Source organism: Pinus tabuliformis, chromosome 7, assembly GCF_031772625.1.
Source record: "Pinus tabuliformis cultivar Carrire ecotype Pingquan chromosome 7, CPIR1, whole genome shotgun sequence".
Classification (NCBI taxonomy): Eukaryota; Viridiplantae; Streptophyta; class Pinopsida; order Pinales; family Pinaceae; genus Pinus; species Pinus tabuliformis.
Window position 1 is genome coordinate 1,226,968,151 of NC_142293.1, and position 288,358 is coordinate 1,227,256,508.

The window sequence follows — 288,358 nt, forward strand, 5'->3', positions numbered from 1 at the left end:
ACAGAAACAAGAACTCGACAGCTACGAAATCGATCAATTTCAGAGTATCTTATCAAGTGCAAGAACTTATCCGCTGAAGATTCCACATGGGAGGATGAGAATTTTATGCAGAAGTATCCAGAACTACTCAAGCGTTGAGGACAACACTTTTTTTGAAGGAGAGGGGCATGTTGGGTCCCTATAATACTAGTGATTACCCCATTACTATTGTAGTTATACCCCTTATTTATATTGTTGTGCCCCTATTACCCCCATATTGTTATTTCTGTGCCCCATAGAATCCCTCTATTGTTATTTTTGTGGCTTTATATTATTATTGTTAGGTCGGCTGGATTATATTGTGACTCCTTAGACTCCTATATATAGAAAGGAGGTTTTGTCATTTGTATCATCCAAGAATTGTTCATTTATGTAATGTAAAGGAGGTTGCCCCCTCGAAGAGGCTGAATTCTAAGGCGTTGATCTATCTTTTCTATCTTTCCTTGAGCTGGTTTCATAACAGAGTATGGTGGGGACTCTTAACAACCTCCCTCGAGTGTGTGGGAGTGGAGGGAGGCTTAGTAGCAATTGTACTTTGATGCTAACATTATCTCCATAAATCCTTGCATCATTTCTTAGTGAAGAGTTAGTTTTAGCATATTCGTACAACTATGGAAGGATCAATTGCACAAATCCATACAAGCTTAGAGAGGTAACTTTGAGTGGAATGATAAAAAGTTTGTCCTTAATGTTTTAGTCAACTACATTTTTGTAACTAATTAATTTCCTTGCTGACCTTGATTTGACTTGATTAATGATGATTTCTAACAGTGACTAGCATAATCAGATCTACAATTTTTATGTGATAACAATCATTTTGAAGTGTTGCAATGTAGGAATTCCAAGGAGGAACCATATGCCCCATTGGACCTAACTCCTACTATGTCATCCATCTTCCCTAACCTAGAAAGTGTTTTCCTATCCAGATTTGGTGAAAGAGAGAGAGAGATTCCCTCCTATTTAAGGATCACATTATAGGATTTAGTAAGATGTGCTTATTTCCACATCCTACCCATGGGTCTTTTCCATGAGCACATGGCTACCATTTCCAATTTACCAGATTAACCAATTCCTAATTATGAGTAATACATTAAGGAACCCCAATAAATATTCAAATATGATAAATCATCAATCATAATAACAATGGTGGTTGATGAATTATGGTTTGTGTTTGTATCATTTCACCATTTTGAGTTTAGTTTTTACATTGCACGATTATGAATTTACATGAGATGGATTGTTATGTTAGGATTTTATTTTATTTTTATAATTCTCGAGATGGTCGCTCCTATGCTAGGGACCTTGACACCCCCTGCCTCCACGAATTTCCCTAAAATTTAGATGGTGTCTCTAAACATCCCTCATGTGCATTTCCCTGCACTTGTCTTGGAAACTTGGTGGAAAATTACAATTCTACATAAAATAAAAATATCATTTAACTAATTGTATGGTATTATAAGATGATGCATTGGTCCCTATATGGAAATTGATTACTAGGCGCAAGAGCCATGGTATCTATCTCGCCTCATTCTGCCTCTTGCCCAACATGCTTTGACAGTTGCATCTCAATCTTGGCATCCTTTTGGTCTTAGTTGTGTCTATATACTAATTGTGTTTCTATTGACTAAATAGTTAGCTCTTTCTCTTTATTTAGTATAGACATGAGTTGTTTTTGCACTCTGACTTAGCATTTTTATGTTTGGTTGGATTTTTTAGGCCCATTGACCAAGTTGGTGGTCACCATTAATAAAATTATTATATCTTATCCCATCTAGCTTCCTACACAATTTATCCCCTTCCACACCTGCCCCACCCCCCCTCCAATCGAAGGTTGTTTTCACCCTTAAAAAATGACAAATAGGGAAGGTACAAGAGAGTAGTACAAGGAATCATAAGAAATATAGGAAATTTTCCAGGTACACCTTTATAATTTAATGAACTACTAATTAAAAATTCGAAAATAAGCATACCTACACCTACCCAAGAAGTCCATAAGATCTGCAACAAGTACATGACATCCCAAGAGGCAAGGAAACTGAGTTGGTCCATAATGATGAGCTAAACTGAGTTAGATGAGTAGAAATTAGATCATGTGATACTTGGGTATTAGGATTAATAACATGATATTTAGAGCAACCACCTTTTGCAAACTGAGATTTGAAATATTCTTCTAATGAAGCAACAAGTATGTGAATCGATGATGTAAAGAGCAACGAAACTTGGATGGGATTTTTATTTCACTTTCATTGTTTGAGAATCTTCTTCACCAACAAGTTGGTTTTCAAACAATTTTTTTCTAGTTGCGCCCAAAGAGGTCTTCACAAAAAAAAATATTATGCCTGAGGAATGGCTGCTAGTGAGCTTGTTTTCAAGCACTCCAATATTTGATGGAAAATTATAGAATAGCTAGTTAACACAACTGTGTAAGGGAGTTGAGTTATGTTATTGTATGACTTAGGAGTGATGGAGTAGGATGGTATGGAAAATTTTTGAAGGGAAAACTAGGTTGGATTCATGTGGTAGTAGTGGTCACGATATAGATTTGGATTTAGATTGGCCATATAGACAAAAGAAATTGCATTGACTTTGGCATGTATTTTGAAACTAGGAGGAAAATACGAAGATACCATGGTGAATAAGTGACATAAGTAATGGGTATTGAGAAGAATTCATTTGTAGTGATGGTATGGTCGATGTGACTTGACTTGTGTTTGATAGTGGTCTTCATGTCTTTCCTCATTTTCCTTCATCTTGATCTCAATCCATCATAAAATATGTGGTGTTATTGGTGTTGTTGGTCAACAACTACAACTTTGGTAGCAATCTCCAAGGAATTTGTTCTTTGAACATGGTTTGTTAAGCATTACTTGTTTGGATTAGATGTCATCATAATTCATGATTCTTTAAAAAATGATTTTTAAAACCACTCAATTATAAATTTGATCCCTTGGATTCTCTTGGGACCTACAAAAACTAAGCATTTACTTGTAATAAAATGTGAAACGATGGGGGAGAAATGTCATTGGTATTTCATCTTCCAAGAAATGCACAAAATAAATACAATTAACACATATATAAATATATATAAAGAAGATGGAGGAAGAAAAATTCATTTGTTTACTGCTAAGAAGTGGTGGCCAACCTATACCTTCTGGTAGTATTTAGAATCTTCATTCTATGTTCAATTTGAGTGATTTCAAATTTAGATTGAAGTATATTCATAAGTTTATCTCAAATATATAAATATTTTTGAAGTGATTTTAAATGATATGTCAAACATGTTGAGGAACAACATGCTTGATGGAGTTGTTTGTGAATTTTTGTCTAGACTAGTAGTCACTATTTGGAGTGTAAAATTTTCATTAAAAGCCGGATTGATGTGATTCCACTCAAAGCTTAAAATAAATTCATTTTTGTATCTCCATTGCGAACATGGTTTTCATAACTTTGATTCGATATTGCAAAATTGCTGACAAACATACCTAGGAAGCAAAGTTTCACTGTGTTGGTTTTAAGACATGCGTTACTAAATGCAACATAACATTTTCACTTGACCTCCAAATGGAATGATTCAAGTTGTGACCTAAACTATATGTGAAGGGCAATATCTCTTGTAAATAAATTTTAAATATATAAGAATTCGGTGTGTGAAATATGCTATTGAACAATCAAGATGTAGAATTGTTATAATGCATATTTCATGACAAACATTTACTAATATGAGCGCAACCTTTGCATGCGACATCAAAATTAGGTGATTCAAGTTGGATTGGAAACTATATTCTAATTACTATCTTACCTACAAACAAATTTTAATTATTCTCTCTTTTGGTCCTTCAAAGATTGATTGTCCCAACTCCATTTTGAGGATGTTTTTAAAGCCAATTTTCTGCAAAAAATTGAAAATGACTATTTTCTCCTAAGCCATCATGTGGGTTTGAGGTTTATGGTGAATGTGTTTATTATGATTATTTATTGTCTCTATACTCAAAACTATTTGATACCCATCTCATGGATCTTTAATATCACCTTTAGAAAACTTATGGTAAATTGATGGATTTGTAGCAAATGTCGCTTTATTATACAAATTTGGGCAAGAAACAATTAAATATGTCAATAGTGTACCTTGAAGTGTTTGATTATCCTTTGAGAAGCATCCTTATATTTCATTTGCTTCCTCTTTTAGATGCTTTCCTCCACCCATGGATCTTCCTACTAATGGTTAGAGGATGGGGTGGTTCTTACTACATCACAAGTGGGTATGATTTAAATAATTTACCAAGAAATCTATCATTTTATTTCTGTTAATGTATGCCTAAATTATCATGACTGGTAGAGTAAGAGAACCTCACACATGCTCTGTAAATTATGCAACATGCAAGGAACTACACATTGCCCAATTCCTTTGGCATCTATGTGGCAACGATGCCAAAAATGCCAAGTGATTTATATGCCTAAATCTTGTTACATTTCATTATCAACCCGAAGTTCATAAACTTATGAAATGCAAGCACAATATATTAGATTATTTGCAGTATGATCTACCTAAAATGCTTATGGAAAATAAATGAAGATGGTTGAGTTTAGCTATGGAAATGAAACACACTTACATGAATTAGAAGCTAATTAAACCACTTTTAGTGAAAATCACGTACTTGAGCACTAATCTTACTTATGGGATCTCATTGTCACCAAGTTATATCTTTGCTAATCTCAGACTTTCCAACTTTCCAAAGATCATCATTCCAATGTTAGTGAATTAGGAAATACACCACACTTACACAAGAATAAATCATATTTGTAAAAATGGAATTAAAGGACATCCTACATTAAGCAACACTCTTGTTTTTGTAGAATAGAATACTACTACTAATCTACAACATACATGAATGATAAAACTACAACTTAGAATCAAACAATAATCATATAACTACAATATATATGGACACAATATCTCATGAAATATAGTTTATTCCATTATAGTTTGGATGTATGCTCCAAGAATCCTCCTTTTGAAGTGGAAAGGGCACTCTTATTTATACAAAAACTAAGATAATCGATAATAAATTTAGATCCACACATCTCTTATGTGGTTGCAATAGTTTGCAATAATTAGTAAGTCATACCTCTAAAAATCTTCCCATAAATCTCTCTAATATATTTGATAACAAATATTCCATAATTCTTCTCCATCGAAGATACTTGAGTGATCATTTCAAATCCTCATCAAATCTTCAAGGGTTGAAGAGGAAATCTGAATTTGGACCTTAGTAGTAAAAAATTGCATTTGTTACAAGCTTTAACTGTACCTACAATAATCATTATAATAACCCAACTTTCAAATATAAATTAAAGGATGCTATTTTTTTTAACATTTAAACATAAATTCACTTGGAATACTAAAAATAAGTGCATTGAAAAATATTGAGCCTAATCCCACATATAAATATTTAAATGGAGTATAAAAGGGGTTACAAAAAGTGAGAATAGATTAAAAAACTAAAGGAATGGTTTTGAAAAGATGGTGGAAAGATTACAATTCTCAGAATCAACACTGTTATTTGAACATAATTTTTGACAACATTGCAGTAATATTTTGACGAATTTAAGAATCTTCCAAGTTTATTCGAGGTCTTGCGGATTGGCCATTCCCTCATAGATTTGATTTTGTTATGATCCACTATGAAACCTTTATGGGATACAATATGACTCATATATTCCACTTCGTGAACCTTAAAGGCACACTTGGAAGGAATTGCATATAGTTGTTGCTCTTCAAATAGTGTTAAGACATTGTCAGGATGTTGCACATGCTCTTCCCAATTTGTTGTAGATTAGTATGTCATAAAAAAATACCAACACAAGTTTTTTAAGGAAAGGTTTGAAAATATAATCCATTAAGCTTTGAAATGTCGAAGATGCATTTGTAAGTCCAAATGGCATAATTGAAAACTCATAATGACCTTCGCATGTTCTAAAGGCTATTTTGGGAATGTTTTATTGCCCCACTTTGATTTGTTGATATCAGGAATGAAGATCAAATTAAATGAGAAAATTGCTCCATGAAATTCATCTAATAATTCAACAATTATAGGAACAAGAAACTTACCATTGGTTTTTCTTTTGTTGAGTTGTTTGTAGTTTGGACACATATGCCATGAATGATCCTTTTTATAACCATCACCACTAGTGAAGAGAAAGCACTTTGGCCAGGTTGAATGATGATAGCCTCTAACATTTTTTGAACCTCCTAATCTCACTCTTATGTGCATATTGATACATGTAAGGCCTAATGTTAAGTGGTGCACTTCCAAGCTGTAAATGAATAACATGGTCATGATCTCAAGTAGGTGGAAGACCCTTAGGAATCTCTCCAACTACTTTGGAATGATTGTTGATAACTCTTTGGATATCCACTGTACTAGAAGATACATATGCTTGAACATGCAATGAACACAATTGTGTAAATACACCTTGGTGTCCTTTTTTTTAGTAAAAAAATCATGCTATTAGAGCTCATCACTTTACAAGGTTCCCGCTGGACACCTTTAAGCTAATTTCTTTTCCATCCGAGAAGAATCTTGCGAAAATATTTTGAAAACTAAGGGCTATTGTTCCCAATAATTGTAACCACTGGGTCCTTGATATAATGCAAACACCACCGATTTGGATTGCAATCATGGGATTATCCAATAAATATTCCCCCATATTCAGCTTAATGTTATGGTACATCCTTGAGCAATTTATGGTACATCCATCTACAATCATCACTTGAAATTTTGGTGCTAGATATACAAAGCAGTTAAGAAGTTTTACCAATTTGTAATTAATGAAATTTTAGGCACTACCTAAAATGATCAACAATGCTACCTTTTTTCTTTTAGATATTGTTATCACTAAGATTTTCCTTGAAGTTGTTGGGAAGAGGAAAGGAGTCCGAGGTAACCACAAACCAACTTTTAGGTACAGAATCTAGCCAATCTGTACTCGGAGAGGGCTCTCTCTTTAAGTTTTAGCTTTGTTTTGAAAGATATTAGGCTATATTAGGCTAGTTACGAAGTTTAGGAGTTTTGATTAAGTTTGGGCGGTGAAATTCAATGACGAAGGGGTAGGACTAAGTAGTTTAGGCCATTGGGCTAATGGAGTCAAAGAATATGGCTTAACTGGATTTGGTTTCTTAACAAGGGATGGTTTCATAGGGCAAGATAGTTAAACAAGGAACAAATAAAGACTTAAAAAGATGGAATGGACTCAAAAGGGATGAAGGACAATTAAGAATCCTTCACCATATTTTGAGAGAGGGAACTTGGATGATTACCAATAAAGAAAAATTAAGAATTCTTTACTAAATAATCAAAGTGAATAAACTAGGAAACAGGAGCAATTAAGAATTCACTATTTATGCCAGTTTAAAGGAAAACATTAAGAACAAAAACGATTGAAAACAGATTGCACTCAAGCACTTTCTGAATTATTCTTTTTTGTTTACCATTCAGATAGGAAACATAGTTGATATAATATACAAGAAAACCTTAAAACATGAGATATAGAAGACTTATTGATCCGGTGTCTGACTCATGAATCCTGTGAAAAGTCCTTTGCATCACTTCTTCATCCAGCTAGCCATACAAAATTTTGTCCAACAACACTTTATTCCAAAATAATCAGCATTACATCAATGTTAAAGAATCCACCCAAAATACTTCAAATGAAGAAGTATTTATACTAATTGTAAACTGAAATATCTTGAAAAAATATCAAGATTAGTTTCACAAATATCTCCAACTGTTTACATTAATAGAACTTTAATAAAGGACATTCAAAACTAATGAATCTATTTGGCACTATGTTTATGGATTTATGGTGACAAAGAAGAGAAAGTCGAATTTGGTAGCAACTCTTAGTTGATGATGAGGCATCCCAGTCACTAACTGCATCCTTCCTTTGTGCATTCTGCCCCAGAAATTCTACAAACTTAGGGTCCAATGATACGCTTGTATATCTCAATCCGTAATAGATATGTAAAAAGTGAAAGAGGTTTTTGTAGATAAGAATGTTTTTGAGATAAACATCTCTCAGTTTCCCAAAATTCATCTCCAGCTGTTCACAATATTCTCTGCAAAAAGATGTCAAAAACAGGACTTTGCACAAACTGAAAAATAGGCTGTGAAGACATGCACTTATCTCCCTCTTGGTAATACCTGTGTAAAAAGTGAGAGAGGTTTTTGTAGATGAGCCTTTTGGGAACAAAAACCTCCTCCAATTTCTCAAAATACTTCTTGGATTGGCCACAATAGTTTCTGCAAAACTATGACTTAAACAGGAAATTTCTGAAGAATGTACCATTTCTATTCTGATTTCATCTTTTAACCTTAAATTCCTTTCAACTGTTTTTCACTTTTACTTTGGATAAACTTCATTGTAGTTGGTGAAATTGTTTTCATTTTTGTTTAACCCTTAATGCCTTCATGTTTACTTTTACTGTTTACTGTTTACTTTTTACTTTTACCGCTCTGTTTTTTCATCTATCTTCACTTTGACATGAACTTGTATACTCTGTTTTGTAACTGTCTTCCCTATTGTTTACCTTCATGCTAGCTGATTTACTTGACTTGGTTTCAATTTGATACTCTTTAATCCCGATACACTTTGACCGCTTTTTATTGTGTCTTTTTACCTTCACTGTATATTTTAGATTTTTACTGTCTATTTCAACAATTAATCATTTAATTTCATGTTTCTTCTACTTGTCTTTTAACTGTATGTTTTATCTTCCATCTCTGTTTGAATAGATTTGATAACACTCTTGGATTAAACAGGTCTTATGACTAGTATTAAGATTGTTTATCCAAGGATGTGGTCTTCTGATCATCTGTAAAACAAAATGAACTGTTAAGAAAGCATTGGTTTGTAGGGGAGGTCGAAAGGGTTTCATTTGAGCTTGAGAGGTCTGTGGAGTGAGTCCAGAATGATTTTCAGGAGGTAAACCATGCTCAAATCAGTTAACAGAGGTTTTAGGTGGCACAACTGGGTTACATAGGGTTTCACTGCATAATCAGGTGAAAATGAGCAAAATTGGGGTTTTTGTGTTTAAATGGGTAAATAGTTGGTATTGGTAGGTGAATGAAAATGACAATTGGCGGCAACTGAATGATGAGACATTTTGTCGCTTAGTAGAAGGCGGTAAGCGGTTTCTATCGCACTGCTATTGGAGAAAGGTGGTAATCAACCTCGAGCCAACGATTCCATAGAACATTCGACGCGTGGCGGAGGTGCTATGAGAAAACCGCTTTGTGATCGTGCGCTAACGCGCAGTCATAAAGGGTTGCGCAATATTGATAATAGCCGTTAGATCTTGAGGACCTGATCGGACGGTTGACACAGGATGCGATATGCAGAGTTTTAACAAAGGCGGGCCCGATACATTAAGAGTTAATTTAATCATATCGGGAGCGGCGGGATTTGGCTGGTAAGGTTATTAATTAACCATGAGGGCTAATTAATCCCATTTTGTGCGGCGAGGAGTTAAGGTTCTTAATGAATTACGGATTAATTCATTAATCCTATTTTAAACGCTGATTATGGTTGTATTCAACCGGGGGCGGGGTATATAACAATTTGGGGATATTTAATATATTAAATAATACGGGAAAGGGAAAATATTGTAAGGGATTTATACAATATAAGTTAAAAGTTAATATGACAATAAAATAAAAGTGCTAAGTATAAAAACATTTGACATGTGTAGTTAAACTTAGGCTTAGGATGAAGAGGGTTTATATGAAAAATATTTGCAATTTTCCTAAGTAATATAGGATTTTACTTAGGAAAAGAATTATGAAGGTGAATGAGTGTTCTTATGAATAGTTTTAAGTGCTTTAGGCTTTATAAACTATTGGGCCAAGGGTCCGGTCTCTCCAGAAGTCAGAGAAATGCTTTGAGCCCCTCTAATTCAGCAAATGCCTTAGTACTTAAAGGAAATTAGTGAAAATTTAGGAAAAATGAAGGGGGGGAATTAAGTATTTGACCTTGCTTAGCTTGAAATGCTTTTGGTGTAAAGTTTGCCTTGTACTTGCGATGAAAGTAAAGATTAACACATTTAGAGTCATGATTCATCACATGTAATTCTGCAACATCATCTACCTACTCTGCCTACTTTAACCTAACATTTTTTCTTCTTTATTTGGGTGCACTTAGACTGGCAAACCTTATCACACTTTCTTTTCTCTTACATGTAGATATCTTTCTAAGTCTAACCTTATTACATCCAAGGGCTCAGATTAACCTGTTGAGCTCCTTTTATTCACTCTACCTATCTACTTATCTGCTAAGTTTAAACAGTTTGGTCAGATTTTATTCTCTATCTCTAAACCATAAAACTCAAATATGAACTTGCCAAGCTTAAGTTGTTTGACTGTTCATCAATTGTGGCATAAGTTAACAAGCTGCACACAATTGTTTATTTGTACAAGAGTAAAAAGTAGTGGCATTTAGACTTGCACACTTTCCTTGGTCTTTCTTTCGGTGGGGTTCATTTTCTTTTACTTTTTTGACCATCTTATTCTTTTTACCCTTAGATTTTTCTTTTAGGGTATACCCTCTTTACATTTTTTTAATTTTTTTGATTTTTTGATAATATGGAAAACCTTTGCAACAAGTAAAGGTATGAACATATTATATAGATCATCTAGTCAATCATGATATATATCACACCTATTGATATAGGAGCATAACAAATATATCCTTCTATAGTGAGGGTTTGTGGACTAGTGATGTCGACCAATGCATGACAATATATCATTTGGGTAACCTCTTCTAAATGTAGATCTTGTGATGGTTTCGAATCTTGATTTTCTTCATCTTCACAGTCTATGTAGAATAATTTATTTTCATCGCATTTATGCCCCTTACTATACTTGTTGTCACAATCAAAACATAGCCCATTTGCTATCCTTTCATGCATTTACTGAGGTGTCAGCCTTGTTGGTTGAGGAGAGTGTGCATGATTTTCTTTATAGTTATTAGTGACCAATTTTCTAGTTGTCATATTTTTTATTTCAACAATATTTGCTAAACCAAAAGCACGTTTTAGAGAATTAGGTTCAAAGAGATGCACCTCATGTTAGATGCTCTCCTTTAAAGTTCCCATAAATATGTTTAACAAATTATCCTATAAAATGTTTTTTACCTAGAGTGTCAACTTTCAGAATGGTTGAATGTGCTTTCTAAGTATACCCTTTTGTAAGAAAAATACAAAGTGACTAAAGAATTTATTGCTCTTATATCTCCATAATGTGTTATCATTTCCCCTGTAAAAATGGACCAAGATACATTAGAATAAATTTTCATTTTGCAAAGCCATTGACACCATACATGTTAATCTTGTTCTAACGATATGGATGCAATATCTACCTTTTGTAAGGCTGCCACTCGATGTAGATAAAAGTATTGCTCCATTTGGAATATCCATGTTATAAGATCTTTACCATCAAACTCCCTCATATTGATCTTTGGAATTTAGTAATTCCTTGGTGCTAACTCGAAGCCCTGATGATGTGGATCTTAGATCGAACAATCATGATTATGGTTTTGTGATTCAATGTTTTTGTTTTCCAATTGTGATAAAATACTCCCCATATGTGATTGAGCCTCAACACCTTGCTTCTCCTTATGTTCATGATTTCCTTGAATGATCCAGGTGGATGTTGGTGGCCACTCACCTATCCCACTTGGACCCCCACAACTGTCTCTTTCAATTTTTCGGTTTCCAAAATTGTAGCACAGTTTACTATTTGTAGCAGTTTTTCGGGTCCTGAACTTCCGGAGTTGTTTTGAGGCCCTAGACGACGTTTTTTTGGGATAGATATTTCTAACGAGATATTGTGTGTGTCAAACGGAGGTCGTATGCCAAAGTTACGACCCCGGGAAGTTGATGTACCAGTTTACCCAAACGTGGCCCACAGTTTGGCGTTTCATCTTCTAGGGTTAGGTTTTTGGATGTTTAGGGTTTTCCATTGTTTCTCAACAATAAATAGGCCTTCGAGCCTCATTGTAACACAGTTCAGAGGCATGTAGCCGCCACATCTCTTCTTTGAGATAAGCTACCATCGCCCTAGCTGGTTTATTTCCATTTATGTTTGTAAGCATATTTCAGTATTTTACATTAATGAAATGAAGTATTATTTCTGCTGCATCTATGTATTTATGGTTATCTCTGTAATTTGTTGCATTCCTATTTAAATTCGGATTAGTGGTATCAGAGTGATTTGCTTTTTCTCTATTTTTCTTTGCATGTCCCCAACAAGGTTGGGATATAAGGAGTTCGGGCTTGAACTAGTCGAACCTTTGCAAGACCAGCCTCACAAATCCCGACGACCTCCCATGGCAGATGAAAAGAAAGACGAGGGGGCAGGAGATCCTATCAAAATCTCGCTCAAAGAAGCCCTCGAGTGACAAAGGAACGCGATGATGGAAAACTTTGCCCAGATCCTTCAGCGGCTACCCAGAGGTGATGCATCGGCGTCCAATAGCTACTCTCGAAACGCCACACTATTTAAGGTACAAGTTAATTTTGAAATACCCATATTCGAGGGTCAGATAGATGCAGATGCCGTAGATAAATGGTTAAATATGCTATAAGGGTATTTTTCTGTTCATGAATTTTAGAGTCGGGAAAAGATTGTTTTCGCTCCTCTCAAAGCAGCCCCCCAAGTCAAGGATTGGTGGGAAACCTACTACGAGGAGAAGGATGAAAGTATGGGCTCACTATTTTCAATCGCACCCACTTGGAATTCATTCCGGGATGCCATTAAGGAGCAATACTACCCTGTCAAAAGCTATGAGGACAAATACATAAAGTGGACCACGTTGCGGCAGGGAAGGGACCAAGATGTGCACGAGTTCACAAACATTTTCATACCCTTCGTACACAGTTGGGTATCAAGGATTCTGAGCTGCATTTGGTACTCAAATACCGCAACTGCCTACACAGATACATCCAGGAAGAGATGGAGTTCCTGAACATCTCCTTGCTCGGCACGACGTACCGATACGCTGTCAAAATCGAGCAGAAGTTCAAATAGAAGAAGCAAGACTTTGGGTCTGCGAATTCGAAGACCAAAGGATAAAGCCAAGGCGGGGTGACCCAAGACAACCCGCCGAAGCCACAAGAAAAGAACAACACCACGAAGTCGAAGGACACAGGAAAGTGGTGTGAGTTCCATAAGAGCCCCACTCACAACACAAGTGAGTGTCAGACCAAGCAGTCGTTGGTGGCCGAGTTGAAGGCTTCTGAATCAGATGCATGTTCTGACCTTAAGCCAGAACCCGACAAGGGGAATTGCAAAGGGAAGCAGATCATTGATGCAGAGCCCAGTGCCACTGTTGCCACCACTAAGATCTAGAAGAATGAACCCGAAGATCCAGAGGATGGGGAGCGTCTTTTCCACTCACAAATGTGGGTGAAGGGTTCACCGTTGCAATTCATTGTCGACAGTGGCAGCCGAAAGAACCTCATTTTAGCAGAGGTCGTGAAGCAGTTGGGCCTATCGACTACACCACACTCGGAATCGTACAGTATTGGGTGGCTTCACCAAGGACGAGATCTCCGAGTTCGCCAGCAGTGCCACCTTCCCTATAACATCAAGCCCTTCACATACGAGGTATTGTGTGATGTTACACCTTTGGATGTTTGTGATGTACTATTAGGCCAATCATACTTGTGGAGGTGACATGCTATGTATGAGTCAAGGCCTCGCACTGTTATTATTACTTTGGGTGATTCATTATACAGGATACCGGAGGTAGCCCCACCTACCGCCACCTCTTTGATCATTGCTAAGAAAGGCAACAAGCTCATCTCCCATACTAGGAAATTCATTTTTTGTCTGGTTTGCTCCCAAAGTAAGGGGAAGATAGTCACCACATCCATGACCCCCGCGAAGGGTTCCTCCACACAGCAGCAACAACAAAGGGATATAGTCATGAAAGAACATAGGAACAACTTCTCCTCACCCACAGGGGTACCACACAAGCTTTAGGTGGGCAACAAAGTCTAGTTGCATCTGCAGAAAGAACGCCTTACAAGAGCCCATCAGAAGCTTCGACCATGCCAACATGGTCCTTACATCATTACCAAGGCCGTGGGAAATAATGCTTTGGAGCACAAAATTCCTCCATTCCTTCACCTGCACTAAGTGTTCAATGTGTACCGCCCTTGACCATGCTTCCCACCTTTACTGGACACATTCGAGATTGCAGAACAACTCACCAGGGACCAAGTTCAGCGGATGGAGGAACTCAACGCAATGGGGACCATTACTTCCTAATGGGGGAGGAATGATCTAGGTGGATGTTGGTGGCCACCCATCTATCCCACTTGTATCCCCACAACTGTTTCTTTTAGTTTTTCAGTTTCCGTAATTGTAGCACAATTTACTATTTTTAGCAGTTTTTTGGGTCTTGAACTTCCGGAGCCATTTTGAGGCCCTAAACGACGTTTTTTGGGAAAATTGGGAGCAACATGGCTGCAAGGACCGATGTTGCTCAGATAGATCTTTCTAATGAGATATTGTGCGCGTCAAACGGAGATCGTATGCCAAAGTTACGACCCCGAGAAGTTGATGTACCAATTTACCCAAACAGGACCCACAATTTGGCGTTTCATCTTCTAGGGTTAGGTTTTTGGATATTTATGGTTTTCCATTATTTCTCAACAATAAATAGGCCTTCGAGCCTCATTGTAACATAGTTCAGAGGCATGTAACCGGCACATCTCTTCTCAGAGATAAGCTACCATCGCCCTAACTGGTTTATTTCCATTTATGTTTGTAAGCATATTTCAATATTTTACATTAATGAAATGAAGTATTATTTCCGCTGCATCTCTGTATTTATGGTTATCTCTGTAATTTGTTGCGTTCCTATTTAAATCCGGATCATTGAATCTCTCTGTCTCTTTCAAGGAGATTCTATAATAGCATGGTTTGAAATTTTTATAATTTACCTCATTTTCATTCATCTTCTTTTCCATTTTATTCAACACTTCTCTTTTAAGGCTTGCATGAGAACCCAATAAATCCCCTTGTTTCAAAACACCACCATCCATTTTCACCAATTTTCTTATCTAAATGGGAAAAACCTAAATTCCAAGTATTGCTTTCTTCACGAGTCATGGATGTGTTGAGAATAGCAACAAGAAATGCTAAAAATAACATTTAGAATATTCCAATTTTAATTTGTCTTTGAATTAAAATTGAGAATTAAAATTCGAATTTAGTCTCACCAGCTGTTTGAAAAATAATTAATTAATTCATCTTGGATTAATTAGTTGGAGAAATTCAAGCTAGAAGTCTTTGTGAAGTCATGCAACAATTATCCCTTGAATTAAGGAGATAAACCCTTAATTAAGGAGATAAGGATGAGTTGTATTTGATTTGTAATTAGTTAGCTCAGTTAATTGAGTTATGTCCAGTTAAATTAGTTCCAAACAGTTTGAGGAACTAATTGTGAGTTCAATCAGTTAATGCATGTATGCATCAAACTAGTGTACTCCAGATAACTGAGGATTCTCTCAAATAACTCATGCATGTTTATTCAGAGAAAGACCTAGTTGAGATCAAAGACAGGGACATTGTACTATGAGTTATTTGAGGATTCTCTCAAATAACTCATCCATGTAGAAGGAATAAGGTTCCTTGAGGATTGTGCAGTTTTATGGGGTGTAAGATCAGTGTGAGTGATCAGTGTTACACTTGGTAACAGTAGGATCATCCAGGAGAAACAACACAAGGAAATAGGAGGCTTGGAGGGTAGAGGAGAAGGCTTGTGAGAAGCTTTGATTACCTGTGAGCATCCAGGATGGTTTTACTGAGAGCTGGCTAGCCGTGAGAGCTAAAGCTCTGTGTAATTATGAGATATTTCCACCTTGTATGATAATACAGATAGCGAGGTTTTTAGCTGAGGCTTTCCCCAAAGTATTATTCTGTGTTTCATGTGCATTGATTATGCTTCTAATTATATGTGTTCTGTTTGATCTTGCTCAAATCTATTAAGCTTCCACAAGTTTGATTGTAGAGGTAGATTAAAGTATTTTGCTTTAGTTATATTGCATTATCAGGTTAATCTACAGTTAGAATTTCTACAGGATGAGCATTCAAGAGCTTTAATTGGTGTAGTAGCTTTATTTGGAGGCATGCAGAAAAATAATAACAATACTCCTCTTTATTACAACTTTTAATCACCCAAAAAATTGGATCTTCTATTAAAAATTATGTCACTTGTAAGTTACGTGCCTTTAAAACTTTAATTTGGAGAATATAAGAATAACTGACCTTTTTTCTTGATATATATCTGAGATTTGAGCCCTTTTGAATCTAAATTTTTGGCTTATAATATTCTAATATACTTTCTCTACGATTCCAAAGATTTGACCAAAATTTGATGTGCTAAGCGAAAGTTATGGTAACTTTTCCAAAACTTGTTGATTTATGGCCTCCTCCCAAGAGTAAACTTGTATTGCATGCTACTTGTCCAATTCTTCATATATGATTATGAACATTTTACTTGAGGTACTTTGTTATGTCTCCTTAGACCTCCGAAAATTTCACATTTTGAAGTGTCCCAGGTAAAAGATTATAGTGAAAATGTGATGATCACTCATTTAAAATTTGTTTCAGGACCATTCACAAACCCTAATTTCCATAAGGTATATATCAAATATTATAGTAAACTAGATTTTTTTTTTTCATTTAACATACCTTGTAATGTCTTCTCAATTTGCTTAAAATTTCACAGTCTAAAACATCCCAAAAAAACAATTATGGTGAAAATGTTGAGATGATTTGTTTGAAATAGATTTTAGGACCAATTACAAACCCTAACTCCCACATCGTATATCTCAAACCATATAGCGAACCAAAATATGAAATTTTAACCAGATGCTTCCTGAGACATCTTCTTAGTATCCTTAGAATTTCACCATATGAAACGTCCCAAAATTTTTATATAGCGAAAATGCCAAGATGACTTATTTGCAGTAGCAAAACCCTAGGTTCGTATGCTCTAATACCAAATGTTATGAACCTCACACCTTAAAAATGACAAAAAACCAATAATTACAATCCACTTTGAGGGAGGAACTTCCTTTTACAATGAACATAATGTATAAAACAGGATTGATGATCATAAGATTAGGTCTCCTTAGTACATACACAAATATATATGTGTGTGTGTGAGAGAGAGTCAAATGGTAAAATTATAATAAAATAGTACAATAAAAAGTTATAGTCTAGATAACAATATAACAATAAAAATATAATCACTTGATGATGATGATGATGATGATGATGATGGTTAACGTCCACTGAGACCAAATTGGTCTATCGGACCTACAATTTTCTTAATTTTTACTTGTCTGGCTCCTCGTCTTTCTTGGCGAGATTGGTGTTGTAGCTTTCTTTCTTTTCTCTACGGTCTTCCAACTTCCTTTGTCTTGCATCTCCTTCATCTCTTCTGGTTCTTGGGACATTGGTGTCTTAGCTTCGTGATCTATTGTGTTTGTTCTTTTGAAAATAGTCGGAGAAGAAGTTTGGTTTAGGAGATCTGCTTTGCTGTTAAATGAAGATTTATTTTCTGCAGTATTCAAATCCTCATAACTGTTGATTTGTTGGGGCGGACTTTCTCCTTGCTTGTTTTGAGAGTTGTTTCCTTCTTCCTTGATTTCTTGTGACTCATTTTCTCTAGAATATTCTTCTTCTTTGATGACAGTGTAGTGTTCTTTTTGTGCTCCTTCCCACCATGTAGATCTGTGGTGGTTTTTTCTAGCAAAATTTTTCTCAAAGACTTTTGGGCAATTTTTGGCTAGATATCTAATGCTTAACCAGGGATTTAAAGTTAAGGGTTAACATGAAGCTTAACAAAACTAATATACCTAACTCAAAAAAATCAAAATAAACACTGTTAACATAGAAATTACCAAATTCCTAATAACATTTACAAAATTAAAATACTAACACAAAAATTAACTATATTATATTTATTATTTACACATATAACCCAACCTAAAGTATATATTTATTATTTACACATATAACCCAACATAAAGTAACTATATTATATTTATTATTTACAAAATTAAAATACTAACACAAAAATTAACTATATTATATTTATTATTTACACATATAACCCAACCTAAAGTATATATTTATTATTTACACGTATAACCCAACATAAAGTAACTATATTATATTTATTATTTACACATATAACCCAACATAAAGTATATATTTATTATTTACACATATAACCCAATATAAAATATGAAATCATATGTGAGAAAACTCAACATCAACTTACAAATTAAATTCTTAATATTCAAGGTTTTTCCCATCATTTCCTCTTTAAAAATTCACCATGGATCATAAAGGAAGAAAACAACACTCTAAATGGGACTACAATAAAGGTTAACACTAAACATAAAAGAACTAACTTGTTTGAACATCTTAATCTTAATATCCAACTTATATGAAGAAATACCAACCTAATTAGTATTAACAGGAGATCCATTAAAATTATCAAACCAGGGTTTTAAACATTGCAAATCCCACTCCATGAGGATCTTTAACATGAGATTCAACCAACCACATCTGTGTGTCACGGGAAAGAGAGGTCTGTTTGCAAGATTCATATGCTTAGCCATAGGCAACAAGCCACGTGGAGACTTACTCCCGTGAAGAAAAAGGGTAAATACACACCGTATGTGTATGAATGAATGAATGCGGACCTTCCGAGGGAGGGATTTAAGCTAACCAGTCGTATTACCCGTCCTGTCTCACAGAAGCTCCCCAGGGTTTGACGAAGCTCCAGCCAACCTGTCTATCTTAAAAAAGGGGGATGTTTTGAGCCAAAAATCGATCGGCTTTCTACTATTTTTCTTCTCAAAAATAGCCGAATCTACCCAGCAATTCCATCACTGGGCAAAAGAATCGGGAGGTCTCCATTTTATACTATCTGATTTGGTGGTCGTCCCGCAAAATTTGGCGGGGTTTTAACTACGGAGATTCCATTCAGACATAGTTGGCGCAGACGTTGGCCAAAGTCTTGTCCTAAGTTAGGGTTTACCTCTGGAAGCTTTGATACCCGGGGCATCTTGGCGGTGAATTTGTTTTAATAGGCTGGTGATTTTGCTAGATTCTATGGATCTGGGGCTGGGTGTGACAGGCGACATGGCGTCGGTGGATCCAGAATTGTTACAGCTGCAGGATGTCCCTATGCTGTCATTGAAGCCTAATCCTTACAAGGCGCATATTGACGAGCTCTTCTCCCAATGGCTTTCGCTTCCAGAGACAGCAAAAATGGTACGACTTCCTTGTTTACTTTTTTTCCTTCTCTCTTGTTTGATTGAACTTGATCGTTTCTCTGCCCAACATGGTGGGTTTAACTCTAGAATCTACCTTTCTAATCCTCCCCCCACCGCCTGTAATACTGGCTAAAGATTTTCTGAATCTGTTGTGGTGATCCATGATTATTAGTGGTCGGTGAGCTAGGATTATTGACATTGCGATTTGGGTTGGCTGCATTCGGTGGTTTAAGATGCCCTATCACAAAATCGATCTCTAAAATGTTTTAAAAGTCGTAAAGACTCAGGGTTCGAGTTTGTTAGATACAAACTACCTGGACACCTCTGTTGAACCCTAGAATCTGCGGCGTCGATGGAAGTTTTCCAAATCAAATATTGCCACTTTTTTTAAGCGGCACCTCTAGAACCATTCCAAGAACTGTACAAGCCGGTAGTCTAACATTTGCTTGCCCTGAGAGAATGCATGTTCTACACGTAAGGCAAAGGTTTATCACTTTTATAATACAAGTTACCATAATGTTGTGGGCTTACCATTATGTACATGAATTAACGCTCTACCACAAGCCACAAATAGAAAATATACTTGTGTGAGTGGCGGGCATATAACGGTAACTTAAGTTTAACCTAATTAAGGCGTTTGGGGACTCTACTCATGAATGCACAAAGCTTGTATCTTATGCAATCATGATGTTATGTGTCTGGACTCTTGCCACATAGTCCTCACTGCACAGTTGACTAAGGCTTCAAATTATTGAAGGAGTGCGTTAACTGTCAAGTGCATTTCAAATTAAATTTGAATAATAATTACGCTTTGAAATATGATAATCTGATGGAAAATTAATTGGTTTCTACATTCACCTTGCCATAGGCAAGATAAGTTTCACTAGATAGTAGAAAGTGCCTTGTATACATTGTCTATGTGGTATGGAGCCATGCATAGTCTAACATTGGTAATGGATTTTTCCTTACCTTTATGTGGGAACTCAAGAGGCTGTTAGTCACTATCTCTATAGTTTCCAAACTCGTAACAGTAACAATTGGCAAGTAACCATTCTAGAAACATTGACTAGATAGCATAGCTGAATATTTAGATCAAATATTCTCCATGGTCACAGCAACGGATATGTGGCATTTTACACACTCGGCGAGAATATTGTAATTTTCAATATTTCACAATCTATAAAAATTATCTGATTGTGTTTTTGGGATCTGTATTTTATATTCTAGGAATTATTTTCCAAAGTATTAAAGAAGATATTTCAGCAGAGACTTCCAAACTGTTATAGTCATTGTGATCAGTAAACACAAAATAAGCTACATCAAACGGAGTTGACTGTCATAAGGTACCAAGGCTTTCTGTTCATATCATATTTTAGAAATTTGTCAATGGTCGATTATTTTTGTCCTTCAGCAGATCATTGTGTAGCCAATAAATGTGCAGTGAAATTCACCTTGATTGCCTTCAATTATAGAGAAGATGATGCTTACCTTGTCCTTGGCAAAAACATAAACCGTCACAGATGATCTATTGATGTTTGAAAACACTATCAAGTGAGACATACTTTACTTGATGTGTTATGATGCCACCTCGTGTTACGCTATCCACTTATTATGCTTTATTTGGGATTACCCCAGCTCTACTAGATGTGTTTGGCGACCACAAAGGCAAATAAATTTATTCTAAAGTCAGGATGTATTACCCTTTCTTTGGGATTATCTCAGCTCCACCAGGTGTGTTTGGCAGTTGCAAAGACAAATAAATTTATTTAAAGTCAGATTACCTCATTGAAATTTGAAAATGAGGAAAGAAAGAATGCTCAGCAAAAAACACACTTAAGAACCAATTCTCAGCACACAATACTAGAGTAGGTGACACATAATGCTATACTTAACAACCTATATTATTTTAGAGACTATGTGTAGATGAAATAAATAAAGACAGAATTGAGTAAATATAAAATGTGTGGAGTGTTTGCCAGTAATATCCTCACAAAATAATATAGCCTCAATGCCCACTGACAATATTACAATATTCCATGAGGATGTGTAGGGTTGGGGGTGCCTTCCCATGCTTCGTATGCCCCCGAGATGGGGTTGCCTGGAAAAACGTTTTGCCATGCCCCCCATTTTGCGAAACTTGGTAAAAAAGCATAGAAAAATGTTTTGCCAATATGCGGGGCGTGTTTTGCAAAATGGGGGCTGTGGGCATCCCCTGCCAAAAGGGAGGTTGCCTGGGTGCCCCCCCCATGGTTTTTTTTCCAGAACATCCTACAAGGACAACAAGCAGCACAAGGAGCCTAGCCCACGTGACAATTAAGTTATCATAGTTTGTATATTTAGTTTTACGGGTTCCTTTGTACTTTGTTGTATACAAAATCTATTTCTGGGTAAATAGTAAAGCTGTTGCTTTCAACCTTTTTGTAAAAGAAGTCTTCTTGTATATTTCTTGTATATGGGGAAAACAGGGGAACCTCGATAAATATTCAAACATGATAAATGATAAATCATAATAACTATTAACAATGGTGATTGATGAATTAGGATTTGTGTTTGTATCATTTCACCATTTTGAGTTCAGTTTTTACATTGCACGATTCTGAATTTACATGGGATGGATTGTTATGCTGGGATTTTAATTTTTTTATAATTTTAGAGATGGCCCCTCCTATGCTAGGGACCTTGATACCCCCCTGCCTCCATGAATTTCCCTAAAATTTGGTGGGTGTCTCCAAACATCCTTCATGTGCATTTCCCCGCACCTGTCTTGGAAACTTGGTGGAAAATTGCAATTCTACATAAAATAAAAATATCATTTGACTGACGGGATATCATTATCAGATGGTGCATTGGTCCCTCTATGGAAATTGATTATCAGGCGCAGAAGCCATGCTTTCTCTCTTGCCTCATTCTGCTTCTTGCCCCAGCATGCTTTGACAGCTGCATTGCATGCTTGACATGCTTTTGGTCTTAGTTTTGTCTCTGTCTACTTTTGTTTCTATTGACTAAATAGTTAGCTCTTTCTCTTTGTTTAGTGTAGAAAGGAGCTGCTTTTGTACTCTCACTCTGCATTTTTACATTGCCTGGACCTTTGAAGCCCATTGACCAACATGGTGGTCACTTGTTGGACATCAATAAAATTATCTTGTCTTATCCTATCCAGCATGCTGCACAATTTACCCTGAACTATTGGCAGAGGTCTCCAAGCAATTTGTTGACTCTTCTTATAAGCTATACCATATATTTTTGTGTCTCAAATTAAGTATGTCATACTTCATTAGCCACATTACCTCATTCCAACTTTTTGCAAACCAAATTATACGTGCTCCATTCTGGTTTTCTTTTATTTGTTATAAAATGCTTCGTTTAACTATTAGTACAAGCATGAAATTCCCGGTCAGCAGTTTATACAAAAAGGGCCTCCAAATGCACTGACCACAAGGAGTAGCTAGGATCAAAATCAGGTTGGCTACGCACCAAAAATGCCCCCTAGACTTTCATCAGTTCCTATGGCATACCTTGATAAATCTAACCTAATATGGCGACAAACATAAGGATATGACCCGCAGTCCAAAATAACACAAGTCCAATGTCAATAAGCAGCAGGCAGGATGAGTCCAACATTGGTGGGTGGATCATCATGATCCTCTGAGGTTGGCCTCCAACCATTTGCAGTGGGTTCAGGATCAGTGTCCATCAGTTGTTGGCTATCATTACTGGGGTCTAAATTTTTAATGGATTTTCAGCACCATAGATTGTGAGAGCAAGTGTGGGGACATTTTGGCATTCTTGACGGAACTCCCAAATTTGCATATTAATGTCCTACTTGTAAATAATTTGGAGAAACTAACAATTGGTTAAAATGCAATATTTATTGAAGCAATATGGAATAATTTAATAATTCTTGAAATGTTCCAAAAAACTTATCTAAACGTTAATGTTGAGAAGTAAGAATACTTAAAATTGCCATAAGCATCGTTGAATCATGTCTATCTGCCAAAAGGAAGCCCATGAAACCATCTCTCCAGTGAGTTGATTCTGAAGATTTATTGGTTTAAAGCAAAGTTTCTAGTATCAGAGGAGATGTGGTGATTACATGAGTGTGGATTCTGCAAATTTTCTAAATTTATTCATATGCAAGATTTGTTGCTTTTGCAGAGCACACTATATTTATCTTCTTACAATGGATGAAGTTATATTATGGCATTTTTTCTCGTCTAATGAACAACAAGTGGCAATGGATTGCAACTTGGAGTTTTTGGAACCATAGTAAGTCCACTATCCAAATAGACTTATCACACCCTCATGAATAGGGGCTTGCACATTTCTTAATGAGCCTCTTCTAATTGCGAACATTCAAATCCATTCAATGATAGGACCGCACTTAGTTCTCTCTCTTTTTTTTTGATCTATATATGTATGTATTATAAAGGTCCATCTTGTACCTCATTATTTAAATATTGAAGTTAGTAGCTATTGTGCAAATATTTGGGTGTAATGTGAATTTTAAAGATAGAAGCACGCACTAAATTTGAAAGTTCTCATTGTCCCGTAAACTTCAGCATAAAATTTGAAATTGATGATCTAAGGCAAGGTCCGTTTAGACGCAAGGGATAAAGCTTATCTGTTAGTTTGTAAAGTCTTCATGCTTGAACTGGCAAAGACTTGGCAAATGGAAAATACAAAAGTTACACATAATTTCCAGAAAAATATAATTTGCATTGAAACTTGTATGATGGTTTACATTGTACATAATGCAAAAAAACCATGGCATGAGGCAAAATGAAAAAACTAATAAATCATAGGATACAACAGAGCTTTGAAAATATTAAAAAAATGCTGCTAAAGCTAAGAAAATATTGGCTTTGAATATAAGTTCTGATCCAGTGTCCTAGCTGACTTTCTGGTGAAAAATCTCGAAATAAAGTCTGAATTTTGAAATTGTGTTCTAGCTGGAATCTGCTCTAATATTGAAGAAATGTGTTACGGACTCTAATACTGTAAAAAACTATGCACTAGCAGCTAGCTGGTGAAAACCACACTGCAAAAGGTGAAAATTTGTGCCCTAGCAGCTAGCTGGTGAAATTCAGTGTGAAGATTGGTGCAAATTTGTGCACTATCTTATAAATCACCTCAGAAAAGGAGATACAACGTGCCCTATCTTTTGTTGCTGTTGAAAATTTGTTGTATGTACTCTACAAGAGAACATTCATGGTATGAAAAGAAATCCATCTGTGTGGATTACATCAAGGAGAATACATGGATGTTTGTGACGGCTCTTTATATTGGAAGTGCTCTTTTTTTTGGGTTCCTTGTGAATGTATGCAATGTCCACCTACTTCTACCTTGATACATGGTGTGGAACTATCTGGTAGTTGGGGGCATTTAACTATGCAGATCTCAGCATGTACAGCCCTGTTGCACTTAGTACCAGCAAATATTTAACCTGCACCAGCAGTTTATGCACATTAACCCATAATTTCAAAAAGAAGAGACAAAGGATAAGAATTTAGTAGGGCAAACTGTATCTTGGGGTGCAGATCAGAAAAAGTGCTCAGAATAGGCCTCGAACTGAAATTACAGAGTGGATTTAAATAAAAATGGTGCCTAACTTTTGACACTTTATGATCTATGTGCGTGTGTGTGCCTCCAATTTGTACCTCCAATTTTCGCAGGGCCAGTTGTACCTCCAATTTTTGCAGATTTTTTTTAAGCTAGAGATGTGTTCCGATGTCATTAACCACAGGATTTGTCGTTGAGCACATAAACCTGCGGATATGGGGAGGCATGTACGCAGGAACTACAAGAGGTGGTCACGCTTGTTGGACTCCCTTGTAACCCCTGTGGGTACCCCTTCGAGTAGTAGCGCATTAGACAGAACCGCGCACAGATTGCACTTCCACATACCCTTGGGTCTATCGGAAGCCCCCTAGGACCACCTAAAACCTAACCTTAGATAAGTCGTCGGCTGTCTTGCTGGTATAGTGTACTGAGAACACTACTCGGGGAGATTACTCGCACGTACAATAGGGTAGTCAAGTAGTACGACTAAGGGTACGGTCGATCCTCCTTAGTTAGCGCCCTGGAAGATTGTGTTGAGTACTATTGGTGGACCACTGTTCCCTCCACTATTTGAAGATCGCCCAATACTTTATCTGCCAGATCAAATCTAGCAGTTGGGGTTTTACTGCTGCCATACAGCTCAGATTCAGTGGTTGGGGTTTTCACAGTGCAGATAAGACTCTTTGTGCAGTGAGGGTTTTGGCCGCCATAGTTCAGATTAGATTGTCGCAGCACATTTGACAGTACCAAGACCCTGGGGTTTTTGTTACTACAGTCCATGCCTGATTTTCACAGGATATTGGGCAGTATCAAGCTTTTTGGAATTCAGCCACTGCATTATTGATCAGCAGGGAGTAAAACTTCTTTCCATCCCGGGACGCTTGCAAGAGACTTAGCCCATAAGCTTCAGGACGACGAGCTGGTCGCTGTGGTACCATTCACTTATAAGCCCCTAATTTTTCGGCGGTCCCTATTTTTTGTTTTGTTTTGTTCTTTATTTGATCTTTCTTTTTAATTTTGTTTGTTTGGTTTGTTGTTTTTTTAATTGTTTGTTTATTGTTTTTATTCTTTTGTTGTTTTGGTTTGTTTGTTTTGTTCTTCCGACGCGACTTCAAGTGACCCACTCCATTAGATTTTTGAGCTCGCCCTCTTTCCAAGAAGACTACTCTTAAGTAATTGACCGGGTTGGTGTATGCTAGGTACCAGATCTCAAGTTATGGCTGCCAAGAGGGTTGACCACCTTGAAAAAAGGTTCGACAAATCCCAGGACAATATTACCAAACATATCTCACAACTAGCAGACCTTATAACAAAGTCTCATTGGGAGGAGCCTAGTGTTGATGCACACATAGGAGAATCCAACCATCACATTCACTTCAATGGAAATCACCACCATTCCAACCACTGAACACCCAAGCTGGACATGTACAAATTTGATGACTCTAATCCTGCAGTATGGGTAGCACAAATGGAACGATATTTCTCCCTTAATGATATTTGCGAAGATGGAACTAAACTACGTGTGGGAGCACTTTACTTGGACCAAGAGAGATGGCAGTGGCATAAAAATGTTATCCAAGGAGAGCAACTTGGAACATGTTCTCAAAAGCCATATGTGATTGCTTTGACCAAGCATCTAATTTTTTGGGCTGTGTCACTAAGCTCTGGCAAAAAGATACAGTAAAGGACTACATTGCAGCCTTTAAGCAATTGGCCATCAAAACTGACCGTCAAGGAGATGACTTCTACTTGGCGTATTTCATCAATGGCCTAAAAGAAGCCATCCAAGCCCATGTCCAGATGTACCACCCAGCTACTTGGTTGGACACATGCCGCAAGGCCTTAGATATGAAAATCGCCTTAAATGCCCAGTCCAATTGTCCCAATTTTGTCGCCAAGGCACGTCACACCCAGGCTCAGGGCCCCACCTAAACACTTAGGGTTCAAAAGGTGTCACCAACATAAATGGTTGAAAGGAGAAAACAAGGACTTTGCTACTACTGTGATAACAAGTACTCCCTGGACATAAATGTAAGGAACCAAAATTCTTTCAAATTGATGCTACTGATAACAGCTCAGTAGATGAAGCTTCATCCCTTGAGGTGCCCGAGGAAGAAGCGGGGGAAACCCAAGCTGGCAATGATTTCACAGCTATGCTAGATGAGCCGGTTATATCACTACATGCCTTGGCTGGCATTTCTTCGCCTCAGACTTTCAAAATTGGAGGCTTTATTAAACATGGACCAATAGTGGTCGTATTTATTGATAGTGGCGGTATTTATTGATAGTGGCAGTACTCATAACTTTATCCATAAGAGAGTCGCCGAAGTTGTTCATTGCTTTGTGCAGGCGGTATCTAATTTCCAAGTCCTTATCGCTGATGGGGGGACCATGAAATGTGAAGGCTGCTATGAAAATATTAAGCTTCAGATGGGAGAATACCAACTAAAGACCCACATGTTTGCTATTGAAATGGGTGGTTGCGACATTGTCTTGGGTGCAAAATGGCTTCGCACATTGGGCCCTATCACAATGGATTTCCAAGAGTTATATATGAGCTTTAAGCAGAACGACCACATTCATACATTAAGGGGACTCCAGGCAGGTGCTCCTACTATCATTAGCTCACATCGAATGGAGAAGCTTTTAAAAAAGGGCCATCATGGAGTAGTCGCCCAATTTAATGCCATCCAAGCCATTGAATCCACTACTCCTCATATTCATCCTGAGATGCAACAGGTATTAGATCACCACTAGTGGGTCTTTGACAAACCTAAAGAGCTTCCACCCTCTAGGGGTGAACATGATCATAGCATCCCTTTGGTCCGGGTGCCTAATCGCCTAATGTCCGCCCATATCCTTTTGCCCAAAAGAATGAATTTGAAAAATTCATAAAGGAACTCTTTGACGCCAGTGTTATCTGTCCCAACGTCAACCCTTATTCATCTCCAGTGGTCATGGTTCTAAAGAAAGATGGAGAATGGTGCATGTGTCCGGACTTTTGGGCCCTTAACAAGCTCACTATCAAGGACAAATTTCCTATTCCGGTTGTTGATGATCTGCTTGATGAACTGCATGGTGCTCAATTCTTTACCAAGCTAGACCTCTGCTCGGGCTATCACCAAATACGCATGAAGGAAGTAGACATTCCCAAGACTGCCTTCCGAACTCATGAAGGCCATTATGAATTCCTGGTCATGCCATTTGGTCTCTGTAATGCTCCATCTACTTTTCAAAGCCTCATGAACCACCTGCTAAAACCATATCTTCGAAAATTTGTCTTGGTCTTCTTCGATGACATTCTCATCTACAACATAACTTGGGACAAACATCTTCAACATGTAGACCAGATATTGCAACTGCTCCAAGATCACAAATTATTTGTCAAATTATCCAAGTGCTCTTTTGGCGTGGAAGAAGTCGAGTATTTGGGACACATTGTGGGTCATGAAGGAGTGAGGGTTGATCTGAAAAAGATTCAGGCAATGCAAGATTGGCCCCAACCAAAAACCTTGAAGAGTTTGAGGGGATTCTTGGGTCTCACTGGCTACTATTGCAAATTTGTCCGCAATTATGGACGCATTGCTAGACCCCTCACTAATCTTCTCAAGAAAAAATCATTTCTTTGGATTGATGCAGCTCAGCAGGCCTTCTTGTCTTCTCAAACAGTCTGTGTGCTCCACTCTCGTATTGGCCCTACCCGACTTCACCAAATATTTTGTGATTGAATGTGATGCTTCAGGTACAGGTATTGGCGCTGTATTAATGCAGGAAGGTAGACCATTGGCTTTCACCAGTCAACAACTCAGTGGCAAACATCTGGGTCAATCTACTTATGAGAAAGAAATGATGGCCATCTTACATGCAGTAGATACCTGATGGCCATATTTGTTGGGACGTCGTTTCCAAATCCGCATGGACCATCACAACCTAAAAGATTTTATGGAGCAACGTCTATGTAATATTCTTAATGAAGATATACAATGATAAACAAAACAAACAAAACCAAAAACACACAGAAAAATACTCAAGCATCAAACACCATTTTAAAGCCAAAAACTGTGATGCTGAGCCATTTTATTATAATATGAAGAGGGTACAATGAGGTGTTGGAAAGAGTGCACTTGGGCTTGCTCAAGGCAAGCTAGCTAAGCCCAAATGAATAAGACGTCCCCCTCAAATATGTTGTTGCTCTATCTCTTGGCTCTGCTCTGAACTGCCCAGAAATATGTTGTTGCGTGTGAAGCGCTGCTGCTAGGGCCTCCTTCGGTGCTCATAAAATTTTGGGAACTTAATCTTGGCCTCTCCACCAAATACCCAAAATAACCTACAAAGGAATTCGCTAATGCTTGACTTCGGAAATTCGGCCCTATTTCCCTTAGCTCCTCTAGCTGCTGGCTGAATTGGGACCCCTGTTTGACCCCTCAAATCTGCCCAAAAAATTTTGCCAAATTATTTTTGAGGTCCTTGTCAAAAACCCAAAAAAACCAAGAAATGGTTTGTCCTAGTTTTGACGCTCCAAAATTAACCCCCAAATGCTTGGCCCCTCCCTCCATAAGCAAAGGATGTAACCTGTAGCAAATGTTGCGTTTGCTGCTTTGCCAAAATGCTGGAAAAGCCCCCACAACACTTCCTTTGACTGTATCGCAAGTTTCAACCCCTAACTCCCTTCACTCCTCAACCTTCCAACGTGACTCCTCCAGGAACTACACAATCTTTGCACTGCTACAACTTTCTCTGCCGCTATAGCTTGGCCTCCCTGCTGCTACTTTCCCTGTTGCTGTAACTCGACCTCCTTGCTGCTACTTTCGCTACTGCTGTAACTCGACTCACCGCTGTTGGTATGACTTGGGACGAAGTAGAACTCCCTCCTTGGGTTGGCACTCGAAGTCCACTGAAGCAAGGGTTGAGATCTCCGCTCGGAGACACTCTTGTGCTAAACGACACTGCAGACTTGGCTTCAGCTTAAGCGTGCTATGTCAAAGACACAATTTCTAAATAGATGAATGAATGCCCAAAATGAGTGCCTCTTGCTCTATTTATAATTTGTGTTTCCGTCTCTCCTTGTGGTCTCCACTCTCTCTCCCTTCCTAATTCGCAATCCCTTCTCCTTCCTCTCTCTTCCAAGAGTTTGAGTTCCTTCCTTGGGTCAAATTTCTCTTTCTTGTGGTCCCCACTTTCCACTAGAGCCGCAATATTCTCTATTCCTTGTAAGTCCTGGTGTCGGAATTGTGTCTTATCCCCAAACTCATCTCTAATGTTGAAAATCAAAATTGGGGATATTACAGTGCCTGCCAAAAATTGCTTGTCCTCAAGTAATGCCTGAACCAATGCCCCTTGTGTCTGTTGATCATCCCTATCACCATCAATGATACTGGGGTCCCAAACGTGCCATTGAGTCATCCTAGGTCCCTGCACTGCCCTGACATGAAGGAATCCCTCAATACCAGGATCCCAATCCATCCTGTCCCACGTGAAGCTCCCCTTGCTCCACTCACTATCTTGTCCGGTATAAATACCAGAAGTCCCTTACGCCATTGGTGACTCACTAAAGCCCAAAGGAAGATCTCAGTGACCTCCCCTTGTAGCTGCCAACTCACCCCTAATGGTCGTTGAGCTATCTAGTGCTGTGAATCGTGATGCTTGGGTCCCATGCTAGCCATAGAAGGGTGCCACCATGTTGTCGCTGCGCCACTCTGCCTCTAATAGACTGCCCATCGTGCGTACACTGTATCCTCCTGTCCTGGAACCTGATGGTGGAATACTGATAGAGGCGAGACACATCTTGCCCAGACATCTTCATGACGCCAAAGTCTACCCATCTAAATCTAACTATGAACCTGTATAGCAACATTGAAAGCCTACCTCGCCATCCGATAAAGGCCTCCATGAACCCCCATGTGTTAACCCAAAAGTGAACTAGGTCACACTCTGCCATGACTTTTTTCATCATGAGACAGAGTGATCTATCAACCAACTGGATCCCTAGATCCCATAGTTAGACTTGTTGTGACATAACTCTGACAACCGTTGGAATCCATCCATGCCTCATCTCTGTTCCTTGCATGCAATTACTATATATGCTCCATATATCATGAACTAATCTGATGCATGCTAAATTGCCCTGTGCTTGCCATTGTGTAGTACTGATGACCATTGGAAACTGCATGTGCCAAATAGCTACCTCCTGAATGCAGCCAATAGATGGGTTTCCGATACTCGTAATTGATTCAATGTATGTGGATCCATCGTGCTCTTACCAACCATTACCACTAAGTCTGTTATCCACCCTCTTGGTAATGTGCCAATGCAATGTTTGGAGCCCAGACACCCATTGGAAAGCTGCCTCAATCACACACAGTATCCTTTGCTCATGCAGGATCCCGACATGCCTTGGGGAAAGAGTGGCACATGTCTCCCCAGTGATGAGCTCCCCAGGTATAGGCTCAGTGATGAACAATATGCCACCCCTGCAAAAGGTCACGTCATCTCCCAGCTTGTGGATGTCAACTCATGCACTGAACTTGCTCCTCCACTGGAGAATATCTATCGTGCCCCTGAGGCACTGAATCTCATAGCGTTGTCTTGGGAAAATCTCCCAAGTCCTGTTATCCACACTGTGGGTCTGGACCAAACACAACGCTCCCCTCAATTCTACGTGGTGCCAACGAGTGGAAGATACATGGGTTCCAATGGGTATTATTAAGAACCTGTGTGGATGCTCTCGACCTGTCTCGTGACCGATCCACTCTCCCAACCTGGGTATGTCCACCCCAATGACATGCTTGACATCCTCGTCTAGGAATCTCCTTGCTAGTAGCACTCCCTTAGTCCACAGTGCAACCCCACACACTATTGCATATAACCATGTATCCTCGTGTCTCTTGGCATACAATTGCACCCAATCACGCATCTCTGTTCACCGCCCGACCCTGCTACATGCTATTGCATCATCCCAGATCAACTAGTATCCCTCTTGTATTGATGTGTCTGTCACTCTATGAGGTAATGCACTAAGATGTGAACCGCTCCTTCTACACCACGATGCAACCCTGCATGCCACTGCACACCACTACACACCTCTGTGCTCCTCTGCATATTGTTGTGCACCGCTGCATACCCCTATAGACGCCTAGATATCAAGGTCTAAGACTGAGTCCATAACCAACATCTCCCATCCTGTCAGGATCACCATCTTTGCTACCACTCTGCAGGTAAGCCCTCCACAATGTGAGCTATACCTCCTCATCTGCCCAGATAGACCTAAGCGACCTAACTCCTCACATGCTAATGAGAATGATACTATTGTGCCTAGCCTCAGTAGCCCCTACGTCCCATATGCCAATAAGAGAGCACTGTCTCCATACAATGCCCTGTCTGATAGCCTGTTGATGCCACCTCCTCCTACCAGCTCTTGCCAGAGTAAGCTAATCACCCTGTGACTCCACGCATAGTCAATATGCCAAGACAACTCATGAAATCTGTCTGCTCGCCTGTCAAACTATCCTGTCACTAGTGTTGATTGGGGCTCTAATGGAGATATGAAAATGTGTGCGCCCAAACGTCAAATCCATCACGTAGCTACTACCATCACCTACCAGCTCTATGATGTGATGGGAAATCCCACCTGGATCCCAAAAACAGTCTGGCCCTCGAGTCCCTCTGGTAATCCTTGGCCTCTGTTGAATTGTGGCCATGGATGTATCCAACCGCCTAGCCTGGTCCATCGGGTACTAGCTCAATACCTCTCGCCATCCAATCCCAAAGGAGGGATTGAATGTACAATCCCCTATGGAAGGAACAAGCCCTCCAAGATGATGTGGTGTCATACTCAGCTCATGTCGCTCAGTCCTGCTAACCTGGCCATCCCCTCAGGTCTGTCTAGACAACTCTGCCTCCCTCAACCCAATGCGTAAGGGTGGGATAATAACGTTGTAGATCCCATCAGTGTGCCTCTGAAGCGAACTGTGTTGAAAACCCAATGTGTGGCCTCTTTGCTGCCCCTCATCAATGGCTAGCCCAAAGGATGGCTGCACATCCTCCTCCATCATGGACTCAACATGAGCCTCCAACTGCTCCTCCATAGACAACCCAACATGCAAGACATGCTCACCAGTCAACTGCAGGTGATTGTCGTCCGACAACTCTGTCATGGACCTGGAGGCCTCTGTATCTATCGGCTCCTCAACAACGGTGGAGCTGTCTTTTGGCACCTCATCAACCTGTGGTGCGTTGCTCTCACATGAGAACTTGGTCACAACCTTGGATACCTCAACAATGGATGACGCCTCAACAATGGGTGTATGCTCAACTGTCTCCTTTCTAACCCTGGCCCCTTCAACTACTCTTTCATCTTCTTCCTTAATACTCCTCATCATCCCTACAAAATCCCACTGAATCTCCATTGGTTTGTGCATGCACCTTAGTTCACAAAATTCCCAAAAAGAGAGGGACGCTTGAATGCCATGACCCAGTGATTGGTATGCCTTCTAGTTTGCTCCCAATAACTCCACATCGATTGCAATCATGTCCCCATTCCCAACTGTGGAATGAATCAACTTCCCCCCCATATCAATCATCATTTGTTGCATTCTAATCACCTTATTCAAGGTTATCGCCATGTTGTTTGATTCTAATCTTTCCCACAGGCTGAGCCAAGATTATGGCTCCGATACCACTGTAATATTCCTTATGGAAATATATAATGATAAACAAAGCAAACATAATAAAAAACACACAGAAAAATACTCAAGCATCAAACACCATTTTAAAGCCAAAAACTGCAATGCTGAGTCATTTTATTATAATATGAAGAGGGTACAATGAGGTGTTGGAAAGAGTGCACCTGAGCTTGCTCAAGGCAAGCTAGCTAAGTCCAAATGAATAAGAAGTCCCCCTCGAATATGCTGCTGCTCTATCTCTTGGCTCTGCGTTGCACTGCCAGAAATACGCTGCTGGGTGTGAAGATCTGTTGCTAGGGCCTCCTTTGGTGCTCAGAAATTCCTGGGAAATTAATCCCGACGTCTCCACCAAATACCCATAATAACCCACGAAGGAATTGGCCAATGCTTGACTTCGAAAATTCGGCCCTATCTCCCTAAGCTCCTCTAGCTGTTGGCTGAATTGGGACCCCTATTTGACCCCTCAAATCTGCCCAGAAAATTTTGCCAAATTATTTCTAAGGTCCTTGTCAAAAACCCAGAAAAACCTAGAAAGGGTTTGTCCTAGTTTTGACGCTCCAAAATTGACCCCAAATGCTTGGCCCTCCTCCACAAGCAGAGGATGTAACTTGTAGCAAATGCTGTGTTTGTTGCTCCACCAAAACGCTGGAAAAGCCCCCACAACACTTCCTCGAACTCCACCTCAAGTTTCAGCCCCTAACTCCCTTCACTCCCCAACCTCCTAACGTGCCTCCTCTAGGAACTGTGCAGTCCCTGCGCTGCTACAACTTTCCCTGCTGCTGTAACTCGACCTTCCTGCTGCTATTTTCCTTGCTGTTGTAATTCGGTCTTCCCGCTGCTACTTTCCCTGTTGTTGTAACTCGGCTTCCCTGCTGCTGTAACTCGGCCTCCTTGTTGCTACTTTCCCTGCTGCTGTAACTCGGCCTCCTTGTTGCTACTTTCCCTGTTGTTGTAGCTCGACTTACTGTTGCTGGTACGACTTGGGACGAAGTAGAACTCCCTCCTTGCGCTGGCACTCGAAGTCCATCGAAGCAACGATTGAGATCTTCGCTCGAAGACACTCGTGCGCTAAACAACACTACTGACTTGGCTTCAGCTCAAGCGTGCTATGTCAAAGACATGGATGAATGAATGCCCAAAATGAGTGCCTCTTGCTCTATTTATGATTCGTGGCTATTTCTCTCCTTGTGGTCCCCTCTCTCTCTCTTCCTAATTTGCACTCCCTTGTCTTTCTTCTCTCTTCCAAGAGTTTGAGTTCCCTCCTTGGGTCGAATTTCTCTTTCTTGTGGTCCCCACATTCCACTAGAGCCGCAATATTCTCTTTTCCTCGTAAGTCCCGGTGCTGGAATTGCGTCCTATCCCCAAATTCATCTCTAATGCTTAAAGTCAAAATTGGGGATATTACAGTCTATCATCGCCACAACAAAATAAATGGCTTGCTAAAATCTTGGGATATGATTATGAGATAATTTAGAAAAAAGGGCGTGACAATGTAGTGGTTGATGCTTTATCGCGCCAATTTGAGGATGAGAGCACCTTGCTATCAATCTCTCTTACCCATACCAGATTGGATTGAAGCGGCCCATAAGGAATGGTTCTTCCACCCCTCTCTTTCCCAACTCATTAATAACTTAAGAGAAGATCCTAATTCCTCAGCAGACTACTCTTGGAAGGATGAGATTCTTCGCTACAAGGATCGAGTAGTTATATCACTAGCCTCCACCCTCAAAACCCGCATCTTGGACAACCTACACTCATCTCCAATTGCAGGACATTCAAGCTTTTAGAAGACTTATGGTTGCACATGTCGTTCTTTCTTTTGGACTGGCATGAAAAGCAACATTCTTACTTTTGTAGCTGAATGTGATGTGTGCCAATGCAACAAAGGGGAAACAGTCTAGTTACCAGGAACCTTACAACCATTGTCACTCCTTGCTTCTATCTGGACTGATGTTTCCATGGATTTCATCACTGGTCTCCCAAAGTCAGGCAACAAATCAGTCATCATGGTGGTTGTGGACAAACTTTCTAAATATGCTCATTTTTGCGCTCTACCACACCCATTTACCCCCACTTTGGTGGCTCAAGTGTTCTTGGACTAGATCTTCAAACTGCATGGCATGCAGACCTCCATTGTGTCTGATCGCGACCCACTTTCACTAGCAAATTTTGGCAAGGACTTTTCAAGCTACAGGGCACTCAACTCCAACTAAGTACAACTTATCATCCCCAAACCAACAATCAAATAGAAGCAATCAACAAATTTTTGGAGACCTATCGGAGGTGCTTCACTTCAGACAAGCAACATCAATGGGTACAATGGTTACCTTTAGCTGAATGGTGGTATAACACTAACTATTATGAAGCCAACAAGATGACTCCATATGAGACAGTGTATGGCCAACTCCCACCTTCACCTGTTTCTTATATCCCTGGATGTTCTAAAGTACAGGTAGTTGATCAACTCCTATAGAACCGTGCCGCCATGATCGCTTATCTCAAAGATAATCTACATCAAGCTCAGAATAGAATGAAGCAACAGGCTGACCAACATCGTTCTGAGTGCTCATTTCAAGAAGGGGATCAGGTATTCTTGCGACTCCAACCATATAAGCAAACATCTCTCAAAGAAAAGGGCTGCCAGAAACTAGCACCAAAATTCTATGGGCCTTATCAGATACTGCAACGCATAGGAGCAATTGCTTACAAACTGGCCTTGCAACCTACTTCAAAAATCTATCCGGTCTTCATGTATAATGCCTCAAGAAAGTGGCGGGGAATAATTGTAGAGTTCAAACAAGTTTTACTTGAATTGGATGAGGAAGGCTCACTTTGGCTCCGACCAGAACATGCCCTCGATACTCATGAACGACATCTCCACGGTCGCACGACTAAGGAAGTCCTCATTAAGTGGAAAGACACCTCTCCAGAAGATGTGACCTAGGAACCAACCACTATTCTTCAGCCTTGAGGACAAGGTTGCTTTTGATGGGGGAGGGCATGTTAGGGTCCAACCCTAACCCCTTTATTTATGTAATTAGCCTAATGTGCTGGGTCAGAGTCATAGTTAGTTAGAGAGTCAATAAAGCCCACATTAATAATTGTAAGTGGTTGATCCACATTAGAGAAAATGGACCACAATTAGTTGTAAACGGGCCATAGTTAATAAATAAAGTGGTTAACTTGTGTTATGCAAGGGACCACTAGTAGTTAGGGTTTTGGATGTCATTTAGCTATAAATAGTCTTAGTTAGTAAGGATTTATCATCGAGTCTTATTGTAATCGAGCTCTGCTCTGTTGGAGGTTGTCCCCTCGAAGAGGCAACTGAACATTGAATCTGTTTTTGAATAATAAAATACTTCGTAGTTTTTCTCATTTCATGCCAATGGATTTACAGTCTGTCCTCATTAACCACTCGGGCATTGACCCAAGAACAAGAAAGTAATTGAAAGTCTTTAGGTTAAGATACCTAACGAATGGATCATGGTACCCCTAGGGCAAGTCAAATCCTCGTTGCCTCCTTGAAAGGGAGATGTCTTGCTCTACTAGACGATAGGTGCACCAATCTTTAGAACATGAAAGTAATCAGGAATATGTCAATAGTATGACCAAAATTCTTGGTTTCCTTAAGTTCTTTTCAATAAACTTGCCTAGCGAGAAAATGGAGTCCCTATAAAAATTACTTATTGCAACTAAAACAACTCTAATTTTTTTTTCCAGAATCTTTATTTGTTATCCATCTGCCCAGTTCCGAGAAAAAACCTTTCTGGACTTAAATTATATAGAGTGTTTCATGCTCTATAATTTTAATCATTTTAATAGTGAATGGGGCTTATCGTTCTTTGATTGAAGTTATTTAGAAAAGACTCAAAAGAAGAGAAATGGGTTGGTTGGACAAAAGATAACCTGTTTGTTACAATAGGATCGTGGCGGGTATAGTTTAGCGGTAAAAGTGTGTGATTCATTAAATTATCAACTCGAATAACGGAAGGATCTTTTACATTGATCTTTGATCCATCTAAAGCTCTATTTCCAGATAGGTTCAAAACCTCCCCTATGAATACCATCCATCTGGAGTTCATATGTTATACAACTTCATATCAGTGTTGCGAAAATCACGATTTTTTCATTTTCCCGATAATATCATGCAATTAATTCAGTGATTTTTTCATTTTGAAAAAATCTTTTTTTTTTTTTGGTTTAAATTTTGTCGATTTTTACGATTTATTTATTTATTTATTATATATATATATATAATTTTTTTTCTTCTTCTTCCCGATTTTTTCCCCTCGCCAATTTACTCCCAATAACGATTTTTGCAACATTGCTTCTTATACTTTATGTTCCCATATTAGAGTATAGTGCTTCACTTCTTTCCATTAAAACAAATGCTCGTTGGTGTTCCAAAAGTTCCTTTCCCAGCCCCTGGAGATGAAGATGCAACTTGGGTCGATTCATACAAATGACTTTATCAAGATAGATTACTTTTTTTGGCTCAGGATATCAATCACGAGATTGCAAATCAACTCATGGGTTTCATGGTATATTTGAGTGCAGAAGATGCAAATAAATATATTTTCTCATTTTTCAACTGTCTCGATGGATCAGTAATACCAGGGGTAGGTCTTTTCGCTATTATGCAAATAATAGTACCAGTTGTACATACAATATGCATGGGGGTAACTGCTTCAATGTGATCTTTCATCCTAATTTGGGGAGAAATTACTAAACATATAGCATTACCTCACGCTAGGGTTACCATCCACCAACATGCTAGTTCCTATTATGACGAACCGGCTGCAGATTTTCATAACGAATCGAAGCACGTAATGATGCTTCGCGATTACATATAATTATTATTTGTTTATCAACTCTTAATTCAATTTCAATCATTTAATTAATAATAATTTATTATCAAAATTATTTTTAATTAATTCTCATTTCATAATTTTCCAAAATTAATTCTCGTTTCATAATTTTCCAAAATTAATTCTCATTTCATAATTTTCCAAAATTTCATTTGTGATTTAAGTGAAATTTTTACTCAAACTATCAATTCAATTTATTCCTTTAATTAAGTTAAAATATATTATTGGCTATAAACTCTTAATTCAATTTCAAATTATTTAATTAAAAAAATTGGTTATTCCTTAAGTTATTATTAATAATTAATTTAATTTCATAATTTTCAAATTTAATTAATTCTCTTTTGAGAATTTGGTCAAATTCAATCTTAAACTGTCATTTTCAATTTATGCCCTTATGCCTTTAATTTCTTAAATCAAGTCAAAATCCTTTTTTTGATTAATTATTATAAATTTTTACTAATTTGTTACCATTTTGACCCTGACCATGTTTCTTCTCTAATGGATACTTGGTTCTGTTTCTCCTATAAAAAAAGGCTCTTCAACACTAGTTTGCTCACAAGCTTTTTGGTCCTTGATGATGGATGGAGCAACCATCCGAAACATTGGACGGACTAAATCATTACACAGTTCTCTTCCAAAAATCTCCAACAAGTAGTTTTGTTTGAAATTGAGGATGGAACATCCACTTGAAGCCCTTACATCCAACATATGAAAAGGAGGACTTGGGGTTTGGTTTGCACCATTTATTGAAAAGACATGCCATTGGATAGATGCTCGAAGGCTGATTGCTGCACCTTGAAGCCCTTGTACTATGCTTTTTGTTGTTGTTTGGAAGGATCAACGAAGGCTTGATTGGAGTAGCATATGTTGTTGTAGGGCCTTTGGAGGTTGAATGCTATGCAATTAAAGCCCTTGTTCCCCACATTTATGGAGTTGGGTCAGTTTTGAGGGTTTGTGCACCTTCATTTTGTACATTTGGCTTAAACAACACCTTATTTTTATATTTTACATTAATTGTAGAAGAGGGACTTTTGGCCATAGCCTAGATTAGGGGCCTTTAGTGTAAGAAATTAAAATTTATTGTAAGAGGAAGTTGAGAATCTCATCTATAAACAAAGATGCACTTCCTCATTATTTCATGGTTGGATCGGGGAAGAAATCCCTTGGTTAGTTTTAAATTTCTAAACATTTCATGTTATTATAAATTGGCTATGGATGGATGAGTTGAGCGACCTTTTGGAGAGGCCTTGTTGATGTGGATAGTTCTCTCTTCTCAATGAATATTGGTAGAACTTGAATGGAAGCTAAGGCACTGATCTTCTATCCTCCATCACCTATCTGCTCCACTTCTCTTAAAATTTATTGTAATAGGAAGTTGAGAATCTCATCTATAAACAAAGATGCACTTCCTCATTCTTTCATGGTTGGATCGGGTGAGAAATCCCTTGGCAAGTTTTAAATTTTTAAACATTTCATGTTATTATAAATTGGCTATGGATGGATGAGTTGAACGACCTTTTGGAGAGGCCTTGTTGATGTGAATAGTTCTCTCTTCTCAATGAATATTGGTAGAACGTGAATGGATGGATGGTGGTTTGAGTAAGTGGCTTTTCTTCATATTGGTTATGTATATGGATAATGGCTATTAATTATTCGCAAAAGTGTTGCTGGTATTTTGATCTCATTGTCCCTCTTGGACAAACTCTCCATCAACCTCTTTTGAGATGACTAGAGTGGAGGTCACTTCCTTATCCCATCTTTGAAGCTTGTAGGATGCCTAAGCCAAACTTCTAGGGTACATGAGTGGTGTCCTAGTTTTTGAACCTAAATTTGCTCCACTTCTCTTAAAGTTTGTTGCTCTTTGATCCCATGTGCCTTGAAAATATATTGGCAAGCTAACGCACTGATCTTCTATCCTCCATTAACTATTTTCCTTTTTAAAATCATTTAAACCATTTTGGTGGGGTTTTGCCCTTCAAAATTACCTTGTAATTTCTTGATCGTGTTCCAAATATTGAAATTATTTTCAAAGCCCTGAAAACCCTAGCAATATTTTCTTAGGGAAAAACCCCCTTGAGTTGGAGGAGAGTTGGTCAAAAGTGAGAAGAGGGTTGGTGAGGTGACATTGGCTGCTGCCTCTTAATTACACAGGGTCTTCCACTTGAGCTTTAGGACTTTATCTCAAGAGGTTCTAGGCTTTGCTATATAACACTTCTCATATGTTTCTCCCTACAATCATTTCCAACTCTATCGCTAGGGTTTAGAAACTTCACTACCATTGTAAGCTTGCATGTCAAGGGTCCACTTCTTGGCATCTCTGACCACAAATGTTGTAATAATATGGCTCAAGAAAGGCACTTGTGGACACTGATTATTGGATCAAATAGTGGAGACTGTCACTGGTTTAGACAACTTTTTGATGGCACCATCAACTTTCTTTTGATGGGCTTCCCTTACATGTATCTCTATCCCTTTGTTTGCCTTTAAAGGAAGGGACTTTCATGGGTGATGAAGCATATAAATGTTTGACTGTTTTGTGCTTGAGTTTTCGTTGGAGTACTTTGTAGAATTCAGTGTATTTCTATCGGCGAAACTTTCTTGTTTAGGGTTATTTCTCTTGTTGCAATTTCCTTTATTAGGTTTGCACATAATTAAGGAAAACAAGAAACCACAGACCTAATATATGGGCTTTATGCAAACTTTGATAAAATTCAAAGATATAAATTGAGTTTTAGCTAGTGTTATACTTTGGGGGTGGAGGGTGCATCCCCCATGCTTACACACTTCTGGGAGGGGGAAACTTAGTGTGGATGTTTTCCATGTCTCCCTTTTGGGGAAACTTGGGGAAACATAAAGGGCTTGTTTCCTTTTCGCGGAGACTACTAAGCTATCCGCTTCAAAAAAGAGGACTACTAGGCATCACCTCATGATTTTGGCCCAATGGTAGTAGAAAAGGTCAAATTGTTTTTAAAAAACATAAAAAAGGCTTAAAGTGAATGTTAATATTTATTTCATGTTTATATTGTTCATGCTTGTGATTGGCTATTGTTTCATATATATATATATATCTAATTTACTACAATCATACGAATTTAGATGGTGTCACCTATATTGGGGACCTCGTCGTTTTCCATGATATATCTATATATATATATAATTTACTACATTCATACAAATTTAGATGGTGTCACCTATATTGGGGACCTCATCATTTCCCATGATATTTTGTAAAATTTGGTGGGTGTCTCCACATGCTACTTATATTTATTTCCTTTGTTCCCCACTTTCGGAAAGTTGGTGGAACATTGGTTTTAACAAGGTTGAAAAAGAAGAATCAGAGACCTGGAAAGACAATCAACATGTATTTTGTGTACCTTTTTAAATTCTTGATCACCAAATTTAATTGTTGCAAGGAAGGCAACCCTATGAAATGTCGATTTTGTGTAGCTTTGAATAGTCCCACAAAACTTACAAAGGTTTGTGATTAGAATGAAAAATTCTCTCCTTTTCCAAGCGAGTAATACTTCTAGTGTTTCATTGCTTCGACAATTGCATGCAATTATTTATCATATGTAGGATAACTCACCATTGCTTTTGTGAATTTTATCATATGTAGGATAACTCATCCTTGCTTTTGTGAATGTGTTAGAATGTTAGCCTACTAGCTTCCATAAGAAGTTTAAAACATTTATTATGGCATACTCGACATCAATGGTAGGGGATCTACATAATACAAGGAATTTATGATTGATATGATACATAAAGGCATTTATTCAACCAACTTAATCCCTCGATCAATAGGGGAACAGGGGGAGGGCATGCATGTGTCATGGCATTTATGCACAACATTGAGATCTCTATTTAGGGAGAGAGCATGTAGTCTTGAGTGAGGTTCTACCATATTAATAGTACTATAATGAGTAGACTTAATTCAACTATAAGGCAATGTTCCACCAAGACTGCAGGTGTGGGGAGATACACAACGGGACTTGTGGGAGGGCCCTCAAATTGGTTGGGGGCACATTAAAAAGAAATGAAAAAAAGAAGAAGATCCTTTCTTGTGTGTATCCATTGAAGGGTTTTGATATATAATTTTTTTTTCTTTATCTATATATATATATATATTTCAAATTCACATACAATAATGAAAGCATAAATACATTGATTCATACATAATTGAATTAAATAATGAAATACACCGATCCACACTCATCATTCTTACTGATACATACATCATTCATCCATAAACCACAAGATTCAATAATGAAATACATTGATCCATATTCATCTTTCATTATATACCATTCTAGAATATACATTGATTTAAAAGTTAAATTCATCATTCATCGTTTTAGATTCTAAATTGATTTAAAATTAAAATTCATCATTTATCATTCTAGAATCTAATTAGTACTAAGAAAAATAGACTATAGTAGATACTGAAATCTGAACACTGAAATAGTAAATTCATATAACTGAAACTCAAAAATAGTAAAGAGTGATGAGTCAAAGAGTCAGTCTAAGGTACAGATAGCGTTTGGTGCTCCTGGTTAAATACTAATTTTATACCCTCAAGCATGACAAAATCCAATGGAAACGTTGCAATCCCCCCAATCCTGAAATCCCGAAAAACTGTTAAGTCTGCTGGATTACTCTCAAACATCCCGAGTCATTTCATGGCAATATTAAAAGTTTAAGTAAAAGGATTCATCCTTTTACTTTAATAATTTAACATTACCATTAAGTACATAGCATTAGTAGGGCCCTAAGGTTGAATATTAAGCTTCCCCACTCATAAATCATTGTTTTCAAGCAAAATTAACGGGGGACGCCTAGCCCTTTTTGAGGGGGGATGCCCACAAGCACCCCTTTTGGGGAAACATGTCCCCCACACTGGGGAAATGTTTCCCCTTGCATCTCCCCGCGTCTCCTCAAAAGAGGGACGTGGGGAAACGTTTCCCCAGGCATCCCACCGTCCCAGGTGCGTGGGAAGCATGAGGTGCATGCACCCCACCCTGGGGGACGCCTCCCTGTGGAACACTGCAATAAGGTGGCCATATGTTGTTGGTCAGTTGTTTGGTTTGAGATCTAATATTTGTTTTTATAATGAACCCAAGGGAAGTAAACATGCATAACTTTTTTTAGTCTCACATGTCGTCTCTTGCGAAGCCCTTGACTGCCTACCTCTACCTAATAGGGCCTCCATAGTCCAAGCTGTTTTCCAAAAGACATTATCAGATTCATTTGTGATTTCACAGTGATTCATGATTCAATTTCCTCTGATAAAACAATGGGACATTGCTTGCTCTCACTGCCCTGCTTCACTAGGACATTCTTTATTGTAAGATTGAAGGTCCCTCTGTTTTTCAATGCAACTCCCCCCCACTGGATGTGTTTGTATCTATATTTCTGGTATGACATGGCCCAAAAAGGGCTTAGATATGGTTGGGGTACATACCTTGTAGGGATGACACCAGGATACATGCTGGATATGGGTTGTAAGGAAATCCCATGTGTATCTACTATCCATAATAAATCTTAAGAAAGAGCAAACTGAAGGTGGCTTTATTCAATTGTAAGATGAACTCAAGGAGGATCTTCTTCAGTATTTTCTGATTTTATTCATTGCGAGCTGATTTCAGGTAGGATTTTCTTCAGTTTAGGTTTATTTGTTCATCTCTGGGTTTTGTTGCCCATTGTGGGTATATGTAAAAGTAAAAACATGCATTTGCATTTTTCTGTGTAAATTATAAATTACAATGTTACATATGTTGGAAGCACGATTGCTGTTACACCAAAACCCGTAGGTGTTAGTAAATGGACTCATTGCCAGAGTTAACGGATCCTTGATAGGCGGTTGAGCACATGTCGCGAAACACACAGGAAGCGCTGGATTATCCAATGTACAACAACCCCCCCCCCCAGTGAGAGCTGGGGGTGTTTCAAACTCAAGGCCTTTGGCTTTGATAACACTTGTTGGAATCACGATTGCCGTTATGCCAAAAACTCGCATGTGTTAGTAAACAAATGCATCACCAGAGTTAACAGATCCTCGAGAGGCGGTTAAGCACATTTCATGCAACACATGGGGAGCGCTGGATTATCCAATGCCCAACAACATATGTATATATTGTTACATATATGTGTATAAACATCTTACAAATGTGTGTGTATCTTTTTATTTTTCTGGAGAAATAATGCTCCCCCATCTTCCCATTCTTAGGCAATGAATGAGATAGTTGGTACCTTGCTAGTGCCATTTTGTAGATTTGCCCCCCTCCCCTGCCCCCTCTTCTTCCCAGAGTTTGCAAATGGAGGGTGGTATTAACCACCAGCTGCAATAGTGGCTAGAAGCCTGGAGGACTTGGTGGGTGTGAACCCTGCGACATCCCAGGCTTTACTCTTTAATGGAGAGGGTTGAGCCAACCATGCTATCCTTTGGGGCTACATATGTCTGTATAGTTACACACACACTATATATATATATATATATATATATATATTCACACACACACTATATATATATATATATATATATATATATTCACACATGCACGCACTCTCTCTCTCTCTCTCTCTCTATATATATATATCTTTTGTTGGCTTGACTCATGGGAACCTTGAATTTCATGATTTACATAATGCTTCATAACGTGGGGATTGCCAATTGAGCTGCCCACTGTGGGCTGCATGACTAATTTTTAGTAACAAAAAAACTTTTATATTAAATCAAGAAACCCATACATGTAAAATGCAGGGTGCATTCTGCATAAGTACAAAAATTTACACATCATTACCCATATATGCACTGTCCTATATATGCAGATAGGCTAACATTCCAAAACTTAAAAATTGGCTACAACATCAGCGTTTCACATTATTCAAATAAATCTGACAGAACCCGTATTTGATGCTGCATCAAGGTTTTGGCTTTTGGCTAATTTTCAGTCTTCATGGAGTAGCAGACTTTTTATGGTTATTTGATTGAAGATTCATGTAAGAAATTCCGTTCTTTTCTTTCCTTTTTTATTCTCAACCCATTGTATAACCTGTCCTTTATATGGAGGGCTTCGAAATTGATTGCTCTAAAGCTGGTTGGCTCTTTATTGGATCTGAGAGCCTTTTGTCATTCAACTCGTCAATGATCAATTTGTTTTGGAAGACCCTTGGTTGAATCAGGTTCAATACAAATTAGGTCTGAAGTAGAAGCGGGTATATCCCTTGTTCTGGTGTCAAAGCAACAAACCTGCCTTTAGTGTATCAAATGGCTTTTAAGGAATTGGCATTCCAGTATTCAAGAGATATGCAGGCAATTGTACCCAGATAGGGAATAAAAATAATGATTCGGTATATGGATTGAACCTGGTTGCCAAGGCCTCATAAAAGGCCAACCTTCCCCATAACCAGGGTCCCTTATGAATGACACACACTCTGTCATGCTCGGAGATGAATTCTAGGATAAAAATCCCATTGCCATGGGTGGATCACCGTGGCGTCCTGCAGTAAGCCTTCCTCATGTATCAGTTATCTACGCCTGAAGATCTAGCAGCTTCGGCCATACATTGCTGAACGTACATATTAATCCTTGGCTAAGTTACCAGGATTCGGATCCGGATACCGATTCGTCAGTTTTTTGAAAAGCTAAGATCCGGATACGACAGGTAAATGGCAAGTATAAACAATATAAATATAATTTTTATAATTTTTAAAAATAAAATTTATATAATACTGCTTATTAATAGTTTGCAACATATGCTTCCTCATAAGAGGTCACAAGTTCAAATCCAGGGGTGGTTAGAGTATGCACACCTCCATAGACTTTAGCAGTCAAATCTGAATAGGGGTGGGCCTCTAGTCTCACAAACAAAGAATCTCATACACCAATTTCGTATCTAACTGGACTGTGACCTTATTATTATTTATATAACACTGCTTATTAACAGTTAGCAACATATGCTTCCTCATGAGAGGTCACAAGTTCAAATCCAGGGGTGGATAGGATATGCACACCTCCATAGACTTTAGCAGTCAAATCTGAATAGGGGTGGGCCTCTAGTCTCACAAACAAAGAATCTCAAACACCAATTTCGTATCTAACTGGACTGCAACCTTATTATTATTATTATAAAATAATTAATATAGTAAAAACATAGATTAATAATTAATATTAATTAATAGATTAATTTTAATTATAGTGAAATTAATAATTAATATGTTACCTTTATAATATGTATTGCTTATATAAAAATAATTATTAGATTAATAAAGTTAAAATTAATTGTATTATACTTAATAAGTTGATAACTAATATGACGGTTTATCACTCTTGGCTGTCACTCTTGGCTGTCGGCAATGGCTCTTGGCTGTCCACGACTGTCTGTGGCTGTCGATGATTTACGGTTCTCGATGGCTCTTGGCAGCTTGCAGCTTTTGACGGCCGACGAGCTATCTTCTGTACCTCTGTCCCATTGGTCGAATCACTTAGGTTGTGATTTGATTACTTCGTTGTGCATGTAACATAGGTTTTTCACCAGACGCTTTCCTGGTTGAGACTTCTACACTGATTAGAAGATTTTTGGTCCACAATTTCATTCAAATTCGCAGTTAACAAGTAACACTGCCACAGAACGGGTCCTAGGCGGATCCCAACGGATCCAGATCTGAATCCATATCTGATTTGGGGATCTGTGGATCCAGTCGCCCAACCGTACGGATCCGGTAACATCGGTCCTTGGGCATGGTAATAATCTTTTTCCATCTTGACCCGTATGGATCAAGACTCACCACTGACACCAAGGCTGTGGACTTTGATACAGAAGTATTTGATTGCTGGATTCCTCGGATTAGAAGTGAATCCTTTCAGTAAACTTTTTGCAGGATACACATAATTTTATAATTTTATATGGATATGTATTATATGTACTTTTGTTTACACCGTATCCAGATATATTGTATATAAAATTCATAAATTGTGTATTGAAATTTTTATGTTTGATGGCATTTGCATTGCATGTTCATGTAACTCTTATTCCAGTCACATTATATCTTAACTTAATAATTTCTTGTATCTGTATCTCTTCTTGTACCCATATCTAATGCAGCTTTTGAAAGAGCCTTATAACATTAACCATGGTTCTTCATTCCTTTACTACCTTGGTTTTAAATAGAAACAAAATACTGTTTTTCTTCCTTTACAAATTCACACTTAATACAGTTTTTGAAATTTGCACATAAGTTTATTAGGATATTGAAAATATTCTTAAGTTGCACCCATACAACCAAACATTTTCAACGAACGGTTTGCAGATCATCTATTGGAGCATTGGTCAAAGCAAATAGTGTGTACCATGTAGTATCCATGGTGTATTATCCATATATGAGAGGGACAACCAGGTTATATGCACTTCTATTTCTAGACAACCATTATGGTTTGCGGCTGTAAAACTATTCTGACTAGTGAAGAACTTATTGGCATATTCCAGGCTTTTACTGTCTGAAAGTTTCTTTGCCTGTAAACTCTTAACAGGGTATTCCAACATTTGTGCCTTGAGGATCTCTCCGAAATAGAAAAGTCCCTGTATGTTATCTGCACACTTTTCTGGTAATGTGATGAATGTTCAATGTCTGGTGTAGTTAGCTAGAGCCTAATTTACAAAGTCAGGTTAAGGTTAGAAAATTTTGATCTCTTAAATGTGAATCCCTGTTGTACGAAATAAAGGAATCTAAGAAGTTATGGATTCTATGTTTTGAGAACCCTGGTTTACTCAGCAGGTTGAGTACAGTGGCTCTGGTTGTGCAGGTCTTGGACTTTCTCTTTATAACTGATCAGATTCTTAAACACCTAGTCCAAACCTTTCATTTTTCTGAATTCATTGTTAGTTGCACCTTTAAGTTTGAATACTTTGTTTTGTAACACTTATAATTTATTATCCAGGTAACAACATTACTTGAAGAAGCAAAAGCAGGTAGTCCTTTGAGTGTTCCAGGGAGTTCGTACAATGCAAATACAAGCACGAGTAATTCTATGTCTATGTTGCCAAGTATGTTTCCTGCTGGCAGTACACCTCCACTTTCTCCTCGAAGTGTTTCTGGTTCCCCACGGTCAGTCATGAGACGACATGGAGCGGGCCCAAGTTCTCTAGGATCTCCACTAAAATGGGCCAATGATCCAGCAAAAGAAGTCATCCCACAGGTTTGCATTGTCTTTTGAATGTCTGGGTTACTTTACAGGCTTGCAATTTTTGTTACCATTTAGTGCTAAGCAATGCGCTTGACTATGAACTCAGTCTCATTGGAAGTAGTTCCTTGATGATTTTATCTGACGAGCTTTGGTACTATCACTTTTGGGAAATATCTTATTAGGAATTCAGGAGGGATATTATTAGGAAATAAATGACTAGTGTGTTTTATGTTAGAATAACATATCAAAGCTAAGTTAATAATGGGGGGTTATTGCAGTTCTACTTTCATAATGGACCTCCCCTTCCAAGAGAAATGGCCGAGAAATGCTTATCAAGAATTAATCAGCTCTTTTTTGGTCACATGGATGGGTTGCGTGTGGAAGGTCAGTAATAATTATATTCTCCATTTCAGAAAATTCTGCAAATTCACCTGAAAGGAACAATTATTGTGTTTGGTGTTGCCAACTTATGTAGAACTCTGGTGATTGTTTGTCAGAATTTAAACTACTGACAAAGGAAATCTGCAAGCTGCCTTCTTTCTTTTCTACCACTCTGTTCAAAAAGATTGATGTGGATAATACAGGGGTTGTGAGAAGGTATGATGTGTTCTATTTTACCAGTCTGTTTGAGCTTTATATCAAGTTTTATAATTAACAGGACATGAATAATAATCCAACTTGTCTATGGGTGTTTAGCTCTATAGCTAAATGGTTTTGGAAGCTTTAGGGTCATAAATGTTGGCAGTGATCAGGCTGGATTACTTGCAGAATATGAAAGACAAACATGAAACTTAACCAAGAGTATTCCTTGGTAGAACATTCTGCATATCAATGGAAACATTTAGATTAATGATGTTAGTTTTTGGTAGCTTGGACAGGTATTCTAATCTCTATTGGTGTCTAAAAGGCTAAGGAACACAAGAGGATAATTATCTTGTAGACTTAGAAAAAGTTTTCAAGGAAAATGCTTTAATTAGATTAATTTGCCAATTATTAAATATTTTCCCAAGTTTAACTTAGGAAAATTGGTTAATTAAATTAGATTAATTGAGGTAAATCGATTATGCTCCAGTGACTTCTAGAAAAGTTATTTGATGGTGTCAGATGATCTTAGCCATCGATTGTGATTAGATCATGGCCGTTGGTTTGTCAACGAGAGATTATAAGAACAAATCAATGGGGCTTTTGGAGACACACAAGGGAGTTCGAATTACCTAGTTGTAGTGAGAGTAAGAGCATAGTTTGAGCAAGAAGACACCGACATAAGGTTTTTTGTAGAGAAGATTGGGGTGAAGATTTCTGGAGGAATTTTCTCAGAAGATTTCTAGATTCCAATGAGAGGAAGGAGGTCGAATTCATCAGCAGAAGAGAAGCCTAAATTAGTAGTGCGAATAGCTAGTTTGCCACTGTGTGTGACATAGGGGCTTGATTTTGCTTCCAATTGTCGGATCAGTTTCCTGGAGGGAGTGCGAGCTGGTCAGACGAGTTGCTGGAGGCATATTTGCTTGCAGGATCATTACTGAAGCATCCAATGCGAGTTACTGAAGCACCCAGTGCTAGTTGCACTCTGCCAGTGCAAATTGTTGGAAGGAGTGTGAATAACATAGAGAGGCGGTGATATTCTGCAGAGAGAGACTTTGTGGTTTCTATGTTGATTTGGCCAAGAGAAGATAATTTACCAGAGCTTTGCCAATGAGAGGCAGACAGATTGTAATTCTCAATTTTGCTGAAGATTAATAATAAAACCTTCATTTGCAGAACTGGTTTCCTCCACACTGGGGTTTTTTTAGGGACAATTTGTCCAAAATATTGGTGTTCATTATTTTGTGTGTGCATTATTTCTCAGTTCTTGTTATTATTTGTGAAAATTGTAGTAGTGATTTGTTCTTTATTTGCCATGATTAATTTCTGAAGACAAATTCCGGTAATTGCAAAAATCAGAGTTTCAAATGACTACTTTGCATTGTTAAATTAGAAATACTATTTTTCACATGAAAGAGGATGTTCATTTAAATAACAGAGAATGAGAACCACATAAGAATTGCAAGATGCTATTTTGCACCTCAAGTCTCAAAAACTTACAAAAATGAGGGGCTAGATATCAAAGACCCATATGCAACTTTATAGAAAGATATTGCTGTATATTCTCAGCAGGGAGAAGTTATTTTAGTGGGAGATTTCAAAGCTAGAACAACAAATCAACAAGCTAGTATTTTTTGTTGCAAAGAGGATCACAATCCTATTTGGCTCATTGAAGAGGAGAATCCCCAATGGTTGAGATGTTCAGAAGATTTCTAGATTCCAATGAGAGGAAGGAGGTTGAATTCATCAGCAGAAGAGAGGCCTAAATTAGTAGTGCGAATAGCTAGTTTGCCAGTGTGTGTGACATAGGGGCTTGATTTAGCTTCCAATTGTCGGATCAGTTTCCTGGAGGGAGTGTGAGCTGGTCAGACGAGTTGCTGGAGGCATATTTGCTTGCAGGATCATTACTGAAGCATCCAGTGCGAGTTGCACTCTGCCAGTGCAAATTGTTGGAAGGAGTGTGAATAACATAGAGAGGCTGTGATATTCTGCAGAGAGAGACTTTGTGGTTTCTATGTTGATTTGGCCAAGAGAAGATAATTTACCAGAGCTTTGCCAATGAGAGGCAGACAAATTGTAATTCTCAATTTTGCTGAAGATTAATAATAAAACATTCATCTGCAGAATTGGTTTTCTGCACATTGGGGTTTTTGTAGGGACAATTTGTCCAAAATATTGGTGTTCATTATTTTGTGTGTGCATTGTTTCTCAGTTCTTGTTATTATTTGTGAAAATTGTAGTAGTGATTTGTTCTTTATTTGTCATGATTAATTTTTGAAGACAAATTCTGGTAACTGCAAAAATCAGAGTTACAAATGACTACTTTGCATTGTTAAATTAGAAATACCATTTTTCACATGAAAGAGGATGTTCATTTTCATAACAGAGAACGGGAACCACATAAGAATTGCAAGATGCTATTTTGCACTTCAAGTCTCAAAAACTTACAAAAATAAGGGGCTAGATATCAAAGATCCATATGCAACTTTATAGAAAGATATTGCTATATATTCTCAGCAGGGAGGAGTTATTTTAGTGGGAGATTTCAAAGCTAGAACAACAAATCAACAAGCTAGTATTTTTTGTTGCAAAGAGGATCACAATCCTATTTGGCTCATTGAAGAGGAGAATCCCCAATGGTTGAGATGTTCAGAAGATGACAGAGTTGACAATCATTTTGGAGAGGAGTTGCTCACGATGTGTGGTGCTTTCAACTAAATTATCTGCAATGGTCTAGATAAATGGAAAAGCTCTGGGAAGTTCACTTGCAACACATACAATGGGGCAAGTGTTGTTGACTACCTTATTTCTTCACAAGGCTTGATAGAAAGGATAGATGAAGTTAAGATTGGCGAGCATATGTGGGACTTCAAATCATACCATAACCAAATTTATATAAAGCTATCTTGGTTAGAAGAAAATCAGCATAGGAGGAAAACCCAATGTTCTCAACAATCAATATCAAGGGGAAAAATTCTTCTAACACAAAAAAATTGCACTATCTTCAAAACAATGTTGGAGAGATTAATTTAGAAAGGGAGGAGTGGTTCCCAAAGCCTCAATAGTCACGAGTTAACAAATATAATTCAGAGTTTACTTGAGAAGTGCAAAAGAGCAACAAATAAGAGATCTGAATCAAATTGTTTTTTTGTAAATGCTTGGTTTGATGAGGAATGCAAAATGGCAAGGAAAACCTTGAAAAAGGCAGGCGAAGAGAAAATGAATGTAAAGTTATATAAGCAGATTTTAAAAAAGAAAAAAGATGAGTTCATGCAAACAAGGTGAGAAGAGTTAATATATCTAGGTAAGAATCACCTAAAGTGTTTTTGGCAGGAACTTCAACCAAGGAAGAAGCAAATTGAAAATAATATTACAGCCAATCAATGGTTTGACTATGCAAGACAACTCTATGAGAAAGAATCAGAGGAGCCTCCTCCCAGGATCAACACAACTACAAAGCCTTTCACATTACAGGAAGTAGAGACAAGAATTAAGAATTTGAAAATAGGAAAGGCAAAGGACTTGGTTGAACTTCAAGCAAAATATCTAAAGTGGGGAATGAACATTCTTGCACCGCACATCATGGAAATATTCAACAACATCATTCGACAAGGATTCCCAAGAGATTGGACAACTAGTCTAACAATACCCCTTTTCAAAGTTGGAGACATTAATAATCCTTCCAACTATAGAACCATTATGATCAATCCTTTGTTTGCAAAGTTGTTCAACATCATGGTGGAAAACATAATCAGTAAGTGGACGAAAGTCAAAGAAAAGAGGGCAAAAGGGCAAGCAGGTTTTAGGTCGAAGCATTCTACATTAGATCATGGTATCACGCCGAGACACATTATCGAAAAGGTTTGGGAGGGCAAAGAAGAAGTATTTTTCCGCTTTGTTGACTTCAAAAAGGCATTTGACACGGTCCCTAGAGATAAGTTGTGGAGTAGAATGGAAGAACTTGAAATACCTTTGCATTATAGAGTTGCTGTCCATAGGCTTTATGAAGAGGTGAAAGTCAAAATTAGAACTTCAACAGGCATTTCAGAAAGCTTTAGAAGTGACATTAGAGTCAAGCAAGGTTGCCTTTTATCCCTACTCTTTTTGGTTTATATATTGATAAATTGGAAGAGTGGCTAAATTTGTAAGGTGGGGATGGTGTTCGATTGGGGGAGTTTGTGATAAAGCTTCTTTTATATGCTGATGACCTTGTATTGATTGCTAAATCAGCCCAGGGATTGTAGATGCACCTATATGCCCTTGAGCATTTTTGTAAAGCAGTGGGGATGCAAGTGAATACCAACAACACCAAAATAATGATTTTCTCAAATAAAAAGAAGGAGAGCCAACATATGTTCTTCTTTGAAGGCAACATTCTTGAAGAAGTAAAGGAATACAAGTACATCGGGATTGATTTCAACAACAAGCTTAATTGGGAGCACTGTAGAAAGAAGAGAATTTTGGGAGGGTGGAAAGCATTATATGCTCTTCAAAACAGATGCAGGGAGGTAGGGTTATGGGATTGGAAAACAATTAAAATGATTTTTAGGCTCCTAGTCTGTCCAGTGATATTCAATCGGTGTGAATTGTGGGCTAGCAGCATCCCCATCTCAAAATGGAAGCAAATTGAGAAAATCCAAAAACGCTTGATCATGAACAAGTTTAAAATAAAAAGTTCGGTTTCTTATGAGATAATGTTGAGTGAAATAGGAGCAACTTCCATCGAAGCAATTGATATGGTGCGTCTCATAAGGTATCTTCAGAGAATTGAGCAAATGGGAGAAGGTAGATGGTCTAAAGTTATCTTCAATGAAGGAATGAGTGAAAAAAAGAAATCATGGATGAGACAAAACAACAAATGGATGCAAAAATGGAATATTTACATCAGTGCATGTCCCACAGATAGCAAGGACTTGAAGAGTTATGTTATGGAGAAGTTTCATAAGCATATATGGGGAAAATAGTTGGTTAGAACGAATAAGTACTATTTTCAAGAATTCAACCCCACATATGATCTCCAACAAAAAGAGTACATTGGAGCTAACCTTCCGTGGAGAGCAAAGATTCTTATCGCTCAATTAAGAACTAACTCGCATTAATTACGATGCGAAACAGGTCGGTGGAAAAGACCTAAAGAAGCTTGGAAAGAGCGGGTGTGTACTTTTTGCACTTATGGGACAATGGAATCGGAAAAACATTTCATTTTGGAATGTGATGCTTTTAGAGGCATCAGAGATAGTTACAACAACATGTTAACTTCAGTTCCTTGGCATTGTCTTTTCATTGAGGGGACTTTTAGAAGGATGGGTCAGCGTATCATTAATTTGAATAATAAGAGGATTGAATTGCAAAAGGCAAAAAACAGGGAAGCTAGTGGTCCCATAGACTATAGCTAGTCTCATGGACGTTAAAATTTCATTCATTCATTCATTATAAAGATGTTTTTATCTGATGCTTCTCCTCAAGTGCATTTGATTATAGCAGTGTGGGTTCTCTTCCATAGATTCTACTCATTTATAAGTTACTTGCATAGATCCATCTTAAATCTGGATCTGTTAAGCGCTGTGAGAGATCAAGTCTCTCAAGATGCATGCATCTTGAGAGACTTAATCCCTCTCGACGGTTGGTAGATCTGGAGTTAAGATAGATCTATGCTGGTTCTTAATAATATTATCTTATATTTATTTAAATTTCACATCTATATATAGAAATATTCTTATTTTTATTTTTATTAAAATCTTGATAATACATATAGTTTACATATGTTAGAAAATCAGAAAGGCAGAAATATTTTCTTCTTTTGATAATTAATTGTGATTTCTTTGTAATCTTATTAACTTCTTTTATCTTCTTATTATCAAGCAACTACCAAAACATAAATGCATGAAGATCAAAATAACAAGGACACAGGGTGTAGGCTCTCAACCAAAGCAAAACCCCTCTTCTAGGGGAAATCCCAAAAATTCGCCACTTCCTTTAGAACCAAATCAAATGAGACAACCAAGACCCTTTGACCAAGCTAAAGTCCTCTTGCAATCCACCAAGTCAACCTCCCAAGAAAGTTAGTCAAACTCTAGTTAAGTTCTCCACAAGTCAAACTTCTTTAAACTCAGTCAAACTTCAGATCTTGGCTTCTTGCAACAGAATTTTGGCTTGTACTGCAAACCTACAACTTTCGGTCCTCCTACAACTCAGAAATTTCGCACGTGTGGGATAAGTTCACAAGTTTTAGGTCTTCCCTTCTTCGCTAGGGTTTCTTCTTGCTTTCCTTATCTATCTCTCTTTTTCTTCTTCTCAAGGTTGCAGATCCAATCCTCTTGAGCTAGAATTTTATCACAGCTGCAATAACCTTAGCCAATACTCTCACGTGTGAGAGAGAGATATAAACTTTAGATTTCGGCTTCTTTTGTTTCTTGTTTCTCCTAGACCTTTGCTTATCTTCCTTGCTGTTTTACTTCAGATCGAACTTGTTATTCCTTAGATGCCACAATTGGTTGAATGCTTGCTTATATATAGTCTTCAAGGGTGGTCGAATCCCTTCAATCAGGCCAACTTGCTAGATGATGAGGCCGACTTGGCGGAGGAGGGTAAAATTACCTTTTTCATACAAATACAAATTTCTTTCTTGACACAAAAAGCCCAAGATGGGTCTAGGACATGATGACATAATCTATGACACATAACACAACCCTAGAAGCAAAAATGGGTGCTTATACCTAGAAACGTAATAAATAGAGCATGAAACCCATGATTATAAAAATATTTTTCTCTGATCTTTACAATAACTTTCCTTTTTCTTTATGTTGACAAATGCATAAGATTACATTAGACAACATTATGAAGACCGATACTAGTTACATTTCTCAACAACATATATGAGCTTTGACACGTTTTATAATTTTTTTCTTAATTTAGTTGTTTAATGTGATATGCATAGCATTGATATATACATAGCTTAGAATTGTTACAAATATGAACCATTATTTTAATTTATATGGTAAAATGGATCTTAATTTTTAACTACTATTTATATTATATATTAAATTTATTTAGTTTTGATGTGTTTTAATTATACGCGCTGACATATAATATTTACAAATATACATCATTATTATTTAAATTTATCTTAATGTGATATGCATGTTATGATTTTTTGCTCGAAAAAGTTTGTAATTTTATTAATAAAAACGAAATTGCAATATAACAAATTTAATTGAATCGATTTATTATTTTTATTGCTTTTTACTTTTTATTGCATTTTTAATTGAGTCGACATTATATTTTATTATGATTAATTTTTGATATAATGCTTCATTTTACAACCACATAACATCTCCCAGATACTGGGTTGTAGAGCACCTCTTGGTGCAATTAAAGCTGCGACAAACCATGTTGCTGTCGTGCCAAGCCCTTCTTGTATATTGTGATAACCTTGCATTTTTTCCTGTGGAAAATCTTGTGGAGAAACTTGAGTGATGCTTCCACACATTCATGGATTTCATCCCTAAAAAAACTGTTGGCGTAGACTAGTACACCTCACCCAAGGGGATTCAAACCATGCACCTACTGGCACAGAACTAGTCAAATGCCTAGTATCATTGGCTTCAACTCGCCGAGCTAACTCCTTAGTCTATAATCATTCTATGTAAGCAATATTTGAGATTTGGGTGTGGCAAGGGACCAAAATCTAACCTCCTTAGTTGAAACATTTTGGAGTTTTTGAAATGGGTACGTTTAGAAATGTCACCTCCCAATATTGGTAACATTGACTGAAATGTCATATATATATATATATATATATAGATATATATATAGATATAAATAAAGAAATTTATAAATAAGTGAATAACACATTATCTTGCAAGAAAAAGGGAATAAGACCCATAAATGATGATTTAGAGGGAAACCAAGTCTATATTAACTCTCATAGATGATTACATGATGGTCGAGTTTCGGCCAAGTTTTGGAGTTTCGGGTACGGGTATGGCTCGAAACACCAAGTTCGTAGAAGTTTCGTGCAACATAGAATTGTGGATTTGCTTGTATACATATTTTCAATATATATAACTAGAAATTGCCCCAAAAGGTGCAAAGAGAGGCTGATAGAAATGTTAGATTGAAAGAATTGTATTTTGGTTTAAAATAATAAATATTATAATAATTCAATCATTCAAACTAAACCTAATCAATAAATTGCCCAAAATAAAATAAATCCTTAATCAAAATTATACAAATTATTATTCTTCGTTTCTCTCAATTATTTATATAATAAAATCCAATCAATCATTCAAAATAAATCAAATCAATAAATTTCTCAATTTAATCCTAACTAATCAAAATTACTTGGGAATATATATGTATAACCCAATAAAAAAATTATATTTATATGTTACAAAAAAAAAGTAAAAAATTCTAATTGATTTAAATAAATCCGAAACCACTGAAATTGAAAATTACTATTTATGATTAAGCGGTGGAAATTTTAACATAATAGGAACACATTTTTTTCACTTGCCCTTGGAAATTAAAAATTTCACAATGACATTTTTTTATACAAACATGGATCTATGCTACCTTGTTTCCCTGAGTTGTGGACCAAACTGTGTAAAAGATTCTGCTCGGCATTTTGAATATCTTCGTAGCAATAAAATATTATCATAAAATTATCCAGTTGTCCAAACAAAATTAATTAAATAATTTGTTTTGACAACCGCATGAACCAATATTGAATATACCGTGTCATCGAGAAACACAAAGTTAACAGATCTTAACAAACGGAAATGGCTCAGAGTTCGGAAACTCCAAACAGGGGAGACAAAATATGCTTTACATTTGTTATCATCCCGATTTTTTAATCCCTACTCTGTCATGAAACTATATCTATATTAGAACTGTATTCCGTTTCCCTTCAATATTAGAACTGTATCCCACCCATACTAAAGGACATACTGATTAAAAAAAAAGGAGCTAGAGGACATACTGATAGATAACTAAAAAGAAAGAGGACATGTTTATTTTGGTTGAAGATGTTCAATACCCAACCGCACTCCATCCCGCCCAAAATGCAAAAGCAAAACGGTGAAGCTACTATTTATGGAGCAGGGCGTCTGCAGGGCAGGTGGAGCGGTGACCCAACCGCTCAGCAGCAATCCATTTGCTGAGATGCAGCAGCAAACCCGTAACAAATTGCGCACATCAGGGCAGGCCAGTCCGCTTTGCCGCCAGAAATGGGAAATGCCCAATAAAACACTCCACCAGACTCAACCCCAGGCTCCATATATCGCCCGCGTATCCCTCGTACCTTTCACCATGGGTCTCGGGGTCGAATCTCTCCGGGCTCATATTTTGATGACCTTAACAATTCTAGACTTTTTAAGACACCATGGGTCTCGGGGTCGAATCTCTCCGTGCTCATATTTTGAGGACCCTAACCTTAGATTTGTTACAAAATGTTAATGCCAGCGAACATAATATTTTGTCCACTGGGTCTCGAGGTCGAATCTCTCGGGGCTCATACTTTGATGACCTTAACAATTCTAGATTTGTTAAAAAATCCTAATGCCAACCAGCATAATATGTTGTCCACTGGATGTGCAAATTGTAATAATAACAATCCATATGGTTCACATGTGACTGTTGAGAAAATTTGAGCCACTAAATTACAATTTAAGTCCAACATAACCCAGAAATTCAATATAATCCAAACATATTGAATCCAAATATAAACACAGAGATTCAATCTGAGTATATATGCTGCTATTGCGAAAATATGGAAGGGCACCTAGAGACATACAAGCAAGCAGAGGGATCTAAGCTATAGTTAGAGAGCCAGAGAATAGGCAGCAGGACCCGTGAAGTAGTTTTGACTAATCGATTCCCGAATCCAACCCCACCTCCTCAACCTACTCATTCTCAATCTCCCGGGGAGGGAATGAAAATGGTAACGAAATAACCGATATAGGATTTTGGATAATAGGTAGGTTTCAGGCTTCAACTACGAATGATAAAATAATAAATCACTGAAGAGCGTTGTTGGGCCCTTGGATGTAATATGCTTAACCTAGAAAATATAACAGAGTGCATCAATAATTCAGTGCAAAACTAAGATAGCTAATGCAGAAACAATCCCTTATATTATTATTTAGCGAACCGATAGAAAGCTAGGAGAGAAGTAATTTGCAAGAAATTTTATGGAAGTACAGTGCATTAGAATAAACAGTTAATTAAATTGGGTCTCATGCCCACAACTTTGGGTCAAAACCCCAACCACTTGTGTATTTTTCCCAACCCACTAACTTTTGGTGGTTTTCACCACTTGGAAATTCCTTTTGACCTACCCAATTACGAAAACTCCCTCTTAGTGAGGAAGGTATTTCCTTCACACCTTGAAATCTCCGGCTCAAGGTGAATCAATGATGAATCCCTTCAACAAATGGAGAATAGGCTTGCAACCATATATATGTTAGTTCTGCAATAGATGAGGCTATGGGCAAACCAAAAAACCTTTGCATGACTAGGCCTCTAAAAACAATGAAAAAATCCTTCAAACCACTGATTTAAGGCCTGAAATAAGTACCAACAATTAGTCTCCAAATAATCCGCAATAGAAACATGACCTCAATCACTACCAAAGAAAAGGACACTCAAAGGCCACAAAGAGGCTACAACTAAGCTTGGAACAAGTTACACTACTGAAGTGATAATGAAAACCCTCAAAATTTTTCTAAAGGGGCCTGCAGACACACTGTAGTCCTTAGAATAAATAAAACGACTTGAAGCCCTCCACTGGGGGTGTGGCTAGGCAATAAGGGTTAGATTTGGCCTGCGTCCAAGAGGAGGCTATAAAAGTCTGCTACATAGAAAGGGAGGCCCTTTAAGCCTACAACCAACCAATACTAGCATGGAAATTGAAAACCGAGCCACAAATTGACATATACTTGCCTGTAAAGTCACACCAACGTCAGGTTTGATGGAGAAAGGCTATGAAAACTCGGCTCTTTAAAAAAAATTGATTTCAGACTGCCAAAAGATGCCAAGCCCTTCAATGAAAATTTCATATGAACTTCTCTCATTTTTTTTTGATTTAAATGGAGGAAAAAGGTTCACATCCTTCACGGCTTTGAAAATAAAAATGACCTCAATAAAATTTTGATTTCCTCCTAAAACCTTCATTGCTTGGAAGAGAAGAGGCACTGTTAAAATTGGTAATTAGGGCCAAATTCCTCCTTGGGACAACTCATTTGATGGAGATGATGATTGCATTGGATTCCTCTTTTCGAGAGGTCTAAGATTGATATAGAGATCATCTCATTCGGACAAGCATAAGTGTGATTTTGAATTTATGCCCTCACATGTGCAAATTGTTCAGATCAGCCTCATCATCATGTAGGCTCAAGAAACCCAATGGATGTGTCTCTTCACCCACAACGAATTGTATAAATACAAGAGACCTCACACCTCATTTGGACATTCATCACTCACTCATACTTCTCTCTCTTTGTCTGATTGGTTTATACAACATTGGGCAGCTTCTCTCTCTCACACGTGTGGCAAGGAGGTCGCTTTTTCTTTGCAGAATTACAGGGCGAAATTTCAGAGTTTTGCAATAGGTTTGACCAGCGTTGACCAAGGGTTTGCTGATCGAGTTTGACTGCGTTTTCGGGGTCAAAAGTTATATTTTTATGGAATGCATCGTTAGGCACGAAAACCGAGAAATTATTGGTTGTTTGACCTGCATTGATTGTTGTTTGACCGCAGAAAATTACAATAGTTTTCTCTCTCCTTTGATTGAGTTTGATCGAGCTGTTTTGCGCTGAATTTGTACCCTTGATTAGGGCGAGTTTGACTAACCAAGACTAAGTTGCTTTGAGGATGATTTGCAGCTATTTTGACCAGCGTTGACTTTTTGGGTAGGGCCGAAGTTTGACTATAGTTGATTGCAGAAATTTACAGGGTTGTTTTGACTTTGTATTGGGCAAGTCAATTTGACTTTTGTACTCTCTCTCTTTGCTGAACTTTTGATTTAATAATAAGAAGAATTGATCAAAGGGTTTCCGCACATTGGGGTTTTTCCTGGCATCCGCCAAAATTTGGTGTCCTCTTGTCTTGGCTTGTCTTCTACATTCGTTTTATGTTCTATCTGCTTTTAGTGTCAATGTGATTATTGTGATTGCTATCGAAAATTGGATATTGTTATTGGGCTACTAAGGAACATTGAAGTAAATTGTGTTAAGCATATAACATACCATTGTTAACTAAAATTAACATGGTATCAGAGCCTAGGTGAAGACAAAGCCCAAGCAAGAGTGAGAAAAGAAATCACTAAGGAAAGCCTTTGGACGAGAATATTGGTCTAGGTTTAATGACGACTACATCATACTTCAAATCCGAGGACAAGCTCAAGGACAAATCCGACTATCATGCATGGAAGATGACTTTGGATTTGACTTTGGAAGAGAATGATGCTATGGACTATGTAAAGGGAAGAGTGGTGGAGCCTCCTTCAAATGCACCTACTGCTGCAAAAACAAAGTACAAGAAAGGTGAGGTCAAAGCTAAGAAAATTATTGTAGACTCCATTCAAAAGCATTTGGTTGCCTATATTTCTAATTTGGAAACATCTAAGGAGATGTATGATAAGCTGGTTGGGATGTTCAAAGTAAACAATGCAAATCAAGTCCTCTTTCTCAAGAACAAGTTGAAAGACATCAAGATGGATAGAGGAGAGTCTATTCAATCCTACTTCATGAGGATTACCGAAATCAAGAATGATCTTCTATCTATTGGAGAAGTTGTTGGTGATAGGGAGTTCACTCTTATTGCAATTGGAGGTCTTACGAAAGCATGGGACGTGTTTAACACCACTGTCCTCAACAATGATAGGATTTCGGGTTTTGATGAATTATTGGCTAGATGCACTCAAGAAGAAATAAGGATGATGGAGAGAGATAAGCCCTCAAATGGAAATGATCCTACTACTGTCATCGCCCATGCTAAGAGGAAGAACAATGATGGTCCAAGGAAACAAGGTCAAGGATTCAAGCTGGGATTCAAAGAAGGAAGAAAAGGAAGAAGCTACAATTGAAACAGGTTTGGCCACTAGGCTAGAGAGTGTCCTCGCAGGAAGGATACTCCAAGGGATGATGACAACAACAACAACCACAACAACTACAAAAGCAATGGCAATCAAAGGAACAAGTTCAGCCACAAGGGAAGGAGGAATGCTCCGGCTGCTCGATATGGAAATGGTCGTCCTCCCAAAAGATCAAGAAATTCCAGATATGAGGAAAGTAATGTTGTTGAAAAACAAAAGGCATTTTATCTTATTTCCGCTTTATCTACTGCCTCTGCTCCGGATACATTGGATCATTGGTTGATTGATAGTGGAGCCTCAAGGCATTTCATTGGGTACAAAGGGGCCCTCTCAAATTTGGTTGAAAATAAGACTAACTTGCAAATCATATTTGGAGATAATGCTGCCAATCCCGTGAAAGGAATAGGTATTGTCACTCTCCACTTGAATCAAGGTCAAACCATTCATCTACAAGAAGTATTGTATGTGCTCGATTTGAAGAAGAACCTGATATCTATTTTTGCGATGGAAGATAAAGGCTTCAAGGTAGCATTCAATGATGCAAAGGTATGTCTTTGGAAAAGAAACCCTAAAGATGCATTTACACTTGGATTTAGGGTTGATAGTCTTTATCAAGTTGGAGGAAGTCCTTTGGGAGCCATGTCTTGTGACACTTATCTTCAATCTGAATAATGGCCCCGAAGATTTGCCCACCTTAATTACAAAGCCTTACCTGGGGTAGGGAAGATGGCCACAGGTATATGTCCAATTTCAACATGAATCATGAAGGTGTTTGTCAGGTTTGTGCAACTGGGAAACTTACTAGGGGACCATTTACTTCAAGCGAAAGTCAAACATCTGATATTCTTCAACTGGTCCATTCTGACCTATTTGTTATGTTGCCTGTAACATCATTAGGAGGATACTTATATTATGCTATCTTTGTGGATGACTTCTCTCGCAAAACATGGATCTATTTCTTGAAGAAGGATGAAGTATTCAAATGGTTCCGTGCTTTCAAAGCCTTGGTGGAAAATCAAACAGGGAAGAAGATCAAAATATTGAGGACTGACAATGGGACCGAATATGAATCAAATGAATTCAATGACTATTGTAGAGAAGCTAGCATTAAGAGGGAGACAACCGTTGCATATACTCTTGAGCAAAATGGAGTTGCTGAAAGAAAGAATCGAATGATCATGGAAGCGACATGTGCCATGCTTCATGATCTAAGTCTACCGAAGTTCTTATGGGGAGAAGCTGCAAATACTGCCGTATATGTTCAAAATAGGTGTCCACATCAAGCATTGAATTTCAAGACAGCTGAAGAATTTTTCACTGGTAAGAAACCTGATGTTTCTCAATTTAGAATTTTTGGTTGTCCTGTATATTTTCATGTGCCTAAAGAGAAGAGAAACAAGTTGGGAGCATGCGGGAAGAAAGGAATATTTGTGGGCTACAGTGAAAATTATAAGACATATAGAATCTATGTGCTTGGTCAACGAGATGTGGAAGTAAGCCATGATGTTACATTTGATGAAGACACTGCTCTTGGGAAAGCCAAAGATATCCCCATTCCAGGAAAAGAGAGTGATGATACTACAGTAAAGCAGGATGAACCTTCGTTCGATGAGCCTATGCTCGATATTGAAAGTCCAATGGATCCCATTGATCCACCTCTTAGTGATCCCTCTTCCTCAAGGAAAAGACCGTTGTGGCTCAAAGACACTCTCGAAGATGTTGAAAAGCATATTGCTCCAAGAGGAACATTTCGTGAAAGTAAGAAGCCCACCAGGTATCAAGGGTACCTTGCTGCTATGAGTACTATTGTTCAATCTGAGACTTGCATGTTCGAAGAAGCCATGAAAATTCAAGTATGGAAGTATGCGATGAATGAGGAGTACGAATCCATCATGAAGAATGATGTCTGGGATGTGGTTCCTAAACCCAAGGACAAGTTTGTGGTCACCTCTAAATGGCTTTACAAAATCAAACATGGAGTGGATGGGAATGCTGAAAATATAAGATCAGGTTTGTTGCTCGAGGCTTTTCTCAAAAGGAAGGAGTGGACTATGATGAGATATTTGCACCATTTGCCCAATATACCACTATCTGTTTGATTATTGCTCTTGCTGCCTCCCAAAGATGGAGCTTACACCAAATGGATGTGCAGACTGCTTTCTTGCATGGCTCGCTTAAGGAGGATGTCTACTTGGAACAACCTAAGGGGTTCGAAGTACAGGATCGAAGGACACATGTATGCAGATTGAAGAAAGCCCTCTATGGGTTGAAGCAAGCCCCAAAGGCTCGGTATGAGAGGATTGATAACTATCTTATGAAGCTGGGATTTGCAAGGAGTGATGCTGACCCTCACCTATATTACAAGGCTAAAAATGACAAGCCTCTCATTCTTGTCTTTTATGTGGATGATCTCTTTCTGACAGGTGCAGACCCTCTCATTTATCAATGCGAGACCTCTGACTTTTGCCAGACCTCCAGGCCTTGGAAGTAGTGCATCAGTCCTAGGTCCTTCATCTCGAACTTAGAAGCCAACTCCCTCTTGCATTGATAAATGAGAAAGAAAGGGTTTGTTGACCGAGTTTGACTGTGTTTTTGGGGTCAAAAGTTCAATTTTTTTAGGTTGTATCTCTGGGCAGAAAAATCGAGAAATTATGGGCTGTTTGACATGCATTGACTGTTATTTGACTGTAGAAAATTACAACAGTTTTCTCTCCTTTGATTGAGTTTGACCAAGTTGTTTTGAGTTGAATGTCTTGATCAGGCCGAGTTTGACTAAGGAAGACCAAGTTGCTTCAAGGATGATTTGCTGCTGTTTTGACCTTCGTTGACTTTCTGGTTAGGGCTGAAGTTTGACTGTGGTTGACAGCTTAAATTACATGGTTGTTTAGACTTTGTATTGGGAAAAGGTTGAAAGAAAGGGTTTGCTGACCGAGTTTGACTGCGTTTTTGGGGTCAAAAGTTCAATTTTTTTAGGTTGTATCTCTGGGCAGAAAAATCGAGAAATTATGGGCTGTTTGACCTGCGTTGACTGTTATTTGACTGCAGAAAATTACAACGGTTTTCTCTCCTTTGACTGAGTTTGACCAAGCTGTTTTGAGTTGAATGTCTTGATCAGGCCGAGTTTGACTAAGGAAGACCGAGTTGCTTTGAGGATGATTTGCTGCTGTTTTGACGATCATTGACTTTCTGGTTGGGGCTGAAGTTTGACTGTAGTTGACAGCTTAAATTACAAGGTTGTTTTGACTTTGTATTGGGCAAGTCAATTTGACTTTTGAACTCTCTCTCTCTGCTGAAATTTTCATTTAATAATAAGAAGAATTGATCAAAGGGTTTTTCCCACATTGGGGTTTTTCCTTGGCATCCACCAAAATCTGGTGTCCTCTTGTCTTGGCTTGTCTTCTGCATTTTGTTCATGTTCTATCTGCTTTTATTGTCAATGTGATTATTGTGATTGCTATTGAAAATTGGAAATTGTTATTGGGTTACGAAGGAACATTGAAGTAAATTGTGCTAAGCATAGAACATACGATTGTTAACTAAAATTAATAGGGGAAGATACCAAAAATTTTGATTTCCCTTTTAGATGCTCAACAAAGACCTGCAAACAAAAATATTTTCGAAACCCTTTGCTTTTGCTTTTATCTAGACCTGTGGAAGCCTCCCGAAATTATAAAGAGAGTCATGGACATAAAATATTTCAATATATATATATACAAAATTTGAAATATCTACAAATATTTACAAAGAGATTAGCTCTTTAAATAACATGTGTATGAATTAAAGCTCTTTAAAATAGATGATAAATTTAAGTTTTTAAATGAGTGATCTAGGTTGAGTAAAAGGCAAGAAAACCCCCTTCACAAATGCTTTATGATCAGTCCTTGGAATGTCCCACCATGGGTTCTTTAGCCCTCATGCTCAAGAGTGGGATGGTTTAGCCGAAAACTTCCCTGCATGCTTGAGATCTGATTCAAAAGATATTTCTACAAACACTCGAAAATTTGTTAAATCCAAATGGGATTGATTCACACAGTAAAAGGGAAGTCTAAGGGTTTAACCGAAAACCAATAGATCTGCCCAATCATCAATGCTTACTCAACCGAAATAACAATGCAAGATACCTGTACACTAATAAATCCCAAAGGCATATGAAAATAACAACATTAAAATTCAGTAGAAAATTAAGCACATGATCAGAACAAATTTACCATGATAAAGCTGTAGACATACACACATGGTCGTGCCCCCAAAGCCTTTCTATGTTATTAATCCAAGAATTTACAGAGATTCCAGAGCCAATTATAACATCCAAAGATGATTACAATGTGGAGCCTCATGATTAATTTATAGAAAAATTGGGAAGTTTTAGATCACCCTCCAAGTAGAAAACAACTAGGTCCAAGAAGTTGCACAATTTTGACTTGATCCTGGAGATCAATGGGTAGTTGTTGCTTGATCCATGTCAAAATTAAATCCTGTCCCTTGATCTGGATGAAGAAATTCGAATTTCACAATAATTCCCTTTTTTCTGGGACCAAAAAATATTATTTTGACCTTTTTTCCTCAAAAAATCATTTTTCACTTAATCACCTATCCATAAGCTCAATTTTTGTTAAAAAAATTATTTTTTCCTTGATAAAGGACCTGAAAACTTGACTTCTTTTGGACCCAAAAATTTTCTTCAACTAACTCGACCCAGAAAAATTAATTCCCTTGAAATAAAATAATTCTTTGCTGGCCCCAAAGAATTTCTTTTGATTTTTCTCCTTTGGAACTGAGTTTGTCAACTTAATTCTTTCTCGGGAATGACCATTTTCCCCAAAATTTGTTTTTCCACTTGGAGAGATTTATTTTCTCTCAATTTTAATTTTTTGACCATTTTTTGGCTAATTTTTTGCCTCTTTTGCCAGTAAACCAAAAGTAAAAATAATTTGAGGGGATAGACATAATTTCAACCCTCAAAAAATGTCTAGACATTAAGTTGAGGTGTAGAGGTTCTAACTATGAATACTCTACCCCGTTCAACTTTTACAAACATTTGATTTTACAATTTGCATCCAAATTATTAAATTTACTAACCAGCTGGAATATTAATAATTCCACAATAATTCCCTTTTTTCCAGGTCCAAAAAATATTATTTTGACATTTTTTGCTCAAAAAATCATTTTTGACTTAATCCCCTAGGTCCATAAGTGCTCAATTTTTGTTAAAAAATGATTTTTTCCTTGATAAAAAGGACCTTCAAAACTTGACTTCTTTTGGACCCACGAATTTTCTTCAACTAACTAGACCCAAAAAAATTAATTCTCTTTAGAAAAAATAATTCTTTGCTGGCCCCAAAGAATTTCTTGTGATTTTTCTCCCTTGGAACTGAGTTTGTCAACTTAATTTTTTCTTGGGAGTGACCATTTTCTCCAAAATTTGTTTTCCACTTCGAGATAAATTTATTTTCTCTCAATTTTAATTTTTTGACCATTTTTGGGCTAAATTTTTGCCGTTTTTTGCCAGAAAACCAAAAGTAAAAATAATTTGATGGGATAGACATAATTTCAACCCTCGAAAAGTGTCTAGACATTAAGTTGAGGTGTAGAGGTTCTAACTTATGAGTACTCTACCCCCTTCAACTTTTACAAACATTTCTTTTTACAATTTGCATCCAAATTATTAAACTTCCTAACCAGCTGGAATATTAATAATTAAAAATACACTTGGACTCAACCATATTTTGCGGGACTCAAGATATGATCTAGTATGATGAAAATACATAGACTCGATACACTAGGACTTACTTAAGACATCACTAGCGAAGCTGCGAACCCCACCGTAGCTTTGAGGGTATGTGTGGGAGAAAAACTTTGCTAATTATATCAGTGTTTAAAACACAGATAATTAGTTGTGGTTAAAAAACTCCCTAGGATGAAACTCGTTAGCAAAAATTCTTAAGCTTATCTAGGTGTTTTACATGGCTTTATAGACATAGCAGAATCATTTTTACAATGGTCCACCGGGCTGCAGAATTTGGAGTTGCAATTCTGATAAACTGATGAATATGATGATGATGGAATTCTGGAGATCTGACTGCTCGAACATGATGGAGTTCCTTTTGAAAAAATGTGCACTGCTATAGGGTTTTTGACACGGAGTGGTCAACAGGTTCCATTACAGAACTGGCCAGTTCGATACCGAACTGTCCGGTTCTGTTACAGAACAGGCCGGTTCAGTACAGAATCGGCCTATTCCGATTCTGAAGCCTGAACGGGACCGGTCGGTTCCGGTCTGGTTCCGATAACATTGTAAAGGTGCTTCTTCAGCATTCAGATTTTTTGAGCTTTGCTTTCTTCTGTGGGATCTTAGATTGACAATGCATCGATGGGTTACTCCCCGAGAGTATTACATGTTTTCCAGTGATTTCAGTAAGGAATTTCTTATAATGGTTTGCTCTCCCACTTATTGACCTTTGGTAGAAATCACATTCAACCTTTTCCCCAAACGCCCTTGTAATATGCCCCAACAAACTTTCTGTCATCGACCATTCTGAAAATTTTCAAGATTTGAAATCTTATGTTTTGGTGCTTTATGAGAATTTTGAAAAGCACAAAATCCCGCAACTGTGACATCTGAGAAAAATAATTAACTAAAATAATAGCTCAAGATTCTTCAATTCCAAATACTTCTATTTATGTGCCTGGGCTCTTCTGTGATTTTTCTTGCATAACAGCATGACTACAACACTTTCTTGGTCCTAAATTCAAAATCAGGCTGGCATCCAGATCATTGCAAATCCTCAAAAAATACTGATAAAGTTTGTCCAATTAGACTCTTAACTGCCCAGCAGAGAGGATTGCCTGCTTAGCAAAAAGCAGTAGATGAAATTGCTAAAAATTCACCTCAGAACTTGTTTAAAGCATGTTAGAAATGCACCTAGTGAGTTTCAGGCTTTCAGCTACTAACTCAAGCTAGAAATGCACCTAGGTTGGTTCAGCGAGTTTGGGCTAAAGTTTCAACTCATCACCAAACTAGCCAGCTAATTTAAGTTGGTGTATAACTGAAATCAAGCCAATTTATGTTGCCGTGTCTACCTGAAATCAAGCCAAGGTTTTGTGTACTGCCAAGTACTTCATATGCCAATTACATGAGATAGGTACTTATTAGTATCCATTAATCAATCTTTGTTTATATAGTGTAGATCCATTGCAAATAACTGTCAAGGTAACATGTCTGCACCCAACTTGCCTCCAAAATAACCTTGTTGGGTAGGAGAGTACAAATTTTCATTTTTAGGAAGGGGTTGCTGACTTGGAACAGAAGCTTATGATGGAGGAGTGAGTATAAAGCCAGAGTAGCAAGGAGAGGAGCCAAATAAACTGGGCCAATGCTGGAGATGAAGCCTGCAGGTTCTTTCTTGACCATCTTGAGAGAAAGCATTCTTCAAATGACTTTTATAGCTATTGCATGAAGACTTTCGTAGCTATTTCATGAAGATGACAGTCTTTCAGAGGATTGTGATGAAATTGGGGAACCTTTCCAAAAACATTTTTTTTTTCTGCATCCATATTTCAAATAACAAATGAGCCAAGGAGGAACTATAGGTTGGTTGCCCCTTCTACCTTTACAAGTTGGAAATGCAAGTTGGTCCTTGTAGGATGTCAAATCTCCAGACGCAGTAGGTATTTTAATAAGATTCTATAAATCCATCTGGGACACTATTGGAGAAGACCTTTTCAAAATTGCTGGGAAGCTAATCATCCAGGATTGCTCGGGGTAATGCTGACATCATTGAATTAACTCCCAGATTTTCCATTAGCAACTCAATTAGTGGTTGGATGTCAATCACTCTACTTAATGCAACTTACATGTAGCCTTCCAAGTTGTATGAGTTGAACAAACTTGGCTTGCTGAATGCTTAATTCCTTCATGATAAAATTGTGAAGGCTTCTGAAGGTATCAAGTGGGTTATTGAAACTCACTAGGAATCTCTGTTCCTCAAAATTGATTTTGTTAAGCCTATGATAGAATAGAAACGACAATTATTTTATACATGATGACATGGGTTGGATTGTGGTCCAATTAGACAAGGGTGACTTGTCTCCTTTGTGGATTATGCTTTAGGTTATAAGTAACTAGAGTTTAAGGGGAAATCAGAGGAATATCTTTGCTGGTACCAAAGAGATGCTTAATTAATGTTCACTTTGCATCTGACTTGGCCCTTTCTTTAGAATTAACCTGATTTGAGGATATTTTCAAATGTTTGGATGCCTTTTTGTGCAACATCGGGAGTAAAGCTATAGATTCTAGAACTACAAAACACAATATTAGTTAGTTGTCACAGGTCTTTTTACCATTCATGGAAAATAATTTCAGATGGCGCCAGATATTTGCAGGTCGTTTTTTGTCTAAATGACTCTCTTAAGGATATGTGGATTGGGTGTTATCTAAAATGGAGAAGAAGACTACAAAATGGTGTAAAAATATAACTAAAAGAAAATGGGACGTAAAAGGACTTGGAAGAGAGATTATGAAATGAAGAGAGCACATAGCCTTTTATGGTAAGTGGATTGGGTGTTATCTAAAGTGGAGAAGAAGACTACAGAATGGTGTAAAAATATAACGAAAATAAACCAAAAACATAAAAGGACTTGGAAGAGAGATTATGAAATGAAGAGAGCACATAGCCTTTTATGGTAAGGAATGACAAAAACCGCAAGTGAATAGTTTCTAGGTTCATGAACCCTAAAAATGACTTAAATATTGTCCAAGTCATTAATACAACACTAGGGCGTGGTTTAGAGTAAGTCATAAAATGACTTTATTGTTGATATTTCATGATTTCCTAATCTGATAATTACTTTCCAATGATTTTTTCATTAATCCATCTTAAGTTACATTCATCATTAACCAATTATACATAGAAAACCTCAATAGTAAAACAATAATGACAATAGGATCATGAAGAGACATCCAAACACAAGAGACACAAATTTTTACCATGGGGTAAACCCTAACTGGGGAAAACCCTAACTAGGGAAAAACCCAACAATCTTTTCTTAGAGAAATTATCCAATTCAACAAGAGATACAATTTGATTTTTCTATCCAAATTAGGTCAAACTAACCACATGATCTACACAGGTCAAACCTTGTCATATTTCCCAAGGAACAAGTCCGAACTTTGCCCATAATTCGATGAATCTAGTACAAAGTAAAGCTCGGTCAAAACCTCAGAGAATTCGATCAAATTGACCTTAGAATCATTCAGTGTGTTGTCCAAAAGAATGTTAGGTCAACGATGGTCAAACATATTAGAATATGCTACTCAAGAAAATCATCATCCTCTTAAACTCACACGTGTGAATAGAGAAATAGAGGATATGTTGATTCGAATTTTATGCCAAGGAGGGAGGTCGAATGGTGTATATATAGTAGTTTAGAGTGCCCCAAAAGGCACGCCCCTTTGGTTGGGCCTACTCAAACAATTGGAATCAAATTGACTTTTGGCAACAATTTAGTAATTCAAAAATCAACTTTTCGCTCTTTTAATTTTTGAGCCGACTTGAATCCAAATTTTAATTTTCATTCTTTTTTATTTTTGTTGGTTAATGTAAATTATGAATACCGACCGCAACGGCCAAAATTCCACACTCCTCTTAGCTAGGGAGGTATTCTCTTTGATTTTTTCTGATCTTTTCTTGTTGAAATTTTTTTCCATCCCAAGAAAATGTTGAATGAGCTAGCTATGTTGATGAATCCATCCACCTCATGTCATTCCACAACCATGTGGAAAGCATCCTACATCAACTTCATGCAAAGGGATCTAGTCGCCCACTAGACACATACCCTTTGTAAAAATGGATCTAGTCACCCATTGGCCTAAGGCCTTTTGGAGTCCCATTGGCCAAATACGTTTTGGCCTTCTAGGGTTAAGACTAGTCCTAGGTCACCAATTATCCAAGTTGTCACTTGGAACTTGGTCAACATCGATGACCTATGGTGAAACCCTGAGCAATTACCATTCTTGTATGCCAATTGAATGGTGATACACTTGCTCGATGCTAAAGGCGCTCACTCTACCCATTAGCCAAGTACCTCTTGGAAATCTGGTGGAGCACTCTGGGCCTTGATGCTCTCTGGATCATTTCAGGACTAACTCCAACCACTAGCCAAGCACCTCTTGGTAATATGGAGCACTCTGGGCTTTGATGATCTCAAGACCATTCTCCCTAACCACATTACATGGCAATGTGGTAAGTATCTTTGACCCAGTAAGAATGTCTGTCCTTTGATGCTACAACATCAACACTCCCTCTAAATGAGGGAAGCATTCTCAACTACTCTAAGCTTTTCTGGGAAGTATTTAAACTTCACCTTGGGACAAATGCTTTGTGAGAATGTTAGCGTCCTGCTCATCTCTAGAAAAGCATTGGAGCCTCACTGCTCCCTTCTATACCATGTCTAGGATATAGTGGTACTTGATCTTAATGTGCTTCGACTCGTCATCACAGTCGTCTCCTGCACTTGTTCAAATGTTCTTGCAAATAGCTTCCGAAGCTACACTGCTTCACACCTTGCTAAACTAGCTTCAGTATACTCGGCCTCTGTAATGTTGAGTGAGACAAATAGCTGTTTACTGCTCATCATGAAACAACATCCTGATCTATACTCTCTGCACGAGCTATACATTCCTACAACTTTACTTCATCATTTTAGACATGTACTATGTTGGTACCTCAACACATGTTGTGCCGCATGCCTCAACTCAACCCTAAACTAACCAGTTTCAATGGATCCATCACCATAAATGCTTGACGCTAAAGCAAATCTTGCTGTAGCAATCTTGGCTTCTCCCTCTGCCACTTAGCTTCTTTAGATTGGTTACCATGGGAGTGGCCATGGATTGGCTGTCCATTATCCCAAATCTCCGAAGGATTGTGATAATATGCTTCCTTTGACCAAGAAAGGTCTAACTTGGCTTCTCCACACTTCTAGTTCCAAGAAGTAATGCATCCAACCAAGACCCTTCATATCGAACTTAGAGGTCAACTCCCTTTGACACTAGAGCGGGGCTTGACTGCTCCCTCTATCACAGAGGCAAATCCTTCTGCCATTATTGTGCCTTCTGTCACATGAGTCCTTTTGCTCCCATCAGAAACAAGTCATATGATAACAAGATCAACCAAGACTCATCAGATATCCATCCATTTGAGAATACCATGCTCGAGGTCCATACAAAGCCTTCTTTAGTCTACAAACATGAGATTCCCTCTCATGTACCTCAAAGCCCTGAGGTAGCTCTATGTACACTTCTTCTTCCTCAATTACTCCATTGAGGAAAGCGGTCTCCACATCCACCTGATGTAATTTCCAACTCATAATAGAAGCAACAAAAATAACAATTCTAACAGAAGTGTACCTGACAACTAGAGAAAATGTCTTCACATAGTCCTCTCCCTCTTTTTGGGAGAATCCTCACGAATCTTGCTTTGTACTTCTCTTTATTGCCATCTACCACATACTTCATCTTGTAGATCCACTTGGAAGTCACCATTGACTTCTCTTCAGCACAATTTTCTCCATCATGGCATCCTTCAAACTTGCTGGCTTGCCTGCTCCCTCTGAACTAGGAGCTCTTCTTGTCGCTAGGCATGGTTCTAGATGTCAGTACAATTTCTCCCTCTTAAACACAAATCACTGATCCTAGGAGAATCTCTTGCCATAGACTTTGCTTCATTCTTCCAATGCTTTCATCTGCTGCTAGAGCCTTGGCAACAATGTTGCAGGAAGCGCCCCCCCCCCCCCCCCCCGGATCCTAGGCCCGAAGCGCGCCCCGTACGGAAGCGCCCCCGGAAGCGCGCTTCCGAAATTTTTAGACGCTTCCTGGAAATTTGGAAGCGCTGGCGCTTCCTAAGCGCCGAAGCGCGCTTCATACGGCGCTTCCCAGACGCTTCCCAGGCGCTTCCCAGACGCTTCCGAGACGCTTCCAGAAAAGCTTCTGGAAAAGCATTTAGAAAATCGTTTTTTTTTTCAATTTTTTTTTAAATTTTAGGTGAGTTTGCTTGTTGGGGGTGGGTCCACCTTGGGTTAGGGTGACAAATGAAAGCAAAAAAAAATATAAATATAGTAGATGCTCCCTCATCTGGTCCCTTGGTTCCTAGGTTCCATGGTTCAACACCAACAGCAGGGGGTTCTTCTTCATCAGTTTCAGTGCCACGACTTCCTGAGGCACCATCTTCTTCATTGCCACCACGTGGAGGCCCGCCACCACGTTCTATTCGTGGTGGAAGGAGGAGAGATTAGTAGATATATTCACAATCTACTACTTTTTGTCATAGATTACTCATTAGACTTGTAGACTTGTGAATTTGAATTTTGGACCTTTTTGGCTTGGCGGTGACCAAGTGACATATTTTGTAAACATTATTATTTGAATTTTGGACATGACAAATGTTGACAGTTGCTCACTTGCTAGATAAATCATAATATGCTCTATGTTTTATGTTTTATAATATGCTTAAATGTTTTATGTTTTATAATATGCTTAAAAATTTGATGTATGTTTGTAATAGCTAGAATATAGATGATTGTTGTACATACTAGTAACTACAATGGAATCATGGATGCCATATCTATCTTGATTTATGCAAAAATATGCATGTTTTCATGTCTTCTACAATTAATTTGGTATTTGGGATGTTTGTTTTGAGTATAAATGCAAAAAAATATAAAAAATATATATATATAGCAGACGCTTCCGCGGACGCTTCGCTTCCTAGATTTTTGGAAAATGACGCTTCCGCGCTTCCGCTTCGCTCCCGCTTCGTGCAACATTGCTTGGCAACCTTCATGGTGTACCTTTTGAGGCTTCTCGTGCTCTGTGCTATCATACTGAGGCCTTTTGGCCCTTTGAATCTCAGATTTAGGCCTTTCTTGCTCTCTTCTAGGCTTGTGGCCTAGCAATAGTCAATTGCGACCCTGATTGTTCATACCCTGAGGCCTCTTGACCTCCCATGTAGGTTCGGTCCCTCTCCAAGGAACAATAGAAACTCAATTTGCTTTTCTCTTGGGCGTAGACCTCTTAAACAGACTTAGACTTATTTCATTGGCAACCAATTAAGGAAATGATCAAAAGTATCAAGATCAACGACCAAAATAACCTTTGTAAGGCTTTTATTCTGCCTTTAGTGTCGTCTCTTTAATGGCTGATCTTTAACCTTTGCTCTGATTCCATGTTGATATTTAATGATTTCCTAATCTGATAATTACTTTCCAATGATTTTTTCATTAATCCATCTTAAGTTACATTCATAATTACTTCTAGTGATTTCTTCATTTATCCATCTTCATTAAACAATTATACGTACAAAATCTTAACTAGTAAAAAAATAATGACAATAGGATCATGAAGAGACAACCAAACATAAGAGACACACTTTTACCCTGGGAAAACCCTAACTAGGGAAAAACCCAACAACCTTTTCTTAGAGAAATTGTTCAATTCAACAAGAGATACAATCTGAATTTTCTAGTTAAATTAGGTCAATCTGACCACATGATTTACACAGGTCAAACTTGGTCATATTGCCCAATAAATAGGTCTGAATTTTGCCCAGAATTTGATCAACATAGTCCAAAACAAAGCTCAGTCAAACCTAAGAGAATTCGGTCAAACTGACCTCAGAATGATTCGGTCCAAAACAATGTAAGGTCAACGATGGTCAAACAGATCATAATATGCTGCACTAGAAACTCATCCTCCTCCTCATTAACTTGCATGTGTGAACGCAAAAAAATAGAAGATATGTTGATCCAAATTTTATGAGGGAGGTCGAATAGTGTATATATAGTAATTTAGACTACCCCAAAGGGCACGTCTCCGACTTGACTATTGCAAGCAATTTAGAAATTCAAAAATCAAAATTTTCCCTCTTTTAATTTTTGATCGGACTTGAATCAAATTTTATTTTTCATTGCTTTATATTTTTGTGGGCTAACCTAAATTATGAATACTGACCGCAACTACCAAAATTCAACATTTATTAATATGCCCATGTCTATATATGACCATTATTAACTAATTAACTCTAACAAAACACTAATAGGGACATTCTCTTAGTTGGAAGGATTATAATGGTTTCTACAATCCCTAATACAAGACATATGTACTATTCTTCCTCTTGGTTCCCCAATACTTCTAAAAACGTTAAATAGAGTAGATCTTCTGTAATTATGTTTGGCGTGAATAAGGTGCTAAGAGGGGGCTTCACTTGGCCTCTATGGAGCTATTTTCCTTTGAGAAAGACAAAGGAGGCATGAGACTTAAAGATTATTTGCCCATAGGGACTAGTTTTGGCAATGAACTAGATTATTTTCTCATAGGGATTGGTTTTGGCAATGAGCTAGATTGTGAAAGTGTTATCAAATATTGACAACCTATCTTCCTTTTGGTGTTAATGCTTTAGGGTCCAGGCTTCACTATTGAAGGATCTTCTATACTTAAGAGAAATTGGAGAGCATGACAAGTGGACTCTTAACATCTCGCATGGAACTTTCAAGGTTTGAGACATTGTGGAGACTTGGGCTTTAGTAGCATTTGGTATTTCAAATTTCTTGTAGGCTTGTTGGGTTGCTATTTAAGTTTGATGTGAAATCTCTCGCTATAAAGCATATTTTTACTTTGTTAGATTGAGTTTTTTTTTTTTTTGGGAGGGATCTTGCTTAGAATGTCATACTCCACTAGAAATATACATGTCCAAGTGGCAAAATCAAATTGGCCTTAAGGTATACATAACAATGTTGAAAGTAGAGATTCTTAATTGCTTGGTATGCCAATTTTAAATTATGATGGATGGATCAACACAGATAAAGTAAACTAAAGATGGATATTAAATGTTAAAAAAATTGATGGTTCAAAAGATTGACTCTCATTAAGGGTATCAATAGGATTTTAAGGTTAGAGGCACAATTTGACTTACTATTTAATATGCCTTGCCAAGCAAATGCATGTTTTTCCATAACAAAGTCTTCTTGGTAAATGTTGTGTTCAATGTCAAACAAAGAAATATTTGGATTTTGGAACAATTTTTTTGGGCGTGTGGCTTCACTATGTCTTGTTGGAATGATATTTTGTCGCACTTCTTTGTCTTGTTTCTTTGATTTCTACATTGGATGATGGTACTTCTTGGAATTTTTGATTTTATGTGTAAAAATTTGTTGTTCCCTTGACCCTTATATTGAACACCATACTTCCTTTGGGCTAGTTGTTGTAAACACACTTTTGAAGTTAGCAAGAGCTAAGTCAACTAGTCTTAATATTCTGGCTTGTTACCTAAAATGGGAGGCTACTTCTTGTAAGCCCTATTTTTATAATGGCATATAACTCTTATATCATGGTCATTGTAGGGCCATTAGTGTCATGGTAGTTAGATTCCATCGTTGGATGAAATCTAGTACACATGACAAATGTGTTCATGTAAAAGATATAACTTGTTCTTGAATATGAAAGAAAGGCATATGAGATGTTTGAGAGTTTCATTTTTAATGACTATAAGGAGTTTTGAGTTTGGGTGTTATAACATGTAATTTGCAAAAACAAGCCAATTCTACTCTCATGTTTCATGCACCATGTTGCTTGGGAGTGGGAGCGGGAGCGACCATTTTCAGAAGCTCCCGGTTTGGGAGCGAATCCGAGAGCGATTTTTTAAAAATATATATATTTTTTAATTTTTGATACATATATGTCAACAAAAACATGTAGAATGATGAATTAGACATAAAAAAACATAAAAAAACATAGATTGATCATTGAACCATATCACATCAATCATCTAGAAATTATAATCGTCATCAACAATATCCACAAGTTAGTAAAATACATATTACAACTGCAACATATTGAGTCTCATGAATCATGATTCATCAAATTCAATCTTAAAGTTTCAACTTCGAGCTTTCAAAATTGAAAATTCAATAACATTTATCATCATTGATCACCAAACTTGTACTTGTAAGCTAAGTTTAACCATTACAAGAAGTAATATCTAAGATATTTCTAAATCCTAACTTCTAACTGTTAACATGATATGAAATGTTATAAATTTATAAAATGAAACATGAGTAATGAAATGAAATGAAACAACTTTAGTCTTTCACGAAGCATCATATGCATAATTCACATCATTACCAATGAGTTATAATTGCCAAGGCCCAACTTCAAACTTCAAATTTTCATTGTCACAATGATATATTGTTTACAAAAAATATCATTATGATATGAAAGAGTCAAGAGTCAAGGACTCAAAACTCAATAGTTATGAAAACTAAAGTCTAATAGAAACTAAAAAAGACAAGTAAACTGTAAATCAGAATCTACATGTGGCCCTTGCCACGAGAGTCTCCAGGAGTATAAGCAGGTCGTGGTGGTCTTCTAGGAGTCTCCCGCACAGACTGACGACCAGAACTAGAACCTCCACATGAGGGTGTAGATGGAGGTGGCGACAGCAAAGGAACAAGACTCGGACCTCGAGCACTGCTACTGGATGGTGGAGGTGGAGGTGGAGGTGGCATGGCTGCTGCAGCTGCTTCATCTTCAACCCTTACAAGTTCCTCTTCCAGTTCTTCAATATGTATAATGCCATCCTCCAAATTGTCATCCTCTGGGTGATTGTCCCAAATTTTATATGTGGGATCCTCATAAGCCCGATCACAGTAATGACTCAACAACCTCAAGTTGTAGTGCACATAAACCAGGCTTTCTGCTCGGTTTTCATTGAGTCTGTTTCTTTTCACATTATGTATGTAGCTGTAGGTGCTCCAACACCTCTCTGCAGAAGAAGTATTTACAACCTGTGAAAGAACTTTTTTTGCCAATTTTGGCAAAAGTCAATGCCCGCCATATGTTTCCCACCATGTGAGAGTATCAAATCTATCTCTGTCATCCATTGCATGGAAGTTACCATACAAAGCAGTGCCACTGAAGTATCTGCCTATTTCAAGGCGCATAGCTGCACATTCCTCCCTGTCAGGTACCAACTTTTCTAATGCTTCCAAATATCCTTTAGTTACCTCTGGATCTAAATGGGGTTTGGTCCTAACCCCACCCCCTGCTGCAGGTTGGCCCAACCAAGATGTAGAGTAGTATTTTGGCGTAAGGATATACGCCAAGCAATGTAGTGGAAGATTAAGCCTATTCCACCGTTCACACACATAATCATGAATCAGTTTGTACAAGTTGGGATCTCTATTATGAACAATGTCTTTTATTTCCCCCAACATGGTATCCATTTGCTCATACACCTCGCCAATCACTGGTTTGTCTGTATCTACAAACCGAATCATGTGATAAATTGGCTTGGTGAAATCCAATACCTGCCTCACAGTTGTCCAAAACTGCCCATCAAGAGCGGCCTCCTCCACCATTTCAAAACCTGCCATGTCAGCTACATTTGTAGCCCTTTCCTTTAATACCTGCCAATGTGGACTTGATACCATGCTAGCTAATGCCTCTCTTACCTTCAAAAGGCGCCTGAAGGTGAGGTAATAGCTACCAAATCTGGTCTTCGCAATTTTCAACAACTCCAATCTCGAGTGACTGCGGAAAAGGCCATGGGTATTGCTATGATTTGTAATAAATTTTATCATTTGTTTGCCTTTCTTGTACAAATCACCAATCCATTGATATTGTTCATTTTTGTTCTTGACAATATCATGCAATAGAAGGTTCAATGTGTGAACCAAACATCCAGACCAAAATATGTTGGGGTATTTATCCTCAATAATTGCTTCCGCTGCCTTACAATTAGGAGCATTATCAGTGATGACTTGGATGACATTGTATGGGCCAATACGCTCAATTGTTTCAAGTAATGCTTCTGCAATGTTGATGGCGGTCTTGAACTTGTCGGAGTAATCATGTGCAACTAGAAAGATGGGACCACTAACAGACACAACAAGAACACTTATCAATGGCTTGCCTTTTACATTTGTCCATCCATCAGATACAATGGACACCCCATGGTCAGTCCAAGAACTTGTCATTCTATTCAAAGAATGTGATATTTTTGCTTTTTCATGATCAAGGCCAATGGTTCTTGCCTTGTCATACCCAGGGCTCTTGTATCCTTTAGGGGCATCATTTATGGCAGAAACCATTTCGTGCCAATAAGGTGAGCGAAGAACATTGAATGATATCCCACATGCATAGAGAAACCTGTAAACCTTTGAATCCACATCATTGCTACACCCCTCATTAAGGAAATATGATATGGTTCTACACCTTAAAGATGATGACCCTGTGCCTCCATATCCACTGCCTTGGGAGGATGCTGAAGGAGTTCTTTGTGATTGTGAGTTTGGTTCAAAGAAACCCCTTGATTTTTTTGATCTGTGTTGGGCTTCCTCCTCTTCCCTTATGTATTTGGCTCTCTCCGCCGCTGACACCGCTGTACAAGTTTTGATTCCTATTTGTTTGTCTCCATCCCATGGCCTTTTCCCGCAGAGGTGTCTTCTAGCACGGGTGTATGAACCTGTGTAATCAGTGTTGAAATGGGGGCAATGAAATTTAGTGGTTCCACCCCCTCTCCCTGTTTCAGCCCTGTTAACATATTTCCACAATGGAGTTTGGTCTTGTTTAGTATTTTGAGGGTCATGTTCACCCTCCTCCAGCTCCTCATCGGGGTTTTCACCAATTTGACTTTCTCCAGCTTCTTCATCGCCCTCTTCAGTTTGGCCCCTCCGTTTCCTACTCTCCAGCACCATAATAACCATAAAAGGGACCAGGAAGAGGAAAATGCCAAGAAATATAGCCAGGCCCATGGTGTTTGATGTTTGTAGGGTTTTGATTCTTGAATCTGCAAATTAATTTAATTTATTGGGATTAATTAATTTAATTTATTAATTTAATATAAATTTATGATTTTTAAACTCAATAAACTAAATTAAATTAACTAAATCACTACCTAACTAACTAAAATAACTAAATTACTAAGTTACTTACCTCTGCAGGCTTGCTCCTCGCTCCTCGGCACTTGCTCCTCGCTCCTCAGCACTTGCTCCTCGCTCCTTTGCTCTTGCTCTTGCTCCAAACTCTTGCTCAATGAAGTCACAATGAAATTTTTTTAGGCCCATTGGGCTTTTAAAACCATTTTTTTTTTAAATTTGATTTTTTTGGCGTCCGCGAATTTTTTTTTTCCGTCGGATCGCTCTCGACGCCCGTCGAAACGCTCCCGAAGCGATTTTTTACGCCTGGGAGCGATCGCGATCGCTCCCCGAAACGCTCTCGAACAGGGCAGGGAGCGTAATTTTTTTTTAGGGAGTGCGCTCCCGAAAATCGCTCCCGATCGCTCCCCGATCGCTCCTGGGCGTTAAAAATTGCTCCGGGAGCGACGGAGCGATCGCTCCCCGAAACGCTCCCGAACAGGGCAGGGAGCGTAAATTTTTTTTAGGGAGCGCGCTCTCGAAAATCGCTCTCATCCGGGAGCGATTTTGGGAGCGCGCTCCGGCCCGGAGCGTGATTCAGGAGCGGGTTTGGGGGGGGGGGGGCGCTCCCCCGCAACTATGTTCATGCATAATCTTCTTTTTTAAGAAGAGCAATTTCATATCTTTGGCCTTCACCTTTATGCATTTCTTGTAATGTAGGCTTTTACAACAAATCAACATTCACAATTGTGATGACTTAATAACATAGGTTCATGGAAGGTATAGGCATACAAAAATTATAGGAAATATGCATCTCTTTTTCTTTTTAATTATAAGTGCAAAACAAAAAAAATTGGGCCTCGTGCTTATTTATTGGTTAATCGTTAAAGTGGTCAAGGTTCCTAGATTTACTAAGGGTATCCTTTTAACACTTGTCGCACTCATTCACCTTATCAATGATAACTTCTTCTTGCTAAAACTAACATAATCTTACCAAACCATCCATTACCTAATTGACGATTTTTATCCTTAAGAAAATAGCCCAATCCATATAAGTGGACTTGTAGTATGGGTCATGTCTTGTACTTTGAGGTGAACTCCCATCGAAAATCGATGTGCTTTTGAGGGGCAAACTTATGACCCTCTCTATATAAGTGAAGTCTTTGTTGGATGTGAATTTACTTCACATGGTGTTGGTTGAAAGGTCTAGGTTATATCACGTTCACTTGAAAACACAACATCTTATCGACACATTTTCCAAAAGAAGTTAGCCAAATTGTGAGACTTGCACTCATAATTACTTTCCTTTGTCCACAAAAGTCTCCCATTCAATCTTTGGACTCCCATATCTACCTTTAAACCAAATTCCTTAGTGGCGAGACTATATTAATTCTTCTCTTTATTAGCCTCATTCTTGCTTTGTAATTTATATCAAGATGCAAAACCCTTGAAAGCTTCTGAAAGTGCCCAGTTGCAGAGATTATCAACAATGTTGTTTTGGTGGTTGCAATATGATGAGTTTGAAGGCACATATAAGGTAGATTGATTACCATCTATTTTGGACTCTTGGTGCAGGCACATTCCCAACCCCATTTGCCTTAATCCATTGGGTGCATTCCCATCATTTTCTTGGTTAGTTGCATATAATCACTTAAAAATCTTGATTACTTTGTTTTGCTCTCTAGTTCCTTTTTGATATAGACCATCCTATGTCCATTTGGGTGGGGTAATTTATCTCTATTTGGTTTGTATTATATTTTCTCTTTCCATTTTCAATCTTCCCTCCCTTATCTTATTTTATTTTTATATTTGTAATTGGAGTGGTGGCTCGATTTATTTCGGTTTGGAAGGTTCATTTTCTTCACAATTCTCTCTTCTCAGAATTGAAACAAGATCTCCAAAAGTAGGATTTAGTTTTCTGAAATAGAAGATTGAACCCTTTGCTTAGTAATTTGATGTTTTATTTAGTGTCCCCATTTCAAGTGGTAAATGTGGAGGGCATCCAAGTTTGAGGTTGGGGTTTCTATGGTACGGTCAATACAAGCTTCTATCATTTAGTGTTGGAATCATTTCCATCTCTTGATAGGAATAATCTTTAACTATCCCCCATAATTATTCGCCATTTCCATTTGAGTCGTGGGTCACTTTGCATTGGGGAATCCTTGTCTTTTTCTCATAGAGTTTTCCGTACAAGATGTTAGGATTTTCCCCTTGATTTCATTCCCAACAAAACTTAATTTCATTATTTTGGTATTATTTATTGCTTATGTAATTTTGCCTCCACTTTTTTTGGCATTCCAACATTAACCTACAACTAGAATAGGCAACATTAACCTAATATGATGTTGGAGGACAAGACACTGGAGGAGGCATTCATTGTTGTGAAGCTAGTGAGTCATTTTCACATCCTTGGATGTCTAGTTTATATCCATATACCAATGGAGAAGAGGACCAAGTTAGAGCCCTTTAGTGGGAAGGGTTTATTTGTAGGTTACAATGAGAGTTTAAAGGCCTAGAGTGTCTATATCATATAGCACATGAAGATAGCAATGAGCACAGATGTAAAGTTTGGGAAAGAATTTGAACCCAAGAAGCCCCATGAGCCTATTCCAATGACAAAGGATGAAGAGTAGGAAGCTTTGAAGCTTGAGCTAGTGTCACCAACAACTTTCAATGCGGGACGACAACTGTCAAGCGAAGAAGAGGAGAGATAAGTTCTTCTTTGTTTTGTTAGGGGACCTTGAAGGTTCACTTAGCCATCGAGGGATGCTTAGGAGAATGTTGAGATTCCTAGGAGCACATTTAGAGAGAGCAGACTTTTAGGAAGCAACAAATCAATAGGTATGGCAGGATGCCATGGTGGAGTACACTTACATTATGTAGTATGATATGTGGGACATAGTGCCAGGACCAAAGGGAAAGTAAATAGCATGTAATACATGGCAACATTGAGAAGTTCAAGGTCAGGTTCATGGCAGGAGGGTTCTCCTAGAAAGAGGGAGTGGATCACGTAGAGACATTGGCTCTAGTCCCTAGGTGTACTTCTATTATAGAAGTTATGTCCTTAGTTCCATTTATAGGGTGGTTGATACATTACAATGATGTGAAGGCAACTTTTGTTAATGGGATCATTCAGGAACAAGTATGTGTAGAGTAGCTTCAAGGCTTTGAGGTAAATGGGAAGGAGTCACATGTTTGCAAGCTTCATAAAGCTCCGTATGAACTCAAGCAAGCATCTAACCGTGGTATTCCGAGATAAGTGGTTATTTACAGAACATGGTCTTCACCAAAAGCGAAGTAGATGTTAACTTATATTATATACTTGTTGGGACCAAATCTATTTATTTTGGTGTTGTATGTGGCTTAGTTTTAAAAACTGGAACCAGTGACCGGACCGGTCCACCTAATAAATCAGGTTTCAAACCGGAACTGTCCAAACCGGGACTGGTCAGGGCTAAATGAACCGGTCTTTAAAAAAATACGTGAAATAATTAGTTTTTAATAAAAAAAAAGCTAGTTTTAAGATTTAGAACCATGATTCCAAACCAATAGAGACAATATATGCAAGGTTTTCTCATCTATATACCATGTAAAGGTGAATATATCAAAATGACATCAAGTCCAATACATATCTGCAGCGAAATACATAATCAATGAGGTTCTAAATGGCCTCTAGAGTCTGAAAACAATGCTCTAAGCTATGGGGTCACTGACCTACTACAAGTCTACATATCAGTGATCAACAACATGATCACTCCTCATGATGATCAAACTCATCACTACTACTAGACAAGAGATCATCAACATGAGCTACATAAATAATATGGCTCAGAGTTTGAGGAGTACTAAAACTCCTCTACAACTTTAGTAGTAGTAGCAAAAATAGACATCAAAACTGCAAATCAGTGATCAACATTGTCACTTAGTGATCAACATTATCATCAACAAGAGATAAATAAACATCGTCTAGCTCAAAGTCTTCAGACTTGGATCGCTGAACCTTATAACATGATAGAAATCGAAAAGGTTTAACATGCCTAACCAATGATTTTGGTTTGAGTGAAGGGTTTATCTCCTCAACCTTATAATGTGGTAGAAAAAGATTAACATGCCTAACCAATTGCTTTCCTTTGAGTGAAGGGTGCATTCTTGTTAAGGTCATGGTTGAGGAGTTCAACAATCAATACCACCAACATCAACAAAGTTCAACAATCAATGCCACCAACATCAAGGTTCTTAAAGGGATTCATGCTCTTGATCAAATGCCAATCTCATACCCCCACGCATGGTAGAATCAAATGGAAACATTGCAAATCCCCAAACCAAGAAATTTTGAAAACCATGAAGTCCGCTGAATTTTGAGTGAAATCTAAAATCTTAGTTTCTCCATATGAAATCCAATGAGGTCGAAACCACTCCCAAACATCCCGAGTCATTTCATGATAATGTTAAAAATTTAAGTAAAATGATGAAAATGAAAGTGACATTTCCTTTAATTTTCATTTTCATCCTTTTACTTCAAGAATTTAACATTACCATTAATTGCCAACATTGCTAGGGTTGAGATGTGTCAGGAAAATGAGAGGGTAGACATGTTTTTCTTTGAGGGACTATTTTTGGAGGAAAACAACCCCAAATTTCCCTCAAAACAACTTCAAAACTCCCGAAAATGCATTCGTGGGGTTTATAGCTGCCCTAGAAATAAACCGGCCAGTTTATTATGGAATCGACCGATTTGAACATAAACTAGCTAGTTAGGACCAACTTTTCTAATTTTTTGGCAAAGGGAGGGGTCAAACCGAGTTTTTCTACCAGTTTGACTCGGTCGGCTAGTGAATCAGCCGGTTTGACCAGTTACCCATTCAAACTGGCCAGTTTTTAAAACACTATGTGGTTGACTTGTTTTTCACATGTGTAGAGAAGCTCATTGTAGTATGCAAAGCATATATGGTTGTTGAGTTGGAGATGAAGGGCCTGGCGTGATGCATTACATCTTTTGTTTGGAGGTTTGGGAGACACTTGGGGAGATATTCCTTGGGCAGGGTGAGAATGTAGTTGAGATCTTGGAGAAGTTTTGGATGGAGGATTGTAATCCATATGGCCACACCCATGATCACTAATCTGAAGAAGGTGACAACTTCAAATTGAAAGTCAATGGATTGCTTATTGTACAAGCAGTTGAGAGGTTCCTTGATGTATTTGGTCAATGCTAGACTTGGTATATGTTTTACGTGGAGACAATGAGTCAATTAATGGTGGAGTTGAGGCAAGTGCATTGGATAACAACAAAATATGTGCTCAAGTACTTGAGGGGCACAATGGAGTATTGTCTCGAGATATCTTGGAGATGGTGAATTGAAGTTGCATGGGTTTACAGACTTAGATTGGCCAAACGATGTAGCAGATAGGAAGAGCATCTTATTGTGCTATTTTACCTTGGGTTCAACAATGATATCCTGGGTTAGTAGGGGTTATACATCCGTGGTACATAGCTCAATAAAGGTTGAATATATGGCAACTAGTACGACTAGTTGTAAGGTCATCTAGCTTCATATGTTACTTGAAGGATTGTTTGATTGGAGGTTGGATACCACAATCATTTATTGTGATAATTAAAGTCGTGTCAAATATTTTGAGGATCTTGTATTTCATGATAGGTCCAAGCACATATAGATCATATATCACTTCATGTTAGATAGGATTCAAAAGGGAGTATTGAAGCTTTATTATATTCCCATAGAGTGGTAGGTAGTTGATATTTGACCAAGCTCTTAGTAAAAGGGATGTTTGAAGCATCTGAAGACAAATTTGCATTGGTGCAAAATTCCTTCCTCCCTAAAAGGGAGTGTTGAGAACTATAGTTTGGAAAGGAACTTTTGCACAATCTAAGTGTGAATGTGTTGGTAGTGGTTTGAGAGATTTTTAAATGTAGCTCTCTTTTGTAATTTCGCTTTGGGAAAATGTTCTTATATTTCATTATTGAGTAATAAAGTATATATCATGCAATAATGAGCTAGACTAGGATTGATCTCAATCGTACATCTTACTGAGAGATTGGGGTTTTAGCTAAAAGTATAAAGACAAGTCAAGATAGAGAGTTCAAACATGGCTTTTGTCAGACAGGGGCAAGATCAGTGGAGCAAAGTTGGAGAGTAGGAGAGGAACTAGAGTAGAGGGAAGGAGGTGACTGGACAACAATAGGTTGTACAACAAATCCATATAGTTGTGTGTAGTGGCATGACAATCCATACGACATGCAGTGAAGTATTCCTTGCAGGTTGTTTCTTCTCGTTTTTTTGTGCAAATATGTTTTTGAGCTGATTTTGATTAACCATGCAACTTTTAGTTTGGTAGACCGTAGAGGTTTCCTTGTAATCTTTTATTAAGAAATGAAAAGCTAATTTTGAAAGGAGAAGTTACTAGTCTATGTGTGAACTGTTTAAGCTTGTGTTATTTACTTTTGCAATTTGTGTGATTGATGCTATGGTTTGAGTTAATTTCTATCTTAATCAAATTCAAGAATTAATTTACTTCATTGAAATCATAAGGACAACAGTGACCCATGGCTGTAGTTTCTATAAATAAAGTAGTCATATTTGATGAGAAGCTCTTTTATTAACTATTCACGAAGTGGTTTTAATATCTTGAAGGGATGTCCATGCTTATGATATCCATGCATTACATCATGTAAGCCCCTAAAACACTTAACACAATAAATGACCTTGTTTATGATGCCCTAAATGCTCCTAGAACCCACCAAAATCTCACTAAACAATCTACTACCTCACTAACCTTCTTTATCCTTGAGAAAAAGGCCCAATTTGTACAACTAGTCTTGTAGTATTGCTCCCACCTCAATGGAATTGACATCACGTAGGGTGTTTGAGAGGCCTAGATCGTATGGTGACCACATGAAGTAAAATGTGTGTCATTGCCTCAATACACTTCGCTAAGAGAAATTTGCTATCTTGTGATCCTTGCATCCAAGGTCATCTTTTTTGTTTGCAACACTTTGACATGGGCATCCAATTTTTGAACCCCTGCAGTTGAGTTTATTATTAACCCAAATTTAATAGTAGTAAGATCTAACCAATTCTACTGTAGGATTTTGTCTTCTACTTGAGTGTTGATTTTTCAAGTGTAATAGATACGAGCACAATATATTTGAAAACTGATAATTACTTCTAATGATGTTGATTTTCCTTTAATTTTTCCAGTTTATCATTAAGCAATTATACTTAAAAAATTCAACCATATAAAAGAAATAGAACAATAGAGATCTCAATGCACAAAGAGAGCAAAAGACCCTGGGAATACCCACTAAGGGGAGAAACCCAACAACCTTTCAATAGAGAAATTCTTCTATTCAACAAGAGATACACCTAGACCTCTAGTCAACAACTAGGTCACACTGACCTTAAACAAGTCTATGGTCAAACCCTCCAAGTCAAGCCTTCTTATCTGATTCAACAACTTTCTCTTTTGATCTGCCCTAGGCCGAATTTCGGCCTCCCAAAAACTACCAGAGTCCCATGATTTCGCCCCATGTAGTTGCAAGTGCCCAAAAAATATGCGAATTGTGAGATAGAGAGAGAGAGATGAATTTTTTCCTCCTTATCCTTCGCTTGGATACCCAAAAGATACTTGCTTGGGGGAGTGCGAATTGGTGCGTTGTGGAGGAGGCATAACTGCCTTTATATAGAGATCTGCTGGGTTGGATGGGTGTGACTCTGTGTGGGTCGACTTGACTTGGAGGGAGCTCGACTTGACTTGGATATTCACCTAGATTCTTAGGTTGATGGTTAGCAAGTAAGCCTAATGGTACCTGGAGTGGTTGAAAGCTTGAGTCCATCTTAGTCCCACCCAGATAGAATACCCTAGTCAGGTTTCTCGTCCACAAAACTGAGTTTGCTAGAACTCTTTGTAGTTCATTTTGGAGATCTTGCATGTACCTCTATGTATATGTAATTAAGAATACCTCCCTAGTTAAGAGAGAGTGTTGAAGAATGTAACTAGTGTCTATCTTCATAATTATATTTGAGTCATGATGTAATGTATTTGTCAAAATAAAGAAAAATAAAATTTATTATTAAAGAAATTGACTTATTAAAGCATGGGTTTCATGCTTGGGTAAATTGTTTTTAGGTCAAAGTTTCCATTGAAGACTTCTAGGGTTTATGTTAAGTATCCTTGTCCATGTCATAATATAAAAGACCCTTTTTGGGCTTTATTTGTCAAGAAAGAATTTATTTTATTGTAAAATATGTCAATTAGGCCTCCTCCACCTAGTCTCCTTCAAGAAAGGACAAGTCGGCCTCAACAAGGGAATTCGACCTCACAAACTCACTATATATTGGAGCAACTTGAATCATTTGGAAGCACATCTCTCACAAGTTTTAATTGTAGTAGCGAGGAGCAAAAAAAAGTACGAAGTTCAAGAAGGAAGTTGGAATCAAAGTTTTTGGGTCTCTCTCTCTCTCTCATGTGCAACAAAATTCTGAAGCTGTATCGAAGCTGAGAAACTGCATCGAAGGTGTGAAGCTGCATCGAAGCTGTGAAGATGCTACGCTGGAGCTACTGGAGTTGCTAGATCGAAACTACAGTCCTAAAGCTGGGTTGAAGTTCTGAAGCTGGGGGCCAAATTTCTCGGTTGAAGCTGCATTTGAGAAGTTGACACTTGGTAACTTTGGAAGAGATCATCTATTAGAAGGAAGAGATGACTTGGTGGAGGAGGAAGGTCTTTTGGTCTAGGGACTTGGTCTATCTCAATTTGAATCTACTGAAGGAAGAGTTCTGATTGGGTTTTCCCCTATAAAGGGGTTTTAGCCTTGGCTAAGTGCCTACATTTGGTGTCCATTGATCTTTGTGTTTTGTTTTTGGTAATTGTTTGATGAAACAAAGATAAAGAAAGAAAATGAATAAGTTAATAAGAACACTAAGATTTCAAAAGTAATTATCAACATAAGAAAATCTTTCTGCCTTTCCGATTTCTAACACTTTTATATATCAATTGTACAATAAAAAAACCCTTTAGAGGATAACTAAAAGTCACAGTTATGTGTCCAGGTAGAAAAAATCCACTGATGTAAGGCTTCTGCTTTGGGACAGAAGCTATTAAATCTACATATATCTGTCATGGATTGAAGAACTGTAAATAGTGAGTTTACCTCAGTGTTGTCTACCTCCAAGGTAGGAGTATGCTCCATCCGGTCAAGAATGTATTGCCCAGGATTGTTATATATCAGATCTATTGGAGAAGAAGGCTGCCCGTTCACCACATATTTGAAAGTAGTTTTCCCATTTTGTTTCCAGGTCCTGAAGTTCCAGATCTTGAAGCTGCTCTTCGCAGCCTTCCATTCAGGATTAGTATTGAATTCCTTGTAATGTTATAGTTCTTGATCTGGGAGAAATCATTGAGCACCTTCGCTTCATATTGCTGAGTTTGAAATATAGCAGGAAACCCCCATTTTTCCTGTATGTACTGTTTTATAGAGGATACATAAGCAAGTATTTTTTGTCCAAGTAGTATAGGACTTCCCACTCATATTCTTTACGAAAATCTGATAATTATTTTGAACCTTTGCAGCCGAGGGCATACACCGACCATAGTCCATAGGCTGCATTGGTGAACACAGTGGGAATATAAGCCATTTAATCACATAATATGGGGCCATCATCGACCCCCCCGGTCCAGAAAGCAGAACGGGATCTATAAGTCAGAACAAGAGACGTAGAGAGCTCGATCAAATACCTCTGTGGGCGTGTCTGATGTATTGCTCTCAAGACAGACAGGACCTACTATGGACTTGCCGCATCTTCATTCTTTGAACATACTTTGTTCGTGCCGCCACAACAAACAGCCTCTTCCTCCTCTGTCGACTCTCGATTTCTCCCAATGTCACGTCTGTTGAGATAGCATCATATCTTCTCTCTGTAGTTCGGCCCATCTCCATCAACAAATGCCAGCCCCAAACGAGTGTTGGCCACCAGGCAAAGGGAGCAGAGCATTCAAACCCTAGTTTCAGATGTGCAGACCATTTTTCACTTCTCCTCTACCTTATTCACCCCGAAAAAATTCCTCAAGTTTTATTTCAATTATGGGCATAGTAAAGATAATGTAGTAAAAATCTTCTGCTAATTAATGTTAAGAACCTAGCTGTGCATTGATTCAGTAGATCTGTAATATGTGAGGTCAATGGTTTGTCTGGTCCTAGGTTTGCAAGAGAATTAACATCTGGCACAGAGGTCTGATAGATTTGGGATATATATTTTCATGGTGGTATTTGAGCTGAGATATTGCCCAACAAATGACTAAAAATTGGTCAAAGGGACGGCTAGGTACATTGAAGCCTTAGTTGGAACTGATCTGCTGGTTACAGGTCAGATCGATCTAGAAGTGGATGTCACATGGGACTTTACATGTTGCTTACAGTCATCTGCAATTGATATAGGAGAAGATATAAGTAATCAATCTAACAAGTTTTGTCCTTGACGGACCCTGAAGAATCTGTCCCCTGAGATCTAGTACCTCCTTCAGAAACAAAGTTAGACACCTTTGGTCCATGGAAGTAGTAAGGGATCCTCTTGGCTCTTTGTATAGCAACGGGACCTCCCCCTGATCTCATATTATACTGGGCATTGGAAGCTAAGACAATGATTGTGTTTGATGCATTACCTTCCCAACCACTTCTACCCTTCTTCTCTTGACTGCTCAAAAGCCATCACTATTAACTGCAAGGGAATACACATTTCTCCCTCAGGTGATAGTGTGGTGGTTTTTTATTTCTTCTTCTGGTTTCTGGTCACTTTTGGACAGGCTGCCTTTAAGTGGCCTCACTCCTTACAATTCTGTACCACAATGCTGTATGTTTGTAGACTATGAGTTGATATCAAGATATTCAAGACAATCATTAGCATTCTGAAATGAATGTCTGGTAAACCTTTGCTTAGGTCTACTTCATTTCTGGTATGTTGGTTGTATTTAAATTCTAAAACTTTCCGCAGAGAATTGCCAATATTTTCCATGACTTCTTCTTAGAAATGTAAGGGCAAATTAGGCAACGTAAGAGTTTTCGATGAAGCCTTGAAGCAACAACATAAAGCATCTTCTTTCAAAGATTTGATATTATTACAGACCCACTTTAGACAAACTGTATACCATTGAGGTGGAGTTCGTCTTTTCTATGATGAATCATATTGCCCGTGGGAGCTGAGGGATTTGGCTGATTTCATTATTTCCTTAAAAGTTTCCCCTCTAGCAAAGGAAACTTGGCCTGGAGAATTAAGGTTTGCACCTCCCTGAGGAGGATTTTACAATGATGCACCTACAGCTGGCACTAGACAAGGGGAGGAGCAGGGAGTAGTGCCTCCATTTGACACTGTACCTTTGGGCAAAGAGGAAGAGATTTCGATTCCATGGAATTCTCTGTAGAAGCTTTTCTTTAGGCCATAATGGCCTTCAATAAAAATGGCTTGGACATATCCAGAGTTGGCTGTTCCGAAGGATAGACTTATATGACATAGATTCTCTGTGACTTTCTTCAAGGATCCTGCTAGTTGTGCTATGAAAGGTGGTTGCTTTAGAAGCTATTGAAATTTACTTGATTAGCCCTAACAGAGCTGAGATGCCTATTTGTTTTAGCTTCAACAATAGGAAATATATTATCAATGACACGCAGTCGTAGATATTCAAGTGCAAATATATGCAGAAAATATGTTCCCTAAAATTCAAGGAGGCTGCAATTTCTAACAACTACAACCATTTATCTTGAGCTGGGAAGTTGGAAAACCGAGAAAATTGGCTAAAAATAACTGTGTTTAGCAGGGTGTGTAATTCCCTTGATCATGCAAGTCTTTCACATGGTTACAATTAACTTACAATGGAAAAATTATAGAAGGGACTGCATTACAAATTGCAATAATATGTCATCCAAGGAAATATAACTAACCATAAACTCTCAATGTTGAGTATTTTTATATTCTTATTTCGAATTGATATCTACTCTATACCGAGGATGTATAGGCTTTGGAATTATAGTGAATGTGTTGCATTTTGGATGTGAGGTTGAAGCATTTTGAGAATCATAATGTTTATATTTGCCTAGGCATCTGTTGTCGGGTTCTTCCTATATGTGCTATCTGTCTTTACCAATATGTCAGATAATCAGAATCTAGGACTTCATTTCATATAACCATTCTAGTTATAACTTATGCCTTTATTGGGTTCTTATCAGTTTTTTTTTGTTATTGCTTGAAGGTTCCTTCACATAGAAAAGTTTAAAGTATCTTCATTTGCCGTCATTTCGTATGGATATGGTTAGATAATTTGATTAATTCCCACAGTTGACCAATAAATAGGTCAATGGGACTAGAGAGCACAATATGTAGTCAGTAGACTATAAGAGTGTCTATAACAATATTAGAAGCTAAAATATTAGCGACAAATGAGCCTAGATGTAATGTACCTCTCATTTCAAACAATTTCATTACCAATTTCCAGGCAAAATGTACATGGACACATGGATACTGTATGAGCCTAGATGTAATGTACCTCTCATTTCAAACAATTTCATTACCAATTTCCAGGCAAAATGTACATGGACACATGGATACTGTATGTGCTTATAGGTGCTTCCCGGCAAGATCTCTCTCTTTACATACACATGTGATTAACTTTTTTAGTCATACTACCATGATTCCTTTATGCAAAAGCCTTTGGTTGGAGGAAGCTTCACGTTGGTCATTAATTAGCTGAGAAGTATCTCACTCATAGGTCTAAGTTTTTATCACTTTGATTTAGTTAAGAGTGAGATTAGATTCTGTTGTCATATGGACTCCTGTATCTTATGATGCCGTCTAAGTTGAACTCTTTTTGACCCTTTTTGTCTTTAATTCTGCATCCATCCTAATTACTTCCAGTTGTTTCTCATCCTTGTTATGGTTTATTCCTAGTAGCTTGTTGATTTGAATATGTTTTTCTTGTGAATCTGTTTTCAGACTGTACCTTGTAGTGTTGGGAGTATCCAATTTTTGAAAAAATTGTGAACATGATTTCTATTTTGGTAAAATAATCAATTCCTTAAATTAGTTAATGGATTTTAGTTTAGGTATCCATGTATTTTCATATCATAAATGGCATTGTATCAAATAATGTTCTAGATTTTGTATAAACCCATGAAGAGATTGCTCATCGGACTTTAGACAGTTAAAGGGACACCACTTTACAGTTTATTGATGCACTGATGAGTGATGCTTTTGAGGTTCATGGGAATGCAGGGACCAGTTTGTTCGTTATTGGATTGATGAGAAAATGGTAACTATGGACTTGGCAACCCAAATCTTCACAGTTCTAAGGCAGCCAGACAAGAACTATCTCACCCAGGTCTATAATGATTTTCCTTGATATTTTACTGACGCTTCAAGATTTATTCAAGCTCTTCATGAGATGTGTATTGAAGGTTCCTCTTTGTGTTTGGTCTGCTGACAAACAAGAATCAGGGTTTTGTGCATTTGCTATTTATGTTTTAGTGACTTAAAGTGTGATGGAGTTGACAGGATGATTTCAAGCCCATATTGAGAGAGCTTCTGGCTACACATCCAGGATTGGAATTCCTACACAGTACACAAGAATTTCAAGAGAGATATGGTATGAGTTATTACTTTCCCTACGATCTCATGGACAATTATTAATGTTAACAACTTAACATCAGTGCCTAAACAGGGTTTTTTAATGTATGCATTTCATTTCAGTGACAACAATAAATACTAAATTATTGTTTGTGCAAAAAGTCGATGTCTGTATCACTTGTTTTGATTAGCAAGGGGATCAGAGATGGAATTTAATTTTGAGATACTTGTTTTTTCTCATGTATATTGAATCATGTAAGGAATGCTCATTTTTATTTAGCAATTTTATTTGTTCTTCACTTCTTGAGGATGAAAGTATTGGTCATTAGAGTCTAGATTTAACCAACTTGATATTTGCATTATTCTGCCGTTCTTTTTTTCCTTCCCAGGAAAGATACCTCATATTCAATATTGCAACGTTGAAATCAGAGTATACATTTTATTGCCTCTCCAGGCTAAAAAATAACAGTTTTTAGTAAACTGTACTGCAGGCTGACTCTTAATATGTTCTATGACTCATGAGGTTTCCAAGGCTTCTTTTGGGAAGCCTTTACATGCTTTTCGTTTCTTCAAACAGCCCAGAGGCTATAGCATGAACTTCAATTACATCGATTTCCCAGAAAGAGGAATCAAAGCTTTGAAATAAAATATTAGAATAGGACAATTTCAACGTCAGGGTACCTTCCTGCAACAATGTGATTCTTTTGGTAGTTGATTAGCTACAGTTAAATTCTCTAAAGAGGTGCAAAATAAACAGCTTCAAAACCTTTCTTGACCTGTTGGAACTGAATTATGAGAGGCTTAATGTTAAGTTTCGAGTTAACATGTTCTAATCATGAGAGACAGTTACCTCAGAGATTCATATAGCCCACTTTTCATTAGCAATTACATAAGACATCATTATCGAGACTGTAACTGAAGAAAGAACACAGGCAAAGGATGAAGAAGACAAGAGTACACAAGATATGGATCAAGCCAGGGAAAAACTCCAAGATGGGGAAAACCCTTGATCAATTCTTCTTATTATAAATCATCAAAAGTTCAGCAGAGAAAGAGATAAAGTACAAAGATACAAAGTCAATACTGACTTGTCAATCTGAAGATCTAGACATAACAGTCCTTAAACAATGAGTGATCTACTCACAACTGTAATCTAGGCATGAATTGGAGACAGCTGAAAACGATAATTCTGGTTAGGGCTGCATACAGTCATACATCAAAATACTGAGTCTGGTTAGGGCTGCATAAGGATCACAGACATCCATCCAAAACACTTCCTCATGACTGCAGCTAACCTTAAGATGCAAGGAGCTTCCGTTAGAGCGGGTTTCTGATCATGTAAGGCATCTCGGCTTCCTTTACTTGGGATATATACAGTGGCCCTATCTGAAATAAGAGGACAGTGATGCGGCCTCATAAGGAGAGGGTTTCGCCTTCATCTTATAAACAAACAAGCCCAGAAACTAACTCGGCCTGTCATTCAGCTCCCTAACATGAATCTGCAATGGTAAGATAGTCCATACAAATTTGTCCAGGCCTGCTGCTGTCCAACAGTGAGAGTCTCGGCCCTAGAGCAGAACCTAATTCAGAAACTGACCATCCTTCGACCTCCTTCAAGACTTCGGCTGCCTCAGACATAAATCCAAGCCCCTTTGATGATCTCAAATGAGGGAGAAGGCTCCTCTATATATACAGTTCGGTGGAGATGAAGAGACTTGACTTTTGATCTGATTGAGCCGACATATGGAAGAGGCCGACCTTGATAATTTACATGAGAGAAACATAAATTCAAAAACCCATTTTTCCTTTTTCAAATTTGGCGATCTTTAGATTGATTTTGGTCCTCTCAAAGAGAGGAATTCAACGCTGTAATAATATTTCCCATAGGAGTTGTCCTAAGTGAAATTTGGCCCTAGTTGCCAATTTTAACACTTCCTCTCAACTAGGGAGAATTCCACCTACCAATCCATCATCCATCGTCAATCATTATGCCATTCTGTCGTCATGTATCATCTTTGTCATCTTTACTCTGCTCTACTGAACCATGATGTAATAATGAAGAAGAATTTATCGAGAGTGAGTCACAAGACCTTGCCACTCTCCGCTGACAAAAGTCAGTGCACATAACCAAGGGGGTGAACTCCAATCGGACTTGATCCCAAGTGATCAAGTTGAAGAAACATCATTCATCCTAGACATAGGGAGTACGACAGTACACAAATACGTCTATCGGTAGTGCTATGGTCCTTATCCACTTTTCCCAACTCATTGGCCAGATGAGAGGTACTTCCCATGTGTCCAGGACTACATGGGTAGGATGATACTAAATCAATAACAGGAAAGAATGTATCACATCCTACTCACAACCACATGTAGGGAAAGGATGAACCACATCCTACAGTCACACATCACAATCACATGTAGGGAAAGGATGAACCATATCCTACATATGCAAATCACTGAGAGTAGGGGAAGGATGAACCACATCCTACAAACACAAGTTATAATCACATGTAGGGAAACAATGAACCACGTCCTACAAACACAAGTCACAACAATCAATCGTAGGAAGGATCCTATATGTGGGGAAAGGATGAACCGCATCCCACCGACATGTCAACCATCAATCGTAGGGAATGAGCATCTTACATGTGGGGAAAGGATGAACCATGTCCCATTGACATGTCAACATATGGCTATATGCATCTCTAATTGGGGCATACGCAGGAGAAGGTAAACCACTCATCCTGCTCATATGGCATAGGAGAAGGTGAACCACACATGCCATGCATATGTCATCAATAGTAGGGGAAGGTGAACCACACATGCCATGCATATGCCATCAATAGTAGGGGAAGGTGAGCCACTCACTCTACATACATGTGTCCACAATCATAGGGGAAGGTGAACCACTCACCCTACAAACATGTCAACCATCATGGGTATCACAGGGGAAGGTGAACCACTCACCCTGTACACAACGCACTAGTAGGGGTACCCCAAGTACCCCAAGTCCCTAGGAGCTCCCAGAGCTCAATATTCAACCAGGGATCCTTTCATATAGGGAAGTGCCAAGCTGCTTTCTGAAAGATCACGATTAGAACTTGACGATGATATTGATAATCAGATCGTTAATGAGAGCCAGCAGCATATAGACGAATACATATCTTTCTACAGATGTATTGATTCATAGCAGAGATCGTACTTTGCAATCCAATGCTTCTTGCATATCTTGATGAAGAAAATATTTAACTATACTTACTCCCTCTTAGGCTTGTCTTACCAAAGTGCACAGTGTCCATCTGGCAACCTGCTCGTCATAATATCCATGTCATAATACCATGTAAAGTGGTATCTATTGTTAATATGTGAAATACTGGATTCTCTGAATCCTACTCTGTGCTTACTGAAGAGCTAACTCAAATGGCTTCATAGTAAGATAGGCTTACTACTTTATGCATTCAGCCTAAACAAGCTTCCAGACTTCAGTCTAAGATGAATTATAGCATCTTACTTTTCATCATACTGTGCTTCAGCAATTTTGATAGTGTACCTCAGAGCACCTGCAAGATGTTTGGATCAACAACATCTCCTTAAAGCTAAGGAAGACATCAACTCCCTCTGAATCATGGTCCTTTTGAGACATTTGTAACTAGTTGTTAGTCCTTATGGACAATAATCATTGGGCAAGAGGATGTATTAATTCATTCGATCATTTCTGTATAGCTTTTCCCAGTTTTCTGAAATATTTCTACTTCCTTTGATCTTACTGAAGATATGGTCGAAAAAGGGTGGAGGAAGCTTGACATCAACTGCATCATCATAGAGAAAGGACAAGATCACTGCAGCCATCTCCTTTTCTCGGTGAAGCCTATAAATGAAGGTTTGAGCAATATTTATTAAAGCCACATCGACAGAAAAATGTTTCTTAATTGATTCAATTTTTTTCTTTGTATACCTTCAGAGATTTGGATATAGATACACCCGGTGATTGAGTAAAGTGCACATTCCCATTTCCTGCTATCTGCTTCTGTACTCCATGGTCAAAGGCCTGAAATGAGATGCCAAGATCTTGATTTCAAAGAAAGAAGACTCTTAGTCTAAGATGTCAAAGTCGAAAGTTCATGCAACTATTACTGTTGATATTGTGAGAATGCTGAGGTGACAAGTGGTTTACTTCAATAATGCCTTCCAGGTTATGTGAACTGTTATTTAGGAAAAGCCTAGCCTTGAGGCGACAAACCAGAGAATTTCTTGCTACGATACAATTTTGTCCAACAGTCATTGATTCACAAATTTCTTCTTAAACTGAAGTTATAAAGAAATATGATTTCACGCTGTTACAATTGTCATATCATCGTTGTCACCTTCGTCATGTTTATAATGCAGTCACAAGGGTGCTGCTGTAGTATCCACACTCATAACCTTAGCTTTATGTCCTGCCAATATCTTGATGGATTTGAAATCCCGTATTGACCACACCTTAGGAATACTGTCATATGAAGCAGTGACCAAGAAATATCCATCATGTGGTTCAAATTTGTCCCGTGAAAGAAGGTGAGAATGAGCAGGTATGATGTATACTGATTGCCTCTTCCTTAGGTTCCAAATGTGACAAGTATGATCCTCACTACCAGTTGCTAAGTGATAACCATTTGGTGAGAACTATGCCCAGAACTGATTTCAGATGGCCTTCAAGAGAAATGTCATGCCAGGAGGTAACTCCTCAAATCAATTGTGCTTCTTCATTAAGATTACTCATGGTTCTATACATGAGGGAGTGACTCTTGGGTTTCATCTCCCGATGACTCTTCCTTTTCCATTATTTACTATTTACATTATTTACAAGTGTTAACCCAATCCCCATGATTAGGTGTCAACATTCCCTCCCTTAATCTGAAGGGATGTTGGTGAGTCCAAGTTTCATTTTGACTCTTTCAAGCTTTTTTCTTCCAAGCGCTTTGGTGAAGATGTTTGCAATTTGCTCATTAGTGGAACAATGGCGTAGATGGATTGTCTTGGCCTCAACATGATGTCGAATCAGATGGTATTTTGTATTGATGTGCTTCGTTCGATCATGGAACTTTGGGGTCTTGGCCTACTTTATTGCAGAGGTGTTGTCAATCATGAGTGGAGTTGAATGTACTTATTTACCTGCAAATCTTCCAGAATTTTCGTGAGCCACACAATTTCCTTTTTTGCCTCAACTGCTGCCACATATTTTGCCTCTGTTGTGGAATCTGCTAGAACTGATTGTTTGCGTGATCTCTAGGAGACAACTCCTGATCTAAGAGTCATAGCATAACCAGAAGTAGATACCCCAGTTTCTTTGTCTCCATCGAAGTTTGACTCAGAGTATCCAATCCAGCTGAAGTCGCCCACGTGTGTATACTTGAGTCCAAAGTCTTGAGTTCCCTTCAAGTACTTTAGAACTCTTTTTGCAACAGATCAATGCCCCTCACAAGGCTTTTGCATAAACCTGGAGAGGATTCCAAAGACAAACGAAATGTCTGGTCTTGTAGTAGTCAAATAGTTGAGACTTCTTACAAGCTGTCTATACTTTGTTGCATCTTCAAATTCTTTTCCTTTAATGGATGTGAGCTTTAAGTTTTGTTCCATTGGAGTAGTCATAGGATTGCACTCAGCCATGCCAACCTTGTTCAACAGATCTCCAATGTACTTCTTTTGAGAGAGGAATATAGACTTAGGATGTTAAGTTAGTTCAATACCAAGATAGTAGTGAACATAGCCCAAGTCAGTCATTTCAAAACCTTTCCTCAATTCCTTCTTTATGGATGCAATGTTGCATCATCAAGATCATAATGTTTGAAGTTGAGTTTCAGAGGATGCTCAGTTAACTTTTCGTACCAGGCTCGCGGTGCTTGCTTGAGGCCATACAAGGATTTCACAAGTTTGCATACTTTATGTTCATGTCCCGTCACAACAAATCCTTCAGGCTGGGACATAAAAATATTCTCTTTCAAATCTCCATTCAAGAAAGCAATTTTTACATTCATTTGATGGACTTTCCAACCGTTCTGAGCTGCTAAGACAAAGAGTGTCCGGATGGTAGCTCATTTTGTTGTGGGGACAAAAGTCTCCTCATAATCGACCCCTTCCTTTTGTGCAAAACCTTTTGCCACAAGCCTAGATTTGTGCTTGTCAAGTGAGCCAATTGGTTTGGTTCCCATTGGAGGATCAACCAGCTTCCAAGTGCCATTCTTTATCAAGGCATCATACTCCTTTTGCATCGCTTCTTTCCATTCATCATGAGAATCGACTTCTTTGAAAGAAGTTGGTTCAAAATCTGTAGACAAATTCAGTTCACAATCATAAGAAACATCCATATTAACAAGTGAATCAGAATCATCTACATCACCTCCATTTTGCCTGGTTGAATTTCTTGTTCCTGTCTTTCCAACCTCATCAGGATGAACATTTTCAAGTGTCTTTGTCAGCCACTTTGGGGGACCTTTTTGAGATGGTCCAGGCTGCTCAGTTGATTGAGTTGGGGCTGAATCAAGATTGAGTCTCCCAATTCAGTCAATCACGTCACTCAAAGTATCATTAGTGGTTGGAGTTTCATGTGGGGGAGAGAGTGCTTCAGAAGAAGATTGCACAGATTGATCTAGTATAGGAATCCCCCCTTCAAGATGTGGAATTTGATTATCAAATTCTTGAAATGATTTTGAATGTCCGAATCTATCCAAGCGATAAAGTTGCCGCTCAATAACATTTTTAGCTTTGGAAGATTCAAGAAAGATTACATCTCTAGATACAACAAACTTTTTATTACCTTCATCATCGAGACGATAGCTTTGGAGGTATTTGAATACCCCAAGAAGATACACTTACGACTCCTTGCACCAAGTTTATTTCTATGTATTTTTGGTATCAAAGCATAACAGGTGGAACCAAAAACCTTGAGATGCTTTACTGAAGGAATGTGGCCATACCACATTTCATAAGGAGTCTTGTTTCTAATAGCATTAGGTGGACATTTATTCTTTACATATGCAACACATAGAACTGCATCAACCCAAAACACCAATTTTACATTCTTGAAAAACATCATGGAACGTACCATATTTAAGATTGTCCTATTCATTATTTCAGTTACTCCGTTCTGTTAGGGATTATAAGGCACACTTGTTTGACGTTTGATCCCATGTTGGCGAAGATAGTTTTCAAATTCATTTGAAGTGTATTATTTTCCATTATCAGTGTGAATAGAGCCAATATGAGACCGTGCATCATTTTCAATCCATGTATGAAAGTTCTTGAATGTTTGAAAAGCATAAGATTTGTTCTTCAGTAAATAAACCCAACACATTTTGGTGTAGTAATCAATAAATGTCATCATATATTTATTTCCACTTGCAAAAGGAATAGGCATTGGACCACATAAATCTGAGTGAATGAGTTCAAGTTTTCTATGTGCTCTGGAATGTGAATCATGAAAAGACTATTTGCTATGCTTTCCTAGAATGCAAGTATCACATTGCTTAAGTTTCCTAGGCATTGTAGGCAAACCAATAACACCATTTTCTTCAATAAGCGAAGGTTGTCATAGTTCAAGTGTCCAAATCTAGCATGCCATAATAGACTTGATGGAAATGTACCTTCATCATAATGAGAACTGTATGAGAAATTTTGTGCACGAGTAGAGGTACCTTGCAGCTTGAGAAGCCTTTCTTCTTCTATCCCTGTCATGACAAGTGAATGATCTGATGCTTTTCTCACCTCAACCTTGCCATCAAACATATGAATGGAGAGTCCTTGTTGGCGGATGTGGACCAAGGACAACAAGATTCTTCTCAGCTGTGGGAGATATAAAACATGATGCAAAAGAAAGTCTGGAAGACCAGGCACTTTGATCCTGATTGTGCCAAGCCCTAATGGCTTGAGTTTTGATTTGTCTGTAGAGTATACTGCTCCATCAACATTGTTAGTAAATTCTTCAAAAAAATCTCTTCTAAAAGTCATGTGGCAAGTTGCTCCTGAATCAAGCAACTAATCATTTTTCCAGGGAGCAAGTGAAGTATTAAACAATTCTTCATTTACTCCAATATTACGATGTGGCACAACATAGTGAGCGGATTCAGGTGCTTTACCTTTCTCTTTTTCATTAGTTTTACCTTTGGGTTGACTTCTTTCCTGCTCAATTTTATCCAAAAGCAACTTTCATGTGGATGCATCATGTGATCCATATCTATTACAACATATGCAATGGAGATCAGACTTTTCTCCTTGAGAGTGTCTGCCCCCTTTGCCGATGAAATTTTTTCATCCTCTTCCTCTTCGACCACCTCTTCCTCTAGAAGAATCTTGAGCATGATTCTTCTCTCTATGTGCAAGACACACATCTTCTTCAGAAGACTGAGGGGCTGTCTTCTTCCCAAAAGCTTTCTCTCTCAGCAAATTTATTCACAAGGGAGTCAAAAGTAATTTATTTGAGGTTTCCATTTGCTTGCAATGACTTAAGATAGTTTGAATAAGTGGGATAAAGTGACTTGACAAAAGCTATCAAAGGAATGTCTAGTTCAACTTTAGTGACTTTGATGTCATGCATAATAGATTTTACTTCTGATGCAAGAGCAAGAGGATCATCATTTTGTAATTCAAGGCTGAACAATTAATCATCTGTTGGACAACTTCAAGCGCATAGTGTGAGTCATAGAGTTCCTTCAATTTTTGTAAGGCTTCAAAAGCATTCGACAATGGTGAAATAAACGAGCTAGGAGGCTGTGAGGTATATATGGTGCGGAGTAAGGCGAACAATGAGATATGAGAGAGCGGTATGGAGAGTTGTATGAGGCGGTATGGTATCACAGTTAAAAATTTACTATGATATGGAGTGTTATATATGAACCCAAAACGTTACAGTGAGGAGCGTTAACGCAATAAGAACCCACAATGTTACAATGTTCAACATAATAGGAGCGTGAGAGCATTCATCATAACAAAGATATGCATTCAACGTTAAATGTGGTATGGACAACATTCAACGAAGTAATACAATGGAGCTGCAGGAACCCCTCGTGGTCCATCTGAGCAGTGAATCGGAGCTGTGGCGATCGCGATGGTCCAAGGTGCAAGGACTTTAAGTCCGGTCCACGGGAAATACAAAATTTCACTCAAACACAGTTATTCAAGCCAGCATACATGCCATGAAAATAACTTTCAAAATACTTTATGCAATTCAATCAACTATAACTCCAACATATACGCCATTCATCAACCATCCAACTTTTCAAGCTCTTAAAAGACTCACCAAATGCCAAACGCCATCAATATGCACACTTGCAGTCTCACACACCTCCCGGAAGACGCACCAGTGTTCACACCGATTCAATCTTTCAACGCACTAGGTTGCGAAGCAATGCCTGAACGTAGCAATATGACCCCTTCAACAGTAAGATAGAATACGACATGCAGTGCTTAACACACTCAAGACAGAGAAAGGTCTTGACCAATGCATTCAACAACAATGCACGAGATTTTGCAGGGATTTGATAGAGCTGTCAGTCTGCAAAAGATGCAGAACAGAGGCAGGAGGGAGTTACAAGGGCAGAAAAGAAGCCAAAAATGGGGCTGGCTTTGATACCATGTTAGGGCAGGAGGTAACTCTTCAAATCAACTGTGCTTCTTCATTAAGATTACTCATGGTTATATACATGAGGGAGTGACTCTTGGGTTTCACCTCCTGATGACCCTTCCTTTTCCATTTTTTACTATTTACATTATTTACAAGTGTTCACCCAATGTTGACGATTAGGTGTCAACAAGAAAGATTGCTTCTTCCTGTACAAAGATCCCAAATGCGTGTCAACCCACAGGTTGCTGCTAATGAACCATCACACTGAAAAGCATTTATCCCATAAACACTTCGTCTGTGGCCTTCTTGCAAATACCTGCGATAACATCCCACAATCTCCATGCCTTATCAAAGCTAGCAGTGCCCAGATAGGTGAAATGCGAGACGAGCAAGATGATGGCCTTCATATATGTTTTCATCAGAACTCTTTCAGAATTCCATAGTAATGCAGTATGATCAGCACAGGCAGGTGCTAAATGGCACATTGTAGGAGAAAATGCCACATTAGCAATGTTATTTATTTTTGGTATGCTCCATAATTTTGTGACACCACTCCAAGCACTTGTAGCTAGCAGAGTTCTATCTGAAGAAAACACACATCCAGAAAGAGGTCTATCATCTCCAATTCTATTAGGCTTCGATTTTAGAATAGATTCAGGTCTGAGATCATTAACAGCCATTTCTACACAATTTTGATAAAGCTCAGAATGTGCTTCAAGTCCCCTAGGAGCTTTAGAAAGAATGGCATTGCCTTCAAAACCCCAAACATCAGATAATTCAAAAATATTACAGTTGGAACAAAGCTGGCAAGGCTATTATTGATGGAATGTCTTTGTAAAACTTGACAGTCCTGTGAAGTTTCCAATTCTTGCAGAACGATTTAATACTATACTAGAGGAGAAGGAAACGTTGAGACTAACACTTTAATTTCCATTGGTGTCAAACAAGTTTTATACAAGGCAAACCTGGGTGATAGCCCTGCTCTTTCAAATTGTCAAGACAAACCAAAGCATTCTGCTCCAGTGTTTTCAAAGCCTGATATAAAAATTGAAGTAGATACCTCAGAAGCTATAGCAAGCAGCTGTGATGCTTCAGAAACATAGAGTGGTGATGCAGAGGTCCAGCCTGCGAGTCATAATGACCCCATCCAATACTTCAGCAAGCCAAGCTATACAGTGCAATGCATTTTTACTTAGTTCTATTAAGCAAATGAAGACTACCACAGAAAATGAAGGGAAGCAAAAAGGACAAGGTCAGGTTCCTAGCTACAGAAACCAGCAGAGGATATCCATAAGAAGACGATGCCATACATGATACATACAATGAAGCGATAGCCATGCGGGATCATAATTAAGACCCTGTCAAGTGATGCGAGACCTTATATCGATGCGAGATCACAGAGGTCGAAACCATATGCCATTACAGTGAGATCAAGACCATATGTTGTTTCAGCTATTACATTGAGATCATATGCCATAGCAGTCATACTTGGAGTGTGAGATCGTATGCAATTATAGTGGTATCTGAGAGCGAGATCATAATGCGAGAGTCGTGTAGCGAGAGTGCGAGCCCTGTAGCAAGAAATAATACTTCATCAGAGAGTTTATATAATGAGAAAGAGCCATCATTCTACTGAGACTGATCATGAGATCATACGTGAAGAAGATCTTGTGCCACTGTCATGCGTATATAAACCTCTGAGCCAAGCCATGCAAACATAAATTCTGTGCTAACCAGGCAGCGAAATCTGCCTCAGAGAATTTGTCAATCTGAAATCATATGACTGATCAATCTAACTCTAGCTTGGGCTTGACTTCTCCCAACTCCGATACCATGTTAAATTTTGAGTTAACATGTTCTAATCATGAGACAGTCACTTCAGAGATTCATATAGCCCATTTTTCATTAGCAATTACATAAGACATCATTATCATGACTGTAACTGAAGAAAGAACATAGACAAAGGATGAAGAAGACAAGACAAGACAAGACAAGAGTACACAGGATATGGCTCAAGCCAGGGAAAAACCCCAAGATGGGGAAAACCCTTGATCAATTCTTCTTATTATAAATCATCAAAAGTTCAGCAGAGAGAGAGAGAGACAAAGAACAAAGATACAAAGTCAATACTGACTTGTCAATCTGAAGATCTAGACATAACAGTCCTTAAACAATGAGTGATCTACTCACAACTGTAATCTAGGCATGAACTGGAGACAGCCAAAAAGGATAAGTCTGGTTAGGGCTGCATACAGTCATCCATTAAAATTCCGAGTCATTACTGACATCCATCCAAAACACTTCCTTATAACTGTGGCTAACCTTAAGATGCAAGGAGCTTCCATTAGAGCGGGTTTCTGATCATGTAACGTATCTCGGTCTCCTTTACTTGGGATATATACAGCGGCCCTATCTGAAATAAGAGGACAGTGATGCGGCCTCATAAGGAGAGGGTTTCTCCTTCATCTTATCCACAAACAAGACCAAATTCTAACTCAGCCTGTCATTCAGCTCCCTAACATGAATCTGCAATGGTAAGATAGCCCATACAAACTTATCCAGGCCTGCGGCTGTTCATCAGAGAGAGTCTCGGCCCTAGAGCAGAAGTTAACCCAGAAACTGACCATCCTTCGACCTCCTTGAAGACTTCGGCTGCCTCAGACATAGATCCAAGCGCCTTTGTTGATCTCAAATGAGGGAGAAGGTTCCTCTATATATACAATTCAGTGGAGATGAAGAGACGCGACTTTTGAGCTGATTGAGCCGAAATATGGAAGAGGTCGACCTTGATAATTTACATGAGAGAAACATAAATTCAAAAACCTATTTTTCCTTATCCAAATTTGGCGATATTTAGATCGATTTTGGTACTCTCAAAAAGAGGAATTCAATGCTGTAATAGTATTTCCCATAGCAGTTGTCCAAAGTGGAATTTGGCCCTAGTTGCCAATTTTAACACTTAAGCAACAAATAATTGTGCACTGCTGATTGGCTCAGTCCACTATTAATTTCGATTCACCAAGCACTTGCAATTTTTTACACCCTTATATCCTGATACCTTTTGTGCCTGGGCCTACTGCTAATTTAGCTTAAATAGATACTGTTGATTCCATTGCTTATACAACTGTTCTTCCATATTGTCAGAACTGTAAGTACGGTATGGTTAATATTAGAAGGGGGAATGACTGTTTAATCCTCTGAATGGCCATGTTCTGCAGTTGTTTTTTGGGTTTCTCGTCTGAAACTGTAAGTCCTTTTTGTTGGTGTATTTAGCTATAGCTCAAGAGCTAATACATAGTTGATCCCATGACTGGGTTTGTATTCCTATCTGATATAATTTTGGAGTGACGAATGGTAACACTCTGTAGAATCGAGGATTTGTGTGCGGTCATAAAAATAAATTAGTAAATGGGTTGTGTCCAGAAATAATTTAATTTAAAAATTACTGTCAACCATTTCTTGATCATTTCTTCATGTTTAAAATTTATTGCTTATATGATACTTCGCTGTAATACAAATAGTTGGTTCATGTTTTTGGTGCTGTCATTTTTTCTAACTTATTTTGGTTTTTGTTGGTGTCCTCAGCGGAGACTGTGATTTACAGAATTTTTTACTACATAAATCGGTCTGGAAATGGCCATATTACACTGAGAGAACTGAAACGTGGAAATCTCATACCTGCGATGCAGCATGTAGATGAGGAGGAGGATATAAACAAAGTCTTAAAGTAAGATTCTCACCTACAACAGAGATGAGAATTCAGTTAGCGTAGAAATATTTGAGAGAACCATTTGCATTTTATCAGTTACTCCATGTATTGAGGTGATATCTTCTGTTGGTAGTGCTTTTAGCTTCTAGGAGGCTTTATAGAGTTGTGCAGCCGAGCTTTCTCTCTCTTGCCTACGAATTTCACTGCGCCATGGTTATTTCATGCACTAAATTTCTTCTATTTTTCCGGATTCATGGAATTCATCTTTTGACATATTACATCTGAATGCCTTTTTCAATTACTTCAGTACAATCAATGAATGTCGTGATTGTCAACATTTTTGAAGGCAATATGGACTGATAACATATTGAAATGGTGAGATCTTCAGATCTAACCTTTATAGGTGGTAATTTCTGGTCATCATGAAAGACTTTTGCCTGCTTTCTGTGTAACAATATATATGTTATACGCGTACATCTTCCTCTAGCATGCAATTAAATCTTTCCAAAGGAGAAACTCCAAGCAGTTGTTTTGGAAATGACCTTCCCTATTTTACAAGGCTGTTTGCAGTCTTGTTGCATACTAAATCAAAATGTCTCTGATAAATTTTGTTATTCCAATGCCTTCTAGCAGTCATCTCTGGCTGAGAATTGTCCAAGGTTAAAATGTTATTGCTTTTAAAGTCTGAGTTGAGTATAATTTATTATTTAGTTACATGACTGATGATCTTTTCTGACTGAGAATTACCGGGTTTTGAATGCCAGGTACTTTTCTTATGAACACTTTTATGTGATATATTGTAAATTCTGGGAGCTTGATACAGACCATGATTTCTTGATTGATAAAGAGAACCTTTTAAGATATGGTAATCATGCTCTGACATACCGGATAGTGGATCGGATATTTTCTCAGGTTGGTTTGCATTTCCTCCCTTCACATCTTATAAGGATTTGTTTAAGATAATAACTGCCCAGGGGCAAAAATTTTCCTTTTTGGGTGCAAAATTTTTGAGTGTTTCTTTCTGTGACTGATTATTTTGGACATCTGGCCAGGTCCCTCGAAAGTTTACTAGTAATGTTGAAGGGAAGATGGGGTATGAGGACTTTGTTTACTTTATGCTGTCTGAGGAGGATAAGTCATCTGAACCGAGTCTTGAATATTGGTAAGTTTTCAAATTGTTGTTAAAAGATTTTGTCATTTGATTAACATTATCTTTTCAAGGTCTGTGATTCCATCTAATTGCAAATGTAAAAATGAGTTTCATTTTATCATTTGTTTTCTTATTGAAGGCGTCTCAACCTAGTTAGGGGCTTATTTGGTTGCAGCTAGGAATAATTATTTTTGAACGACAGATGATTCTTGAACTCCTTTTATGAAAATGCTGGGAATGGGATTGCTTTTATGAGAAGCTTGACTATTATATTTGACAGGGGAATCCTTTAATCAAAAGGTAAGGTAAAGATTGACCTTAGAGAGTAACCACACTACAATATTCTGTTATAGGCCCAGACATGTAACTTGGGTGGCATTCATACTTACATGCTACTTTGAGAGTGTTGAGATTCACAAGAGAGAAAAGATTGTATGGGACCAACCAGAAAACTCTAAGTCTGCGTTAAAGTAAAGATAAACTGGTACAAATGCACTAGAAAAGAATAATCAAGGGCAAGTCACTAGGAAGAAAATAACCTATGAACAATAGAATGCAACACTTTGTGGTGCCTGTAGGTTAAACCACTTGTATAAATATTCAATAATGAATGAATGATCACAAGATTTATAAATGACAAATGAGAGTTATGTATTTATATACAACTTAGAGGTGTTTCCCGTAAGAGGTGTTATGTGCTCACATTGATTAAGTTGGCCTTAGCCAAACCTAGAAATACAATAAATGAATGATGACTAGGTCGCCAAACCTAGAAATACAATACATGGATGTTGACTAGTTTGGCCTTGGCTAATCTTAGATATGCATACAGTAATGATAAAATATGATGTTGGTCGTGGCCAAAAATGAATCTTAGATATTTCTCAGCACTCTTCCTTACTTTGAATAGGGAGCCACAAAGAAAAATGATCAAATACGAATGGTATTGGGTGCGGGGAAACCCAATTTAACATAGGACTGGTAATGGGCAGAGTACAAATGAGAACAGGTGTGTGGATACATAATGCATTTGAGGGTTGGTTGTGTCTGGAATACAAATGCAAGTGGGTTAATGGAGACCCAATGCAATATAAGGTGAGTTGTGGCTAAAATATAAAAGGGAGTGGATATATGGATATATCCAAATCAATATACACATGAGAGTAGGTGTATCGATACCCAAGTCAATACCAAGTCAATGTAAGTCACCCTTTACTGAAAATGGGAGTGGGTTTATAAAAGCCTAGCTCAATATAAAGAAGAGTTGGTTTATGGGTTCCCATCTTAGTGTAAGTTTGGCCTTAGATGAATATATTGACAAGCTGGTTTGCTGAAAGTAAACTGACAACACATTGCCCCTAGAGTGGAGATGCTTAATGTGGTGCATGCATAATGGACCAGCATCATAATATGAATGTGTTCTTCTACTAAATGTCGTGCATCCATAATGAATTAACTTCATAATGTGTAAGAAAAAGATCCAATGAAACATGTTGGTCTAATGAAGGTACAAAGATTGATACAAGTTGTCCTTGAGAATGGGGCACTACTAAATGTAGTGCATTCAAAATGGACCAGCATCATAAAGAGAACAATCCACTAAAACATGCTGAGAGCTAAGTCACATGAGACAAGGACACAAGATACGAAGGACAGGTAAATACGAGTATTCGACACGAGACAGAACAACCCCATAAACAAGACACGAGGCACACTGTATATATATATATTAAAAAAACTGAAATATAGTCCCTGATCCATATTTTTTAGAAATTAGAACTTCTACAGATATGAATCACGATGATATCTATCTAGTATTTAGTACGAATGGATATGCATTCATCTAGAAGAAAACATATCTTCTTGTTGACAAGCTCTAACAATTAGTAGCTTATTCTACCTGTAGACAACTATAAATAATCTACTCTCTTGAACTGCTGCCTTATAAACAACTATCAATAATCTACTCTTGAACTTCTTGCCTTATGATGACATCATGTTGGTTGAGATTCTTTTCCGCTGTTCTTTTCATATATCATTTTGCTTGTTTTTGCTGAAAACAATAATAATGGGACACTAAATAGTGCTCCTAGTTTTACAAGTAGCAAAATCTAGAAAAATTCTATCATCTCTCTGTTTCAGGTAAGAGAGTGAAAACAATTTCATGGAAATGAGTAGATAGAAGTACATCAATACTAAATAGCTTAATGGATAGAGGGACACTGTATATATATATATATATATATATAAAAAAACTGAAATATATTCCCTGATCCATATTTTTTGAAATTAGAACTTCTACAGATATGAATCACGATGATATCTATCTAGTATTTAGTACGAATATATATGCATTCATCTAGAAGAAAACATATCTTCTGGTTGACAAGCTGTAACAATTAGTAGCTTATTCTACCCATAGACAACTATCAATAATCTACTCTCTTGAACTGCTGCCTTATAAACAACTATCAATAATCTACTCCCTTGAACTTCTTGCCTTATGATGACATCATGTTGGTTGAGATTCTTTTCCGCTGTTCTTTTCATATATCATTTTGCTTGTTTTTGCTGAAAACAATAATAATGGGACACTAAATAGTGCTCCTAGTTTTACAAGTAGCAAAATCTAGAAAAATTCTATCATCTCTCTGTTTCAGGTAAGAGAGTGAAAACAATTTCATGAAAATGAGTAGATAGACGTACATCAATACTAAATAGCATAATGGATAGACATAATGAATGGTAAATTTGTTAGATACGAGTAGATCCATCAGATGATGTATGGTATTTTTTTTGAAATTGATCTCTTGCTATTCAAGGGGTTTCTTTTGATGCAGCAATTTGAAATTAGAGATGCAATTTTCGTGAGGATATACAAATCATAGAGAGGCAGTATTCTGAACAAGTATCACTCCTGTGGAGTCCAGATGGATCTTCCATAGAGTCACTATGGAGAAATCACTGATTATCCCACTTTTTAATTTCCAAAGAACTCAGGAGTGCTTTACATCTACAAACGCATATGTAGATACACATTCAGACATATGCTTATGCATATTTATGCTACAATATAAGTAAAACAGAGACAAATGATGACATTGGCAAAATCATGTACATTGAACCTTTATATTAAAATAACTTCTAAAAAATAATAAACTAAATACAAAATCGTATCAAATTCTATTACAAAATTATGATCCAAGACATGACAACAAACAACTCACTAAGGCTGGAAAGTAAGAGTATGATGTGGACTCGACAAGAAGTTGGAAAAAACATGGTCGATTTCATTAGCCATCCAACGGAATTCCTCACATTGCACAACAAATTCGATTTAGGTGGTGAACAATGGAAAAAAAACCCAAAAAAAAGGTTGCGGTTTTAAATGTCACTTTCCATGGGACATGTGTCCTAAGAGAAAAAAACGTTAGGCCTGTTTTCGCCACGTCCAAAACACATGTTTCGATTGGAGGACACGAAAAAAACGTTTTTGACACGTTTTAGGCTTTAGGACACGTTTCGTGTCTGACATGTGAAATACGGGACACAAGACCTTGGGGGACGTGTCGTGTTTTGTGAGTTAGGTTGAGAGTCATCTATTCGCGAATCATATCAAGAAGCAATTGAAATGATTTTGGCAGACTATGGATAGGAACATTATTAAAGTTAACATCTCTTCATTCAATTAGCTTGTAATTGAAAGAATCATATAAACATATGCTTGAATACGGGCTTGATGGTTTGATCCAAAAAATTTAAAATCCAAAATTGATGGTCACATTTTGAGCATTAGGGGGACGATTTTTCTAGTTTTCTCTAGGTAATGCATATGAACGCAAAATCTATATGTATGCTACAATATACGTAAAATAGAGACAAATGATGACATTGACAAAATCATGTACATTAAATCTTTATATTAAAATAACTTCTAAAAAATAATAAAGTAAATACAAAATCGTATCAAATTCTATTACAAAATTATGATCCAAGACATGACAACGAACAACTCACTGAGGTTGGAAAGTAAGAGTATGACGTGGACTTGACAAGAAGTTGGCAAAAACATGGTCGATTTCATTAGCCATCCAACGAAATTCATCACATTGCACAACAAATTCGATTTCAATGGTGAACAATGACCAAAAAAAACCCAAAAAAAAGGTTGCAGTTTTAAATGTCACTTTTCATAGGACATGTGTCCCAAGAGCCAAAAATGTTAGGCTTGTTTTCGCCACGTCCAAAACACGTGTTTTGATTGGAGGACATGAAAAAAACGTTTTTGACATGTTTTAGCCTTTAGGGCATGTTTCGTGTCCGACATGTGAAATACGGGACACGAGACCCTGGGGGACGTGTCTTGTGACTTAGGTTGAGAGTCATCTATTGGCGAATCATATCAAGAAGCAATTGAAATGATTTTGGCAGACTATGGATAGGAACATTATTAAAGTTAACATCTCTTCATTCAATTACCTTGTGATTGAAAGAATCATATAAACATATGCTTGAAGATGGCGTGATGGTTTGATCCAAAAAATTTGAAATCCAAAATTGATGGTCACATTTTGAGCATTAGGGGGCGAGTTTGCTAGTTTTCTCTAGGTAATGCAAAGTCCCTTGTGTTGAGAAATCTATGGGCAACAAGATGGGTGATTTCTCTTTCTTTGATAACTGTTTGTGATGCATTTTACTTCCTTTGGTTAGCTTCTTCCTTTAGTTATTATTATTAGTGTTCTTCCATCATCAAACAACTACCAAACCACAAAGAACAATAAAAGAAAGGACACAAGATATAGGCAATCAACCAAGGCCAAAACCTCTCCCATCTTGAGAGGAAATCTCACATGAAGTCTTCTTCTTATAGAATCTTCAATTGACGAATTCCATGACCTAGACCTTTGACCTAGACTCCTTCTAGACCAAGTCAGATTATTTCTTTTGAGGTGCTCCCTTAATCCAAATCAAACTTTCTTGTTAGCTGCTTTCACTTCACCTTTGACGAACAATTTGGATATGCAATATTGACTGTAATTTCGGCCCCTTCTACTTGCAACCTTCGACCTTCTACAATTTTTGGCTTCTTTGCAACTTCCTGCAATCTTGCACATGTGGACTCATGAGAACATAATTGAGAGGTTCTTTACTTCGCTTGGGATAGTCTTCCTTTATGGATCTCAGCTTGCAAATGAGACTTCATTAGATGATTTCAATTTGGTACTTGATACAACAACAATGATGCCTTAGTTTTTCACATGTGAGGATAGGAAACCCAAAAACAATCTTAATCATACTTTGATCTTTATCTCTTCTCATCCTTTCGTTCTTCGCCTTTAATAGGAGACCTTCTTCTTATTGATATCGAACTTCTTGCCTGATACTTGATGATGCTCCAAATGAAGTCGAGCTCACATATATAGTCTTTTTGGCAGGTCAAATAGTCCCTTCATTTGGCCGACTTGTCACCTTGTAGGCCGACTTGAACTATCTAGAAGGCTGACTTGAACTTTCTAGAAGGCCGACTTGATCTTTTCTTGTGTGACAAGGTCTTGGAGTGTCTTTTGACTCTAACTTTGACTCAAATAATATGTAACATGCCCAAGAGGGGCCTTCGATACATGACAATAACTTTTAATGACTTGTAGACTCAAATGACAAGCCCTAAGAGCTCACAATGGGAGCTTGACCTAAAAATTAATTTTCTTGAGCATGAAACCCATGCCTCAAGATCAACAATAATAAATTTATTTTTCGCATTTTATCAAATACATAAAATCATGATTACATGTCATTTTGAAGACCGAACCTAGTTACATATTTAAACACCTTGCCCTAAAGTAGGGTTGTTAAAATACCATAATCAGTTCTATTTAATTGGGAAAACATCCATCATGAATCCATAGGTTAAACAACAACAAAGATGTAAACTTTCTATAAGGTTTGCCTTTATAGACCAAAAGGAAAGAGGGGTATTGACTTCCTCGGAAAAAGTTCGAAGTGTGCTGGCCTTGAAGAATGGTCGAAATCCTAGGAGAAAACCCTGTGTTAATTTTAGGTATGTTCTATGCTAGAGCAATTTATTTCAATTTTCACAGTTAGCTCAATGTATTTTCTAGATTAGCAATCACATTAGCATTAAAGTAAACTGCAGATAGAACATAAATATAAATTGCAGAAGACAAGCCAAGACAAGAGGACACAAGGTGTGGCGCTAGCCAGGGACAAACCCCAATGTGGGGAAACCCTTGATCAATTCTTCTTATATGTTCTTCAGTAGTTCAACAGAGAGAGAGAGATAGTACGTTTAAAACATAAGTCAACACTTTGACTTATCTAGATAAGAGCATAGATCATCTCTAAGAAGATGATACATCAGATTAGTTGAAAACATGCTGCTTCAACTAATTCTCCAAGGTGACTCCTTCAACTATTGTTGTGCTGCATTTTGTCGTCATGCTGCACCTCATCGCGCTGCACCATGTTGTGCCCATCATCACTATGCTACATCTCATCACGCTTCATTAATCATGACTGTACCCATCACTGTACTGCATTATGTGCCATTGCTGCACCATGTTGCCATCCTGACCTATGTGTTGGCTGCACCTTGCTTGCTTGTTGTCCCTTGCTTGCTTGTTTTCCATAGCATGCTTGTTGTCCTTAGCATGCTTGTTGTTGCATGCTAGTTGTCCCTTGCATGCTAGCTGTAACATTGCATGCTTGGTGTATTTGCTGCTAAGTACCATACAACTGTCCCTGGTTATTGACCAAAATTTTGGTGTCTCTTGTCTCATTGTTAACTGTGATTTCTATTGCTCTATTGAAGAAGTTAATGGTTGGATTTTTTCATGTATAATTGCGTAATGATTGGAATGCTCTAAATTGTATCATTGTAAGTAGTTATTAGTTTGAAAAATTGTACTAGTCTTGATTGCACTAGAAAATCAACATGGTATTAGAGCTTTGGTGAAGGTAAAGAGCATTGAGATCACCTTGAAGAGCATTGAGAGCATCTTGAAGAGCGTTGGGATTCTACATCTTTTGTTTTTGATTGGTCATCTTCGTCATGGATTCCTTCATGAAGACAAAGAACAAGCTTGAAGGAGGTACAAACTTCAAGGCATGGAAGACTGGAATTGACCTAGTGCTTGCAATGCATAAGGTCTTAGGTATTGTTTTGGGAAAAGTTACTGAACTAGATGATCAAGCACTAAAAGACAAGTTTCAAGAAGATGACATCTCTGCTATGAGCATCATTGTGGAATCTGTTAGGGATCATCTAATCCCTTATATTTCTTATCACAAATATTCGAAGGAGATGTATGATGCCCTTATTAGATTATATACCATCAACAACATCAATCAATCTATAAGTCTAAGAAGTCAACTTCATGATGTCAAGATGACAAAGAATGATACTGTGGCATCATACTTCGTAAGAATATCTCAAATAAGAGATCAACTCAAAGCTATTGATGAATAAGTATCTGACAAAGAATTAGTAGCTGTAGCAATGGGTGGTCTACCTGACTCTTGGGATTCTTTTGCAACAACCATTAGTGGCAGAGAAAATCTAGCCTCTGATAAGTTATGGGTTGCTTGCACTCAAGAAGAATCTAGGCTCATGTCCAAAGGCAAGATTCCAAATCCAGGTGAAGATTCTCAATCTTTTGCAACCCACTCAATGAATAACAAGGGAAGAAGAAACTTTGGCAGATTTCAAAGAACTTAAGGTAGAAGACCTACTTCAAGATTTGCTCCAAGGCTTGCTCCAGGTAGAGGACATGCTCCACAAAGAAGACCTCCTGCTCCCTCTCAAGAAAGAAGAGACATGACAAATGTTCAATGCTATCGTTGCCAAGCATATGGTCACTATCAAAATAGGTGTTCTCAAAGGAATGATTCTGAAAGGAATGATAATCGAAAAAGGAAAGGGAAGCACCATGCTTCTACAACTGACCTTAATGAACCATCTCATAAGAGGAGGCCTAGGAAGAAAGATTCTGATGATGAATATTCATTTTATTCTGCTTTTACAGGTTCCATTGCAAGTCATGATGAAATTTGGTTCTGGACAGTGGTGCCTCTATGAACATGACTGGAAGTCACGAGAATCTCTTTGAATTGGTTGAAAAGAATATAACTCAAAGAGTTGAGCTTGGAGACAATGGCAAGTACGAAGTCAAAGACATTGGTTCATCATCCTTCCAGTTGGAATCAAGAGGTCATTAACAATATTTTATATGTTCTTGGTTTGGAGAAGAATTTGTTGTCTATTTCATCTCTTGAAGACAAAGGGTATTGAATTGCATTTGTTGATGGACAAGTTTTAGTATGGAAGGAGGACGACTCCTTTGAATATGCCAAGGTCATTGGTTTACAAATAGGAGGCCTATATCGTCTCCTTGGATGCTCAATTTAAGCATTGATACACAACACATCTAATGTTTGTGAACTATGGCATTCAAGGTACGATCATGTTCATTATAAACCTTTGTCTAAAATGAAGGACTTTGTTAAAGGTGTATCTGAAATCAAAATTGAAGATGATGGAGATTGCAAAGGATGTGCTCTTGAGAAAAATGTTAAAGGAAGATGTACTAGCAGTGATAGTAGATCCAAAGGAATCTTGGATCTTGTGCATTTTGATGTTTGTGGGCCTATGTCTGACAAATTCTTGGGTGGTCTTTTGTACTATGTTATTTTCATTGATTGATTCTCTCGTAAAACATGGTTTTACTTATTGAAATACAAGGATGAAGTGTTTGAAAAGTTTCAGGAATTCAAGGCACATGTTGAAAATACTACAGGAAGACGGATTAAGACTTTAAGATCTGATAATGGAGGAGAGTATGTATCCAAGGAGATGATTGCTGGAATTAAGAGGGGGCTGAGAGTTCCCTACTATCCTCAACAAAATAGAATTTCCGAAAGGAAGAACAAAACTATTATGGAAGTTGCCAAAGCCATGATTCATGATCAAGGTTTGCCTATGTTTCTATGGGGAAAAGCTTCAAAGACAACTATTTATGTTGAAAATAGATGTCCACACTGAATCTTGGATTACAAATTCTTGAAGAAGTCTTCATAGGTGAGATACCCAATGTTGAACATTTGAGAATTTTGGTTGTCCTGTTTATGTTCATGTGCCCGAAGAGAAAAGAACAAAGTTGGAACCTTCCAGGAAGAAGGGAGCTTTTGTTGGCTACAATGAAAATTCAAAGGCCTTCAGGGCCTGTGTACCGGGACAACGTTCTATTGAAACTTGCAGGGATGTCATTTTTGATGAGGATGCGGTTCCTAAGAAGCTGAAGGACATGCAACACCTCATGGGACCTTCAAAGAAAGCAAAAGGCCAAAGAAGTATTCAGGTTATGCAACATTGATGAGTAAGATCATTGAGTTCGAGCCATCCACCTATGAAGAAGCGGTGGAGCAACAAGTTTGGGAAGATGCTATGATTGAAGAGTACTAGTCCATATTGAAGAATGATGTATGGGAAATTGTGCCCAGACATAAAGGAAAATCTGTTGTCTTCCAAGTGGATCTACAAAATCAAGCATGCAGCTGATGGAAGCATTGAGAAGTACAAGGCAAGATTTGTAGCCCGTGGATTCTCCCAGAAAGAGGGAGAAGATTATGAAGACACATTTGCTCCAGTTGCTAGATATTCTTCTATTAGATCTATTATTGCTCTTGCTTTTATTATAGATTGGAAATTGCATTGAATGGATGTTAAGACTACTTTTCTAAATGGAGTCATTGAAGAAAAAATTTATATTGAGCAACCTCAAGGCTTTGAGATTCATGATAGAGAGACACATGTTTGTAAATTGAAGAAAGCCTTATATGGGCTTAAGCAATCTCCTCGTGCATGGTACTCTTGTATTGATAGCTATTTGTTGAGCCTTGGTTTCAAAAAGAGTGATGCTGATCCAAATTTATACTTTAAAGTTGTTGAAGGTGAACCCTTGATTTTGTTGCTATATGTAGATGATTTATTTCTGATAGGGGCTGAGGTTCTCATTGTCCAGTGTAAGAGGGAGCTGATTTTTGAATTTGAGATGAAGGATCTTGGTCTTATGCATTACTATTTGGGATTGGAAATTTGGAAAAAGCCTAATGAAATCTTTGTTGGACAAGGAACATACACCATTAAGATCCTTAAAAAATTTAGCATGGTGGGATGCAAGTCCATGGACACTCCCATGGTGACAAATTTGCAGAAGCTATGAGATTGTGATTCTGATTTGGTTGATCCCTCCATGTATCACAAATTGATTGGCTCATTGAACTATCTAGCACCAAACCTGATATTTGCTATGCTGTGAATACGTTGAGCCATCTCTTGGTTGAGTTCCGACATGTGCATTGGGCTGTAGCAAAACATATATTGAGATATCTGCATGGCACCGTTGGTTATGGTCTGAGATATGTTTCTAATGGAAAATGGTAGCTGCATGGTTTTACTGATGCTAATTGCATTGATGGTAGAAAGAACACTTCTGGTTTCTGTTTTAGCTTGGGCTCTGCTACGATTTCATGGTCAATTAGGAAACAAACTTCTATTTCTCTTAGTACGATTGAAGCTGAGTATATATTGCATGTTCAACTTATTGTGACGTTGTTTGGCTTCGTAAGTTATTTGCTGGTTTGTTTGATTAGGAGCTGGAATCGAGCATTGTATATTGTGATAATCAAAGCTGTGTAAAGCTCTTTGAAAACCCAATTTGTCATGACAGGTCGAAGCACATTGAGATCAAGTATCATTACATTCATAATATTGTCCACATAGGAGCTGTGAGGCTCGAATATGTACCTATTGATAAGCAGGTTGCAGATGTTTTGACAAAACCATTGTCCCGGATGAAGTTTGCCTATTTTAGAGAACAACTTGGAGTTGTTGAGAATTGCTCTCTGGGAGAGAGGGAGCATTGAGTGTATAACATCATGTGATTGACAATATTCCTTGGGCTTAGCCGAGAGACCAAAGTTTATGGTCGGGAAGTGTTATAGACATTTTTGTGCCTTACAACACTGAGCATGAAATGTCCATAATCTAAGGGATCCAAAGTTCCTAAACATGTTGTTCCTACCCCTAGAGGAACAAGGCTAACAAACCACAGCAATTCACAGAAGTTCTCCACCAGAAACTGCTCAAAAACAAGTCAATTCAGCATCAATTCAGTGGCTCCACTAGCTGTTTGCGCTGAATGTCAAAGCCAACACTGGCTACCTGCGTTGAATGTCAAAGGGAACACTGGCTACTTGCGCTGAACGAGAGTGGACATGTGGCAAGTTCATTTCTCAAGGTGTCAAAACCCAGGAAGCTTCCAAAATGACACTTGCCTCAGGGAATTCGACTGGTGATGAGTAAGAGGTTCCAAATCTCCAAGTGGAAGCAAGAACCTCCAAGTGGAATCAAGAACTGACAGAGGGAGAGGACACTAGTCAGATCTCAAGCTGACTCATCCTCTCTCCAAACATCTATATATGGATCTCTCCTCCATGAGATCGAGAGGCTGGAATTTTGTTATTGCAAAGAATTGCTGTTGGTTTGAGATTGGAATCATTGGGTGCTTAATGCTTTGAAGGGGGTGAAGATAGGAATTCCATTTGCTGGGAAGGAGATGCTGGATTGGAGCCCTCTGGGTTGTATCTCTTCCTGAACCTTGTTATTCATCAATAAAGCTATCTTGGTTTCTCCTATATACTGATGTGTCTTTGATGTATGATTGCATTAGTGTATTTGGTTTATTTCTAATCCTAAACTAGTTATGAATGTGAATATCTGTCTTTGTGTAGTGTTCTTCTCTTGACGCAAGTAGCTGTTCTCTTGTGATCTTGCAGGAACCCGTTGAAGCTGGACAAGCAAGAAGGCAAGTGGCTGTTCTCTTGTGATCTTGCATGAACCTGCTGAAGCTGGGCGAGTGAGAAGGCAAGTAGTTGTGAACTCCCAAAGAGAAGAGAGACCGGATCGAGGGACAAATGGAAGACACCGATAAGTCTATTTATCTCTCTTCTTTCACATTTCATAAAGGAAGAAACCAGAATAGCTGTCCTTGTTTGTTGCTAAGGCACTGTCACACCTTAGGTGGATAGGATCGTCCTGCATAGGCATTTTTCCCCACAACAGGAAGATCCCTTAAGTCATTGTGTTTGACTAGGAGACTAGTGGGTTTGGTCGGGGATGTTGATTTTGAGTTCTCTTCCTTGAGTCATTGTGTTTGATTGAGAGACCAAGTGTTCTTGGCCGGAAAGATTGATTTTGTGTACTCTCTTGGGTCATTGTGCTTGACTGAGAAACCATTTCATATGGTTGGAGAGGTTGGCCTCATTGATTGATCCCATTGGTCAGTTGGGTGTTGACCTTGATGCCATTGGGTTTTAGCTTATGGGATGAGTTTGATGCTATGTATCTTTCCTTATGATGAGACTTGTACATCTGATCTCTCCCTTGGGTTATTATTGAGAGACCAACATATTGGTCAGGTGGATTGATCTTGAGAGAGTGAGAGAATGAAAAGTACCTCCCTAGCTAAGAGGGAGTGTTGAAAATTGGTAGTTGTGATCGATATTTTCAATGGAAAAACAAAGAAGAATTTATGTATTTTTATGTTGACCAAGGTGCCTCATTTGCATAAGTCGACCCCACTCATTGAAAGGGTTTGACCCCAAGGTCAAACCCCACCTCCTAGCACTTGTATATTTTGGCATTCGATTGACCTCATTTGGCATCCATCCATCACATCTCATTCGATCAACACAAGGAGTTCTGTTTACACGTGTGAGGAGAAGAAGATTCGTTCTGTGTTGACCAACTATTTGATTGTTGTTTGACCAACTTTGACTTTGGTTCGTTCCTCTTTGCTTGATTGAGGTCGTGATTGTTTTTCGAGGCAAAGTGTCTCTTTGATTTGTTGACTCTGTTTGACTGAAGTTTATCTCTGTTTTGGGCTGTTGACCAAGGGTTGACCTTAGGTCAATTCTATGATTTGACTGAGCTTTCAATGTGGTATTGCAGGCTGAATTTCGGCCCTTTGACCAATTGCATTAGGTCAAATTTCCTCCCCTCTATTGTAGACTTTGATTTGGACTAGTGTTGACTATTTCTCTCTCATTTGACTGGTTTGAATTAGCATTTATTGAGGTCAGACATTGGAATTTTGACTAGAATATTTTGATGAATTGAACTCTCTCTCATAAGGAAATATTTCTGGGTTTTCCCCTTTGTGGGTTTTGCCTTGGTCATTGATGAAAATTTTGGTGTCGCGTCTCATTGTTTTACTGTGATCTCTATTGTTCTATTGAAGAAGTTAATGGTTGAAACTTTTCATATATAATTGCTTAATGATTGGAATTCTCTAGATTGTATCATTGGAAGTAGTTATCAGTTTGAAAAATTGTACTATTCTTGAGTGCACTAGAAAATCAACATGAATAATAGAGCACAACAATTTATGGTCCTTGCAGACTAAATCACTTATATAAAGATTTAAGGAATGACCACAAGATTTATAACTTAGATCTAGGAGTTGTATACATACACACAACTCATGAATAGGGCGTTTCTCCAAGAGGGATTATGGGCTCACGTTGGCCAGGTCATCCTTAACCAAACATGAACATACATTAAATCAATGTTGACTAGGTTGTCCTTAGCCAATCCTAGAAATATGTGTAATAATTATTTATAATATGGTGTTGATCATGACCAAGAGTGAAATTTACACCTTTCTCAATAGAGAGACACTCTATAATTTTGTTAGAAAACTTGTAGTGAAAACATGGATTCTTTTGTTGACTAGTATTCTTTTGCTCTAGAAACTATAGAGGCACATATCACTAAGCTAAGTTACCATGATATAGATATGAATGCAAATAAAACAATTTTTTAGTTTTTGGATATGATATGATTGGATGTGATATATTTCAGCTTCTGCTTTAGGTCTGCAATTTTTCGGCCCTCTAGCAACGACTACAACTTTGCACGTGCGGGTGGTAGAGGTTAAATTAGGCCTTCTCTCCCCTTTGCTTGGCTTGATCTTCTTTCCTTAGATATTTGACCTTAAGACTTGATCTTTTAGCAATAGTATTTCGACTTCTTGATTGTGATCTTGCGACTGCAGAAACCCTAGCCGCAACTCGCACGTGTGGGGTAATAAAGACAAAATTTTTGATTGTGGACTTTGTTCTTCCTTCTTCTTAGATCCCTCCTCTTCTTTGCTTAGTCTTCTTGTCCTTCTTGTGAACTTCAATGAACTTTATTGATCCTCTTTGGTCGAATGCTTCTTATATATACCTTTCCATGAGGCTCAAATTGCCCTACATGAGCTCGACTTCTTTTCGGTAGACTGATTTGATCTTGGAGGGGTACTATGACACTTTTTGACTCCAAATAAATTCTTTTGACTTGTTACAAGATGCTCAATAGGGTTTAATACATATGACAATGACTCTTTTGACTTCTTTGACTCTATGACAAATCCTAGAAGCACACAATGGGTGCTATGCCCTGAAACAAATTGACCTAGAGCATGAAGCCCATGCTATAAAAAATAAAAATAATAATTTTCTCTCTTTTACATTAAATACATAAAATCAATAGTACATAGAATATTATGAAGACCAAACCTGGTTACACATTTCAACATGTATGTCACAATTTTCTTTGCCTCAAGCTTCCACAATTATTCAGACATATAACTTGACAATTCTTCAGGGCACTGGGAAGAAAGAGGACCGTGTTGAAAATGTAGTGAGCACGATCTTTTGGCTTGTGCCTTGGCCAGTGAAGACCTTGAATTGTCCTTCTCTTAGTATGAGCGTGAGTTCATGAGTTAGACTTCAATTAGGATGAGTGTTTCTAGGTTACTGGAATAATCACCAAGTTTGCATGCGTAGAGTTGGAGCTATATTTAAGTGGAGTCTTCATCAGTTTGACTGCAGAACGAGGTGGCAATTACAAGTTCAGGTAGAGCGAGTTAGTCTTCAGTCTTGTTTGAAGGAAGAATGAGTTAGCCTCCACTGTTGATTGGAGAGAGAATGAGTTAAGAACTCTAGTGTTGATTGGAGAAAGGACGAGAAGAACTCTTTGTCAGCGCTCAATTAGAACTCGACTTCTAAAATAGCACTGGGCCTCCTTGCATATTCGAATTGGGCCAATAAAGAGGAGGACGAAGGCACATGATATGATTAGTTTTGTTTACAAGGTTTGTGAGACAAGACAATTCACAAGGTTTGTGAGATCATCTTTGATTGTGGAGAGCACAAAGAGCTTGTGTCCTAAGGAATAGAAGATAACAAGTGCACAAGTATTTAGGAGATTGTGCACAAAGCTTTTGTCCTAAAGAGTAGGAAGTCACAAGTGTGCAAGAGAATAGGAGGAATTGTGCTACAAGATAGGAGCCAAATTTGTGAAAGGAAATAAGGGCAGATTTGCGCTAGGATTTAAGGGCCTCATGTGTCCTAGGAAATAAGGACCTAGTGCACAAGGATTTGGGGGGCATCTAGTGCATAAAGATCAAGGAGAAGAGAGTAGGGTTTGCAGAGCAAGTCAAGGAGGCAACAAAGGAAAAATTGTGTGCTAGAGGGTCGAGATCAATTGCATCAATTGAGATTTGTGAGAAGAAGCATAACAGTTTCTCAGAGGCGGATTGCTTTGTAATAAATCAAATTGCTCAAGAACAATTAATAAAATACCACATCAAGGAAGCAGGTTTTCCCTGTTGGGTTTCCTGAGAAAACAAGCGTGTCAATTTGTGTGATGTGTTTTTATCTTTGTTTTTTTCATTCTGTTGCTTCTAATTTGTTAAGAAACTCTATATCTTGGTGAAAGGAAACTGGGTTTAATTTTTTAGTTATTCGTCTAGGTAGTTGCAGAGTTGCATGGAAATTTAACAAATTGTTAGGCACCTGCTTCTTTTCTTGATAATCTGCTTGTATACTATTTAATTTTCGTTGGAAACTTGCGAGGCAATATCATCTAGATGTAAACAAAAATCCTTGTCCAATTCATTTGATGCTTTTACTCTGGTGGCAATGGAATTCTTGCTCGAAGACTGCTTCGACAACTTGCCCTTGTGCCTTTAGTGATATTACACTAAATACTAGGGCATTTACTTCATGAAAATTATAATAATAATAATAATATATATATATATATATTTTTTTAATTCTAAGACACCATAAAAATGTCAAAAGTTCACCCAATGGAAATTGTTAGTGAAATTAAAAAATTGTGATCATGAAGACGCAGGATTCAATTTTATTAATGGACTCTTAGGAGGAACTTTTACACAAAATGTGCTTGAGATGGAACTTGGAAAATAACCCTGAAAGTGCTCACTTCTCCAATTGAGATATTCAGCTGGCTTGTGCAAGACTACCCGACCCTCCTCTCTGGTGCAACTTTGTGCCTCCTTAATAAATGATTTTGGCCATCTTTACCTAGTGAAAATTCGTGCTTGGCAACACCATGAATAGTTGAATTGAGGCTTCTGTGATCCATAATAGTTGAAAGAATAACTTCGGCATAAATCACATGTAGACATACATTTGTCGACGCGTTTCGAACCAACTAGTGTGGTTCATCGCCAGGACAAGTTGAAGAAACAGATCCAGCTTAGCATGATAAATAGTCTGAGCAGAGTCTCCAACGGCTAAATTGACTAACGGCTAATTTTGACCTTAGGACCCAGGTCTAATTATTATTTATTAATTTAATATTATTATTATTTATCTTAATATTATTTATGGAAATAAGTTAAATTAGGTAAAAATACATAAATAAATTAATATTAATGGTTGGTTTAAAAAGAAATTTAATTATTTATTTAAATTAATTATTTATATATATATATATATATATATATATATATTTTAATTAAAGTTATAATATTAGGTTTATAAGATAAAAGTTAGGATTACTAAGTAAAATAATTTCAATGGTTAGTTAAAAAAATAAATAAATAAATAAATAAAATAATAATAATAATAATAATAATAATAATTTATTTATTTATTTAAATTAATTCATAATTATTATATATATATTAATTAAAATCATAATATTAGGTTGTTAAGTGACGAGTATTTTAATGGTTAGTTTATTTTTAATTATTATTATTTATGGAAATTAGTTAAAAATAAAATAATTTCAATGGTTGGTTAAAGAAATAATTTATTTTTATTTAAAATATATATATATATATATATATTTTTTACTAATTAAAGTTATAATATTAGGTTATTAAGATCAAAGTTAGGATTAATAAAATAATTTTAATGGTTAGTTTAAAAAAGTAATTTAATAGTTTATTTATTAATAATCAAATATATATATATATATATATATATATATATATATATATATATATAATTTATATATATTATAATAAAAATTATAAAGTTAGGATTAAAATACTATATAAATAAATAGAATAATTCAAAGGTTAGCTTAAAAAGGTAATTTATTTATTTTTTAAATGTTGTTAATGTTGCATATATACATATATATTCTAACTAAAATTATAAAATTAGGAAAAAGAAGAAAAAAAAAGAAAAAAAAAGGAGGGGGCAGAAAAACCGACTAAGAAGAGAGTGTTGGAATCCAACACCTACTGATTTTACAACCATCATCTCTATTGAGATTGATTGGCTTCTTTTCAATCTCAATAGCTTCCCTCAATTTACGATGGTGGAACTGAGCAACTTTGGCAACAACCTTGGCCTCCTCAATACACACCTGATGCTTGGTCTTTTCCACATGCTCAACTAATGCTGAAGACTTGGATCTTCCATGTCTCAGGTAGGTCGCATGTTCGCAGATCCTTTGACGGATGGAGCACCCTGTTTCCCCAATATAGGGGGTCCCACAAGAACAAGGGATCAAGTAGACACCCTTCAAACCCCTTGCTTGGTGCAATTTGGCCACACCAAACCCTCATGATTTTCATCCAGTAACTTAGCCACTAGGGTTTTCAGCTTGACCTCCAAATTGGCCTTCACAACATTGCATAAAATGGCCACACACTCAGGTCTCCTTAGCAACTTGGGGGACATCAAATCAGCCCCACGAACCTTGTTTCTTTGCATTGTAATTTGTCCCCTTTGAGGAAACGTTTCACTTCAGACACTTGGTTGACTACAATTCAATTTACTCCTTAATTCATCCCACGAATTGATACGATTTGCTGGTAGTGCACACCATTATTTTGCTAGAAAATCTTGCCCTTCAAAACTCAACAATCCAAACTCTTAACTCCACTGTTTGATGCATAGGGATTCAACCTCTCCCACAGAGCAATTCAACCTGTCTAATTTAAGCAATTCGACCCTCGATTGGGTGTTCCAAAGCCCTCGGGAATTCGCCCTTGTGAGGGACAAAAATTCGACCCCTAGGGTTTATTAGCTTGGCCTCTTGTGAACTCGTCTTTCATAGCGATTCAACCTCTCGCAAGTTCAACTAGATTCCGTCTCTCGTGGCAACGAATTCGAATAGGTAATTCAACTTGAGAACTCGCCCCCTTTGTATCGGAATTGATCCCACAATAATTGCTAGCGAATTAACCAACTTGGCCTTCAAGGCTTTTGCCTTTAGCAATTGGTAATTCACATTAGGGTTTTTTTCCTTTTTTGGGATTAGTTCAACCTTTAGTGGATGGGATTCAACCTCCGTTAGTGCTGAATGGTTCGTCCACTTTAGTTGAGGCTAACTCGCTTTTTGAGTAAGCACAATTTCGGAACATGCAATTGTTCTTTGGTTCCGTCTCTTAAATCACAATATTTCAACCCTCTCTGCAATCTCGTTCTTGTATCACTTCAACTTCTTGCAAAATCAATGACTAACTAGGGTTCTTGTGCTAGGATTTCACTTGACCCGCTAGGAGAAAATTTCTGCTAGGATTCCTGAGCCCAAAATTTAACTTCTGTTTTCATAACTTAATCAACCGTTGCAACAAAATTTGAATAAAATGCTTCAGGCTAGTGGGAAAACTATCTCTGTTACCACTGCAATAATCCTTTTAAAATATTTATAAATTTTCAATAATTTTCTCTTTAGATTTCTTCGAAAATTTACTCAGATAAATTCCACATAAAAATGCCACATAATATAAAATAAATCAACTAGAGACAAATATATGGAATGATAAACTCAACCAATTATTTATTTATTAGAATAGGAAAGTACATGTTGGCATTGATCTAAATGCCAAAATCGGTCTACTGGAAACCTAGTTGATGGTGATATAGGAGTTGCTGCAAGATTCCAGACTACTGCAGTTGAATCCTCTTTCCGTGACGCGACAATGGAGAATCTGAAATGATTCCCCTATCAGACCAGCTAGGGGGGATGTTTTATTTCACCATCGAAATTAGAGAATAGTTAGATCCCTAGGGAGGATAGTCTCACCCATGAAGATGATCCACACTTAGGGTTACAAACCCTCATACAAATGCTTAGAGAGCCACAATAACGAATCATCAAATCATTAACCCATATCCCTCATGAGTTGATGTTTCTCTTTTTATCATGATGGCTTATCGGTATTATCATGGACAATGCCTTGGGTCGTTCTAATACCATGGGTCACTTTTCCTTTATTAAATATAGTGACTTTTTTAATATTCTCTTTTTTAGCCACTTCTAATTAATTAATTTTGTCATAGCTCCAAATTAATTTTAATTTGTAGACTAGGCTACTGAGAAGCTCTCCATTCCCAATGTCTGAAAAAAGGGACATTACATTATAACGAAAGGGATTGAATTTCCCTTTATATTAGGACATCATAGATCAACAATGCATACAAAATGGGTTCGTTGTCACCCTATAATTGATGTGATTAATGAGAATCACTTTCATATCCTCAAACAATTTCATTTCTCGATCATTATATTTATTGAATTTCTTCATCACCACTTTTGTATGGGGTGCTATGAATATTAGAAGGTTAGGCATGATTCAAATGCTCCACTTAGATAAATCTATGTCAATGTGTGCTCTTCAACTAAATTGAGGTGAATCATTGCATTCAAGGACATATCCAAGTCACATGACTTTGACTCTACATCCCATAGCTTGTTATGTCACTACTTTTGGCCTCTTATGTGACGTAAGGTAGAGATTGTAATGGGCATACAACTTGTTTGTATATTTTTCCTTCAATTTGTTTTGCTTCACCAAATGGATTAGGCCTTGTTGAAATAGTAACTAGGTTTGTTCTTCATAATTATCATTGTACTTGTATTTTTATGTAGAAACAAAAAGAAGAAAAAATTGAATTTTGTAATTTACCTTACCAAGTTGCCAAGTCAACCCCTCTAGAAGTCAAGTTGGTTTGCCCAAAGAACATGACCCTTCGCATGGACAAACAACTATATATTGGCATCTGTGCTCCACCATTTTGCAAGAAAAATTCGTTGGTTTTTGTGGTGAGTTCTGAGGTGAATAAGTACACATTTCTTGTACCTACAACCTTGTCAAGAAGTGCGAGTTCACTGTGACTGATTCTCTGAGATTGATGCGAAGAGTTTTGTGGAGAATATGAGCCACTGTGATAGCATGTTTTGTGGTGAATACGAGTTCTTGTGATAGTATATTTTTGTGAAGAATGCGAGGCTGTGACATCATATTCTGTGGAGGATGCAAAGATCATGTGACAAAACCACTGTTGATAATATCGGCGATATTCGAAAATATCGCGATATTTTCGGCAAAACGATATATCGCCAAGAAAATATCGCGATATTTTCAAAATATCGGCAAAATATCGCGATATTTTGAAAATATCGGCAAAATATCGGCTATATTTAAAAATTTGAAAAAATTATTTTTTATGCTTGCCGATATTTGCCGATATTTTAGCCGATATTGCCGATAAGATATTTTCTGTACCCTCGCCGATATTTTGCCGATACCGATATTTTCAACACTGGACAAAACTTCTATGACTGATGCATATATATTCTGTGATTGCTGCAAGCCTTTCTGTGGTACATATTCATTGATTTCCTGAGATACATTTCCTGTGGGTAAATGCAAGTTCTAGATGATGATGCAAAATTCAAAGCGCTGACTTTGCACATGGTTCACTGGTTAGTTTGACGGGCTTTCCCCTTGTGGGTTTTACCCTAGTTTGGAGCCTAATTTCTGGTGTCTCTTGTCTTCTTTATTGTATTTGTGTAATTGCTTGATGATATAATAAGAATTGAATGATAAATACATACATAATATAGTCACAAGTAGTTACCATGATAGAAATTATTTATTGCTCTCGAATTTCAACAGGGCTTTGGTATTCCGTTTTCCACTTTCTTGATGAAGAAATAACAATTTGTGATGAAAGCTTGATTGCTAAATTTTGAAGATTATTGTTATTCTCACTGTAATAATTTCACTAGTCAGTCAAATCCATGTTCCTTCATTACGTCCACATTTGTATACATGTCTTTTGAAATTACAAAGGTATAAATTTCTTGGTGGAATGCTAGTGCAATTGTAGGGATTTGGCACATTTTATTTAGAGCTTTCCTTTATCTAACAATTTTTCTTTGTTTTCTCATTTCTATAATTTTAGCTAATTGGCTAAATGATTTTATTACAAATCACTTGGTCTACTGGATCATATTTGAGTCGCAGAATTGGGTAAATAATTGAGGGTCTATAACGAACGAGTGTTTCCCCTTCATGTATTAAATTGTAATATCTTGATGTAAAAAATATTTTAGTGCATGGTCCCTCATATTTAGACACCATGGCTAAATTATTTGAGGGTTGGAAAAATTATTAATCTCCTCATGAGTCAATTAATTACATTTTCTGGCAAAAATAAATTAAAATTCTAAGATAGAAATTTAATTAATTGTGTTCTAGGAAAATAAATTCTCCAAATTAAAAAATTCCCCAGTGAAATTAATTTTTGGAGGTTCCCAGCCAAGGGAATATTGAAAATGTCGAGACTTTTTGGACCTTTGGGCCTTGGTAGTTAAATCAAAGTCAATTTTTTGAGGAAATCAACTCAAAATAATTAATTTTGAGTTGATTAAAATTCAATTAAATGGAAAATTGGAATTTCCGTAAAAAATAAAATAATTTCGATGGAGGTGATTAAAAGGTAATTAAATATTTTTCAACGGTCGAGATTACTTTGATGAAGATCAAAACAACTAGCCGTTGGAGAATTATTTTATAAATTAGAGGTCAATTCTCATTTAAATCACTCGATCTTTTAGATCGTGTACTAGCTCTCGAAAGTCTCTTGTAATATTTCTGGAATAATAACAATGCAAAGTCTTTGGGGTTTTATTGATGGCAGTTTTCTTCTTTGATATTTTATGGTAATACTGTTTTAATGTTCTGATGAATATTATTTATAAATTGTTGATTAATAGCTCTTGTGGAATAATCTATTGCACAGGTATCTTGCTTAGTTTATTGGATCTAAGTTAGCAATTTTAATTTGATTGAATTAGCAGGTATCTTTAATTCTTGAAGATTATATTGTTATTTTATACCTCTATCAATCTGACAATTTGATTTAGTGTTTGCATATATCACTCGTACTTTAAAAAATTTGGGCGTTTAGGGAATTCCTTGGTTGGACCAGCGAACTCCCAAAGCATAGGATCTAAAGAGTTTGTTTGATTGAAACCCTAAGATTTATCTAACGAAGTTTCTCTTGCATGGTTTTTTGGGCTAGTACATTTTTTAAAATTATTTCTCTTAAAAATTGTGCTAAATAGCTAGATCTGGCTAGGAAGAGCCTTAGATCTATAGATCTGGGAGCGGAGGCGGACTCGTACTCCTAAGATCTGTAAATTATTTGTATAGATCTGAAAAAATTCTAACTCTATTTTCTAACTTGGGATTTGGGGTTTATTTTTCAATATTTTGTATATATATTGGGTATTGGGTTTTTTTTCTTTTCACTTGCGCAAGAATAGATCTGAGAAATCAGCCAAGGAAATTTTTACATCTGAGCCAGATCTAGACCTTGGAGGGCAAGATCTAGCCTCAAAGATTGTCTGCAGGGATTACATGAATAGATCATTCATTAAAGCATTCAAATCTGTGGTTTTGATAATAATGATTGGAGAATGATTTAAGACAAAAATATCTCAATTCAGAATATTAAATATGTTTAAGGCTTGCTACGTTAACTACTCCTTTCCTCTTGTTACGTTAACCCTCTCCCTCAACTGCAACACCCTCTCGACCCTCATTCCCTAACCCTATGCTCAATCCTGCGGGTTCCTGTCTTCCTCTCTTCCCCGCAACCTTTTCCCTTATTTGCTTTGTGTCTCTCATTTCCGTTGCCCTGGCACAACTCTTGTCAACCATCTCTTCCGTGCTTGAGCTCCTCTGCTTCCCTCGATCCTTTGTCCCTTGCTGCTAGCTCCTAGCTCTTTCGACCTGCATCCTCATCGACTTGCTGGCCTTCTCTTCTGCGGTTTCTCTTCAGCCTTCCGCAACCCTTTGCACCTTCATCAATGCTCCCTCGACCAGCGTACAATGTTTCTCCTTCATGTGGCTCAGTGTCTCAATGCTTTTCCTCATAAAACATTTCGATTTAAATTTCTTTAAGTGGCCTTTGGCCCTTTAAAAAAATTAATTTAAAAGTTTTTCATAACCAATACTTCAATTTAATTTTTTAAAAGATGGCCTTTGCCCTTTAAAAAAATTTGAATTTAATATTTTTATTTACCACATTAAAAATCCTTGATTTATTGGCCCTTTGAGAATTTATTTATTTATTATTATTATTATTATTATTATTATTTTTTTTTTTATTTTCTTAATTTTATAACGGATAACCATTATCACGTTGAACTTTAAAAATTTTAAGTATGACACGAGTTTTAAATTAAGATTTTTTTTTTTGAGTTTTGGTGATAAAGGTTTTGTTTTGGGGTCTTTAATCTTTAGAATTTTTGTGGGAAAAAATTTAAACTCTTATGTAGTCAAGGCAACATATAAATTTTTAAATTCTCTCTAAGTTCTTTTTTTTTTTTTTTCTCGGCAAAGACTAATATCTATTAACTTAAAATAAAAATATTTTTACAAGTAATCGAGGCCTCAGAAGATTCATGAGGCCTCTGTACACAGCAAGTTCGCCTCAGAATGGAAGGATTCTGAGCATAGGTGCTACAAAAAACTACATAACAGAAGAACATGTCAGAGAAGGACCAGTAGATAAGAAGGTTGTGCATGAGAGCATGGAAGCGAGTAACCATTGCGAGTCTTACTGTAAAAACATTGCCACTGCCCTGTAACTGACCAAAATCATCAAGCTGACAGAATTGAGCCATGTGTGTCTTCAATGAAACCTGGAAGCAATCATCTGCTTGACAGCTAAGTTGCACGAAACGGGGAAACGGAAACGAGTTTCCGAAACGGGAAGCGAAACGAAACGCGACCTCCCCAAATTTTGGAAACGGGGAAACGCGAATATATATAATAATATATATATATATATATATATATTAAAAATATTTAAAAATTATTATTATATATATGTGCAATCATAAAGCATGAATGATGTGATGAGAGAATGAGCCAAGCTGCTCTTTTATAACTTTAGAATAGGTTTCTAGAACTACCTGGAAACCCTAAAAAAATTAAAAAACAAATTAAAAAAAAAAAATTAAAAAACAAGTGTTTTTTTTGGGGAAACGTGGCACGTACGGCCTGGAAACGCGATTTCGGCCGTACGGCCACGTTTCCGTTTCGGGAAACGTGGCCGTACGGCCGGAAACGCGTTTCCAGGCCGTACGGTACGGGGAAACGAGTTTCGTTTCGTTTCCCCTGGGGAAACGGACCCCCTGCCCACGTTTCCTGCAACTTAGCTTGACAGACAAAAAGAAAAATGAACCAGAACCGTGCCGCGTGGCCTTAGTCTTCCTTGCCCCCGCCGGGAGTCTTCTCTTCTGCTGGACGGTCACTAGCCAAACACAGAACTTCATTGTCGGCCTTATCGTCCTCTGGGATCGAAATTGGGCGATTAGAGTCATTCAGAGTTCCATCCCCCTCAGCAGGGAAATTTCCTACATGGGGCAGAGTAATTCTTGGGCTGTCAATATGGCCTGGCTGATCCACCAGAACTTTCTCCGGGCTACCCATGGTCAACTGCTGCTCGCTGCTCTGAGAGGGTTCCGGAGCGATACAGGCCAGAGGATGGATCTGGTTTTCTTCTTCGGAGAGAATTATGGTGATATGGGCAGAGATCAGAGGTCTATTAAGGTTGCTCTGGAATTTAAAATGGGTGGTTTGAAAAGCACTGTTTGGGATAGGCCTTCGAGCAGGGCTAGAGGGTTGCACATTCGCCTGAGAGGGAGGGAGATTGGCAGGTGAATGATCAGGGTTATCAGAGCTACTGGCTGTAGGCCGAGAGCCATCACCATAATGCCCTCTGGGTCTCTTCCTGCCACCTTGGCAGACCATATTGAGGAGCAAAAGAAGGGCTACGGACACAACAGAAACATCACAGAGAGCAATTGAGAAACAAAATGCTTGAGCCAGAGAAGGATGAGAGAGCTGCTTACCCCTGAGACGTGCCTTAAACCTGCGAAGCGCGCCTCTGAAAAAGAGGACCCTCTTACTTCCCGGAGCCTTCGATGACCAGAACTCAGAGCCAGAATAATTGAAACACACCATGAGAGGGAAGAGCTGGGTGGTATTGAATATAACCATCCTTGCCATGCTTCAAACCAAGTAAACCATAAATTCGCAGACACCACCATCTCCGTCGAAATGTTGATCATCCTTTTTACTTAAGGCGAAGGTCTGGGGAGCCCCGCTGCTCTGCAGCATGCAGTACGCGATCTTAACAGTTGGCATGAGAGCCATTAATGATAGTAGTATCACCTGCATCCGGGGAAATTCTCTCTAAGTTTGACTATAGGATAAGAGATACATTTTTCTGGATATGAAACATTAGAAAATTTAATAATTTCCAAATTTTTTTGATGAGGAGTTTGTTCATTAAATTGGCATTAATTAGCATTTAAATTTCATTGTTATCCTGAAATATTAAATTGCTGAAATTTAAGTGCTTAGGCTTTGCATGCTTTGGTTTTAATGCTTGATATTTATTGAGATCGCTCGTTGTCTAAGAAAGAAATTAATTCAAAGTTTGGATCTATTTACTTGAATTATTGGATATTTCTTGAATAATTAGTTTTAAGAAATTTTCTAATGAATATAAGGAGAGGGTTGATCTTGAAGAATTGTCATTGAATATAAATTGGATAAATAATTTAATTCTCTAGATCTCTTGACATTAATATATTGGTTTATGGTCATTTTGGCATCTTTCCTCAAGAGGTGTTACTTAAATGATTACATTTTGGCATCTTTGTATCCTATTTGCATTCGTCTTGTGTAGGATTATGTTCATTAAGTACTCTCGTCATAAGGTTAATTTATACTAAGTACTTAGACATTAAACGATCTTACCTCAAGACTACTCACTCATCCCTTTGCTAATCGCATCTTGCATCTCTTTCTAAATTATCCACCCAATGCTTCTTCTAAATTATTCAGCAAGATAGTTGACTCCATAAGGCACTGGTATCAATTGTCTAAATCTAATCTAATTCTTTAAAATCTTGCTTAATCTAAAACGAGTATCTAGTCGCTTAATTGTGTATCCTTGATTGGTTGGTCCCCAACTAGTCCTTCTTCCATTCATTTCCATAGGGTCTACCCCCCTTAGTCTGCTGTTGGGAGACAACTTAAACATGAGAGATTGGGGATCAGGGTGACCAGGACCATACTCCAACAACATCAAATGCTCATGATAAAAGGCATCTTTGGGCAAAGAGTCAAAGGAAGTGAGACTTAGTGCTTTGGATGTATCTCCATTCAACGTCATCCCTCATTGCTTCGTTGATCTCACCTTTAGTGGGAAGATGACTGAGGTAGTAGAAAACTTGAAGATAAAGAAGTCATAAGTTAGTGCTTGCAACTTAGAGGGAGCCCATATTCCTATAAATCATTGTAAAGTCACCAATGTTGAGCTTGAAAATGTTATCTTAAGAGTGAGCCAAGCTAAGAAGACTCTGTGGGGCTAAAGGCAATAATCAAGAGCTCCAAACATGTGCTCTCTTAACATTGTCATTCAATATAAATTGGATAAATAATTTAATTCTCTAGTTCTCTTGACATTAATATCATTGGTTTATGGTCATTTTGGCATCTTTCTTTAAGAGGTGCTACTTAAATGATTACATTTTGGCATCTTTGTATCCTATTTGCATTCGTCTTGTGTAGGATTATCTTCATTAAGTAGTCTCGTCATAAGGTTAATTTATACTAAGTGCTTAAACATTAAACGATCTTACCTCAAGACTACTCCCTCATCCCTTTGCTAATCGATCTTGCATCTCTTTCTAAATTATCCACCCAGTGCTTGTTCTAAATTATTCAGCAAGATAGTTGACTCCATAAGGCACTGGTGTCAATTGTCTAAATCTAATCTAATCCTTTAAAATCTCACTTAATCTAAAACGAGTATCTGGTCGCTTTAACTGTGTATCCCTGATTGGTTGGTTCCCAACTAGTCGTTTTTCCATCCATTTTCGTAGGATCTACCCCCCTTAGTCTGCTATTGTGAGACAACTTAAACGGAGAAATTGGGGATCAGGGTGACCAGGACCATACTACAACAACATCAAATGCTCATGGTTGAATGGACGTATCTCCATTCAATCTCATCCCTCATTGCTCCGTTGATCTCACCTTTAGTTGGAAGATGACTGAGGTAGTATAAAACTTGAAGATAAAGAAGTCATAAGTTAGTGCTTGCAACTTAGAGGGAGCCTATATTCCTATAAATCATTGTAAAGTCACCAATGTTGAGCTTGAAAATGTTATCTTAAGAGTGAGCCAAACGAAGAAGACTCTGTGGGGCTAAAGGCAACAATCAAGAGCTCCAAACATGTGCTCTGTTAGCATGTATGATTGTCAAAACTTCAGTAGAGGGGAAAAACTTGGTGATGCACCCATATCCACAAAAATTATGTTGGGCATGGGGGGGAGCAACAACCTCTTCCTAGGGTAGATAGGGTAAGCGAGCATTGTTTAACCTATCTGCATACTATCTATGCCAATATCTCCAATATTTGGAAGATGCTTAACACTACCATGGGCCATGTGTTCAAAATTATAGCTCAGACAAGAACTTATGCATATGTTGAATGTGACTATGTGAGGAGTAGTTCGAGATATTTTGGGAAAGTAATTCTATTTTGTAATTCATTTTAGTTAAAAGGTGTGTCTTATTTTTGATAGTTTAGTCTAAAAAGTGTATCTCATGCATGACTTAGAGTAGAGGTAATCTTAAAATAGATTCCTCGCTAAAAGTATAAAGATGGGTCAAGGTAGAGGCTTTCATAACATGATAAATTGAGAGAGAGAGAGAGAGAGAGAGAGATGTTTATTTTTGTAGCATCGGGAGGTATTCTCGCATGCCAAAGAGGTCACCAAGTCAACGTAAGAAAATTAAAATAAAATTTATTTTTGTGGCACCAAGTTGGCCTAGCTCATGAAAAGTTGTGTCCCTTGGCTTAATTTACCTTCATTCGACTAGTATATATCAGTGTTTTAAAAAACAGTTGGTTCAAAATGGCTGGTTAGCTAGCCTACCGGGTCAAACAGACAAAAACAACCCGGTTTGACCCCTCATTTCGCCAAAAACAAAGGAATAACCGGTCTTGACAGGTCGGTTTAGGACAGAACCGACCGATTTATGGGCAAACTGGCCGGTTTCGTCCTAAACCGACCAGTTAGCTGCCGATGTTGCAGAGGACCCACATTGCGTGGTTTTCCAAGTTTGTAGGGTGTTCTGGAGGGAAAATAAGGGTTCTTTCCTTCCAAAAACACCCTCTCCAAGCCTTTAAAAGGACCTTCTCCCTCTCATTTGTCTCACACATCTCATTTGGAGTATTTGTGAGTTTGATTGGGAGCTTGGAGAGTGTTGAGGTTTTGCTGGAGTAGTCATCTTGTAGTCTTGGAGTTGGAGTTTGGAGCTATTTTGGAGATAGTTTGGAGTTATTCTTAGATTGAAACAACACTTGGTTGGGGTAAGAGGCCAAGTAAAGTCATGTGATGCACGAAATGAAGTGTTAGGTCCTATTAAGGAGAATACCTTTCCAAGCTTGAAAAGTTTCACGAGGATAAGGCTAGGGAGAAGGTCGTCCAAGATGACATTGCAAGGAAGAGGGAATTATTAGAAGCCATGAAAGAGAGTGGGTATGATGATTATGAGATTCAAGACTCCTCTTGTATCCCTTCCACCAATGACCCCTTTCACTATGTTCATCCTTCTTTTTGCCAACTATCAAACGGAACAAAGAGAACAAACATCCAGAGTTATTTCTCATCCTCTGCCAACATTGCCTCTTCTAATACCACTTCCTCCCCTCCAAGTCGTCAACCCACTTTGGATCAACATTGGAAAAAGCAATGCAAAAAAACTTCTTATCAATACATTGCTAAATGGTGGTATGATGCAGATATCCCATTTAATGCTGCTTGCTCACCTTATTACCAAGCTATGTGGGACTCTGTTATAGTTGTAGGAAAGGGCTTCAAAGACCCTAGTATGCTAGACTTGAGGGGAGCTCTTTTGCAAAAAGGGATTTCTTCCATTGATGAGTATTTTGCTGAGTATAAAGATTCATGGCTCAAAACATGTTGTTCCATCATGTCGGATGGATGGACCAAAGTTGCACGAAGCGGGGGAGAAGCGAAAGCGTTTTTTTGAAGCGGGGACGCGGAAGCGTCATTTTCCAAAAGTATAGGAAGCGAAGCATCCTTGGAAGCGTTTGCTATATATATATATATATATATATATATATATATATGCATTTATACTCAAAACAAACATCCCAAATAGCAAATTAATTATAGAAGACATGAAAACATGCATATTTTTGCATAAATCAAGATAGATATAACATCCATTGTACATTAATGATTAATTATTCGAGCATCAACCATTTAGATGCATCAACCATCTAGAATCTAGATTCTTCTCATCTTGTCTAGCCTTTGCCTCTACCTCGATTGTCTAGGGATATTAGTCAACATTGCCCAATTTTGATCAAACTACCTAATTCAAGACTTAAAATATGGTAGAAAAAGCTTAACATGCTTGATCGATGATTTTGACTTGATTGAAAGGTAATTTTTTGCTAAGGGCGTGCTGCGTGACGAAGGAGTTCAACAATTAACACCACCAACACTAGGGTACATATAGGGCTTGGTGCTCTTGATTAAATGCTAATCGCATACCTTCATACTTGATATAATCTAATGAAATGCCACAATCCCATTGATCCTGAATTCCTGAAAACTGTTAAGTCTGCTGAATTTTGAATAGGATATGAAATTCTATTTTCTCCATATGAAGTCCAATGAGGCTGGAACCACTCTCAAACATCCTGAGTCATTTCATGGTAATGTTAAAAATTTAAGTAAAAGGATGAAAATGAAAAATAAATGAGAATGTCACTTTTACTTTAAGAATTTAACATTACCATGAGGGAGCATTTGCTATATTTATATTTATTTTTTCCTTCATTCGTCACCCTAACCCAAGGTGGACCCACCCCCAACAAGAAAACTCACCTAAAATTAAAAAAAAATTGAAAAAAAAACGATTTTCTAAACGCTTTTCCAGAAGCGTATGCTTCCTCCTTCAAAGCGCCTCGCTTCCAATGCCCAAAGCGCCGTATGAAGCGCGCTTCGGCGCTTCCGTACCACGCTTCCGAATTTCCAGGAAGCGGCAAAAGATTTGGAAGTGCGCTTCTGGCCAAGCTTCCTAGGCTCTTCCGTACGGGACGCGCTTCGGGGCTAGGAACTGTGGAGGGGGGGGGGCACTTTGTGCAACATTGGGATGGACCGATGGAACCATGTTTTTGAGATCAGTTGATGCATCTGATAAGGTGAAGGATGCAACCCTTCTATTTGAGCTTTTGGATGACATTATTCAGGAAGTGGGGAAGTAGAATGTTGTGCAAGTCATCACTGATAATGCCTCAAACTATATTCTTGTTGGAATGATGCTTGAGTCCAAATATAGGACCATATTTTGGACTCCATGTGTTGCACATTGCATAGACCTAATGCTTGAGGACATAGGCAAAGGGAGTGGGTCAAAAACACTGTAGAGCATGCCAAGTGCATTACAAAATACATTTAGAACCACTCATGGGTATTGAGCCTAATGATGACAAACATTAGGGGGCAAGAGCTTGTTAGGCTTGCAATTACGAGATTTGCAACTCACTTCCTCCTATTGTAATGTCTCAATTCTCAACATAAAAACCTGGAGAAAATGTTTTCTTCTGATGATTGGATTGAATCTCGGTGGGCTCGTAGACAAGATGGCAAAGACACCAAAAAGAAAGTGTTTGACAATTATTTTTGGAAAAGGTCTGCAGAGCTTGTGAAAATTATCGAGCCCCTTGTCAAGGTGCCAAGGATGGTGGATGGGGAAAAATTGGCCATGGGCTACATTTGTGAGGCTATGGATTAGGCAAAGGAGCAAATACGGGCAGCTTACACGGACAGGTTAGTTAAATATGGCCGTATATGGGAGATCATTGATAACAGATGGAACAATCAACTCCATTGTCCTATACATGCAGGGGGGTATTTTTTGAACCCAAAGTATCATTATAAAGCTCGACTAGGAGATCTGTAGGATGGGGAGGTCAGAGTTGGATTGATTGATTGCTTGGAGCGCATGGTCCCTAGCCATGCAAACCAATTGGAAATACATAGACAACTTACTCTTTTCAGTATGACAGCGAGTACCTTTGGCAAAAACTTGGCAAAGATGGCAAGAGATGTGGATCAACCAAGTAAACAATTCCAATTTGTTTTTATTTTCAAGTTAAATTGTTTCCAACTTTACAATTCAAATTATCTATAAATACTTGTAATTTGTAAATAAGTAATGAAATGAACTAAGTTACTAATTAATGTATTTTTCTTTGCAACACATTGGTGGGAATCATTTGGCGGCCAATGCCCTCAATTGCAAAAGTTTGCAATTAGAGTCCTTAGCCAAACTTGCAGTGCTTCAGGTTGTGAGCACAATTGGTTTGTTTTTAAGCGCATACACATGAAGAAGATAAACTGTTTGGAACGAAAACGGTTAAATGATCTTGTCTTCATGCAATACAACCTTCGACTAAGGCGAAACCAAATGATGAACAATACACCTGATCTAGATCCCATTATGTTGGACGATATTGATCCAACATCAAAATGGGTGGAGGACACTGAAGATCTCGTGTTTGATGTTGATTTTGATATTGACATGCATTAGTGGGGGATGAAGCAAATTTGGTGGCGCCATCAGAACTAGGATTAGTCGCTGCATCAAGGAAAGGCAAACAACCAATGGAAGGCACTAGTGTGCATCTCGACCAACTCATGCCTCCAGTAGGTCCACTTCTATTGTTATTGGTGGCAATGCTACAGAGGTTACAGATGAGGCTAAGGCATCCTCATACTCTGATTCAAATGATGTCTATGTAGCTCTTGTTGATGATGATGATCGCGTGTCTAGTAGTGGTGATGAATTTAATGATTGATCATGTGTAGACTCTAAACTCTAGAGTCTAGACTTGTAGTCTTGTAGTAGGCCAATGGCCTCATAGCTTGTAGCATTTTTTTTGGACTTTATAGGCCATTTAGAGCCTCATTGCTTAAGTATTTTGTAGATGATATGTATTGCACTCTGTGCCATTTTGATATATTGACCTTTACATGGTATATAAATGAACAACTTTGCATATTTTGTCTCTATTGGCTTGGAATCATGGTTTTAAATCTTAAAAATAGCTTTTTTCATTAAAAATTAATTATTTAATGTATTTTTTTAAAACTGGTTTGTTTAGACCTGACCAGTCCTGGTTCGAAACTCGGTTCATTAGGTGGATCGGTTTGGTCACCGGTTCGAAACTCTGTTCATTAGGTGGATCGGTTTGGTCACTGGTTCGAAACTCGGTTCATTAGGTGGATCGGTTTGGTCACCGAATCTAGTTTTTAAAACTAAGGTATATATAGATGATGTGACTTTTCATTTTCCCCGCCAAGCAAGTGAGTTTCTTATTCATCTTTCTGAGGTCTCCTGGATAACTGCACGTGGAGAAAATGGGGATGCATTGATTGCTTGATCGAGTTGTTTTTCTCTGTGTGTGATTGAGTTTGACCTGAGTTGATTGAACTATTTTGGGCCTAGTTTGGTTAGAGTTGATCGAGCTACAAGAGGGCTTGACATGCGCAAGAATTTGATGCAGTTGACCACAGGAGTTGCATGGACAAAGCTTGATCACATGCTGACTGTTTGACTAGCATTGATTTCCGAGCATTTTGGCTAGTTTGACCAACATTGAATTGCTACTACTTTGACTAGGTTTTGATTAATATTTGGATTTTTAATTGGCACAAATTTCTAGACAAATTGTTGATTTGTAAACTTATTGAAGAACACTGTCTCTTAAGGAAAGTTGTTGGGTTCAGGGTTGCGGGGGAGCGCCCTCGTCGCCCCCCTCACGCCCCTGCTCCCAATTCGCGCTCCGAGTAGGAGCGTGCTCCCGAAAGCACTCTCCTGAAAATGCTCGCGAGGAGGGAGTGTTTTCGGGAGCGTGCTCCCTGGAAAAAAGCGATCCCTAGTTTTTCGGAAGCGTTTAGTCTTTTTTGCAGTAATATTCCAAATGCAATTTGTTTTCAAAGAAACAAATAAGTTTTCAGTGGGGCAACCTAATGATCAAGCTTATGACCCTAGTATTGATATGCGATTCATGGTAATGTTAAATTCTTAAAGTAAAAGTGACATTCTCCTTAATCTTCATTTTCATCATTTTACTTAAATTTTTAACATTACCATGAAATGACTCAGGATGTTTGAGAGTGGTTCCGACCTCATTGAATTTCATGTGGAGAAAGTAGAATTTATATTTCATTCAAAATCCAACAGACTTATTAGTTTTTTCAGGATTTCAGGATTAGGGGGATTGCAATGTTTCCATTGGATTTTGTCATGTATTAGGGTATGGAACTCGTATTTAATCAAGAGCACCAATCCCTCTATGTGCCTTGATGTTAGTAACATTGGTTGTCGAACTCCTCTATCATGACCCTCCTAAAAATGTACGCATCACTCAAACAAAATCTTGACTTGACATGCTATGGTCTTTCTATCTAATGTTAATGCTTAGAGAGTGATATTAATGACAAAGATACCCCTGGATATTAATGCTTAGAGTGTGATATTAATGACAAAGATCTCGATTTTCCAACAAGACTAAAAATTAGACATTTCTTGTGGCGGTAAGAGGCCCAAACATTAGCAATAGATAATAGATTTACTTGTCTTTTCTAGTTTCTAGTAGTTTTTATAACTATTGACTCTTTCATATTTATTATGATATTTTTTGTAAACAATATATGACAATTTAAGTTTGAAGTTTGAAGTTGGAAATTATAACTCATTAGTAATGAATTTTAAATATGATGCTTCGTGAAAGTTGAAAGTTGTTTCATTTCATTTCATTTTATAACATTTCATTTCATTTTAGAAATTATTTGTTGTAATGGTTACACTTAGCTTACAAGTACAACTTTTGGTGATCAATGATGATAAATGTTATATATGAATTTTGAAAGCTTGAAACTTTAAGATTGATGAATCATGAGACTTACTATGTTGTATGTTACTATGTTACTAACTTGTGGACGTGGTTGATGAAGATTGTAACTTCTAGATGACTGTTGTTATATGGTTCAATCTATGTTTTTTTATATCTAATTCATCATTCTACATGCTTTTGTTGACATATATGCATGAATATATATATATATATATATATAGCTCCCAAACCGAGAGCTTATATATATATATATATATATATATAAAAAACGCTCTCGGAATGGTTCCCAAACCGAGAGCTTTTGAAAATGTCTCTCCTGCTTTCGCTCCCGCTCCTGCTCCCGTACCCTGTTTTCGCTCCCGCTCCCAAGTAACCTTGGTTGGGTTTTCTCGTAAGGTTGGGTTTCCTAGGGTAAAAATATTGTCTCTGTTGTGCATGGCTATCTTTCTATGATATTTACTGTTTCTGCCGCATTTATTTTTGGTATGTTCTGATGTGTAATTACCCGATGATATTAGTGGCATAAGAATATTGTGTGAAAATCATTAGGTAGTAATTATTTGGCAGAAAATAGTATTATGTCGTGTTCTTGTAGAAAAATCAACATGATATCAGAGCTTTGTTGAAAGAGCAACCATTGAAGTCAGCCTAAGAGATAAGTGTTCAACAAGTTGACGAGATTATTTATCTCTTGCCAAATGATGCCAATTAGAATGGAAGGCAGTTTGAAGACTGTTACCAATCTTCAGAAGGAAGCTATTCTAGGACTAGAGGGAACTGAGAAGAAAGTCTTTGTTATGCTTTTTCTGGCACTATTACCAATAACAATGATATCTAGTTTGTGGGTAGTGGTGGTTCTAGGCACATGACTGGTTTTCGAGATGCTCTCACATATTTGACAGAGAGGGATTTAGCATTATATGTGGAACTTGGAGACAATGCCAAGTATGTAGTGAAAGGAGTTGCTTTCTCTAAAGGTTCCTCTGGGAACAGCATGTTTATCAGCATTTTGAAGGGTGTCACAAAGCCATAGACGTCTCCTTTTAGCAGGAGGATCACATGGAGGAGGATCCACAGGCTCCATGGGTTCATCAACATGATCAATTTTAGGCTCATGATTTTCTTGTATCTCAAATGCATCATATTGACTATCAGCATTAGTAGGAGGAAGAGGAGTTTCTTTTGCCTCTCCAATAGTTGCATCTTCATCAAATGTTACATCCCTGCTAAACTCTATATTACTTTGTCCAGGTACATATATTTTGTAAGCTTTAGAATTTTCACAATAACGAACAAATATACCTTTCTTACCTGAAGCTTCCAGCTTGTTCCTCTTTTCTTTTGTCACGTGGAAGTAGACAGGGCAACCAAAGATCCTTAAGTGCCCAACATCAGTTTTCTCACCAGAGAAGACTTCTTCCAGAGTCATGTTTAGGTCACGGTGAGGAGATCTATTTTGAACATAAACAACTGTGTTAGCAATTTCTCCCCATAGAAACTTTGGTAGTTTCTGATCATGCGACATAACTTTGACGACTTACATGATAGTTCTATTATTTCTCTCAACCACATTATTTTGTTCTGAGTTATACGGTATTGTGATCTTTTTCTTAATTACAACTTCTTTGCAAAAGTTAATGAAATCATTTGAAGTGAACTTTCCTCCATTATCTTATATGAAGATTTTGATTTGTTTTTTTGTTTGTTTTCTACCAAAGCTTTGTAATCTTTAAACATGTTAAATGCTTGACTTTCATTTTTCAAAAAATAGATCCATGTCTTGCTAGAAAAATCATCCACAGATTATATAATACAAGTAGCCACCAAGAGAAGTTATAGGCATTGGTCCACATAAATTAGAATGTACAAGATGAAGTACCTGATTGGTTCTACTTTTGCTCGAAGGGAATGGTCCCTTTACTTGCTTCCCACTAGCGCACCCTTGGTAAACTCCATCATGATCAGATCTAATCTCTGGCATTCTGGAAACCATCTTTCTCACATGAGGTAATGCTTTATAGTGCAAATGAGCGAACCTTCAGTGACAAAGTTCATTTTGATGATTGTTGTCATGGATCAATGCATGAATAGGTCTTCCATTGACTTTATACAAACCTTCACATCTTGATCTCAAAGTGAAGGCATCTCACATGCTGGTTCTCATCGGCCAAGAGAGAACTTTACCATTTATGAAATCAACTTTCATTCTTTTATCTTTATCTTCTAAAGCAGAAATAGAAACATGATTCTTTTTCAGATCAGTGACGTGAGAAACTTCTTGAAGAGTTAAGGTTTTACCATGATCTAGATGGAAGGAAATGGAACCGAATCCCTTTATAGGATATGTACAGTTGTCTCCAAGAATGATGTTCAAATCGGTCTTCCTCTCAACCAGATTAGAGAGGCTTTTTTTTATAGCTAGTACAATGCCTTGAGGCACCGCTATCAACCAACCAATTGTCACAAGAATCTGCAGGAGAGGAACTAGAAAGAGCAGAAACAAAAAAGTATTCTGATTGTGTTTCAGCTGCATTGTTATCATACCTTGAGTTCCTTGAAGAACAAAAGCTCTCCTCACGAGTAGAAGGACCTTCTCTTCTTATTCCATAATCAGATTTGTTGGAATGATTGTTGAAGTTAGATCTTGGTGCTTTTCTGTTTTCTGGACAATCATGGGAATAATGGCCATTCTTATGGCAGTTGTAGCATTGGACTTTTGATAAGTCTCTGTTCCTTTTAGAGGCACTGTTGGGAGCGAGCTTTTTCGAATAGTGATGGCCTCTTCTTCCTTTTTTCTTCCTGCCTTGGACAACGAAGGCAGTGGGTTCTCCCTCCTCATACTTGGGAATTCTTCCTCTAGAAATCACTCTGGCCTTTTGTTGACTGCACTTTCCCATGAGCTCATCAAATGTAGGAAACTTGTCATTATCACTGATGGTAATAATAAAAGTTTCCCATGAAGAAGGAAGACTTCCAAGCATAATCAACACCAACTCCTTATCAGAAACAACTTCACTAGAAGTTGGTAGCTTATCTTTGACTTTTGATATCTTCATGAAGTATGCTTGAATGGACTCTCCTCTGTTCACCTTAATATCCTTGAGCTGATTCTTCAGAGCAAAAATTTGACTCAAGTTGTTCCCTTGATACATTCCAATCAACTTGTCATGCATTTATTTGGCTTTATTCAAGTCGGAGACATAAGTGATGAGGTGGTCTCCAAGAGAATCAAGGATGATCTTTTTAGCCTTGACTTTCACCTTTCTTGTATCTGGCCTTGATAGCAGCATTGGAGTTTTCAGCTGGTTTTGCTTCCTCTCCCTCAACATACTCCAGAACATCATGTTCCTCAAGAGTAGTATCCAATCTGGCCTTCCAAAGGAAGAAGCTTGAAGCATCAACCAACTTCTTTTCATTCTTAAAGTAAGAGGAAAACATCTTAATATGCTCAAAATTTCAGCAGCAAATAGAAAATGACGAGCTATTTCAGCGGTAAATAAGATATTTCAGCAGAAAAAGAGGAGATATTTCAACATAAAATGAGCAGCAAGTAGAAGGAACAAATAGTGATATGGGCTCAAATAGAGAGGACAACATTTGATATTTTAGCAGAAGATGGTCTTTAAAGAGTGTGGACAACAAGAGTTATTTTAATAGAAAATGCGCTGTTAATAGTGGACAACGAGAAATATTTTACCAGAAAATGCGCTGCAAATAGAGTGGATAGCAAGAGATATTTTAGCAGAAAATGGGCTGGAACAACACTCGTCTTCTTGACTTTGTATTCACCAAAGCTTTGATACCATGTTGAATTTCTAAAGTTCTATGTTATAACAATTACTTGATCCAATAACTTCTTTAATCTACAATATTAGTTAAGCAATTGTAGATAGAACATAAACCATATACACAATAGAAGACAACCAAGAACTCAATAAGACACAATGAGTTTAGGTCCAATGACTAGGGCAAAACCCACAAAGGGAAAACCCAACTAGATTCTTCTTCTATTAGAAATCAAATGTTCAACAAAGATACAAAATACAATGAGAGAAAGAAGAAGTTCACCCAAATCTGAAGAAGATCTTTGATAGTAGTAGTTGATGCAAACACTGAATTACTTTGGCTCACCAAGTTCTGCTCTTACTCTTCAAGACTCGCTCTCTCTCTCTCAATTCTTCTCTAGCCTCTCTTTCTCAAGTTCGTACTCTCCTTTCACAATGCACAAGTGAGTAATAGAGAGGATGAGAGACACAAATATAGAGGAAGAGCAAGGAGGTCGAATTCATGGAGGATCAACTCCCATGCCTTGAGGAGAAACTACATATGCCAAAATAGGAGTGTAACTTATGCCATAAAGGAGGTATGCTTACCTTATTAACTCTTGCTATCAAGGAGTACACGACTTAGTGACTTGTGCCATAAAGAAGGAGAACACATGCCTTAGTAATTCTAACCATCAAGGAGAAGTGTAATATATGCATTAAAGAGGTGTAAGAGGATTTTTTTTTTTTGTTTTTTGTTTTTGTTTTTGTTTGAATGAGTCATTAAAATTTAAAGTGCGTAAGAGAGTGTAATAGGTGCATAATAAGAGCATTAAAGAGAGAGAAGAATGAATCCTTTAAGAGAGAGAGAGAGATAAATGTATCATTGAATGAGAGTGTGATTTTCCATCAAGGAGAGAGATGTGAAGTGGTGCTAAGTAGGAGAGATGACATGTAATTCCTCTTTAAATAATATTACAGTATTAATGATTAAATTAAAAAATTAAACAATTTAGATTGATTAAACAAAAGTTAAGTGATTTTCCATCATCTATACATGATTACCAATTGAAGCTAGGTGACTTGCTAATTTTGGAAAGTCATGGTTGCAATGATATACATGGATTTCTATATTTAGAAAGTCACTGTAGAATAGTCAGAAACGAAATCTTATTCAAGGAAATTCATCCCTTAGCTGCCAATTTTCAATAAATTTGAAATTTCAGCCCTTCTGATCAGCTACCTCGAGCTGAAATTCAACCCTCTGTTGCAGACTGTAATCTTTGACCAGCGTTGACTTTTCTCTCCTTGGTGACTGGTTTTGACTTGGATATTGTTGAAGTCAGATTTGGAATTTTTGTTGGAATATTATGATGTACTATAGATGAACAAAATTTCTCTCCCATAGGAAAGATTGGTTGGGTTTTCCCCTTGTGGGTTTTGCCTGGGTTGAAGCCTAATTTCTGGTGTCGCTTGTCTCTTATGGCTCTGCAAATGTGATGGATATGGCCCTATGTTGAATGTGGATTGAAGTTTACAAAGAAAGGGAACAAATAAGTATGACAGGTTGTTTGTTGGTTGTCACAATAGAATCTCTATCAGTTGGTGTCTCATGTTATCCATTGAAACATTTTTTTCTAATTCCCTTATTGTTTGCATATGATAGAGACATCTAGGAATCTTATATGGGTTAAAATCAAAGCGTTGTGTTGAAATGCTCACATGTTAAATGACTAAATTGCTTTTTTGAATGTCTATTGAGAAGCCTTTTCAACCCCTAATACTGCAAAATATATTTTTGCAGGTTTAAGTGTGTGGACTTGGATGGTAATGGTGTACTCACACCAAATGAGATGCAGTTCTTTTATGAGGAACAATTGCATCGCATGGAATGCATGGCACAAGAGCCAGTCCTTTTTGAGGACATATTATGCCAAATGGTGGATATGATTGCCCCTGAGGTAACTATTAACCATTAATGACTCGAGAAATTCTGTTTTATATGTGTCAATATGATCTTGATCAATACTGAAATGAATGTGCGTTGATTCACTCCTTTTTTAATATTTATGATGCAGAAAGAATGGTTATTTACTCTACGGGATCTGAAGAGATGCAAGCTGTCAGGAAGTGTTTTTAATATTCTTTTTAATCTTAATAAATTTATGGCTTTTGAAACTCGAGATCCATTCCTTATCCGTCAGGTAAAATATATCCTGTTCTACATTGTTGGTTCTTTTGTTACTTTTAAAGGATAGAATGTCCTATCAAGCCACAATAAAGTTTCTATGTATGGCAGCACTGTCTAATCGATACTTTTATGGGAACAAGCAGGAACGGGAAGATCCTACTTTGACAGAGTGGGATCGGTTTGCACATAAAGAATATATCAGACTGTCAATGGAAGAAGATGGTGAAGATGCTTCTAATGGCAGTGCAGAAGTCTGGGATGAATCTCTTGAGGCTCCCTTCTGAATGTGAGCATTTTTTGTCAACAGCATCAGCCCGTTCAGCTGTTTCTGCATTTTGTCGACCATACAGGCTTTTTGCCTTCTGCTTTTCATGTAATCCTCCAGAATTTGAGTTGCACATGCACTTATGATTGGAATGTCTGCTAGAAGTTATGGATGAATCTGATGCTATACATGAATGAATATATCATTGCTCACTTCCCGGAAACTTCCTTGAGCACACGTAAAGCATATGGTGTGATCCTGGGTTAGTGCATGGGTGGTGGATTCCTTAAAGTTAATATGTGGGATTTAGTGTATTAAGATGCTGTGATACATAAGTTTCATTCAATCCTAGATGCGAAAATAAGCTGAGTTGTATTCTGGTAACTGGAAGGGCAGCTGGATGTCTGGAAATGAGAATGTGTAGAATGATTGCCTGAAAACAGGACAATAGAAGTTAAATTACAGAGAATAAATGCTGCATGCAACGTTCATAGAGAGGGAGGAAATACAAACATGTTATTAAAATGATACTGTGCTTTATTAGAATCATAATTTTAATAATACTTAGTTTTCTTTCCAAATTGAAACCCTCTCATATGTGTTGCCTCTTTGCAGTAGTCTTGCTACGAAATGGATGGAACTATGGATATTTGAAATCGTGGACCTGCAGATCCTTGGTAGGGATGGTTATCCTCTATTTCAATCTACTGAAACTGGGAAGGAATATCATAATCACCATCGTGGAGCTGTACACAAAGGTTGGTCCATTGGTAGATGTTTTGTCACTCTGAAATAATCAGATGAAGTAGAGGTTCAATGGAAGAGTATTGAAATCTTTTTGTACAGGAGGACTTCTTGTATATTTAATTTATTTTTCAATTAAAGCCTGACCTTAGTTAGCATGCATTTAGTCTCTGCGTAGGTGATATGTTGCAAGTTCTTTTCGCAGTTCAATGTTTAATAACCATCAGGTCTTGAGATTGGCTTTTAAATAGTTGGCTTTGTTTAGTACCTTGGTGATTGGAAAGAGAGACAAAGGATCTCTGCAGTTCAGATTTTATTTTGCCTGTTCAGTATATGGATCAAGTGTTTTGCTTTAATGTGGTGGAATATTTAAATTTTGTCAAAGATAAAGGTGTGTACCTTATTGGTTCTCAGCAGAATGTGGAAAGAATGGCAGCCCTCATTACCTGTCAAAGAGAATGGCAGCTATGTAGTGGGGAATGTAGATAGCTATTCAATGGCAGATATCTTGCCAGTCTCATTATACTCAAACATATTTGTATGGTCATTCTTCACTCACGTTATTATTGCACATCATCATTTTACTCGATTTGCATTTCAGGTTTGCTATTTTGCTAAGAATTTAGCCATGAATGTATTCCCCATGTTAGAAGTAGTTGAAACATTACCAAGTTAATTCATGATTCAGCTGTGCCTTTTGTTTTGTAGATTTCCAATTGATTGAATATTACCTGACTAGGTACTTCTTTGAGCTTGTCCTTGGACGTTTTCGTCCCCTTTTCATGTAATGTCCACCCTGCTGCTTGCACCGAATCAAGTGCTCCATGTGCCAAATTCATATCCTTTTAGAGAAGGATGCAGTTTATTTCAAAATATAGCAGAGGTAAGAGAAAATACTACACCGGATGTTATCTCATTAAAAGAGTATATTGTACGAGTCACTGTTGCGTAATAATTAGTCATAATAGGGCAACATGGTTATTTGTTTCGTTTCTAAAACTTCCCCATATCAGGGAATTTAAGTTCCCCTGTGTCGTGGTCCTATGGAATTTTACAGAAAAATATTCTTTGTACATTCTTCTGGATGCATGCATCGATCTGAATCTAATTGAAATTTTTCTATGATTCTAAGATTACTTTGTATAGACGTTGACATATTCTACATTCGAGCCTGATCCCAAATCAGGGAAAACCTTTGGAGGCTAGAACAAGTAATCCGTCACATGGGTGCCGCGAGTGTGCTTTTAAAACCACCTGGTTGTTTTTTATATGGAATTGAATGGTTATGTCGTTGCAACCGTTGAATTTAATTATATGATATTATTTTCGAGTTATAAATTTCCGAGTCATCAAATACTTCGCGGTTATTTGATGTTTGCACTATGGATATCACCGTTAGGATTTTGCTATTTATTGTAAAATGAAAGTATTTCATTTCTAAGTGCTTTCCCTGTGACTGCCAAAATCTTGAATTTTACTTATATGATGTTATTTTCGAGCTATAAATTTCCGAGTCATCAAATACTTCACGGTTATTTGATGTTTGCACTATGAATATCTCTGTTAGGATTTCGATATTTATTGTAAAGTGAAACTAGTTCATTTCTAAGTGCTTTCCCTGCGATTATCAAAATTGTTCTTGATTCTTTGGTCGTGTTAATTAAACTAAATGTGTTTTAAATATGTTTGTTCTTAAGTTGGCTGTCTTTCATGACATGTGCTTAGACTGACAGCTTTAGCTCGATGAACAACAGCGTTTTCTTAGGGACCCATCTTCAATAGCGACGGCATATATATCCCTTACTGATAAATTAACGAGTATACACGCAATTAGACATTCAAAAGGCGCAGAAAAGGATATACATGTTTAAGTTTCTTTCCTCAATATTAATAATAATAATAAATAAATTTAATTTTAAGGTCACTCAATAAATTAATAAAGATACACTCAATTAGAGATTCAAAAAAGATATACTAGTGTTAGTTTTTTTTCTCAATAATAATAATAATTATTATTTAATTTTTCAGTTATTAAAATGTTGTATGTGAATTCTTCTGGATTTGAACTTGTGATTTTTTAGGAGTAAACACATGGTCTTAACCATGAAGCTCACTCAAGTCCATTGCCTTGTGATAGTTATTCACAAATATTTGAGGAAAGTGTAATATTCATTGTTTTTTTTTTCAATTTTTTTTTGACCAACTCAAACACTAAATGGTAATAAAAATAATTGCTTCTGGCTGTTACTCATAGACTTTCAGTAGGTACTTGATAATTTTTGCTCTGTTGTACAAGCCTATGTTAATGGATGTCTATTTCAAGTTTATTGATTATTAATAAATTTTATGTTAGGAAGCTTGATTAAGCTGTTATATTACAACAAAGATGTTCGATCGAGGTCACAGCTCGTGTATATAAAATCAGTACTTCATTTCAGTTAATAAGATGAATGAAAATACGGTTTTACAAGAGGATGAACTTGCTCAATGGGCACTAATTGCCCAACACCACTAAAAGTACAAATATGATGTTTTTACTATGAAATCCAATTTACTTTACAAGAGGATGAACTTGCTCAATGGGCACTAATTGCCCAACACCACTAAAAGTTACAAATATGATGTGTTTTCTATGAAATCCAATTTACTCTTATTTTGAATAAAATGAAAGACGCATTTGATTTTTGCAAATATGACTTGTACTCTTGAATAAATCTTTTAACATTTTGCTTCAAATATATAAAAAGCTAACCTTTCGAATTTTGCAAATTTGAGTCTTTTGAACTAGTTCAAATATATAAAAAGCTAACCTTTCGAATTTTGCAAATTTGAGTCTTTTGAACTAGTTCACTTGTATTTTGAATAAAATGAAAACGCTAAACATTCACCTTGAACCAGTCTAATCCATTGGCATTTAAAAAAAATAGAAGACTAGAATATTCATGTTTAACAAATGAAAAAATTAACATTCAACTTTTGCAAATGCAACACTTACTCTTAACCTATCCACTTACATGTTTCAAATGTAAAGAAAGAACCAACCATTCAACTTTCATATCCTTTGTATTGTCAAAATTAGAACAATTTGTTAATGCTGCGGATATTCATGAGGCCTTCCCTGCTTATCATCCACTCATAAATACGTTCATCTTTCATAAATGAAAAACTTGCCTTTAACTTTTGCAAATGCGACACTTTTTCTTCAACCCAACCCATCCACTTACGTGGTTCAAATGTAGACGAGCCCACCATTTGTTATGTAAAGTGTTCAAATTTAGAGGAGCCAACCATTTGTTATGTATCATGTCTCTGGTCAAATTCAGAACAATTCCTTATTGCTGCATCTATTCGTGAGACCTTCCCCACCTATCGTCCACTCATCTATTTCAAATGTAGTGAAAGAGAAAACCATTCAATTTAATTATCTTGTGTCACTCTTTAAAATTAGTACAATAATCTAACAATGCTGTCATTATTGAGGTTTTCCATTCATTTTGATATTATGAGTTGCCAAAATTGCTAGTATAAACATTGGAAATACACGGGGTCTATATTATCTCAACACAAGGAGCATTTTATATCATTAATGTTCAATCACGGTGGCCAACTTCTTGTACCCCGGAAAATTATGGTAAAAATATTATTTTGAAGACAACAACTCAATACTATAAAACTTGTTTATTGTATTTGGAGGTGTGTCCTGAAATATTGATGCATTGGGTTGTCATTCTACTTGGTACTACATTGGATATGTGGTTCCCATTGTGTTCCTCTCATGGGTTGAAATAGTAATGCATAAATTTCTGTTCATAAATATGATTAATTTTGACAAAAATAATGTGGAACATAAGAAGTTTTGCATATAAATGGTTGTGAGTAAGAGCCTTCAATACTTTGAGAATAAAAGAAAGAGAAGTGTTTGATGTTTCAACACAGTGTAAAAAAAAATGGAAGGTATTGTGCACTTGAGCTTAAAAGAAAAGCAAATTACTTTTTTTCTTTTCCATGTGGTTCACGAACCATGGAGATTAGTGTTAGCCACACCCATAGAATATTTGTACCACCCGAAGGGATCACTTCTTGCTAGTTTAACCAGGAAGCCTCACCTCAAGGGTGTCGAGAGAATTGAACTCATGACCTCTCAATAGCAAAGGTGCTTTAATGACACGGATTTGACCAATTGAGCTAACCCTTGGGGCTAAAAGTGTAGCAAATGACATTGTCATGAGAGTAATAATTTGGAGTCTATGATTTCTAATTAGCAAAAATAAAATGTTATTTATATGTTTGGAGAGAATCTCATTTTTCTTTTTTCATTTTTATCTAACTTAGCCATGCTATTGTACTCTTTAAGTATTGCTTCTTAACTATCTAGTTGTTGATGTGTATCATTTATAATGATAGGTGTTCTTCATTTTGTGGCTATTGAGAACCTATTAAATGCACACATTAAGTTCTTAGATCCTTTGTTGGGACATTATTTTTGTAAGCTCAAGATCTTTTATTATACTGAAAAATATGTACAATACATAATACATTAATGCATCTTGATAAGATTTGGCCTGCTAAAATGGAAACTAGGCGAATAAGTATGATCATGAATTAAGATAAAATGTCTCAAACAAGCCATAACATGGCTGGGTATGACCATGCTCCTTGAATACAATGTTGCAAATTGAGGCTATGAGAGCCATATTATCCAAGATAAAGCATTTAACATGCAAGAAAAACTAGGAACTAGATAAATCTTCTAAGCTTACTACTCGTGGCATGTCGCCATGTGAATATGACGTGCAATAGCTCGTGGGAGCAAGAGGCTTTGAATTAGCAGGAAGAGGGTGTGCTTTGTTCAAGAGTAGAGCCTCTACCGGTCAATGTAGTCAACGATCCATAATGTGATACAACAAATGGAGCTCCTCTATCATGAGGATCTCATCTTTGGTTTTACTTCGATTGAATAGGACATTCTCGAGCAAATTATTGATGTGCTAGTACAAATTGACTGTAAGTACTGGTTTCTTCTTGCCTTGGGAGTGCCCAAATATGGCACCCGATTTCCAACCTCTGCCAAGACTTTAGAGTTTGATAGCTCTTGTCGCTCATTAATCAATTCGTGCTCTATGTTTAATAAGTCCCTTTGCAGTTCCAATGGAATGTGTTCTTGGAATCCTTTTGTTGATGCTTGAGCTTGGGTGTGGGCACATGAGTGGCCTACCTGCCCACGACTCCACCCATCTCTCCTTGAGCGAGCTCATTCCTTCGACATAACTAAGGAGTGAAGATAATTGCTACAAAGATATGAATCACTGTTTAGGAAGAAGCCAAAGGCAAAGAGAATGGAGGCTTGCGCTAGAGAGCGAGAAGAGAGCAAGGAGAGTTGTAGAAAGGGAAAGAAAAATCGAACGAGCAACACCGACTAAAAGGAATAGAGCTAGGCTACCATCCAAAAGTCCCAAAAGCACCAAAAATACCTAGAGGCTTATGGAAAGGAAAGACCAAATAAAGCCAGAGAAATAAACCTTCACATTGCTCAATTGAAAGTTCAAAGAAAATGGTTGTTTGACCAAGTTCCCCATGTGGCGAGGCTAGTTGATAAGCTAAGCAAGGGGATGTTGACTAGAGGAGGCAAGCATAGTCCATAGAGACTAAAGGGTTGGTCCTTCAAATTTATGCGTGACTAGAGTATGTTTCACATTGTTGTTTCCTTTTGGAATGCCAAATCTATTGAAGAGCGCAAAGGCAAGAGTGCTCGCGAATAACCACATTTCTATATTGATCACGAACATTCCTAATCCCCTGATGGAAATCTTGCCGCAGTGAATGACCATATTCAGACTCGATCGCGTAGAGTAAATGCCCTAGAGTGAGTGACAACTCTAGGGCAAAGAGTGTGTGGAAATTTAGTATTGGAGACATGCTTAAATGTTTAGTTAATTTTGTTGATCGAATCCTTGTTGGCGTTTCAGCTGGAGTACCTCATCTGACATCTCTTCAATGACTTGGAGATCCATGCTAGTGCAGTTTGGGTGAGCCGTTATCACTTCCATTGGGATGTTGCAATCTTTGTTGAAGAAGGTTTTGACATTCAGGAAGCCAATGTTTCTCCCCAGGGGGTTGCCATGGGCTTGTTGTAATGGAACCTTCATATGAGCAGCCAATATTTGTGAGTAGGTTAGTGATTTTGTTGTTTGCTATTTTTTGAGTGTTCCCACCATTAAGGAGATGTTTCAATTTGTTGATGACGAGCTGGGAGTGTCCTATTACCAATTTGCAGGAGAGTTAAATGGAATGGGCAATGCCTGTTTCGAGGGAGTAGAATTCAACTACATTATTGGTGGTGTGGCCCATGCATCGATAATAATAGAAGAGAGCATGTCCTTGATGGTTGCGAAAGATGCCTCCAAAACTTGCTAATCCAGAACTTCCTTTAGAGGCTTCGCCAAAGTTAAGCTTAATAAAAGAAGGGGGGGGGGTAATGGGACCAATTAGAGGGGGAGGAAAAGGAGGCAATAGGGGAGGAGGAGAGAGGGAGGTGATGGGGAGAGGGAGTTTCTACGAGATTCTTAGATTAGAGGAAGGGGAGCGCCAAGCGTCAGAGGGCCAATAAGGAACTTAGGACGATTTCCATGAGGTTGTTCATGAAAATAGACCAAATCGCTAAAGAAGAGTGGTGGTTATGTTTCAAAATTCGTCGGTTTCTCTCCTTCCATATATTCCAAAACAAGAGGCCTGGGCTATGGTCTAGGCTCTATCGAGAATAAGATTGTTGAATTGTGATGTATGGCAGTTAGTAATTGTATCACTGGTATTGTCTTTATCATGATCCGTGTGTTTGAAGAGGGTAGAGACGCAGTCCCATAGATTTGTGGAGAAGTTACATAGTTGAAATAAATGGTTGGAATCCTTTGAGCTACAGTAACATGACTGCCAGATAGAAGGGCCTTCAAAGCCATATTTAACCAAGCGGTCCCCAGTCAAAGTGCACTTTCTAACTAAGAACCATAATAAGTGTGTAACCTTTGGCCAAAGGTCCTAGGACCATATTCATTTCCATACCTTTGGCGTAGGAAGATCTTTATGGCCAAATGTTGTCAGTAGGCTTAATCGAGAAGGCACCATTGGGTTGATATCCCCAATGAAGCTTGTTCGTTCCATTGTGAAAGGGGATTTTCTTTTTCTAAAGTTTTGCCCAATGCTAATCCTTAATCACAATCTCATGTGTTGGCCACCTTTATTTGTCTTTCCAGGTTTTCCATGAGGCATTTGAGGGATTTTAGTACTAGTAATCAACGACAATGATCATTTGATGAGGTTGCATAGAATCTCTGATGCCTTGAAAATAATCGTTCTTGAGGAGTTTAGGGAGTTGTTACCATCAATACTTCAAAAGAGGGCAAATTTTTCGTCACCGATTTCCCAAAAGTTGTGCATTTTAATGAGGTCTTTGTTGGCATTGGTATGGTTCCATAGCAAAGAGCCTTGGGTATACGAGATGGATCTGAGCTATTGCTGAAAATACCTCTTATGATTCTATTTTTCTGTCCATATCCACTTCTAGAGCTTCGTGCCACCCTAAATCCACCTGCCCACATTTTTGCTTTGAAAACCTTGTTGAGGATCTCTGTATCCTTGAGGCCTAATCCCCCCATCAGTTTTGGGAGATAGAGATTTTCCTAAGAGAGTAGTGCCCAATTTTTTTCCATTGAGGCCCTTCCCCATAAGAATGAACACTGGATACTTTTGGGAGTCTTGAGGACACCTTTTGATGTTGCGAGGGTAGAAAGAAAGATGGGGATGGCCTGCAACACCGATTCGAGGAGAACAACTCGTCAAACAAGATTGAGTGAGTAGAATGTCCAACAACTGAGTTTGTCCTTGAGATTCTTAACAAGATCTTTCCAATATTTAGATTTTAAGGATGAGTCCACCAAGGCAGCTCCTAAGCATTTGTCCATTAGATGGCTAATTATGAAGCCCTAGATCCTATCAATGTGTCTTTGAATGGCAACAAGGGTGTTGAAGAAGATGATTTTGGATTCACAAAGATTTATGGTGGTTATGGTAGTTGAAGAGAATTCCTTGAGAATCCTTTTGATCATGTTGGCTTCTATGACTATGGGAGTACCCATTAAGGGAGTATCATCCATGAACTATTGGTGGGACATGGGAAGATTATCACTCAAGACTCTTAATCCTTTAATTGATCGTTGACTAATAGTAGTGTTGATATCACGAACAAGCCCTTTAATAGCCACGATGAAGAGGAATGGGGATAGGGGATCTCCTTGGCATATGCCATGCTAGGAAACAAAAGTGTTGGATGGGAAGCCATTTAGGAGAATAGAAAAACAAAGGTAGGTTATCAGTGATCCAATCCAATTTAACTAATCTTCAAAAAAGGCAAAGAATTTAAGAACATGATACAAATATAATCGAATTAGTTTATAAGAAGAGTTTGATAAGTCGAGCTTGATTAGCATACCTAGTTTTTTAGTCATCATGAGAGAGTGGAGATTTCATGAGCAACCACAATGCTATCTAGAATTTGTCTTCCTTCCACATAACCAGTTTGTTGGAGAAATGAGTGGTGGAAGAATTGGTTCGAGGCGATTGGCAATGACTTTTGTTATGAGTTTGTAAATGACGTTGCACAAAGTGATGGGTTTGAAGCTTAAAGGATCATTTTTTTTTTTTGACAAATTCGGTTGCTATTATAAATCTAAAAAAAAAGTGGGAGACTGAGCTCCAGAAATACATGCTGAGGTGCCAAGAAGAGCTAGGGAAGGATGAGTTACAGCTTAAACAAAATTCCTCCATAATCCTGCCTTTTGGGCTTCTAAAAACCAAAGACCAAAGGTAAATCCTAACAAACTGTAGTAATAAATAACAACACTTACAAAGCATCAGTGTATATCACTGTGGCTGATGTGTCGAGCAATGGACTCTTTAGGTTTTTCGTCGGCGCCGACTTGCTTCAAGCTTGATGAACTTGTTGGAGTTGCATTTTTCTTTTCTGCTGTTCCTTTTCTGCGTTTCCTTTTCTGCTGTTCCTTTTCTGCTGTTCCATTTTTCCTGCTATTCCTTTTCTGCTGTTCCGTTTTTTCTGCTTTAAAAAGCGGAGGGGTATATAAATAGAGGGGAGAAGAGGCCTTTGTTTCTCAGGAAAAGCAGAGAAGTAAGAACAGGCAAGGAAGGCACTGCGAAGGGAGGAGTATGCGATGGGGGAAAACAGGGGCAGTCACTGAAAAAGAGCGATGTGAAACAACAACGACCTGAAATGATCGAAAGAGCCGCGGAACAAGTGAAGATGGGAAGGGAGGCTTGGGGGTAAAGAGAGTGCATCTTGGTATAAGTAGCAAGCAAACAAAGAGGCGTGAAGGACATGATCACGAGGAGAGCGCTGAGGTGGTCATGGATTTTGCACAGGCAAGATAGATTCAAAAAAACTGAGGAGACTGCAGGGAGAAAAGAGAGGATTTCCGATAGCGTGGAGCAGATAGCCTTGGGAATGTTTTTGATTTGGTCAGGGTACGCCCTGAGCAAGATGTGAGTCTTTAGATATGAATTTTCTTTACAAGTCATGGGAATCATGGAAGAAATTGGAATTGTTCCTCGTTGTTATAGAGGATATTTCCTTTTGGTCTTACACAAGCTTGGTTGGCGCATTTATCAGCTTCCCGATTGATGGTCCGAAGGATATAGTAAAATTGGAAATCCTAAGTTTGATTGATCATGACTTGGCATCTGCTGATGGTTTGCTGTAAGAAGATGTTGGAGGATTTTCGTTTGCTAGTCATTAAACTGATAATAATAGCAGAATCGCCGAAGATCATAGCTTTCTTGATTTCATGAATTTGTAGTTGAAGAATTCCTTGAGAGAGCGCCAGAGCCTCTGCTTTGTTGTTTGAAAGGATCCCTAATCCCCACTCAAAGGTGACTAAGGGCTCGCCATTGGGTTTGTAGATAACTCCCCTTGTTCCCGCTGCTCCTGGATTTGATTTGGAGGGACCGTCAAAGAACAAGGAGTGGGTAGTGAAGTCATCCTACTTTAGTCAGATTTTCCAGTTGTGACTGTGATTGTTGTTGAAGTTATATATTTTCGCTGCTGCCAGGGTATTGATCTTATCTATCAGACTCCTTATGAAATCTTTTTCTTCAACCCAAAGACTTGTCATGTCCATTTTTTTTGTGCTCTTAGACGCGATGGTTTCTATCGCAAGGCTTTTAGCCTCGTTGCAAAGATGCTTGATTGTGGTCTCTCTATCTTTAAAGATCTTGTTGTTCCTAGCAATCCAGATCCTCCATAAGAGGGCAAATGGGAGGGCATCCCACACTCTCTTGGCAATATTGTTTTTCATGGATTGCCAGGGGTAGTTTTTTTTTCCAGTTGTTAAGGATTGCCCCAATGGATTGCTGAGAGTTCCAGGTAAAGGGAACGATTGGGTTAATACTGTTCCAACAAGAAAAAGCAAAAGGACACGAAATGAAGAGGTGCTGGATGGACTCCTCCACTTCTTGGCAATTAGGGCATCTGGAGGGTCCAGCAATGCCTTTTTTTTTAAGATTTTCTACAGTGAGAGTTTTTTCTTCTAAGAGGGTCCACATAAAAAATTTCACCTTAGGGATGGCTTTTGATTTCCACACTGTTTCCAATGTGTCCATGTTGGTGCCGGGTAGTCCCTGTTGCATAGATAATTGTATCCTGCTTGTATTGAGTAGCTGGTGACAGTGGGGTCCCATCGGAATCCATCCTTGCCATTTTTTATTGTAGGAGCAATGTTGTGGAGGTGTATCTGAAAGTTGTCAAGATTCTCTTTGAGCCGTTTAGGGATGGGAGGAAGGCTCCATCTCTTCCAAGCTTGGGTATTTGTGTCCCATTGCGAAATTTGATCTACACTGTATATTCCTTTACTTTGAAGAAAGAGAATTATTGGATTCATACCTGGAAGACTGCTAATTCGCTGATTCCCCATAATTTTATCAGTGCCAATGTTGATTTTGTTGCTGCCTTTGGGAACCTTGGAGACATTTTTGAGCCATAAAGGAGATGGCTTTTTTACAGAGTTTCCAGATCCTTGTGCTATTCTTGTTGGGTATTTCAGTTGTAAGCAGATGCTTCCTTGGGTGGCTGAGATATTTGGCCTCCAAAACTCTTTTCCACCAAGCTGATTGGTCTTCAATAAGCCTCCAGACTATCTTGCCGCCAAAGGCTGAATTGGTGAGAGATGGGGATCTAATTCCAAGACGTCCTTCTTCTTGGTTTTGAATTACTTGTTTCCATCCAACCAAGTTATATTTTCTCTTTTCACTTTTCCCTCCCTGCCAAAGGAAAAACCTGAGAATATTGTCCATTTTGTGGAGAAAAGAGGCTGGAGCCTAGGCAAGGGAGAATTGGTAAAGAGGAAGATAGGAAAGGCCCGATTTGAGCAGTACCAATCGTCCAACTTGGTTGAGCCAAGTGGCTCCCCACTTTTGAACTTTTCTTTTCATTTTATCTAAAATTTTTTCCCAAACATCAACTCTTGCGTTTCCTATATTCACTGGCATTCCCAAATAACTGAAATGGTGCCAATTTAACTTGCAAGGCACACCGAAGATGTTGGCTATGTTTTGAAGCGTTTGAGCTGAGGCATTCCATCCATAAATACAAATTTTGAAGTGATTAATCATTCCCTCTAAATATCTCATGAATTTGTCTAATAAAGATTTGAATCTTCGAGCTATGATTGCGGACGCCCCTCCAATCAGCAGGGTATCATCAGCAAATTGGGAGTGATTGATGTTTTTCACTCCCTCTTCAAATTTGATGCCAGTGATGAGGCTTGTCTGCCGCTTATGGTCAAGGGCGCAACTGAAGGACTCAACCATTAAAAGGAAAAGGTAGGGGGACAGAGGACAACCTTGCCTTAATCCTCTTGAAGATTGAAAGGCAGGGCCGGGTCTGCCATTGATAAGGGGAGCTATCTAAGGGCCAGAGATACATGCTCTTATGAGATCAATAAAGAAGTATGAGAAGCCCATTTTTTGAAGAACAACAAATAGAAAGGAGTGTTTAACCCTGTCAAAAGTGTTTGCTAAGTCCAATTTCAGGATGAAACCCTTTTCATTTCTAGAATGGCTTGAGTGAATGGCTTCTTGGACTAAGAGAATAGAATCTAAAATATGTCTATTTGTCATAAAGCCACCTTGGTTTTCAGAGATTAACATAGGCAATAGAGGTTTGAGACGGGAAGTAAGAATTTTTGTGAAAATTTTGTAGGAAGAATTACATAAGGATATGGGCCGGAAACGAGAGAAATTTGAAGGCCGGTTCTCCTTTGGAATGAGGGCCAGATGTGTTGAATTTGTGTAGCCTCCTAATTTATTTTTCCTTTGAATCCATTTAAAGTATTTGATGAGGTCCTTTTTTATCATTTCCCAATACTCCCTATAAAAACAAATAGGAAAGTCGTCCGGCCCTGGTGCCTTGTCTGGCTGGAGGCCCCAAATTGCTTCCTTGATTTCTTCTTCTTTTATTTCCTCTGTCAGCCTTTCATTTTCTTCTGCTGCAATCTTTTTTGGCAAATGCTGTAGGAAGTTAGCGTAGTTTTCGTCCTCCCCTGATTCAATTAGCAGTTCTTTAAAATGTTATGAGGCAGTGTTTTTGATGGCAGTTTGATCATTGTGTTGAGTGCCTGCATTATCCATGATAGCTGTTATATTATTTCTGATTTGCTGAACAGTGGCTTGCTTATGGAAAAACGCTGTGTTCCTGTCTCCGCTCTTCAACCAAGTCTGCCTTGATTTAATTCGCCATTTTTCTTGCTCTTCTCTTATGATATTGTATAGCTGATTGTAAAGATTTTCTTCTTGATTTTTTTTAGCTTGATAATATTCTTGCTTTTCTAGTGCATAGTGAAGTTATTCAATTTTGGCTTTCACTTCTCTTTTCTTTGCTTCTGGCTCTTTATATTGGGTTTTTGCCCAATTCTTGAGAGCATTCTTTACATTTCTAAGTTTTCTTTCCCAAATAAAACTTGGAGATCCTTCGACATGTTGGCACCAAGTTTGCTGGACCAACACTTTGGCTGCTTCAATGTCATTCCATAAAGGACTGTATTTAAAAGGGAGAGGGCCTAGGGGGTAAAGAGATTCAAGGGTTAAAGCAGTGGGATAATGGTCTGAAGCAGCAAAAGGAAGGATGGAAGCATTGACAGCTGAAAAGGTGGAGAGAAGGGATACATTTACCAGGATTCGGTCGAGCCTTTCCATAATATTATTTCTCCCCAATCTGTGATTACTCCAGGTGTATTTGAGATTCTTTGGAATGATATCGGCAAGATCACATTGTTGCATAACATATTCCAACTGATTTCTAAAAGGATCTGGGTTGAAGCTGCCTCCACGTTTTTCATTAGCATGTAAAATGAGGTTCAAGTCACCTCCTAAAATGATGTTGTTGCTGTTTTCTTCTGCTATATTATTGCTGAGAGAGTCCCAACAAACTTCTTTATCCCTGTAATGATTCGGGACATAAACATTGTAAATTACTATTTGTTGACTGCTGATAATATTCTGCAATACAATCTTGACCCAATGTTGTTCTACTATTTCTGTTGTGTTGTTCCATTCATCTTGAAGCCAAAGTGTAGAAATTCCTCCTGAGGCTCCTGTGGAATCACATATACATCCTTTGTAGTGCTTATGTTGTTCAATAGTCTTGTTCATCTCTGGCTGTCTCTACTTTGTTTCTTGGAGTAAAACAATGGTTGGTTTCTCTTGGTTAATAAGATCCTTTAAGTCATTTGATTTGGAGGGGTGCCCTAGTCCCCTGCTATTCCATGAAATGATTTTAATCATTTCAGGTGAGGGGTGCGATGAGTTGCTCTTCGTCCCTTGTCTTTGTCTATTGGTCCTTGAATATATGATTCAATGGGGTTCTGGAGCCCCAATGCTATGTCTTTTTGCGCATTTTCATCCCTGTGATGTTTGGCAGACTTTCTTCCAGGCTTCTTTTGATTGTCTAGAATGGATTCATGCTCCTTGGAATTGCTTCTGGTGATTCTGAGAGGGGGAGGATCAGACAGGAGGGAAGAGGAAATGACCTGGGGAAGGGGGGAACAAGTAGGATCAGATTGAATCAAGGGAGGGGATTTCTCGGGAAGAGAGAGGATGTGAAAGGGATTGGAAGAGGGAGAAGAGGTAAGGGGATCCAGCTGGCGATCAGAAGATAGGGGAGGTTGTGGGGAAGAAGGGGGAGGAAATGAAGGTGGGGAGAAGAGGGAGGAGAAATTGGGGGAGGTCGAGAGGAAGGACCTGCTTCATGGGATGGTTTAGGATTAGGGGTTGTCTTTTTCTTTTTAACGGTTTCCCATTACTCTTCTTGTGGATTATTTTCTACATTAGAAAGTTTAGTGCAACGATTAGCAAAGTGACCGTACTCATGACATACCTTGTGCTTGAAGGGGATTTGTTCATAGTCAAGCTATTGAATGTGCGTCCAGTCGTCAACCTAGAGCTTGATGGCTTCTGGCAGACCTTTACCCAAATCAACTTCTACACAGATGCGGGCACAGGCCTGCATGTTATCTTTCGGTTCACTCCGATCAATGTATTTCCTAACAGCATTCCCAATAGCACGCACAGATTCGTCTCTTCAACAATGCAAGGGGAGGTGAGGAAGCCGGACCCAAACAGGGACCGCATTAGGAATATCAAGCTTCGGGTCAAAATCCGGAGTCCATTTGTTTAAATATAAACCTTTGGAATCCATGAAATAAGGCCCATTACGGAAGATTAAATCCTTGTCTTCCTTTGTCTCAAAATGAAATGTAAAATATCCCTTTCCACAAAATCTGATAGAGATTTTCCCTTGTATTTTGTCTGTCCAATTCCTTTCCACCCACCTCTGGACTGTTTTTGGAGAGGGCCAAAGTCCTGTAAATTTCCCAATAAGTCATTTTTCTGCCAAGGCAAGAGTAGCCATTCTGGGCAAAGTTGGAGGGAGAGAAACTTCCTGTAACCCATCAAGGTTTTTCACGAACTTTGAGACTGAAGGGAAAGCTCGCTGAGGAGGCATGGACTTGATCAAGGCAAAGAAAGCGTGTTGGTGAGCTGCCTCCTTCGGCGAAGCCTATGGAGGGGCCATCCCGAGCGGCCGAAGATTGGTTCAGACCTAATGTTTGTAGGCGGCGGCGGGAGCAAAGCGCGCGTTCAGTTTGAACCCAAAGTTTGGTTTTTTCAAAAGGTAGTGGGCTTGGCCCGGTTCGGTTACTACTCGCACAATGAGCTACGACCTTGCTCGGGATCGAACACAAGACCGCTCTGTCATGACGAGGTCGACTTTACCACTACGCCACCTCCACAACCTTGAAGCTTAAAGGATGATTAACCCATTAAAATTTCGGGATTAATGTGAAAAAGGTGGCGTCGAGTGGGAGCACTGAGGTTATTAACTTGGATTCTTCTACACTTCATGTATGAGAAAGATCCAACATGCTTGGAAAAAGTCCAGTGTGAAGCTATTTGGACTTGAAGCTTTGTTATTGGGCATAGACATAAAAACTTCTTCCACCTCTTCAACAGTGATTAGTCTCGTCAGGGCTTCATTGTGCTTTGCTTTGACCAAATGGGAGATTGAATTGGTAATTCTTTTGATGGCTACCATTCAATCATCCTAGGTTTCAGAAAACAAGTTGCTATAGAATCCAATCAATACACTTTCCTTTTTTTCATGGTCTGTGACTATTTGACCTGCTTTGTTTTGGATAGAGAAGATCCTATTGTGATGGCAATGCTTTATCATTGATTTGTGAAAGAAGCTAGTGTTTCTTTCACCTCCTTTTAGCCATTTGATGTGTGATTTCAATTTCCAAAGGATTTCTTCTTGGATTCGGCGCTCTTCCAATTGTGTGGGGACTACCCCTTCTTCCTCATCCAGTTCTCTTGTCCTCCCTTCCAGAATTATGTGTTGCTTGATTTGGTCCAATTGCTCCTCAAGCTCCTGTTTGTCTTGATATATGTTGTTGAATTGCATCTAGTTCCAAGCTTTTATTTGGGATTTTAGGTACTTTAGTTTTTGATGAAATTGAAACATTGTGGAACCCTAGAGGAGAGGAGGCTTCTTGCCACCCTTGACTAACTTTCTCTAGGAACGAGGGGTCTTTGAGCCATAAACTTCCAAATTGAAAGGGTTTGTTCTTTAGGGTAGTTTTGATGTCTGCTTCTAAGCACACTGACCAGTGGTTGGATCCTCGTCATGGTAATATAGAGGCCTCAATGAAGAAGTCCTTGGCCCAAAAGGATTAAAAAAATAGAAAGCCAATGAGCCTAGATGCTATTTGGTGACAACCACCACACCTATTGTTCCAAGTGAAAGTGTCGTTGTATGTGTCCACATTCGTGAGCTAATGTTGTGTTATAAAGTCCTGGAAGAGTTGAGCCTCAACATCTAGTCATCGTAGACCTCCTTTTTTCTCTTCTAAAGACTTAATCAAGTTCAAATCTCCCCCTATGATCCACAATTATTAGCAGTGAGGGAGTGAGTGAGCTTGAGATTGCAAAGAAAGGTTGATTTTTTAGAAGGAATGGAAGGGCCATAGGCCGTGGCAGTTTTTCCTGTGATGCTTGAGCTCATGAGTTGCAATTGCCCAGAGAGAATGTGGGCGGGGAGGAGGGTGACCACCAGGTTGGAGATGGATATTTAGGCTAAATTCTAGATCATTTCTATTCCTCCCGCTTGTGATATTGCATCGAAGGCTATCAAGGCACTTCCTTTCCAACATCTGTGTTCAATTTCTTCTAGCCATTAACAAGACAATTTTTTGTCCCTTGAAATAGTATTACCATAGGATTCTCCTTGTAGATACATTCTTTGAGAAGCCTCTGTTTTCCTTTGCAGTTGAGGCCTCTAATATTCTTGGTGATGAACTTCATTTAGAAGGCTAAGGTATGAAGGACACAATCTCCATCATGAAGACTACTTGACCTGAAATAGGTAGCATATCTCCAACTTCTTTGAGGAGATCTTTTTTACTTTTTCTACCTTTCTTCTTGGTTTCCTTTTGTCGCTTTGTGGATTCTATGAATTTATGGGTTTGGATACCTTGGCTTGAAGATCCCATATTATAAGAGACCAATCCTCTCCATTCTTGTAATTTCATATAAGTTTGGTGGAACATTTAAAAATTATGCTATGGGGCCATTTTTAGGTCTTTACCTTGTAGTTATTCTACCAGATTTGCAAGAGTGACCTCATCCACATCCATATCTTCTATCTTCTTGAGTTCCTTCTCGAGAAGATTCTTCCTCTTTTCAAGTGTTTTTATGTGGTTTCTCATTGCTTGTTCTTAGGGCCTTTCTTTTTGTTGAGTTGCAATTTGTAGTTGGGTCCACCGGGAGCGTTTATGAAACAGGAACATCTTCCATTTCTAAATCATAACCTAAAGCAATGTACTTGTTAAAGGATTGAGGAGCATCCTTGGGCTGAAGAGTTTCCTACTGCCGCATATTCCTTTTGTGAGCGGTGACTTTCTCAAGGTCTTTCGCGTCTTTTGATGTGCCTGAGTTGGAGGAGATTCACGCTAGATCAAGGGGCATTCACGGAATAAGTGGTTGTACTCGTGACATCTCCAACAACAAAATGAGAAAAGTTCGTAGTCTAGGGTTCCTTCATTTAGCTCGACATGATAATAGAGATCTATAGAGGCTGACAAGGGCTCCTAGATGTTCATATATATATGGAAATGAGAGCATGTGAGGTGTATTAACACCTCTTAGTTGCTTTTGATATTTTCACAAATGTTCCAATTGTGTTCCCTATACCCTCTAAGACCTCTTTGTTCCAAAATTCCCTAAGGAGAGAGAAGAGCCAAACCCATACTAGAGCAGCTAGAAATTCCTCTTTCTTCGGATTGTAGCACTCCTTCCAAAATCAAATGAAGAGGCATGCATTGTTGAAGAAATATGGGCCATTTTTGAAAACCTTATTCCAGTCTTCCGGATTTCTAAATAACTATGAAAAACCCTTTGGCCCTGAGTTCTAGATATATTTGACCCTTCGGTTGCCATTTGTTATGGATCCAACTTACTAGAGATTTTTTTGTTGGCCATAACCCTATGAACTTGTAGATCACTATGTGATCCTTCATGTATTGTGTGCAATCCTCCAAAATTCTAGATCTAACCTCAAGTTTTGGGGTTTTCACCTCATTGGATAGGCATCTATGTTGGTTGTGGTTTTTCTAGTAGGCCCCCATGGGGATTGTGTCTCTACCTCCTTAACCAATTTATTCAGTGTGTGCTTTCAACCCTAGTCGTGGTTGACGAGGTGTGGTTGTTGCATTACCCATGACGATACTAGATCCTGAGACTATTTTGGTAGGAGGGGGCTGCACCCCCCTCCAGGCAGCTGTTGTTGTTTTTCCATGACACTGGAGTCTAAGTTAGAATCTTATAATCACTGGCACTACCAATTCAAGTATCACAACAAACTACTTTGCATGGTCGAACAATATATAGTAGTAAATCTACTAGTGCACAAAATATAGACAACCTTCTATAATTTTACAATAAACCAACTTCATTATATTAATCAAATTAATAATACAACTATCTAGGGCTCCCACACTAGGGACAATGGCCCTGATACATCCACTAGTACAAGAATACATGAACAAGATACACTAACGATCTAGCTGATGTAGAGCTCAATCACAACTTCTTTGTCGTATCCTGAACACAACTGCAGGTCCTTTGCTTCTATTTTGCAACATTGCCTCTATCAATGCACCAACTCCTTTAGGCCGCTGAACTCTGCTCTCCAATTTTCCCTCTCGCTGATCATAAGTCTATATACAACCAACACATAGGGTCTTCACGCACACCAACTGCTCCTTATTCCTTCAGGGCCATAACAATTTGAGTCTTCTTGCTCACTGATATTCCTCAACTACTTAGGGACTTCTTCCCACTATTCTCTTCCTGCATTGCTCCAATGAAGATAAACATAGGGTAGGAGAGATGCCACCTATCAATGTTATAAGTCCTCCTCCAACAAAGACTTGGGCTACGAACTGCTCCTCTATGACCTTCTTCTTTATCCCTTCAAAGATCATTTAATGAGTTCAACGAATTTGCCTCTTCTAGCAGACTTAGTGTCCTTCCTAAGTATACACTTATGGCACACTTGGTCTACTCTAATGTTGCTCTCCAATAGTTCACAAGTGTCCAATCTCGACTAGTCTAACCTGGACTACCATCCACTAGCATCAACTCAACATGAATGCATCAACAAATACATACTTTGTTCCACCTTCTAGACTTGTGCAACTATTATAGCATCTGCTCATTGGTTAGGGAAATCAAACAAATATGATAACCCTTGCTGCTACTAGCCCTCTACAAGCTGTGGTTCACCTCTCTGAAGCTGCGACCTCCACTTGTTGCCATCTAGAGTCGATCTACTCCTTAAATAGGCCTCTTGTCCCCTTTTTCTAAGCAGGTATAGACATGTGGCCTTCCTGTACAAGCTATCATGGGATGCAGCCCATTCTAGAGGGGAAGAACCACCCCAAAACCACACAAAAACTAGACAAAAATCTCCTGAAAACATGTGGTTGCCTTGTGCTCCTAACTCGGACTTGCAATACCAATCAAAGACACCAAACAGTCCTTCAAACTCCACATCCTGCCCTTTTCCTTTCTGGGGCTACCTTAGAGATGTATTACCTATGAGAGATGCACTTTGGATGTGTTTTCTCAAGTCTCCAACTCTCCTTTATTTATATGCAACATGTGGGTTTCATTGAATAATCCTTGTGTCATTCTAACACACCAACATACCTACCCTAGGTGCCACAAAACCCACCAACAACATTAGAGACATTTGATTTGAGTAATTTCACCGCCCCTTGCTCCTCTAGGGGTCCTCTAACACCTTCAGGCATCAAATCACCCAACCTCCTCACGGTTTCACACCTACCAACTTGGGTGCAAAGCCCACATGCTTGGGTTCTAAGACCACAAACCACTTTTGTGGTGCTCATTCTTCCAAACCCAAAACCCTAGGGCTTGGAGTACCTCCCAAGATACAAATATCAACACTCCCTCTTCTTGAGGGAGGTTTTTCAGGGACTAGGAAGTGACTCGTCATCATCACTATCAATACTCGCAACATTTTCCCAACTCTTGGCACTCATCACTGTAGCAAAACCTATAGTATGACCTATGCTCTTCTAGGAAGTGTCATTGTCACTCGAAGCCTCCTACTTCTTCTTCTTCTGTTGAAATGCTTTTAGGTATTTCCATGATTCTTTCTTTCCAGATGTAGAAGCACCCTTTCTCCCCATCGACCAAGCACTCTTCTTGGGTTGCACATTCTCCCTCCAAACCAGCAAACTCCCTCTAGAACTTGACTCCATCTAAGCCTTTGGAACCTGGAATTTCTTCTCTAGAACCTGTACCTGCTCCTATGAAACATGTACCTACTTTTTTGGAACTTGTACCTAGTTCTGCTTCTTCTTCTCATGATCTATAGGCTTTCTCGTCAACCTTATAGACCACGCTCTCTAACTCTAATCACAACACTTGCGGAGCTAGAGTCTTTGGGCTTGAGTCTCGCTTCCCACTCTAGAACAAGACCTCAAACCCCTTTTGCTCGATTTTTGAGACAAACATCACGTAGTATCTGAGTCCTGGTACAAACTGTACATCCTGAACTCGCATCACCTGAAATTACTACCTCTTGAATGGCATGACTCCTGATCCCTTGATCTCTTTTTTACTCTTGTCGCCCAATACCATGTGCAGTTTCGAGTCCCACTCAACTAGAGTCTCGAATACCTCATGTGGCCCTGTCATATGTTTCGAAACTCCACTTTCCATGTACCATGCAACCTCGTCGATGGTACCCTACGAGAAATGAGAGATCAAAGAAAAGTCATCATTCTCCAATCTCTTGGAGAGATCATTTATCTCGACAGAAGTGGCGACACCTGCAACCTTCTTCCCTTTCTTGTTCTTGTAATCTCCCTTCTTCTCCATCGAAACTTGTCAAAAAATGACCCATCTCACTATAGTTAAAACAATTTATCTTAATTAAGTCCTTTTGCTAGCCATTCATTCTCACTACAAGTGCGACGTCATCATCTGAAGCCTTCTTGCTTGGATGAACATCCCCATCTTACAACTCTTCCTGAATGAAGTCATCCCAAAACACGTTCTAGTTTGGAAACTTGTTTGTGGAAGTGATTCCCTTGATGAATGACTTCCACTATGGAGTAAACCCCTTCAAGGCAATCCTCACCATCTCAGAATCTGTGATAGTCACACTAACGACAACAAGCTCATCTCAAACTTGAGACAACCTTGTCAAATACACAGTCACCCCTTTACTATGTATCATCTTTGTGGCCTTCAACTTATCCTCCAATACCAATACCCGGTTCTTGTTCTTATTCTGGAACAAATTTTGAAGATATACCCACATCTCATGTGCAATGTTCTTCCAGACAGATGAGGTATTAAGGAGTCCTTCACACTGTCTAGAATGATCAACTTTGCCTTTGTATCCAACTCCTCATACACCTCTATCTCCTTAGGGTTGATTGGATTCTTGATTGCTTTCTTGACAAAGTCCTAGATCCTGTTGACCATCAAAACCAACTTAATCCTTCTTTTCTATGGACTATAGTTGGACAACCCTTCCAACTTTCCATCATACTAGATACCAACCCACAACTTCTACATTATTGTGTGCCCTTCACCAACAATGTGACCAACTCCCTCTTAAGCTATACTTCATTGTGCACACTCTGATTCATTGGCCCTTCAAAGTAGCTCTGAAACCATGTTGATTTTCCACAACACTAGAGTCTAGGTTATAATCTTATAATCACTGACACTACCAATCCAAGTATCATAACAAAATACTTTGCACAACGAAACAATATACAATAGTAAATCTAGTAGTGCACAAAATATATACAACTTTTTACAATTTTACAATAACCCAACTTCATTATATTATAATCATACTGATAATACAACTTTCTAGGGATCCCGTACCAGAAATAATGGCCCTCATACATCCAGTAATACAAGAATACAAGAACAAGATACATTGATGATATAACTGATGTAGAGCTCAATCACAACTTCTTTGTCGTATCTTGAACACAAATGCGGGTCCTTCACTTCCATTCTGCAGTGCTGCTTCTATCAATTCACCAAATTATTTAGGCCACTAAACTCAACTCTCCAATCTGCCCTCTAGATGATCATAAGTCTATCTACAACCAACACATAGGGCCTTCATGCTCACCAACTACTCCTTAGTCCTTCAAGGCCACTACACTTTGAATCTTCTTTCCCACTGTTGCTCCTCATCTACTTAGGGAATTATTTCCACTATTGGCTTCCTACACTGCTCCAATGAAGACAAACATAGGGCAAAAGGGATGCCACCTATCGCTGCTAGAATTCCTTCTCCAACAATGAACTTGGGCTACAAACTGCTCCTCTATGACCTTCTTCTTTAGCCCTTCAAATATTAGTCAATGAGCTCAACGAATTTGGATCTTCTAGCAGACTTAGTGTCCTTCCTAAGTCTGCAATTAGGGCACACTTGGTCCACTCTCACGCTGCCCTCCAACAATCCATAAGTGTCCAATCCCAACTAGTCCAACTTGGACTACCATCCACTAGCATCAGCTCAACATGAATACATAAACAAATACATACCTTATTCCACCTTCTAGGCTTGTGCAACTGCTGTAGAATAAGTGGTTGTACTCATTACATCTCCAACAACAAAATGGCTTGAAGATCCCATATTATAAGAGACCAGTCCTCTCCATTCTTATAATTTCATATAAGTTCGGTGGAACATTTAAAAATTATGCTATGGGGCCATTTTTAGGTCTTTACCTTGTAGTTATTCTACCAGATTTGCAAGAGTGACCTCATCCACATCCATATCTTCTATCTTCTTGAGCTCCTTCTTGAGAAGATTCTTCCTCTTTTCAAGTGTTTTTATGTGGTTTCTCATTGCTTGTTCTTAGGGCCTTTCTTTTTGTTGAGTTGCAATTTTTAGTTGGGTCCACCAGGAGCATTTATGAAACAGGAACATCTTCCATTTCTAAATCATAACCTAAAGCAATGTACTTTTTAGAGGATTGAGGAGCATCCTTGGGCTGAAGAGTTTCCCACTGCCGCATATTCCTTTTGTAAGTGGTGACTTTATCAAGACCTTTCGCATCTTTTGATGTGCCTGAGTTAGAGGAGATTCACACTGGATCAAGGGGCATTCGCGGAATAAGTGGTTGTACTCGTGACATCTCCAACAACAAAATGAGAAAAGTTCGTAGTCTAGGGTTCCTTCATGTAGCTCGACATGATAATAGAGATCTATAGAGGCAGACAAGGGCTCCTAGATGTTCATATATATGAAAATGAGAGCATGTGAGGCGTATTGACACCTCTTAGTTGCTTTTGATATTTTCACAAATGTTCCAATTGTGTTCCCTATACCCTCTAAGACCTCTTTGTTCCAAAATTCCCTAAGGAGAGAGAAGAGCCAAACCCATACCAGAGCGACTAGAAATTCCTCTTTCTTCGGATTGTAGCACTCCTTCCAGAATCAAATGAAGAGGCATGCATTGTTGAAGAAATATGGGCCATTTTTGAAAACCATATTCCAGTCTTCCAGATTTCTAAATAACCATGAAAAACCCTTTGGCACTGAGTTATAGATATATTTGGCCCTTTGGTCGCCATTTGTTATGGATCCAACTTACTAGAGATTTTTTTGTTGGCCATAACCCTATGAACTTGTAGATCACTACGTGATCCTTCATGTATTGTGTGCAATCCTCCAAAATTCTAGATCTAACCTCAAGTTTTGGGGTTTTCACCTCATTGGATAGGCATCTATGTTGGTTGTGGTTTTTCTAGTAGCCCCCCATGGGGGTTTGGTCTCTACCTCCTTGACCAATGTCTTTAGTGTGTGCTTTCAACCCTGGTGGTTGACGAGGTGTGGTTGCTGCATTACCCATGACGATACTATCTCTTGAGACTATTTCGGTAGAAGGGGGCTGCACCCCCCTCTAGGCAGCAGTTGTTGTTTTTCCATGATATTGGAGTCTAAGTTAGAATATTACAATAACTGGCACTACCAATTCAAGTATCACAACAAACTACTTTGCATAGTCGAACAATATATAGTAGTAAATCTACTAGTGCACGAAATATAGACAACCTTTTATAATTTTACAATAAACCAACTTCATTATATTAATCAAATTAATAATACAACTATCTAGGGCTCCCACACTAGGGACAATGGCCTTGATACATCCACTAGTACAAGAATACATGAACAAGATACACTAATGATCTCGCTGATGTTGAACTCAATCACAACTTCTTTGTCGTATACTGAACACAACTGCAGGTCCTTTGCTTCTATTCTGCAACATTGCCTCTATCAATGCACCAACTCCTTTAGGCCGCTGAACTCTACTCTCCAATTTTCCCTCTCGCTGATCATAAGTCTATATACAACCAACACATAGGGTCTTCATTCTCACCAACTGCTCCTTATTCCTTCAGGGCCAGAACAATTTGAGTCTTCTTGCTCACTGATATTCCTCAACTACTTAGGGACTTCTTCCCACTATTCTCTTACTGCATTGCTCCAATGAAGATAAACATAGGGTAGGAGAGATGCCACCTATCAATGTTAGAAGTCCTCCTCCAACAAAGACTTGGGCTATGAACTGCTCCTCTATGACCTTCTTCTTTATGCCTTCAAAGATCAATTAATGAGTTCAACAAATTTTCCTCTTCTAGCAAACTTAGTGTCCATCCTAAGTCTACACTTAGGGCACACTTGGTCCACTCTATTGTTGCTCTCCACTAGTTCACAAGTGTCCAATCCCAACTAGTCCAACCTGGACTACCATCCAATAGCATCAACTCAACATGAATGCATCAACAAATACATACTTTGTTCCACCTTCTAGACCTATGCAACTATTATAGCATCTGCTCATTGGTTATGGAATTCAAACAAATATGATAACCCTTGCTGCTACTAACCCTCTACAAGCTGTGGTTCACCTCTCCCAAGCTGTGACCTCCACTTGCTGCCACCTAGAGTTGATCCGCTCCTTAAATAGGCCTCTCGTCCCCTTGTTCTAAGGAGGTATAGACATGTGGCCTTCCTATACAAGCTATCATGGGATGCAGCCCATTCTAGAGGGGAAGAACCACCCCAAAACAACACAAAAACTAGACAAAAATTTCCTCAAAGCATGTGGCTGCATTTTGCTCCTAACTCGGACTTGCAATACCAATCAAAGACACCAAACAGTCCTTCAAACTCCTCATCCTGCCCTTTTCCTTTCTGGGGATACCTTAGAGATGTATTACCTATGAGAGATGCACTTTGGATGTGTTTTTTCAAGTCTCCAACTCTCCTTTATTTATATGCAACATGTGGGTTTCATTGAATAACCCTTGTGTCACTCTAACACACCAACATACCTACCCTAGGTGCCACAAACCCACCAACAACATTAGAGACCTCTGATTTGAGTAATTTCACTGCCCCTTGCTCCTCTAGGGATCCTCTAACACCTTCAGGCATCAAATCACTCAACCTCCTCACAGTTTCACACCTACTAGCTTGGGTGCAAATCCCACATGCTTGGGTTCTAAGACCACAAACCACTTTTGTGGTGCTCCTTCCTCCAAACCCCAAACCCTAGGGCTTGGAGTACCTCCCAAGCTACAAATATCAACACTCCATATTTGTGAGGGAGGTTCTTCAGGGACTAGGAAGCAACTCATCATCATCACTATCACTACTTGCAACACTTTCCCAACTCTTGGCACTCATCATTGTAACAAAACCTGTATTATGACCTATGCCCTTCTAGGAAGTGTCATTGTCACTTGAAGCCTCTTGCTTCTTCTTCTTATCTTGAAATGATTTGAGGTCTTTCCATGATTCATTCTTTCCGATTGTAGAAGCACCCTTTCTCCCCACTGACCAAGCACTCTTCTTGGGTTGCACATTCTCCCTCCAAACCAGCAAACTCCCTCTGGAACTTGACTCCATCTAAGCCTCTGGAACCTGTACCTACTCCTCTGAAATCTGTACCTACTTTTTTGGAACTTGTACCTAGTTTTGATTCTTCTTCTCATGATCTATAGGCTTTCCCGTCAACCTTATAGACCATGCTCTCTAACTCCAATCACAACACTTGCGAAGCTAGAGTCTTTGGGCTTGAGTCTCGCTTCCCACTCTAGAACAAGACCTCAAACCCCATTTGCTCGATTGCTGAGAAAAACATCACGTAGTATCTGAGTCCTGGTACAAACTGTACATCTTGAACTCGCATCACCTGAAATTACTACCTCCTGAATGGCATGACTCCTGATCCCTTGATCTCTTTTTGACTCTTGTCACCCAATGCCATGTGCAGTTTTGAGTCCCACTCAACTAGAGTCTCGAATACCTCATGTGGCCTTGTCATATGTTTCAAAACTCCACTGTCCATGTACCATGCAACCTCGTCGATGGTACCCTACGAGAAATGAGAGATCAAAGCAAAGTCGTCATTCTCCAATCTCTTGGAGAGATCATTTATCTCGACAGATGTGGCGACACCTGCAACCTTCTTCCCTTTCTTCTTCTTGTAATCTCCCTTCTTCTCCATCGAAACCTTGTCAAAAAATGACCCATCTCACCACAGTTAAAACAATTGATCTTAATTAAGTCCTTCTTTTGCTAGATGTTCATTCTCACTACAAGTGCGATGTCATCATTTGAGGCCTTCTTGCTTGGATGAACATCCTCGTCTTACAACTCTTCCTGAATGAATTCATTCCAAAACATGTTCTAGTTTGGAAACTTGTTTGTGGAAATGATTCTCTTGATGAACGACTTCCACTATGGAGTAAACCTCTTCAAGGCACTCCTCACCATCTCAGAATCTGCAATAGTCACACTGACGACAACAAGCTCATATCAAACTTGAGACAACCTTGTCAAATACGTAGTCACCCCTTTACTGTGTATCATCTTTGTGGCCTTCAACTTATCCTCCAATACCAATACCCGGTTCTTGTTCTTATTCTGGAACAAATTTTGAAGAGATACCCACATCTCATGTGCAATGTTCTTCCAGACAGATCAGGTATTAAGGAGTCCTTCACACTATATAGGATGATCAATGTTGCCTTCGTATCCAACTCCTCATACACCTTTATCTCCTTAGGGTCGATTAGCTTCTTGATTGCTTTCTCGACAAAGTCCTAGATCCTGTTGACCATCAAAACCAACTTAATCCTTCTTCTCCATGGACTATAGTTGGACAACCCTTCCGGCTTTCCCTCATACCTACAACTTTTACATTATTTTGCGCCCTTCACCAACAATGTGACCAACTCCCTCTTAAGCTATACTTCGTTGTGCACACTCTGATTCATTGGCCCTTCAAAGTAGCTCTGAAACCATGTTGTTTTTCCACAACACTAGAGTCTAAGTTATAATCTTATAATCACTGACACTACCAATCCAAGTATCATAACAAACTACTTTGCACAACGAAACAATATACAACAGTAAATCTAGTAGTGCACAAAATATATACAATGTTTTACAATTTTACAATAACCCAACTTCATTATATTATAATCAAAATGATAATACAACTACCTAGGGATCCCGTACCAGAAATAATGGCCCTCATACATCTAGTAATACAAGAATACAAGAACAAGATACATTGATGATATAGCTGATGTAGAGCTCAATCACAACTTCTTTGTCGTATCTTAAACACAACCGTGGGTCCTTCACTTCCATTCTGCAGTGATGCCTCTATCAATGCACCAAATTGTTTAGGACATTGAACTCAACTCTCTAATCTGCCCTCTATATGATCATAAGTCCATCTATAACCAACACATAGGGCCTTCATGCTCACCAACTTCTCCTTAGTCCTTCAAGGCCACTACACTCCGAGTCTTCTTTCCCACTGTTTCTCTTCATCTACTTAGGGAATTATTTCCACTATTGTCTTCCTACACTGCTCCAATGAAGACAAACATAGGGCAGAAGGGATGCCACCTATCGCTGCTAGAATTCCTTCTCCAACAATGAACTTGGGCTACAAACTGCTCCTATATGACCTTCTTCTTTAGCCCTTCAAATATTAGTCAATGAGCTCAATGAATCTGGATCTTCTAGCAGACTTAGTGTCCTTCCTAAGTCTGCAATTAGGGCACACTTGGTCCACTCTCACATTGCCCTCCAACAATCCATAAGTGTCTAATCCCAACTAGTCCAACCTGGACTACCATCCACTAGCATCAGCTCAACATGAATACATCAAAAAATACATACCTTATTCCACCTTCTAGTCTTGTGAAACTGTTGTAGAATATTCTCACTGGTTAGGGAAATCAAACAACTCTGATAACCCTTCCTCCTTGCTTCCACCAACCCTCTACAACCTGCTATTCACCTCTCCTAAGCTGGGGCCTCCACTTGCTGTCATCTAGGGCTGATCCACTCAAATATGCCTCTCTGCTCCTTGTTATAAGGAGGTAAAGACCCTCAACCTGCTTGTACAATATGTCCTGATCCATGACCTATTCTAGACGGGAAGAACCACTGAAAAACCACCTAAAAAACAAGCCAAATTTTCATCAAAGCATGCAACTGCCTTCTGCGCCTAACTGGACCTTTAAGACCAATCAAAAGACACCAAACAATCCTTCAAACTCCATGTCTTGCCCTTTTACTTGCTGGGGCTACCTCATAGATGTATTACCTAAGAGAGATGCACTTTGGATGTGTTTTTTTAAGCCTCCAACTCTCCTTTATTTATATGCAACATGTGGGTTTAGTTGAACAACCCTTGTGGCACTCTAACACACTAAGCCGACCTACTCTAGCTTCCACAAAACCCACCAATAACATATAAAAATTTATATCTCACATTAGAGACCTCATATTTGAGTGATTTTCGATTGCCCCTTACTCCTCTAGGGTTCCTCTAACACCTCTAGGCATCAAATCACTCAACCTCCTTGTGGTTTCACGCCTACCAACTTGGGTGCAAATCCCACATGCTTGGGTTCTAAGCCCACAAACCACTTTTGTGGTACTCCTTTCTCCAAACCCCAAACCCTAGGGTGACCTACAATATTGGGAGAAACCCTAAGAGGAATGCAAAAACTGGGACAAAAAAATATGTGTATTTCTTTACAAGTGAATTGATCAAACATAGTATTGAATATTTCATATCATCTCTTAATATGGGTCACCATTGAAGTGAGGACCAACATTGTTCCATATGGTAAGATTTATTTGTTGACATGTCAAGGTTTTTTCAAGTGGTAAGTGTTGTTTTTCCACGATACTAGAGTCTAGGTTATAATATTACAATCACTGATGCTACCAATCCAAGTATCACAACAAACTACTTTGCACAACGAAACAATATACATCAATAAATCCTCTAGTGCACACAAATATAAATTACATTTTACAAATTTTCAATAACCCAACTTCATTACATTAACAAACTGATAATACAACTATCTAGGGCTCCCGTACTCGGGATAATGGCCCTCATACATCCACTAGTACAAGAATACAAGAACAAGATACATTGACGATCTAACTAATGTAGTGTACAATCACAACTTCTTTGTCATACCCTGAACACAACTGCTTTTCCTTCACTCTCGTTTTGCAACATTGCCTCTATCAATTGTCTTGGCCCTTTAGGTCACTGAACTCGGCTCTCCAATATGCCCTCTAGCTGATTATAAGTTCATCTACAACCAACACATAGGGTCTTCACGATCACTAGCTGCTCCTTAGTCCTTCAGGAACACAACACTTTGAGACTTCTTTCCCACTGCTGCTCCTCTGCTACTTAGGGGATTCTTCCCTCTATTGTCTTCCTACGATGCTCTAATGAAGACAAACTTAGGGTAGGAGGGCTGCCACCTATCACTGCTAAAAGTCCTTCTCCAACAATGAACTTGGGTTGATCACAAGGTCCACTTCGTTGCCTGCTTTTGTCCTTCAAATTCTTCAATCCCTGACCTCCAAACCTTCACCCTTCCTCACTGCTGTCAATTTCCTTCTTCGCAACAATACTAGGGCTACTTTGAGCACCTAATTGTTGTCCTCTAACAACCACAAGATTCTCAATACAACTGTCTAGTCTGAAGCCTTGCATCCACTAGAAACAAATCAACATGAACCACATCAACACATACATTTTTCTATGTTCTGCACTTTTGTGTATTGTTGTTAGGTCAATGGACTTGTTAGGTCTTCTAACAAATCTCTATTAGCCCTCCCTTTTTGTTCAAAAAGGCCTCCTACAACTGCGACTTCCCTCTATTGAATGGCTACTCCTATATGATAGTTGTTGGGCTAATTACTAGCCATGCTCATACCTTTTAGCCTCCCTTCGAGCTAAGGTACAAGGCTCGACCTGCCTGATCAGACTCCTATACAAAACAATGACTCAAACGGATGCTTGTCCACTCCTTTTTCTCCCAAACGTCTTCCCATAGCTCCTCCTAATGGCTCGACCTGCCTGATCCCAAACTCGACCCTCAAACAAATATAAGAAAGACACAAAATGCTCCTTTTATCCTTCGCTGGCATGATTTGCTCTTGCAGCTCCTTTAGATGTGTTCTCTTAGATTTCATTTCACTTTCGATGTCAGAATTAGCCTCCAACTTCACTCTTATTTCTATGCATCTCATGTGGGCTCCAACGAACTATCAAGAGGGCTAAACTAACCCTAGCTAACTTGAACTTCTCTTGTGCAAACCCATCAACATACAAATAAAACCATAACTCTCTTTGTAGACCTCCGATTTTGATGATTTCACGCCCCCTAGTTCCTTTTAGGGTCATCTATCATCTCCATAAGTCAAATCAATGGAGCTCCTTGTGGTTTCACACCCACAAGCTTGGGTGAAAATCCCACACCTTGGGATCTAAGCCCACAAACCACTTTTGTGGTTCTTGTTGAGTCCCAAACTTGCATCTTCCCTATACGCCTTTTTAGCCTTCTTTTTCCAGTTACCTGAACCTCCAAGCTGTCAAATCATTGCATATTAGTTTAAAAAGATCATATAAAATGGTTTCCTAACTATGTCTTGTGACTACTGTTTGATCTAGATTTTTACTCAGTCAGTTGCGGAATCTTGTCACTTTCCGCAGCCAGCGCAACTTTCCGCAGCCTTTTTGTTGAATTCTATGTTACAGGTGTCTACAGGAGAATCCAGCCACATGGGCAAGTTGCAAATGATGTGGACATGGAACGTGTCCTCTTGGTTCAGCCGAATCCCTCACAGAAGGCCGTGGTTAAAGACAGTCAAAGCGGTGATCAACCTAAGAGTTTTACGGTGGCAGAACTCTGTTTTTCACCACGTAAAGACTTGCGTGGCAAATTCCTCAATCTCAGGAGGCGTGCTAACACCTGTGGACTGCTCCATGAACCAAATCTAACAGCCACCCTCCTTGGATTTAATTTTCACAGCTACCATATTGCTAGATTTCCGGACGTGGTTATTCACGTGTTTGTTTATTAGCGCATATTTTAGGAAGTAGTTGTATCATCCTCAATTATAAATAACGCGTTCTCATATGCATATTAGCTAGCTTTGTGTATGTAATTTTGACAGTTTTACGAGCCCACTGTGCCGTGACTTAATCCTTATGTTATGACTGCATTTTAATACATGAGAAGACAATGTTTTTAAGTTCAATTTGTGGTTAATTGCTGATTGGCCGAGGTTGCAGAGGGCCCCTGTACACCAAGGTTATGTAATCACTGTATAGTTTCATCATAGAAAATTTTAGGGGCGAATGTTCGCCCTTTGGCGAAATTAAGGGGTTCTAAATTTTTAGTGGGTGAATATTTTGTATCATAGTACATTTTTACAAATCACCTCAAATAGCCCACCTTATTTTAAGGGAGAGGGTAAAAAAGGTAAATTTAGCCCTTGAAATTAGGAGTTACAACCTTCCATTCGCCCAATTTCAAGAATAGGTTTTATTTAAGTGAATCCATTTGCCCATTTTCAAGAATAGGTTTTACTTAAGTGAATCCTATGGGCCAAAGGCCCAAATACCATATTTATAAAAGAGGTATGGTAAATTAATAAAAATATAAATAAATGAGAGGTATGGTAAATAAATAAAACATTTTTTATATTTACTCCATAAGTCATCTTATATACATGCAAGGGTGTAAACAAATAAAAATATAAGTAAAGTGGAGGTATGGTAAATAAATAAAACGTATTTTTATACTTACTCAAAAGGTATGGTAAATAAATGAAAATATAAATAAACTAGACGCATGGTAAATAAATAAAACCTCTTTTTATATTTAGTCCATAACCCTCGTTCTATTTATGAAGGCTCAAGAAAGAGGTTTTATTTAAGTGAATCCTATGGGCCAAATACCATATTTGTAAAAGAGGTATGGTAAATTAATAAAAATATAAATAAACGAGAGGTATGGTAAACAAATAAAATATTTTTTTATATTTACTCCATAAGTCACCTTATATTTACGAACACTCAAAAAATGCATTATATTTAGGTGAAACCTATGGGCAAAATACTATGGGACAAATACCATGGACTAGATTGTTATTAATACCATGCAAAAAAACATTATTAACCCTAATATTAGTATTAACAAAAATAAAAATGGCACATGGTATTGACCCATGGTATTCACCAAAATGGAATATGGTATTGACCCATGGTATTCACCTGGAATGTAGCCTATTTAAATGGGGGAATTAAACCAGCATAGTTACATCTTTACTTTGGATCTACTAACCCCCGAGAGGTATCAAATATCGTGATATGCAAACTAGCATAGAGTGAAAAAAATTTGATCCGATCAAGAGTAAAAATGGATGTTGCAATTTAATGTATGTTAAACATTTTAGCTTGGCTAAAATAAAAAATAAAATAAAAATCAACTATTAATTTTATTAATTTTTATAAATTACTAATAGTAATTTTTAAGCTCCAGGTTTATGATAACCCATGGTATTGACCCATGGTAATACGATGGTATTCATGTGAGGATAGACTATTTAAAGGGGAAATTCTATCATCTTAGATCCATCTTAATTCTGGGTCTACCAAGTGCTCAGAGGGATAAATAGATTTCATCCCCCTAAGAGTGGTAGATGTGGAGTTAAGATGGATATAGGTTGGTTTTTATGATAATGAAGATATTAAATAGACTTAGGAAATTTTATTGTAAAAACATCTTAAGGTGAATGGTTAAAGCATAAACATTGGACAAGTATATTTGTATACTTCTATTTTAAACTGAAACAAATCCAGGGCTAAAAGGAATGGATTGATTGCACTAGTCATCGTTCTATAACTTTCCAACATATGCTAGAGTAAACAGATTGTAATTTGGGTAATTTTTCTAATTGCAAACAGGAACATACTTGTGTATTGGCAGGGTGGTTATGAGGTCCCTAGAATTGATGAATTTGAATTTTTCTTTGTTTTATATATAGTATTAGGTTTTTTCTCATGCTTTCTGTGAATGGCACTAGTGAATTTTATCCTACACCCACTAGGTTATCGATATGTAATTTCGGTAATTTTGATTTCAAAAGATATTTTAAAGAAATGCAATGATTTCATTTGTGTATTCAATAAACACAAGATTTTATAATTGAGTAAAATATTCGCCATGACTGGTGAGAGATTCGCCAAAAAATTATATATACATATTATATTATTGATAAAATCGCCTTCTGTTTTTCCTATATACCATGGAGATTCGCCCATTTATTATACATGTAAATTTAGGGGGGGTTCTTAAAATTTTCCCTGAGTTTCATGCTTTCTTCCTTTACGTTCCTGATGCCATAATCGTTTGCTTGTATATATTACACTGCTTATGGTATTCATGTTGATTGTTGTCCATAGTTTCTTTTATGCTTTATAATGACTGTTAACTGATCAGTGTTTTTCTTTCATGTTATAATAGACAACCCGGGAAATTGCACATAGCTTTTATGACTAATGACATGAAATTATCTTGTCCTTCTGCTGCTTTATTTTCTAGTTCTAATTCCAGCACTGCTTATTTCTGTCAGTTTTGTTTTGTTCATTTACTTTTCTGCAAGATAGATATTAGAATACTCATGTCATTTTCAGTTACCTCCTATAGCCAGAGCGAGTCGAATGGTGAGGGATTGAAGTATGAAAGCGTAGTTTGATATTAGTTTATTTTTCTGCAAGTTAGTGGTTAGATTACTCATAGCATTTTCAGTTACCTCCTATAGCCAGAGCGAGTCGAATAGTGAGGGATTGAAGTATGAATGTGTATTTTGATCTTAGTTCCATTTTATGCAATTTAGATATCAGCTTATTCAATTTGTTTATGATTACCTCCTATAGCCAGAGCGAGTCGAATGGTGAGAGGTCAGAATATGAGTTGATGTAATATGATTTAGTTTACTTTGCTTACAGTTTTTGAATTGCTTTGAGTTCAGTTTTCTTTTTATACAACAGCAAGGATACTGGTTTTCATAGTAACTAGCTCACTGTTTGGTTTAATTAGAATTTAGGTACATTTTTATTTTCTCTTAGGAATTGATTTCATCATTGCAAGTTTTAAAACCTTTTTGAGAACTTTGAAGTTTGGAAATCATTGTAGAGGTCACCATTGCCTTGAACACTTATATCCATACTTGACTTTTAATTCTTCCATCTCACATTAGGGAATCAACAAAAGCTAAACCCAAAAACAAACCAAAAATAAAAAACGAAAAAGAAGTAAGAAATCGGTTATCTTGCATATATAGTGCACTTCACTTCAGCAGTTTACGACTCCCAGATTGACAAATTATTTAGCAATTTAGGACACACTAAATTGACCAAACAGTTCTCCTTCCTCCAAAACGTCGAATCCTAGGGCTTGGAGTACTTCCCAAGCTACTAATATCAATATCCCCTCTTAGCGAGGATGGTACTTCCAAGACTAGGATGTAACTTTTCATCATCACTATCACTACTTGCACAACTTGCACAACTCTTGGTGCCCATAACTGCAACAAACCCTGTAGCATGGACTACGCCTCTCTCAGAAGTGTCAATGTCATTGGAAGCCTCCTGCTTCTTCTTCTTCTCCTAAAACGATTTTAGGTCTTTGCATGATTCCTTCTTGCTAGATGTAGAAGCACCCTTGCTCCCCACTGACCACACGCTCTTATTGGGTTGCACATTCTCCCTTTGAACCCGAAAACTTCCTCTAGAACTCGGCTCCTTCTGAACCATTGGAATCTAGAGCTTCTTCTATGGAATCTGTACCTGCTCCTATAAAACCCGTACCTAGTTCTTCTTCTTCTTCTCATGATCTATAGTCTTACTCGTCAGCCTATATAGACCATGCTCTCTAACTCCAATTATGACACTTGTGGATCTAGAGCCTCTAGGGATGAGTGTCGCCTTTCCATTTTGGAATAAGACCTCCAACCCCTTCTGCTCAACCGTTGAGACAAACATCACGTTGTACCTGAGTCCTGGTACAAATAGTACATCCCGAACTCGCATCACTTGAACTGAATCCATCTTGAATGGCACGACACCCGGTCCTATGATCTCACTCTGACTCTTGTCACCCAACACCATGTTCAACTTTGAGTCCCACTCAGCTAGAGTCTCAAACACATCCTGCGACCCTGCCATATCCTTTGACGCACTCCTCTCTATGTACCATGCAACCTCATCGATCATACCCTGTGGTAAATGAGAGACCAATGCAAAGTCCTCACTCTCCAATCTCCTAGAGAGGTCATCAATCTTGTTAGAAGAGGCAACACCTGCAACCTACTTCCCCTTCTTCTACTCATCATCTCCCTTCTTCTTCATCAGAAACTTCATCGAAAAATGATCCATCTCGCCATAGGTGAAGCACTTGATTTTACTCAAGTCCTTCTTTTGCTTGCCCTTAATTCTCACTAAAAGTGCCACGTCTTCATCTAAAGCCTTCTTGTTTAGATGAAGATCCTAGTCTCACAACTCTTCTTGAATGAAGAAATTCCACAACTTGTTCTAGTGTGGCAGTGATCTCCTTTATGAACGACTTCCACTTTGGAGTAAACCCCTTCAAGGCAATCGTTACCATCTTAGAATTTGAAAGAGTCTCATTAATGGCGACACGTTCATCTCGAACATGAGACAACCATGTCAGCTACAAAGTCACCCCTTCACCCTGAATCATCTTTGGTGGCCTTCAACTTATCATGTAACACCAATACCCGATGCTTGTTCATATTCTAGAGAAAATTCTAAAGAGCCTCCCATATCTCATGGGAATTTTTCTTCCCAGACAAATAAGGTATTAAGGAATCCTTGACACTGTCTAGGATGATCAACTTTGCCTTCATATCCAACACTTCATACAGTTCCAGCTCCTTAGGGTTAGTCGACTTCTTGATTTCTTTCTCGAAAAAGTGCCAGATTTTGTTCACCATCAGAACCAAATTGATCCATTCCTTCCATGGACTATAGTTGGACAATCCTTCCAACATGTCCTCATACCAAAGACCAACCTGCAACTTCGACATTGCTGCGAGCCCTTCAACAACAATTTGACCAATTTTCTCTTAAGCTCTACTTTGCTATACACACTCTGATTCACTGACTCTTCAAAGTAGCTCATATACCATGTTGTTTTTCCATGATACTAGAGTCTAGGTTAGAATACTACAATCACCAATGCTACCAATCCAAGTGTCACAACAAACTACTTTGCATAACGAAAAACTATACAACAATAAATATACTAGTGCACAAATATAAACAACTTCTTACAAATTTCAATAACCCAACTTCGTTGTATTAACAAACTGATAATACAACTATCTAGGGCTCCTGTACTAGGGACAATGGCCCTCATACATCCACTAGTACAAGAATACAAGAACAAGATAAACTGATGATTTAACTGATGTAGTGCACAATCATAACTTCTTTGTTGTACCCTGAACACAATTGCGGGTCCTTCACTCCCATTCAACAACACTGCCTATATCAATGGTCCTGTTCCTTTAGGTCACTGAACTCAACTCTCCAATCTGCCCTCTAGCTGATCATAAGTCCATATACAACCAACACATAGGGTCTTCACACTCACTAGTTGCTCCTTAGTCCTTCAAGGACACAACACTTTGAGACTTCTTGCCCACTATTGCTCCTCAGCGACTTAGGGACTTCTTCCCACTATTGTCTTCCTGTACTGGTCCAATGAAGACAAACTTAGGGTAGGAGGGTTGCCACCTATTAATGCTAGAAGTACATCTTCAACAATGAACTTGGGCTGATCACAAGGTCCACTTGGATGCCTGCTTTTGTCCTTAAAAGTATGCAATCCCTTACCTCCAAACCTTCACCCTTCCTGACTGTTATCAATGTACTTCTTAACAACAATACTAGGTCTACTTTGAGTGCCTATTTGTTTCCCTCCAACAACCAGAAGAGTCTGAATAAAACTATCCAATCTGGACCTCTACATCCACTAGCAACAAATCAACCTGAATCACATCAATACATACCTTTTTCTCTATTCCAAACTTCTGTGTACTGCTGTTAGGTTAATGGACTGGTTAGGGCTTCTAAAAACTCTCTATTAGCCCTCACTTTCTGCTAAAAAAGGCCTCCTACAACTGCGAATTCCCTCTATTGACTGGCAGCTCCTATATGCTAGTTGTTGGACTAATTACCAGCACTGATCAGACCTTTCGACCTCACTTCAAGCTAAGGTACAAGGCTTAACTTGCCTGTTCAGACTTCTATACATAACAATGGCTCAAACAAAGGCTTTTCCACTCCTTTGCCTCCCAAACGACTGCCCAGAAATCCTTGTAAAGGCTCGACCTGTCTGCTCCCAAACTCAGCCCTCAAAAAAATCTAAGAAACACACAAAATGCTCCTTCTTTTCTCCTTCACTAGGCTGATTTGTTCCTGCGACTCCTTCAGATGTGTTTCTCTTAGATTTCGTTGCACTTTGGATGCCAAAATTAGCCTCCAACTTCACTCTTATTTATATGCATCTCATGTGGGCTCCAACGAACTGTTCAAGGGGGCTAAACCAATCCTAGCCGACCTGAACTTATCTTGTGCAAACCCACAAACATAAAACTAAAATCATAACTCTCTTTGTAGACCTTCGATTTTGATGATTTCTGTGGGCCCTATTTTCTTTTAGGGTCCTCTATCATCTCCATAAGTCAAATCAATGAAGCTCCTTGTGGTTTCACACCCACAAGCTTGGGTGCAAAGCCCACACCTTGGGGTGTGGGTTATAAGCCCACAAACCACTTTTGTGGTGCTCCTTCCTCCAAAACCCCGAACCCTAGGTCTTGGAGTACCTCCCAAGCTACTAATCTAAAAAATAAGTATCTAAACGGGAAGATTTGAATTGGTGATTGTCTCTTAACATATTCAATATATTTTTTACTTGGCGGTCATGTCTTAAGTTATGCATGAAAAATTCTTGCATATTGTAAATTGAATAAATCATTATTGGATATATGGTTAAGGTAGGTTGAAATATTTTAATATTTAATGTACAAAATTTAGTCGAAGTACAAATTTTGAGTAGAACAATGACACATTGAAGGAAGAATTCAACATGCAACTTGCTGAAAAGATAACCACGTATCTAATTTGTATATATTTGATCAAACACTCTTGATAGTTATCTTCTAAAAAAATGTGGACGAATTTGAGAAGGAAAAGGACCGTGTTAAACTAAAATGGAGAACATATGAAGATATTGAGATACAAAAATGAGAGATCATATTATATCAGTGTATCTAAAAGTGATGTACAAGGGTGTTGTATATATATCAAGCAAGACTTGTTAATCTTGTTAGGAACTGTCTATCTAGTCTCTTTATTACAATGTCTTAATTGTATTGTCTCTAAGTATTACTTATAACTCCCTATTACATTTTAACTTTATAACATCATCTTTATCCAATTACCCTTAAATGAAATAAACAATGCAATCATTACCACCTAACCTATATTATATACGTTTTCCATTATTTCTAAGAATTCTTATATTTTTGAATTATCCTTGCTTGGTGCCTTAGTGAATATGAGTTCTATTTGGTCTTGTGACCCACAATAAATCAATCCCTTCTCTTTGATATGTACTTGTTATTTTATGTAACAATGATGAATTTCTACATGATGGTAGATTAAATTTTCTATCATCTTGATTACAATTTGATTGTTGGTGTGCAAAGTTGTTGGTTGCATTTGTTGAAGATTCAAATCACATAAGAATCTAACTACAGCGACTCACATGTTATTCCAATGATTTCCTTTTGAGTTTTCTCCAAGGGATAATTAAAAAAACCTTGATAACAAGAAAATTGCAATTATATTTAGTTTGATTGTTGTAAGATATATTGACCCTCCTATAGGTTGATGATATCAAGTTAGAATTGGATTTTTTTATTCTAAAACATTCAGATCTCTTTGAATATTATGTTGTCATTAATCTCACAGTTAGGGGAAGATTGTTGGAAATATTGTTTGGATACCCAATTTTTTCTCGATGCCCAATTTGAAAACTATATCTTTGAAGGAATTTTATTTTAAATACCTAACTCAAATGGGAGCATACGATATATAGTTGAAAATTTTATTTTGAGACCTTTCCAACAATATATGGCACTCTCTCTAACTCTATAGGAATGAAGGGATATGAGAGATTATGTTAGGTCATTTCAACTAGAAAGTATAGTTTGGCCTAGCTAGTTTTAGAAGTCAGCCCTTAAGTGAACATAAAAACACTATAAATAAATGATTGATGAGTGAATTTTAACACCATCCAAGCAAGAATAGGTTTGAGGTGTGAAATAGAAGTTGGGTAATATTCTTGGGGTCATAAATGTGGAGCAAAAATGTGCTTTATGGAGTGAACAAGCCATGTTGGCATTTTTGCTATAAATTTTCTTCTTGGATGTTTCAGACTATGAAAATTAGAAGAGATAGAGGGGATATCTTTTTATACCAATGGTATAAATTTTAAATTTTTGTTCACTATAATTTCAGAGATATGATTTGTGGAGTTTAGAGTTCATGAATACTCCAAAAATCTACTTTAAACAAGTCATCTTGGCATTTTCGCTATAATTTTTTTTTTGGGGGATGTTTTCATCTGTGAAAATTGGAGGAGATTGATGGGAGATATTCTTGTACATGTGGTAGAAATTTCAAATGATGATTCTTTTTAATTTCAAAGATATGATCAAAGGAAGTTAGGGTTTTTGAATGATCCTGAAATCTGCTTCAAACATGTCAACTTGGAATTTTCATTATAGTTTTTTTTTCTTGAGTTTTTTTAGACTAAAATATTTAGGAGACATAGATGATATTTCTAGGTATTTGTCGTATAAATTTGAGACTTTGATTTGCTATAATTTCATAGATATGTTATGTGGAAGTTAGGGTTGTTGAATAACTCTGAAATCAACTTCAAATAGGTTAGTCTGACATTTTTTCTATAACTTATTTTCTTGGATTAGTCAGATTGTGAAAATTTCAGAGGTCCAACGATACATACAAAAGTACCTTAGGTGAAAATTTTAGAATCAAATTTGCAAAATTGGATACATGGAATGTTGTACAAGTTTTCTCTTGGGGAAATGCTAGAAAAAACAAGATTTGGTAGAAACAGACATGGTGAAGGTAGAAGCAACAAGAAAACTTGGTTGAGGTAGAAGTAGAAAAACAACTCAGTGAAGTAGGTTGATGCTTAAAAATATTTGCAGCAAAGGGATTAGTTTCTTCTACAGGTTAGTGCATACTGTCAGACTGAGGATCGCTAAAAAAAATCCAACATAACATTCATGAATTAGATGACAAACTTATTACATAGGAGAAATTGTTCTCCAACTACATGGACTATTGGTTTGCCCAAGGAATTTTCAATTTCATATTTGCAACTAATTAAAATTTACCATAATCCTAGATTATTAGGTGTTTAACAACCCCCCTTTAATCTGAAGGGGTGTTTAAGAGCCCAAGCATCGTTTTGAGTTTTTTAAAATTTTCTCTTCCAAGCGCTTTGGTGAAGATGTTTGCAATTTGTTCATTCATGGAAAAATGTATTAAATGATTAATTTTTTCCTCTACATGGTATCAAATCAAATGATACTTAGTGTTGATGTGCTTTGTTCGATCATGGGATCTAGAAACATGGCCAACTTGATTGTAAAAGTATTGTATATATGTAGACGAGTTGAGTTCACTTGTTTCTTCTGCAAGTCTTTAAATATTTTCTTGAGCCACACAATTTACTTTATTTCTTTTGCGGCCGCCACATATTTTGTCTTTGTTGGGGAATCTGTTGGAATTGACTGTTTGCATGACCTCGAGGAGATAATTGTTGATCCTAGACTCATGAGATATTCTAAAGTTGATACTTCGTTTTCCTTGTCCCCATTGAAGTCTGAATCAAAATGTGCAATAAGATTGAATTCATCCATCTTGGTGTACTTGAGTCCATAATCTTAAGTTCCCTTTAAGTATCTCAAGACTTTTTGAAGTAGACCAATGTCCTTCACATGGTTTTTGCATGATTCTGGAAAGGATTCTAACAACATATGAGATATTTGGTCTAGTTGTGGTGAGGTAGATGAGACTTCCTACAAGTTGTTTGTACTTTGTTGCACCCTCAATTTAATTCCCTTCTTTCCATGTAAGCTTCAAGTTTTGTTCCATTTTAGACGAGAGAGAGCTACAATCTGCCATGCCAAATCTGTTCAATATTTCTCCAATGTACTTTTTTGATAGATGAATATGTGTTTTGGATTTTGAATAAATTAAGTGCCCAAGTAATAATGAAGATGTTAAAATTTTGTCATTTCAAAACCTTTCTTCAATTATTTCTTCATGGATGCATTATAGGTTTCATTGTTTCTAGATATTAACAAATCATCTATATAAACTACAAGTTACACCACTGTTTTTCCAACCTTTTTGACAAACAAAGTTGAATCATCAAGATTGTAGCGTTTGAAATTTACCTTAAGAAGAATTGACCATGCTCGTGGTGCCTATTTTAGACCATAAAAGGATTTTATGAGCTTTCATACCTTTTGTAATTGTCCCTTCACAAAAAAACCCTTAGGTTGAGACATGCACACTTTTTCTTTTAATTCCCCATTCAAGAAAGTTTTCTTGACGCCCATTTGATGGATTTTCCATCCATTTCTTGCTGCCAAAGAGAATATGGTCTATATGGTCACCTATATTGATGTGGGAGTGAACGTTTCCTCATAGTGAACACCTTATTTTTGTGCAAATCCTTTTTCCATGAGCCTTGCTTTGTGCAGGTAAAGTAAGTCATCGGATAAATACTTTATTTTGGAGACTCACTTGCAACCAATAGGTTTGGTTCGATATGGAGGGTCCATCAACTTCCAAGTTCCATTTTTGATGAGTGCATCATATTAATTTTTCATAGCTTCTTTCCATTCGTCATGAGAAGCACCTTCTCTAAAGGAAATGGGTTCAAAGTTAGTGGAAAAATTCAATTCCCAACTAAATGAAATATATGTGTCATCCACATCACTTGAATTTTCACCTCCATTTTCATCTCTAGTAGAACCCTTGGTTCCAATCTTTCTGACCTCATCATGATGGACACTTTCAAGTGTCTTGATCAACCATTTTGATTATTTTGGAGAAGGAATAGATAGCTTCTCTAAGGGTGTGGCATCATCACTATTTAACTTCTCAATTTTTCCTATAACGTCATCCAAATATCATGAGGTGTTTGGAACTTCTTCATGAGGAGTTGCTGATTCTATAGAGGGAGACTCCAAAGATTGACCCAGAATTGGGTTCCCCCTTCAACATTTGGAATCTCATTGTCAAATTCATGATATGTCTTCAATAGAGAAATTCTTTCTAGACGATCAAGTTGTCTCTCAACAGAGTCATCACTTTTGGTGGACTCAAGAAATATGAAATCTCTATAATGTATGGATTTCTTATTTGCCTCATCATAAAGACGATATGCCTTTGTGGTATTTGAGTACCCCAAGAAAATACATTTACAACTCCTTGAATCAAGTTCATTTCTTTTATTTTTGGGAATAAAGGCATAGAAGGTGTTACCGAAGACCCTAATATGCTTGATGGAGGGGGCGTGGCCATGTTACGCAGTATTTTGTCACACCTCCTTCACTTCCTTGTGACATACCCCGAAGTGCCCGAAACATGAACATAATGCAGTGTACTCATTCATATATGCAGTTCAAAGCCTTCCTAAGACACTGATTGGAAAATGCCTTGAGCTTCCCCTGAAGGAAATAGCTCTTAAACCTTAATTTGAGGATCATCATTCTTATGAGGCCAAAAAATGTGATGATCGCATGTTGCACTATAATTAGCCCACGATGGCATCACTCTGCTTACTTGTATACCCGTGATGATCTCGAAAATGCAATTTTTTCAAAGAGGATGAGAAGCTTTGTGATCTAGAAGCTTTTAGAGTGGTGAGTTGGAGGTTGTTCGACGTAGATGAGGTCGAATTCTCATAACTTGGCCTCTTGGTATTATCCTTATGAGCTACTTCCTTGAGATAAGGGCCTAATCCTATATTTGGATAGATCCTAACTCCCTTCCCCACCCTATATATTCATCCTCTCCCATTGCCAAAGGGTTGGTCAGGTTAGAGGTTGTGTTGGTCTATGTCTATTTTCACCCTTATGCTAAGATTGCTCCTAGAGGATATTCATTTGACTTGGAGAAGGAGTGCTTGGAGAGTTCATGTCTTAGACTTGGATTACCACTCAAGGGGAGCCTATCAACATCAAGGTTTTGGTTGTAAGCTTCCCTTTATTTTATAATAATACACAACTACTGGTTCATCTTCCCAAAATGTATATGTTCATGTGTCATTTAGCTTGACATTGCTTGATCAGTTAAGTAGGTTACTATTGGATTTGATATTTGTTTTGGTATGTCTTGTTGTGTCTTGATCACTTGTGCAGGTACATAAACATTGAGAGAAGCAGGAACAAGTCTGTGACACAAGCGGTTCGAGGCCCTCAACAAAGGAAATCGGAATAGCATCAGAACGAGGTAGGCCATCTCTTTCGTTCTACTTTTCAATTATAACCTAGGAAGATGTCTAGTTGATTGTCACTTCGGTTGCTAGACCCACTCACTGGGCTAGAGGGATAGTCTCTGTCCATAGAGAGGATTAACCTTGTCAACAAAATGGCAACCCCGCTAGGGAGCCTACGATCCTTTCCATCCAATCCTTCACCCTGATCTTTTGACTAGTTTGACCAACTATCGATCTTTTGGCTTGTCTGCATCAGTTTGGGTGTATACCATCACTGCCTTAGAGTGCTAAGTGTAGATTGTTTCTTGGAATATTTTTAGTTTTTTCCCATATTCCTCACCCATCGCGGGTTTAGTCTTAACAGTCGTGATGGCGTCGTGGTTCTTACCTTTACAGTCGCAATGAAATTTTTTTCATCATTTTTTGGTCTTGCTGAAATCATCACTACTTTTGCTATACAAAGTAGTGATGCCATCACGGGATTGCTTATGAAAAATAGCCATAATAGCGGGTTTAGGTATGTAAAGTAGCGATGAGCCTTGAATATGATAAATTTTAAGATTTCTTCCTTTGAATCTAGTGTCTCTTGGCCCCTAAGGTCTTTTCCCATCTTGTATGCTTGGATTTGTCAATGTTTTGATTGGTTTCCTTGATTAATTTGCAAAATTTGTCTCGTTGGCTTCGAAGTGAAATCTGACTGAATTCTAGGGTTTCTAGTCAATTGGTCATCACTTGCTACTTGTTGATGTCATTGAGATGCTTGTTTTGCTGATTGGTTGAGTCTTGTTTTATGTGGAAATCATTGAAAACATCTTTTTTCATTTTTTTATGTTGTACTTCAAAATTTATTTTTCGTGGAAATGCATTAGATTAGTTGCGTTGAAAAGTTATTTTTTGAGATTCATGATTGAGAATAGATTAAATTTTTCAGTGATTGTAAGCTAAAAACTATTTTAGCTACATCAAATCATTCAAAACGAAAAGAAAAACATAATTCATACAAGTGCATCTTAGTAAAGTTCAAATCATTTTGCTTTCGAGAAGTTGCATTTAGGATAGTGAAAAGTCAAAATCATTTTTACTTTTTGCATTTCATTTGGAAGATGAAAGTGAAAGTTAGTGGAAGGAATTTTTACATGATGCATTATTGATTGAAATTTCATCCCTTGGTTAGTCTAGCTTTCATAGAAATGAAAGTTTTATTTTTCTCATATAGTTTCATCTTAGATGTTCACGTGACATCATGTTGAACCTTAAAACCAAAACATAATTTCAAGATCAACTCTAAAATATATCAATTAATATAAGGAGAATTTGAAACATTAACGCTCATACTTAGTGGTCTAGGCTAGAGACGTGTTCCGACATCTTTGAAACTTAGCAGCTGTTGTTCGCTCTTGCATTAGACAACGCAGGCACAGACTTGTGCTCCCCATACCATCGCGTATATAAAGGGAGACCCCCATAGGTTGCAAACCTTTATCCATAGGAAGTCGAGTTTATCGCCCTGTAAACGTGATACACCGAACACAACATTTGGGGAGATTGCCTACACGTACGTCAAGTCCTTGGTAAATTTATTTGTCGAGGTGTATATTACAGTTCACAGTTACTTAGTACTCCTTTTTACCTAGAGTCACCTGAGTGGTCATTTTGATCTTTTCTGACTCTTTAAATTTGAAAAGATCATTGAGCAACTTGTCCTTTCGAGATTGCTAAACCAACGAAAGCGACTAGAGGCACCTTTTTGTCCTTTTCTCGACTCTTAAAATGTAAAAAGGCAAAGTTTTTGTTTCAAATTCTAAAATTAATTGACCGTGGAACAACATCCTTCCTGTGGAACTACTCCTTAGCATATCTTAGGTTGATACTGATGGAAGCGTTTCCTGGATTGACCATTAGTCTTCCAGTTTGGTTATTTTCGACCTCATCGATTCCGAGCGTCGAAACTACTTTTCAACCAAGTTCTCCTCCACTTGAACAACATCAACCTCATGTTGATCCTAAATTTGACCCCTTGCCTTCTTCGCCTATTTCTTCACCTCGTTCTTCCTGTTCGCCAGGTGAAAGTCTGGATTCTAGTAACCAAAAAGCTAAGAAGAAGAAGAAGAGGATGAAGAAGAAGCAACAAAATAAGCAAGGGGGAAACCAAAAAACTATTGTTACTGATGCAATTACTGAAGAAAAATCTTCCAACTAGCCCCGGAAAGTAAAATTCCCTTGCATGTTATGTAAGGGTGACCACCTTCTTTGGAATTGTCCTGGTATTCCTAAGGTCTTAGAAATGTGGTCCACAAGTTCACATCGACCTTTGTCATTAGCCCTTAGTGACCATGCTGGTGGTAAACCTTAAACTAGTAACAATATATCCCATGGGAAAAAAGGAATAACGAAATTTCCTTGTAAGTAATGTGAAGGAAATCATCCCATTCACTTTTGTCCTCTTATGGGTGAAGCCTCCAAAGAATTGGAAAACCTTACAACTTCTCAACCTCGTCTTCCGACTGGGTATCAAAATCTTACCCCTGATCCTTTTCTAGTTGATCTAGTGATTGATCAAAAGTCATATTTGGTCAAGCCCACTCTCCCTGAAAGTGAGTCTCGTGAATCCGTTCTCAACCAACCATTGGTTGAGAAAATGATAAACTTGACTCCACCTTCAGCTAACCGTACCTTTCCGGTAGAGAGTGAACCCCATACTTCTCAGGTTCTTCTTGTTTCTTCAGTTTCAAATGAACTGGAGGTAAATCATCCTGTTCCTGAGGTGCATGAGAGAATTTATCCTATTCCCATCGAGCAAGAGGGAAACTCTCACGTTCCTACAACACCCCATCCGAGTAGTTTAGTTACTTATTTTGATTAGAGTCTTCTGTCTTATGTGCATTTCCAGATTATAGTACAAGATTACCATATGGACGTACCTAGCACAATGATAGATGAGGACGCATTTGTTAGAATCCCGTCCTCAACTGCTTGGCAAGCTTTAGGTTCTCCTCAGCTTGTCCCCGTCACCCAGAATCTGTTAGCTTTTAACAGAGGAACCAGTCAACCATTAGGATCCTTCCTAAGTTTCCTATTACTTTGGGAGGAAATAAAGTCTATATAGATGTGATGGTTGTCCAAGGTCCTTTAGATTTTAATCTACTCCTTGGTTGTGACTATGTTTATGTCACGGGAGCTCTTGTTTCTTCTCTCTTTCGAGTGATGTGTTTCCCGCATGAAGGAAACATTATGATTATTGATCAACTTACATTCATTGGTCCTAAATCAACTCCCGTTCAACCATCATCCCTGAATATTTCTTATGTGTAAGCGGTATCACCCTCGCCACAGGTTAATTACGTGGCCACCTATTCCATGCCCACATCTACGATGATCTAGTAGGTGATGTAGTACATCATGTACTGGGGGCATTGGAGCCTGATTTTTCATTTGGATCCCTGGACATGTATCCCTCCCAGATTTTTGTTCTCCCATCTAATGAGAACCTTTTGGAAGCCATGGCCTCTTTTTGTCTGTGATGAAAGAGTTTGGAGCAAAGTTCCTTGTCTTATGTCAAGCTCCTTAAAAAATGAAACAAAGGATATGAGCATGGTTCTTTTCCTGTGTCAAGCTCGTTAAAAAATGAAATAGGTCTCCATGTAGCAAAGTTCCTTGTCTTATGTCAAGCTCCTTAAAAAATGAAACAAAGGACCATGATGATAGTTCTTTTACTATGTCAACCTTGTTAAAAAATGAAATAGGTCTCCATGGAGCAGAGTTCCTTGTCTTGTGTCAAGCTCCTTAAAAAATGAAACAAAGGATATGAGCATGGTTCTTTTCCTGTGTCAAGCTCATTAAAAAATGAAACAAACCCCCTTCCAATTCAAATCTTTGATTAGATCTCATAAAATCCCAGTCGAGTCTTTCACTTGATCTCATAAGTGAACCTTATTTTCATACACTTAGGTGAATGAAATGAAGCTTGAGGGGTGTGTACCTCAAATTGAGTCATTATGCTGGGGGAATGCAAACTTATCTCAAGCATAGTTTATCTTTGTTTCAAGCTTGTGTAAAAATGAAACCAAATTCATGCACAATTTCTTTCTGTTTCAAGCTTGTGTAAAAATGAAACCATTCCCACTTTACATCTCGTGATTTCCATTTTTATCAGTTGATTTTTTGCTAGATGATCCTTGATTCTTTCATTCCATCATCACCATCTCTTTGCCCGATCATATGCTTTCACTTTGTTGTTTTGCCTTTGCCTGAGGAACATCTGTGATGAGTGGTCTTACTAGCCAACCTCTTAACCTTTACATGTTTTGAGCAGCTCCCTCATGACCGGAACCGGTTGCTATCCTTTCACACCACTCGTTCCTCCAGGTGGAGTCCTCTTTCAGCTCTTTTCAGACTCCAAAAATATGAAAATATTGCTGAGTACTTGTCATTTCGAACTCGTTCAAGTAAAAGGATTGACGTCTACTCAGTATAAGTTTAACCCTTTTTCGGACTAAGATAGACTATTTTAAGAAAACGGAACACCTTAGTCGAACATGGGTAGGAGGTTCTCTCGAATATTATTTTCTACCTTTTCGGATTTGAGAGACAAATTACGAAAAGGGACCTGGTGGAGTTTTTTTTTTTTTTTCTTTTTCAAACTTTCTAAATATGAAAATAATATCGAGTTTGTCTTACGTCGGACTCGTTAAAATTTTACGATGAAAGACTCATCACCATGATGAGACCGAGTTTCTCCTTCCTAGGGCTCATACAACTTACTAGGATGGATTCATTCGAAGAATGAACTTGTATGACAAGCATATGCTATCCTCTTCAAGCTTGTGATAAAAATAACTGGGGTACTTGCTAGAAATAGTGACGAAAAATGAAGATGAAACATCCTTTGTATAGGCAACATGTCGCTCTTGAACATGACACTCTTTTGCTCTCGTGTCGAGTTTGGGATATCCTCACTCTATCACTTTTCCTCCCGGGTTTGGGTGATCCATTTTGCCTCTCATTTGACTATTCCATTCTGTCATCATGACCTTTAGTCCTATATCGAGTCGAATGCTGCCACACTCCGGAGTCGTGTCGCCAATGTTCAAGAGAAGTCCAATCTACAGTTATTTACTTATACACTATTTGATTCATTGTTACAGTCTTGAAAATTATTCCACTTTATTCCTTGTTTCGTGTCGATGATGGGGGATTCATCATTTCCCTCCTTCGACGGGTCGCTTCCTGTCGACTTCAGCTTATTATCCAGGAAGATGACTTAGGAACTCCTTTTGAGTACCTTAGAGCTTGCATGCCTTAATGAAAAGTTCTTCGCATCTGAAGACAGGTCTTCATCATTAGCTTTCGATCAGGTGATTCCACAAGTGTTAGACTTCAGCTTCCTTATCACATTCATGGATAATACTATTGTACCTTGAGAGCCATTGTCATTATGGGTGGTTCCTCTCATGCCTGTTAACGTCTACATCAATGGCCGGTAATCAGGTGTTTTTCGAGCATGTTCGACTGTAACACATTCATTCGCATGTTAGAATTTGTACTTTTATTGGGCCGGGATGGAGTGCAAGACCCTGAGTCCTACCTGATATGACTCAGGTTGTGTGGAGTTATGTGTTATTCATGATTGTACACATGTTTCTGCTATACAAATGATTGTGACCATATTGTGGGACTTTACATTTATAATGATTCTTCTATGTTGGATGGTTGCATCCATACCTTGGATCTTAGATTTACAAATGATCCTTCTTAGTTGGATGGTTGCGTCCATGCCATGGCTCCTTCCATATAGTCCTTATTATTTGGATGCCTGCGCCCATGCCGTAGATTCATGTCTTGCTCTCAGATATGTATATGTATATGCGTCCTTGATTTGCAGGTCTCCTAACAGTGTGTGTCCTCGTCCTTGAAAAATATCGTAAAACATCTCAACCATCGCTCCTCGTTCTGCCTCCATGCCTTAGGGGGCATCTGTTACACAACATTTTGTCACACCTCCTACACTTCCCTGTGACATACCACGAAGTGCCCAAAACATGACCATAATGCAGTGTAGTCATTCATATATGCAATTTAGAGCCTTCCTAAGACATTGATTTGAAAATTCCTTGAGCTTACCCTGAAGGAAATAGCTCTTAAACCTTAATTTGATGATCATCGCTCTTATGAAGCCAAAAACTGTGATGATCTCATGTTGCACTATACTCAGCCCACGATGGCATCGCTTCGTTTACTTGTATACTCGTGATGATCCCAAAAAGGAAATTTTCCTAAATAGGATGAGAAGCTTCGTGATCTAGAATCTTACAAAGCGGCGAGATGGAGGTTGTTCGGCATAGATGAGGTCGAATTATCCAAACTTTGCCTCTTGGTCTTATCCCTATGAGCTACCTCCTTGAGATAAGGGCCTAATACTATCTTTGGAGAGATCCTAACTCCTTTTCCTAGCCTATATATTTAGCCTCTCCCATTCCCAAAGGGTTGGTCAGGTTAGAGGCTGTGTTGGTCTATGTCTATTTGCACCCTTATGCTAATATTGTGCCTAGAGGCTATTCATTTGACTTGGAGAAGGAGTGCTTGGAGAGTTCTTAGCTTGGTCTTGGATTACCACTCAAGGGGAGCCTATCAACATCAAGGCTTTGGTTGTAAGCTTCCCTTGATTTTCTAATAATACACAACTACTGGTTCATCTTCCCAAAATGTATATGTTCATGTATCATTTAGCTTGACATTGCTTGATCACTGAAGTAGGTTACTATTGGATTTGCTATTTGTTTTGGTATGTCTTGGTGTGTCTTGATCACTTGTGCAGGTACATAAACACTGAGAGAAGCAGGAACAAGTCCGTGACACAAGCGGTTCGAGGCCCTCAACAAAGGAAATTGGAATAACATCAGAATGAGTAGGCCATCTCTTTCGTTCTACTTTTCAATTATAACCTAGGAAGATGTCTAGTTGATTATCACTTCGGTTGTTAGACCCACTCATTGGGAAAGAGGGTTCGTCTCTGTCCGTAAAGAGGATTAACCTTGTCAATAGGCCATACAACATTTCATAAGAAGAACATGTGATAGGCATATGTTCTTTTCATAGACTGCACACAAAACTAGTTCAAACCAGAGCATCAATTTTACATTCTTAAAGAACGTCATGGAGCAGACCATATTCATTAACATTATGTTCATTCTTAGAGCTACACCATTTTGTTGAGGATCATACGAAATTGTTGTTTGATGTTTGATCCCATTTTGATGAAGGTAGGATTCAAAGTAATTAATAATGTATGCTTTTCCGTTATCAGTACAAAGAGCACTAATCTTAGTTTGTGCTTCATTTTCAATCCATACATGAAAGCTTTTAAATGTTTTAAATTCTTTAGACTTGTATTTCAACAAATATATCTCACAAATTCTAGTGTAATCATCAATAAATTCCATGATGTATTTATTTCCATTTGTAGAAGATACATGCATAGGAACACTCAAATCTGAATGAATCAAACCAATTTTTCTACACGCTCTAGAATTAGAGTCATGGAATGGTTGTTTGTTATGTTTTCCAAGAATGTAGGTGGAACATTGCTTTAATTTTCTAGGAATAGTTGGAAGACCAAAAACACCATTCTTTATCATCAAAAAAAGACTATGGTACTTAATATGTCCAAAACTAACATGCCAAAGAAGACTTGAAGACATTGTACCTTCACTATGCTGTGTGAGATGGGTAGAATGTTGTGCATAAGATGTGGATGCCCCTTTTAACTTTAGCAATATGTATTCTTCCTCTCCAATTAGTACGATCTTGTTTCCATAAGTCCTCCTTATCTCAACTTTTCCATAAAAAATATGAATGGAGTGTCTTTGTTGGTGAATGTGCACAAGGGATATCAGGTTACTCCACAATTGAGGAAGATATTGAACATCAATGTACCAATCCCTGAAGGCTCCAGACTAGATCTATCAACAAAGTATATCATGCCATCTATGTTTTCATTAAACTGCTCAAATGCTTCTCTATGAAATGTCATGTGGCAAGTGGAAATTGTGTCAAGCAACCATGTGTCTCTCCAAGAAGCAAATGCAATGTTAAATACATCCTCATTTAAACCAATATTACAATGAACAACAATGTAATAGTCGATTATGGTGTGTTACCTTTTGCTTGTTTTGGAGATTTTTCTTTTTCTTCTTGTTCTTTGATCTTCTCCGATGGAATTTTGCATGTTTTTGGTTCATGTCCATTTTTTCCACAATGGACACAATGCATATCGGATCTCTCTATATGATTTTTTCTACCCCCTTTTTGTTTGAAATTCCTTCTCCTACATCCTCTTTTGCTGCTGTCTCCTTTCGTAGAATAAATAATTTTGTTTTGTGCAACACATACTGTCTCTTCAGAGGACTATGATGCTTGCTTCTTCTTTCCAATGACTTTTTTTCTTTCTCCAACCTTCTTAACCAAGGAGTCAAATGTAATATTTTTTATTTGGCCACTTGCTTGCAAATATTCAAGGTTGTGTGTTAGGTCCCTATACTACTAGTGTAACCCCTTATTGTTATTAGTGCAACCTCCTTATTGTACTATTGTTCCCATATAGTCCCCATGTTGTTATTATTATGCCCCACAGAAGCCCACTATTTTTATTGTTGTTCCCCTACAATATTATTGTTATGTCGGCTCTGATTGTATTAGGACCCCTTAGACTCCTATATAGAGAAAGGAGGTATTGTCATTTGTATCATCCAAGAATTTTTCATTTGTGTAATGTAAAAGAGGTTTCCCCCTTGAAGAGGCTAATTTTTTAATCATTGATCTATCTTTTCTATCTTTTTGTGAGCTGGTTTCATAACATTTGGTATCAGAGCTTTGGACTCTAGGGTTTCACTACTCCAAACAAGTCATCGTGGAATTTGTGATATAAATTTTTACCTATGGAGTTTAAGAAGCTAAAAAAAAACCCATTTGAGATGAAATCGTTCTAAATCTCGGGTCTGAGTTTGATATCTTGTCTTGCTACAGTTTCAGAGATATGATCTGAGGAAGTTAGGGTTTTTGCAAGCTCTAGAATTCCATTGCAAACAAGTCATCGTGGAATTTTCGCTATAATTTGTTTTCTAGCAAAGTTCAGAATTTGAAATTAAAACCCATTTGATATGAAATAGCTCGGGCCCTAATTTCGGACCTTATTTCGCTATATTTTCAGAGATATGGTCCAAAACATTTAGGGTTTTTGCAGGCTCCCGAATTACATCCCAAATAGGTGACCCGGGGAAAATCGTCATAACTTTTTCTCTGAGCATCAAATTGAAATGTTGTAAAAAGTTACAGAAAGAGAATGGCATGTAGTTTTCTGTATATTGGTTTCAGGTCCTAAGGTCGAAACAGTGACACGTGGCACTTCATACAAGTTTGCTCTACTGAACTAGTCTATAATCAGGTCATCGTGGGAGATTTAGAATAACTCTTCCTTGGAGAATCCATTCTTGATCAGAGTTGCAGGGTTGGAAATAGGACTGAGAGGGCTACCGCAGGGCGTAATTTTAGACCTTGGAGATCCAAAATGAAAAGATAAAATAGATTCAATTTCGAGCTCCTACAAAGTGAGAAAATGTGTGTAGTTTTTTTTTAAGTTTTTCATAAGTTTGGTTGAAAATTTAGTTTGAAGGAATTCAAAGGGCGTGGAAGCTAAGATGAATGGTATAGAAGAAAAAATTAAAGGCAACATGGAAGATTTGAAGACATATTTTGCAAAGTTGCTACAAGAAATTCTTACTAATGGCGAAATGGTAGTAAAGGAAACTCATGATGGGAACAAAATAAATGTTAATCATGATTTCATAGACTCTAACGTTGGATTGAAGACACACCATGTTCCAAAGATTGATATGAGGAAGTTTGATGGCAAGGATCCCGTAACATGGATACTACAGATGGAACAATATTTCAATCTCCATAATGTACAAAACACACAAAATGTGCGCATTGAAACTTTATATTTGGAACCAAATCAGTTTGTATGGTATCAATGGCTTTGCTCTCATAAATAATTTGTCACTTTGGAAATTTTTATGGAAGAAATGGTAGCACATGATGAGGATACAAAAAGAAACACCTTTTTTAGCCAATTGATAAATCTCAAACGAAAGGGTTCAATGATGGAGCACATTGATGACTTCCAAAAATTGAATATAAGGGTAAACGATATTCTAGAGAAGCATAGGATTGATGTGTTCATAGGGACCTTAAAGGATAACATCCAACATAAGGTTTTCCTTTGGGAACCTGATTCATTGGAGAAAGCATTCAGGTTGGTAAGAAACATGAAAGCAAAATTATAGCAAAAAGGAAGCCTACCATTCACAACTATAAAGATGGAAGTGTTGTTTCTCCTAGTCTTTCATCACCTACAAGGTTGACACCAGAATAATTGGAAGAAAAAAGAGCAAAAGGGTTTTGTTACAATTGTGATAGAACATACACTAAAGGTCATAAGTGTGCTGAGAAGAAATTAATTTACATAGATGGGGAAGAGGAGCAAGAAAATGAACAAGAAACGTTAAAAGAAGAGGATATACAACAAGAACCAATCCCAGAGAAAGAAGAAATGAATCTGACGATATCTTGTAATTCATTGACAGGAATTACCACTTATCAAACTCTCAAGATAAAAGGGAATATCAAGAAGAAAAAGGTAATAGTGTTGATTGATTTGGGTAGTACCCATAATTTTATTCATTGTAAGATAGCCAAGGAATTGAATTGCTTCCTATATCCAGCACCAGAGCGTCAAGTAATGGTTGTAAATGGAGGAACTATAAATTGCTCTAGAAAGTGCCATAATATCAAGCTATTCGTGGGAGAATATGTCTTGAATATTCCAATGCTTTCCATTCCAATGGGTGGTCCAGATGTTGTCCTAAGAGTCCAATGACTACAATCTTTGGGTACGATAGCTTTTAATTTTCAAGAACGTTTCTTGAAATTTTTTGGGAAGGAAAGGAAGTTGAATTAAGGGGTATCGAAGGGAAACTGGGAATGATAATAAGCTCTAATAACATGACAAAGCTTCTAAAGAAAGAACAACGGGGCACAATTTCACAATTTTGTTCACTAGAGGTTCCCACATCGAAATCATCGATTTCTCCAGATCTCCAAAGCATTTTGGAGAACCGTTTCAAGGTATTTGAAACTCCCAAAGGCCTCCCATCTATTCGTGATAATGATCACGCTATTCATTTGATTCCTGAAAGTATTCCCCCAAACATCAGGCCTTATAGATATCCATATGCCCAAAAGAGTGAAATTGAACGTATGGTTGCAGAAATGGTAGAGGTTGGTATAATTCAACCTAGTCAAAGTTCTTTCTTTGTTCCAGTGGTATTGGTACACAAGAAGGATGGATCATGGCGCATGTGTTTAGATTATAGGGAGCTCAACAAGCTTACTATTAAAGATAAATTTCCCATTCCTTTCATTGATGAATTATTAGATGAATTACATGGAGAAATTTACTTCACCAAGTTGGATTTTCGTTCAGGATATCATCAAATCAGAATGAAGATTGAAGACATTCCAAAAACAACATTTAGAACTCATGAGGGTCATTATGAATTTTTGGTCATGCCTTTTGGCCTTACCTATGCACCTTCTACATTTCAAGGTTTGGTGAATTCCATTTTCAAACCCTTCCTTAGAAAATTTGTGTTAGTATTTTTTGATGATATACTAATCTACAGCAAGCCTTGGAAGGATCATGTTCAACATGTTGAGAGGGTGCTCAAACTATTGGAGGAGAAACAATTATATGCAAAAAGCTCCAAATGTTTCTTTGGAGTACAAGAGGTGGAATATTTGGGTACTCAATTAGCTCATAACTCATCTTATCATCCTCAATTTGTATGGCAAACTGAAATAGTGAACACATGTTTGGAAGGATATCTTTGTTGCTTTGTATCTGATAAACATACACGATGGGTCAAGTGGTTTGCTCTGCCTGAATAGTGGTATAACACTTCCTTCCATACTGCAACAAAAATGACTCCATTTATGGCACTTTATGGATGTCATTCACCGTCCATCACATCATCTTTAAAATAAAATTCTAAGGTTCAAGTAGTGGAAGATCACATTGAGCATCAACAACAAGTTCTTAAACTCTTAAGGATAACCTCAGTTTGGCGCAAAATAGAATGAAACAACCGGCAGATCAACATCACAACGAAAGAAGTTTTGATGTAGGTGACTGGATATTTCTATGACTACAACCATATAAACAAACGTCCCTCAAGCAAACTAATAAGGATAATAAATTATCACCAAAGTATTATGGTTCATACAAGGTGTTACAAAAGATTGGTACTATAGCATACAAATTGGAGCTTCCTTCATCTTCATGAGTGCACCCAGTTTTACACGTTTCATGCTTAAAGAAGGTTACAAGTGAGAAGATCCCAGTTCAAACAATATTGCTAGAACTTGACAAGGAAGGAAAAATCATATTGGAACCAAAAGCAGGCACAAAAACAAGAAATCGACAACTACGTAATCGATCAATTTTAGAGTATCTCATCAAGTGGAAGAAATTACCCGCTGAAGATTCCACATGGGAGGATGAGAATTTTATACAAAAGCATCTAGAACTACTCAATCTTTGAGGACAACACTTTTTGAAGGAGAGGGGAATGTTAAGTCCCTATACTACTAATGTAACCCCTTATTGTTATTAATGCAACCCCCTTATTGTATTATTGTGTCCATATAGTTCCCATGTTGTTATTAGTATGCCCCATAGAAGCCCATTATTATTATTGTTATGCCCCTACAATATTATTGTTATGTAGGCTCTGATTGTATTGGGACCCCTTAGACTCCTATATATAGAAAGGAGGTCTTGTCATTTGTATCATCCAAGAATTGTTTATTTGCGTAATGTAAAGGAGGTTGCCCCCTTGAAGAGGCTGATTTTTAAGTCATTGATCTATCTTTTCTATCTTTTTGTGAGATGGTTTCATAACATAGTGAGAGTAGGTAGGATAGAGGGGTTTTATGAAGGTTGTGAAAGGAAAATGTATCTTAACTGCAATGATATCTATGTCATGCATGATATCTTTGATTTCTGAGGCTAGTGCCATGGGGTCATCATCTTTCAATTCAAGGTTAAAATGCTTCACAAGCAACTATATGAGTTCTAATTCTGAATGAGAATCATACAAATCTCTTAAATTTTTAAGTGCAGCATGAGACAATGTGTTTGTTTACCTCCTCGCTTATTGTAGCATTGATGAGGGCAAAAACTTTCTTGTCTTTGCTCTTCGAGATGTCAAGATCTCTAGTAGATGTAGGCTTGGTTGGTCCTCCCTCCTACTTTGCCTCTAATCCAAATTCCTTGTCAACCACTTTTGTGACTTCTCCTTTGCAAAATCCATCCCATAGGTCATTAAAAATGAGTGAGCTTTTTATCTTTTTAAGCCACTATGTGTAGTTTTTCTTGCTCATTAAAACTACAACAACTATAGAATTTAGTGAATGCATTTTGCATCCAACAATGTTCCATAAAGGTGTCAGATCAAATCAAAAGCAATAATGCATACTTAAATACAATAGAGAACAATAAAACAAAATCTGCAGATAGCAACAGAGATAACAAAATCCGACGGTTCCAACTAATAACAGAACTTTATATATGTATGAAAGAGAAAGACTCTAGCTGGTTTGCTTTCTTTATATGGTTCGTACGTTTTGTTCTTCTATGTGTTCTCACGCTCATTCCAAGAACCACAATTCTTTGAGTTTACCAACAAAGATATCTTTCTGCTATTTATATCATATTCAATTTGGATATGGAATATGCTCACTTGTTTAAGAGCGTTTCTCACCACCTGCTTGAGTGGATCCGATCAAAGCAGCGAATTATTCCTCTTGTGGATTTGGAGGCCCGTCCATGGTGAAACAATGGCGAGGCAAGCACAGAGACCACGATCATAGAAAAGCTACGACCATAATCAATGATCAGTCCAACAACTTAATTTGCAATCTCCTTCTTGATTCCAGAGATCTTCCTCGAGGACAACTTCATGCTTGCAATAACGGATTACGATCTGTTTCATGAACTTCCTGTGTGCGCTGGACATTCCCCGAAATTATTCTTGAAACGATGAGGCATGTGACGTGGGTATCTCATTCGTCCTGTTCCAGTAGTCTTTCTCTGAGTAGCCTTGACACTTTAATTGTATTTACCAACGCGCTTTGATGGGTAAGCACATGCATAACATCTACTCTTTTGAATATGAAAATTGTGACGACCACACCGAATACATAGTGTCAGTCTTACCGTTTCGAGCAGAAAATACAGAGTTAGTTGGAGCGTAGGAGACCACCAGAAGTGTGACAACCCTCCTAGAAATCTCGCAGCTATCAATCGACACCCATATGCTCTGCTCCTGAAGCTCGTTCACGTTCAAGCTGCATCGTTCACCAAAAGAGAATACAAGTTGGTGGCCAGGTACGCAGGATGGCAGAAGGAGAACAACTCTGATACCATGACAGACTGAGGCTCTCTTAAAAAAACTCCAACGTAACATGAATGAGATGACAAATTTAGGAGAAACTGTTACCCAACTACGTGGGTTGGTGGTTTGCCAAACAACTCTTTGATTTCATATTTACAACTAATTATAATTTACCATAATCCCAATTCAACTAATTATAATTTACCATACCATAATCCCAATTCAACTAATTATAATTTACCATAATCTTAAAGAATTAGCTGTCTAATACCTACAAATTTTTTAGCAGACGAGATTGATTTCTTCCGTAAGTCAAGTCAGTGTTACAAGAACTTGTAACAGGAGAATTTGTATCTCTTATAAATTGGTACCTACAAACTTAAATTAGTAGTTACAAAGTTTGTATCGATAAATAGGTATAAATTTTCCTTTATATCTTATATTCCATATATGAAATTGTTTAATTAATAGTTCATAAATATTTAAATAAAAAATTATTTCACACTAATTCACCCCACCTCTTATTATTATAAATGTAAATCCAATAAATTTAAAATACTAATTAATTTTATCATTCGAAATTTAAAAGACTTACATTAATATGTACAATTTCCTTACTAATTTACAAACTATTTTTTCTTTTCCTTCAACAGCTAATCCTTCTCCCTACTTCATATATACTTAATTTAAATCTGCATTTATGGTGTTTTTAATGTTTATGCAGTGTTTTTGTTAACAAAATTGTGTTAAAATGAATAATAACATCCCATTGTAAATTTTTTTGTTTGGAAATATTTATAGTCTTCTTGTAGTACAAACCTGGGGAATTGTTCAGCCACCCTCATGATCTCCATGATGTTTACATCTCTAGGAGCTTTGTAAATGCCTCTGAAGTGCTCTGTTGCTAGCCTGGCCAGGTTCTTCTGAGATGAAACTGTCTGCCCCCGCTCATCCCGCAATTCCCAAATAGTATTGATAGTTTTGTGCCCATTGGCAAATTTATGATAAAACTTAGTTTTATCATCTCCCTCGGTGAGCCAAATTTCCCTGCTCCTAAGTCTCCAACTTTCTTCTCTTTCCTTCAGAATATGTGAGCACTTCGCAATGAGGGAGGAGTACTGTTCTTTGCTCTCAGGAGTGGGGAAGGTCCCATCTGATGAGTCCTCATGCAAAGCAATGACCCTTTCAGCCTCCCTCAGAGTATTGTCATCACGGATATGCTTCTGATGTGCCCAGTTCTTAGAGATCCTCTTAGGTTCAGATAATTTCCTGATGAAGCCTTCTGTATGACCCTCATTTTCCATAATAGGGTTGGTCTGCCAATAGTTGGTTACCAACTGTAAGTATGAAGGGTCCTTTAACCAAGAGGAATTAAATTTGAAGGGGCTCTTGATCTTATGATTAATGTCGATCATTTCCAAAAAGATTGGTCGATGGTTGGATATGCCACCAATTCCAACCCATTGACGAATGCGGGGAAGTCTGTTGTGAAGTGATTCCTTAATAAGGAACCTGTCAAGTCTTCTGGCCAAGCTTTGTTCTCCACTGCGGTTGTTTGTCCAGGTGTACTGTAATCTGGCAGAAGGAATGTCCACCCACTGATGATCCTCCAGTAGATTGGAAATAGTGTCTGATAAGGAGTCTACCTGCGCCAAGTGCCCCCAAGATTCACAGTAACCCAATGAAAAGTTTAAGTCGCCTCCAAGTATAATGTTATCTGCCTGTAGAAATTCAGATACCAATAAGGTTCTCCAATAATTGGCTCTGTCAGCACAAGGGCCATAGACATTGATGATGCGGATGTCCATCTCGATGGAATAAGCAAAAATGTCTAAACCAATGAATCCTCTGCCTCCCCATATATTCCTGATCTCCATAGCTTTGTTACTAATCCCAATAGCTAAACCTCCGGATCTCCCGGACGCATCCAGTGCATGAAAGGTCCAATTGGGCAGCCAGGAGTTGAGAGTAAGGATAAGAGGTTCAGCTAAATAGAGGGTTTCTTGAAGAAATATAATATCCGCCTGTGACGAGATGAGCAGTCTCCTAAGTGCTAGTTTTTTGGCCAAACTAGCAAACCCCCTACAGTTATAGGAAATGATCTTCATGTAGGGTGAAAGAGGGGGCCATTCTTCGCTCTAAGGGCCCTGAAAATAGTTTGTTGTCGCCCAAGGGCGACTTCTTCGTCAGCAGTTTGTCTAGCTTTGGTGATGCCAGAGGGTCGGCCTCGAGAGTTCTTATGAGCTACAGGGGCGGCTTCTGAGTCCAGACCGATGGCATCTACACCTCTATCCTTCGATCTGGATCGAAGAGAGTACCTGGGAGATGTCGGGGGGGAAGGGATGGGGAGAGATGCGAGAGGATGTTATCAAAGTTGGCAGGCAAGGGGATGTCGCGGGAGAAGGGGGCGGGAGGGAGAAAATGAGGGAGGATGGAGGAGGTAGGCCCCGGGGTTTATGAAAAACCACAGAGGTCAAATGTGCCGATAGTGGAGACGTGCAGATGATGTGATGAGATGCAATGCCAACAGATATGTAAGATTCAGGAGGCAAAGGAGAGGGGGATGAAAAAAACATACCCGTCGTCGTGATGTCCTCCTGTGCAGTCGCTGAGTGTACTGGAGCTGGCGATGGTGGAAGAGTAGCTGAGGTTTCTTTAGCAGCTTCAGCATTATCAAGTGGACCTTGGGGATCTCCATCGACATCAGCTTGCTCCTCTTGATTCTTCTCTGAATTATGCCTGGGAGGATGGTCCAAGGGATGCTCGGACTCCCCTTCCTGAAAATTTTCCCTTCTTTTCCGGAGGAGTGGACAATCCCTGTATAGATGTCCCACTTTTTGACATCTACGGCAACGATACGGGATACCTTCGTAGTCAATAATTTGTTTGTGTGCCGTGTCTCTCCATTGAATGGTGATGAACTATTGTAGTCCTCCCCTGGTATCCAGATTGATAAGAATCTGGGCATAAGACATCATGCCAGTGTGCTGGTAGGACTTATCATAGTCCATGTAGGAGCCAATCGCATTTCCAATCCGCCGGAAGATGTCTTCTGACCAGTATTGGAGTGGTAGGCCTGGGAGACAAATCCAAACGGGCCCGATGCCAATCTGCTTTGTCTCTGGGTCGAATAAGGGAGTCCAACGCTTAAGGAGCACCAGAGCATCTTCAAAGTGCCAGTAAGAGGACAAGACACAATTGGTGTGATCAGCACGAGCGAACCTCAACGCGAACCAACCCCTCACGAATGTTTGCACGAAGGGGATGTCCACCAGATGTTGTCCCCAAACTTCAGTTGCCCAGATCTTCAAACGTGCTGCCAAGTAGTTCCAACCTTTGATGTGCCCAACCAGTACCCTGTCTGCAAATTCCATAGTCTCACCCCACTGAATGTCCTCCTCTATCCTGAGAAAGTTGTCGTCCGCCTTTGATTTGAAACACTTGTACTTCTTTTTAGGGCCCAGAGGGGGAGGTAGGTTATGAGGCCGGCCCAGGGGAGGGCCAGTAACATTCGGGGGGGAGCGTTTAGGTATGAGGAGGAAGGGTTTTGGATGCCGCCGGTAACAGGGGAGGGACCAGAGAGCGGGGGAACAGTGGTGAAGCTTCCCGACGGAGGACCAAGTGACCCGGTGAAACCGGCCGTGGCAATGGGCAGCGAAGGGGGTAAAAACGGCCGGGAAATGGTACCAGACGCTGAGGGATCAAGACCAGGGTTAGGGTTCAAACAGCCGGAAACGAAACCGAGGGTTGCCGGAGAGTGGGGGGGGTTGAAAGCGCAGGCCAGGTAGGAGGTACATCCGGGAGGACCATAGGATATGACCTTAACTGTTCCCCAAGCGAATACGAAGAGTAGTTTTCGGTGAGGCCAGAACTGTACATACCTTCTGATGTGGAGAAGGAGGAGCACCAGATGGATACCCCCTCCAGCGGGTCTTCGGAATAATCAACAGCTTCGAGATCCTCCATTACGGCAGCTGCTTCTCAGAATGGCAGACACCTCAAATAGTAGTAAAAACCGGAGAAAATGACAGTGCTCAGGATAAACGGACCGAGCTGGGCAGGTAAGTAAAAAATCGTCGCGGGTTGTAATCGGGAGATGCGGCAAAGAAACCCTTCCTTCTCCCGAAAGGTCAACCAGTTCGTAAGCGATGGTGGTGCGATAGGCGGTTGAAAGGTAAACGGCAGCTGTGCTGAGCAGGTAAACGGAGTCCGACGCGGTCTCAGAAAACTGCAGAGGGTTCCTGAAACCCTAACCCAAACCCTCACGTGCCTTCTCCCGTCCGGTTTCCGCCATCCTTTCCTTATTTTTAATTTTATTTTTTTAATTTAAACTTAGTTTTATATACTTAAAAATTATTGTTTTTTTAAAAGTTATTGGTTTCTTATTTGGAGATGCTCAACTATCTTCCAATATTGTTTTTTCATGAAGCATTTCTTTGTTCTTCTTTGCCTTTTTCTATTCACTTTCCCTTATAACCAAGGGGTTTTGGTGTTATGAGTTTTTTATTTCAAAAATTTACTTATTTCTTTGTTCTTCTTTTCCTTTTTCTATTCACTTTCCCCTTATAACCCAGGGGTTTTGGTGTTTGAGTTTTTTATTTCTAAAATATTACTTTGTTATTTAATATTGGTGCATAGAAAGGTATTTCATAAAAATAAGATTTGTCTCATAGTTTTTTTTTTTCATCAAAACATATAATTTGTATTTTGATTTAGTGTTGCATTTATAAAAATGTTAGGTATCCTTATTTTTATTTGGAACGTTTGCACCTGCCAAAACAATGCTATGATTTTTATTTTTTTTTTGGGACAAAACATCATATAGAGTTTATGATAAAAATACTATTGAAAAACAACTATAGAATAAGACTACGCTTTTTTAATCATACTTCTAGCCACTTCCATTATGACTAATTTTAACTTTTATGATACTAGTTTATTGTGGTGTGGTTATAGTAGAACCTTGGAATGCCAAGTTGATATCTAAAATCATAAAGAATACCTTTCGCTCATATTCCTTTTAAACATCCTTAACATTTTAATGTTTTGACTGGTATCAATGTCAATCATTGCTTTGAATTTTTTTGAAGTTCACATTTGATTTACATTTTAGAGAGTAATTCACAAAAAAATATCATCAACAAACACGATAGATTACTTAGATTCTCTTATAAATCGAGTTGGCATGGGTCAACAAACATGACTATTAATGAGGTCTCCCTAAGTTCCCATCTTCATCAACAAACACGATAGATTACTTAGATTCTCTTATAAATCGAGTTGGCATGGGTCAACACACATGACTATTAATGAGGCCTCCCTAAGTTCCCATCTTGGCATCAAGTTTGAGATGATGTTGTTTTCCTTCCCAACATACATTACAATTTTTTTTCTTCTTAATTTTCTATTTTTACTTAATTAATTATTTAAGTAAACATGTTGCTTAATTATTTTTTTAATAGAAAAATTATTTATTTATAATTGACATTATTTTTAATTTTCAACTTTCAACTATTTTGATTTGATTTTCAACATCTAATTAGTTATTCCTAATATATTCCTAATAACCCTCTATAATTCTCTGTCTTGTTCTTTTATTTTATTTGACTTATTTATTTGTAAGGGCTATTTTATTATCTTAATATTATTCCCAATAATTTTATTCTTTAATGGAGAGTCCACTCGAAATGTTGGAAAGGATATAAAATCTTCTATACAGTGTCATCCGAAAAAGTTCTCCTTTTCTTTCTTCTCTTCAATTTGAGATAGATTTTAGTTAATGAGACATTTCTTTTAAACTAAGAACATAAAATAATTTTATATATTTTTGAAATTATTTCTTCTCTATCTCGTGTTTCATGTATACTAGTTATGTTGATAGACATGTCTATTTTGGAATAGGGTTTCTGAAATTTTAATTTAATTATCAATAATTATTAGGTGGATGTAGGGATTTGACCCCTATGGAATATTCTTAGTAGTATAATCAAATCAAAGGTTGAGATTGGTTTCCAATGTAGTTGTCATTTTTGTCCCTTTTAGTTAAATTCGTTAATTAAAAAGATTGCTATATGAACAAGTGTCATATGAAATGAGTTATGGTTTTTTGGGAATGTGGTATTGATAAGCCATGGTATTGGCTCTTGGTAATGTAACAAAACAAATTTACAAATTAAGAATCTCTATGATAGAGAGGGGTTGAATCACCATACTTAAGAATCTTGTAACATGTTTTTTTTTTCAAATGTATATATATGTCTAACTTATATATTAATTATTTTTATAATTAATAATAATAATGATAATGATAATAATAATAATAATAATAATAATAATAATAATAATAATAAAGCTATAATTTAGTTAAATTTTATGATTTTTTTTAATTTTAGCAAATTGAGATGCATGATGAAGCAAGTGTTTTGATGCTTATTATGGATTGATGTGTATTTTCTTTTACCAACCATTAAATTTATAGGGATGTGCTAGTATTACCCAAAATAATAATTTCATTTCACATGTACTAAGTTTTCAAAAAGCTTCTCTCTTATCAATTGTGTTTGTGGCATCTGAATTGATATGACAAACATCTGTGATGCAATGACTTCTTTGTGGTGTCCATAAAAATAAAATCAAATTCATGTTCAATTTGAGAAACAACTCAACTACTTTATGCAAAACCTGTTTAATCAAATTCATGTTCAATTAGAGAAACAACTCAACTACTTTATGCAAAACTTGTTTAATGTTTTTTTTTTTCCTTTTAATTTGACCTTTACCTCTAATCCTTTCAACTTCAAAATTTTCATTATGATTATTTTGGTCACAATAATTGCAAAATTTGGATTCGTTAGTTTGATAATTATATTTGAAACTCTGTCAAACTATTTGTTCAACTTGATTGTCGATTATTATTACCTTTGACACAATGTTTGTTTGGGCTCATCCTCTGTGCCTTCCCGTGAATGGTGTGTTTGGGTTCATCCTCTATGCCTTCCTGTGAATGGCATGTTTGGAGTCATCCTCTACGCCTTCCAATCAATGGCATGTTTGGGCCTTCACTCTCAATTTTCTTTAATTTTTATTCTTTATGGATAAACTAATTTACAAGGTCAAATGTTGTTGTTTCATATTGAGAAAAAATACAAAATGGTGTTGGTTTGTGAGCTTAAAATGTCATTATATGAGTTTAGTCAATCACCAAGGACGTCATATCAAAAAATTGATACTTACATATTAGGACTTGGCTTCACAAGGAGCAAAGTTTTGTAGTTTCAATTAAGGAACTATGGTTATATTCTAAACCAAGTAAATGGATTGGCATTGACAGATGTAGCAGGATATATATATATATATATATATATATATATATATATATATATATATGGTATTGTAATATTGTAGCGAAGAATATATACAAAAAAATATTTCTAGATTTCTTGGTTTGGGTCTCTAGGTTAAAATATCTGTGTTAATGTGTGTGTTTTCCATTGTATCTTCTTAATTTTATTAAGTGTTGAAAATGTAGCGAGTAAAGGTCTTCTAGCTTGTGCCTTAGCCAATAAAAACCTTGATTTGTCTTTCTCCCAGTACAAGTACAAGCTCATGAGTTATACTTTATTTAGGATGAGTTTATTTCCAGTTTACTGGAATAATCATCAAAATGGCATGCGTAGAGTTGGAGCTTCAATTAAATGGAGTCTTCATTAGTTTGACTACAAAATGAAGTGGCACTTACAATTTCAGCTAGAGTGATTTAGTCTTGAATATTGATTGAAGGGAGAAAAAGTTAATATTCCAAGTGTCAATTGGAGAGAGAATCAGTTGGATGCTCAGTTGACTCTTCAATCAGAACTGAAGTTTCTAAATTGACCTAGGCCCCTTACATGCGTGAATTTTTGTTTTTCCATGATCTTGGTGACTAGGATAGAATCTTAAATCACTGAAGCTACCAAACCAAAAATCACAATGAAGCTACTTTGCACAATGAAATATAAACAACATTATATCTACCAGTGTAAAAAATATACACAACCTTTTACACAAATTATGTATAATAACCCAACTTCGTTATATTATTCCAAATGAATAATACAACAATTTATGGATCTCATACAAAGGATAATGGCCCTCATACATTCACCAATACAAGACATACAAAAACTAGGGCTTAGTGTTTGTCGTGATTACCACCAATATGCCCATACAAGATACTCTGATTGTCTAGATGATGTAGAGCTCCTCACAGCTGCCTTGGTCATACCTTGTACATATCTTCCAGTTCCTTTGGCTCCCCATCTACAACATTTGCCTCTATAAATTCTCTAAGTCCATATGGTCACTGAATCTCAGTTCAACCATATTCTCTCTCATTGATCATTTTTCCATCAACGCATCAACACATCGAGACTCATGTTGAGTTGTTCACAACTAACAACGGGCTTCTCCTCAACTACTTAGGGACTTTATTCCACTAAAGTCTTCTTGCGATACTCCAATGAAGACTAAAATAGAGCATGGAAAGCTACCACCTATCACTGCAAGATGCTCATCTCTCACAACAAACATGGGAGAGGAGGATTTCCCATATTCTACTATAGATGTCCTTCTACACACGAAAGCCTAGGGTTGCTCAAACTGGTCTTGATTGATCAAACCTTTGAGCTCAACAACTGCCACTCTAACAACTACTTTTGTCCATCAAAGTGTTTCACATCAGGCTCCAAATTGGGCACTATCACGCTGCCCTCCAATAGACCATATATTCCCAATCCACTATCCATACTTGGTCCACTCTCATGCTTCCCTCCAATAAACCATGAGTGGCCAATACAAACTTATATCCAACTAGCATCAACTCAACTTGAAACCATCAACAAAACTCATACCTTTTCATCCCTTATGGGTTTTTATGCACTACTGTAGGTCTACACCTCTGATTGGGGCTGCAACAAGCATTGATACAAAACTTCCCTTCACATCTAGGCCTTCTCCATAGTGCAGCCTCTCCCCAAAAAATTATGTCCACCCTCTGCTACAGTTATGGGCTATAACCAACCCCTAACAAGCTTCCACGTCCACCCATGAAAGGGGTTTAAGGTCTATGACTTGTTATGCTCCTTAGAACAACCTTTTTCCCCCTTGTACTAGGTACACAAGACCTACGGCTTACCTGAACCTCACATCCAGAGTTGCGGCCTTCTTGTAGGAGATAAAACCCTTACAAAACTTCACCAAAATGTTGCCCAATCTTCTGCGACCTACCTTTGCTTAGAATTCAGACCTACAAGGAGATGAAATCCACACAAATCATGCCCATATTTGTCTTGAATCCTACAACATTCCTCTTGTAGAAAGTCGTCCTTGCCACATATGTCAAACTCACCCAAACACATACCCAAACATACTCATCCTCCTCCTCTTGAGCTTGATTGCCTCAGATGATGATTTTCCTATGAGATGATGCACAAGGATGGATGAGATATTCCTCTCATATCTCTTCTATATATAAAATCATGTGGTGTCTCCAACATGCCTTGTGGCACACAAATACACTAGGCCGACTTGCTCTAGGTGCCACAAAACCTACCATCTATCTTCAAAAAATCATGTATCAAGTTCTAGACCTCGAATTTGAGTGATTTTTGATGCTCCCGATTGATCTTAGAATTCTCTATCACCTTAAATCATCACATGTAGAAATATACTCACGTATTCACACCCATATGCTCAAGTGCAAATCCCACAAGCTTGGGTTTCACGCCCACAAGCCACACTTGTGTGCCAAATCCTCCACAACCCTCAAGCCTAGGGTTTGGATTACCCCCCAAGATACAAATCTCAATACTCCCTCTTAGCAAGAAAGGTACTTCCAACACTAGGAAGTATCCGTCATCATCATCGCTGGCAACACTAGCCCATGTGGCGCCGATCATTGCAACATACTCTGTAGAGTGAACCCTGCAATCTTGGTAGTGCCTCTGCCTCTTCACATCTAACCTTGAAGGTCCCAAACCTCAATAGGGTTACTCCCTCTGAGGCTAGACTCCCTCTGAGCCTACACGATCTCCATTAGCTCAATCCTACAAGCACTCATCCTCCTAGATCAAATACAACTCGTGCAAATCCCTCCAGTATTGGATATGCAACATGACGATCTGATGAAGACTCTAGCTTGCCAATCTGTAGTCCATCACATGCAAAATCTTAATCATCCTGATCTCATCCATACTAAATAAATCCTCGAGTTGTCCCAACCATCCATGATAAGTCATGGGAAGTCCACAATCAGTAACATGCACTACAACAAACTATTTTTTCACCAGGCTCACCACCAATCCACTAGAAATCCCATCCAATATTGTTGCCAACCTAGTTAAGACCACATCTCCATGTCTTTAGCTGAACCCTCTACTCCATGATCTAGACTCATCTCCCTCTAAGCTGCTTCGTTGTGCACACTTTGATTCACTGTCCATCAAAGTGTTGGCATTAAGATGTATGTGTTGTACTTGATGGCAACCCACTTGTAGCTAAACAAATCACTTGTATATGATAACTAGATGAATCTACAAAAGAGATATCAGATGTGACAAAATGCATGACAGTAGTGTTTACAGATGTGATGAAATGTAGGGCAGCTTCAAGGAATCAGTTCAGAAAGCAACTCACTCAGAAGAAATATCATAGTATAGTAGGTAAACAACAAAGAATTACAGATCAGTCTTCACAGAATGAAGAAAGAGAGGTATGCGTAGGTTCACCATTGACCAAGAGGCGTATACACCCAGGTTCACTTTATACAAGTCGTGTATATGTACACACGCAATTTCACAGAAGGAAAAGCGCGTATACCTTGGAAAACTAAATTCTTGGTCTGAAGTATTTGGTTCATGGTATTTTGATCCATGGTATTGGTCCAAGGTATCTGGTCTGAGGTATTGACCCTAGGTATTGGGTCCAAGGTATTGGTCCTAAGTGGTATTGGTCCATGGTATTGAGAAATGCCTAAAACTATAAAAGGAGGAGAAGATCATTAGGCCAATGTGTGCATGTATCGAATATCTGAGGAAGTGTGAGATCTAATATGCAGGTTATTGGCTTATGGTGTTGTGCTTGATCTGAACCAAGGATGAACCTTAGCATTTGATGAAGGATAAGATCTAATGATGTATTAGGATCTTAAGGCTTGAAGTGAATTATCTTTATGTGGTTTGATCATGTATCTGAATAATTGGCGCATGTTGTAGTCTGTAAATATGATGATCTGGGTATGACTGAAGTCTGGAATAGTTGTAATGTTTAAATCATCATTTACAGATCTGTACGCAAGTTCACTTTAGAAAAGGAGCGTATACACGCTGGTTTTGCATATCAAAGTAGCGTATACATCATAAATTTGATTTGCAGATCTGTACGTTGGTTCGCTTTGAGGAAAGTGCGTATGCACGCAGGTTCGACACATGGAAGTAGCGTATACCTTATAAAATGTGTCTTAGTTGGTTTTGTTTGTTGTTGCAGTGTCTTGGGTTCTAGCTTGGGTTCTGATTACTATATTCTGGTGACAACATTCTGAATGATCAGATTGATGGGTTGTCAAAGTGATTGATTGATTCGGTTGTGGTTGGTTCAAAAGGAGATTGGTTGATGCAGATATATTTGATGATTGAATGATGTTGTTGATGGATCCAGTCTGAAAATTTATGAAATGTGGTCCCTGGAAGAAAAGAGAAGGTTGTATCCTTCTGTAGGCTGGCACCTACGTACTAGTAAACATATCAGCTAGTACAAGAGCTAGGGGGTTGTAGCTCCCTTTTAGTAGAAGCTGGAGAACGAGAGAAGGTTGTAGCCTTTTGTAGGTAGAAGCGTGCGTACTGGTATAAGACTGCACTAGTACAAAAATTGTTATTAGAATTTTCTTATTATTAAAAGAAGACAGAGACGACAGCAGCAGGTGGTTTTCACCCACATTGGGTTTCCACCTTATATCTTGATGTTCATGTGTGTTGCTTATGTGTGATGCTTTATTCTAATTTTACTACACTGTTTAATGAATTCCTAATATACTGGTTAAAGTTCAATGCATGATAATTTGGGTAAATCAAAAGATATCTGCATATACACTGGTTTCATTAAGTATAGTTGCGTATACACGCTAGTTCACTAAGATGAAGTAGCGTATACAAATCAGTTTTGAAAATTAAATTATTGATATGATAATACTGATTCACCCCCCCCCTCAGTGTTATTTCCAACACAAAGTAGCTCACACTTGACTCTAATACCATGTTGTTTTTCCATGATACTAGTGTCTAGGATAGAATATTAAATCATTGACGCTACCAAACCAAGAATCACAATGAAGCTACTTTGCATAGCGAAATATAAACAATAGTAAATATACTAGCCACAAAATATACACAACTTTTTACGCAAATTATGTACAATAACCCAAATTCATTATATTACTCCAACTAAAAAATACAATAGTTTAGGGCTCCCGTACTAGGGATAATGGCCCTCATACATTCATTGATACAAGACATACAAAAATTATGGCTTAGTGTCTATCATGATAAACACCAATCTACCCATACAAGATACTCTGACTGTACAATTGATGTTCAACTCCTCACAACTGCCTTGGTTGTAACCTATACACATTTTCCCATTCCTTTGACTCCCCATCTGTAGCATCTGCATCTATCAATGCTCCATGTCCATATGGCCACTGAATCTTTGCTCAACCATATACTCTATCATTGATCGTTTTTCCATCAATGCATCAACACATCGAGACTCCTGTTGAGTTGTTCACAAATCCGTTTGTGAATAACTCACAACTACCCATTATTTCTCCTCAGTTACTCAGAGACTCCAACCCACTATAGTCATCCTGCGCTGCTCCAATGAAGACTAACATAGGGCATGGAGGGATTCAACCTATCGCTCCAATATTTTCATCTCTCACAATGAACACGGGCTAGGAGGACTTCCCATCTTTTGTTGTAGATGTCCTTCTCCACACATAAGTCTAGGGCTTCTCAAACTGCTCCTGGATGACCAAACCCTTGAGATCAACAACTATCACTCTAGAATCTAGTTTTTTCCATCAAAGTGCTGCACTTCGGGATCCAACTTGGGCACTATCACATTGCCCTCCAATAGACTATAAATTCCCAATCCATTGTCTACACTTGTTCCAGTTTCACGCTTCCCTCCAATAGACCATGAGTGACCAATACAAACTTATACGCAATTAGCATCAAATCAACATGAAACCATAAAAAAAACTCATACCCTTTCATCCTTTGTGGGTTGTTATGCACTGTTGTAGATCTGCACCTCTGGTTAGGGTTGTAGCTAGCACTACTATAACACTTCCCTTCACGTCCAAGCCTTCTCCACAGTTGTGGCCTCTCCCCAAACAATTATGTCCACCCTTTGCTACAATTATGGGTTATAATCAATGATATGGATTGGATCATTATATTGTTTTTCATCCATCTCAATGCATTTGGAGTGGAATAAGTGGGGGAATAAGCTCACGAGACCATTCTTACTAGCGGGACCCAGTTTGGTAAAATTGGGTCTAAAACCTTTCAAGAGAATTTTGAGGCATCAAACAATGTTTTTTGGGGGTAAAACTTTGTTTATTCACTACAACATCATTCCATGTTATTCTACACACATAAATATTTCTAACAACTGAAGAAGCACATCAATCAAGGTCTATATGCAAAAGTTATGCCACTTAGAAGTTGACCTTCCTATTTTCACACTTATATTTCGGGAGGATGCCATGTCAGCCGCCATTATTTAGGGAAAAGGGGCTATCCACGTGTTTTTGATGTAAAATATTCTAGAAGAGTCTATATTTTAACTCTAGCTAAGAGTTGATGCAATCAAAATTTGTTGAAAAATGTGCAACAAGAAAAGTTAAATTTAGAATGTGCTAAAAATAGCATGTCTAAAAATAGCAGTTTGGCCAGTAAGGTCATTGGCCACATTGGGTGAGAGGTGAAACTGCTAAAAATAGAAAGTTCTAAGAATAGCATTTCTGGGTCCCTTCCTATTTATAGCAGTCCCTAGTCTATCTATAGGAAGTAAAATTAGTTTTGGGCCTAACAACAGTTGGAAATATTAATTAATTAATTTAGTTGAGTTAATTAGTTAAGAAAATTCGAATTTGAAGTCTTTGTGAGCATGCACATTAGTTGTCCCACTGATTGAGGAATTTATCCTTAATTTCCTCCACTGATTGAGGGAATAAGTATGAGTTCTATAATGAGAGAATCAATTGACTTAGTTCTAACTAGTCAAGTCCACTTAGATTATTTTAACAAGTTGTTAAAATAATAAAATATAGTTTGTTAATGCTTGCATGCATGTGACAACTATTATTTTAGATAACTGAGGATTCACTCATGGATAACTGTTGCATGTTAGTTCTGTCAGAGACCTAGTTGAGATCAGATGTGGGACAATGTACTATCAGATGCTTGACTATTTATAGTAAGTAGTTTTTTCATGGTTGAGGAACTAGTGTCCTCAAGGATTGTGTAGTTGGACCATTGGTTATTTTGGTATGTTTGGAATTAATAGTATATGATCTTGCTATTATTTCTTAAGAAAAATACGTAAGGACCATAGGTAAAGGCTATATAAACAGGGCTTGGTTGGTTCATGAGACATATCTTTATATCTTTATATCTTCATAGTTCATTGAGAACTGGATAGCTTAAGAGCTGATTCTTTTTGTATTGTGAAGAGGATTTCCACTTGATTGATAATACATGGTTGGGGTTTTATGTTGGTGCTTTCCCCTGGATATATCTTGTGTTATGTGTGATTATTTCTCTTGATCAATTATGCATGTTTCTACTTGATGTTGCTCATGAATTAGATTATGCTTCCGCTAAATTGTTTGTAGAAGTAGATCAAGTGTTTTGCTTTAATACATTGCATTACCAGGTGATCTATAGGTGGGAAATTTCTACATGGTATCGGAGCTAGCTGATTTGTAGAAAAAATTCTACATGGTATCAGAGTTTGCTGATTTGTAGAAAAATTCTACAAAATTCTACATGGCATCAGAGCACAGGTTATCAAGCAAGAACAATATACTAGCAGGAGAAATTCGAAGTTTATTATTCAGGATATAGACCTCAAGTTCTTATCACATCTGTTTCATCGATGGCGTTCTATGGTTTGAGGCTTGAGTATGCCCTTGATGGCAGCTCAAACTATATAGCTTGGAAGGATCACATGGAGGCAGTTTTGGAAGATAATGGCCTCAAGGATTTTATTGATCAAGAAATTCCTAAGCCTATTGACAAGATTGAGCAGGTGGAATGGAGGAAGTGTGTGGCTAGAGCTCGGAGAATTCTCTTGGAGGGAGTGCGAGATCACATTGTCTCGAGCCTCCATGGGAAGGTGACTCCGCATGCAATGTGGAAAACATTGAAAGATTTATATCAGAATGGCAGTGATCAGAGGAAGCTGGCACTGAAGGCCAAACTTCAAAAGATCAAGTGTGAAAGGGATGAGACGATCTCTATGTATCTGACCAAGCTCATCACATGCAAGGATGAGCTTGCAAGTGTAGGGGTCATGACATCAGATGAGGATATGGTGAGTCTAGCACTCCTTGGCCTTCCTAAGAGCTGGCATAGCTACCAGGACTCGGTGAATGGAAGGGAGAAACTACCAAATTGGGAATGAATATGGTTGGATTTGATGCAGGAGGAGATCAGACGGAGCACCAGAGACAGTGCTTCATCCATGCATGATGAGGAGAACTGTGCCTTAGCGAGTAAGGAGAAGAAGGGGAAGGAGAAGGTTTCTCTTTCTGAATCTAGTTCTTCCAATGATGGGAAGAAGGTTGACAAATCGAAAGTGCGATGCTTTCATTTTCATGAGGTGGGCCATTATGCTGCAAATTGTTCACGAAGGAAATCCAAGAAGGGATCCGAGGAAGGATCTGAAGGTGAGACACTTGCTTCACAATTTGAGTTGAATTTCACACTCTTTGCATGCATGGTTTCATCCATGGTGAGAAATGGATGGTTTCTTGACAGTGGAGCTTCTTTCCACATGACTGGCAACAAGAGTTTGTTTAGTACTTTGGAGGAGAAAGATCTTTAGATACTCATAGCTATGGGTAATGTATAGTGTCTCAGGTGTAGGCATAGTTATTTTTCAGAGGGAGCATGGATCTCGCCTTACCTTGACCAATGTAAAGCATGTACCAGGACTGAAGAGAAACTTGGTGTCGATCGGGATGCTGGAAGACAGAGGCTATGATGTAGTCTTCAATAAGGGAAAGGTTTTCCTTAGACACATCATCACTAGACAGGTGAAGCAGATTGGTTCACAGGTCAAGAACATATATGCTCTTGAGGTTCAAGATGCATGCAAAGCCTCGAGAAACAAGCCAACTGATGGAGACTCGGTGGTCTAGAGGGATGGTATATTATCTCTCAACATGCAGAGCCAGAAGAAGTCTCAGATGATTGTGGAGGAGCCACGATAGGTGCAGCAGCTTCAGGAGGTTGTGGAGCAGCCACAACAGGGGAAGCTGAGTGGAGATTGAGTAGAGACATATACTCATGCAGAGACCTCCAGTAGGGGGAAACTTCGAGCCAGGTGGGCTGAGGGATCATATGCAGCCATACCTCTAGGTAGGAGGTGGGGCGATATAGAGTGATCGTCCCAAGGAGGATGGGCACGATCCTTGAGGTACCCAACCTCTTGGATGAGACCTTGCTATAGGAGCCCCGATGTGGAGTAGCAGGAACTGACTGATTGGGTAGAGATAGATGTGGATGGAGCAACAGAGAGAGTGACAGTGCAGGGAATCCCAAGATAACGCATAGCTAGCAGGCTGTAGCAATGCGAGAGGCACAAATGTTTTTCACAGTGCTAGGTGGCACAGAGAGGTGTGCAATGGTGCAAGATGCATGGAGATGTTGCAGTAGCGCAGATGTCAGAGAGGGAGCACTTGTCAGTAGCAGGTAGAGCTTCAGCATCAGAGTATGTTCCTAGCCCAACAGAGTGGTCAGTTGGGAGTGTTTTTGTTCCAAGTGTTGTTGGAACAAGTGGACTGGGTAGATGTGTTGCATGCAGAACATTCCAGAGTTATAGGATCGGGTTTGAGAGAAAGCCTTTTTTGTTGAGAGGGAGTGTTGAAAAATGTGCAACAAGAAATGTTAAATTTAGAATGTGCTAAAAATAGACCTGCTAAAAATAGCATGTCTAAAAATAGCAGTTTGGCCAGTGAGATCATTGGCCACATTGGGTGAGAGGTGAAACTACTAAAAATAGAAATTTCTAAAAATAGCATTTCTGGGTCCCTTCCTATTTATATCAGTACCTAGTCTATCTATAGGAATTAAAATGAGTTTTGGGCCTAACAACAGTTGGAAATATTAATTAATTAATTCAGTTGAGTTAATTAGTTAAGAAAATTTGAATTTGAAGTCTTTGTGAGCATGCACATGAGTTGTCCCACTGATTAAGGAATTTATCCTTAATTTCCTTCATTGATTGAGGGAATAAGTATGAGTTCTATAATGAGAGAATCAGTTGACTTAGTTCTAACTAGTCAAGTCCAGTTAGATTATTTTAACAAGTTGTTAAAATAATAAAATATAGTTTGTTAATGCTTGCATGCATGTGACAACTATTATTTTAGATAACTGAGGATTCACTCATGGATAACTGTTGCATGTTAGTTCTGTCAGAGACCTAGTTGAGATCAGATGTGGGACAATGTACTATCAGATGCTTGACTATTTCTAGTAAGTAGTTTTTGCATGGTTGAGGAACTAGTGTCCTCAAGGATTGTGTAGTTGGACCATTGGTTATTTTGGTATGTTTGGAATTAATAGCATATGCTTTTGCTATTATTTCCTAAGAAAACTACGTAAGGACCATAGGTAAAGGCTATATAAATAGGGCTTGGTTGGTTCATGAGACATATCTTCATATCTTCATAGTTCATTGAGAACTGGATAGCTTGAGAGCTGATTCTTTTTGTATTGTGAAGAGGATTTCCACTTGATTGATAATACATGGTTAGGGTTTTATGCTGGTGCTTTCCCTTGGATATATCTTGTGTTATGTGTGATTATTTCTCTTGATCATTTATGCATGTTTATACTTGATGTTGCTCATAAATTCGATTATGCTTCCGCTAAATTGTTTGTAGAAATAGATCGTGTTTTTCTTTAGTACATTGCATTACCAGCTGATCTATAGGTGGGAAATTTCTACATGGTATCGGAGCTAGCTGATTTGTAGAAAAAGTTCTACATGGTATCAGAGCTAGCTGATTTGTAGAAAAATTCTACAAAATTAACCACTAATAAGTTATCAACTGTGTTATAACTAGACCATTAGGAGGAAGAGGCATTTCCATTCTTTCGTGAGCATTTTTTTCCATTGCTGAGAAAATATAGCCAAGAGAGATAGGAGGTAGAGCACACAAAGAGGATCTATACATTGTAGCATCCCATGGACCACATACAATACTTCTTTGCACTTGCAACCATATTTTCAGATAGAGAGAGAGAGAGAGAGCAAATCGACTTCATCTTCCAGCTAGGTTTTCTCCTGAAAAAGGTTTCCCAGAGAGAATATCTTATGTCTTATGTGTGTGTGTGTGAGATTATTTTTTCGTTCTCTACTTTTCTACATAATTTCCATTCACATGCATGCACTAATTACAGTTAAATCTACAAATATAAAATTTTAATAAAACTCTAATAGTGTAAAATTTCATTATTTTAATATATTATTACCCGATATGTTGTGACGAAATATCTGGTGGAATATCCATAACAATTTACAGATCAACCAACCCCCAAAATACCTCCATGTCCACTTGTGAAAGGGGTTTAAGGTCTACGACTTGTTCTGCTCCTTAGAACAAACTTTCAACCCTTTGTCCAAGGTACATAAGGCCTGCGACCTACTTGAACCTCACAACTAGAGTTGCGACCTTCCTGTAGGAGAGAAAAGCAATACAAAACTTCACCAGAATACTTCCCAATCTTCTGCAGCCTACCTTTACTCAAAATTTAGACCTGCAAGGAGATGAAAACCACACAAATCATGCCTAAATTCTTCCTCAAGCCTACGACTGTCATCCTATAGCAACTTGACCTTGTCATAGATTCCAAACTCACCCAAACACAGACCCAAACATACTCCTCCTCCTCCTCTTGAGCTCGACTGCCTCATATGAATATATTCCTATGAGATGTTGCACAAGGATGGATGATAAATTCCTCTCATATCTCTTCTATTTATACAAACTCATGTGGTGTTTCCAACATGCCTTGTGGCACACAAATAAACTAGGCCAACTTGCTTTATGTGCCACAAAAACCACCAACTATGTTCAAATTTAATATCTCAGGTTCTACCTTATATTTGAGTGATTTTCGATGCTCTGAGTTTCTCTAGGGATGCTCTATCACCTCAAATCATCACATTTATAAATATCCTCATGGATTCACACCCATATGCTCAGGTGCAAAAACCACAAGCTTGGGTTTCACACTCACAAGCCACAATTGCATGCAAACTCCTCCACAACCTTCAAGCCTAGGGTTTGGAGTACCTCCCAAGCTACAAATCTAAGTAACAATTAGATTTATGAAGAGGAGGAAGAAGACATAGGAAATCATAAGTTTTGTGCACAAGGTTTGTGAGACAAGGCTATTCACGAGTTTATGAGATCATCCTTGATTATGGAGAGCGCAAAGAGCTTGTGTCCTAAGAAATAGGAGATCACAAGTGTGTAAGGATTTAGGAGATTGACTGGACACATATTTGAGTAAGATTTCATCCTAAGAAATAGGATCCACATTGCGCTAAGGAATAAGAGACTTGTGGAGATTTGTGAAAGAGAATAGGAGCCACAAGTGCTCTAGGAAATAGGGACTTATGTGCTAGGAAATAGGAGCTCCTTGTGCGCAAGGAAATATGAGAAATGCATAAAGAAATGGGGGCTCTAGTGCACAAGGAAGGAGGAGAAGGATCAAGTAAGAGGAAGAGCAATTCAAGGAGGCAGTAGGGGAACCATTGCATGCTAGAGGGATGAGGTCAAGCAGTGATCAAGGCAAGCCGAGATCAATTGTATTCACTGAGTTTAATGAGAATAAGAAGTTTCAAGAACAATCAATAAATTACCACAACAAAGATAGCAAGTTTTCCCTTTTGGGTTTCGTGGGTAAACAAGCATGTCAATTTGTGTGATGTGTTTTCATCTCTAGTGTTTTATTTCACTGCTTATAAATTGTTAAGAAAATTTGTATCTTGGCGAAAGTAAATTAGGTTTCAATTTTTAGTTATTCATCTAAGTAGTTGCAGAGTTTCATGGAAAATTAACATGGTATCAGAGTAGAGATCAACATAAATATCTGGACCAGATTGACTAGTTAATGAAGAGTGTAGATCAAGGAAGAGGCTTGCACTAGAGTTTTAGATTATTTCCTTGGTGTTGAAAATAGCAACTAGAAATGATAAAAATAGAATCCAGAAATTCCAATTTTAATTTGTCCTTGAATTAATATTGTGAATTAAAATCGAATTTAGTCTCACAGCTACTTGGAAATAATTAATTAATTCCTTATGGATTAAATAGTTGGAGAAATTCAAGTTAGAAGTCTTTCTGTAGTCATGCAATAGTTATCCCTTAATTAAGGAGATAATATTGAGTTATATTTGAGTTGTAATTAGTTAGCTCAGTTGACTGAGTTAAGTCCAGTTAAATTAGTTCCAAACTGTTTGAGGAACTAATTGTGAGTTATTAGTCAGTTGATGCATGCATGCACTCAACTAGTGTACTCCAGATAACTGAAGATTCCCTCATCATTAACTCATGCATGTCTATTATGAGAAAGACCCAGTTGAGCTAAATGTCAAGGACAGTGTACTATCAGTTGCATGTGTTTTCCTATAAAGGAAACTCATGCATGCAGTCAAGGTAAGGTTCCTTCGAGGATTGCGTAGTTCTGACAGTGTGTTAGAGCAGTGTTCCACTTGGTGAGGTGAGAATCATCCACTAGGAACAACACAAGGAAATAGGGGCTTGGAGGGCAGAGGAGAAGGCTTGTGAGAAGCCAAGATTTCCTATGATCATTTGTGAGGATTGTACTGAGAGCTGGCTAGTTGTGAGAGCTAAGGCTTTGTATAATTCCTATGTATTTCCACCTTGTATGATAATACAGATAGTGGGGTTTTTAGCTGAGGCTTTCCCCAAGGTATTTTTATATGTATTGTGCATTGATTCTTCTTCTTCTAGTTATTTGTGTTTAGCTCGATCTTTAAGCTTCCGCAAAGCAAATTGATAGTAGAAGTAGGTTATAGTATTTTGCTTTGGTTATATTGCATTATCAGGTTAATCTACAGTAAAATTTTCTACAGTGGTCTAAGAGGTAGATTTGTAGAGAATTTGCAGAATTGCTACACTTGGATAACAGTATGGTGTTCCTAGGACTAAGGGTAGATCAAATTTTAGATGGAGCCTCAAACTTCTGCACATGGAAGGATATGATCGCAGTGGTGTTTATAGATAATGGGGTGCTAAAATTTGTGGCAAATCAAATCACTCCACCTCAATATGGCCAACAATTGATCCAACATAACAAGAATGACAGCAAGGTGAGCAGGATCATTCTTGAGGGGGTCAAAGATAATATTATACCTCATCTCCATGGAAGAAGACAACATATGAGATGTGGAAATCCATCTTAGATTTATATTAGGGTTCAGGTGATGCCAAAGAGTTTTCTATGAAGGAGAATCTAAAAAATAACTGAATGAGCAAAGGAGAGCCCATCATCACGTATATTTCTAGACTCACTTAGGTTGGGATGAGCTAGGTTTAGTGGGTGTGACTGTAGCATACATTGACCTTGTGAGTCTTGTGCTTCAAGGACTTCATAATTCTTGGGAGAATTTCACGGATGCAATGAGTGGAAGAGAGAGTATTCCCAGTTGGGAAAGGCTATGGAATGATTGCATTCAAGAAGAAATACAGAGAGGGATGAGAGTTGGGAGATCAAATCCAACAGAGGAAGGGAAGAAATTTTCTTTGGTAGGTAAAGGTAGCAAAGCCAAGGGAAAAAAGGGCCAAGGAGAGGTCGACTCTAGCCAAAAGGGCGAGAAAAAGAAGAAGGATCTTAGAAAGATCAAGTGCTTACATTTCCATGAGTTCAAACACTATGCCACTAAGTGTCCTAATTGGAAGAAGGAGTCTAGTAAGGATCATGTATATGCATCAACTAAGGTATATGTGTTTTCTTCTTAGTTCAAGAAATATTTCTCATTGATAGCTTGCATGGAAAGCTTAGCAGATAGCAACATATGGTATATTGATTCAAGAAAATCCTTCCATATGACTGAGAACTAGGAAAATTTCAACCACCTGAAGGAGAAGGACATGCAGTTTCAGATTGAGCTAGGAGATGATGGCAAGTATGCAACTAGGGGAGTTGGTACTATTAGTTTTGAGAGGGAGTCAGGTAGCTCTCTCCATATTAGAGATGTCCTATATGTATGCAACTAGGGGAGTTGGTACTATTAGTTTTGAGAGGGAGTTAGGTAGCTCTCTCCATATTAGAGATGTCCTATATGTTCCTGGCCTAAAGTAGAACCTTGTTTCAGTGGCTACCCTTAAGGACAACTATTATGATCTCATCTTCAACAGAAGTAAGAATTACCTCAATTACTTAGCCTATGGATGTAAGAAGTAGATAGGTGTGAGGATGAAGAATCTGTACCTGCTACATGTTGAGATAGGTGTAATCTTGAATATCAATGAAAGAAGTGCACATAGTATAGAAATGAGGGTTGAGAAGAGCAGATCTCTTAGGGAGTCCTTAGAGTGAGAGCAGGTTAGAGCTACCATGAAGTACCCTTAGCAAATATCATAGTTTGAGTCTCATCTAGTTGGCAAGTGGGACAACTACCATGTTGATAAGGAGAAGAGACCAGGATGAGTGGAAGAAACCACTCAATCAGGGACTCCCAACATAGGGAGGAGAGAGCCAAGTGGGTCGATCAAGAGGCCCAAGAGTGAGTAGAGATTCTGTTGTAGCGATTACAACCACCCTCAAAAATTTTACCTTAGCTTCTTTTTGGAGCCTCCCTACCAATCATCCTTAGCAGCATGTCTTGCACTGTCAAGTACATATGCTTCATTGGTTTTTCAGCAACTTGTCAAGTTGTGCATGTTAGTTTTCTTCTCTCCCCTCACAGGCTGCCACTCCAGACCAGGGTAGTTGCTGACTGAGAGACTCCCGCAGAAAATTGCACAATTTTGGAGGGGAACCAGCCTTCCCTCCAGAAATTACGCAAATCTATTGGGTAGCCTGCTCGGCTCGAAAATTGCACAATGCACTCAGATAACCTTCCTTGGGAAAATTGCACAATCTGGCCCAACACTGCAGCTCAAGCCAAAAATTGTGCAATTTTGGGGAGAAGTCACCTTTTCCTACTAGAAATTGCACAATCACTTTGGGACAGCCAACCCAGATCCTCCTAGAAATTGTGCAATTCTTGGCAGTAGTCACCTACTCCTCCCAGAAATTACGCAATCGCTCTGGGATAGCCAACCCAGTTCCTCTCAGAAATTGCACAAATCCCTCTCTCAGTCAAGCAGGCTGTTGCATGTACCTTCAGGTTGACCGATTCCCTTTGGGACTGAGAAAAACTGGTTTTCATGCATGGGCTGCTCTTCCTGAAATAGCAAAAGGCAACATGCCAAGGGAATCCCTAGATCTAGGGATCTATTTTTATCAGCTGGAGGTTATATTCAAATCTCATTTTAGACACCTCTCGCTAAGTGTCACTTTTTCCTAGATTTGTGGCATGCACTTCATAACCTCGATTTTATCAAAACTTATGAACCAGACGCTGCAGATCTCATTCCTCACATTGATCTTGCATCTCTGACATCCCACATCACATCCAAGAGTCTTCGAAACTTTCATCTTAACTGTTTCAGGGTAGGTCTGCTTCTCATGTCTTGCGCTGTGTTTCTATCATTTTTTGTGTTTCACTTCGTGTAAGTGTTGTCTACTTGATTTCAATGAATGCTTGCTATCATTTTAATGTATGTTAGCTTGTAGAAGCACCGTTTTAGTTTTAATTAGCATCTCACTGTTGTCCCATGCATGGAACTGTTCTTGCACCGACAACCACCGTTGCAGTGACTTGGTTCACACACATGCACTTACTATTTGCATGCATGATCATTCACTCTTGTTTAGACTCAGTTTCACCATGCATTAAAACTTCTCATGCTTTCAGTCACCCATCGGCGGGTCTGGGCTGCCTTGGCCCGGACCTTGCCTTTCCTGGCTAGCATTGCACATATATGGAAGTGAAGGCTCTACCTTCCCTCCAGAAATTGCGCAAGTCTAGCCCAACACTGACCTCCAGGCTTGCATTGCGTAATTTTGGAAGGAAGTGCCTTGTTGGTCCCAAGAACTACGCAATGTAGTTTGCTGGTTTGCATGTCATTGCTGACTGAAATTGCACATTGCGAAGTTTCAATCCTCAGTAGGCCAGGCTGGACTATGCATTGTGTAGTTCCAGCAGTCATCAGCCTCCCGAAAACCCAGACTATGCCTTGCGTAATTTTGGCAGTCAGTCTCCCAGCCTCCCAGTGAAAATTGCGTAATCTTCATAGACAGTCACACATGTATGTTGCATGTGAGTCCTTCAGCTTGTTTTGGTTTTTGACTGATAGATTTCTTGTCACGAGTGTTGCTATGTCTCCAAGTATCACAAGTGTTCATCTGCCTCTCAGCAACATAGGTACAATGGCTTCCAAGAGAGCAGAGTCAAAGATGCCATTCAGAGCACAACTGGGGATGCAGCTAATCAAGTGTCTATGAACTTGCCTATCTATGAATACATCAAGTTGTTCATGGAAAAAGATATCAAGATGAAACGTAAATGACATCACAATGAGCGTCACAATCAACAACAATAGAAGCAAGCACACCTGTGTGCGACAAGTGAAAGGGGAAGGTTGTTGACAATGCAAAGGCATAGATATATTACAAGTTCAAGCAGATCCACTTGTGATGAAAGCAACTTTAGAGACTGAGGCTATTAGGCGATGACACGACAAGAGGATCGCATGAAGGCAGAGGGAGAAACAAAGAAGGGGTTGCAGGTGCAGAAGCAACGACTCAAGGAAGAACAGGAGCTGCAAAGACAAGAGAAGGAGTTGCAACAAGAATAGGTACAACAGGAGGCGCAACATGCCTCATACATGATGAAACTGCGACCATACAGGTTATGGACCCACCCAGCAACTGACATGGAGTAGACATGGTGAGCAATGCTATTGATTACATGCAAGGATGTTTAGGAGCATTGATGTCATTGTGCGCACGCATGCGATCCCACCCATTAACACACTCACCGAGGCAAATACAAGAAGCAAGTTTGATTGGAGCTGAACATGTATTTTGACAAGTTGATGTGCATGGTCACTAGCACACATTTGGAGATCAACACAAACACTATGCATCAATATGTTTCTGGTCTAGCTGCACTCAAGACAATGATGCACATGTTATCAGACGAGTTGGACAAAGGATCCATATCAACGTACCTGGATGCAACAGAGGCAAGAGTTCACTTTCAATAGGATGTCACCATTGAGCGCATGGACACCATCACGGACAACCAAGCTTGGCATCAGTTTGCCACCATCGATCATCACAAGGATGTTGAAGAGTTGGTCTTACCACAACTATCCGAGTGTTAGTGATGGCTTGCATGGCTTGCTCAAGTCATTTTGTCTCACATGGGTACATGTGCAGATTGGATGTAACATCTTGTAAAGTGGAAGTCCAAGTGTCAATAGTTGAATCTAACAGTCATAGAGTAGTTGAAGAGTTATGAGGGTAGGAGAACAGTCACAAAGGGGAATGCCAAGGGTCACCTCACCCTTTTCTATTTATAGTACCTCATAACTCATTGTAGAGGTTTTTGTTCAACCAAGCTTCCGATAGGAGTATCTTAGAGAAATCTTGGAGAGTATTGTAACGAGCCTTGGCTTCTCCACAGTGCAGAGGTAGTACATTTCTTTGGAGGAGGAGGCGACAATGACTGTAATGTTTCACTATCAGGACTAGTGGTTGGTCTTGGTTGTACTATATGATTGGAACTTTCACTTATTAATATAACAGAGCCAACATGTTTAATGCATATGTTGTTATTGTATTTCAGCTATCTTGTTTACTCTAATGATATATGTATATGTTTGCTTATGCATGCATGTATGGACTCTTTCTGTATAGGTATGTATGAATCTTACTGAGATGTGATGTTGGTCTAACCATCACTTTGGATTGTTAGATTACTTACTTTCTAGTTTGTGATGCATCTTCACTCGTGTGTTCCCTTCAAAGCCGCGTGCTTGCACAAGTTTCCAAGTGGCGCACTCACCTCACTTTCCATGTGTTATAACCGTTCATGTGCCTTCCTTGGCTTCCTGCACATGTCAAACCCTTGCTACCAACAAGGACATCTTGCTTGCCTCTGCATGCAACCGCGATCAAGGCAATACCGTACGACACACTGCTGGGACTCCTACACCAAACAGTCTGAGGTCTAGTTGGGACTTCTTACTGGGGAGATCCCCTGACATGTTGGCGAGTCTAGCACCGTCAACATTTCTGGTGCTAGAAGGAGGGCCAGATAACTAGCTATGTCCTCTCATCCAATTTTGAATCTTTACACATTCATCATGGATACTATCACACTCACCAGTCCACGATGTTTTTCGCATGCTGAACCTCTCAACATCACGAGGGAGTTTGATGATCTCTTGGTCGAATTCACGTATGATGGTGAAGGCAAAGTAGCCTGGCCTAAGTACTTAGAAGAATTATTTGCATTCCTTGATGATGAAGATGAGTTCTATGCAGAAGAGGTTAGCCTGCTTCTTTCATACACACTTCATGAATCCCCACTACGGTGGTGTTGGAGTCTGCCACCTGGCAGCATGCACTCACTTGAGCAGTTTTGTGATCTCATTGAATCTACTTTCCATCGTTTTGATCTAGAACCTCTTGACAAAAAACTGTTACAAGAACGGAAGGCCCCACATGAATCGCCTATGGAATTTTGGGACTACTTCCGTGTGTTGCATTTTCAAGCTCTGAAAAGTCAGATGAAATTCCAGTATCTCATGGACAGATTTGAGTATTGTCTTACCAAATCTGTTAATCCTAAAAGAAAGTTTAAGCCCAAGCCCCGCTCAGCATACTTCGGTGATGGAGCTACGCAATCACAGACGGAAACGGTCGTTGTCACAAGTGACTGTTGGCCATCCCCTCATCAAACATCTCCACCAATGCAGAGTGATGTGGGAGAATATAGGCACACACATCTGTTCAATTGTCACATCCTCCCAACTTAGTTTCTCTCAATTTTCGTGTAGATTGGGTTGTGAATCCCATGGGTTATCACATGTATTTCGTACCTCAACCTCCGTCTTCGTATTTTGATGATCCTTCGGATGACACTGTCTTTTGTTATTCCATTTTGGGCTCTACACTTATTGTGGATGAGGATCAAGCTATTGACGGAGTTGGTGTTACACAACCAACCTGCGCTGTCATCCATGAGGGGTATCACTGGGAGCTTGACCATCAACCCTCGACAGAGGATGACTCCCTTCTTTTTGAACCTCCTCCATTCTTCTTTGACATCTTTGGTGATTTTGCCATCCCCGATTTCACATGTGTATCTCCATCTATGATGCACCCATTGTTGATCACTCGTAGAAACACCGGATGTCAGTCCATCATCCGACAATGGAGAGGAAAAATCATTCATTGAACATCCACTTGATTTTTCATTTGCTTTTTCTGGAAACACAGAGGGTGAACATCCTTGCTTCTCATCTACCCCTCTGTGTGATTAATCAAATCATGAGGATGCAGACAAACATCCTGAATTTTCTGATCTTGATTGTCATGATCTCTCTACTTCTTCAATTGATCACGATATTGATTCAATTGTTGTTAATATGAATAAGAAACTGATCTACGATGACATATTTGTCGATGAAGTTGAAATCCCACAGACTGTCCAGGCATTTCACCTCGAGATGATGGTTATGTTAGGCCCTCGTTGTCCTAAGGTTGGTTTCACTTCCTATCAGGAAATTGTTGAAACACCTAAGGCTCCTAATCACTCACTTGTATGCATTGAATACCAATCTCACACATAGATTTCACTTCCTCCACTCGAACTCAACGATCCCATCACTCATGCATTGGAGGAATATTACACATCAAGCACACTTTTGCAATGCAAGTGGTCTACCTTTCCCACGTTTTCTTGCATGTCACAGTATAGAGAATGCATACACTTAACATCTACACATGTTGTAGCACAACACCATGGAAAGTACACAGAGTGCATGTCATGCACTTTCACTTCTTTTTATGGACGCACTCAAGCCCAGAGTGTGTTTGTCTTCATTTTTATATCTTTCATGTTTACTGGTTCACACAATTGTGTTTTTCGCGAACCATGCCTTCACCAACATGGGTTGACCAATGTGCCAGTGGCTGGATTGGAATTATCACTTCATGTGAGAAGACCCATGCATCGTTATCTTAGGAGTAGGAGTAGTGTTTTCTTTTGGTTTGTTTTCCTGCATGCATGTTTGCTTCTTAATTTGTTCATTTTCTTTCTTGCTTGCTTGTTTGCTTACTCACTTCGCTTATGCATTTACTTCTTCTTTTTCTTTGTTTTGTTATTTTTTTTCTTGTTGATATCCATAGGTTAGTTTCGCATGAGACCGTGTGCGACTCTTGAAACCTACTGGGTAAAATACAAGAGGACTTGCGTAGTTATCAATACTTGGTTATCTGTCATCTTGCCTCTGTATGAATAACTTGTTACCTTCAGTGCATGATATGTCGATGGAAAATACATACTGTTCGAAGTGAACCTTGGTGAAAACACAATGCTTGCATGCTAACTAGTGTCACCTACTCTAGTTGGTTGTTTTTGGGTTAATCCTTGTCAACTTAGTCAAGTAGATTAAGGTGAGGGGGAAACATTAACAAGAACATCAGAGGTATATATAAACTACTTCTCTGAAGGAACAACCTTTGCTGCTTTCAATAAGTCGGGATCCCTCTTCCGCCTCTCAAATGAATAAGTGTTATGCACAGTGACGAAAATAAAAAATGAAGAAAATGAAAAAGTGAAAATTATTAAAATGAATAAGGCAAAAGAAGGGAAAGGCTTCCTGTGCAGAGAGGTGATGCAAGTAACTCCATCGGGGTACTAACCAGGCTCACTAGCAGCGAAGAAATGATTGTGTTCATGTGTGACTCCGTCGGGGTACTGTCCAGGCCTACTGGCAGCAAAGCAACACTACAGATGAAACTAAGACTCTGACGACTATACTGCTTGTGCACCAATATACCCCTCAACCCCAATCAAAACAACTGAGTTGACTTGGCTTGGAATGTGTGTCAATTGACCAAAAGCTTGGCAGATGCTACATCTTACAATCAAGCAAGTGTGGAAACCAAGACGAACAAAGAATTAGACAATACTTTTGGAGGTGTTAGACTTTATTTTCATGAACAAGGTCTAGTTAGAGAGCTGGAGTTCTACTAGTGTGTCGCCAAGTGTTGTAGCAACTACAACCACCCTCCAAAATTTTTCCTTAGCTTCATTTTGGAGCCTCCGTACCAACCATCCTTAGCAACATGTCTTGCACTATCAAGTACATAGGCTTCATTGGTTTTTCAGTAGCTTTCCAGTCTGTGCATGTTAGTTTGATTCTCTTCCCTCACAGGTTGCCATTCTAAACTGGGGCTAGTTGCTGGCTGAGAAGCTCCCTTAGAAAATTGCACAATTCTAGAGGGGAACCATCCTTCCCTCCAGAAATTGCGCAAATTTGCAGGGCTCAGAAATTACAAAATGCAGTCAGACAATCTTCCTTGGGAAAATTGCGCAATTTGGCCCAACACTATAGCTCAACCTATAAATTGCACAATTCTAGGTAGCAGTCACATGCTCCTCCCAAAAATTACACAATCCCTCTGGGATAGCCAGTCAAACTCCTCACAGAAATTGCACAATTCCTCTTGGACAACCAGCCCAACCCCTCCCAGAAATTACGCAATTTTGGGCAGCAATCACCTGCTCCTCCCAGAAATTGCACAAATCCCTCTCTCAGTCAAGCAAGCTATTGCATGTGCCTTCAGGTTGATCGGTTCCCTCTGGGACTGAGCAAAACTGATTTGCATGCATGGGCTGCTCTTTCCAAAATAGAAAAATGCAGTATGAAAAAGGCATCCCTAGGTAAAGGGATCTATTTTTTAGAAGCTAGAGGTTACATGCAAAGCTCATTTTAGAAACCTCTCGCTAATTTTCATTTTTTCCTAGATTTGTGGCATGTGCGTCATAACCTCGATCTTATCAAAACTTATGAGACAAATGCTACAGAGCTCATTCCTCACATCGATCTTGCAACTCTTACACCCCACATCACATCCAAGAGTCTTCAGCACTTTCAACTTAGCTGTTTCAGGGTAGGTGTTTGGTCAATTTAGTGTGTCCTAAATTGCTATATTAATCGTCAATCCGGGAGTCGTAAACTGCTGAAGTGAGGTGCACTATATATGCAAGATAACCGATTTCTTACTTCTTTGTTGTTTTTTATTTTTGGTTTGTTTTTGGGTTTATCTTTTGTTGATTCCCTAATGTGAGATGGCAATTCGAAAAGTCAAGTATGGATATAAGTGTTCAAGGCAATGGTGACTTTTAAAATGATTTCCAAACTTCAAAGTTTTCAAAAAGGTTTTAAAACTTGCAATGATGAAATCAGTTCCTAAGAGAAAATAAAAATGTACCTATATTCTAATTAAACCAAACATTGAGCTAGTGACTATGAAACCCAGTATCCTTGCTGCTGTATAAAAAGAAACTGAACTCAAAGAAATTCAAAAACTGCAAACAAAGTAAACTAAATCATATTACATCAACTCATATTCTGACCCCTCACCATTCGACTCGCTCTAGCTATAGGAGGTAATCATAAACAAATTGAGCAATCTGATATCTAATTTGCATAAAATGAAACTAAGATCAAACTACGCATTCATACTTCAATCCCTCACCATTTGACTCGCTCTGGCTATAGGAGGTAACTGAAAATGACATGAGCAATTCAATAACTAACTTGCAGAAAAATAAACTAATATCAAACTACGCATTCATACTTCAATCCCTCACCATTTGACTTGCTCTGCCTATAGGAGGTAACTGAAAATGACATGAGTAATCTAATATCTATCTTGCAGAAAACTGAAAGAAATAAACAGTGCTGGAATTAGAACTAAGAAAATAAATCAGCAGAAGGACAAGATAATTTCATGTCATTAGTCATTATAAAGCTATGTGCAAATGCCCGAGCTGTCTATTAGAACCTGAAATAAAGACAATGATCAGTTAACAGCATTAGAAAGCATAAAAAAACTATGGACAACAATCAACACGAATACCATAAGCAGTGTAATATATACAAGCAAACAATTATGGCATCAGGAACGTAAAGGAATAAAGCATGAAACTATACAACAATTACAAAACCTTGGTGTGTACAGGGGCCCTTTGCACAACCTCGGCCAATCAACAAGCAACCACGAATTGAGCTTATAAACAGTGTCTTCTCATGTATTAAAATGCAGTCATAACATAAGGATAAAGTCACGGCACAGTGGGCTCGTAAAACAGTCAAAATTACATTCAAAAAGCTAGCTAATATGCGTATGAGAAAGCTTTATTTATAACAGAGGATGACACAACTACTTTCCTAAAATCTGCGCTGATAAAAAGACACGTGAATAACCATGTCCATAAATCTAGCATTATGGTAGCCGTGAAAATTAAATCCAAGGAGAGTGGCTGTTAGATTCGGTTCATGGAGCAGTCCACAGGTGTTAACACATCTCCTGAGATTTAGGAATTTGCCACGGAAGTCTTCACGTGGTGAAAAATAGATTTCTGCCACCGTAAAACTCTTAGGTTGACCACCGCTTGACTGTCTTTGACCATGGCCTTCTGTGAGGGATTCGTCTGAACCAAGAGGACACGGTCCATGTCCACATCATTTGCAACTTTCCCATGTGGCCGGATTTGCCTGTAGACACCTGTAACATAGACTTCAACAAAAATACTGTGGAAAGTTGAGCTGGCTGCGGAAAGTGACAAGATTCCGCCGCTGACTGAGCAAAAATCTAGATCAAACAGCAGTCACAAGACATAGTTAGGAAACCATTTTATATGCTCTTTTTAAACTAATATGCAATGATTTGGCAGCTTAGGAGGTCTAGGTAAATGGAAAAAAGCTAAAAAGATGTATAGGGAAGATGCAAGTTTGGGACTCAACAGTAGGTCTGCTTCTCATGTCTTGCGCCACATTTCTGTCACTTTTTGTGTTTTGCTTCATGTGAGTGTTGTCTGCTTGATTTCAATGAATGCTTGCTGTCGTTTTAATGTATGTTAGCTTGTAGAAGCACCGTTTCAATTTCCGTTAGCATGTCACTACTGTCGCATGCATGACACTATTATTGCACCGACAGTCGCCGTTGTGGTGACTCGCTTCACACACATGCATGATTTACTGTTTCTAAATCTAGCACTTACTATTTGCATGCATGATCATTCACTCTTGTTTACACTCAGTTTCACCATACACTCAAACTTCTCATGCTTTCAGTCGCCCGTCGGCGGGTCTGGGCTGCCTTGGCCCAGACCTTGCCTTGCCCGACTAGCATTGCACTTTTCTGGAAGTGAAGGCTCTACCTTCCCTCCAAAAATTGCGCAAGTCTAGCTCAGCACTAACCTCCAGGCTTTCATTGCACAATTTTGGAAGGCAATGCCTTGTTGGCCCCAGGAACTATGCAATGCAGTTTGCTGGTTTGCACGTCACTGCTGACTGAAATTGCGTATTGCATAGTTTTAGTCCTCAGCAGGCCAGGTTAGACTGTGCATTATGCAGTTCCAGTAGTCATTCAACCTCCCAATAACCTGGACTATGCCTTGCGCATTTTTGGCAGTCAGTCTCCTAGCCTCCCAGTGAAAATTGCGCAATCTTCACAAACAGTCACACATGTATGTTGCATGTCAGTCCTTCAGCTTGTTTTTGTTTTTTACTGACAGATTTCTTTTCATGAGTGTTGCTATGTCTCCAGGTATCACAGGTGTTTTCCTACCTCTCAACAACATAGGTACAATGGATTCCAGGAGAGTATAGTTGAAAACACCATTCAGAGTACAACTGGGGATGTAGTTGATCAAGTGTCTATGAACTTGCCTATCTATGAAGACATCAAGTTGTTCATGGACAAGGATATGAAGATGAAATGGAAACAACATCTCAGCGAGCAGCACCATCAGCAGAAGTAGAAGGTATCACACCTGCGTGCGACAAATGCAAGGGGAAGGTTGTTGACAGCGTAGAGGTGGAACAAAGTTGCAAGTTCAAGCAAATCCACTTGTGATGAAAGAAACTTTGGAGACTAAGGCTATGAGGTGACGACACGACAAGAGGATCGCGCGAATGAAGAGAGTGAAACAGAGAAGGGGTTGCAGGTGCTGAAGCGGCAACTCAAGGAAGAACAGGAGTTGCGGAGACAAGAGAAGGAGTTGCGGTGAGAATAGGTACAACAAGAGGCGCAACATGCACAGACTGATGAAACTGCGCCCATACAAGTTATGGACCCATAAAGCAACTGGCATGGAATGGATAGGGTGAGAAGTGTTATCGATCGCATGCAAGGGTGTTCAGGAGAATTGATGTTAATGCACGCACGCATGCGATCCCACCCATTGGCACACTCATCGAGGTGAATACAAGAAGCAATTCCGACTGGAGCTAAACATGTATTTTGACAAGTGGATGTGCATGGTCACCAACACACACTTGGATATCAACACATACACTATGCATCAATATGTTGCTGGTCCATTTGCACTCAAGATGATGATGCACATGTTATGAGATGAGTTGGACAAAGGAGCCATATCAGTGTACCCGGATGCAACATAGGCAAGAGTTTGCTTTCAGTAGGATGTCACCATATAGCGCACAGACACCATCACAGACAACCAAGCTTGGCATCAGTTCGCCACCGTTGATCATCACAAGGATGTCGAAGAGTTTGTCTTACCACAATTGTCAGAGTGTTAGTGATGTCTTGCTTGGCTTGCTCAAGCCATTTTGTCTCACATTAGTACATGTGCATATTGGATGTAACAACTTGTAAAGTGGAAGTCCAAGTGTTGATAGTTGAATCTAACAGTCATAGAGTAGTTGAAGAGTCATGAGGGTAGGTGAACAATCACAAAGGGTAATGTCACCCCACCCTTTGTTATTTATAGTACCTCATAACTCATTGTAGAGGCTTTTGGTCAGCCAAGCTTCTGATATGAGTATCTTAGAGAAAGCTTGGAGAGTATTGTAACGAGCCTTGGCTTCTCCACAGTGCAAAGCTAGTACATCTCTTTGGAGGAGCACACGGTAGTGACTGTAATGTTCTGCTATCGAGACTAGTGGTTGGTCTTGGTTGTACTATATGATTGGAACTTTCACTTCCTAATATAACAGAGCCAACACATTTCATGCATATGTTGTTATTGTATTTCAGCTATCTTGTTTACTCTAATGATATATGTATCTATTTGCTTATGCATGCATGTATGGACTCTTTCTGTATAAGTATGTATTAATATTACTGAGATGTGTTGTTGGTTTAACCATCACATTGGATTGCTAGCTTAGCTTCTTTCTAGTTTGTGATGCATATTTTCTCGTGTGTTCCCTTCCAAGCTGCGTGCTTCCACAGGTTTCCAAGGGGCGCACTCACCTCACTTTCCGTGTGTTAGAACCATTCATGCGCCTTCCTTGGCTTGTTGTGCATGTCACACCCTTGCTACCAACAAGGACATCTTGCTTGCCTCTACACGCAACCACGTTCAAGGCAATACTGTATGACCCATTGCTGGGACTCATACAACAAATGGTCTGAGGTTTAGTTGGGACTTCTTATGGGGGAGATCCCTTGACATGTTGGAGGGTCCAACACCGTCAACAGACTCCTAACTCTATGTTCATTCAAATTAAGCAACTAAAAATGTACACCGAGTATATGGCACTGATGACTAAGTTGATAGACTCAAAGCTAGATGGAAAATCAGTAGTAGGCTCAAATGGGGTGTACAAGGTGGATCATAAGAGCATGAATGGAAGGAATAGGCCTTCATACTAGATTCCGCAATTAGGAAGCAAGGGAGTCTTCTAGTTCATAGGGAGCAACCACAACACATATAATGTGGTGGTGTTGGAGACATATATAGGTGTAGGATGTTCTTCCAAAAGTACCTTCGTCGCTAAGTGGGAGTGTTAAAAATGTAGCAAGTAAAGGTATTCTTTCTTATGCCTTAGTCAACAATGACCTCAACTTTTCTTTCTCCTAGTATGAGTGTGAGCTCATGAGTTAGAATTCAATTAGGATGATTTTATTTCCAGTTTATTGGAACAATCATCAAGATGGCATGCATAGAGTTGGAGGTTAAATTAAGTGGAGTCTTCATTAGTTTGACTACAGAACGATGTGGCACTTACATGTTTAGTTAGAGCGTGTTAGTATTCAATCTTGATTGTGAGTTAATACTCCAAGTGTTGATTGGAGAGAGAATTAGTTGGAACCCCAGTTAACTCGTTAATCAAAAATCAAGTTTCTAAATTGAGCTAGGCCCCTTACATACTTGAATTAGGTCTATAAAGAGGAGGATGAAAGCACATGAAATCATAAGTTTTGTACACAAGGTTTTCAAGAAAAGACAATTCATGACTTTTTGAGAGCATCATTGATTTTGGAGAGCACAAAGAGGTTGTGTCCTAAGAAATAGGAGATCACAAGTGCGCAATGATTTAGGAGATTAATTGTTTGAAAATTTGTGGAAGATTACATCCTAAGAAACAGGAGCCATAAGTGCACTAAGGAATAAGAGACTCATGGATATTTTCACAAGAGAATATGATCCACAAGTGTGCTAGGAAATAAGGACTTGTGTGCTAGGAAATAAGATCTCCTTGTGTGCAACGAAATAGGAGAAGTGTGCAATGAAATAAGGGTTCCAATGTAGAGGAAGGAGGAGCAAGATAAAGCAAGAGGTAGGGAAAGTCAAGGATGTAGCAGGGGAACAATTGCGTGCTAGTGGGCTGAGATCAAGCAATGATTAAGGCAAGACAAGATCAATTCTATCAACTAATATTAGTGAGAAGAAGTTGTTGGAAATAATACTGAGAGGGGGGGTGAATCAGTATTAGTCAAATCAATAACTTTTTCTTTTCATGCTCTGATTTATATATGCTACATCAATGAAGGTAACTCGTGTGTACACGCAACTGTATTTAAGGCAACCAACGTATATCCAACAAACTTATGATTCACTTAATTCATCATATGTTGATCTTTAATGAGTGCATCAATACTTCATTAACCATATAAACAGTAACCATGTGCAATAATAACAGAACAAACCATCACACATAAGAAACACACATGAACACCAAGATTTAAGGTGGAAACCCAATGCGGGACAAAAACCACCTGTTGTTGTCTTCTTTTAATATAAGAAAAACCTATTTACAATCTTGTACAGGTGCAAATTCATACCACTACACAGGCACCCACCTGCAGAAGTCTACAATCTTCTCTCGTTCTCCAACTTCTACTGGAAGGGAGCTACAACACCCTAGCTCTTGTACTAGTCGATCTGTTTACTAGTACATAGGCGCCGACCTACAGAAGGCTCCAACCTTCACTCATTTTCCAGCTACTACTGGAAGGGAGCTCCAACCCCCTGGCTCTTGTACTAGCCGATCCATTTACTAGTACGTAGGTGCCAACATATAGAAGGCTCCAACCTTCACTCGTTTTCCAGCTGCTACTGGAAGGGAACTCCAACCCCCGGATCTTGTACTGGCTGATATGTTTACTAGTAGGTAAGCACTAGCCTATAGAAGGTTACAACCTTCTTTCTTCCTCCAGGGACCACGTTTCATAAATTTTCAGATTGGATACTCCTAGAACACAACACCACAATCTGAAGGCCTCGTTTCATCAAATTTTCATACTAGACCCATCAACAACATTGAAGCTCAAAATCATAACTGCAATACAACCATCAAATACATCTGCATCAACCAATCACTGAAACTCAATCATCACTCTTTGAATCAACCACAACTGAATCAATCAATCACTGACAACCCATCATCACTGAAGCAAATCATAATCAATCAATTTGAACATTCAGAACACTGTCACCAGAATATAGTCACCAAAACACAAAGCATAACCCAGAACTCTGCATCAACAACCAAAACCAACTGCAACTTCAAACATCATATTTCATAATGTATACGCTACTTTGATGTGTTGAACTAATGTGTATACACGCTTTTACCAAAGTGAACCAGTGTACAGATCTGCAAATACTAACTTAAAACTTCACAGATATTCCAGACTTCAGTCATACCTAGATCATAACATTTACAGAATAAAACATGTGTCAATATTAAGATCTAGACTATGCATGATCAAACCACATAACGATAATTCATTTCAGGCCTTATGATCTCGATCCATCATCCATCATCAACCACATAGGTGCATCCTTAGTTCATATCAAGCAAAGCATCAGAAGCCCATAACCTACATATTTGATCTAACACTTCATAAAATATTCAATACTTGCACACTTGGCCTAATGATATTCTCCTCCTTATATAGGTTTAGGAATTTATTAATACCTTGGATCAAAACCACTTAGGACCAATACCTTGGACCAAATACCTAGGGTCAATACCTCAATCCAAATACCTTGGATCAATACCTTGGACCAAAATACCTTGGACTAAATACCTCGGACCAAAACCTTGGTTTTCCAACATGTACGCGCTTTTCCTCCTGTGAAAGTGCGTGTATACGTATACACTCCTTTTGTTCTGTTAACCCACATGTATACGCTGCTTGGACAAGGTGAACCAGCGTATACTTCTTAAACTACTCTCTTTCTTCAATATCTGGAGTCTGATCTGTAATCCTTTTCTGTTAACCTGCTGCACTGTGAACTGTCATCTGGGTGAGTTACCATCAAGGACAACACCTGTATCATAATGCCAACATAAGAAATGTGCTTTCTTAGAGGAAGATTTTTTTGTAATAGATCTAATTTCTTAAGAAAAATCAATAAAATACCACAACAAAGATAGAAGGTCTTCCCTTTTGGGTTTCCTGGGTAAACAATCGTGTCAATTTTTGTGATATGCTTTTATCTCTGGTGTTTTATTCCACTACTTATAATTTGTTAAGAAACTATATATCTTGTTGAAAGTAAACAAGGTTTAAATTTTCAATTATTCATCTAAGTAGTTGCAGAGTTTCATGGAAAATTAACATTAAGAATATGCTTGAAACAATTAATTGTATAGGGTTAAACCTACACCTAGAAGGCCAAGATTTTCTCCTATTTATTGAACCACTACCTTCTCCAACTTTCTTACAAACCCCCAAATGAGTTGTCAATGAAACCCTCCAATATAATTGCTTCTTATAACAATTTATAGGTGTTTTTTTTTTCTTTGTCTATCTTGAAGGGTTAATTTTTCCAACATGGTTGCCTCATGGGTCTTTATATTCTTTTGGAACTCCACATGTCACCAATCAATGTGGTTGTGTCATTTGTTAGGTAATTAAGTAGGACTTAATTTTTTTTTTCATGGAACCCTTCCTCTCCCTTCTATGTAGAGGTAGAGATACATCATAATGTGGAGTTCTTAGCATGGAGATTCGGCAAGTCCCTTTATCTACATATTCTTTCCTAATCCTTTTGTGGCATGAGAAGTGTAGAGTGTAGAGGTGAAATCCTCTCAACGTTATAGTAAATTATCTACTTGTCTAAAGCTCTATGTGCTTTACACTACATCCAATCCTCCACATGGTAGTGGCTCTGCATTTATGTCAACACTCCCTTATTCCACTTTGAAAATGACTTCTACACTCTTCATTTTTGTTAGGCCTTGCATTTTTACCTTCGATATTTTTCAAAAATAATTGTTATGCTTTGTTTTACGTGTGGAGAAACAAGATCCCCTCCTCTATCCTCACCTCTACATGGTCATAACACTTGAAGGCATTGATAATTAGGATTTTGCTAGACTTGTAAGAAGGCTTCCACAATATTGTAATTTTGTTGATTCCTAGGAAAATACTTGTTCAACAATGAGGATCACCACCCGATCAAAGCCCTAGTTACGAATATACTCGTTTGGTATCCAAATTTAGCTCATAGGAATAAACTTTATTGGCGATAGTTATCATCTCCTTTTTCATTTTTGGGATACCATTATTGATCGATTTAACACAAGTTGATGTCTAATAAAAAATAGGTTAATGTTTGGCCATGTCCAATTGTCCATATGTTAATTCTCTGTGTCCCTTTTTTTGCTATTGGATGTCAGTGATACAAGAATTTCTAAGCACTGCTTGTCCCAAGAATTGGACGTTTGACATGTTGAAATTGATTATAATGTCTTGAATTCTTGGACATTTGATATGTTGAAATTGATTATAATATCTATTGAATTCTTCCATGTGTTAGATCACAAGATTATTGCACTAACTATGAATTAACTCTTAAGATTAGTCTTCAAGTGCAATTTTCATTTTAACTTTTCAACCTTTGACATCTTTGAAAATTTGTCCAAGGATATTCAATATTTTACATACTAGTTTTTAAGATTTTGAAAATCATTTTGTGCTAGGATGAGTTTTGTTAATTTTGAATCAATACTAGTTGAGAATCGACTAAGAGCATTATGAAATTCTTGAATTTGATAAAATTGTTGATAGAATTCTTCTTGAAACTTACTTAATAGATTATTCACCTTAATTTATTATTTTTTAAGCAATTCTAAATTGGATTGTTTTTCTTGTAATTTCTTTACTTAGGCAGATAATTGATTAATCCTACTATCTTTCTCTGTTCCCATACCCTCAATAGAGTTGGTAAATTTCTCTTGATGTTGTGAATTTTACTCGTTAATGTACCCATTCATATCTCGTATCTTTTTTTGATGTTGTTCTTGTAGACATTGATTTTCTATTGATGTTCCTCTTCACTTATAGATTCATGTTGTTACAATTTGGTTTCCAACGCTTCATTATTTTCCCTCAGTTATTGAATAGTATCCTTTAATTTTTTGATAGACCATTTATTTTCATGCACAAATTCTCCCATGGAGTCTACTACCTCATCTGCAAAATCCTCATTACTTAACTTAGAAACATCCTAGACAATTTCCTATTTGGCAAGAGATGCTTAGATCTCCCCTACCTTCCTCCTTTTTCTTTTTCATTTCACAATTACTTTCCTAGTATTTCTGAATAAGTATTCATTAAAGAATGTTTATTCTTCTACAATGGGTTCAATATCATCTACATGAATAATTGTGAAAGTAGTAATACTTGGATAACTCGTTATAGGTGTTTTACTGATTGCAAATTTTGTCATGGCCCTTGTAACTTCTTCATACTTATCCTTCGAAGTAGGAGATTGAAATTTTGAACTAGGTTATGTCCATGGTTGTGGTCTATAATTGGTTGCGATTGTATCAATTGAACTTATTTATGCTATGGAAATTCTATAGGAATGTATGTTTGAATGTCATTCATTCACACTTTTGTAACATGTGTTTATCTTGATTGTACTTCCTGCGACAGTATAAGCTCTGAATGAACAATTTCAAGTAATGAAGGATTTATAAAGCTATTGTAGGAATTTACAGGGTAAGTTCCTCAGACAGAACACCAAAGGACACTTCTCAAAAACAGATCACAGATCAATACACTAGTATTCTTGACGTGGTTAAAACCCTCAAAGAGGGAAACAGTCCATGGCCGGAGCCAACACGACCACTTTAGGCAATTTATTAATAAAAGAATGAAAATTTGCATAAGCTTCTCTCATGAATGGTTAACCTACAAATGACCCTCCATGTTCTTTAAATAGAGATCATGGACCAATTGGGTGTTAAGCCACAGATCAAGTGTCGGTAATATCAAGGAGAGAATGAACCGTTAGATCACTTCGTGTCTAGAACATATCGTGACTGTCGGATTGTAAGTTACAAAAGTACATAGTAAAGAAACACACTTTACCTAACTCTACACTAGACCATTTTATACTTAACTATTTCCTATGTGTCAAAATATCCTAACATCCCCCCTTAAGAACAACTTGGGATAGGATTGAAGGATGTACAAATATGACACAATAGGAGAAGGAAGGAGGCATTAGAGCTTATTCCCCTTAGTGACAACTTCTTGAACTCCAACCATAAATTGAAGTTTAGTAAATTTTGCCTCTGTGAGAGCCTTTGTTAGATTTCTGCAACTTGATCATCTATTGAACAATATTGCACTTCAAGGACATGGTCATGAATGAGCTTTTTGGTGAAGTGCAGGTGAAATTCAATGTGTTTGTTGTGCTGATGTTGGATTGGATCTCGAGTAGTTGAATGGCACTTTGATTATCACAACAAAGTGTAGTCGGATGCTACTGCTAAAAGCCAAACTCTGCCAGGATCTGATGAAGCCACATGGCTTCCTTACTAGTTTCTATGGCATCACTATACTCTGCTTTTGCTGAAGAAAGAGAAATGGAACTTTGTTTCTTACAAGCCCATGTAATAGGTCCTGAACCAAGAGTGGACACATAACCTGCAATAGAATTTCGATCATCAGGGTCACCAGCCCAATTAGAATCAGTGAAACCAACCAATAGAGGAGATGCTTCAGCACTATAATGAATCCAAAACTGAACTGTACCTCAAACATAACGAAGTATTCTTTTAGTTTCTTTCCAATGACTTTCATGTGGGTTTTGCATAAACCGATCAATAAGGCCAACAACAAAGGAAAGGTCAGGACGAGTATGGGTCAGATACAAAAGTTTTCCAAAAGTTGATGGTATAAGGTAGCATCAACTTCAGGGGAAGTCCAAGTGATTGAAAGTTTGGCTCCAGACTGAAAGAGAGAAGGGGTTGGCTTACAGTCTTCCATGTGAAAATGATGTAGAAGATCACATGCATACTTGGACTGGGAAAGGGAAATACCTTCCTTGGATTGCAAGACTTGAAGACCAAGAAAATAATGCAAGTGTCCTAAGTCTGTCATTTCAAACTTATTTTTAAGGTTGGACTTCACATGGTTTATAAGGTTGGGATCACTACCCATAAGGATAAGATCATCAACATAAAGAACAAGAATGATAAGAGACCTGCACACTTTCTTGCTGCAGAAAGTATTGTCAGAATGACACCTAGAAAAGCCAGTTTCTAAAAGAAAGTTATCCATTTTGGCATACCAAGTCCGAGGGGCTTGCTTGAGACCATAAAGGGATTTATTAAGCCGACATACAAGGCTGGAGTCTATTTGTATAAATCCAGTAGGTTGTTCCATATAGAATTCTTCATGCAAGTCCCCATGCAAGAAGACATATTTAACATCCATTTGAGGGACTTCCCATTTGAAAGAGGCAGCAAGGGAAAGAACAAGGTGAATAGAGTTCATTTTGGCATTAGGGGAGAAGGTTTTAGTATAGTCAATGCCTTCAACTTGTGAAAAACCCTTAGCAACAACACAAGCTTTATGTTTATAAACTTTTCCATCTGGTCCATACTTGGTTCTATAAACCCATTTGCATCTAACAAGTTTTCGTCCCTTTGGAAGAGGAACAAGAGCCCATGTATCATTTACCAATAATGAACGATATTATTCATTCTGTTATCACTCAGGTTGTCCCCAGGTTGGAGTAAGGGATACGGCCGAGGTAACCACAAACCAACTTTGGATTGCAGGTTCTAGCCCACCTGCAATCAGAGAGGGCTCTCTCTTTGGGATTTAGCTTTGTTGAAAATGATCTTAGGCTAGCTATTGGGTTCAGGGGTTTTTTGTTCTGTTTTGGTGGGAAAATTGATGTTTCAGGTAGAGAGGCAGAGCATAGTCTGAGGGTTTCAAACCATTGGGCGTGGAGTTGAGGAGGAGGACTGCTGGTGCATTTCCTTGGTCACAATAAGGGAAGATAGAGAAAGATAGTTGTGCATGAAACAATGTTTCAGGTTTAAATGATGGAAAGAATGCTAAGTAACGAGAGGCAGTTAAGAATCTCTCAATCAACTTAACAAATGGAGGTAACAGAGCTCTACCTAGGAACATTTAAGAATCCCTAGATAATTGGCAAACATAGGTGAATCGGGGTAAATATGAGCCAGGAGGAATTCATATTCATAACCAATTCATTCAGAGGAAAACATAAGGAAATAGCAGAAAATGAGCATAGAGTGTATTTAAACAAATTCTAAGCTATTCTTTCTTTCTGCTATTTAGACAGTGGTAAACAATAAAACAGAGGTAAGATGCACTTATTGTTTCAGGCTGCAGCACAAGAATTCCATCTTCATATCTTCAAAACATTCATTTACAACAGGCAGTTTTCTCTCCAAGCTTTCAGCAATCTTTGGTTATAGAAAAAAAACTCAGGTATACAATGCGAGTCTCTAGTGAAAATGCTCAAATATCCAACCGCTTGAAACAATGTAGAGAGTGGTATATATAGGAAAAAACTCTCTACAACTGCTTTTATTACAACTTGACCTAAACAGGTCTGAAAGAAAGATGATTACTTTAACCTAATCCTATCCAGAAATAAATGCATAAAAATATCTCGGGCTGCGCTGAGGGCTGCCGTATCAAAACTGAGTAAATGATGTTGTCCTCAGTGGCTTGGTGCAGTGTTTTCTGAAATAAATGTGTATGGGTTTCTGCTTCTTTGTTGTCTGTCTGCATTTAAAGCTTTAACTGTGATTTGAGGGCAAGGATGGGCTTACGCCTCCTGATTTGACTTTCTGGGGGGCTCATCAATGTTCAGGTGCTTCGAGCCCCTAAAAAATCTTGGCTGATACTCTTTGGCTTTTCTTCTCCATCTGATACTCTTTGACAATAAACTAGGCTGTTGTTCTGACGTGCTGTGCGTTAAATCAACATTTAATGGCCACTGTTCAACCCTCGGTTTCCTTCAAAACTGTCTTCGGCTCCTTCATGAATGCTTCGCGAAGGAAAACGGGTCATTCGGCGCCTTTCAGACTTACTGGGGGCTGCGTAATGAAAAGATTCCCTAAAGATTCCCCATTCAGGCCTATTTTATCCAGCGAAGCGCAAATCGCGCATCAAAAACTGCCTCAGAAACTGATTCCGGGGCTCTGGAGTGTGATTTTCTCCCTTCGCGCTAAAATTGCTGATGACGTCAGCATAACGGACTTCGTACTGCGGATGACGTCAGCATAACGGACTTCGTACTGCGGATGACGTCAGCATAATGGACTTCGTACTGCGGATGACGTCAGCATGATGACGTGGTAGGATGACGTCAGCATGATGACATCATCATGTACGAAGGTGACATGGCAGTACGACAGGGACACGGTGGCAGGACACATGGCAGGGGGCCACGCAGGCGGATGATGCGGCAGGTGACGTGGGGCTTACGTCACATGGGGAGGGCGGTAAGTGGTTTCTGGGCGCACCGCCTTTGGACAAAGGTGATTTCGGGGGAGAGGGCTCCGCCACAGCCCAGGAGGTGATGCATGGCGGGAGTATGGCGGCAATACCGCCCATCTCCCGGACGCTAACCTTCGGGCGCGTCGGGGGACAGGAAGGCCCGCCCACCGTAGATCTGTGGGGCGGGCGATCTAACGGTTGGCGGCTGGGACAAGGCAACGGAGGGATAAGGGGCGGGAATATTCAGGGAATATTCCAATTTTAATATGGTGTGGTGGTGGGTTTTAAAACTTAGGGAATGGCGGAGTTTGTGGGTTATGTGGGTTAATGCACGCGGATTAATATTTTCAGGGTGAGACTTTGGGAAAAGGGGAAAATATGGTTTTTTTTGGAGGTTTGCGTGGGCGGGATTTGAATATTTACAAGCCCAACTTTAGGGGAAGGGTGGCAACAGGGGCATTGTAGAATTAGGGGAATGGTTGTTAGTCTAACCAGGTGTTAGACCAATTCCAAGACACGGATGGGCTAATGGCAGCCCCAGATGGACTGTTCTTTCCCTGACTTAGAAAATATGGCTATATTGCCAGGGAGGGGATATTTACATAGGGAAGTTTTATATACATCCTTTTAGTAGGGGAAAGGGAAAACTGATAGGGAGTTATATACTAGAGTTAGTGGTTAATATGGTGATGATAAGCAGGCGCTAAGGTAAGAGACCTTACGCTAATCCTCGAGGGAAAAGTGAGTTATAGATGAGAAATAAAGGATCCTTGAGTGAAGCAGATCTTCACCAAGACAAATGACATGGATAATGATGAAACTTAAGAGGAATCAAGCAGATCTTGACCTCTTTGGGGAAATTAGTAAGTGACTTGGGGAATTAGAAGAAGGGGGAGTTAGTGATGTCCAGCTTGAGCTCCTTCAGATGAAAAATTGTCTGCAACTGTGATCTGAAGAGATAAAACACTTTGTAACACAAAATTGATCATAAATCATCATTCTGCAACCTCACAGCTACCTACCCAGCCTACTCACCTAACATTTTTTCTTCTTTTGATTTGGGTGCACTTAGACTTGCATACCTAGCTTTACAATTTTTTCTTTTTGAATGTTTCCTATCTAAATCTACACTTATTTCTGCCAGGGCCCAGATTAAGCAGTTGGGTCCCTTTGATTCTCTACCTATCTACAGATCTGCCAAGATTAAACTGTTTGGTCAGATGCATTCTCTATATTCTAAAACAGGAAATTGAAACCTAGGGAGACCAAGGTTAGACTATTTGGACCTCCCTTAAATGAAAACTCTTCAAAACTGGAACAACTCATCAAAATTGGAAAACAGCAGTGATGTTTGGACTAAGCACACTTCATGGTATCCTGTGGAAATATGGAACACTGCAGCCTGCAAAGTATGACATATTTGGCATGTAAAAATGTCAATCATGAAAAATGAAACCTTGTTGCAATAGGAGGCTAACAGTGGCTCCACTTGGGGATGGCTTTTCCTTGTGAAAAGCCAAGAACAGCAGGTCAGACTGCCTTGATCTTCTGTGGTTGTTGTAGACTGGAAACATTTGTTCTTGCTGCTAAAAATGTAGAACTTTGAACTATGAACAACCTCTTCCTCAACTGAGTTACTGTGAACTGTATAGCATCGCCTGCTTTCTTCTGCGTGCTTGATAATTATGCACAATGACTGCAAATAATTCTTTTCTTCCATGAATTGCTTGTAATGTGACAGTTTTCCTCTTGCTGTTTTGCTGAAATTGATGTAGAGACAGAGCTTTAAAAACTAGAATACTTGTATCGGCTGTATCTTTACAAAATTTATTTTTGTTCCTTAAACAATTGGCCTACTTATACAAAATAAAAATAGAGTGCTGATATATACAAATAAGACTGTACAAAGATATATACAAAACTGCATTGTGTCCCTTAAAAGGGGTCATGGTAATGTTTCAGCATACGGCCATTGACAGGGCCCTCTTCAGCAGAACTATCCTCTACAGATTTGAGAAAATATGTGTTATTTCCCTGAACAGCAGAAACAACAAATGGACCTTTCCATAAAAAATCAAACTTTGCATGTTTTCCCTTGTCTTCTCTTCTTGAGTCCCACCTCAGAACTTTGTCACCAACATTGAAATCCTCAGCCTTAGCTCTCTTATCGAATATCTTTTTAAGCTTTTCTTGCAAAATTTGAGCTCTGTCATAAACTTGTTCTCTGGTTTGCTGAAGATGAATGGTCTGATTGATTCTTCTTTGAATGTCATTTGGTTCAGCCTGAATTTCTTGTAACAATTTGATAGTAGGAATGCCCAGGGATGAAGGAAATCTAGCCTCCATGCCATATACTAGCTCATAAGGACTCATCCCAATGGATCTCTTGCTCGAGAGTCTGTCTGCCCATAGGGCATTTACCAGCTTTTTGTGCCAGTTCTTCTTGTTTTCTTCTAGCACTTTCTTTATGATGTTGATGAGGCTTTTGTTAGATGATTCGGCCAAGCCATTACCTTGAGGGTAATAGGTTGTAGAGTGGCCCAAGGTAATATGAAATCTGTGACAGAAATTGATCATCTTTTTGGACTTAAAGGCAGTGGCATTGTCAGTGATGATTTTCTCAGGGCAGCCAAATCTAGAAAGGATATTGCACTCAAGGAATTGGATAATAATGGTGTCATTGGCTTGTCTGCAGGGAATGGCTTCAACCCACTTGGTGAAATAGTCAGTGGCTGTTAGGATCCATTTGTGCTGGCTGGAGGAAGAGGGATGGATTTCTCCAATGAAGTCAAGACCCCATTGTTGAAAAGGTTGTTCGGTTGAGATGGGTTTCAAGGGCAGGGGTAACAACTTTCTCTTGCCCTCAAAGATCTAGCATTTGTGACATGACATGGCAAACCTCTTTACATCTGCAAAAAGAGAGGGCCAATAGAAACCAGCCCTTAAAATTTTATCAGCGGTGGACTTCCAATATAGATGTCCTCCACAGTCACCTGCATGGAATTCTTTCATGACATTGTTAGTTTCATTCATGGTTAAACAATTAAGCAATATACCTTCATGATTTCTCCAAAATAATGCACCATCTATAACACAAAACTTTAAAGCCTTCATTTTCAAAAATCTTTTCTTGGTCCTGGACAATCCTGGGGGAGCACACAGGTTTAACAATACAAAGCAAATATCAGTGTACCAAGGGCATTGCAGAAATATTTCACTGATCTGTGGAGTCGCCAGCTCCGGTTCCTTGTCCAGTTGGTTAATGTCTAAGGCTTGAAAATTTGTTTCGGACATCAGTTTGGCTAAACCTTGTCCCTTTATCAGCTTGGTTGGTTTTATTTCTATGTCATATTCAAGGATGCTTGCAATCCACTTGCCTCTTTTGCCTTCTAATCCTTCTTGTGTCAATATGTCTTTTACCGCAGCATGTGGCACATAGGCAATCACGTGTGAATACATAATGTACACTCTAAAATCCTTGATGGCTTTAACAAGTGCGTAGGCCTGTTTTTCCATGATTGGGTACTTCAAAGGGGCGTCTCTTAAGGCTCGGCTGAAGAAAGCGATTAGCTTTTCAGCTCGTTGTTCATCCTTTTGCAAAAGGACAGCGACTATTGTGTGATCAGATGCAAATGAAAATATGATAAAATCTTTCTCAAACTGTGGGCTGGTGAGTACAGGGGTTTGGGTTAATGCAGCTTTGATACTTTCAAATGCTTGCTTGGTTTCCAGGGACCATCTTACCTTGGCATCCTTCTTTAACATGTTGCTTAACAATCTTATCAACTCAGCTAGATTTGGAATAAATCTTCTCAAGAAGTTGATTTTTCCAAGGAATGCTTGCAGCTCTTTTATGTTTCTTGGATATGGAATTTGGAGGATGGCTTGGATTCTTTCAGGGTCAATTCTGATTCCATCTTTTGATATGATGTGGCCAAGTAACTTGCCTTCTTCAAGGCCAAATAGAGACTTCTTGGGATTCAAGGAAATACCATATTTCCTACATGTCATGAAAATTTGCCTGAGATGCTTGAGGTGCTCTTCATCGGATTTGGAAAATGGGGTCAAGTCATCAAGATAGACAACTAGGAAGTCATGTATTTCTCTGGTAAAAGCAATATCCATTGCTCGTTGAAAAGTTGCACCAGCGTTTTTAAGTCCAAATGGCATCTTTACATACTTAAATGTTTCCCACGGTGTGGTAAAAGCTGTTTTGTCTTGGTCGTCCGGGTGAACAAGTATTTGGTTGAAACCTGAAAAAACCATCTAGAAAAGAGATTCTAGATGACCCCACCACTCTCTGCAAGATGTGGTCCATTTTAGGCAAAGGGTAATGGTCTTTTAGGGAGACTTGGTTTAAATTTCTGAGATCTACACAAATTCTGATTTCACCTGTCTTTTTTCTTGTAGGAACAAGATTGGATACCCATTCAGAAAATCTGATGGGTGCTATGATGCCTGCTTCAAACATCCTCTTTACTTCCTTCTCAATCGGTGGAAGAAGCATAGGGTTAATTCTTCTATGTTTCTGCTTGAAGGGTTTCTGGTTTGGTTTTAAAGGAATGGTGTGTTGGATCACCGAGGTGTCATAGGATTTCAAATCCTCATAGCTCCAAGCAAATACATCTTGGAACTCTTTGAATAAGTCAATGTATTCGGGCTTTTGATCGGGTGGCACACTTTTGGACAGTTTGATCATTTTTGGATTTTCTACCGCCCCAATGTTGTGTTCTTCTATATCAGTGTTAATGGGTTGCAATTTTGGCTTTCTAGGAACATCATTGGCGTCAAACATGTCTTCCAATGGGGTTAGGCCAGTAGGCAGAAAGTTATCCTTTAAGTCAATGATCTCTGCCTCTGCTTTGGCAATGTCTTCCGAATGCATTTGTTTCAGCTGTTCTATGTTTTCTTTGTCAAAAACAGTCGGGTTCAGGATTTGCTTGGCTGTTGCAGCTGTTATAGCTTGCTGATCTTCATTTGTTTGCTGTTCCGAATCTGTCATAGCATCCAAGTCAATGTTAACATTTGAAAACTCATGCTCAAGGGTAAGGAAATTATTAATTTGGGCATCATTTTCGAATACTTGCCAATCTTTGATGTTATTTGGGACAGCGGGCCTATGTTTTATTTCAGCTGTGAAGTGATGGTTTGGGTCAAAAGGAAGCTTGCATGTACTAGCAAAGGTGGCTAGGCTGTGTGCATGAATGTTATGTTCTCTTGAAATTTTGGCCAGCTTGAATTCAGTGAATGCATTGAGTATATTAGTAGCAGCAGTCCTATAGGCTCTCATTCTGTTGTCATTGGTAACAAAGTTACCTTTCATCTGTTGTATGATTAAATCAGAGTCACCTAAAATAGACACCTTCACAGCTCCTAGAGCTTTGAGCAGTTTAAGGCCTAACAGCAGAGCCTCATACTCTGCCATGTTATTTGTGCATTTAAAATTCAGCCTGTAGGCATGACCTTCTGCATGATTGTTATGTGTATTGTGAATCCAGACACCTGCCCCTGCTCCTAACTTGTTGACAGAGCCATCAAACTCTAAATACCATGTGACTTCCTGCTTGTGGTTGATGCCTAAAGTGTCAATCAACTTAGGATTGGGCAGATTTGAAATTTCTGTTTGGGGAAGTTCTTCTTGCATGCTGGTTGCAATAACTGTTGTGACAGTTTCACTAGTGTGTGCAACTGATTCTTCATTGATGTGTGCTTGTTGTTCCAAAGCCAAGGGTTCATTATTAGTTGGAGAATTTGTATCATCATTAAACAAAATAAAGGAATCCATATCAGAATGGATTGAATAAATGGGAAAATTTTCAGGCTTGCTCTCACTACTCACCACATATTTCATCAGCATTTCTCTATACAGTCTCTTTGGTTGCCGAAAGACTGAAATGGTGGCATAGGAAAGGTCTAATTGAAGGGATCCTTGGAGCTTTGCTCCCCATGATCTTGATAGGAGCATACCGTACTTTGGTGGAATGTCGGCAACCACTACATCCATGAGGATGGTCTTATTTGGATATTGAACTAAGGAGACACACAAGTCTTTGATGAGGCCTAGACATTTCACTTGACTTGAGTCAAATGAGTACAAGTCTTTGTAAGGTCTTGTAACGTCAAGGTTCAGTTTTTCCATAACTGCTTTGGGCATTAGATTGTGCGATGCCCCTGAGTCAAACATAGCATTGTGCAAAACTTTGTCATGTATATGCAAACTGACATAAAAGGGTGGGACAGGTCCATGTGTTGACTTTCCATTGACTTATGGGCCAAACAGCAGTTCAGGGGAATCATCCAAAACATTTACATCATCCTTGTTTTCTGGAATTTGAAGTGACCTTTGAATTTGTTGCCTATATACATCGTGTTTGGCAAGTTCTAAGAGGGGGATGGATATTTTCAACTTAGCTATTTCTGCCTCTAAATTAAATGGTTTTTCTAATGGAATCTTGGTGTTGATAAAGGCAGTTTTTTCCTTTTCATTTAAATTATCTGTGATTTTCTCTTGTTTATCAGCGTTATGAGGACTGATATCTTGTGGTTTTTTAGTTTCAGGAAAGTTTTTTGGAACATTGTTCGAGCTTTCTTTTGAGGGAGAAGGTGGCAAAGGCTGATCTTTGGAAGGTTGTATTTCTGTTATGTCTTCTACAGTCACTTGATGCGGGTTTGGAACATTTGTATCAGCTGGTTCTGTTATGACAGCCTTACCTTTGGTCTTGTTGGGCTGTTTGCCATCCTTTGTTTTACTAGGTTCTGAAATGTCAATGGTCCTAGTTCTCAGCTTATATTATTTTTGTACTTCATACATAGCAGTATCATATCCTTGTTTAAAATCAAAAGACTCACCAGATTTAGTTTGAAACTGATTGTAATCGAGTTCATTTTGGTCTTCTTGGGACAAGACAGTTTGGTGCTCACCCTTTAAATCCATCAGGTTCATGTGAGTGTCCTCTGTGGGTTCACTAGAAGTAGATCCTTCAACATAGTTATCTTGAAAAGGGGGTCTTATGTCATGGTCTTGGTTAGACCTACCAGCCTTTGTGTTCTGCGTTTTCCTAAAATTTGGATTCCTTATGGTATTGGACTGTTGTCCTTCCCATGATGCTTTTCGCTCAACATTTTCTACTCTTTCTCCTAGCCTTTGTAGGCCATTGATAATAGCATCAAGCTTTTGATCAAAGGCTGAGAGTTCTTCCTTAAAGGTGGTTCTTCTTTCCATTCTAGCTCTGTTTCTCTTGGCAATTAAGTTAGCCTCAACACTGACAGCAACGTTTTGCATGTCTGCAAGGGTCTGAGGAGCTCTTTCTTTTAACTGGTATGCCATATCAGGGTCAAAACCATCCGGAAATTTGTACAAGGCCAGATCAGGGGGAGGCCTTAGGTTCTGAGGTATTGTGTTATATACATTATTGAATCTTGCACAGTGCTCCAAAACAGTCTCTTGAGGACCTCTTTTAATTGTATCATATTCGGCTAGTATGTGCAAGGGGTCTTTCTTTTTCTCCCATCTGTTGGTAAAGGACTGGTAAAGCTCATCTGGGGTGGTTATGGAATTTGCAGCAAGTGATATGAACCAGGTTCTTACATCACCTGTTAAGCTCTGAACAAAAATTCTCATTCTCACGCTATCATCATCTATTTCGTAGTTCTCAAAATAGTCTTGCATCTTTTTGGTATGCTGAATGGCAGTAAACGGACCAGTGCTATCAAAATATGTGATCTTAGATTGGTACTCCTGAGGTAAAGCCCCAGCGTTAGCGAGCAACTGCAGGGGTGCATATCTATTAGCCATATTGGCAGGGATAAGTGGAACAGCGGGGATAAATGGAACAACTGCAGTAACGGGGATCACAGGAGTAACTGGAACGCTGGAAACAACAGTAGTGGTGGTATGTGCAGTGAATGAAGGTGTGGAAGGAGGAGTTCGAGGTGTGGATGATGAACTAGGGGAAACAGGGGCCGAACGAAACAAAACCTTGACAGGAGTCGGAATACAGCTAAGGTAAGTTGTTTCAGGACTTAAATCAGCAAAATTTTCCTGTCTTTCTTGCTTCTTGAGGATCTTCGAGATTATGTTAGGGTTCTCAAAAACACCTGGTGGATTCAGGTCTGGATTTCACCTTGTGTGTCACGGATTTTTCTTAGGAGCCAGCTTCTGAACTAGTTTTTTGGTATTTTTCTGTGAATATTTTTGTAATTAACAAGGGACAGATCAGATTTTGGAATGGCTGTGTATATCTTAAAACTAGCATGAAGATTGACTGAAGCAGCTTTTATTTACTTCTGCTAATGTAAAACAGAAACAGTTTCAAAGGCTTCCTGGCTGACGTTCAGGCTTCATCTGTAGTTTTAAGAAATATACAACAACTATAAAATCGACCTTTTTACAGGGGATCTTTCCAACCTTCTTTGTGAAATTAACTAAGGATGGTCCCCAGTGGAGTCGCCATTATGTTATCACTCAGGTTGTCCCCAGGTTGGAGTAAGGGATACGGCCGAGGTAACCACAAACCAACTTTGGATTGCAGGTTCTAGCCCACCTGCAATCAGAGAGGGCTCTCTCTTTGGGATTTAGCTTTGTTGAAAATGATCTTAGGCTAGCTATTGGGTTCAGGGGTTTTTTGTTCTGTTTTGGTGGGAAAATTGATGTTTTAGGTAGAGAGGCAGAGCATAGTCTGAGGGTTTCAAACCATTGGACGTGGAGTCGAGGAGGAGGACTGCTAGTGCATTTCCTTGGTCACAATAAGGGAAGATAGAGCGAGATAGTTGTGCATGAAACAATGTTTCAGGTTTAAATGATGGAAAGAATGCTAAGTAACGAGAGGCAGTTAAGAATCTCTCAATCAGCTTAACATATGGAGGTAACATAGCTCTACCTAGGGGCATTTAAGAATCCCTAGATAATTGGAAAACACAGGTGAATCGGGGTAAATATGAGCCAGGAGGAATTCATATTCATAACCAATTCATTCAGAGGAAAACATAAGGAAATAACAGAAAATGAGCATAGAGTGTATTTAAACAAATTCTAAGCTATTCTTTCTTTCTGCTATTTAGACAGTGGTAAACAATAAAACAGAGGTAAGATGCACTTATTGTTTCAGGCTGCAGCACAAGAATTCCATCTTCATATCTTCAAAACATTCATTTACAACAGGCATTTTGCTCTCCAAGCTTTCAGCAATCTTTGGTTATAGAAAAAAACTCAGGTATACAATGCGAGTCTCTAGTGAAAATTCTCAATTAACCAACCGCTTGAAACAATGTAGAGAGCGGTATATATAGGAAAAAACTCTCTACAACTGCTTTTATTACAACTTGACCTGAACAGGTCTGAAAGAAAGATGATTACTTTAACCTAATCCTATCCAGAAATAAATGCATAAAAATATCTCGGGCTGCGCTGAGGGCTGCCGTATCAAAACTGAGTAAATGATGTTGTCCTCGGTGGCTTGGTGCAGTGTTTTCTGAAATAAATGTGTATGGGTTTCTGCTTCTTTGTTGTCTATCTGCATTTAAAGCTTTAACTGTGATTTGAGGGCAAGGATGGGCTTACACCTCCTGATTTGACTTTCTGGGGGGCTCATCAATGTTCAGGTGCTTCGAGCCCCTAAAAAATCTTGGCTGATACTCTTTGGCTTTTCTTCTCCATCTGATACTCTTTGACAATAAACTGGGCTGTTGTTCTGACGTGCTGTGCGTTAAATCAACATTTAATGGCCGCTGTTCGGCCCTCGGTTTCCTTCAAAACTGTCTTCGGCTCCTTCTTGAATGCTTCGCGAAGGAAAACGGGTCATTCGGTGCCTTTCGGGCTTGCTGGGGGCTACGTAATGAAAAGATTCCCTAAAGATTCCCCATTCAAACCTATTTTATCCAGCGAGGCGCAAATCGCGCATCAAAAATTGCCTCAGAAACTGATTCCGGGGCTCCAGAGTGCGATTTTCACCCTTCGCACTAAAATTGCTGATGACGTCAGCATAACGGACTTCGTACTATGGATGACGTCAGCATGATGACGTGGCAGGATGACGTCAGCATGATGACGTCATCACGTACGGAGGTGACGTGGCAGTACGACAGGGACACGGTGGCAGGACACATGGCAGGGGGCCACACAGGCGGATGATGCGGCAGGTGACGTGGGGCTTACGTCACAGGGGGAGGGCGATAAGTGGTTTCTGGGCGCACCTCCTTTGGACAAAGGTGGTTTCGGGGGAGGGGGCTCCGCCACAACCCAGGAGGTGACGCGTGGCGGGATTACGGCGGCAATACCGCCCATCTCCCGGACGCTAACCTTCGGGCGCGTCGGGGGACAGGAAGGCCCGCCCACCGTAGATCTGTGGGGCGGGCGATCTAACGGTTGGCGGCTGGGACGAGGCAACAGAGGGATAAGGGGCGGGAATATTCAAGGAATATTCCAATTTTAATATGGCGCGGTGGTGGGTTTAAAACTTAGGGAATGGCGGAGTTTGTGGGTTATGTGGGTTAATGCGCGCAGATTAATATTTTCAGGGGTGAGACTTTGGGAAAAGGGGAAAATATGGTTTTTTTTGGAGGTTTGCGTGGGCGGGATTTGAATATTTACAAGCCCAACTTTAGGGGAAGGGTGGCAACAGGGGCATTGTAGAATTAGGGGAATGGCTGTTAGTCTAACCAGGTGTTAGACCAATTCCAAGACACGGATGGGCTAATGGTAGCCCCAGATGGACTGTTCTTTCCCTGACTTAGAAAATATGGCTATATTGCCAGGGAGGGGATATTTACATAGGGGAGTTTTATATACATCCTTTTAGTAGGGGAAAGGGAAAACTAATAGGGAGTTATATACTAGAGTTAGTGGTTAATATGGTGATGATAAGCAGGCGCTAAGGTAAGAGACCTTACGCTAATCCTCGAGGGAAAAGTGAGTTATAGATGAGAAATAAAGGATCCTTGAGTGAAGCAGATCTTCACCAAGACAAAATGACATGGATAATGATGAAACTTAAGAGGAATCAAGCAGATCTTGACCTCTTTGGGGAAATTAGTAAGTGACTTGGGGAATTAGAAGAAGGGGGAGTTAGTGATGTCCAGCTTGAGCCCCTTTAGATGAAAAATTGTCTGCAACTGTGATCTGAAGAGATAAAACACTTTGTAACACAAAATTGATCATAAATCATCATTCTGCAACCTCACAGCTACCTACCCAGCCTACTCACCTAACATTTTTTCTTCTTTTGATTTGGGTGCACTTAGACTTGCATACCCAGCTTTACATTTTTTTCTTTTTGAATGTTTCCTATCTAAATCTACACTTATTTCTGCTAGGGCCCAGATTAAGCAGTTGGGTCCCTTTGATTCTCTACCTATCTACAGATCTACCAAGATTAAACTGTTTGGTCAGATGCTTTCTCTATATTCTAAAACAGGAAATTGAAACCTAGGGAGACCAAGGTTAGACTGTTTGGACCTCCCTTAAATGAAAACTCTTCAAAACTGGAACAACTCATCAAAATTGGAAAACAGCAGTGCTGTTTGGACTAAGCACACTTCATGGTATCCTGTGGAAATATGGAACACTGCAGCCTGCAAAGTATGACATATTTGGCATGTAAAAATGTCAATCATGAAAAATGAAACCCTGTTGCAACAGGAGGCTAACACATTCATAGCTGCGTCCCAATATGGATGGCATGAAGCTTCTGTAAAGGTGTTAGGGTCATAATTCGTTGAAGCTTGAGCCAGTAAAGAAGAGGCTCTATAGAACTGAGAACGTGTACGTCGTTGATCTGTAGTATTACCAGCAAGAGCACTTGTTGCATCTCGAGTAGCACGGACCCATTTTGGAAGCTGAGGAGCTAAAGGAGGATCCTGAGAAGATGGGGGAGGATTGTCATCCTTGCTGTCATCATCTGAAGAAGAACTATTTTTAGAAGTAGAAGGGATAGAGAGAGGTGGCACATCCACCGAACAAGGCTCGTAGGCCGATATATTTTCAACAAACTTTACATCTCTTCTAATGATAACATTTTTGGACTTAAGTGGAATAAGTCTATATCCTTTGACATCTTCAGAATAGCCAACAAAAATACATTTTTCACTCTTAGGTTCTAAAGATTTATGTTTCTCATCTAGAATATGGGCCCATGCTTCACTTCCAAAAACACGAAAGTGACTTACATCTGGTTTAATTGAGCTCCATGCTTCTTCTGGAGTGATATTCTTTAAAACCTTAGTAGGAGTGCGTTTTACTATGTAATTTGCACAGTTAATTGCTTCTGCCCAAAAAGTAAGACGGAGTCCATTAGATTGAAGCATACAATTAGCCATTTCCTTTAAGGTGTGATTCTTCCTTTCAGCTACACCATTTTGTTGTGGAGTATATGGAACAATATGTTGCATTTGAATTCCATTCTTAGTACAAAAGTTGATGAATTTGTTGTTAACATATTTTCCGCCATTATCAGATCTTAGCTAAAGAATTTGATGTCCAGATTGTTTTTCAACAAAGGCCTTAAAGGCAAAAAACATGTTAAATACTTCACTCTTGAGTTTTAGGAAGTATAGCCAAGTGCGTCTGGAGAAATCATCAATGAAAGTTAAGAAATACTTGTAGCTAGAGAATGAAACAACTGGAAGTGGATCACATAAATCACTATGCACAAGATTTAAAGGGGCTGAGGCTTGCCAAGAGGCACGTTTTTCAAAACTATCCCGATGATGTTTTCCGAGTACACATCTGGAACAAACACCATCTCTGCAAGATACCATTGGAAGACCTATCACCATATTTTATTTACATAGGTTCTGAAGGGAGCAATAGTTTAAGTGACCAAATCGCTCATGCCAAATTTTTCTCCCTTCATCATTATGAGCAACAAATACTAAGGGAAGATTTGATGACCCAAAGTTTTTAAACTTATACAACCTTGTAGAATCATCAACAATGATAGTAGCTAAAATCTGTCTAGGATCTCTTAGGTCCTTAATTACAACATCATGAGGTGAAAATTCAACGATTTTACCTTCACCTGAATGAGTTATCTGATATATAGATAGAAGGTTGTAGGATAAGGTTGGAACACATAATACATCATTAAATTGACCATTGTCTAGATGAACAGTTCCGGTCCCTACAACACTAAGAGATCTATCATCACCAACACATATATTTTTGGTGTTACAATTATTTAAAGAAGAAAACATGGCTTTGTTTTTGGCCATGTGATAAGAAGCTCTAGAATCAATGAGCCACTCATGAAAATGAGAAGAAGAAGATACATTTAGTGCATAACTCGACCGAGATGCTTGACAACCACATGTAGAAAGTGTTATTCTTGAAGATGAAGTTGAAGTTGAAGAGTGCTCCAAATGGATGTTATGCTTCTTCATTGTTGTTTCCAAGGCTTCCATCTTCTTAAAGCATTTGGATTCTAAGTGGCCATCTCGATTACAAAAGTGGCAATGTCTATCAATCTTCTTCCCTTTGTTTTTATTTGCCTCATCATTTTGTTGAAATGATTTTTCATTTTGAGACTGAAATTGTTTAGGACCCTTGTTTGGTTTAGGACCATTCTCTTTAGGATACTTCTTAGGATTCTTTGAATTTGGTTGCTACTGGGTGGCTAAGGATTTCTTAGAAGAGTTTCCAAGATTAAGAAGACCAAGATATAAGAGATTTTCTTGTTCTTGAACTTCGACAAAAAAAATTAATGGAAGAAAATTATTGGGGTCCAATGTAAGCAACTCATTTTCGAGTTGATGGGCTCTAATTTCATTTTTAATTCCAAAAACTTTAGTGAGATTTTTCATTGCTTCATTATGAGTATTAAGTTCCGCGATATGGAATCTAAGGTCTGGAGAAATAGACATCCCTATCAATCCATGTGCTTGATCTTGCCTATTTTCCCATTTGGCCGCCTTATCTTCATATTGAGGTTTGGTTTCTTAGCTTGAGGCTATTCTGTAAAGACCTTTACTTCTAAGTAAATCCACAATATAGGACCACCATTAGAAGTAGTTGGTGCAGTCAAGAATAACTTGGCATGGACTTTCCATTTTAACAGAAATTGAAGATGTAGATACTAAAACTAAGTGTTCCAATGGAAAGATCTCGAAAAATTAGGTTGATTAAAAAAAAACGGCTCTGAAAATGGCTTCCGGATGAAGTTATGGCTTTTTGAAGAAAAGTTGTTGAAGATGCCGATGAAGTGTGTGAATGTGGGGAAATGAATGATAATGTTATATTTAAAAAAAATATCCCCCCCTTTCCAAACATAAATCTAATTAGCTCACTTTTAAAAAAAAATATGTGTCTCACTTTTATAAATAAGTGAAAGTCACTTTTACAATGGTACTTTATGAGCTACCCACTAAATTGTAACTTAAATAAAAGATAAAGAGACTTTAGAATTATAAGTGACTCACTTTTTATAATGGGTGAGAACACTTTTACATAAAGTAACTTTAAAACATAAGCTACATGTGCTTTTTGAGAAAGTAACTCAAGAGAAAGAAAGACTTGAAACCAAGACCTTTATTCTCATAAACTAACTTTGGACCAAGTGAGCTAGTTTAAAAGGTTAGTAATTTTTGGAAAAGAGGAAGGTTTTTTTTTTTTTTTGGTCACTGGAGCTTTGGGACGCCTGCTTACTTGAGAAACCTCTTTTTTGCCTATAAAACAAGAAACACAAAACCCAACACGGACATACAAAAAAAAAAGAAACCTTACCGCTTGAAGTTAGCTTTAGCTGAAACTAAATATTTCCCTCAATGTTTTTGATTTTCTGAGATCACACTAAGGCGCGACAGAAAAGAGCATACGCATGAGAAAAATCATTCCTTTCTGTTTCTGATTTGCCTAGATCGCACAGAGTCGTGGGGCAAAGAGCATACGCAGAAATGAAAGGTACACATCTGGTAATAAAAAAAATAGAGAGCTAAATAAACCGAAATAAATAGAGAGAAAATAACTAAAGACTGCAAATAAACATTGTATACCTCCAGATCAAAATGACGTAGCTAGGGCTACCAGAAACCTTTTCGCATCAAACGAAATGGGTTCCTCATTGGAATAGATGCTCCTAACACATTAGAGCAGTCCCCTCAGCCCGAAAGTAGTCAGAAAACGACAGTCGGATGCAGTTCTACCGACTCCAAATTTGGATCACCAATGGATGTAGCCCTCAAATAGCTTTGATACCATGTAGGAATTTACAGGGTAAGTTCCTTAGACAGAACACCAAAGGACATCGCTAAAAAAAATCACAGATCAATACACTAGTATTCTTGACGTGGTTAAAACCCTCAAAGAGGGAAACAATCCATGGCCTGAGCCAACGCAGCCACTTCAGGCAATTTATTAATAAAAGAATGAAAATTTACATAAGCTTCTCTCATGAATGGTTAACCAACAAATGACCCTCCATGCTCTTTAAATAGAGATCATGGACCAATCGGGTGTTAAGCCACATATCAAGTATCGTTAATACTGAGGAGAGAATGAACTGTCAGATCACTTCATGTCTAGAACATATCGTGACCGTTGGATTGTAAGTTACAAAAGTACATAGTAAAGAAACACACTTTACCTAAATCTACACTAGACCAAGTTATACTTAACTATTTCCTATCTGTCGAAATATCCTAACAGTTATGTGCAATTTATATAGATTCTTCTTGAATTAATATTCACCTTGTCGCTGAAAAATTGAATGGTGATCAATTTGCATGAATTTAGGTTGATTGTACTGGGTTTGTTCTCCAGCAATAAAATGATTATCCAAAGCTAGAAATCTCCACCTTTGAAAGAAAAGGAAATCAACTTTGTTGGCCCCTTCTAGAAACTCTTGAATGATCTTAGCTACTACCTCATAGGATCTAGCTCTCTGAAAAGATTTATCAAAAGGAAAATCCTCATGAGAATAAATTTTGAATCCTTTTTGAGATTGGTAATGATCCTAAACAATTTTAAGGGGATCATGTTTCTTAAATGTGATACAAGAAAGAATAACTCTAACATTGTTGTTTCCTATTTCACATGTTTTGCATTTGTTAGGGAATAAATCCCCAATTTAATATAGAAAGGAAACTAAAATTTCTTTGATCCAACGTGTAAATCTTTAGCAATACCTTTGGAGACATTTTCATATGCTATTAATCTAAGCGAAAGCCAGACTAGGACATATCCTCATAAGTTATGAGGAGGGTCTTCATAGCATATATTTTTATGTAAGAGAAATATTCTTCAATGATCCAATATCCAATTAGGACAACGCCTTCGATAGATTCTTCAGTAAACCCCGGGGGGGGATTACCAAACAACATTGGTGTAAAGGAATCATAATTTTTTTTTAGATTAAAGTGCCATGAACGTTAGACCCATGGGGATTGAGTTGATTTCTTACTAATTTGTTTTAATGCTTATGTGTTTTCACTTTAATTTAATTGACTTCATGGACTAATATAATTTTATTATAGATTTATGCATGGCCATGTTATTTTGTTGATTTTTTTTCTTTTAATTGTTGTTGATTGCGCTTTTGTATTGGTTGTCCTCGTTTTCCTTTCCAAAATTTTCCTTTTGATTAGCATGCTTGGGGCACGGGAACAAACTTATTGGGCGTGGCAGGAAAGCCACGGGGCTTCTGTAAAAGAACTAGGATATGTATATGTATATGTATATGTGTGTGTGTGTGTGTACTATACATATACATATACATACATACATACATATGTGTGTGTGTGTGTGAAAGTGCCATGAATGTTGGACCCATGGGGATTGAGTTGATTTCTTACTAATTTATTTTAATGCTTATGTGTTGTCACATTAATTTAATTGACTTTGTGGTCTAATATAAGTTTATTATAGATTTGTGCGTGGCCATATTATTTTGTTGATATTTTTTCTTTTAATTGTTGTTGATTGCCCTTTTCTATTGGTTGTCCTCGTTTTCCTTTCCAAAATTTTCCTTTTGATTGGCATGCTTGGGGCACGTGAACAAACTTGTTGGGTGTGGCAGGAAATCCACGGGGTTTTCATAAAAGAACTAGGGAGGACTAGTAGAAGTACAACATAAAAAGGGGCCCTGCGAATAATTAAAGAGCGGCAAAAAAATGAAAAAGGTCGTGCTTGGGTGATGGGTTAGAAAAGACCATCACTAGTGTTTTCTTGAGAATCGCTCTTGAATATGACAACAATTGTAAATGAGGAAAATGTCAAAGGCTAGAAATTTCCTATAAAAACAACGTAACAAGAAACACCAGCAAGGTGAAAAAAGAGAGAGGTAAAGATGGAAATTCTTATAAAATAATTCCTTTGGACGATGCATGCTTTACTTAAATAAAGGGAGGTATCTCAGCTCTCACTTTCTATGTCATTTGCCAATATATGTTGGACAATACTATGATAGCCAAGTGGTTTGTTTTGTTCCATGGGGAATAATGGAAAATGATAGAGTAGCTATGGAAATACCACAAGGGAGGTTCTCTTGACCTTAACTCAACATACATATATAAATATATGATATGTTCATAATCATGAAAAATGTTTATATACATATATGAATGCCATTGTGACTGACAGGATTTTCCAGGATTCATTCTTGTGGAAGAATGATGGTTATATTCATTTAATGTAAATATGGATGGCATGTAACATTCTTGGTGGTTATGTGAGGAATCAGGTGGGCAAAAGTAGTCCTAGTTGATCTATGATTTTAGTATTATGTGAATATGATTCTTATATTATGTCCATGTTTATATTATGAATAGGGAATGTTGAAGAATATATCAGTAGAATGAAAGTAGTGTGATCTATGGCATGATGGGACAAGAAAATATAATTGAAGAAACCACAGACCCTGGATTTGGGTTGTGGATGTACGCGGTAAAGTGTGGGAAAGACAATAGAGGCAGTGTCACCCGATGTTTGTGGATAGATACATTATGGTCTCTATATCTTCAACATTGTTGCATACATGTTATACTATGCCATGTGTATTATGTGTGCGATATGTTGTACCATGTGTATTCATTGTGTTGTACACTATGTATACATGCATGTCTTATGTAATGTTTTTGGACAGGCATGTATGGGATTGTCTTGGCACGTGTATTGTGTAATGTGTTGGTACAAGCAAGTATGGGATTGTTTGAGCCCGTGTTAATTAGGACATGTAGACTACATGAATGGGGGTTGACTAGGCTTGTGAAGGTTTGGGATATATCTACATTCTTGTCGGTAGAAGATGATTGGGAGAAGAGAAGAGAAGGCACTAGGTAATTTCCAAGTTTTGAAATTGATCCAGTGTGTGTATGAGGTCGAAGAGAAGAGAAGGCACTAGGTGCTTGCCGGGTTTGGAAACAGATCAAGTGTGTGTACAAAAAGAAGCAAAGATCAATTCAAGATAAGTATGGGTATTTAAGTTGATTTCATGATTTGATATTATGATTTATGATGATTTGATCTATGAGCTAATTTGACTCATTGTGATAGGAACCAAAATAAATTTGCAAATGTCACCAAATGGATAAGCTATTAATGAGGTATGCTTTAAATGATTTCAATTTATTATAATGAAACTCATGGAGATTTATGTGCTATGATGTAGGAAGCATTGAATTACATGGTTTGGGTGGTTGGATCTAGCTACAAGGTTGATAGTAGCAACAACAAAGGAATTAGAGCATGCAACAGTACACTGGTAAAAGATTTTAGGAATAGGGCCATTATGGGATACTGGCACCGAATGGTGCCCACTAATTACCATGAAGCATGCTATGACCAATATGAAATGTTGAGGTACGAACTTGCCTTGGTTATGAAAACCTTCTAATGTGAGGAAGCCTTGCCAAGAAATGGATCGCCCAAGGGACTGAGAAGAAGAGAAGGGGATGCTTGATTTTGGAAGGTAAGTGACTGCACGAGATGGGATTAGATCGCTAGAGGGATTGGGAAGTAGAGAAGGGATGCTAGAAAATTCATTTTAATTTTGTTAAAGAGTCATGAGCATGGCTGATTGGAATTAAAGCACATTGGGAGTGTTTCAGGAATAAATGGGTCTATAATTGTTTGTTGATGGAACAAGAGCATGAGAGAAAACAAGATGGATGATGGAGTTAGGTGGCACTCCAAGGAAAAGGTAAGCTAGTAGATTGAAATTAGGTGTAGAAACAACACTAGGAAAGTTGCAAAGGAGCCACAGAAAGTGATTGATCCAAGAACATTTTCATGATTATCTAGTTATTGAGTAAGAAAACTGTAATTATATAAAATGTAATTGTGATTGAGTTGCATTATAAAGCTCATAATGAATTATGTTGGGACTAAGCATGTTTTTCACTATGTTAAGGATTATAACACTGAGAATGGTTTTCCTCCAAGGGGGAGGGGACTGTGACATCCCTAGGTTAATTCTTCGTCATTGTAAATATTAATATACTTTGATTTTAATTAAAAGGATTGAGAATTGGGACACATATTCCAGATTTTAAGGAATGATATTGCTTGGGATTTGAAGGAAGCTTGACTTGTTTTATAGCCATAAATGTCTAGTAGGTGTGATTTAAATTGAGCTGATCAAATCAGTTAATGGATTTGGTCAAGAGGAAAGAGAACCATGATTGCCTTGGATAAATTCACAAGGTAGAAAGGAAAAAATTTAATAGGAAACATGGGTTGCACGAGTAGGATTGATAGCCTGAAGTCAAAAAATAGGAAGTGGAAGGGGGAGCTGGCACAAAAACATCCTCATGAACACATAAAGACAAACCCATCATGGTTGAGTTCAAGGATGCAGAAGACAGGGTGTCTGCCCACACAACCAAAACGATTGGAGTGCGTTAGTGGGAGGACTCACAAAGAAGGAACTAAGGAGGTGGCATTTTGGAAAATAGACAGCAGGGAGGAGGAGCATTCTGGATACAATGAGCATTTTCTGTAATCATATATTGTTGTAGCGGTTACAACCACCCTCCAAATTTTTTCCTTATACTTTTTTGGAGCCTCCCTACCAACCTTACACAACAATTTGTCTTGCTTCATCAAGTACTCAGTCTTCAGTGTTTTCCTTGCACAAAGGCAGCCTATCGATTGCCGTCAATCCATTCCCATCACAGGATGCTTACCCGGACTTGGTCCAACTGTAGGCTGAGCAACTTCCCCTTGAAAATTGCACATTCCTGGAGGGCATCCAGCCTTTCCCTCCAGGAATTGCGCAATCCTCTCTGACAGCCCGCTGGTCTCCAGGATTGCGCAATCCTGCCAGCCAACCCTCCCTACAGGATTTGCTTAATTTTTCCCATCAACAGGTGGTTCAGCCCAGGATTTGCGCAAATATGGGCTGCAGTCAGCTGCTGGGCCCATAAATTGCGTAATCCCCTTGGGAAATCAACCCATCTTATAGTCAGGAATGTGCATTTTTCCGAAGCAGTTGAGCACTGGCATGCATGAACAATCTAGTTGATCAGTTCCACCCTGGACCGAGGAAACTTGACTTGCATGCATGCATGACTTGATCTACCTGGAATAGCAAGAGGAAACATGCAAAAGGCATCCCATGATTCAGGGAGTTGTTTTTAGCAGCCGGGGGTTACATGCAAAGTTATTTTAGGAGTTTCCCTCCAAGTGTCGCTTTTTCCTAGATTTGTGGCATGCGCGTCTTGAGGCCAAAATTATTTATTCGACGCATCAGAGCTCATTCATTCATATCAATCTTGGAGCTCTGACATCCCACAGCACATCCAGGACTCTTCGACACATCTGGCTCAGCTATTCACGAGTAAGTGGCCTCAACTTGTCTTTTTCAACATTTATGTCGCTTTTTGTGTATTCGCTTGTGTGAGTGTTGTTTTCTTGATTTCTTTGAGCGCTTGCTGTCGTTTACATATATTCTAGCTTGTCCTAGATCTGTTTCAATTTTCGTTGCTATCTCACTGTTGTCACATGCATGAAACAATTTTGCACGGACATTTGCCCAACCAGCGAATGACCTCACCCACATGCATGTTGATCTGTTTGCTCAATATTCCATTTATGTTTTACATGCACTATTTACCACTTCTGCTATCACTTAGTGTCACCGTCCATTTCATCGACTTACTTTCTTTTAGTTGCCTGTTAGCGAGTCGGGCCAACCTTGGCCCGATCTCTGCCTTCACCAAGGCCGCTTTGCGCAATCTGGAGAAGGAAGGCTCACCTTCCTCTCCAGATTTGTGCATTCTGGTCAAGCACTAGCCTCCTGGACAAAATTGCACATTTCTGGAGGTCAGTGGCTGCTTGGCCCAAAAATTTGCGTAAAACTTTCCTTGGGCCAACATTCTTTCCCAGCTGGAATCGCGCATTGCGCAATCCCAGCAGCCAACTGCCCAACTGGATTGTGCATTTTGCAGATCTAGTAGCCAATCCAGCCTCCCAGTCAGTCCAGACTTCCTTTTGCGCAGTTCTGGCAGCGAGTCACTCAACCTCCTAACCGAAAACGCGCAACCTTCGTGATCATTCACCTAGGTATGTTGCAAGTTAGTTCTCATGTTCACTTTGGTTTTCAACTAACATATTGCTCGCTATGAGTGTTTCCATGTCTCAAGGTATCACAGGTGCTCATATGCCTCTCAGCAGTACAGGTACAATGTTTTCCAAGGGAGCAGAGACGAAGACATCGTTCAGAGCATGCTTGGTGATGTAGTCGATCAAGTTTCCATGGGCTTACCTACTCATGAAGACATCAAGTTGTTCATGGACAAGAACATCAAGCAACAACATCACAACGAGCAACATCATGAACATCAACTGAAGGCAGCCTACAGAATGCAACGAACACGACGAATGCAAGAGGAAGGTTGTTGACAACATAGAGGCAGAGCAAAGTTGCAAGATCAAGTAGATCCACTGATAATGAAAGCAACTTTGGAGACTCAGGCTATGAAGTGGCGACACGACATGAAAATCGCGCGAAGGCAGAAGATGGAACAAAGAAATCATTCGATTAATCCACCTAAAATCCAAACGAAAATCTAATAGACCGCCAACTCTATCATGATTCTAACATCCAAACCAAAGTTGTTAGCTAAGTTCTGGACATTGGCCACACCAGGGGATGACACATCCAATACCTTAATTCCATGACCCTCCATTGGCAAATGAAGGCACTCCTAGGCCAGGTGTTCAAAGAAAAATACGAGGATCACAATGAAATCATTGCATGCCTCGATGAAATTCAAAGAGTCCAACGCCACCAGTGCTCATGCTTGGCCAACCAGAACACTTACTTCGAACATATAAAATACCACCTTCATTGTGGCCTCAAACCTCTAGCAGGCTCAAGTGCTCAGGATATGGCTCCCGTGACATCTTCAGGGAAATGGTGCTTGTCCACTCTTCTTAGCTCATGTTTTGGTTTCAATTTTTTTCTTTTTCTTTTATATTTAAATGTATGGCGAGTTCTAACCGAAAAATGACATGTAGTAATTTTGATACTATATTCAACAAATTGCTTATAATTAGACTAGCTAGAGAATTTTAATGATTTATATGCAAGTCAACGACCCTTACTGTTGTTGGTCTGGTTTCCCTCGTAGCAGATCACGGTTGTGAGTAGACCAAAATTGTGAATTTTATATGTCAACCAATTTGAGGCAATATAAGTTCTTAATTGAAAAAAAGGAAGAAGATTATATTCAAATTTAAATGAGTAAACTTTAAATACTCAAATCTCTATGTTTTAATCTTATAAATAAGAAGATTCATATATCAATTTGGTGTTTAGTTACATGATTAAAATAAGGAGTCTCCAACATCAATTTAGCTTTTTCTTTTTTTAGATTCTTTTTTGAACCATAATAAGAACTTTGTATTAGTAAAAAATTTCATTGCGGGTGTAGTAATTACATTGGATAAGGGTTATTCCAATTATTTGACTAATTAACATGATTTTCTAAGGAATGTCCACCACATAGAAAAGCATGGTTTCTTTGGTAGCTAAACTATTGTGCCTATAATTATAGATATGCTAAAATACCTACAAAAAACTACAAAATTTACAAAATATACTAATTGACAGGTGGTAGGATTACATTTCCGGGCCTTGTGCCCCTAGACTAAGGGGATGGAAATTTTATATATGACAGTCCTTAATCAATGTTGCAAATGGTGTTGTTGGAAGAAGAATGTTCGAAAGGTCACTTGTTGATGGAAATTCGTAGCTCTTCAATTTGCTAATGGGGGTTTGATATCATCCTCGATCATTTGCATCATAGTTTGATGATGAACTGACATCTCCATGGTTGTGGTAATACTTGAGACTAGTTGGTTGTACCACATTTACAAGGACATGATTTCTTCCTTGAGATGAGAAATCCTCTCTATTAGTTGTTTGTACTTCTCATTGAGATGGTGTATCATGACTGCGTTTTTCCTTGACACCAACTATCTAGAGCATCTAAACGAAGATGGATTGATTGAACTGTTAAACCATAAACTAAAGGAAGATCCCACACATAAACAACATGACGATGGATTTGCCAAATAAGGGTTGGGCACTCCCGTGCTTGCCAATTCTAAAAATAATACACCTAAAGAGCACAAAGGACCGTAAATGTTGCCAACTCTTGGAGAAAGGACTTCACTCACCACAAATTACAACCAAAATAAAGAAATAATAACATGCATGGGAAAATAGAGTCTTCACTTCTCTGATATACATTATATGCCCCCTCTAATGAGACAAGAGGGAAATAACACAATGTAATTTCTTCCAAGTAGTCAATGTCCTCCGCAATACATAATTCTTTAACCAATCATATATGAAAAGCAGATCAAACATAGCCCAATTTTGGAATCCACTTAGAATTAACACTCTTTTAAAGCATAGAGCAACTCTCTAGTTCTTCTTATACCCAAACTTCCTCAACAACCCCGACCAAGACAAAGTGAATGATTGTCTGCAACAATAGAAAGAAACTACACAATTTGCTACCCAATTCACCCATAATAGCCTTCCATAATGTAGAATTTCCCACAGTCTATTAATAACCAAATTGAATAGAGGAATAAGTCATAAAGTTTCCAAAAGTAGAAGCCTAAAAAAACATCGCTTATCGAACTAGATGCCTTTCGAAATTCCAAATTTGGGAGTAGAATTTGCAAACCATTGGCTTACCTTCCAATTTTTATGGAGCATCAACATAAATTGAGTGATGCCTACATGATTGAAACAACACCCCGTCTTCATATCCTCTTTTAATTCCACATGTTGAATTTCACTCAAATGTCCTTGCTCACTCAATTAAAACCCATGAACAATGTACCGAGCAACCAAGCTTACTTCAAATTTACTACATAGTACCAAAAGCCACCCAAGAAGAGACCTTTTGACCTCAATATTTTCATGTAGGTGAACTCTGACACGTACACCCTCATCATATATGAATGAAAGAACTAGAAAAACTCCCTAGGTTGTAGGTTCATGTACTCCCAACACCCATTGAAGAATGATGACGAGCAAAGGAGCCGCACAACCCAAGTGACTCCACTTCTCCTTATAACAATACTTGCATGTCTCAAATTCCACCTTAGTGCCACCTGGAACGAACATATTAAATCAATTTTGGAATTAAACTTGTTAAGCATGAGATTATGGAATGGGTTTAAGCAACTCATTATCATTAATTTTGATTACTCCTTGGGTTAATGAAGAGTCAAAATTAGCTAAAGAGTCAGTTAGCTAGTTATTTTGTCTCAATATATGATGGACCTCGTATATCTTGAACCTCTTTAATATCCCTTAGATTTTCTTTAGAATAGCCTCTAAGAGCATGTCTTTTGGCAGAGTCTTCTTAACTAGGCTTTGAATAATGAGTTTGGAGTCTCCAATAATAGAAAGATTAGGAATATTTCGTTCCTAAGTGAGCAATAAGCCCTAGAGGAAAGCATATGCCTCAACTTGATTATTGGAGAGAAATTTCTAATCCCCAAGAAAAAGTTACTTTACATTTCATTAGAGCAAATAATAACCCACCACTTCTACTATCCCTTGTGTAAATTTATTTTTTTATTAAATCATAACCATAAAATTAAATTATTATCATAAATTGTATACATATTATTTATACTAATTTATAAAGCAATTTTTACTTTTATTAATATAAATATATTTTAAGTTTAAACTTTGAAGTAAGCATTTCATTTTTGTGTTGAGAGGCACTCTCCAACCTAGTATAGAAGAGATGTTGTAATGTTATGCTATGTTAAACATTTTGACTTGGTCAATTAAAAATAAAATGCGCACACACAGACACACATAACTAACCTAGATTTATCTTAACTCCGAATCTATCAAGCATTGAGAGAGATCAAATCTCTCAAGGTGCAAACTAAAAAAAAAAATTTACACCTTGAAAGATTTGACCCCTCTCGATGTTTAATAAATCTAAAACTAAAATAAATTTAAACTATTCTAAACAACCTTTTCCTAAAAAAAACCCAAATTTTATTTTTATTAATATAATATATATTTGAAATTTTTAACTTTGAATCATCTTCCTCCTCAAATTTAAAAATAATAAAATCTAACTCACAAACAACTCTCCCAAAAAAAATAAAATACAGGGTTTTTAAGCATTTAAATTGAAACATCAAATTGACTTAAAAACTAATAAAATCATGTTCACTAGCAACCTCTTCCCCAAAAGACCAAATATTAATTTGGTAAGCATTTAAATTGAAAAATGGCATTGACTTTAAAAAATACTAGATTTAACAATAAAATTGAAACATCACATTGATAAAAAAACCACAAAAGCTACTAAATCTAAACGTCACATTGATTAGAAAAATCACAAGGGATCATGGCCCTCTCATCTCGAAACTTCCTTCCATTGACTAGATTTTAATACAAGAAGTTACAAGTTTCGTTGTTGGAATTTTTAACTATTTAAAATAAAACTTCAAAAAACATTATTTTATTATACATTAATTTTAGATTAGGGTAGAACTCTCTTTATAAGAGGATTATGTTTAAAATTTTCATTTTTTAAAGTTTATTATGGAAGGGCATAAAATAAATTTATTTTTAAGTTTGTCCATTGTAAAGAGACTTTTCATAATATATTCAAAGTTTTGTCCATTGTATAGAGACTTTTCATAATATATTCAAAGTTTGTCCATTGTAAGGAGACTTTCATAATATATTCTATTTGTGATTATTTTTATGCTTTTATTTTTCTTTTTATTTATTAGTTATTTTTCTATATATTATAAAAATTAAAATAAGAATAATAACAATTTTTCTTTATATCATAATAATTCAAAAAAGATTTGTTATCATTTTTATGTAATAGGATTTTTTTGTTATGGAGCTCATGCATGCATGTACAATTATTTATTGAACTTACTTACCAAATATATTTTGCTTACTTGCATTTATAGTCAACTTGCTTCAATTGCTTGGATTTATGTATATTATTGGCATCTTTTCATTGATACCTATTAACAATGAACACTAGGTATCAAAATTATTCAATGTAGGTTTGATTTATAGTGAATAGGTATCACTTAACTTAAACATTCATTTATGTTGACAAAAAATAATGTCATTTCTATATTCTTTTGCATTTGGTGTTATGCATAACATGTTGACTAATCATTGAGCCTATAATTCTTATAACCAAAAATTCTTATAAATTATATTTATTTTATAGAAAATTATGTCATTGGAGTTTTAAATAATCATCGTTTTCTTTTTTATTAGACATTGCAACAATATCCATACAATAATGCTATATTTTGATTGCCTTTAAAAAATTCATTAGATTTTTTTGAACAATTGGACCATTTATCCTATAAGAACCTGTAATAAAAGAGAATAATTTCATTGGATAACAATTTCATTGTATTTGAGGAATGATGTATAGAAGATGAAAGAGTAAATGGCCCTATTGAATTCCCTCTATATGATTCTTCTATAGACTATAAATAAATGGTCCATTCGAATTTCCTCTATATGATTTCTATAGAGTGTAAGTAAATAGTCCTATTAAATTCCTTCCATATGAGCCCTATATAGATTGTAATACTAGTGAATTCGCTTTGAACCACTACCATCTATGTGGACTGTTCAAATGCACTTAGAGTTCTCATCTACTATGTAGAATTGACACAATAGGTGTGATATACGTGGTGTACAATGAATTTTATTTTATTTTATTAATTTTTTTTTTTAAAGTTAGAAAGCATTTGTATTACTCATTCATAAAGAAACATACATCATGCTTTATGTTTATTGTCTTGCCACCAGGGAAACACGACCAAGAGCATAGCAACAAAACTTTTGTCCATTTGAACAATTTAAACTTGAGGATAAAACCAAAAAGATCAAAACCTAGGATTGCAAATAGGTTGCTACTAACATATATACCAAAAAAGAAGGGGAAGAGATCTATCTAGATGTAGTAACCACTTGAATGGTATATGGTATTTCATCCTCCTCTTCAGAGGTAGATAACTCTAGTTCTATAATTTTTTTTGGCTAGAATCTTGACCCTGTCAATCGACTTGCTCATCTGCTTTTGCGTTTCATCAATGCACATATCTCATGTTGGGTTTCAAAGGGCTCTACTAAAACTTTGCCAATGATGGTTTAGTGATAAAATATTTTTCATTTTCATATAAAAGAATAATTCATTTTAACTTGTCAACATCGAAAAGCCAAAATGAGATTAACACTTGAAATTGAAATATAACTCTTTCCTTGAAATTTGATCCCTGAGGATGTTTATCAAATTTATAGTTAGGAAGAAATTCGTTTAACTATAAAATTATCTTACTCCAAACATTAATTAATTAAAATATAATTTATATTAAAATTTGTTTTTTATTTTTTGCTTTCGTTTTTGAGAAAAATTTCTCGTAATAAAAATAAAAGTTACACTTTCTAAACACACATAGTGTGTACGCATTAGAGGATCAAGAAGAACAAAAAATGTTAAGAGGAGCCATAAGACGCCTCTGATAATAAAGCGAAAAATAACAAAATATGTACCTAAAATTATGGCTATCAAGTGCAAAGTTTTTCTCTTTTTCCTTTCACTCATTCACTTTTTGCCAACCATCAAGATTTGATTCAACAAGAACAAATGCCAAATCTTAACCCACATGTGAAGTCTCTTTGTTAGAATTTGAACTAACTGATATATGTGTGGAGCTGCCAAATTCATTCATTGTCATAAAGTCTTCAGATTTCTTTTCAACCGGTTATACAATGTCAAATTTGATTTTATTCTTTTATAAAAACAATTGAAATATTAACTTTAATTTATAATTTAATTGAATAACTACAAATGCTTAACTATATTCCACCCTTTGGGGAATAATATACAATTACATTGATTCAAATAACACTTTTCTAAACCCTAACTAAAAAATTGTTAATAACAATTTACATTTGGACCCACACAAATTTAAAAAGGACGATGAGAATTACTACAACAACTCCTACTAGAACTTAACTATCTCTTGATTGGTGTAGATAATTCACACTTAAAAAAATACTTTACAAAAAATGGGAAAAAAAAAACAACGCTAACAACATTTCCACTTTGGATGGGTGTTGCCATTCTCACAAGCATCCTATCATGATGAATCCATTCCCGATCCACTACTCATGGGGTGGGGGTCACTCACTAAGGGCACCTTGAATATTGAAAGGGTGAATAAAATAACAGCCACCTGCTAAAAAAAATCCCAGACCCCACGCTCCTTGATTCCACGGACGACTTACACGATCTTTAACCCCGAGCTGCTAGGATCTCAGCGGACGCCAAATGCGAGTTAAATGCAACAAAATGTTTGCTGCATTTGGACGTTTTATATACGGGGGGAAGTCGACCCTCATTGTGATCGAACCTAAACCCTTGACAATGGCGTCTGGAGGATTGGTCAAGCTGGCCCTCCTGCTCATATGTTGTGCTTCGATATCCTCCGCTCATGTTTATCTGGAAGAGCGATTCAACGGTACGTTTTTCCCTTGGAAAATTTTAGCATTTCACTGTGTCTTACTTTCAACTGAGGTTTTTGTTGGTTAAAAATGGGTTTAAGGAAAATATTGCTTCGTCTGATCAGTTTCTGCATGCGATTTGGTCTTAAACTGACCCGATCTGTAAATGTTGATCGGAATTGACTGTTGCATGGTTGAGATAAATCAGGATGTTCGTTATGTTCCTTATTTGTTGAAATTTGTACATGTTATTAAGGGGTTTTAGCATTAGAGACGATTTGCCCTTGATCTTTAAATGTTTGCTTAGTATTTTGTGTTTTGGGACACACATATATTTAGATGGTGTTGCAAATGAATGACCTGAAGCTATGGATGAACATTATTGGACGGGGCACTTTATTTATACCGGGAATGCAGAACATATAGAGGTGTGTCTGAGATAAGGATATGGAAAAATCTTTGGAACATTGATCGACGGCTCTGTGATCTGTTGACAGATTCAGTATTCATAAAAATAGTTTTATAGCGTGCAGCTGAATATTTGAAGATTTTTTGCATGAAAATATATGGTTAAAAGTGCTCGATCTGAGCTGAAGTTGTCTTACAATGGCGAATCACTTAAGAAATCAGAATGTTAGAATTTGGAGGCAAATTGTTGGCAACAATGTGAAAAATACGTATAAATGATGAGTAAATGGCTAAAACTTAGAATCCTGTGTACTCGAGTATTGGCCAAAATTGCAATAGGTTTTGGATCGTAGAGAGTTTGTCATGTTTGTATAATGTTGTGTTCTCCCCATAAATGATGCTAGTTATATAGGATTGGTAGGCAATGATAGATTAAAATGGTTTTAAATAATAATAAACTAGAGATCTCAAGATGAGGCTGATTAGTTGACATGGAATAAAACTGTTTGTTGAAAAACTATTAAGATTTAAATTCTAGAAGGCCAAGGTAGTAACTTTCAGAATTGAACTCGACCTAATGAAATTTTGCAGCACTTTTTTGAATCTTTTAGGGAAGACCACCCCAATGTATAGTGTATTTTGTTGAATTAAGCTAAATATGTAATTTTGGGTACAATGGAGCATTTCTTGGGATGTATTGGTATAGATCATCCATTGCAAAATGTACTGGGTCGTCTTTTTTTACAGCTTGATGTGTTCCATGCCTTTGGTAATGCCAGCTTAACATAGTCGAGTTATTTAGAATGTTTGTTTCAAGGATGAACTCTTTTGCTCACCAATTTTTTCTCAAGTGTTCTTTGGTTCTGGTGGAAGCTCTGATGACACTTCCTTTACAAATTCTTGCTAACTCTCTTTTTGGTCTGGGAATTAAAGATGGATGGGAAAATCGTTGGGTGATATCCGATTGGAAGAAGGATGAGGGTGCGTCAGGGGAGTGGCTTCACACTGCTGGAAAATGGAACGGGGACCCCGAAGACAAAGGTATGCGTTAATATATCTCCGTGACTCGTGAGTTTCTCGTTAAGGGCCTAAATTTATAGACATCACTTAGGACATGATGTCTCTAACGCTAAAGTCTACATTATTTATCCTTTTTTAACAACTTATCATTGCAAGTTTTCAATACAATCTGGCTTTGGTACTAAGAGTTTGCACAGCAGAATCCAGCAATGAAATTACATGGAGTAATACAGGGATTTTGATTGTTGAATTATCAATCTGTGTAAGTGGGGTCTAACTTGGTTGGTGAAAGCAGGGATTCAAACTCATCCAGATGCACGTTTCTTCGCCATTTCGGCTGAGTTTCCAGAGTTTAACAACAAGGATAAGACACTTGTTCTTCAATTTTCTGTCAAGCATGAGCAGAAACTTGACTGTGGTGGTGGATATGTGAAGCTATTGAGTGGTGATGTTGACCAAAAGAAGTTTGGTGGAGATACACCTTACAGGTACCCATTCATCTCAGGTCTCTTCAACACTGCTTCCATTAATTGATGCCTTAACGTTATGCTTCTTGATTTCTGTGATATCCAGCAAGATACACATTTTAAGCAGTAGCTTTGCTTTGATGTCTAATTAGTCTTTTTTGTTATGACAGTATTATGTTTGGTCCAGACATATGTGGTTATAGTACAAAGAAGGTTCATGCAATTCTTGGTCATGGTGGAAAGAACCATCCTATTAAGAAGGATGTATCATGTGAAACGGATCAGCTTACTCATGTTTATACTTTTATTCTTCGCCCTGATGCTACCTACAGCATTCTCATTGATAATAAGGAGAAAGATTCTGGAAGTTTATACACCGAATGGGATATTTTGCCACCAAAACAAATTAAGGATCCTGATGCCAAAAAGGTATAGCCTACTGTATTGCATATGTTTGTATTTATTTGCTTTCAATGTCTGTGATTGTTTCCCCTTAGTGAGTTTTTGAGTACATGCAGCCAGAAGACTGGGAAGACAAAGAATACATTCCTGATCCAGAAGACAAAAAGCCTGAGGTATTGAGGCTTTGTTTTATTTTCATTTCCCCACCTTACTGCCTTTGCTTTTTATAATTTTAATAATTAATGGCAGACAGTTTGCTTGTTTTTCTGATCTTGATTCTGTTTCTTCTTGAGCTTAACAATATGTTGTATAGTTTTTGCTTTACGCACAAATGATATTGGGTATGGCTATCTATAATTGATGGTGAAGTACTAACAAAACTTTTGTTTGCAGGGATATGATGACATTCCACAGGAAATTCCAGATTCAGATGCCACAAAGGTAATAAAAAAATATCAACTATACTATTTTGATGTGCCTTCACATTTCAGATATTTTATTATGCAGAAATATGAAGGTGTTTGGGATGACAAATTTTGGAACATAAAGTAGATTCTAGATTCCAGTGTATTTAGAAATAAGAAAACTGAGCCATTTGGAAACCTAGGGTTGCTGTGAGTTGATGTCTTCCATTGCTATAAGTACCCCTGCACGTTTCAATGTTTTCCATCATATGCCTAACGGCCCTAACCTCTTCAAATGGCAGGTAGCTGTAAATTTTTGGTTTGGTCTGGGTATTCCATTCTTAGATTCGGATGCCTGAAATGTATCTGTTATTGTTATTCTAATTAACTGCATTAACATCTGTTCCCAAGGGAACGAATAATAATTGATTGACCACAGAGTTTAGAATTACAACAATCGTGTATGATGTCTTCATCTAAAGTATACATCTTAATTTCAAAAGATGTCCATTCTAGTTCTTGCAGATTATGCAAGTCCTTTATTGAAAAGGTAGGCGTTACACTTGAGCAAAACTTGTTCTGGCACAGTCAAGGCTGCAGAGTTGAGATATTGTATTTATTAAGTTAATCCCACTAGGATTTTATGGGTATGATTATACACTTGTAGATGTTAATGATTGTTTATGTAAAGTGGGGTTGATAGAAGGCTAAGGAGTTGAAGACTTAACTTTACCCTGTTAATATATGATGGGTATAATACATTCTCACACGCACGCATGCAGACATGCACATAATACATGTGACTCGGGTGGTTGCAATGTGTTTTGCACGTGTGCAATAAAAAAATATTTTAATTCGGGACAGCTTTTCTGATTTAATTTTAATTTTTACAGCCAGAGGACTGGGACGATGAGGAGGATGGGGAGTGGAAAGCTCCAACCATTCCGAATCCAGAGTACAAAGGACCCTGGAAGCCAAAGGTGTTTGAAGCAATCTATTATAAAAAAATTTCATTTATATTTCATTACTTGTCCATTTTGCTGTATTCTTAATCGTGCTTCTTTGTTGTGCTGCCTCAATTGATTTTGGTAGAAAATCAAGAATCCAAAGTACAAGGGAAAATGGGTTGCACCAATGATTGACAATCCAGGTAAACCATTGAATTTCAGCAACAATTTGATTGACACTGATCATTGTCAATATATTTAAACTTGGTTTATTTTTTCATATTCATTTATTATTTCTAATTTGGATACATGAAAGCAGATTTTAAGGATGATCCGGAACTTTATGTTTTCCCCAGTCTGAAATACTTAGGAATCGAACTATGGCAGGTATGTGATAGGTCAATTTGCTTCATGTTCAGTCATTGATGTAAACTGTTTTCATATAACGAATGTTCTTTGGCTTTTCAGGTGAAATCAGGAACATTATTTGATAACATTTTAGTATGTGATGATCCTGAATATGCGAAGAAGTTGGCAGAGGAGACATGGGGAAAACACAAGGATGTAAGTGGGTTTCTTTGGAACTATAATATTTAATTTCTTTACTGTCCTTTTCTGGGTCTGAAGATGATCATACTAACATGTGAAAATTGCATTTTATCAGGCTGAAAAGGAAGCTTTTGAAGCAGAAGATAAAAAGAAAGATGAGGAGGTAAGTGTATTGCGTTCTTGAACTTTGAGAATTTATCAAGATGAGGCAGATGAATGTTAGAAATTAGAATATGACAACATTTGTATTAAAGGAAAATGTAAAAGCAGAATTTGCCTATGTAAATGTTGCTGTTTCTAATCGTGTTGGATTATGAACCAAATGATAGTTACTAAACCTGTAGTCTAAGCAGGCCACAATTTTACCTGGAAAACAATAGAAATTCTGGCGTGATTTGGAGAAATCTGAACAATAGAAATTCTGGCATGATTTTTTTGAAAATCTGGGTTACTGGCATGATTTTTTTGAAAATCTGGGTTACAGCTGTCAAGCTTAAGGATTTTGGGTGTCCCAGAGGTTTTTGATGGTGCTGAATCCATTTCCACCAAAAAAACAATTTAAACACTCCCACAAACAGATTTCTTGAACCAGCCAAATGATAGTTACCAAACCTTTAGGCTAAGCAGGCCACAATTTCACCCGAAAAACAGTAGAAATTCTGGCGTGATTTTGAGAAAATCTGAACAATAGAAATTCTGGCATGATTTTTTTGAAAATTGGGTTACTGCTATCAAGCTTCATGATTTTGGGTGCCATAGAGGTTTTTGATGGTGCTGAATCCATTTCTGCCAAAAAAAAAATGATTTAAACACT

General features: G+C 38.1%; 2 protein-coding genes across 3 annotated transcripts in view; both read left to right on the forward strand.

Annotated features, from left to right (window-relative positions):
- Positions 1 to 18,695: 18,695 nt before the first annotated feature.
- LOC149251808 (serine/threonine protein phosphatase 2A regulatory subunit B''beta-like) lies at positions 18,696 to 151,576 on the forward strand. 2 transcript variants are annotated; one of them, XR_016266906.1, is made up of 13 exons: positions 18,696 to 19,397; positions 48,442 to 48,699; positions 48,966 to 49,071; positions 49,185 to 49,284; positions 94,544 to 94,649; positions 94,823 to 94,913; positions 108,078 to 108,219; positions 108,966 to 109,113; positions 109,254 to 109,363; positions 149,592 to 149,748; positions 149,866 to 149,991; positions 150,122 to 150,351; positions 150,859 to 151,576. XR_016266906.1 is itself a non-coding variant. In XM_089459573.1 (13 exons), exons 1-12 carry the CDS (start codon positions 19,236 to 19,238, stop codon positions 150,260 to 150,262), a joined length of 1,647 nt encoding a protein of 548 aa, XP_089315699.1. In that variant the 5' UTR covers positions 18,697 to 19,235; the 3' UTR covers positions 150,263 to 150,264; positions 150,859 to 151,576. The 2 variants fall into 2 exon arrangements, 1 of the variants encoding a protein (XP_089315699.1); XM_089459573.1 differs by having other exon boundaries at positions 18,697 to 19,397; positions 150,122 to 150,264.
- A 131,530-nt stretch (positions 151,577 to 283,106) lies between these two features.
- LOC149251809 (calreticulin-like) overlaps positions 283,107 to 288,358 on the forward strand; it is a 6,266-nt gene continuing 1,014 nt past the window's right edge. The window contains exons 1-11 of the mRNA XM_089459574.1: positions 283,107 to 283,364; positions 284,689 to 284,796; positions 285,071 to 285,263; positions 285,413 to 285,671; positions 285,761 to 285,817; positions 286,038 to 286,085; positions 286,942 to 287,028; positions 287,141 to 287,198; positions 287,315 to 287,382; positions 287,464 to 287,559; positions 287,660 to 287,707. Of these exons, the coding sequence (XP_089315700.1) occupies positions 283,175 to 283,364; positions 284,689 to 284,796; positions 285,071 to 285,263; positions 285,413 to 285,671; positions 285,761 to 285,817; positions 286,038 to 286,085; positions 286,942 to 287,028; positions 287,141 to 287,198; positions 287,315 to 287,382; positions 287,464 to 287,559; positions 287,660 to 287,707 (1,212 nt within the window). The 5' untranslated portion in view covers positions 283,107 to 283,174. The remainder of the gene's footprint in view (positions 283,365 to 284,688; positions 284,797 to 285,070; positions 285,264 to 285,412; positions 285,672 to 285,760; positions 285,818 to 286,037; positions 286,086 to 286,941; positions 287,029 to 287,140; positions 287,199 to 287,314; positions 287,383 to 287,463; positions 287,560 to 287,659; positions 287,708 to 288,358) is intronic.

What these genes read in the sequence shown, in the direction of transcription:
- LOC149251808 (XM_089459573.1), top strand. Translation starts at nt 19,236, where the DNA reads ATGGATCTGGGGCTGGGTGTGACAGGCGACATGGCGTCGGTGGATCCA. An exon ending in GGATGGGTTGCGTGTGGAAG is followed by an intron (nt 49,072 to 49,184) that starts GTCAGTAATAAT and finishes ATTGTTTGTCAG; the next exon opens with AATTTAAACTACTGACAAAG. An exon ending in AGAATTTCAAGAGAGATATG is followed by an intron (nt 94,914 to 108,077) that starts GTATGAGTTATT and finishes TGGTGTCCTCAG; the next exon opens with CGGAGACTGTGATTTACAGA.